Raw genomic sequence first — 288,358 nt, forward strand, 5'->3', positions numbered from 1 at the left:
CATAACGTGATGTGGATATCACCAGAAACAGTACTATCTGAGTTATTGTTGCTTTCCTATCAGCTCCAAGCAGTCTGGTCATTCTCCTCTGACCTCTGAGATCAACAAGGCATTTTTGGCCAGAGAACTCATTTTCAGGCCATCCAATCCCAGTAGATCAGAAGTTTCTGAAATACTGAGACCACCTCATCTGGCACCAACAACCATGTCATGTTCAAAGTCACCTTTCTTCCCCAATCTGAAGCTCGCTTTGAACTTCAGCAGGTCATCGAAACCATCCCTACTGTAAATATATTGCGTTGCTGCCATGCGTTTGGCTCATTACATATTTGCGTTGAAAAGAAAAACCTAATGAAATGCAAATTCCAAGTAACGATGAAATCCTTTCATGTCTCAGAAGGAAACAGCAAATTGAAATCAGTGTCAGTTCTCATGGTGTTCAGGTCTTAATTCTTCATTTTTGTGAGTGTAATCTGACTGGATTGGATGGTTTTAAACTCAAGCTGTGTGGGGTATTTGGCCACGAGAAAAAGGTAGGTGGAAAAATAGAGCTGTAAGCTATGGTGTAGTCCACCACATACCTTAGAGCGAGATACATCTTTGAGTTTTAATAAAAGTAAACACACAGGGTAAGTTCTCTGGAAACTGCACACCACACTGGTCTGCTTTATTTGCAAGGCTGCTTACCTGCTGCAGTTTTGCTACATGCTGGTCGGTTTGTGTCATTGTGAGGTTCATTTTCAATTGGAAATGAACATACCATGGGCCACAATTCACCATAACTATGTAATAAGGCAGACTTTTTGTGTGCATCTTGTGGTGCTGCAGTGTTTCAGAGTTTAGAATTGACATAAAAGTGTCACAAACTCTGGATAAAAAGTCCTACACATTAAGTGTTTCCTACGTTAAGAGGATAGCCTAGAAACATGAATGCCACAGGTCATGATAACTGGCACATTCCACACTCAACTACCTCTGAGACCTTGTCCTCTTTTTGCTTTCTGAGAATCGCGCTCCAAACTCTCCTTTATTGACCTACTTTCAAGGTGGTGCATAGATGATATATGAAGCAGGCTTTTTTTGGAGAGCAGGACTAACCAAATGGTGGGGGTTGTCGGGGGCTGAGTGGCTACATACTTCTGCAAATGTACAAGTAGCAATTTATTTTACCTCTTGGCCTCTGTGCTACATTTGTCTTTGTAGAAGAGAACATCACCAGAAACTGAAAGAAATAAAAAAGGAGGTGAAATAAGTAAAAGCTGGAGTTTCATTCTCAAAGTGAGAGCCAATTCACAAACCCCACTTCAGCCCCTATATGTACAGTATGTGAGTGAAGAGGCCACTTATGTTCAGCCTACAAATCATGCAGGCAGCTATAGGAGTTGGGAGTGATAAAGAGAACATAATAAAACAAGAGAGAGAAAAATAAAATGACTAGCATATTATCTCAGGTTGTAACTCTAATGAGCTCGACAGAAGACAGGAGCCGAGACAGTGAATGTGCAGCCTTTAAACGAAAGCCTTGGCTAATGTCTCCTGACTTGTCAAACAAAGGTGCAGCCTAACAGCATTTCCTCTTATGGTATTGACCTCTAACCTTTGACAATAGTAGGTCAGAATGACTGGCATGCACTTATTTTAACAGTAAACAGAAGACAAGAGTTCTCTCTGTTTGAATAGCACAGACTCACTTTTTACTACAACTGCTTTTAGATTTTAGATGAGAAAGAAGACTTTTAGATGAGTTAGTTCTACGATAAATATTTGTTGCAACAATTTGCTGCAGATTTGTGGCATTTTGAAATATTAATTCTATGTTTTTTAATTAGATTTTTCTATAATGTTAGAACTTAAAGAACTTACTGGTGAAGTGAGTAGGATTAGAATAAAATAAGTCAATTGAAACATGGCAATAGAACAATTAAAAGCAAGAACAGTTTTGGAAAACAGCCACAGAAAAATAAATCTATAAATATGAACCAACAAATTAGTTCACATTAACATTCCTGTTACAGCAGACCTCAAACCTCATCATTATCTTTATCTTCTCTTCTCAAAAAACATGTGAATTCAATAGTCCTTTTACCCTAACAGCAGCAAAACACCATAATCTGAAGGAACTACTTAAACACATCTCTGTGACGTACAGATCAGTAACAACAGAAGTCAGCAAATAAAAAAAGCGTAAAGGCAACAGATTGTTTTTTTCAAGTTGCAAAACCTAATTGAGATGCTTAACACTGGTGTAATATACTTTATTACTTTACGTAATAATAGAATTTCAGATTATTCAGTTGGCATCAGCTGTTTTTTAATCATTTTGATAATTTTTGGCTTTTTTTTTCTATATTTCAATTAGATCATTCCAGTAACAATTTGTTATTCAGGGTTACTTTTCTATTGAAACGTGGAGCCAGTCCAGCAGCACTTAAGTGCTACAATGCGAAGTGTACCAGAAAAAAATAAATTCATTACCAAAAAAGGTTAAATCAGACTGAGCATTTGCACGCCAGCTTTAACCCACAGTGCTGCATGGCCACAGATTACCTATGTGTTTACCTCGAAATCATCATGACTAAGATAAAATTGTTTTGCCATAATTTTTTGTTTGTTTGTTTACACAGTTGGAAAAATCTCACCTGGAAACCTTTGTGCTGCATTTTTGGAATCTGATAAGCCTTTAAATACACTAAGTGGACTTCCTTGTATATCGTGTCTTAGTGATATCTTAAGATAACGCCCCCTTATCAGTCAGCACAACAACCCTGACTGTTTCGACTGTTTTCAGTTCACAGTCCACAGCTATCCTAAGTACTGATAAGATAAGATAAGATAACTCTTTATTGTCATTGCACAGTCATACATAGTACAGTAGTACAATGAAATTGGAAAAACTGTCCTACGTCGGCACCACATATAACACAACACGACACGATATGACACATCACAACGTAACAAACAACACAACACAGTATATTAATATGCTAATATGCTCCCAGTGGTGGTTTTGCATGCTAATGGACAAACATTTGCATTGTTCCTAATTTGAATCTAGTAAGTATACACCTTAGGTTGTCTTAAACTCCACATCCAGCACTGTGCAATCTGAAGGTTGTATAATGGTGAAATAAAACAAAAAACACAGTCATGTAATCTAACACCTGATCAACAATAAACCATGCAATGATCCAGCTACAGCCACAGCCGTCATTCTCAGAACAGTGGATTAGAGGTGATGATGATGCACACATTGCAACAAGAGTAACATGTTCCAACAGGTGTAGGTCCTGTACATCAGGAGATATTACATGTTGTCCCTGTGTCATTACATAAGAGGTTTCAGACCAGGGCAAAGCATTCTTTCATGATGATTCACGAGAGCAAAAGCATTATAAAACATTGAAATGAGTAGTCTGATCATTGATTCTGGGACAGGGAAGCAAACAGGAGACCTTAAATCAGATTAAGACCTGAACAGGACAGAGACAGGTGTGAGCAGTTTCCCAGGTGCACCTCCACAGGCCATGCAGTGCCAGTAATCAGCAGTCGAGGCTGTTAATGACAGGGTGCTGCTGTCAGAGAACTGCAGACATATACACGCACACTCACACAGAAGCACACGTAGTCATAACTCAGAGGCACGCTTGCACGCACACAGTCAATTAAGCATTCAAAAGGCATTTTGCTTTCTCAAGCATCTCACTCATCCTCCATCTGTCTGTCTGTCGCTGTTGACCACTCAAGCATTTTAACACCTTTATTCCAATCTTTCAGTTGCTGTTGCACAGGTCAGCACACACGCAGTGAACTTAAACTGCAGCTGCGCAGTTACGTAAGCACCTGCTAACCTGTCTGCAAACCTGCTGACCTCTGGCCCTTTTATTACCAGATCAAAAGTCAGCCAGCAAAACAGAACGCTCTTCAAAACAGAACACAGAATGCAAACAACAGTGTTACTGATAACATGGAAAACAGCCCAGCATCATAAGTGAAATTTGGCCTCTCTTTACTTTATCTGCAAGTAAATAAATAAGGGATTCTAATTCTATTTTTCCTGTTCCTTGTTTATGGGTTCATGTAGCTGATGTGATGTTGTAAAATTTTGTGACACTATGATTTAAACAATGACATTTGGTATGGGGATACTATAGTTGTAATAGTCTAAACAAAACCTATATGAAAGTTTGTATATTGAATTCTCAGAAAAAATACAAAAGAATAAATTTTTGTGAATTTTAGATTACAACTTTTTCAGAAATTGTGAATTTTGTGTATATCTCCATTCTGTCAAAGTAAAGCTTTATGGAGGACAGATTTGTGTATCAGCATTTTTGAAAGACGTGATGAAATAGGCCACCTGTGCGCTGCTGATCTCTTAATCCGATGGGGGCTCCAGGTATGTGGGACATGCAGCCGATTCTGTCTTTTGCCTTCCCTTACCGGGGTGTGGTGATGGTGCTGCTGGCACATTGTGTCCTCGGTTCAGAATGTGAATGCCAATGGTGCGTTCAAAACCACACCACACTCAGCCCTGAATACATTTCAACTAGTGGTGCATGTGTTTCTCCTCAAAATTTCCATGATGGTGATCACAGACGTACAGGGAAACAAACACTGCACTTTCCAAAAGCAGCTAGGATGTCACTGTGAGATACCGATGACACCGCATGCTATTTTAACCTCACAGCCTGACCCTGAAGTCCAGTCAGATATGAAGTGTGTCACAGGGTTGTGCAGCTTGTCTCACACGCATCTCATGTATACCTGCTGATTACAGGCTCTGTCAGAACTTATTCAAAAGCGCTCAGCATGAAAAGCCTTGAGGGCACAACCATGGTGCTCATCCTCTTCGAAACTGCTGATGGTAAACACGCACCACGAGCACGCTTCAAAGCCTCCTTAAACTCCACACTAACAGAAACCTTGACCCTGTAAGTGTGCTGTGCTGCATTAATGGGCTGACATATCATGTACATGTGAAATATACTTATCGGGCTTTTTTCATGCCACATCCAGCTTTATTTGTTTTTTTACATGACAACATAACAATTAAAGAAAATGATGTGGTTTTGATACTTGCTGTGATGGAGTGAAATACTCAAACACATCTGAAAGCTGAGTGTTTTTTTTTCTGTCATATTAGTAATGAGTAAACAATCAAAATAAACTGAATTATTAGACAAAATACTACTAATTTGATCTGATGACTATATAGAGTTGACCTATTATTGCCATACTGTACCATGTGTTCTTTATATAAGACTCACATACAAAATCACAGTACAATTCCAATTAAGGCTAATTAAAATAAACTGAACTTTCACCATAAATATTTTAGGAGTGAATGAAAAGGACATTAACACCACCCATGCTTAATTAAGGCTTTTATCATGGAAATGTTCAACTGATGTTAACAGTGAAGTGCAGATTGTGTAATGCACATATGTGTTCCCGAGGAAAGCCTCCCTTCCCTCCCTGCTGACAGGTCCTCAGCAGCTCTTCGTGCCACAGCTGACACTCACTTCAGATTGGCATCTCTGATCTTACATAATCTCCTTCCATTCTCCAGCCACCACCTCCGCCTCAGAGCTCAGTACAGAAAACAAGCTTTTGTCTCCAAACAAAGCCAAAACACCACATCTATCAGCAACTCTCATTTGTTTTGAATTTCTCTTTATATCCTTTTACATCGATATCAAGCATGGCCAGGACTGGTTTAATGACCTACAGCACAGAGAAGAGAAGTCCGTTGCCAAGCAGTTGTGTTTGTATAGGCTGTGGGTTTTGCTAAAGGGAAGCTATGGGTGGTGAGAGGAGGAGGAGGAGTGAGGTGAGAGGATGTGGAGAGGACAGGAGTGGCTTGGCACAAGCTACCGTTGGTGAGCATCAGGCCTCTTTGGCTAATGGATAGAGAATATTGTGTTGTATAGCAGTGCACTAAAGGGTTTTTATTGAGTGAGAGTGAAAGAGGGAAAAGGGTGATTATTATGGCTCCTGGTATAGCATAATTAGAGGAAAGCACTGTTCCACTGTCTGTGGGTGTACATATAGGGGGTAGGAGTGTTGTTTTTCTCTTTCTCAGGAGGATAAAATAGTATGCCATGCCTGGTACATTTCTGTCACACTTTTCTATATTTTCTGACTCTTCACAAAAGTTCTAACATTAGGCTGCATATAAAAGATGTGTACTGTTTCTAGAGTCCAGTAGGGGGGAATCCTGGTCACACTGGTTGCAAAAAGAAATCAGAGTTGCTGATTTGCAGACTGTATATAAAAGCTTGAAAATTGACAGCACTAAAGTGGGTTTACTTTCGTTACCTCTAATCGACCTCTGGTTGCAATAATGTATCTGATGGCTATGAGAGAATGAGCCTACTGCTAAGTGATTTGGGGTTGCTATCTTTTTGATATAGTCTATGCTTTTAACAAAAATGTAGCCAATTCTTTTTAAAGTGTCTGACAAGAACTCATTGAAAAAAAACAAGACCATCATGTTTTCCACCTTTGGCTATGTTCCTCTGCATAAGTAAAAGCAGCAACCTGTCATAGCAGCAAAACATTCATTAATAAACAGCAAAAACAATTCCTAAAAATACAAAATTTGAATATCACCACCTGTCAATTTAGCAAAATTTGAATGTGTAATTACATATGAAGCAGACAGAGCAACATAAAGCAGTCCTTTTTGCTCAAAGTCTAGCTCTGTTTTGTGCAAATTCTTGAGGAAAATATATGGCTTTTTAGTTGCTCCACACTCCATAATGTGGGTGTGATAGCAGTTAAGCACACATCAAGGCTTTGTTCAGGAAATAGGAAGTGAACACTTAGCGTAGTTCAGCTGTGAACGGCAAAATGATTTTCTCCTCAGAACAAAGGCATAATCATGATGTTTCCAAATTTAGTGCTCCAGCATTTCCTTTAGCAAAGAGCGCATTAACCACAAGCGCACGCGCGCACACTCCCGCATTCGTGTGCAGACACACTTTTACACGCTCTGAGCTAATTGCATACATGCATGTGTATGTTCATACACATGCTGCCATTCCCCACATCAGCTTGACTTGATTAACAGCTGCTTGTGTGTGGAACTGCTGTGCTGATGAAAGACAAGAAGCTGGTTCTTTCACTGCTGCTTGGGCATTACAAGCACAACAATTTACACAACAGTAGAACACTAAAGTTGGCCTTCATTAGAGGGATTAGGAGCCTAATCTAAAACACTGTTTAAGTCTCTCATCCCAAACCCTAAACACTCTCTCAAGGGGGGCTCTTCCCTCCTACACCAACCATAACATCTCAAACTTCAAACACTCCATCTGTAACCCCAACCTCTGGGTGCTATCCCCTCTCTCATCGACCCCTATCTCAGAGTGAGGGGTTGCAGCGGGTGATGGAACCCACGTGATGGTGCAGCTGTGGAATGATTTATTGCTAGGTTAATTGTTGGGTGAGTGGGAATTGTGCCTGCAGGCTGCTAGCTTTTGTGTGATTACAGGTTCACCTGCTATTAGATTGAGCATACATTTCATTATCTTCTTAGAAGGGCTTGTGCATCCTTCTCAGCCTGTCTTTGGACAACTGAGGCCATGGAGGGAAAGGTTAGAGATCAGGGAATGGAGGCTACACTGGAGTATTGCAGCAATTAAACACAATTTGTTTTGAGCATTTCCTGCACTGACCAGCTGCACAGGGTCTGTCCACCATAAAACTGAGTGGAAATGCCCTGCAGGCCTAACAGCTATCTGATCTCTGTTTATACAATACATGTGTGAATATCAGGCCAAGACACTGAACCATCCACTGGAGTATGTGCACAATGGGTAGAAAGAGTGTAAAGGCATAGAATGAGTCAATATGGCAGTCAGATACACTGAAGCTCACTTCTGCCCAAAGACAGTGATACTGAGATGAGTTTCTGCTGCTCACCAGTGTTAGTTGAACTTTCTCTGAAATAAATGTAACAGTGTTGTACAAATATTCGACAGTCATATATAGTTTGAAAGAGCTTTTTGTGATCTTTAAATTGCAAGAAACTTATAAGAAGTACTACGTCCATAGTCTGTCTTTAGCCACAAGCATAAATTGAAACAGAAATGTCCATCTGGGCCACTGTATCCAAGACACAAAACAGTGTCTGCTCTTATGGTTTGGGGTTTTTTTTTAAGGATAAATTCTAAGTTTTTCCCATCAGTTTGCTGACAGACACAGTTAACTATATGTTTATGAGTACAGCATAAATACATTCTTTTTTCTATTAAATAACCTCAGAAAAAGCACTTACCTCCTCTTTAAAATGGGGAAACTTTATGCAAAGGTGCACTGGAGCCTACAGTAAATGACAAGTTTAATCTTTAGCTGTATTAGACATGTTGATTGGCATGTTTTGGTTAAGTATTTTCTTTAGGATACTAATTGCATACCATCTGTTACCCCAATAATCCACAATCAAACTTCCATCCGACTCAGTTGTTTGGTGTTGGCTAAACTTCAGTTCAATTTTCCAAAAACTTGGAACATAAAACCACAGATGTTTAAGTTACATCTTTGTGAACAGCGTGAGGTAGCTTTCAAGCAGACATAATATAAGAGAATTTGTGTAGCAGAAGTCACAAGGAGAGAGAGCGAGAGCCTTGACAGTCAGGAATGGGCTGTGGGATGCGGAATGAGAGGTGGTATAATCAATCCTGGGGGATCAACCTAATGGACTGAAATCTTCTGTTTCCTGATATTAACTGCAATCAGTAATCAACCTGCACAGCAATTTTTGACCTTATAAAAACATGTTTCGATGAAGAATCTGTTAGACAAGTATGATAAACACTACCAATCTTGAAAATAAAATAAAAAAAAAAAAAAAAAACAGATTTAAAAAACCAGAAAACAAAAAAACCCAAAAGAAAATCTTGCTCATTAACCGAGAATACAAATGAAGTAAGAAATTAATGTCAGAGTTAATTTCTGTTCTTAGCACATGAAGGCCTGAAACTGAGTATGGATGGAGGGGAACCATGGAAAATCAGCTGCCACATTTTTTAATGTGTGACTGGATTCATTTTCCCATGGCTTTTCCAGCACCACCTTGGAATCTATACCTTTTTTTTTATTAATTCCCACAATATAGGTACTGGCGGAAGCATGCAGGAAAAGGTACTCCTCTGAAAGCATGTGAGCTGTGAAGTAATCACCCAAATACGCCTTGTTAACTCGAGTCCAGTTGACACTCACTGGGCTTTTATGCAAGCTAAAAATATTTCTCCTTTTCTTTCATCTCCCCTCCTTTTTATTCTGCACGTGAGAGCTTTACTGGGTGCTGCTGGTCCATCGCCTAACTGAGCCCTACAGCCGCCCTCCTGTAAAGCAGTGGGATGCCAAACATCCCCTGATTTACAGCTTGGAGCACACGCTATGCGTTTGCTCCTATGGGCTATAAAAGGCAAATGAGAGCGAGATGTCCAGATCCCACTTGCTATATTAACCTAAATTCTTTCCAATAGAGTAGAGTGGTTGCATGAACTGACTATTACCACATGCTGAAAAGAGGAAAACCTTCCAGGCCCCAACAGAGAGCTCACGTGAAGGGCGGATGAAGGGAAGGGTCTGATAAAATCAGCTGCTGACCTTCTCTTGCATACTAGGGCAGTCAATAACATGCCTTTTCTCCTACACAACCCTGCTCCACAGCCTTGTCTGGCCTCAGACTCTTTTACTCTCTGAAATATGACAAATATCACAAGAAACTCAGTGTCGGGATGTGAGGATTTTCTATTTTGCTTTTGTTTATCATTTCTAACCTAATTTTTAAGGGTTTTGGACTGATATTCTGAAAAATCAGATCATCTCAAGATGCCACCTTGAGACTTTCTGATAATATTTAAATTGAGATGTAAATGATGAATCCAAAAAACCCAGTGCAATCTGGCAAGAAATCAAAGAGGCATGTAATGTTTAGAACTAAACCTAAACAAGACCGAGAAGAATACAAACTCCAAGCTTTACTAAGTCTTAGCCTAAATAAAGAGTCGGGATTGCCAAGTTATTGCAATTCATCATCAGAGGAACACGACTGTCTCTGTCAGATTCTGCAGCAACATTTCACTCGTGACCGAAGTTCTGGTCTGGCTGACAGCGTCATCCATCGACCCATGCTGCTAACACGGCTCAGGATCAGGAGACTAGCAGAGCCAATAGAAATCCAAGGTAACATGAAAGGGGATGAATCTATCAAGTTCACATACTTCTCTGAATTCCAGGACCTTTTGACCAGTGTGAGCATGTCCTTGTTGAGGTTGGCTCCAGGACCCTCAACTGCCTTTACCCCAGTCGTTCCTCTCAGGATTAGCTTTGCTATGATTTGGCGCTGATTCTCACTGGCCTCTGGAATGCGACGGATGACGGATCTATTTTCCTACATTGTTTCACCTGCTCTAAATGGAACCACATGCTGCACAAGACCGCCTCTCCTTTGTCTGTAATTGGAAGCACATGCACTCTGAAGTCAAAAGTAAAGCGAAGCCGACACAGCCGACAAGGCTCCCTTCCTCTGCTCCCGCCCCACATCCCCTCCCTTTGGGTCTCGGGTGCCACTTTTTGGTCCAGGCCAAGTGGGAGAGCACTTATTGAACTAACTGACCTGGCATTACACGTCAGACTCAGTTCAGTGGGACGACTGTATCACATGTCCTTTGTGGCACTCGAACCTAAGACTTAAATGTGAGTGACAGTTACGAGTTTGCTGAGGAGGGAGACCTTGACATTGGGTCTGACATGTTTTCAGAACACAAGCAGCATACTGTACTATTCATTGGCTACGGTCTGTGATGTCTAAACGGGACAGGCCATGGATGCAAGAAACAAGCATCATCAGCTCTTACATAATGTCTTTGTGTCAGAACAGGATTGCATAAGAGAGGAATTTATGATATTTGCTGAAATCAAAAGTCACAATGATGCAGCATATCTATCACAAATGTAAGGGGACAAAAACAGCACTCTGTATTGCACATAAAGCTCTTTGGCAAGTCTAAAGCCAGGTTTTTTTTAATGATTTAAAAATAAATAGCTCCAACACAAGGAATAGACAAATATATATAGATTCAAATTATTGGCACCTTTGCAAAAACATGAAGGTTTAAAAATGAAGGTTTAAATATTTTCCTCCTTCACACAAAATCACAAAGGTCTGCAGACAGCACTGTGACTATTCCAACTTCAGTTGGATGTTTAACACTAAGTTGAAAGAACTGCTTTCACACCTCACCATCTCAGGTTGAGATTTGCCTCCAATATTTGGAATATTACAGGAGAACATAAGGCCTTGACAGGGATTTTTAAAAAGAATCAAAGACCAGGTAGCTGTTCGCATGGTCCCCCATTTTAGAGTTTAAAACTTAACATAATAAAAAACTTTGAAATTCTAGATTGATCTTAAAACTGGCTGTATACACTTCAGGTTAAACTCGGGGGTATGTAATTGGCCTCACTGCCCTGAAAGCTGGTACGACCCCCCCCCCCCCTTCTGCAACCAAAACAGTAATTTGCACCCTGTTGCATGTACTGGGCTTGTTTAGCAACTTTGGTGCCAAGATTAGTGCAAACCTCTCAATTTAAATGAATAAGATTGTTAGAACTGATAGCTGGCTTTAATGATTTTGTCTCTTTGTAGATCTCAAAGAAGCTGCAGAGGCCTTGAGGGCGGGAAGACATACCTCTCATTTTTCATGGCTATTACAGAGGGAAAGATTTTAGACAAAAGTACTGTGAGAGTGCACAAGATTTTTGCTGCTGTTGCCACAATTGAAGCTAACGCTGTGCAGCAGTGACATCTACTGGTAAAAAGGATGAATTACAAATACAATTTCAAATAGGTGGCAAAGTAATATTTTTTTTGTCTGAATAATAATTCAGCAGTGCCAAAACAGTGCATGATATTTAATCGAATATGGCTGTTTACTGCATTTGTCCTTTAAGATAAGGGAGACTTTGAAAGGAGACAAGTCTAATGGACCATTTTACTAATAAATCACTGTCTTCGTTTTTATTGAGGATCACAAAAAAACAGTCAAAGAAAGAAAAGGAATTAAAAATTCTAAGGTTTTATATATCAGGACAAGTGTGAGGACCTCAGTTAAAGAAGACGTTTTTGCAGCTTCCTGGAACATTCAGGAGTTCATTAACACAGTGCCAAGGTGGAAAACAGCAGGAATGACTTTAAGCAACCAACTGCTGCTCTCCATCAGTCTTGTAGGGTTATAAGGTGATTTTCAAACAATTTGAAGTCCATCATTCTACAGTGAGAAAGATTATTCACACTTGAAGAACATTCAGAACAATTGCAAATGTTGCCAGGAGCAGACAGCTGAGCAAATTCACCCCAAGGTCAGACCATGCAATGCAACGAATGAAACGAAATGAAGCTGCAAAAAAAAAAGAAAAATATCAAAGGCTACATCTCAGTTTCTACAGGCTTGCTCTCCCTGGTGGCCCTATACACATCTTAAGATATCCTTTCTTCATGAATTTGTTTATAACATACTGTACTATGTCCATCGTCTATGCCGTGAGCCAAAATAGTTGTAACAACGAACCAATGTTTGGTCCTGTGCAGCTGCTCAGTGGCTATGAGAACAAAAAATGGTCAAATTAAATATACTTAAAAAACACTTGATTTTCAAGTGTGCCATTGATGCTGTTGCTATCCTCTACTGCCCTGCTGTGCAAAGCACAAAGAAAATGAAGAGGCTGTTGCAGCAAAATTAAATTAACACTGTTAGGTCCAGGGTTAGGTCTGATGCTAGCCTTATGCGATTTAGAGAAATTTAAAAAATGACATTTTTGGAATAAATGTCAATAGTTTTTGTGTGTCACTTAGTGCTCTATGATTGCCAAGGCAAAAAGGATATATTTTGATACCACAAGGTTAGACTTTAGGCATGTTAGAGTTGCAGTTGGGTTGCAGTTTAGAAGTTGCGATTATGATTTGTCAGAGGTATTTCTTTTAATATTCACAATATATCAAAAATGCATTTTGAATTTCTCTTTGATATTTGGGCTGATTGGGGCCCAATGAATGTAAAAACAAAGAATTACCAGATTTTTTTTTCACCTTATTTTTGTTTTTAAGAAAAATAAGAGCCACAAATGAGGATACTCATTTAAAATTTTGATAGAACAGTGGCAGTATAATGTCCTCGTCAGTGGATATCAGGCCCTTGTAGAGCAAAATTGAGTATTTTGGTCTAAATAACCCAAAATGTGATGTCCACATATGTGGATGCCAGGTCCTAGGCGGATAATATTTCCTTTTTTAAACAAGCAAGTAGGTGTGAGTAATTATGCTATGAAGTGAAAGGCAGACGCCAGTGTTTACTAAAAAATGTAAGCTTGAGAAAGAACAGCTGCTATTTCATGGTGGGCCAGATGCACAGATGATATGATTAAGGACCTGCTCTCAATCACGTACCTCTCACTGTTCACACAGAGTCAGATCTCTATCTGTGCGTGATACATATACATGATTACCTCAACACAAAGACGGGAGCAATTTTGTTCAAACCTTTTTGTTGTGTTTGATGTTGGTGTTCTGTTGAGTGGGACGTTTCACTCAGCTTGTTCACTTATATTACCAAATACAGACTACGGTATTTTTTTTCTCCTGTCTCTCATGGTGCCTAGTCTTGTAGGTGGCCTTGCTTTTAATTGTCAGTGCTGAGATTTCTCTGACTGAAATTCTAGTCTCAGAACAATTTAAGTACTGAATAGATTTTTTTTATTTGATTTCGTTCATCTTAAAGTTAAAAAATGCAAGGTAATTAGTCTGTGACGTAACACAAAGGACACATTTTTCAATAGACAGAGTTCGAAAGTTCAGTAAATACTAGAACTTATCATTTTTGCCCTTTGTAATTTGGAAGAAATAACTCTTTAGCAGAGCTTGTGTAACAAAGTATTTCAGCTAACACTGCATGTCACAGAGAACCACATCTGCTTCTTTGGGATGTTTTATATGTGAATGAAGGCTATTATGTATATGACAATATATGAGAAAAATGGAATATATGATAAAAAAAAAATTATTCATATGTGAGTCAGTCCTATATGCTGCAGATATATGTCCCTTGATTACTTATTAGGGAAGTTCTGTTTTTTTCTTTTTCACGCACAGCTTATATTTTCTAATTTCTGCACCGGGAGCAGAACATGATATGTGATCAGTGGAGAGGCTCAAACTGTTTGCATGCAGTGGAAGAGGGGACAGTGAACCCAGCCTGCTCTTCTTTACCTCTCCTCATGCGATCTCAGCACAGCCAATTATCAAGATGAACTTGCAATTGATCTTATTGCACAAAGGCCCACGGCAGTTAGCAAATCTTATTCTATTTCTTCATGTCTGGAATATTTACTAAGAACACTTTTAATCCCTCAAGTCTGGAACCTATTGATTACAGGAGGCAGATACGTTCCAGCAAAGACCACAATCAATAAACACAGCTGTGTGCGGACGATATAAAAGTCTTTAATTGTTGATAATTCAATCAGAAAATTGTGGATTTGTTGCACAGAGGCAGTCACATTTTTTTAATCTTCAGCATTATTGATAGATTAGGTTTAGAAAGGAGTGATGAGTAAATATTATTTTTGCGTGAAAGACAGACATGATAAATATCCCATAAAATGTTTTTTAAGCATAGAACATCATTGAACAACCCAAGAACCTCACTTATTTACCTCTTGATTCATAAAATTTTACAGTGGTCAAAACCATGAAGTGACATTGGTGGGGGGGTGGAGGGTTTTCTATGACTACTTTAGGTCTTTTCTAGTGTTGGAATAAATAAATTATTTAACAGCTACTTTGACTCCAGGTGGTGTCCAGAATTTTCAGCATCATTATACAACTAAACCGTAAGAATTTTATTTAATACACAAAAGGAATAGTATTACAGTTTGAAGAAAGGCATTTCATTCCTTTCTTGCTTGTATCAACAGACGTGTCCTTTTAAATCTTACTTTTGATGTTACGTGTTAAATGGTGACCTTTAAAGATAGGCTGTTTCCAAAGTTTACGCTAAGCTAACAGGTTGCTGGTAGCTAGCTTTGCTTAGCATTTAACATCCATAGCAGTTCCTCCCCCCAAAAATCTTCTATAAGCACAGCCCACCCCTACTACATTCAACACGCTGTACTGCAGCAACTACAGCAGCATTTTAATGTAGAGGACATCAGACGGTTATATTCATCCACATTCTGCCCCCTTGTCCCTGTTAAGCTAACTGAATAGGGCAAAGGCAGTGACATTCATCATATACAGGAGGAACAACCATAAAGGGCAACGTGAGGCTGATAGAAGAGGGAGAGGCAGGCAGCACAACACGCTGTAAAAGCCAAAGGCCACCGGTGGGGACAGCAGTAGGGAAAAAATGTAGACATCAAAGAAAAGGGACAGCAAAAATGCAACGTCTCAGGTGGGTTTGCTGATCAAATTTATGATCTGGCACTGTAGGCACACTTCAGCTCCTTTTATTATTTGCCATTAACTACAAAGTACATGAAGCAGCTCTTTGTATCTGCAGTATAATCTGTCTCTACAACAGGTGAACAATGCACACACTGCAACAATGTGAATAGACAAATGGCTCGCAATTAAAAGACACTACACGAAATCCCTTGGTATCAGCTCGACTGATAACTGGCGACGCAGCTTGGCAGCTAGTGGGCGTCGATGTGAAGCGCCACCCGCAAGAAAAACTGATCAAACAGTAAACAGTAAGCTTGTGTGCTGGCAGGGTGAAACAAGTCCTCATTTTTATGAGGCTGGTCAGTTGAGGCCGTCAGAGCTACACAGACAGGCGTATAAAGAGCTTTGTGTAGCTCAGACAGAACATCTCTTGAATCTCAAGTGTTTAAAGTTGGCCTATTTCCACCCTCCCCTAAAGTCTTGGTCAGTGGAAGATGTTGTACATTCATTAGAGGAGAGAACTGTCAAGAGTCTGGCTGACAAATGACCTTAGACCTTAATGCTCGACCAGCTGTAATGTGTTTTTTCTTTTCTGGGAACATCGTAGTGCTTGATGAGGTTTTACTGTTAAAGTATAAGGCTGATTATATTGTGTATTTTTTTCTCGAGGTCAACAAACTTCACAAATGGACCGATCCCAACAACGAATTGATCTACTAATGCACCATCTATTAGAATTCATTTGTTCCTGCAATGCCCAAGTTCTTTAAAAAGAAATCTCTTAACAATATGGTGGAGAAACACATAGACCCTGCCTACACTTGATTATAAATTGCACCTTCTGCGATCAAATTACACACGGATAGTGCTAAAGATAAAGAACATTCAATATCATGCAATCTGATCCACTTACTCAAAGTGCTTTCTGTGTTGGTTTGAGCCACATATTTATTGTAAGGTCAATGCTTTCATTTTCTGAATTGCCTAAAACAAGAAACAACCTGGAAAATTGTTATGAAGCATTGTCCTTGTTGCAGACAGAACATTTCCTTCATTTTTTCTCACAAATTACAATATCAATAGCCGGAATAACTCTTACACAAATATTAGTTTTCGTTCTCTTTGCTAACCTAAAGTAAATCTGGCACTTGAGTGGGAATGAAACATCTGTGTTCAACAGTAGCAAAGACAGCTGGAGACACATGATTGTCACAGATTCGCAGATATAAAACAGCAACGTGTCTCTGTAGTCCAATCTTGATCCAATCGCCTGAGAAGCATTTTAGCATTAAGTGTGAACAGGGTCGCAGAGTTTATCTCAACCTTAGAGTGGACTGAGCAAAGCCTAAGTTAGACACAAGAATCTTTGATTTCATTTTTTTTTCCATTAGGACTTGTTGACAGTCTAAAAAAATACATAATAACACATTTCATATAAAGATAACAAAAAGCAAACAAACATAAAACAACTATGCTTATACAGTATAAAGGAGAATTATAATAAATTCAATGGAGTTGCTACAACGGCAGTTTCACAAAAGAGAAAAGAATTCACTTTTTTGGGCGGCTGTCTCTATTCTTCACATTTTTTTGTTATTTTTATTTTTTTTTGCAAATGAATATGAAATATTAAGACGTGTTTTTTTTCTCTTTTTTCAGTTGAGTGTAACATACATGGATGTTGTGAGATTTGAAGAAACTGTGTCAGTTCTACATCTGGAGCGAAATTATTATAAGAATTATGTGAATGAGCCAAAGGCAGTATAAACAGGGGGAACAGGAAAATACAATCCTGCAGACAATTGAGAAGGACGCAAAGAGAGAGAGAGAGACGGGTGGACGGGGAGAGCTCCTCTAAGTATCATGACTCATATGTTGTGGTTACATAATCAGTCTGGGGCCAAGATAAGTGATAACATCAGGTACGACCTGCCTGCTGCACTCGGGACATTTAGGAACATCATCTGTGAAACCCTCGACTTGACTCATCGCTGTTATTAACATTTAGAGCCATTGTTAAAATCAGTGTCATTTCAGACTTTTCTGTTGCAGCAGCAGGACCCTGATTGCAATCAGCACTATTTTCAACAACACTGAGATGTTCCATTATTATACATTAACAGGAATGTGCTTGCTGCTTTTGTGTGTGTGTGTGTGTGTGTGTGTGTGTGTGTGTGTGTGTGTGTGTGTGTGTGTGTGTGTGTGTGTGTGAAACTGGTTTATCTCTGTCTCTCTATAACTCTATCCCTGCCACACAATGAATCATTGATGGCGTTTTAGAGAAATAACTGAGCAGTGATTATTATTGCAGAGGGCTGTTGGGAGTGTGTCAGCCCCCACCCAGTTATTTAGTAAGTTGGCTGGATCATCTGTCTCCTCCTGAGAAAGAGAAATTTCCAGTGAATTGACCGAGAAATCCAGATGACTGTCGATAAGTCCGGTGCCGCTGTCCATAGCTGCTAGTCCCAGATTGAGTGCTTTCCTAGTATTTGCAAAGTAAAGGGCGATGATACAATCCACTTGCAGGCCTCTGATGTGCACCTCTGTTTCACTTTGCCACCCATTACTCTGTGAGGGAACATCCCCCCAGCCCCTGTAGGCCGTCCACATCTTCGTAGAGTACTAGTGCCTGAGACTTTATTCAGTCTGTGGTGGGGCAGAATCAGAGGGCTTACATGCTCTTTGCTTGTAATGTGACTGTTTGTACGTAAATTAATATGCAGGATCCTGTCGAGATGAGAGAAAAAAATGGAGTCAGCGGCCTTCACATGAGTCTTTTGCACTGAATAAGCAATGTTAAAAGCCGAACAAACAGGCTTCATATTTCAGGTACCTCTTGTGCGTTTCCTTGAATGGTTGCTAGTCTGCAAGAAGGAAGAAACAACTGAGTCAGTGTTCAGATATTTATAGGACAATTATTTGACAAATTTTTTTTTATTCTTCTCTGGTGTTTTTGTCTCACAGTCAAGACTGTGTTGAAAAACACCCACACACTCCACCCAGCAGTTTGAACATCTTGGCTTCAATAAAAACAAGAGCCAATACTTCTCATGCCAGAGGATACAAAACTGAATCAATCCATTATTATATTTAACCTCAATGAGCACAAGGACATGTATGCGAGAAGAAAGCCCTCAGGGCCGCAAAACGCAAGAGCGATGTGAGTTTACTCTAAACTCTTAATTCAGGAGGCATGGCAGTTTATCACTTATATTTCTCCATCAGAAAGTCATTTACATACATAAAGACGTTTTACTTTGTAAACAGAGAAAATGAATAACATTTAAAATATGCACAAAAATGTGGCTCTCTGTAAAGCCCATGTTGATTAAAAATACAATTTTTGGACAGAATAATTGTCGTCAACTATATTTAACTTTGCAAATATCAGTACCCTGTTGGGTATAGCAAAGTAAATGTTTCTCATTAATATTCAGTAAAAATAAAGGTCAAATAAAACCGAAGACGCTGCTGGCAACGTGGTTCCACGTGGTGGTGTGGTTTCATGTGGTGAGATGCCTGAGAGGCTGCCAGATGTCAGCGGTATAACAGTTCACTGTTCGCCACACCGAGTTCTGCTTCTAAATGTGAGAGATTCGTGTACGTAATGCGTGCTGCAGTTCACCTTTACGTGTAGCTTTGGACTGGCTGGCAGCCACAGTCGTTAGGTCTGCTGGCAAACCTACATACACACCACCATAGTTCCTGAGAGGAGAGAGGAGGAGAGGTTTTAAAGACCAAGTAGCAATTAAAAACCATAGATGGCATTGATTTTTGTTTTAGTGGATGTTTTTAATAGCATTACCAGTATCCCATCAAACTTACAGACCTCTAAATGAAATTCATTTATCATTTTATTCATTTATTTTTTGAGTTATTGTTCATTTACTTGTTTAAACCTTGCACTTTATTATGAGAATACTGCAAAACAAACTATTTGACATTTTTGCGATCAAAAATTTCAAGTATATTTCATTTCAAGTATAGCCGTCTTAGCAAAGTGCACTCAAGGGCGCTGCAAAGTACCTTCTTTTCTCATCTTCTGCTGAGGGATCTTCTGTCCTGATTGAGAGAATGGGCACAGGTCAGGTCATATGGGAGCAGAGAGGAAATAAAAAAAAATCACAAATATACAAAATAGAGAGAAAGTGCAAACATTGTTCTTTTGCTTAGCCTCAGAAATCTTCAGCATGCTGCTCAAGCCCTGTAGGGAATACTTCTCTGTCAGGAACTTCTATAGACCAAACCTCCAGTTTTATTTCAGGCCTGCTGAACAACAAACTTAAAGTGGTCTCAGGTTTGATGTGGTGGCTGAGCATTAAGATCAAACATGGTAACAACATGAAGCCGATGTGAAGGTTTATTCACTGTGTGCACTATCCCTATGCAAGCCAAGCTGTATCACACTTTTCAGTTTTGTGAGTTTATTATTCCCTTAACAGTGTGTCTTGCTCTGTGAGTGTGTGTGCATGAGCTTTTGTGTGGTAGTTTGCTGTGTAGTACAGACATAGATAGCTGTGATTAGCTTCACTGAGTCAATGCTTTACTGTCAGCTCTCATGGGTCCTGTGCTGGCTGTTCAGATGGCTATGAAGGGGAATACACACACTTACACACACAAACACAAACTACAATAAAGCACAAACACACATACACAGTGTTTCCAGGAAATGCTTTGGAAAAAGCTGCCCCTCCCAAAGCTTTTTACTGTATTCTAGATAGCAAAGAAAAGTATATCTTCTGTATTTCAATTAGAATTTAAAACAAAAACAAAAACAAAGAACAGAACACAAAACTATTTGGGAGCCAAAATAAATTATTTTTAACCAAAAGTATATACAACAAAAGCAGAGTGGTTCGTCTGAAATTAAAATATTTCTGTCACTGTCAACTGGGACAATCCACTACGCAGGAGTATTAGGGCCACATTAGAGGGAAAAATCATTTTAAGAATAAAGTCGTAATTCTATTTTGAGAAAAAAAGTCCAGATTACAGTTATTGTTTGACGACAAACTGTCAAATGTGCTATAAACCTCTACAAAATGCCTTGTGTAAATGACCTAATGAAACAAACTGATCAGCTGTCTTGTGATACAACGTGCATCCTCTTTATTGCACAACGGTGTAACCAACCATACTTTACATTATGCTGCCTAAGATTTTGTTAACTGTTCATCTTTGACTGTAGGAGGAACCCACACAAAAACAGGGAGAACATGTGAAGTCAACACAAAAGGCTCCAGCCAGATGGCAGAGTCAATCTCAGGACCTTATTGTTGTGAGACAACATTGCTAACTACCACACCACTGTGGTGCCCAACTTCACATGTCACATGTAAATCTCCAAAGGTTGATTCTGTTCATCTGGACGTAGCGTTTTCAGTGGGAGACACGCTTTGTCACTCATCCAAGTGACTTCTTCAGTCTCAGCTGACTGCAGGGTTCCCTAATCTTATAAACAGTCAGCTGAGACTGAAGAAGTCACTTGGATGAGTGACAAAGCGTGTCTCCCACTGAAAACGTTACGTCCAGATGAACAGAATCAACCTTTGGAAATTTTCTTACCTGTAAGATTGAGCATGCATCAAGACACGTAAATTAAAAAATGTTAACAATGATGATCTTTACTGTCAAACCCTTGCATATTTACCATTGTTAAATGACCCTAAGTGTCAGTGTTAATATACAGCATTGAGGTATAAAGCTAATTTTGTACAGTGTAAAATTTGATGCAAACCTTCAAGGCCTGGAGCCTGCAGAGTTTTAGAAATACTTTAAATAATTAGAAAATGGCTTAAGTACTTACACATCTTTGGAGGCTTCTGCTGGCCCTGAGAACAGATGACAAGCCAGAAGTTAATTTCATTCCATTATGAAATGTACAAGTGGTCAAAGCAGGTGTGTTTCACCAAACTGATAATTAATTTCTTTGCATTTACGATCAGTGAACTGCACAGCAGGTTTTTAATCTACAGTCACTGAATTTGAACTACACACTCACTGAGCACTTTATTAGGAACACCTATGCACCAGCGTCATTCATACATCATTCTCCAATCTGTCAGTCTTGCTGCAAGAGTGCAGTGCAATGTCTCAAGGGTAAAAATCCATGCACCCAATGTGCTACAATGTATTGATTCCTTTATGCTCCCATAAAATATGACAGAACACCACATCACAAACATTGTCTCACACTGGTCTCATGGCAAGTCTGGTGGACCTGAGAGTATCTCAAGTCAGCAGATCTGCATTCAGCATAATACTGCTAATATGTCCAGTAGCACAAAGGGAGCATGAATGTGCAGCTGACGATTCTACAAGAGTGATGTAATGCAAATATGTCATTCGAGGAATCCACGCCACAAAGAATAGAGGCTGTTTTGTGAGCAAAACAAGGCCTTGCCTAGTATACTGGCAACTATATTTTTAGATACTTCAATGTGCATAAATAATGCCTACACTACTTCTGTATCTGCCACACTTATCAGACTTACCTTACAAAAATTCAACACTTTATTGGCTTCTTTAATTGCTAGGGTGACGAAAGTGAACCGTTAACTGGCAATATTTTCGGAAGGTGTAGAACGAACCCCTCCCAGCGTAATTATCACGTGCGGTTTCGACAAACGTGAAATTCAACCAGGCATTACAATTGTTATTTGTTGAAGCTGAATGAACTGTTAACCAAAACCACAACTTCTGCCAACTATATTCAAAATGCTTTTGTTGCTTAAACTCAAGTAAACACTGCTGACTACCTAACTGCAATTCCCCTCAGTCACAGCAGATACATTTCCTGTACTGAGAAATGTTGCTGCTGAACAACAGGATGGACCCAATTTAGTGCACCCTGCAGTGACTATGATACAGGATTTACAGAGACGTGGTAATTTTCGGAAATGCTTGAAAAAACACACACACACACACACACACACACACACACACACACACACACACACACACACACACGCACACACACTCAACTCATATCTGTCCATTAAAATAAAAAGCTGCACGATACAGAAGGCACTTAGCTTCATGCAAGGTGAGACAGTTTATTTGTTTGTTTGCTAGTTTTTAAAGGCAACAAAATCCACCTAATTAAAATGTCTAATGTTCAATAATGAACTCAATAAATACAATTTCTTTATAATGTTAATAATTGCACATTTTAATTAGGTGGATTTAATTATCCCAGCCTTTATTTTAAACTAGATTTAGTCTAGTCTAAATTTTGCAAATGAGACAACCTTTTAAGGGACAAGAGACGTTTTTATTTAAAGTCGTTATTTGTTATCAGATGCTTTTAATTTTTTCACTGCATTTCAAAAGGTAATATTTGATATTCATTTCTAATGCCTTAGAACATTTTTCAGCAGCTAACATTTTACAGATCACACATTAAACCTTATACGCAATGTACAACGTTTAAGTACTGGGACAATAACATATATCCAGGAAATGATAGGATATCTCAGAAACACCTGGTTGGAAGTGTGTTAAATCTGGGATACAAGGATCAACTGATTAGAATCTGGTGGTCAAAGATCCTCACTCAACATATTTTTGACTTCCACTCAAATTCATGTGCAAATTGTGACAAATAGAAATGCCTAATATGATCAAATAGAGGTGATGACCAGTGAACTTCTGTGACCTTATAATGTTCTGTAAAAATGCTTTTCTGGCCATTACTCAGGACCATAATTCAGCAACAGAAGATGTGATATTGGCCTTATTTCACATTTAGTCGGATACTGAATTGGTGACACTAATCTTTGGTGCTCACAATAATATTCACAACATCACTGCAAGCTGGTGTTTTATTTATTTACTTACTGAAATCTTTTTGTGGAGGTAGTTGCACACCACCTCAAAGACTTAGTGACCAAAGTTATAACTAATGCTGGATTTATTCATTCATTTTTTTTATAACGGCAAATACACAGCATGAACATTCCCAATTTAACAGCATTTACAGCCTATGTTTGAGATGCCTGTGATTCTCATAGCCTTTAAATGAGCTGTTCCAGAAACCAGTTTGGGATGATCTGAGCTTTGTGACATGGCACGTTTACCGGTTGATAACAACCATCGTGATGACTTGATCTACAAAGAGGAACATATTGTAAAATAACTTTGGACATACACTGTATGATGCCTCAGTTGCAGATACCCACTGAGCTCATCTCCATGCTGTTTGACTCTTTTATGGACCGACAACACTTTGTGCTTTGCCAAACTGCAGGCAGTCAACTGAGCTTGATTTGAATTGTAATAACATCATAATGCATTCTGCAGGAGGATAATCGGACTTTTTTCTTGAATGTACAGTTGCACTTTGACAACAGCGGTGGAACAAAAGCCTCAGTTGCGTCCTCCAATTGCTTTTTCATGTTATACCTTATTTTATAAGAGTAGAAATGTACCTTGAAAAGAACACCACAAGAATCACTTGCAATAGTAGAAAATTGGATAATCTACATTACACACAAATAGGCAACAGCACATTTTATCCTCGTAGAGGGAATGCTGACATGACACAGGGGCCTATTCAGTGGCCTGACAAAAGCTCATTCATATCCAAGGCAGCACATCAGGGTGCATAAGACTAGGGACAGGCAATGTGATATAGAACCACTAAAGCTGTCATTTTGAGTTTTGTAAGCAAAATAACAGCTGCACATCAGAGTTCTTAAACTTTATACCTGAAAATGTGCATTTGTAGGTTTGACGTTGTCCCTCACTAAAATCAAAGCAAAGCAAAGTTAATTTTATTGAACTTAATGTTCTCTGTGATGAATACTTGCAGGCTAACGTTCCAGTTACAGGTATATGTGTGTATATATGCAACTTATCACTAACAGAACAAATTATAGGGACAAAATAATTGTTCATAGATTGAAATAATAGGAAATGTAAACAAGAAATGCTTTTATCTTTATTTACAGAAAGCGAAACACTTGATTCTGACCTGGTGTCAGCCTCTATGGACAAATGAGTACAGCCACTAGTCGAAATTGCTAGTGTACTGATTAGGTACCTGCAAACACACACGCACATTTGCAGAAGCACAAACACACACCGTGCTTTAATAGGTAGTGGTGGGTGAGGTAATCCTGCAGATACTTCAGGAAAATAGTTACCTCAATTTGACTCTGGAGCCCAGAGATTTACTTCGCGAAACTTGAAACATGTCTAAAATCAGCCTACATCGACTAAGAAAGGTGTTTTATGAGGAAAATAACAAACGGAAAAGCACGATAGCCCAGTGAGAGTTGGTAAAATCACGCGATACAGGATTTTTTTTTTCCATTCAAATATGTCCTCCAGGCTTTATGAATGAACCTGGCTGTTGATTAGGCATTTTTAGTGCCGCCTGCTTATAGGGCACAACCAACATCAGTCAAGCGGGAAGACAAAGATGGATGGATGTCAGTGAAATTGCTTGTCTTCCATCCTCAGTGAACCCTTTCAAACAAGCACTAAGATGCTAAGAGAGAAGCTGCTCACTTAGATGTTAACGCCACATTTATGGTGTCAGGAGCCGCGATCTGCATCAAAGCGGCGCATTCTTCAGACCCAGGTGCCTCAGACGTGGGAGATCCTTCGTGATCGATCTGCCACCCATGGCTTCGAGAGACCACCACGGGCATACACACACACAACCCCGCCCCCAAACAAACACACACACATTCTTTTAAACGCAAGGGCAACCCCGACACACTTCATTGACATTCAAGACATCTTCTCCCATCGCTGCAGATACAGTGGCAACTCTTTCTTTCAAACCCCTCCAACCCCCTCGCCCACCTCACACACACACACGCTCACCCAGTATCGCACACACAAACGGATGTACACAGAGATTCCTGAAACACTCACCCCCTCCTGTGGTGCTGGTGGCTGAGGAATTGCCACAACCCATTTTGCATCGATGCAGCCACCGTCCAAGCTGAGCGGACACGTTTAATGAGTGGATGGACGGGGAGGACAGGAGGGGAATGTACAACACATTGGGAGAAGAGGGGAAAGTGGGCAGGAGAGGTGACAGAGGCACAAAGGGAGGGAAGGTCAAAGGAAATGCCTAGCAGGGACCTCCATTGGTTGTATCCCCCCCTGTCTTCAACCCTTGCGCCTGCCTAATGCGATGCAATGAAGAGCTCAGAGTGAAGTGACAGCATGGCGAGAGAGGCTTTTATACACACACACCACACTCACTGACAAGAGAGAACGAGGGAGAGGGGGGAATGAGGGGGGAGAGAGAGAGAAAGATGCTTTACCCTCACATGATTTGCTCTTTTCCTCCACCCTGACAAGGTTGCCCGGGAAACCAGGGGAAAAGGGGCGGAGGGTGGAGTGAGAGCCAACCAATAAGGAGCTTCCTTTATATATAAAGGTGTAAAATAAAAAACTGGAATACATTGAATGGCATCAATATATCAGCATGTTTGTGTGGCATACTGTAAAATTCCCAAAGTGCTCTGTGTATGCTAAAATATAGAGAAGCAATACTTGTGCTTTTTTTACAGAGGCGACACACACGTTCATGCTCACTCGTGACCTAAAGCTTATATACTTGAGCTGCTGGCAATCAGTGAGAATGAGAATATGGAAAAACCTTGGACAGTGAACAAGTGGACCCACAAAGGGTCGTGCATAGGCCTCTTTATAGCCCCGAGTGATTCTCAGAGCATCTCTGTTCTTCATTTCACTCACGATGTATGTGCTTAAAATGCAAGAACAGTCACATGAGTAGAGTATGATGGCAAGAAGCATTACATTAGCACTCTGCACCAGTCAAACCAATTCACACTTTCTGTTAGCGGTGTTATCTATATTATAATGGGAGTCGAGATGTTTAAAATTCAAATGAGAAGTTCCCAGAGGAAAAAAAAGACATCATGAATTCCCTTTCTGTTTTATGCTAGATGGACTCATTTCCAAAGGCCCTTAAACAGGCCTGAGATGCTTCTTATGTGTAGATGAATTGATGTGTGAGACTAATTTTATTCAAATTTCTCATATACAATTACAGGTGTCTAGAACAATAAGAAGACTTTGTGTGGAGTAAAGTCAGTCTTAAACTGTTGTGCACAATCCATTGCAATCTGAAGTAAAATACATTATAGGAAAAATGCTTTTTTGCCTCATGCTTGCTTTTCATGTGCGCTGTGAGAGGACTGATGACACTGCCATCTGTCAGTTCATTGTAAAACTGGCAGCTGGTTAGCTTAACACACTGACTGAAAACGGGAGGAAACAACTATACTGGGGCTCTATCCAAAAGTGGGCTGCAAAAATCAGCTTTGGACCTGATTCACCTCCTTACACAGCAAGAGCTGATGGCGTTTGTGAGGACGCAGGGCGTAAGAGATCCCGGGGAAGTCAGCGGTCACTTGGAATGGTTTGCTGCTACCACAATGAAGGAGTGCAGAATGCCACGGAGCCCCCCCACAGCAGCTTCCACCTGCTTGGATGTACTTCCAAGCTTTGGTGAGCTACTATCAGTTGCAGCTCAGATTGTGCTAATGAACAACTTTTCTCTCTAAAAGATCATCTTTCTGTACCTGTCACTGTTAGCCACCCACACAGAGAATCATAAAAAAGTGACCTTGAGTGGTAAAGCATCTGCATGAAATTCACCACATCCAGTCTTTGTGGCACACAAGAGCAGGACAGAAGGCACATTTTAAACGTCTGGGGGTGAACTGTCAGAAAAGGTCTCAACACAATCTGATCAAGAGATCATCATGGATGGTTGACCTTAGGCCATGTAAATAAGTAAGCATTGTCTAGTTATATTGCAGTGTTCAAGATCAAAAGTCACAAAATAAGACATAGCAATTAAAACAGTATAAACTGATTAAACTAATTAAAGGTGATTGCGGGCAGGTGGGTCCTAATCTCCTCTTGTCTTTAACTTAGATCTAGGTGCAGCCAGCAAGCTGATCTCAGAGACCTAGCAATTGCATGTGGATGATGTAGAAGAAATAAATAAATCCAAATCCAGGACATCTGATTATGAAGCGTTCTAAATGTGATAACCAAAACTGAACCCTAAATTTTACCAGCATGAAGAAGATCAAATCGGCGTCACAATGGACCTTATAGAGGACCCGGTGAGTAGTTTCGTAGTAACATTGAGAACCGATTCAGGAATAATTTCCTCAGGCAAAGCAATAATGAATTACATTAATCGAGGTGTGAGAAACAAAAGAATAAACGGCCATTTCCAAATCACACTGAGACACAATATATGTGTCAATCAGTGAGACACAATATATATTAACACCCAGGCGTTAGCTAAGCAATCTGCTTTCTTAACAGCTGTTTTAAATGTATATGAAAGGATCTATATGACTAGTCTGTGGGATTATATGGTTACTGGGCAGAGGTACGAGTTGAAAGCAGAAGATCTTCTGGATAAAAATGCGTCAGTATTTCAAAAGATGTCTGTCATCCCCTTTATGTTCGTAGAAGAAGTTCTAAAAGTTTTGGTGCTCGTCTGACTTTTGCTTTGGCACCTTGACAAGGTTTATAACTGCATTATCTGTGAGAGAGGTTGACAGAGGGATAGTGATCACATTTACCTCATGAACATGAGTGTAATTATTTTATATCAACAAGACTGAGATATTCTCAGTCTATTTTGCATTTACACTTTGTACTTAGCACTATTTAGGAACTGTTAGAAGGCTAACATGCTAAAATTAGAATGACTTAGTATGACTTTTAAGGTATGTTTTGACTAGGTGGGCTTTACTTTAGCCCTAGAAAAGCAAAAATTATTAACTGTACGCCAGATAATCAGTGGCAATGCAGCTTGCTCCTTTCAGGGTGGTCTTTGGTTAGCTGAATCACTCTTTCATTTAAAAGAGGCTATCCAGACATTATCCATTGCTGTTTTACCAGACTTCAAGCATAGTTCATTATCAAAGTTAGAGCTGAAAAGCTATGTCTGATTTACAGCCACAACTACACCAATTAAACAAGGCAAGTCCACTGGGGAGCGAAGAATGATCTCCCACTCAGGCTGCCTGGAAGCTTGATGAAGAGGCTGTGCTTGTCACAGCTTGCCTAGATTATCGAGGCACAACACAACATGACATGGCCATCCTAACAAGTCAACAAGACAGTTATTCACATTGGAAAAAAATGTAAAATACTACATGAGTGCATATTACATGCTGTCTTCTTACTGTGCCACAGCCTAATATAGCTGGATTTGTTTTAGGTTTTTAAGTTTTAGCGCTGATGTTAATACAGATTTTTACAGAGAGAAAAAAAAATAGTGAGTACTCTCATATTCATTATATCAAAGTTATATAAAGGTTTAACTTTGCAAAGGTTTATTTCTCAAACTACCTGTTAGGACAAAACAGTACATATGTTTTAGTTGTTTTTGTTTTACTTTGTATAGCCTTTTGCAGTAAGTGCGATTTAATTAGAGAGCCAGAAACTCAGCACATCACATGCTCAGCCAATTTGTCAGTTGCGATTGATGCAAATCAAGACAAGAGCTTCTGGTCCTGATTACTTACCAGACTAAAATGTAATTTTAAAAGGTTTGTGCAACTTATCACCATCCATCGGTCTACATCCATTTATCTCTCAATAAATACTAACTGCTGCCTCATATCAATCAATCTTTTTGTTTTGTGCTTGTTTTTTGTTGTTTCACAAAGTAAAGGAACACTTTATTTTGTCATGAGTGGAGTGAGCTTTTCCAGGGTAATAGTGCCACTAAATGGATTGATGAGTATAAATTTTATAGAAATGTTATGTTATCTATACCCAGCTGAGCATCTATGGAAGACATTGGTCCAATAAATCAGACAGTGCCTTCTCCCAACACTTAAACAGGACTCCAGTAGAATTCAGTGGCGCACTAATGTTTTTCTACTGGCACATGATGATCCATCCAGAGGTTGGTGGATGGGATAGGTATCAGATTAGTACTTTGTTCCTATCCTCTAAGTTCGAGCATAATGAATTGGGATACATTATTTATGTTTTGTTTTGTTTTTTCTTTGGGGTTTTTTTTTTTTTTGGAAATGAAAAAAATATCCACTATGAAAAATGTCTGAACCCTTTTGTGTTGACTGTCAAATCAATTTTTATAGCCTATAGCACATTTAAACAACAGTAAATAGAGAGGAACATTTAGAATTCTGAAAAACCAAATTTCAAAATACATGAAAAACTGAAATGTGTGTTTGTTTTATTAAACTCATTAAAATGTGTTCAGAATTTGTCAATTAAGGAGGCTTTATCTCATACAACATGACACTGTTCTCCACTCCGTAAGCTTTATAGCTTTAAATCGTGGCTGTCAATATTGGTATCGGCAGTAGTGGCCCTTTATTTACTTGATATTGCATCTAAAAAGTGTAGTACTCCACAGCACTACATTCCGTCACCTCACGAAGAAACTTTGTGTTTTTCCTTTAATTAAATTTGAAAAATTTGAAAAATCAATGCTGCAATTCTTTATGTGACCACACGGGGTCCCTGTTGACATTAAAATCTCCTAGGATACATGGCCATTATTGCCGACTCTTTGCCGTAAATAATTCAGAGGACAAAATCAACTTAAACACTGAACTATATATATAGATATATATAGATATACATATATATATCTCTATATGTCTTTAAACAACTTCAGAGTTTGAGAATGTTTACTCTTACTGGTCACCGGCTGTTAGATGACATCATGACTGGGCCTGCTACCAATTGCATACGGCTTCTCTTTCGCGCAGTAGTTTCTGGGAAATTGAGTCCGTACTCTAAATAATTCAAGCCCTCGTTCCCTTCTCCTGCACAGCTAACAAGATGCCGGCCGTACATCACAAACTGCTCCTGGAGGACGCTTTACAGGACAGTCCTCAGGTAGGCCTGCGTCTCTTTTCTCATGTTTGCGTACCCAGCTGTCTCATTAAAGGCGTTACGAGCGCCGAAGTTAGCTTAGCCCAGACAGTATCCAGTACCCGTTGTAGTCTGTTTCCACTGGTCGATGACAGTTCTCAATTGACACATTGTTACAAGAATTGTAATCCCCCTGTGAGCAGTAGCTGCACTTTCCAGTCATTACTACAGCATGTCACGGTTATCTGTTTTTTGTGTCTCTGTTGTATTTACAAAGCTACCGCCCTTCTTAGGGAGTCCATCTCTCTGCCAGAGATGATTTATCTGCTGTACATCTAGACCTGTGTCAGTCACAGCCATAAAGCTCCACCAGACTCGGTGTCCTGCAATCGTTTTATTTTCTAATGCCGTCAAGTTATTTTGATCTAAATTCTGTTCTGTAGCCCTTCTGGGCCTGATTCCCAGGATGTGGGAGGGGTTTCCATTATCGGACTCCCCTGGAATCAGTCAACAGTCTGCAAACAGGGCAGTGTTACTGCAAAAATAAGATGCCAAATTTTTACAGGGTACAAAACGCTTACACTGTGTACAAGTTATTCACCAAGTTCGGCATTCATTTTCATGCATGACCGTGGGTGATGAATTCCGTCCTTGCTACAGCTAATGCATCCTGTTTTCTGTAGTCTGTTGCATCACTCTCTCCTAAAGAGGGCTGACCTCTTCGGAGGTTCTGCTTAAGTGTAGCCCACGCTGGAGGGTCACCGTCTGCTTAGTGGTTTGCTTCCTCAAAACAAGAAATGGACCTGGCATCTTTGTACAGTAACACACATACAGCCAAACGTCATGATGTCTTGTTGGTGTGAAATGAATCATGGTCCTTTTATTGGATAAGTCGGTTTGAGTGAACTATAAACAGACTTCACTCTCTGGGTGTGTTCCGTTCTGCTTGAACTGCCCTACCTTGCTGCACCTGTTTATGGAAAACACTTCACCAGACAGGATTTTGTCTGTTTGCATATCCACCCTGCAGTAAAACACGTATGCCTTTTAGTTTAACTAGTTTTAAGTTTTTAAGTTAAGTTTTGCTTGAGTATAATCCGGCTACCCACATTTCTTGAGCTCAGTGACTTGTGTAGATTTTTATCTGACTTAAGGTTAAGACCAGTATTTATCATCGGAAGTACTTGTTTATTTACAGTATATCTGTTCTTCAAAGTTTATTTTTCTTTTTTTTTCTCATTGGTCAGAAAACAGTTTTAAAAGTTTCCATTACAATATTCCAGGATGCTGGGCTTTCATATGGGGTTTCATGCAAATCCACCACAACAAAAAAGCCACAGTGATATTTTTCACCTTGTGAAGTAACTGAGATCAGTTATCAGAATATTTAAGTTCTGTAAGTTAGTGGGATAATTGTTGGATAAGGTTTTTCACTTCGTGTTCAGCTATTCATGCCATTATAGTCATCAGAAGAGTCTGTAATGTTTTTGTTTTTTCCCCGTACCCACAGACTCGCTCTTTGCTCAGTGTGTTTGAGGAAGATGTGGGAATGCTTACAGACTACACCAACCAGCTGCTACAATCAATGCAGCGGGTGTTCGGAGCACAGGTACCAAAACAAATTACTGTCAGGCGCATGCTTGCACTCCTTTCCATTTGCTGTTTGGAACAGAGCCACATGTTCAAACACATAATAGGAGATTTCCCCCCCCCTTATGTTTGTAGATGAACATGAGTTCTAATTTAACTTGCTGATTCTGGGGTTTTGCATCACTGAACAGCAGCAGAGTGTTGTGTTTGATTTGATTTAGGATGCCATTTGAGCTACTGTTTTTGATGAGAAACGTACCAAACTGCAACACCATACTCTCAGCCCCACACAGAAAATTTGTCTCCTGTAGAAATGGAGGAGAAAACATTTGATGTACAAGTTTGTTTTTGACCTATATTTACATTGTGGTTTAAACGCTGTGTTATTAATGTAACCCTGGTTCTCTGAGGTATCTCATTATTGAAGGTGCCCTCTGGTGTTTTTGCCAGCTTTTCAACAGATATTGAATCACATTGCACCCAAAAAACGTTGTTTTTTTTTTTTTTTTTTAAATGTTCTCAGTAGGTGAAAAAAAATGCATGATGTTTGAGCTTGAAGGAGTAATCAGTCCTTTTTAACATGTATTTATTTTCCTTCTTTCGTTCCACCACAGAGTGAGATGGGACTGGCCACAGAGCAGCTCTCAAAGCAACTTTTGGAATACGAAAAGAAAGTAAGTAGGGTTCATATGCTTACTTAATCGTGTGATTCCACAAAAAAGACAGCAGTCTGTGTTATGAGTAGTATCTATGTGGGCTATAGAGACTTTTTTATCATTTTGAAATGAACTTTCTGTCTGTGTGTGAGTTTGCATGTGTCCTTCCTCCTGTGTGCAGCAAAAAACCCCCACAAATCTGTTAATTCATTTAGAGAAACATATGTGGATAGTTGACCTTTGTTGGTAGACTTTGTTCTGGATTGCAGGGTGAATGTGAACACTTTAAAAAAACAAAAACAGCAGTGATCTGTAACTGCAGAACTTTCTTAGCACTCTTATGATTAAAACTCAGCATCTTGACATTAACTACTGGCTTTATTACCATCTTTGACCTTGTCTGTGTTTTCTACCATGACCCTGATGACCGAGAACCTACACAGATATCTTTGGCCTTGTTTAATGAAAGGGATGTGCCAGAAATCCTGGCAGAACAGGGCGGTTATTTAAAATGTGTCTCACAGCGAGAAGATTCTGGGTTTGAACCCCAGCTGGGGTCTTTCTAAGCGCAGTCTGCATGTTCTCCTTGTGTCTTCAAGGCTAAGGCTTTCTCTCAAAATCAAAAGACATATGTGTTAGGTGAATTGGCGATTCGATGTAAGGTAGCTAAAGTGCTTAGAGTGTTTTAATGTTTGGTTAAATGTGGCTTGTGGTCTAAAGCACTTTGAGTGCTCTATAGGAGCAGAAAAGTGCAATATAAATGCCAGCCCATTCCATTTCCTACACATTAAATAAATCTATGGCAAATTTCACAGTTTCATGGTCTAAACTCACTGCTCTTTCTTTTTTTTCTGTCTAGAATTTTGCCCTTGGAAGAGGTGATGAGGAGGTAATCACCACGCTGCAAAACTTCGCCAAAACTGTAGGGGAGGTAAGGCCCGTGCTTGCAGTTTTCTTGCTCTATGAGTATTTTTACGCGGGGTGTGTGCGTGCACAGCAAAAGAGTGAGATGATGAACTATCCCGGAGTCTGTAGTTGCTTTTTTATCATGTTACAAAGGGTATTGCACCTGCGTTCCCCTAGCATGGCAGAGAAAATGAGCTCAATGAAAAGGGCAGAGGACTTTTAAGACTGTGCGACCGGAACTGATTGATCAGTGTATCTCACTGGATGGAGGAATACAGGGAAACAGCAGTGGGCGGGTGGATGGATGAGTAGATGATGGAGTGGTGTGCCGGCTCACGTATATAGACAAAACAGATGGGCCTGTCACTGTCAGCCATGGGGGTCCACAAGCCTTGCCCAGTCAGCACTCATGACACACACCCATATGCTCAGAGGACACACGTTGATTGTTTGCTTGACCTTTTACCTTGTCATGCACAGGAAACAAATTTCACACTGAGATTAGGCTTAAACTGCACCTAATCTTGTGAACTTTAGAACTTGCTAAATCGTCATGTGGCTTGTTGATAACCACAGGGAATAATAGCTGAATTTGTCTGATATGCAGCCCTGTTTCCAGTATCAGAGTAAACACTAAGCTTTATTATTCTCTTTATGAAATGTACTCTTCCACAGTATGGCTTTATTATGATGTAGGGGGAGGCATTGTCTGCCACAATGCCCCTATTTCACTGAAAATGCAATTTTCCAGCTTGCTGGCAAGAAATTTTACTGTAAATATTAAACCGAAATCCCTCAAGATGTTTGGGGGAGGCTCATCTTCTGTTTGTGTCCTTGCACGGCGCCTCATATGTGTAATCTGTTTTGTATCGTCCAGCTGAATGCACTCCACTCCGAGCTAGCTAACCAGATGGCTGACAGCATGGTCTTCCCCTTGATCCAGTTCCGAGAGAAAGACCTCACAGGTAGCTTCTGACAGACTTGGATTTTTTTAAAAAGCCCTCCTCATAAAAACATAAGCAAAACCTAGGTGATAATGCATTTTTAAATACCTGTTGTAGATGTAGCTCTAATAATATTTGTCAATTTTGCAGAGATAAGCACACTGAAGGAAATATTTGCCATTGGAACTGATGGTAAGCACATTCTTTTGCCAGTCTGAGAAAAGAAAATGACAGGAAATAGTTACTATCTGATGCTCACGGTCTTTCCTCTGTTCTGTGCAGAGCATGAGGCGGCTATGGTCAAGTACAGTCGATTGCCCAAGAAGAAGGAAAATGAGAAGGTAGAGTAACTGCCAAGTGCTTTCTTAGCTTCTCTTTCTCATTGATCACAAGCTGTAAAACGAGCACGCAACACTGTAATGCTCTCATTAATGCAGTGGGAGTCTTTTAAAAGCATTTGAAGTACAAATGGATTAAATTAAATAATCCTCTGCTGCCGTGCCTCCTCGTGGGAGTATGACTGTAACCACAATACAGTGTATGCATTATAATGGGTGCAAAGATGAGACTCTTTTTGCTATGCTGAACATATCAACGTGTTTTCTTGGATGTACAAGATTGTGCTGCTGTGCTGCTTATTTGCATGTCCCTCTCCTGTCTGAATAGTTGAAGGCGGACTTGGTGAAGGAGGTGGCTTACACCAGAAGAAAGCAGCACCAGGCCTCACTGCAGTATTATTGTGCCCTCAATGCCCTGCAGTATCGCAAGAGAGTAGCTATGCTTGAACCAATGCTAGGCTACACTCAGGCACAGGTACTCACTGTCATCATATCAGCATTCAAATTAAGTGCTTAAAAAAGAGGGAAATGATTCCTCATTAGACCAGATTTAGCTTTAAAGAGATGTACAATTTCATCCTTTTAAATAAATGCCCAATCTATGGGCATGTGAGCTGCAACATGCATGTGCAGTATGGTACAAAGTGGCTCAGTGTTATCTTTGATTTTGCAGATCAGCTTCTTTAAGAAAGGCTTTGAGCTGGTGTCAAAGAAGATGGACTGTTTTCTCGCTTCTGTTTCCAACATGACACAAAGGTAAGTCCAATCCCATTCACAACTGTTTTGGTTTTGGGTGGTGAGGTGATGAAATATGGCTTTGGAGCAAGTATTATGGGGTATTGATGTTTGTGTGTGACTGGAAAAAGACATAATGTTACTATGATTTTTTTTTTTTTTTTTTTTTTTTTTTTTTTTTTTTGTGTGTGTGTGTGTGCTCTACATCAGCGGTCCCCAACCCCCGGGCCTGTCCGTGAGTCATTTGGTACCGGGCCGCGAGAGTGAGACTCGGGTGTGAAGTGTATGGTTTTCAGGGTTTTTATCGGCTTTTAGTGTTATTTTGTTATCGTTTTTTTTTCATTAATTCGGTTTTCCTGGGTCTTTTCACGTGTGTTATGAATAAATCTTCTTTTTTTCGGTACCGGTATTGGTTTTATTTTGTTGTATTTATCCGCGACACCTTAAAGGTCGGTCCGTGAAAATATTGTCGGCCACAAACCGGTCTGTGGCGCAAAAAAGGTTGGGGACCGCTGCTCTACATAATAGTATTGAATGATTTTTTTTTAATGTCTTTGTATTTAAATGCTCTGTAGGGGGGGGAGAAAAAAAAATTCTGGAGCGAGTTTAGATTGATTTCGGTTTTCCATCTCAGCATCCAGGCCCAGCTGGACTCAGAGGCGGAGGCCATGCGAGTGTCCCACAGGGAGCTTCTGTCTGTGGAAGACACTGTCTACATGCCAGATAAGGACACAGAGCCTGTCAATCGCACGCTTATCCAGAAGGCTGGCTACCTCAACATTCGGAAGTAAGATTAATTACACTCATTATGGCCCTATCTGAAAATCTAAGGACACTTCCTACTTACTACCAAGTCAATATGTTAAAGGATGCCATGAAAGGAAACAAACTGAAGTGGCATTTCCAATTTTGTCAGGAAATTAAATGCAGTTCAGTAGATGGTGCCATTGATCCACAGTGGCTCCGGGAGATTTCGAATGCCTAAATTACCAAACACAACCAGGAAATGATTTTTTTGCTTCTCTCTCTCTCAGCAAATACATTTAAAAATAAGCCAAACACAGTAAACAGTAAGTCTGTCACAGCAGACAAGGTATGTCAGGTAACATGTTGACAGTGTGCGTTGTCAGCTTATACTAGACTAGATGTATGGCAAAGGAAACTTCCTTAATGGCTTCAAGGGATAAAACTGCTGCGTAGCTCGCATTGTGATTTAGTGAAATGTCAAAGCTGTCAAACTCTGTCTCTCCCTCATATACATCCAAAGTCTTTGACAAATGTCTGTGACACCGGAGAAAAGGTTTCCACAGAATGCCATTCTGTTTAATGACACACACTGCCAACAGCCTCAAACACTTGTCAAATAGAGCTGAGGCCAGAAAACATTTTCTGTTTCAAATGGTTTCTCAGTATTAAGGGTCTGAGTCACCCAGGGCAAAACGAGCCATACACTTAAGTATTTATCAAAGGACATTTATTTGGGAATATTTGTTGAACAGAGCGTACAAAATTGAAGGTTTACAGATGCGCAGTTGAAATGAGTCACGCATGTATAGATCAGAAATGGGGTGACTCAGAGTTGAGTTACATCCTAGCTTCGTTATAATTGCATATACAACATTAATAGCCAAAACAAATTTAGAGCCAAAATAAAACAACCCAAAAATAAAAAAAAGAAGACAACTCAGGATCTACTTGTGGAATCAAATGATGAGCGGGGGAAAATTGTTGGTGTGAAAATGTTATTAAAATAGTTAATCATGGTTTCAACAATGGATGTGCAGTTCGTGTTTTAGATTCTCAATAAAAATTCTTCACATTACCGAAGACGAGACATTAAGTGCAAGCTAAAAAGATGACCTCTGTACAATTACCCGAACTCTAAGGAATATAGCAGACCACAGCAGATACGTGCAGTTTTGTTCTAATCAGTTATTGCTTTTAAGTGCTTTTTTTGGAGATGGATAAGAAGATTTCTGCCTATTAAAAACAAAAAATGTAAACAGTAAAAAGAAAAAAATACCAAAATGACAGGAAAATTGAGTTCTGTGAAACTTTCAGGTAACAGCATTCATGAATATATAATAATAATCAGTAATGAACATTATCCTGTTTGTATTACCACAGCAATATTCCATAAAATGAATGGATGAAGTATTTAAGTGTCTATCATGTAGGAGATGTTATCTTTCTGTGAGCTTTGCATAAATGTGTTTTACGAGTCATTATTAAAATGTGAGCTCAGGTGGGCTGTAAGCGACTCATAATTAAAGCTTTATCAACAGCTTTAAGCTGCATGGATTAAAAATTAAAACAAGGTGAATCTTTATTATTCAGAGAAGGTTACCCGCCTGTCAGATCTTAGCTCAAGTAATGCCAGGAATTAAGTAGTAGGTGCCCTGTTTGTGTGCTCATATATCTGGTTATTAAATATTACTAATGTTTCAATGCAGGAAATAGCACCAGCTAATAGATGAGCACACAGTGTCTTTTTTTAAATCAGAAATCTGTCATGTTTTCTAGTTTTCCAAAGGTATGCAAAATCACTATCCATCATGATGGCTTTTGAGCAGTGATTCTAATCATCGGGTGTGTTTTGAGGGCCCACTGTTTGTGCTGTATAATATGAGCTCGTGCAAGGCTTCTGTCTGGCTGCTGAATACACATCCTCCATTGTTTGTAAGTGGGAAACTTGTCTGTAAACATCTATAGATCTGCTGCTACAAGCGTAACATCTGTTTATTTCTTTCAGAGTAGACAACAGGCGATACAGACAACAACTACACGTATAGTATATTTATATTTATATATGCGGTGGTGCAAGATGTTGGAATAAAATATGGAATAAATAGGGGATGAATGGATAAAGTTAACCTACCGCTGCACGTGCATCTCAGTTATAATAACATTATGAATTGCAGACTAGTTTCAGTGTTGAATATATTTTCCAGGAGACGTTTTTACAGGACTAGTTCATCTATATGTGTTTTTAAAGCGGCTCATATAAATTTGTCCTGTGGCAAATATTACTGTAGCCATACAACCACTGGGAGTTGTTGCACTGAATCATGTCTTGCCTTTGTCTTTGTACAGATGGGATAGAGGTCCTCTGGGGCCTATATGTTGACATATATCATTGATTTGTGAAGGCTGTTTAATAACGAGCTGTGTTTGCTCTTTCATACAGATAAGTCTGACACACTAATTTTACTTCTAGAATGTAAGGTCACTAAAAAGACTAGGAGATCCCTCTGAGGCGCAGATTAAGAGACTAATCTCAGAGGTCACTGGGTCATTATGACCTTTGAGAAATTACCAGATGGAGAGACCTGCTGTAAAGAAAAAATAAAAATCGTCCACTTTGTTGTTCAAATCACCTCGAAGCTAATTGCATACATGCATACAAATAGTATCCATTATCTTACTTTACACTTACGATCTGGATCTACATTTATGGCTTTGATTCAAACGCTGTTTCTTCTGTTTCTTCTTTTTCTTCCCCAGTAAAACAGGCCTAGTGACCACAGCCTGGGATCGTCTGTATTTCTTCACCCAGGGAGGGAATCTCATGTGCCAGCCGCGGGGGGCTGTAGCAGGAGGCATGGTGCTGGACCTGGATAACAGCTCTGTCATGGCGGTGGATTGTGAGGACAGACGTTACTGTTTTCAGATAACTTCCCCTTCAGGAAAAACGTATGTACTTTTTTTTCTTTTAGTTTCTCCATGCTCAGCAGTGAGAATAATACATAAACATTGTGTCTCTGCAGGTCAATGATTCTACAAGCCGAGAGCAAAAAAGAGTATGAAGAAGTGAGTGAAGGGGCAGCTCAAACAGCTCCATTTGACCTTCGTTTTTGTTTTACATCCACTTCACGAAGCTATCCGCTGCTACGAGTATCTGTCATAGAACAATGGAGAGACTGTCAAGACTCATTTGTGTGTTTTCGAATTAAGTTTTGTGCTCGGACACAAGTGACTGGCCTGTCACAGCTGGTATCAGTCAAGGGATTTCACGCTGTGCCTGAGCTAGATGAAGCCTTAATGTAGTAATTTCTGTTTCTTTCTCAGTGGATTTGCACTGTGAACAACATCTCCAGACAGATCTACCTGACTGACAACCCAGAGGTAAAGATTTCATACTAACCAGCACAGATACACACTGTTTAAATTTAAAAAAATAAAAATAAGATAAAAGACGATTAACCAGTCATTTAAGGATAACATTTTAAGACATTAACACACATCCAGTTAACACATTAACTGGCGAATGTTTAATCTATTTAAGTAACATAACAAGTAAAGATTAACAAACCTTTACTCTGTCACGCCCTCACAGTATCTCAGTTGTCTTTGCCTTGAGAGGTATTCAGTCCCAGAATCTTGTATATTTGCTTTGCAAATGTTTATTCTTCACATTCTCTAATAATGAAATAACTGCATCCAAAACTGCCCTCACTCTTATGCGCTTACTTTTCATCCGTGGTAATCGTTTGGGGGGTTTCACATAGATTTCAGACACCGTTAACAGGTGCGCTGTTATAGACCTGGAAATTATGGTTTTATCACCTCAAGAGCAAGATTTCAGGATTTCTAGTGAATAGCTGTTGGACTGAGTGAGGTTTTTTGTTTGTTTGTTTTTTCCGAGTTTGAGAATTTTTGAGTGGGCTGGATAGAATTACCAGAAGAGCCGGTAATGAAGTTTAGCGCGCCAGGCAGCAGATGGAGAATGATTTTCGACGCAGCTTCTCTTGTTTATCTAATTGTTAAAGTTGTGCAATTTGCCTCCGTTCTCTCTCCCAACTCAAGTGTTCGTGGAGAGCTGCGTGACCTCACCCTCATTTGTCTCGTCAGTGATGTGACTTTTGTTAATTGTTTGGTGGATTTTTCTTAATTAGAGTGAAACCTCTTAGTACAGTGAATAAACCTGCTCTCCAGTATATCATTTACGTAAAACATTCTCGACAGAATTTGGTCAGGTTTTCTTTTCAGATTTACTAAAGCAGGATTTCTAATTATTATTCAGTGATTGGTTTCTTTTTCCAGTTAGCATTCCACATTACTGTAAATAATTACATCCCTCAAATCCTATACGTAATTATATATGAACTAAACAACAAATAGAAACCAGGAAACCATCTGCTGTTTTTTAGGGATGCCACTAAATAAACTGCTTATGGTACACAGAGCAAACATGAGGTTGAGAAAATACACTGAAGACAATGAAACAAGTACTTGGAAAGTACTTGTTTTTAGGATCATTTATATTCCCTAAATGACTCAAACTACGAGTATGTGAGATACTGAAAAGTCCCTGATTTCTTTGATATTAGGCTGTGGCTATCCGACTGAACCAAACCGCCATCCAGGCAGTGACTCCCATCACCAGCTTTGAGAAGAGACAAGACGGCTCACCCAACCCCGACAGGTCAGGCATGTAGCTTATGTGAGAGTGTGTTCAGAATCCTACATTCAGTACTGCATAACAATCCAAAGCTTGTAATGTAATGTTTCGTGTCATGGTGAAAGGACAAACAAACAAACAAACAAACATGCAGTTTTCTTAGTTCTGTGCTACAAAAGCTCCTGCAAATGAAGTCGGGTAACGTTAAAAAATAAAAAAGTGCCACTGAGCTTTGGAAATGTGGCCAAAGCCAAACATCTTATGCATCCCTGTAAATACCCTTTGTTGAACAGGGTTCTTTCCCTCAGATTAAGCTTTGTGTTTTCTTTTAAACAGAGGAGGGTGGGTTTTGTTTGCTGTAATCTTTCCTTCTGTTCATGTTTTTAAAGCAAGTTTAAGAATTGGTGGAAGACCAGAAATACACTTTGAAGTCTGCCTTAAGTAGTTATCTTTCATTGTTAGGATTTTCAGTGTGAAATCCTCTGAGGATTGTAGATTTTTGCCCCCTCACTGACACTCCATGAATCATTTCACGGCTGCTGCTGACTGAAGTATTAGGTTCACATTTTTCCAATCTGTCTTATCCTTTATTGGTGGGGGTGGGTGGGTGTGTTCTTGGTTTATTCATTAGAACTCATCTTTATTTTGTCTAATTTCTGCAGAGCTAAGCCAGGAGGTGTTCATACTACCAGCAGTGGTTCTCAGAAAACAGGAGTTGCCCCAGAACCAGAGGACCTAATAGCCCCAGGGACACCCATTCAGTTTGACATCATGCTGCCTGCGTCCGAATTTCAGGACCAGAACAGAACTGGGGGGAGGTGAGAGCCCAGCTGAGACAGGAAGTTTGTGTGGGTGCTTGTTTGTGTTTTTGCAAAAGACAGGGGCGAGTTACTGGTGGGCGATGACACTAATTTCCTAAATGTTGGTCTCATTGTGGTTCTCACGTCATTTCCAGGAAGCAAATAGCTTCGTAATTGTGTAGCGCAGTGCTTTAATTGTTTTTTTCTTGCTGGTGTTTGCTCCCATCCCGACAGACGCACAAACCCATTTGGAGAAACAGAAGACGACTGTTCGACAGATACTGATGGTAACAATTTCCTGTTCTAAGTGCACTTTAATAGTCCACTCTCTTTTAAGTACTTTTTAAGTTCACCTTAACCTCAGTGTGTGGTTGTCATCGGTCAACTTCTTTGTTCACTGTCCTTGTGCTTTTATTCTGCTGACATATTTAGCTTGCGCATGATGTTTCTGTCTCTGCAGACTCCCTGCTTCAGCAGGTATTCGCTGTGCGCTTCCTGGGCTCCATGGCGGTTCGCTGCGGCGACAATCAGGAAGTGATCTACGAGGCCATGAGGCAGGTGCTGGCTGCCCGAGCCATTCACAACATCTTCAGGACCACAGAGGCCCACCTCATGGTCACCAGCAGTAGCCTCAGGTAGACTTTCAGCACAATTTTAATAAGTTTTACATCAATATGAACCTGCTGGAGACAGATATGGGGACTTGTTTTGAGGCACTTGGAAATATCTCGTTGATATAGAAACAAAGTTCTTTTCAGTGGTGCAGGTACATGTGCAAAAAGGTCAAAAAAAATATTCATAGTGTTTTTCTTTCAACTCATGGTTACCTTGATTCTTCCAATAGTTTCATTTTTATTTTATAAAATAAAATAATACTTTAATTTTAGTTTTTATTACACCTCAGCTGCAAAAGGTTGACAATGTATTGTTGTTAATCTGCTGTGTGGGCAGCCAGACGGGCAGTGTGGACACCCAATTTTGTGAACACGAAAAGTCAAGAGCGCAACGATGTAGGATTGTCAAGTTGATAGTAAAAATCCATTTCAAATCGCAGGTCAGGTTTTCTGAAAATCTTGTAAACACATAAAACAGAAAGATGCGACCTAGGTCTGTGCATCTACTGGGAGGCTGAGGCTAAGCTGAGACGCTGGCGGTTGTCAGTGTTTTTTATATTTACATTTACTGCATTAAAGCCTGAGTGACATAGTCTGGTTTGGACCTTGATCACAGCTACGTCTGTTTCCTGTAGCCAAGCACGCCATGCAAAGCACTTATGGAGAACTTGAAGTTCGTTCATCTTGTGTACGCAAATCCAAGTTGTATGTAGCACCAAGGCAGCACAAGTCATTTACATAACTTTAAATGTATTGAAGTTAAGTGAGAGCCATTGAAAAAATAACAAACAAACAAAAGAATGTCAAGATGCCACAGGAACACAATCTTAAAGTTGGCAAGTTGCCGTAGGTCATTGCCTGAGGTAAACGACAAAAAGAAGCTTGAAGCAGGAACCCTGTGAAGCATGAATATTGGCAGCATAGAACAAACTTTGTGATGTTGAATTGCTACGTAACCCACGGTTTCTTTTTTTAACACTCTCAGAATAGAAATCCTGAGTATGACTTCAGTGTTTTTGTGGTTTGTTTTGTTTTCCTGAACAGGTTGATAGACCCACAGACTCAAGTTACAAGACTAAGTGTAAGTATCACAACAGGTATCACAGCTGCTCTTTTATTGAGCCCTGTCAGGTTTTCTGTATTTGAACTTCTTTAAAAGACACTTCTCAGTTTTTATTTTATTTATTCTCAGTTCCAGCTTGGAGAAGTGTGTCAATTCGCAGCCCACCAGGAGAATGGGAGGCTGATGGGATTTGTGGTTGAAAGCAGAGACTGGAGCGATGGAGACGAGGAGGGAGAACCATCGTTTAGCGCCTTCGTCTTTGAGAGCAACACGGAGGGCGAAAAGGTTCACAACCCAGAACCAACAACTCGGTTTCAAGTAGAAGAACATGTTAAATGTAATATAATATCAACACACTATATGTGATTGTCTATTCACAGATATGTTACACCATAAACCTGGCAAAGGAGATTACAGAAGCTAAGAAGGTAACGTCTTAAAAAATGTAAAACTTTAGATCTTTTTGCTTTGAGCTTTAAAAACAACCAATATATGTTTTGATTAAGATTATTTTTTCTTGCTATCAAACATCAAACCATGATCCTGAGTAACTGTAGCCAACAAAGCTGATGAAAGTTGGGGAAAAAATGGTATAAAATAAATTAAGGATATTGTTCCTCAGCAAATCTGTTTAACATTTTTAAGGACCCGGAAGCTCTGGCCCAGCTAATGAAGAACATGCCTCTAACCAATGATGGCAAGTTCCTGCTGCTTGAGCCTGAGACGGGTGACACGACCGAAGGAGCAGGACAAGAAGATCTGGAGTCTGAAGCCTAGTTCCGGTTAGATTATTCTCCCACCTAACCACCCCCAAAAAAGATGAGCCAGTCAAAACCAGGGCCACAGTTCTGCTTTTGCCCCAGAGGTTTCATTCTGATGCCCAGCCCTAACTCTGGTACTGTGACATCAATATTAGATAGGCCACATCCACCAACCCTCAGTAACTACATCTCTCTCTCTCTCTTTTGCTGTGCTAAAATCTTAAGATGTTGACATGGGTTTGACCACCCACACACACACACACACACACACACACACACACACACACACACACACACACACACACACACACACACATACATACATACATTAAAAAGAAAAATTGAAAAAAGAACTTATTTTCGCCCGTGCTCAGACTGCAACATGAGTCTTTGCATGTGGAGTTTGTCTTTGCACCACTGTAGGTGGTGCGCACATCAAAAGGGACACCACATAGATACTGGATGCGTTTTCATCGTCTCCTAAAATCCCGAGCCATTTAACAGAGTGGTGACTCATTTTCTTTCAGTTTAGGTTTACATTTATTTTTAGGTTTACATAGTTTGAAGTGGTTTTTTGTGTTTGGAGAATTTAATCCCTTTACCTTACTTTGCTTGTTAACACGTATGTGAGGCTCTTACGCAAATACTTTGGCATTCATTCCTTGATTATTTATGAAAGAAAACGTTACTGCACTTTGAGGTTTGTGTTTGTGTAACACCATCAAATTACCACAGAATGTAATAATTGATAGGATTGGAGACTTTTATGATAGTGTAGGATAGTTGAAATAACATCAGCTCCTTTTATCCTTAGAGCAGCCACTCTTGCCTAGTTTAATATTTTTATCCTTTTAGCCTCGTAATGTGTGTCTCAAAGCAGGGTACACACTTGGCAAAACATTTTCTTCTCGGCTCTCTTGCCACTGTGAAGTTAGACTTGGCACCCTGGCTATCTTAAGCCTTCCCACTAAACTGAATTACTTTTATGCTCGACATTTTCCTCGGCTACCTATGTAAACAAGTTCTAAGATGATTTGTATGTCAGCGGGAAACGGCCCAGAAACGACTTCACGCTCGTTTCCCCAAAAGCCCGTGTAAATATGATCTGTCTATGTATGTTTAACCAGAGTCAATATGCTAGGATCTATTGCAGTGCATGATTAAATAATGGCATTCAATCTAGTTCCCTCTGCAGAAGATTAAAGCTTATACTATGAGCACTGAGCCGTAACGCTAAAAGAGAATCAACTCAACTGTCACAGTCCACAGTGCACTTGTGTGTGGGGGGGGAAAGCAATTTGCTCTTCTTTACATATGAATGCTAATCAGAGCAGAACAACTAATGGTAACGCAACCTGTGAAATTCATCGCCCCCTCTGGATGCCGCCGCAGTTTTGTTCATTTTCAGTCCGTTTGAGCTGCGACACAAATCTTGATGGACAGCGGCAGCCTATGCAGTGTCAGTGTGTGACCGTGTTTAGAAAAGGCAAAGGTGAAAAGAAACTGGCTGGAAGTAGAACTTGAAAGTTGCAGCGTGGTGACCAGTGCAGTCAGTTTGTGCCAGAATCGCCGTGCCAGAAGCAGAAACATGTCACACATTTTATTTAGAACTTGGAGCTGCACTAACAAAAATTGTTCGACTGCTCATCACCCTACGCATCGGAATTACAAGTTTGATTTGCAAAGAGAATTTCTTTTTGTTTTCTTAGAGGAAGTTTAAAAAAAGACCATCCTGGTTTACTTAACCGACAAGGTAGATCTTGTTTGTATACAAAAATCAACACCCATGTAGCAGATGGTAATTGACAGACTAATGCTTCCTTTCATTCAGGTCAGAAATCTCTAAATTGAACATTTTAAACTCGAGCTGGCGACGTTCCACACTGATGTCAGGCGTAAATACTCAGCTTCTTACAGCAGGCAGCATTTTAATATTTATGTCATGGATACATTCGAGAAGAGGAAGATATAAAAAGTCTGTTAAGAACATTATATACAAACTAGTGTCCAATCAAGTACATGTTTAAGATGGCTTATGACACTTACTAACCCAGGCAACGTGTAAATAGGACCAAAGGCAGATTAGAGCTTCCCAGCTTCCAGGATCTATACCCCACCATCTCATAATCATGAGATTCTCTCATAATTTAAACCCATCTAAATAAAAGTGGGCTGCACCAAACAAAAATGTTAATTGGGTTAAATATACCAACCAAATGAAGAAGTGCATGTTTGGATTCACTGGGAGAGAGATAATTGATTAGTTGGTGTGGATGTTTATGGCATGTATTGATTCAGGCAGTAAACTGGTAATGAGGATTACAGATCACCTGTCAGAAATGTGCAGTAGTCAGAAGCACATTCAAGCTCACCAGAGCATTAGAAGAGCGAGTCTCGCACTTCCAAGGGAACAACTGCTATCTGGGCAATTTGTCAGAATAGCTTTTTTTTTTTTTTCCCCCTTTTTCTTTTAATGGCTGAGTTCCCAGAGTTGACTCATGAACTCGTGGTGCCGCTTGTAGCCAGAAGAATACACACGTAAACACCGACTCTGTTCCAGGAAACCAAGCACATTTCCCTAAACGTCGACTAACTTTGTGGCCTGATTGGAAACTCCAAACTGGCAGGCTGTTTGATGCGGCATAGATAAAGCAGTTTATCCAATATCCTCCTTTCTCAGGGGACGGCAGAGGCACTTTAATTACACCTTTACTAAAATTGTGCTTAGTGCAGTGGCCAACAGTGAGTAGTTTGGGGTTTGATGATTCACATATAAGCGGGTGCCTGTGCTTTTGCTGAGCAGTGGCTTAATTGGTGAGATTTGCTCTAAATGCTTCTACCCAGTCACAAAAAGAAATCTTAGTGTATAGAGGCTGATGCAGCCCATTACGCTCATTACAGCTGTGCTGCATAGTCTTGACATATTCTCTTGTAAGTAATGCACAGTCAGTAAAAATGTGGGTTATGAAGTTGTAGAAAATAAATTTCTGTAATATAGCAAGGATGGCATTTTCTCCCTTTTTCCTGTCTTTTTGTAAAAGGCTGAAGTTGCCACTACCCGTACAGCTTTGCACTTAATTTGTCCTAATTTTCTAGAACTGTGTAAACATGCATCCTTTAATAAACATGAGTCATTTTTCTTACTTGTGTAAATGTTGTATTTTCTTTATCCCACAAAAGAACTTTAAAAAGTATAACACAGAGACACACACATCCAGAGAATAGAGATTTTATTTAGAAAAGCATCTGCTGTAGCATGTACATTTACCTGACACTTATAGTTTTTAAAAATATACACAGCTGTGTGCACACCTCAGCAAGTGATGTATTACAATAGTGTCATCTCAGTCTCACTCACACTCTCTCTCTCTCTTTCTCACACACACACGCAGGCAGGCAGCACAGATTTATTCAAAAGCTGTTTTTAATTATTCAAGTACATATTAAATTCTGCACACTGATTCAGGACGAATGCCTAAAAACTTTTGAGTGTCACAGCTATGTCCTATAATATACTGCAGGCAGGATTTAAAAGTATTTTGGTCATGAAATGAAGGTGTAAAAAAATAATTACAGACATATTAAACCCACTTTTTAGAAGAAAGGATTCCTTTAAGATCATGAGTCTTTGTAGTAGTTGTTGAAGTTGATGCGAAGCAGGAAATCTTCTAAATGTGGTTGATAGCCTCTGTTCACCAGCTTGGTCACCACTGAGAGAAGAAAGGAAGAGACATTTTTTAATGCTTTACACTCAATGAAACCAGTTTTTCAGCAAAGTCAAAAATACTAAGACTGCACAGACTAACTTATTTATTGATGCCTCACGTGAACCCCTAACAAACCTCTTTGAGCTTAGAAGGAAGATAAACAAGCTGAACTTTCATTCATACAGACAAAACAACATTCCCTGGCCTTACCTTTGAAAAGAAAGTGAGAGTAATACTTGAAGGTATTGTACGACTGCTGCATGGCAATGAAGCTTGGGTGCACTGCCTCCCCCTGCTGTTTGTCCCAGGGCTGTGCAATTAGCTGGGCCCGAAACTTGAGGATCAGGCTGAAGATGCTGTGGATGATGTTCATGACCGGAGCTGCTTTCTCCGTCAGCAAACCCCTGGAGAGGCGACGAGTGCAAAGTTTAAGAGACATGACAAGAAACTTCGGAATGACTTTCAGACGGGCTGAAGTTCGACAAATACGAGTGTGATACTGACAACCTCTCCTAATGAGATTAAATCTTTCATGGAGTTCGAGTTAGCCTCAGATTCAGCTGGAATTTTAATTAACTTGTTACGTGGAGGTTTAATTAATTTTAGATGAAATTATGGGAGCTAAATGCTACTTTGACATGCTTTGCCCGTACAGAGCCTCAAGAAATGTTGTTAATCTGCTGAACTGCAGCTGTGATCACTCAAAAGGCTGATTTTTGTTGTTGAAAAATGTATTTCATTCAGAATTTTTGATCTTGTTTTAAATTATTTCTTGACCTCTTAAAATAAATAAATTCGCCCAAAAACTAGTACCTAATCTATGCATAGTCAACAGAAAAATCAAACGGCAATAATTACTTAAGCGGCATTTCCCCATTTGCAGTTCCAGCACTCACCTGAAGATGGCTCTGTTGAGGTAGTCTGCATGTGTACGGTGGATGGCATCTAGGTCGTTGGCAGTGGCCAATTTGGCTGTGAACTCACTCCAGGACACTTGCAGGATTTGATTAGCGATGTATCCCTGTATCACCTTGACAAAATGCTGCATCTCGTGTCTGTACAGCTGCAGCTGACGGAACTGCACCGAGCGACCTGCGCCTTTCACCAGCGCTGAGAGACACAAAGGCCATCAGAACAAGTTATGCTCAGTGCTGCAAGGACCTAGAACATAAACATCTGCTGGTTACAGACTCTGACACGCAAGGATTTGTGGCTGGTATCAAATCAATGCAATAATCAAAGCCTCCAGGCTCTCTGTATTCTCTTAGTGTAACAAAAGGCTATTACAGCTGACTTTGGGCTCTGGGAACTTGTAGCAATCATCTTTTTTTGTTGTTTTGTTTTGACTTTTTGACAAAAAGTCAATATATATAAATCATTACAGAAAATAACTGATAGCTGAAACTACATTTATGAAACAGACTTTGGTGGATTGTATTTCCTGCATGTGGGACATTCACCCAGTTTACAGATGAAAACTACTAAAGGATCTGCCTGAGTCATAATATTATTTCTGTATTATTAATATTAATTCATTTAGGGTTTTTTTTTTATCCATCCTATCAGGACCTCCATTTATGTAGTCTACACTGACTTTAACTGATCAATATCACCTAACCCAGGGATGCACACGGTTTTACAACAATCCCACAGGTCTGAGGTTTGCTTTGTATAAATAAATAAAAAAATCTCAACATTCTCTTCCATGTATATTTTATAAACCACTGCAGCACAACAGGGGAGATTCTGAACTCTTGCTTCTCAGAGGTAACCTGGAGTTCAAGCTGGGTTCTGAATCAGCAGCTCTGTCCTCTCACCTGTTCTCTTGAGGTGAAACCAGACATCACGGAGGCTCCACACCATGTGTTTGAGCTGCAGCAGGAACGAAAACAGGCGGTTGTACTTGTTCATGCAGCTGTCTGTGATGATGATATTCAACGGCCAGTCGACCTGGGAGATGTTGCGAGAAAAAAAAGAAGAAAAAAATGTAACTGCTGTAAGGAAGAACGGCACGTGGAGCTTTGAGTGTGAAGGAAAAAGGAGCTGAGAAAAACAGGTAAAGAGAGAGTGATGGATGATGTGGGGGAGGAGAGGAAAAAGGTGTGAGTGCAGAGACGTTGACAGAGGAGGTGAGAGGATTGTGAAGTTAAGCCAGAGTGGTGAGAGAGAGGAGTTAGAGGTAGAAGAAAAATTGGGTGGAGAAATGTGCGGAAACAAAGCGAGAAGGACGAGGAGGGGAAGTGGGCCAGGACAGTTAAGACTGAGATCCACCAAAAACAGGAAGAGTCTGAGAGCCAAAGGAGGGAACGAACACTCAGGGCAATATGTGCAGCATTAGTCATTGTGCATGTCACCTAAAAGACGCGACTCCAATCGATCTATGAAGTTGAACCATTTAAGTGTGTGATAAGCTCATTTTCCACACCCAAAGCAGTTTGTCAAAACATGACAGGCTGTCACAGTCAAGCTGCCACTCAGGCTGAGACAAGCACACCCATGCAAGGGTACTCGCTCATTTACCCCATTAAAACACTCAGCCTCACCTTGTAGCGCAGCTCCAAGCAGTTAAGAGAGTCCGGGGCATGTGGGTGGAAGGTCTCGGGGAGGAAGCGAAGTGCGAAGGTGAAGTTTCCAGCCAAAGGCGTGTCCCCGTGTAAGCTATACTGCAGGGCCTTGCTGAGGATGGAATTCAGGACTAAGGGAGTTAGGAGCTCGCCTGGGGTTTGGCCACTGGCCAGCTGGGTGGGAGATGGGGGGAAAGAAGAAAAAAAAGTAATGTGTTGTTGGGGCGCATGTTCATATTTAGAAAGAGCTGATTGACTCATTTAGGGTAAAAAGGAGTGATAATAAGTGAAATCTGCATTTAAGCTGGATAAACAAAACCTTCTGTCTCGTGAGCGTCAAGAGACAGGTGTACCTGATCATTTCATCAGAAAGGCAAGAAGGTGTTAGCAAAGGCTGTGCTTGTTAATTCCTGGCAGGAAGAGGTTGAAGTAAAGAGTCTAGAAATATCACACTGATGCTTCGTGTGCTTCAAAACAAGCAAACAGGGATGGAATTGGATACAAATTGCTTACAAGGTTAAAAGTTAAACCTGCTTCTCTTTATGAACGAGCCCTAAAAGCTCTAAACAGAAAAGCACAACAGCATCACCGCTGTGATATTCTTGAGATTTATGAAATATTAAATATTTTGCAAACCTAATTTTGTATTCGGATGTTTGAAAATGGTTCGCAGTACTGCACGGCCACCTTTATAAAGATTTGTACAACTTTGCTCACAGCAGATGAGCAGAACTTCAGCATTAGTGTTCAAGGTAAATCCTAATAGACGCTCCACTTTTGTGCAGAATCGTCTTTTTCATTTAAGTCCATTAAAGATCTTAACAAGCTCCCGACCAATTTGAAAAATGTAGGTTTTTAATATCTCTTCTCATCATCCAAAAAACTGTCCACACGAATCACCGAGCGCTCATCTTTTTAAAACCTTTTACAGCTTTTTCAGCCACGTAAGTACTGAGAGCATAGTCTGGCTTTGAATGTAAAGTGGACATGAAGATTTTATAATGTGTATGTGTTTTGTTGGTGGTGTGGTGCTGGACAGTTTTTAAGATTTCATGAATATAATATTATTTTGTTGTGCTTTTATTTAACGTTTATAGTTTATTTGTTATTGTGTCCACCTGTCCAGAGACTGCAGATGAACAAACACCAACTCCTAAAAAGAAATCTGGCTCTTTAACTGCTAAATACTCCAATAAATGTACTATCCACTTGCTATGTTAGCATGCAGTTAGCAAACAGTGGTATTTTAGACATTTTTAAAATAGAAAAAGCTCCCTCCAACCCCCATATATACATGTAGTCACCAAGTCTATTACTAATATCAAAATATTGATCTGATGCAGCTTTTTGGAAATTGGGTTATTGCAATTTACATGAGCGATGTTGTGAGATTATATGTGACAGAACCACAGTGCACACACAGGCTCCAGGGTACTAAATCACATTTGCAGGAGGACATACGAACCCTTAGAAACTGACCCTCTGGGTAATGAGGCAAGAAACGACTGCTATCTAACTGTGGCGTATACATTCTAAAACTGTGTTTAGAGTTATAAATGACCGGGGAATTTTCAAGGTTACCCGTGCCTGCTTTTTACAAGCAGACAACATTTAATACATGCAGCATAAATAAAACAAAATAAAAATAAAAATTCCCAAATGGAGACCGGGCATTTGACCTTGCTCTGAGATTCTCTTTCCTGTCCGCTGCTAGAATTCAACACCAGAGAGAAAGAGACAACCAGCCCATTTCAAATAAAGACAACAAAAAGATATGAAGCACAAAAGAGCGTCACCTTCTCAAACAGCAGATCGCTGAGGGACTGCGCAAATTCGCCGTCCTCCATCAGCAGGAAGTGGCGCAGCGCCTCGAAGTGTCTTTCCACACCGAGCTCCACAAAAAAGTAGTCCACCACGGCCTTGTTCACTAAAGATACACTGGGAATGGAAGGTGAGGAAAGGAATGACTAAGTTAAGTTGAGAAAAGTTTGTGCTGACTTGCAAATTTCATACAGGTTGTAGACAGTACAGGCATCAACCCTACTGAAGCTCGGAGAATATACCAGCATATTATTTTTCACCCCGTGGATGGCTTTCTATGTGGCATTACTTTAAATCGTCTCTCAGCAATTCACATTTATAAAACAGTCTGATTGTGAGAAGGTTCTCTTTCACTCAGAAGTTAGCAAGGAAGAGTCGAAAATAGATTTCTGTCAAACTCCACTGCATTGTCTATGCATGGAATAAAAATGTGTTAATAAAAATTACGAGCTAACACTAAATATTCGGCACTCTTTCTGTGTGCAGTGAGGGATGAGAAAGCCATTTCTTTTACACACAAAGGCTTGACTGCATGGGGTGCAGGAACACTGCAGGTGAAGACTGACAAGCTTGTCTGGAGTTCTGATGGAATCTTAAAATGGATGAAAGGCAATAAGAATTTAAATTATTCCTGCAGCTCCGAATATATACTCGACTACAGCTTAAGTGGCCTGAATAGAATCTATGAAAACTCACACTTGCATTTCTCTAAACATTGTATTTGGCTTTAAACACAGACACTCGGTACTCACTTGTTAAGGATGTTATTACCATTTTCTAACACAAACTCTTTTTTTTCCAGACACTCACTGTGTGATGAGCGGTGCAGTCACAGAGTGTTTTATAAGGACTGGCAGGGAAACCATCTCGCTGAGTTGGACAGCTGTGGTGTCTGTGGCTCTGTGGAGTGTGGGGTCCACAGGAAGGCCCCAGGGGCCCCGAGTTACCTGCTTCAGCAGCTGACACGTAGGGGAAGAAGCTGTGAGAGAGAGATGACAGGCATGCCGCTGAGGAAATATCACTCTGACGACTGCAAACAACAGTGCCGTGCCTCAAAGTGTAAAAAAAGACCCAGAGTCATTTAAGTAGGTGAAAATGGACTCAAGCAAAATGTATTTTTCAAACATTTAACCCTCTCAAGGCAGGCGTTGCTGATTTGCAACAGTTAAAAACTAACAACCTGATTACCCCACATACATATTTTATGAGTTTTTTTACTCAGAAGTACCACTGCAGGACTTGGTTGTGCATTAGCAACAAAAAGTTTAATTTGAGCCTGAGAGGGTTAAGCTGTTATGAACCAAATGATTAATCAACTTATTGAGAACCAAAGCCTATAAATGAATATTGCTTATACTTGTTTGTTACAGCCACTGAGCTACTACCTTAACTCTTTACCTATTGAAAGCCTCCTAGCAGTAACCTTTATATCTGTTTTCTGAACTGAGCTGTTTCTCTCATATTTCAGGCCTGCTTATGGACCAAAATGAGAAATCCAGAAACTATTCTAGTGGTTGTCAAACCACATTTTTATTGATATATACCGAGGTGTCAAAACCCATCATTAAGGATCCTGGGGAGGACATCAAATCTTCTTTATAGGGGTAAAGAGTTCAAGGTGCTCTGTAATGCTCATTTCCAGCTCCATATTAATAATATTGAAGTTGGTATCTTATACTGTGCCTCTGTCATCTTCTGAGAGAAACCTTAAGGCTGCTCTTTCAAAGAGCCTATTTTCTTCTGCCCGTTTGGCCATTACAAAGTTGGAAAAGCAGGTGAGTGGGGCTTCCACGGTCACAACCACCAGCTCCATCCCTCTGTGACATCACAAAGGTCCAGGAGTAGAAAAATGTGTCAGTAACTGAGTGTTGAAAGTTGTCTGAAGTTTAGCTTTTAGGCTTACTGGGATTATTTGCACATATGCTGACCTTATTATTTGAAACTTTTGGGAGTAACCATTTATTTGTACATATAGGATTAAAATGAAGGAAAAGTAAATTGGGTCTAATTAAAAATTATTCAGAATATATACAATTACCATCACTTTGATTTTCTTGAAAAGCTATAGCATTTACTGCAAGTTGATCCTGTCATTTTGGGGGTTTTCCGTAGCCTCATATCTTTCATAAAACTTCCTAAATTATTGCTCCTGACTTTGCTCAGTGGTGTGGAACACGTATTTGTCTGAGTAGATTTCCATGACTGATTTCACAGTAACTCCAGAAACAGGGATGAATAATAGCAGCATGACTGAATGTTGAACACAGAGTGAACAAGACAGGATATTACTCCACCGAGCCACGAGGCATCCCACCCGAGCATAAAGCAGACCTTTATGAAATATTACTGCTTTTTATGCAAACCTTTGCTTGCTGATGGAGCAAATATTCAACAGCCTCTGGATTTGCAACAGTCCTGAACATGTAAAAATAATTGTTTTAATTTACATCAAGTATGTACCACAAGACTAGGCTGTTACACATTTTCACTTCTTTGCAATTTGAAATGATGTTTTAAAAAGATGTGCCCAAGGCCTACTTGGCGTAGGCTGCAGCTATTTTAATTTCTACAAGAACAGATTAGCCTTAAAGTGCTTCATGTGCTGAGTTTCATCTCATTTTCAGCAAAAAGAAAAACATAGCAGTTTTAAAGGAATTATTTGTGGTTCGTTAATGGCACAAATTAATATAAATAGTATTAAAAATGGAGAGTAAAAAAAGCTCTCTTATAAAATGAAAAGACAAAAGTACATTCATTATTATAAATTGTTGATATTTACAGCACTTCTGTGAGTGCCGTTCATGTAAAATTTTGAAACGAACCTTTTTCAGCTACTCGCTAAGTATAGACAGATAGGCAGGCAGATTAGATACACAGATAGATAAGCTTATTATTTGAATGCACTGAAAATGCATTTGAAAAGGTTTTATAAAACAAAATCCTACAAGCCATAAATTGAAAATATTCTCTTGGGCACAAAAACATCAATGAGCCATTTAAATAGGAACAAACTGTTTCCGTTTTGCTGCTGTGCTGGATTTTGAATGCCAAGTACAAACTGATCAATTACACCATATGCACCTACATTATGTTACCTCTTATCCACAACACACAAAGGAGATGCCACGAGATGTGGCCAGAAATACTGTTCCACCCCACCCCTCCACCCCCACCCCTATACAAGTCGCACTTCACTTTGCCCTCAATAAACAAGTCCCAAAGGAGCCGTTCATTTCGAGCCCTTGATATTTTCAACTAACCCATTAGGTTGTAGCAGTCCTCATACTGTTCCACCTGGTATTGGGCAGCCAAAGCCAAGAGGTATTCCTGCTCGGACTTTTCTCCAGGGGACAACCCTAAACAGGTTGTCCAGGACCCCATGCCCTCAGCCAGCTGCTCACTGGGGCATTCTGACACAAAACCTAAGGAGAAGTGTAGACTAATTACTTTTTACAAAGAAAGAACATAATTTGCAGTGACGTCTCAATTTACACTACATGAAAAACACTTTACACTTCCAGCTTTTCACACCTTCATGCAAAGAGTCAGGTGACACAAATTTTGCCGTTACAATAAAACGGTGATTATGCTAAGCTTCACATGAAAATGCTAATGTGAAAACAGGGTTAACAGGGGTAATACACTTCAGATATACTACTTAATACCCCACTACAAGCCCCGAGACAACAACGTGGATACAAGGAATAATAATTTTGCAAATGAACACTAAAGAGCTTGGGTTCAATTTTATATCCTCAGAGTTTGTAACATCTTAAAAATTACTGAGTGTAACATGTGGTTAATTACATGAATGTCACAACAGAATGTGTATGTGTATAACACAGGCTTTGTTTCGTACCTTTGTTGTGTTCATTGCCCTTTACTTTCTGCTGATTTCCAGTTTCTTTGTCCTTCACCACACATCCAACACCAAGTGAAGAATCTGACGAGTGTCCATAAGTACTGCCTGGCAATGGGGCAGGTTGTGGCTCAGTCCCCAACACCACACAGCCTATCCCCAGTGTCGAATCAGACGAGTGTCCATAGCTGCTGCCTGGCAGCGGTGATGGAAGCGGTTCACTTTGAGAAACAACACATCCAACACCTAAATTTGAGTCTGAAGAATGGCCGTGGGCACTGCCGGGCAGAGGAGACCGCTTGGGCTCATCTCCTGAAACTACACACCCAACACCTAACGCTGAGTCTGATGAGTGTCCGTAAGAGCTTCCAGGCAAAGGCGACAAGGATGGTTCTGCTCCAGATACCAGACAACCTGGCTGAAGGGTGCTGTCTGAAGCGTGCCCGTGCTTACTCCAACGAGGTTTTGCTTCGGGAACGTTGGACACAAACTCACCAACCTTTATATTTGCGTCAGAGGAATGACCGTGGATGCTGGGAGCAGGGAGTGGTACAACAATCTCCGATACATTTTCTCCAACTTGAATATGAGCATCTGAACTGTGCCCGTGAACACTGGGCGAAGGTAGAGGGGAAACTACATCTGGAATGAGTTCCCCAACTTTTATGTGGGCATCTGAGACGTGGCCGTGGACATTTGGAGTAGGAAGAGGAGCGACAAACTCTGAAACGTTTTCCCCAATTTTGACGTGAGCATCGGAAGCGTGACCATGGACGTTAGGAGAAGGTACAGGAGCATCGACTTCTGAAACATGACCTCCAATTTTGATGTGTGAATCTGATGCATGGCCGTGGATGTTCTGCGAGGGAAGTGCAGCAGTTACCTCTGACACATACTGTCCAATCTTTATGTGAGCATCAGAGGAATGTCCATGGATGGTGGGTGAAGTTTGACTGACATCTGAATGAGGACTGGAGAGAGGCCTGTGAAAGTCTGGCAAAGGAATATTTTTTCCATCTTTATTGTGTGTGTCTGAGCTTTGCTCTTTAGCGCCTGTCTCCTGTGGCTCCACGCCACCATCATCAGAAAGACTTGTCAGGACTTTGTGATCACCTTGGTCACCTTGCACAGTTGTAGTGGAAAGAGCCTTGTTAACCACGTCATCTTTGGATTGTCTGTCTTCTGGTTTACTTTCGAGAATCCCTGTTTCTGCATCCTGTTGGAGTATAGGTGTAGATTCCTTTTGTTCGTTGCCTGTATTTGAGCCACTCTCATCCACCTGCTGTGCTGAGGCTTGTGAAGGTTGCGCGCACACACTGCTCTTTTCAGACTCCTCTGGGGTGTGCAGGCCTAGAGAGCTGGACTGAGAGGCTCCGGCTAGCAGGCTAGTTTTGGTTACAGTTTCCTGGATTTGAGGAATTTTCTCTTCAGAGGAGATGTGAAAGGAGTGGTTTTGGATCATGTCAGGCAGGACTACAGGTCCCCAGCGGGGCCTGGGCTGGACTGACGCTTGGCCAGTGATACCCTCAAGTGGACTAAAGGGGGCACTGAAGTCATAGTCTACTAGTGGAGCTGTAGGACAGGCTTTGGGTAGGTCAGAGCCAATCTCCTGTAGAGCCATATCTACCTGCTGACTCTGAGACTTCGGAGACTTGGGAAGAAAGTCACCGATGTCAATTTCCTCAGAGATGAGGGCAGGGTCCGCTGTAACCTGTGCAATCTTTGGCGAAGGCAGATCGTGTGGTGGTGATACAGCTTCAGATTCTTGAGCCTTTGTTGTCTGCTGCTCTGACAGCTCCTGGGTGGGAAATTCCTGTCAAGATATGTTAACAATTCAATATTATGTTTCTGGAACACACATCAAGTGACATGAAGTGAAAAAAGACTGGATGTTCAAAAACTAGCTTGTTGTTTGTCGTGGAGGAATCTGTTGTGCTGAGGGAGCAGGTGACATTACTTCCAAATGAGGTCTCTCCTGACCCAAGGGATATTTTTCCAGTATGGCCTGGAAACAAATCACAAAAGGTTCGGTTACAAAGTTTTGGTTACATGTCTTTGTTTTCTATTCATTTGTAACAAACCTGAGTTTTTTGCCCGTCATCCCTGAAAAAGTGAGCACGAGCTTCATCGAGTCTCATTCGCTGCACTCTCCACATGGCTCGTCTCTCTCTGCGAGCTGCTTCCTCCGATAGACGGCTGTACTGAGCGATCAGCTCCTTCCTAGAATTAAATAAATGGAAAAAAGAATGTTAAAGTAGCTGAAGGTCTTATCCTCAGTCGCTTACTGAAGTCTGCAATAAATGCTTGTATAAATGGCCCTGCCATTCCCGAACTGACCATTAAGTGATTTTTTTTATATTTGTGCTAACGTTTTATTCATATTTGTGCATGACTGTGATGTATCCAAAATGTTTGCCCCACCTGAGCTTGTGGTTTAGAGGGACTCTGAGAGTACTGGTAACCTGTGTGCTTATAATACGTGTTGGCTTTAATTAGAACTAAATTCCTCAACAAACTACAGGCAATTAATCAGTAAGACCTGCAAAAACATGAAACCTGTGCTTTCCTTGACAAAAGCCTTATTTATCCACACATGAAAAGAATTTAGTTTTTTGCCTAGCACAGCAAGAACTGCACTACTTTTTTATTCTTCATCCTGCAGCTGAAACACAATAATTTCCCTTGTGGGATCAAAAAAGTATCCGTTTATCTATCTATCTATCTATGGACAGTTAGAAGGTATTTATATTTTGAATAATGCAAAGGTTGCACCAAGGGAGAAGTAAGGATGTGAACTGTTTGGAGGAAAAGCTGTAGATGACAGGTGTTTTTTTTTTTAAGCTATGGTACCCTCTGATCTCGGCCATGTCATTGTAGTAAATAAAAGCTTAGTGTTCACATTATTTGCTCATGGTGCTGAATCAGTTATGGAAATTTGGCACATTAAAACACGGGACACAGAACTGATGTCCCATCATGTTTGCATGAGTAGGTTGATATAGTTTTTTCAAATAAAATCTTAACAGCTGTAAAGGCAGTCAGACCTAGCTCTCTGCTCCAGCTGCTCCTCCAAAGCTTGAAGTCTCTTTTCTCTGTCCCTCAGCTCTCTGGCAAAGCTGAAGTCATCCTCCTCCTGCTTCTTCTTGGCTGCACTTCTCCACTGGCACCACACGCACATACATCATTACTGTTTATCACATGGTCTTTTCTTACTATCTGAGGATCACATGCAATACCTGACAATACACAGTTTAATCTAGGCACTCCTATTCACACACTTTTTTTTACCCTCTCTCTCTCTTTCATGTCTTACTACCTCTTGCTCCTGCTCCAGGTGCTGTTTCAGTTCCTCAAAACGCTCCCTCTTCTTGGCCTCCTCAGCCAGACGTTGTGACACCTGGCGTCCTACAGGAGGCGGGGGAGATAACAGTGAGCTGTTTACCCCTCCACACACACAGAAAAGTACATAACATTCTTCTCTGCCTCTCGCACACACTTAAACAAGACAACATCACCATCTGCCCCATATAAACAAACTCAAATATGCCCGTGCCAAGACACGCAAAGCGCATCAGGCTGAACACTCCCCCCCCCACCCAGCCACCACTGCCCCCCAACAGTGCCACACATCCTCTGAAGTAATAAATGATGTGAAGAGTGAGAGCTAAACTGTGCAAGTGATGATTAGATTTCACAACCCATGGTACTGGAAAGTATTCAAAGCCTTCCTCACTGCAATTGCCCCATGCATCTCCTCTGCTCTCCCGAGGGGTGGGAATGGAGCTGAAGGAAGCTCTCGCATTTAGCAATCAACAAGCGAATCAGGCTTATACTTAGAGTTGAGCCATTTGTTAAAGGTATACCCAGCAGGATGTGGGTTATGCATGTACGTCACGCAGTATATAAAATTCTACTTACAGTGTATGTATATGTGTGTGTGTGTGTGTGTGTGTGTGTGTGTGTGTGTGTGTGTGTGTGTGTATAAATGTTACACTGACCGCGGATGCTCTCCAGGGTTTTGGCTGCTGACTCTCTGACCTGATTGATCAGCTCCTGGCGTGCCTGCTCTGCCCTCAGGGCCTAACAATAGACAGAAAAAAAAATATCATCATTAACAAAGATCTATGTCCCTGCCCTGTCTCTCACCTCTCCTCCCCCTCCTCAGCCAGAGGCTCACACAAGATCCGCCATACAAGCCAGGTTGTTACACTAAATCAAGTACAAGCTCGAGACTTCATCCACATCATTTTAATGACTGGCTGCTGAAATCCTCTGTACTTAAAGAGCAGTGCCACTTTGATGGATTGTGTAATGTTAAAAAAAAAAAAAAAGCGGAAAAAAAAAGTTCTCCTTTCTCTTTGACTTACAGGACAAGACCTGTAATCAAACACTGTATATAAAAGATGGACACACCCTCTGGATCTAAAAAGCATAGAAGGAATTTCTGTAAAAAGATCATTGTCTGGATATGAATTTGCTGAATCACAGAACAAGATTTTAAGCAGTGGAAGCGTCCTGGTTTCTGTTTTTCAGTCTGATTACTACTAACCAATCCTGGCTTTCTTGGCATGCAGGCTAACAGTCAGCAAAAACTTTGGACTGTATTTGCTTAACTGCAATCCTGAAACCATCAACTGCTATTTGACAGTAATCACAGTTTCCATAAGTTTAGTAAAACTAAATTACATTTTTTTTTAGTTTATTAGTGTAATCTGCCTAAGGAGGATGTATTAAGACTGAGTCAACTGCCTTCCCAAACTGTTGTGTTTGTATTGAAATATCTATTAAATTTACTCCAGCTGGTAGTGTAAGACTGCACACCTTTGGACCAAGAGTCGCAAGTTCAACTCCCGCCCGGCAGTGGTATCTAGTAAGGGTCCTGGCTATTCCCCCCATGCTAAAACCAAGCCCTGAAATGGTGCAGCCATGTCTGCAGCCTGTCTGCTTGGAACATTTCACTACATGTTGTACTCTGTATGATAGCGTATGTGACGAATAAAGGTTCTTTGTTGTTGTTGTCCAGAAATGGAAACCAAACTAAATTGAAACAAAAGGTAAATAAAGACTGAAATGAATTAATGAAACAAAAATACAAAACTAAACTGTGTTCACAGATTAATGTGAAAGAACCCTAAATCTGCATATACTGTTCATTTGGGAATAGACAGCCCCATGTAGTCCAGTGTAACTATTGTGTAAGTCTGCAGTATCCTCATTTTTTAGTCAGATACAACCCCCTGTTGTTGTATTCCGTTTCAAAAACCTAGCGAGACAACTGCCAAAACGCCAAACTTAGGCTTTAAATGCTAGTCCACAAACCAATGGATGGCATCTTGGTGGCTATGTCCATATAAATATGGACTACATATAGTCTATGGTAATGATTTGTCTTGTTAAAGTTCCTTTCTCACTGCCTTGACTCTAGGCTATATAGCTGAAAAGCTCTCATAAATGTAACTGATGATTTTGAGCAATGAGAAAATCTCAGACTCAGAAAAAAAGAAGAAGAAAAACACATCGCAGACATCTAAGATGCACAAGAATATCCATGTGTGTCATTACTTGTTCCTCCCTGCTGATAGCACTGTGCTTTGCAATTCTCTCCATGCGTCCACGATACACTGCACAGTCTCTCTCAATCTCCTCCACCTCCTGGAGAGAGAAGGTGACAGCGATGCGGGGTACTGGCAGCTCCGACCAGCAGATGTAGTGCTGTGGACACACAGTTGACAGAATCTTAGTATCATAAAAAGAGGGAAAAAAAATTTCACGGATCAATTCGGATGACTCATTTGGTGGATTTTGACATATTTTATAACCCCAGAGTTTCTTTCATATTAAAATATGTGTTACCAGCTGTCTGAAAATGTAACTCATTTTTACAGCTACCAGCACAACACAAACTAGCAATGAATTTAGGATGATGTTGAAGACCGGTATGGGAATGAATTTGAAATAGAAGCTATGCAATGACCTGGTTATGGTGGTGCTGCTTCTAATTTTAAAAAAAAAATCAAAGTGTTCATTATTCCATCATACAAATCTGTTATACTGTGTTTAACGAAGAAAGCATAATGCAGACACTGTAACTGGCCTTGTTCCCGTTTATGATCTTATGACTGCATGGGATTAAATCAGAGTCAAACCTTCAGAAACTGTATTAATTACTGCCAAAATTGAAAAACTAAAATGGATATCAAAAGATCCCCTGGCCCCAAGACTTCAGAAATGAATAATTACATTGCCTGTGACATAAGACACTTCACAAAATATGGAGAGTTGTTTTTTTGGGTTTTTTTTTTTTTTTTTATCTAAATCACACCGTGCCTCTTGTGCGTTTGATTGTTTCATGTAATTATGTTACCATGAATCAGTTTTTGTACTTTTATTCAAATATGTATGGTTTCCTTTGTGCGCTTGTTTTGCATATCGGTTTTATGCTGTACATTGCATTACGCATTTCATTCAGAAGATAACGGTAACAAAGTATTTCTTTAATTAAAGACATGGATTCATGTGCCATATCAGCTAGTAAGCACATTAATGCCCATCACTTCACTCTTGTGTTTTTAATCCATAAATTCTTCCTAGGTATTGATAACTACCCTGCAGGCTAGAAAGACTCAAGCATCAGGAGAAAGAACAGAGAGAGGAAAAGTTACAGAATGCCAATTAGAAACAAAGGTCCTACAGCTTAGGTCATGGAGGTCAGACTGTAAAAAACATCATGCTGGGCAATCAGCAGGTAGGGAAGTTATGCAAAATACATTTTCATGAAAACTTCACCACTTTACTGATTTTTCCCCTGGTTTGCTATATAAGTGATTCATTTACTTACAATTTAAGTTCTTTTTGGTCAAATGTGAAAACTTTCTACATTCTCTTGTTATGATACTAAAGTGAATGAATTTGAAGCTTCAACTCCTGGTTGACAAGAGGCGGACCAATTTACTGGCAGGCTAATCTTTTTCAATTTATCAGGATGTGTATTTATGATGGTTAATAAATGTAAGGAAGAGAAAGAACAACCACCCTTCAACCATGTTGACGGTGCATAGTTTGTCCACCAAAGAACACTCTGTCAGTGTACATACGACTAATGAAAACCATTGGAGAATATTTTTGACAACCAGCTGAGTGATTTAAAAAGTAATATTTCATGATACCTAGGACACCAATAGCAATATTATTCTTTCCAAAGCAGGAGTCAAACATGAGTATGGAAGATGAAAAATCTGCCTGACAATAACAGGAAATGTATCACAATTCTGATGACAGCATATTAATAAAGTTTCAAAGAGACCACGTTCCCATCTGTTGCAGTAATGATTGTTTTTTCCACTATTTCTGGCCAGTATGGAGTTTCAAGTGAATAGAATTTGTACTGTGGCATTTATAATCAAGCACATACAGCCAGTTCAATTGATATCAACAGCAATAACAGAGGAAAAATGGCTAGGTACTTTTAACCATTTCTCAACATGTTTTCTGTATTTACAAGACTCAAAAATTCTATACTGGGCAAATTAAGAAGGCTATCTACGTTATATGTATGTATATCTACATAAATGTGGATCTGTGAATGTGCAAAACAAACCTGTGGGCAGCAGATTTTGAGGAAGTTGATAGTCTTTCCACACACATACACATCATTGGCAATGTGTCTCAAGAAGACTGGCACACAATCCTCCACATCCTTTGAGATCAGAGTGTAGCCTTGGACCCAGAAGTGTTTGTCTGCAGGAATTCAAAGATGTCTATTACATGTTGTCCTACAATTTAGAGTAAGTAGTTTTCGTGGTCCATTATGCCTCTTATAACAGCACATCGTACCCGGCACTGAAACATCTTAAAAGCAATGGTGGTGGAGTAATACCCAGCCCATGCTGGGGCTGAAACTTTTCCTTATTAGTATGACTTACGGGGCATGGCAAAACTCTGGCTGCTTGAATTAACTCTTGGAAATTGTTAGCTCTTAGCTCAGTGATCCTCAGCAAAAAGTATAAGAGAACATGAATGCACGAGGCTTCCAGAGCTCTTTACAGAAAGCCCGCGGCTTGCCAAGAAAGCTTAGCTGCTGATTGCTTCCTTGGCCGATGGAGTTCGAGGAGAACAATGACATTTGTGTGTCCTCCAAAAAAGCAAGAGTGTGAAGTGCAGAGGTTCGCTGCAGGAGTTGATGAGGTGTAGCCGATGAGCAAATGGACCTGTTAGTCAGACAAAGCTGAGGTGGTGGTCTGACCTTGAATGGGGTGTTGCATGACGTACAATATTTGGACAGTCTTGATTCATGTAGCAGTATATATATGGAGTAACTGTCAAAATGGAAATAAAAAGAAATGTATACAAAAATGTTTACAAAAAACGAATAAACTAAAATGGGATGCTTTCACGTACAATTCTGCCTGGCTAACAATTTAAAAACCAGAGAACCAAAAATCAGCAAAATCCAAAAGTTGATACCATCAAACGGCAAACATTTTTTTCTTACCCGAATAATTAAATTATCAGCCAATTAACAAAAATATTTAGTGGTTAATCATCTGTTCAACTGACTAATCAATCACTCAGTGACTGGACTGACACACATATCTTCATACACGTCACTACCAAGCACAATCTCATACACACACTCACGCACACCTTGATGCACCAACGTACTTTTTGCACAATACTCACTCTTTTGCACATCTATTGCACTTTTGCGTCCTCACTGTCTTGTGTCTGTATCGTTGCGCTCTGTCTGGTGTTGCACTGTCTTTGTTATGTTTTTTTGCAATTTTTGCACATTGCACTTTATGTAGTCCTGCGTTGATTGTCTGTCATACATCATATGTAGCACCATGGTTTGGAGGAACGTTGTCTCGTTTCACTGTTTACTGTACCACTGCATGGTTGGCATGGTTGCCACTTGACTAATATTCAATTATTCTCAAATGATTCGGTGAGATTTGAACCCTGGCCTTTTTCTTTTTTTCTTTTTTTTTTAATTGTTTTTTTTCTGATCCTTTAAGGACTACACCCAGGACTGTTAACAATAAAAAAAAAATAATATATAGCTGTTCATCTTCTGATAATAGCAACAACAATCAAATGACAGATAAGCTACAACAACATTTGTATATAGTAAACAGCTATTGTAATGTTTATTTTTCAAGTTTTGATATTAATGAAATTAAAGCCATTACACAATACAGATAAGATGACCACAGATGAAAAATTAGACATGACAATGAAAAGCAGTGTGAGCAAAGCAACATACAGAGACACACAAAGTCCCTCAGATCCTGCAGAGTACAAGCGAGTCTATTTTGGCCTCAAAGCCTCTTTGGTCTCTTCTGGTCTCCCCAAGGGATCAAGTCATTAATAAAGTCATTAATTTTTCTGGAAGCAAAAAATAAATTCAGCAGGTCCATGTGTGTCCATGGCAATTAAACCAGAACCAGAATAGTTGTACCAGCTAAAAAGAATAAAGGACCACTACTTATTTGTATGGCTTACTGAGTGAAGATATCTCTGGTTCTTCCAGCTGGGGTATCTGATTCAGTTTCCCACTGATTATCGTGCAATAACGTCATGACAGCTTTTATAGACACAAGGACAAATCCTACTAGGCAACAAACGCTGTAATAAAATCTATTTTTTTCTGCTCAACTATGTATCTGGCAGGTTTTTCATTTTCAGAGCCTGGAGACCGAAGCCAAGGTTTTGATACGGCGACATGTGTGTATATGTGTGTGCAAGTACTGTGTCTCCTCACCTCTGTAGCTAAGGTATTCCTCATTGACCTGGATCATGAACTCTCCATAAACATCACGAAACACGCCACTGTACACCCAGTCAGACACAAACCTAAGTGAGGCACAGAAAAACAAAACAAAATAGTGGTGCCACTCTTAGACAGATTTATCAACCATTTAGCTATATCACTAAAATAATATAGGATATATTTTGCCGTTTTCAGGATGCCTGTCTGCACGGGGCGCATAGAAACTGACCGTGTATAAGGTTCACAGCTGCTCTTCAGCAACGAAAGAAGAACAGGGTAGTTCTCGTTGCTGCAGTTATTCTGTGCTTCATTGTACAGGTAGGACAGCAGTTTAACACCCTGAGGAGAGCCACACGGCACTAAGCTGACAACTCATCTGATAGGCTAAACACAACTGTGATAGAAGACATATTGCAGTTTGCAGATAAAAGAGCACTCACCACAGGGAAGGTGGCCTGGCCTGCACCCAAAGGCCCATCCACACAGCACAGTTCTGACAGGTATCTTAGATTAAAAGAAAGCAAAGCATTTTTGATTTGCTGATATTTACATCAAGGTCCTCTTTGAAAGGATATGGCTGTACTGTCAACTAAGTGAGGTGGAGGTTCAAAATGACAAAGTTAACACCAGAAAACCAGCGTGTAAAAAGCATTTGACCTCACCTGAGTTGGCGACCCACTTTGCGGAAGAGAAAGCCAATGGTCAGCAGGCTAAGAGTGGGTGGCGTACTAAGAACGCAAGCCCTGTAGTAATGCAGATACTTCCTCAAGCCACCGGTAAAAGCCTAAGAGATGGAATATATGTTCACAGATTAAAATGCATGTGGACTTCTTTCTGTGTTGGATTTTGTTGCCTGCTATGGACTGCTTCATTTAGGGCACTTTAATTTTTTTCTTTCCCTGTTTTTATATATTATATAATATTTTTAGACGTATTTATTTATTTTGCTGCGTACGCAAATAAGATGCTCATGTGTTTGTCTCAAAGTGCCCATTCAGGAAGATTATTTCCAATTTCTGAACACAACACTATTAACAACAGTACAATGCAAGCAGAGAACTTAGAGGAAATAATTTGCAGCGTTAGTGGTATTAACGATGCTTATGCAAACATACCTGGAAGACTAAGCCCTTCTTGTCAGCACTCTGCAGAGAAAAGCGGCTGAGCCTCAAATAATAGGTGCCGTACTGGGCCAATTCCCCCAAGAGACGAGACACGCTCTCTGGAGAGGCTCCTGACACACACACACCGGGCCTGACGTCAAACTGAACACTCTAAGAAGGGAAACGCATATTGACAGATGGTGGACAAAACACAATAAATAACTGTACAGTCTAATAAAATCCAATAAAACAGCCCGGCAGCAAAGACTGTCTTTAGTGCATTCGATATTGAATTTTGCCAAGGCTGTAGAAGAGTCACGTCCATGGTGATTTTTGAAGGCACGGCTTCTGCTGGTATTATTTTAGACTGCATCACATAATCTGCTGTGTGTTATTTTTGTTATTTTTTTCTTTCACATTGATTTTTTTTATAGAGATATTTACAGTACTTCAAGACAGCACACATCTGGGGGCCTTGATCCACAGCCTTGATTGCACTTGCAGTAAAGAAAACACCTATGTAACTATAGAAACAAAATTTGACCTCAAGGCAACCCAATGAAGGAGGCAGGACTCACTTAGATAACAATATACACATACACATATATACAATATATTCTTTATATAGTTTCAAAAAACCAAAAGTGGGCGAGGGTGATGATTATTTATTTGGTTTGCCAATTTTATGAGAATACATTTAATTTCCTTGCACTGCCATATGCCCCTAATGCATTCTGCCGTCATTTATAGCCATCCTTGTTTCTCCCCTCTGCTCCGGCTTCACTGTGTGTAAAACCACTCACCATAAGCACAGAGCAGGGCAATGAAGCAAAGTAAAGATTGCATTACTCGAGTTGAAGACAACTCGCCACATTACTGCAACTGCACAAAAAGCTTCCCAGCAAATGTTAATCTGCGTAAAACAACAGGGGCAAATGACTGAGATTTGTCGTTATAACAAAGAAGGAAGTGGGAAAAGCTATGTCTGCCCCGTACCCCCTGGGGCCCCACCAGCAGCAGTCAGCCAAAGGGAAACACTGATGTTAATCATAAAAATATGCCGGAGAGTCAAGATAAGGAATTGAGAAGTAAACAAGATAAGTAGGATGCACTTTATGTTGTAAAAATAAGTATAATCTTCCGACAAAAAATAAGAATTTAATGGGAAACAATAAACTACCAGCAGAGCTCCCCTGGGTTTTTGTGTTCAGAATTAGGAATATTTTATTTTATTTCATGATCATTTAATCAGGCAGCTGACTTAAGCATACACTTCACACTGTTACATTTTATGAGTCAGTACAGCTTGTTTATATGCACGAATTTCCCATTATATCACATTCCAGCTTCTCCTTTTAATCTGTTTTTCTATTTGTAGCATGTCACGGCGCTTTTAGTTACTTTTATCACTTCTGCCTGACAGACTACTAAAAAACAAAAAAAAACAAAAAACAAATAAAGTGCATTTTAGAGACTAATAAAAGATAACGAACTGCACCTGGTTGAGAGGAAAAGTAGTAGAAGCCACTCCAATCAGGACGTTAAGGAGATCAGACACCAGTTGCTTCTGGGAGTCCAGGGGTAAGGGGAGGACAGGAGACGGTGTGCTCGTGCTCACCACCCTCATTTCACCCTCCCAAAGCCGATAGAGCTGATCAAAGGCCTCCCTGCCTCCCTCTGTTAGATAGAAAGACTCCCTTTTTCCAGGTGGGCTAGTGAGACAAACGAGGCATTCAGTTCAGTTTTCCAGAGGGAAGAAAAATACAAAACCCAAAAAAACTAAGCAAGTGGGCCTCTCCAATACCTTGATGACTCTGTAGTTAATAGTGTATGTGTCATTATGTCATTTTCTAAACTAAAGGCTTTGGTTTTATTCAGGATACTCTTGAATTCAGTATCTACCAGCTAAAGTGGATTTCTGTTCATTTATATGTCACAGATTTTGTTGTCATTTAACATTTAGATGTTTATTTATATTAAACCTCACAACCCAAACACAGACTGGTTTATTTTTTTCAAAAATGCTTTTTTTCCACATTTTCATTAGTTTGGCATCTTCGGTCTTACAAAAACGTAAGCAAGCTTCTATGATTCAATCTATCATTATTTATATTTTTTTCAGCTTTTTCTGGCATTTTATAGACCCATCAATTATTTCAAAAAGGCAGAACAATAAAACTATGAAAAGAATCAGTAGTTGCTCTCATATTATAGTGAGGAACTAGATTTACAACTGTTAGTGGGTTACAGCTGGTTTTTTTTTAAATACGAAAAGAAGTTTGGCATGCTTACAGCATAATCAAATTGACACATCACTTACCAGCCAACAGACTCCCAGCAGCGGCGTCTTCCAGGCTCAAATGTGCGTAGAGCCTCCCAGATATCAAAGTCTGGAATGGGGCTAGGCTCTGACTGAGAGTCTGGGGTCAGGTTGGAGGCTGACTGGAAGCCCTCATCTTCACACTGATCTAAACAAGGAGGCACCTGCAGAGAACAACAAAGAGAGAGTGCATAAAGCAATGCAAAGATAAATTATTTAAATCAAACACTGTGCAAATATGAATACGCTGAGCTGCTGAAGTGGACATATGATAAAACAGCCTAAGCTAAACTAAATATATTACTTAAGGATATAATATGGTGTCTTACTCGTATCGCCAACCCTGTTACATCAATATTACTGGGGATTGGAGGCAGATCTAGTCTTATGTCCATGTCTGAGGTGCGAGTGTGCTGGAGTGCTCCAAACAGGGTCAGCCTGGTCTCCTTTTCAAATCTTTCTTCTGCTTCTAGTTTTGTTCTCAAAGTTAGCAGTCCTGTGCCAGGTGGAGCATCCATCAGCCTCTGAGTTCCATACAGACTCTCCAAAGTCCCCCATTCCTCCCCACACACCAGACCCCATGCCCGGGCCTCCAGCCTCTGCAAGTCCTCACTTTGGTAGCTCCATGGTTGAGGCATCCGCAGCACAGGCCTCTCTCTTCTCATATAGTCCCTGCTGAACGAGGTAGGGGGAGGAGGTGCCGACCCAGCAAGGTTCACAAGAAGGTCAAGGACTGCATCCACTTCCTTCAAACCAGAGTATTCTCCCTCCGGCAGCCTCCCGAGCTGCTCTTCCAGCCTTTCTGCTTCCTCTCGACAGCCAGCCACACGTAAATCAAAACATATCATCAAGACTTTATTTCTCGGTGGTGTATTAGCTGTGGCACTCAGTCCTGGTGCAGGTCCTTTGGTGCCATCTTGAAACAGGTTAGACAGGAGGGCACCGTAGGCACGTTTTTTAAGAGCCCTGTGGAAACTTTCTCTTGAGACTCCTCCCAGTGCTCTGCGCTTCCATGACACCCCAGAAAGGCTGCAGTCACACAGGGCACTCAGCAGTTCAGTGATGCTGCTGCTGGTACAGCTGGGCATCATGCAGTTGTTAAGGCTTGGGTTCATGGTAGCTCTCTTGCCTCAGCCTGTATGAGTAAAACAAACAAGTTTTAGGTGATTGCTTTTAGAACAACTGTAACTATAACAGACGTTTTCCTAACAACACATAGACATCAGACAATAACTCAGTCCAACCAACACTGGTAGACATATTACTGTTGAATACTTCCTTTATAAACCACAGTATACGTACGTGTGTGCGTATGTATCCTATACATAGTGCGCTTACTCTGGCTGTTTTTATATGTATACTGTGTCAGCTAACTAGCATCACCGTTAGCCTTATTAGCTAACGTTTGAGATATCAAACGGCTTGTTTTTGTTTCTTTAGCAAGCCCTGTGCTGTTCCGAGCTAAAACTATATTTCCTTCTTGTAGTTTTCTATCTTCTTGGTATAGTATTATATGTATTAATTCACCTGAAAATTTGAACCTTGCATCCACCTCCAGCGACTCCTCCCGTGCATGCTACCGTTTGTTGTGACCAATGTACCTCTGCATCGATTAGCCTTCCAGCTACGTTTAAGCGCAATAACAGTCGGACCAATTATATATTTATTTCGATTTTGTTTTTGTTTTTTACTTCAGCTACAAATTAATATGCAGTGTTGCTGCACTTAGGAGCTAAAAGCAAGCTAGGCGCCTCATTCATCTTCCATCGTCCGCCGCAAGGAAACAAGAAACAGTAGATCTGCCTCCCCCTGTCTCTGATTGGACAATCAAGTTCTCCTCTGCAAACGACTGGCTAATGATACTGCAGAGGGCAGACTGATTGGTCCGTTTTGTTCGTCTGTCAGGGGATGAGAAAAGTGTCATTTGTAACCGCGCTTTTGCTGCATTCAGGTGTTACACGAAAAATGTACTTTTGTCTACTATGACAGGACACTTTTAAGTAATTGACGATAATTATTAATGAACAGAACTCTTAAAATGACAAAAAAGAGATATCCAGAGAAAACACTTTCAAAGCTACTGCAGCCAGTACTGCAGTTCTGCTTGTTTGAGAGTAAAATCGTTTATAAATAGACCATTTCAATGATTTATCAGCAAAACACCTAAGCGGTTTCCACTACTTATGGGTGAATACATTCTAATTACAGACCTGATGGTTGAATATGGTCTCCTCTTTTCGCTGATCAGATTCCTGAAAAAGTTGACAGGCACTCATGCAGCCTCCAACAAATATGCATTCCTAGTGTGAATGCAGTTAATGACCTGGGTCAAAACTGATAGGTTCAGTTTCCCAGAAATGGATCAGGCCTACTAACCATACCCCCGTCCCCAATGGAGGTCTTTGCTGAATTTATCTTTAAGTCTAAGACTAGGAGTAATCCCTGTCGGAAAAACCTGCCGATAGTTCTTGTTTTGCAGTACAGTCCAAGGATCACCTGCAGCTAAAGTTGTTTTAGATTTAAGTGGGCTTTGTCCCTCATGTTTGAGAAAAGAGTACCCCTTTAATGACCAGCATGAGCAGTAATCAGAAGAATTACATGTACTCGTGACTGTTATTTTCCTTTAATTATATTTTTCTTGCACACATATCTGACAAATGAAGTGGGAGGCGCTCTGTATGTACACCTAATTAAGTCGTTATAATTACATTTAAAAAAGCATGTAGTGATATTGATGGCTTTTTTTAAATTATTGCCTATAATAACTTGTATATCACACAATTAAAAACATTTTGAGGGTCTTTTTTATGTGTGTGATTTTTAAACATCAGTAAATCAGTTTTCTTGAGATACTGCCGCCCCTCACTACTCGTTAGACTCAATAGTTAAGTAGACTACAACCAATTTAAACTCAGACTAAGCTTAATAAAATCCCACATGTGAAAATCCAAGCTAACTCAACGAGATATTTTAATATGCTCACAGGATATGAGCTTAGAGAACCCTGGAGTCAGAAACTGCCTGCGCGGTTTTAAATTATTCATCAGAACAACTGTTTAGAATGACACCACACCATCATTGTTTTTATTTGCTCCAAGTTCTCCTCCTCCTCCTCCTCCTCCGTCCCTAAGGCAGAGAGAATCAAAGCCAAATCTCGTTAGGAGGTTTCAAACGTGGAGGTGAGACTTAACCTGCAGAAGGAGAGGCTGGCTGCATTGTGTGAAGAAGCATCCTATGCGGGAGAACAGAAGCCAGGAATCGTGCAGATTTTAACCCAATTTCTTGAAACCCGGCACAGAGGCTGACTGAAAAATAATTATTCTTAGTGTGCAGTATCATTGATTTCTAGACAGTGAAGGGCATGGTTATTTAGAAATCTTATCACAAGCGCTGTGCGCGGCAAATAATGTTGAATCCCAAAATGATGTAAGGCGCGTGTCCTAATAGGAATATAAAGTACTGTATCGCCTTTGATTTCCCACAAGTGATCAAGGATAGTGTACAAAATGCAGTGCTTGCGATAATCAAGTGTAATCACTCTTGCTTTGGCAGCAGCCCTTGAAGTTGCTCTATCTGTTGCTGCATCAGTGATCCGCCCGGTTCGAAGATGGCCCGTGCAGGCTCCTAGTCTGTCTTTGATATCTCCACCCCTGCGTCTGGGTTTGTTAAGCAGTCCGATGAGGCAATTTTGCCTTTCATCTTTCTTTTTTCCAATTTCATTCTTAGCTGTCAGTACTTAATTAATGTTTTTTGCCGCAATTTTTCCAACCTTCACCGCCGATGACAGAGATGCGGCGAGGCTATTTATATTATCAACTCATTTCATGAAGCCAGACCTTGGCTTCTAGTTTGTATTCCGAGCCTTGTGACAGGAACCTGATGTGGCATTTGGGGGAAAAAGCATCAGCCATCATAGGATACACTGCATATGAAGACTGATGATATCAACTGATGTTATCAACAAAGTCGTTTGGGGTCATAATATGAAGGAATATGTGTGATAAGGGGGAAAAAACTGTCAGCTTTTGACACTTGGTCCTCTTCTTCATAAATAGGGCTATGGTGGTTTTAATTTTCAGAAACCCCACCATTACTCTTGCCTGTGCATGTTGTCTTCATAAGGTCATGCAGGAATACCAAAAACTTGCACAAAAGAGAGTTTCCTTCAGCAGTGGAAAAAGCTATTCTATCATCCAAGGTGATTGTTTCTCATGCATTATTCGTGAGAGGTGGGTGTCAAATTGAAGCAAATCAATATGCTGAAGGTGAAAGAAACACAGCAGATATGAAGAGCGTATATGTCTCTGAGTTTATTAACGGAGGAGTGTATGATGAAACCTGTAACCCTCCGTCCACACACAACTTTTGTAAAATTAAGTTCATCCAGTACAACCAGATCAGGTACAAGATCAAGAATCTTCTGAGCTGCCTCGGATGTGAAGGAAAACGTTGGCTTCCGTTAATGGTCCTGTACTGAAAATGGAGCGTCCCAGTTTCTTTTATCATCACAGCACATTCACAAGTTTCAAAATGGGGGGAAAAAAAAGGTCTCGACAACTGCACAAACAGGTTTTTTTTTTTCACTTTTGTTATTTTTGTCCCAGGACTCAATGCATAGGATTATACAGTTAGAATACAGTATTTCAACGCGTTTTACAAAGATTTATATGATATAGGAAACGAGAAATAAAAATAATAACTGCACAGCAGTAAGAACGGTCATTTGTCGAGTATAGATAGTCATTTATCGTACACACTGTGGAACAGCTGAGAAACACAGGGCAAAAAATGAACACAACTGGAACAATTTTGCGCATATCCATCTACATAAGGATAACCTTTTGGCTTCAGACTAATTTAGGAATGCCAGACATTTTCAAGGGAAACCCAAATCACATTGGCCACTGTTTTACATTTAATCAGTTTGGCTTTTTTTTTTCTTTTTTCTTTTTTTGCCTTACCCACCAAAGTCCTACTAAGCACACACCACAGACACCCAAAGGAAATGCACACGTCAAAATTGCAACCATAAAAGAAATCTTACTGAAACATCTTCAGCCTATTGGCACGCAAATGGCTGCAGCAGGGCATCTAGCATTTGAGACAGCACACATAAGATCACAAGTCCAAATACATTGCTGTGTCTATATCACTATCATCATCATAGTCACCTAGGTTACCAGTAGAATAACTTAGAAACAATATATGTAATATCCTATATAAGGCACATTTTTGGTGAAAGAAAGGCTCTGAAAGAAGCTTCTTGCATCAACTCTGTCAGTAAGAAAGGACTCAGCAGTAAACAACACCGGAGACAAGGATGGAGCCTGCAGTTGGCATGCAATTAAGATCAAAAGCCTCCCCTGCTGATTCCATTATACAGAGTGCCACTCTGCACTGCGCTGAGTGGGCAGTGCCAAGTGCTGTTGGTCGGGATGCCAGGGTGCCATGCTGAGACAGCAGGCAGGCAAGCTCGAGGTCTGTGCACACCTCTCTCTAGCGAAGGCAGGAATCATTAACATTCTTGGGGCTGTGGAGAGCTTCATGCGCCGTCAAATCCACACACCCATGATCAGATACAGCGAGTACAATTAAATCATCTGTCAACAGCAAGGCCTACAATTTAGGGACGGCGTCTAATGGCCCAAGAAATAACCAACCTACCCTGGCGACACCTCGGTTCTGACACTGACATATCAATAACCCAATTAATATAACAATTATGTACACGACTGAACCAAACAACCCCCCTCCCTCCCCCGACATCATACAGAGGCTAAATCCACGATAATTGTTCAGAGCATGCCATTTAAGTACCGACTGAATCTCATCTAAATTATTAACATCAGCGACAGGCTATTTCATAGCTGTAGAGGCAGAATTCGTGATGACTATTTGGAACATTACAAGGGTAATACTAAAAATATGGTACAAAAATCATAAACATGAGCAATGCATAAAACAATTTGAATAGTCTTCTAACATATTGCTGAACTGCTACTTTAGTAAGCAAATGCAACTGTTGATTGTGGCTCATGGTATACTGACATTATTGCAGGGCTAATATGAGTGACACGAATCTGTGGCAGGAAAAATGGTTGCTTCTTGCTGATACATATATGTATATAAAAATAAAACAATATAGCAAAGGAAAAAAAACTTAAACACAGTCTTTAACTATAATATCTTTAAAACGTATTAAATGTCCTTCTGTGCTTTAGTTGAAGTGGAATGTTTCATGGCACTGTACAATAAAGGGAGACAGACTGTGCTATTATCGATTTCCACGAGCACAACAGGCAATCCAGCCGGAACCAAATCCGAGTCGAAAGAAAAAGAATATAACTCAAATGTTTCTGAAACGCCTGGTGATCTGTCATTCATATGAGCCTGTACATTGCTAGATTAACCAGCGTCCTTTTGAGGACCCTTTGGTCTCTGTCATAAAGCTCATTGAGAGCACAGGCTCCAGTGTGTTACTGAGTATGGGGGAATTAAAACGACAAAGCAGGCGTCCTGTCACCCTCGCGCCTGACAGTAGGCATCCCGTGTGTGCACGCACAATTTCACACATTCGCACACGTGCAATCCACCCAAACGCACACTTAAATTCAGCAGCACACACTCTTTTTTTGTTTTTTCCACAAGTACTTCACACAGGCATCTACGCATACACAGGCTAATAAAAACACTATCCGCACCACAAGGTGATCCATTTAAAAAGATATTTTTTCTTATAAAGCTTTCCGCATAAAGACTGCACGATAAAAAAAATATATAATACAACTCTTAAAACCATTTTTTTTTTTTTTTTACACAGAGAGAAATTGAACATCTGATTATCTCCTATGCCAGTGCTCCACAGAGGGGCTTAAATCTCAGAGAGAGTTCTGCCGCACTGCATTGTGGGAGCAATATTCAGTGAAGTATGAATGAGTGCGCAGACCTTTAAGGTTTGGCAAGTGAGCTTTAAGGCGTACCTATGACAGTGTAACCCACCATTTTCTTCCTGTCTCCTCTCTTTCTGCATTTCATTAGTCTGTTACTTCACACAGAACAGAAAATTACCCCAGGACCAAGTTGTACAATAAACACGCCCATCTCTCACATTTCCTCATTTCTGGAATTTATTCACTAAAAAAAAAAAAAAGAAAGAAATAAGCCCCTGTAGTCACTGGCGATATTCCCCCTTCCCTTGGTTCCTCCCTCCACTTAGTGGGTTAGAGATCAGTCACTTTGTTTTCCAGGGCGGCTGCTATCTGCTGGAGCCGCAGGGCTAGCTGTTTACTCTGGGCAGCTGGGTCCTCTTCCAGAGAAGCGATGATCTGGAAAAAAAAAAAAAAAAAAAAAGGAAGGTAAGAAGGACAGTAAAAAAAAAAGTGAGATGTCGGGTATAATAGGTGTAGAGGATAGAGAGGAGACAAAGAGTTGGACAGAGGATGGCATAAGGGTAATGTCGGAAAAGCAAAGAAACAAGGAGGAGGGGGATGGACAGAGAAGAAGCACAGGAAGAAGGAGAAGGGTGGAGAGTGGGAGGAGAAGATGGTGTTATTCGACATCAGCAATCGCGTCATATAAGCTGTTATTCTTTGCGAGTCCCACTTAGGGGAGACTGACAGCCCCATTTGTTTATCCAACTTGTTCATTAGGTTTTGTTTATCCCCTTTTCGTGACCTCAAGTGGCAATGCACAATGGACTCTTAAAAATCAATTCCCAGAGCAATTTTCCAATTCACATCCCACAGAAATGCTTTCAATTAAAATTTCATACAATCACTCTTCTGGCATATCAAGAGTGAAGAGAGAGAGAAAAAAAAGGAGAACCAATAATATAGTGGGCAGTAGTGCATTCAGTGGAATAGCCTCCTTCGGGTGTGATAGGAAAAAGAAGGGCCTCTTACCCCATCATAGTATTTGCTGGCGTACTGGTAAAGCTGATGGAGAGCCACGTGTGTGTTCAGTTTGTCTGTGTGAGACTGAAAAACATAAACAGAAATTTAAAGGTTAAAGTGGAAATCCAACCAAACCACGAACCTGGACCCAGCTGAATAAACTACACCCAGGCTTTAAAAACTGTGGCGGAGCAAATGACAATTACTGCACACACATAAATAAGCCTCTGAACAATGCTGATATGTAATGCCACCGGGCATTAAAGTTATAATCCTTAAGATTTTCATAAACTCAAATCCTGTTTTTCATATTATAATATAAAGAAAGTCAATTATTGACATGCTTTTTGGTTAAAACCATTTGAGTTAATTCGGCAACAGTGCAAACAAATACACCAGTTCCTCTTTTGTTGTTTTCAGCAGCATGTAGTTGCAAAATGCACCCTTGGCGCAGTAAGTAAAAAATACAATTTTCATACAGTCCTTCCTGTGGAAAATGTTATGTGGATGCCACATCAATGCAATATGATTCAATTATGACTTTCTCCATTGGTTTCCTGTGTCACCCTATCCTATCTGCTGACAATTAAAGACAAAAACACCCAAAATAAATGGAACAAAAAAAATATTTTAACATTATGGACTTGAAAGTGGACTATGAATCTCTCACAGTTGACATGCCAGTACAAAAGAGGCTTTAATAATAATAATAATAATAATAATAATAATAATAATGGATTGCATTTATAAAGCGCTTTTTGAGAACCTCAAAGCGCTGTACAATTCCACTATTCATTCACTCTCACATTCACACACTGGTGGAGGCAAGCTACAGTTGTAGCCACAGCTGCCCTGGGGCAGACTAACAGAGGCGAGGCTGCCATATTGCGCCATCGGCCCATCACCAGTAGGCGGTAGGTGAAGTGTCTTGCCCAAGGACACAACGACCAAGACTGTCTGAGCCAGGGCTCGAACCTTCCAATTACAAGACAAACTGCCAACTCTTGAGCCACGATCTTGGCACGATCGTGGCTCAAGAGTTGGCAGTTCGTCTTTAGAAAGGAAATACCTTTTTCTTAACGTCCCCGGGGGCATTTGGTTAAAAAAAAACCAAAAAACTCAACAATCTTAAATGTGTTCAATACCCACACTCGAGGGATGTTAAAAAGCATGTTTTAGACTGAAACCTTAAGGATTGCAACATTAACAGCAAGACAAGTTTTTATCCCAGAGCTGTAAAAGCATTAAATGCTGCATTGTCCACATGATTGTGCTGTGTGCAATGGAGGGTTTTGCAGTTTAGGTGAATGGAGAAAAGTTGTTTTTTTTCCATCTCTTATATAGTTTAATGCAATTTACAGATTTAGTTTTATGACTGTTGTGAGTGATCTCTGCACTATAGACACTGCACTTATTAACTGCACATGTTACAGTGACAATGAAGATATTCTACTCTATTGTGTTCTATTCAAAAATGACAGATGTATTCCTTACCCGTGACACCTCTGCCAAGTGAGTGTTCATGTCCTGGTCGCTGACAGATACCATCTGCCTGATGCCCTTGTAGTAACTAAACACACAGACACACACATAAAGAGTAGACAAGAGGTGGTAATTGATCCATTATGTTAACTGATATTTAAAAAAAGGTATTACAGTCTCCAATAATAACAGATGGAAAGTGCTGCCAGTACTTACTCATCTACCATCTTCTTATAGGTGGAGATCTCCTTTGCATAGAGTAGTTTGTTACTTGGCGAGTCCTAAAGGGGGAGGGATACAACTCAGTGAAAATGGCACTTTAAATTAACGTGCCTATAACCTTTTCACATAATCAAATTTGTTCTCATCTTCTGTCCATCTTTTCACCCATCTTCCTTTTTTCCTCCTCACTCCTCCACCTCATATTCTCCCACCCCTCCCTCCTCTTGTCCATTCGTTTCCACTCACCCGGCTGAGTTTGTGCTCACTCTTGGTGCAAGCATCCATAAAAGTCTGGGCGATGACAGAGAGTGAGGCGTCCACCACTTCAGACACGTGGACGTCAAAGATGAAGTGGGGATTCTTGAGGATGTTCACCCAGAACCGCAGAGGCAGGCTGCACGGGTATTAAAAAGAGGGGCAAGAAATCAGTCTATCATCACTGGTTGTTATCGGTATTATTGTTTCAGAACAGGGGGGGGGGTGTCTCATCAACCGCATTACATCCATGAATTAATTTAAGTCAGGGAGGCATTTCATTTCATGTGTGAGAGCACTTGCCTGAGGTGCAATTGAGTGCAGTACAAGATAATAACAGCGATGGAGAAAAGCCTTTCGTGTCGGTGTCAGTTTATTCAGAACAATACCCTTGACTGTCAGTTTATATTACTGTTTCACACGATGCTGACCTCTGTGAGAACTATTGCTGTTCACGGAAAATTAAATGAAAAAGAAAAAAAATGATCTCTGAAGACTTTTAACAACTAAAGGGATCTGCACAAAGCAACATCCAATGACGCTTGTCTACTCTAACAAACAATGATTAGAAATGATAAAGCAGCTGACCTCTGAGGTTCCTCTGCAGCCTAACAACTTAAAGCCCAGACTACATAATGCAATGCTCGAACGGTCTTGCTAATTTCCCCCCTGAATGGAAAAACAAACTCCACAGACTTTCTTCCAAACTCATATCAGCTTTTACATTCAAAAGAACAACCAAATACAATAGTTTAGGAAAAAAACTCCTCCCCAATCGGTGAGAACGTCTTCTGCCATCTGAGAGAAGAAATGCACCGCATAAAATTCATACTGGTTTGGTAATATCTCCAGGGAAGGCTGCCGTGAGAATACAATGGAAGCATAAAAATAGCAATGTTGTCATAATCACAGACTTAAATTAGCTTGGGACATAATTACCATGTTTGTTTGTTGTTATGCCTCATACACACATTCATATTTAGTACATGGCCCTCAGTTGATTTGATAAACAGAACGGGCGGATGCAGAGTGTGGTGTGGAGTGTAGTAAGTAATTAAATCGCTCATCTTCTGTCCTTGTGTGGCTGCTCTCTTGCCGGCCTTGCGTCAATCACCGGCATCTACATGCAACACGTCGTCTTGTATGCTTGAGCCTTAGCCGACGTGACACTAATTTATGCACTTAAATGTCACATGGGAGCAGGGGGATTGCAAATGCAAACTAAGTAAGTTGAAATTGGGCATTTGTATTCTGTCCATTCTGGGATAAGTAAGTTTTATTTCTTGGAGAGTTACAGTGTCTCAGGCAGTGGGATTTCTGTTGGTGGGAATGAAATCGGATAGCTGTGTTTGTGTGGACTGGTTGTGAAATTGTATACCACAGTCGTATCTAAATGAGAGGTCCTTGTATTTCATTCAAGATGCATTTTTTCATACTATGCCATACTTCTGCACCACTATAGTTAAGACGAAATTATCCTAGAAAGCTGCTCTTACTATTTTACATTTTCGGGAGTTATAGCTACTCATTGGTTTTCTGATTTAAATGAAAAAACAACAACCTGTATCTAATGGAAAGCATTAAGATTAACTGAATCAGCCAATCAGTTTAGTGCTCAGATGGTTCCGGTCTGAAGAGGAAAGAGGGGGAAAGCAAATACTTTCCCCCTCTCCCGGCAAAAATGGCAATAATACATGAACAGTCCAAATTTGGGAGAAAATATTGATTCAATTTTTTTATAATTAAACTGAAGATGAAAAGATTTCCCATAGTCCACTAATACAACATGTTACTTTAAACATTTAGGTAAAAGGTACTGTCAAAATGTATGAAACTATCTGCATAATTTCCTGTTCTATTAAGGAGGAGGGAACAAGATGTAGTAATTATACACATTTGGTTGAAATACCGTTAATAGCAAGTGGGGAAAAATGCCTCTCAGGGAAGGAAACATCAACAACAATGAACTAGCTGCTAATGACCATCTGACATCCCTTAATGGCAAAGGCTGATATCTATATTGACTACATGGAGCATAGAGCCACAGAGGAGCACTCTGTGATCGCCACCCTTTTCCATGCTCTGATTGCAAGGATTGGAAAACTTCTTTAGGACCTAAACCTATTTGATCAGTGTGTTACGTCCAAAATATTATACAGATAAAACCCTTGAGAATGACCCCAAATCCACTTTTTAAATTGTCCTCTAGTAAATAAAAAAATAAATCCCAGGCACAGATTCTTCTGTTACTCTAAATCTTAGACAATAAATTGCTGCAGTGGAAAAACTGTGATATATTCTCTGATACTGATGCATAAAGTAGGTCATAGAAAAAAATCCTGGCAAATAAAAACAAGATTTTTATTTTACATTGCAACACTTGGAGTGGGTTCCTGTGTTTAAAAGAGCTTAAATTTGCTTTTCAGGTGAGAATAAAGTTTAAGTGGCTATCTCCTGTACTTATAAAGTTATGCGGGCCCATAAAATCTGGGGAAAAATAGTACTTTATATGTACTTTAGGGGACAGTAACACAGAAATAGTTATTGTCTGATGCTTATTCTGAGGGAGTCATGTGGACTGATTGATTTCATGGAATGAGGCCGGAAACAAATACTTTTGTACTTTTGATACTTGGAGTACATCCACATACTAACATACAGCATACAAAAAGGAACTCTGAGAGTGATCATTAGTGTACGCAGTCGACCTGTTGTTTTACCTATTCGTCTTCCAGATATGGATAGTCTCCTCATCCACATTGTTGTGTTTCAGCGCTTGCTCATCCAGGAAGTCGAAGAAATATTTGACAGCTGGTGGGACCACTGCCCCAGAGCACAGCACGCTGCGGAAGAAGTCATCCACAAACTGCTGCAGTGTTCCCTGAAAGGGGCCACAAATAATGTGAGACAGGGCAGAGACACAGAGCGCAGCCAGAAATACCAGAGGCACAACTATTTGCAAGGAGAGTATAGCTATTCAAGTTTTTACTGTACATTTTCGGCTCTTTCCAAAATAGCTTTAACTTGGAAAAACCTTGGTTTGTAAAGCAGAATTTTACTGTTTAGTCAGTGTAACAGTGCCCTATTTACTGTAATAATTGCATAAATGTTTTTTTCTTGTACCTTTACGGAAAGGAGTCTTGTTAGATAGATCTCTGTAATGGCTTTGGTCATCGACTTGTCCTTTATGCTTCCTCGTTTAGATTTGGTCTCATCCAGTTCGTCTGTTGGCCTCACCAAGTGAAACACTTTATCATCTTCCAATAAAGCATTTCCTATTGGAGGAAAACACTGGTGTAAACTTTCTTTTGACAATTCTGCTTCTTATTTATTCATGCACATGCTTACAGAAAACATTCAGACGATTAAAATTAAAACATGAGAGGGTGTGTCTACTGAATTTGAATGAGACTATCCAAGAAGAAATGCTAAACCATCAAATACTCTCAAATGTACATAAAAAAGCTGAAGATAAAAGGACATACTATTTCTGCATAATCTCAAAGCGTGTTATACATAAAACAACATGTATTAGCATGTTAATTGGTCGTGGGAATATGGACAAAAACCCTGGAGAAACAAAACAAAGGCAGGAACTCTCAAGTACACATTTCATCTGTGTCCTTCTGGGTTCAACACGTGTGTGTTTATGTGCACGGCATGCGTGTACTTAGAGATACGTACGCTCCTCGTGGTTTTCCTGATTCTGGTCATAGTTCTGTTGCGTGTGCTGCACTTTGGACAAAACTAATGTGGCGTTATCCCGCACCTGGAATGTACAGTCAATCATTTTGTTAGATGACAACACACACAACGATGCAAACTTAACACACCTTTGAATTTAATAGCTACTGTGACTGTGGTCAGCAGTGCCTTTTAGCACCCAGATCTAATTCCTAATCAATGCGAATGAGCGGACACGAACAGTGAGTCTTTATTGGGATATTTACAGACCATTTTCTTTGGCGTCAACCTATTATTGACCCCACAAATACTGTGATTAGCGCTACCCTGACACAGCCAATGAATCTATAGGAGCAGGTCTGTTGTCTAAGAACAACAGCGAGGCAGCAGGTAGGATGAAAGAAACTCGAGCACCTTTAAAAGAGGCGGATTTAAGTGGCTGAAAAGCAGAACAGGTAGGGGATATTCACGAGTGACCTTTATTTTCTGTGGATCAATACAGTGCCAAGAAGATTTAGTGGCATTCTGTCACCACTGAGAGCCAACAAGACCAAACAAAGAGAAAGCTATGGGACTCGCAGGTAAGAAATTAAATTTTGTAGGTGATAAAAACAAAAAGTGAAGAATTTTATTACAGTGCTATTGTATAGCATATTCTTTGGGCCAACATTATCGTAAATGATCTATCTTGAACACCTATACACTCCATGAAAGTTAATGATGAAATCTTTAAGCAGCACTTTAAGGATAAAAGCTTTTTTTCTCTTAGCTTTTACACAGCTTAGTAGTTACTGGCATAGAAAGGAGAGTGAAAACTCTGTGATGGTTGTTGGACTTGAACTAAAGAGTCATATAAAAAGATAAAAGGAAGCTTCCAATGTTATCCTTGAGAACATATCGCACATTTACTTTCTCTTGCTATGGTATTTCATACATATTTTATAAAAAAGAAATCTTAATCTTGTTTCCTCAGGTAGGGTCACATGTGAGCTGTTGCATGACTGCAATTTTATATGGTTTGACAAAACAACACATTACAATGTGGCTTTGTAAGCAGAAAGCTGTGTCCTTGCCATACATCTTGCTAATTTTTTTTTATTGCAGAAAATACTTGGAAGAAAAAACTAAAATGGCTTAATGTAGGATTGCATAGAAAGACATAACCAAGAGAAGAGACTTCTAGTATGCAAAGATACAAGTATCAGCAATTTATTTTTACCTAAAGGTAAGTTTAAATGCTTATATATAAATAAGTATTTATAGGTATACTTATTTATACTGAGAGATTAGGTATAAATTGGTGGTAAAAAAGTAAGGTAAATAAACATTTTGTTATTGTGGAAAAAAAAGAAAAGAAATACATTTAGAAACTCTACATATAAATTACATTATACATTCGAACTGAATGCACATTAAATGGTCATTGATTTACATCAGATACTGAACCCCAGTCATTTGGTTTTGTAATTTCAATTCTTATTACTGCATAGTAAATTTTTGCAGTACTCACGTTGTAGTGTGCCAGAGTATTGATGCGTTTCCACCTGCCTTCTTTCTGGGAGGTCAAGTCCAGATCCGACAAAATCTGGCCCGTTGAGCCAGGGCGCCACTCTGTGATGAAGGCAGGATGAGACCGTTATTCAAAACGCAAGTTATCTCTGCTGTGGGAGTAAAACATTTCAAATAAAATACTTTTTTATATTATTTCAATTACTTTTATCCTGGGATGCAGCTGTCCTGTGGTTACACTGTAATAATGTGATCTTTAACGAATGCAGCTATCTGCTCAGTTATCTCTTGGGATTTAATGATGCATTTATTAAATTCGCCTGTTAGCTATATGGCTGAACTCGGGTGAAGAAGTCACATGTCAGTAGTTTCTGCATAATTGAAACATAATAGAAAAGTTTGCACCCAAACACATTCTGCATAACTGAGCCCACCACCGTCTGCATTTCATTTACAACTAAAACCAAATACAAGGCAGTTAGCCTGAAAGAAAATAGATCTCTGCTTATCTAAAATGTATAAAGGAATGAGATCTACAGCGTGCGTGGGAATAAAAAAATGACTTTGAAGTTAGAAAATGTCTGTGGAGCTTTAGCCTTTCAAGTCACTCCCCAAGGTTTCTGATTACAGTAGCGAGCATAGCTTTGTTTAGGGATGAACGATTTCTTCATGTTGCTGACAATGAATAAATTCTATGCTAAGTTGGTTTCTTTTACTCCACAAACTGAAATAAAAAGCTGTTTTATTAAAATAATAAAATATACTGAATACATGTGAAATGAAATAATTATTCACCCTCTCAGATAACTCACTTCTCATTTAATTATGAATTAATTTCACTTAAGACTGAAATAACAGTTACATTATTTATCATTACTAGACGTTCCTGCTTTAGTTCATCTGCTTTTTTTTAGGTGGCCGTCATTTACTCACCCAGGGTGACGCTGTCGACTTTGGGCCGCTGGGAGTATGGCAGGTTCCTGTACACCTGCTCGATGATCTTCTCTTTCACCTGCGAGATGGTGTCACAGTTCAGCACCTTGACGGGCGTAACATCCGGCCCCTCGCCTTGAACCAGCACTTGCAAGGTCTGACAAACAGAATCGCACATTAATACCTCACGCTTATAACGCGCACCTACGTTAATAAAATACAAACATGCAGAAATATTCAAACATGGTCAGAGCACCCAGGCACCCACCCACGCCAAGTTCTATTTGGATGTTGTTGTCACAGCAACAGGGCTTTATAAGCACACAAGCACACACACACAGACACACATTGGTGACACCTGACAGGACTTTTGGCCAGCTAATGACCAAAGCTCAGCAGGAGCCAACTGACCCGCCTCGCCTCTCACATCCAATTCTGTTAGAAATAACTGACCATTCAACGCTTTCAAATGTGAGCCAGGGAATACACTCACAATGGCAACCCTATCAGCCCAGCTGCATATAAAGTGCATAAGAGTAGCACGCTGTAAATGTAAGCCAGTAGGAAGCAATGCATCTGCTTTTGAAATCTGTCAAGCGTTTTTTTTTCCCTCCTCCCTATGTAATTCAATCACAGAAAGCAATCCATCACAGAAGGAGACGTGTAACTCACGCTAATTTGATAATTGTCCTCGACAACGCCATTACCCATGGGTCTTTTTATTTGTGCTGACTTTAACAAAAAACAGCTGGGTTCATATTAGCTTCCATTACCGAGACACAATATCAAAACGAGACACACGGGCATTTCCTGACTCCTGAAAGCTGCCCAAATGGACGGAGAGCAGGTGCAGGCTGCGAGGTTGAGGGGAGGTTGTGGAGGTGGCTTGTACTCCATACTTGTTCCCACTTGTAGGACTTTAACCTAAGCCACACATTTCCCTGCTACGCTGGATTGTGTTGGCTGTGTCGTTTCTGAGCTGAGAACATTGACACTGAAAATGGATGTCACACAAAAGCGGGCAGTCGCCTCAGGGCTTTTTTTTTTTTTTGTGTGTGGTGGTGGTGGGGGGGGGGGGGGTTACCACGGCAACTGCACAGTGTGTATGTATTGCTCACCAGGCACAAAACACCATGCAATCTTGAAGCAGAGTGTGCAGTTTTTATGACGCTGAGTTTCTGAATTTCTATGACTGACTGTGAGGGGTGCTCTGTGTGTGTTTGTGCATGTGCATGTGTGTGTGTGTCTCTGTGTGTGTGTGTGAGAGAGAGTGAGTGAGTGTGTGCGCGTCGATCTCACCAGGACAGAGTACTCAACGTCGTCACCCAACAGGCCTGTGTCATTGAGGGTGTATTTGGCTTTCTTCACTCTGACATCCACGGGGCCTTTCTCAATCTGGTGCTTGATGGCTTTGAACAGTTTGTACAAGGGCTCGCCTGCAGAGTCCTGTTACACACACACACACACACACAACACACACACAAACACAGACACATAGAGGCACACAAAACCATTTAGCTTGACACAGCTGTTGTAAAGCAGCTAATTGTTGTGATTAGCAGCTTAAAAGTCAAATAAATTGGCACTTTCAACACGAGCACTAATGAAAGAAATGCAGAAATCCATAAAGCCCACAGTTTAATATTGAAGCATGCGATCATACTTTTTTTAAAAATAACTGATAAAGTATATTCACTCCTTAAAAAAATGTATTGAACAACATCTATATTTTTCAGACCACCAGTCTATACCATAAAGTTCACTGTAACACGGAACAGCTACTAAAATCAAAACATATCAGAGCTGCAACCAGAAAATATTCAAATCAAATCAATCTCCTGTCAGTCACTGCATCATTTCCAGTGACCCAAAACTTGCATTACCTTCAAAAACTGGTAAAGGCAGATTGACATCCAGTTACACAGCATCCGCTCCACCACTGTCTCTGACCTGAAAAACATATTTGTTGAGTTATTTTTACTCTTATTATGAAAATAAAATGTATTTATTTAGTGTAAAATACTGCATATCAAGAGACACGGCATGAAACAGACACCAGTATAAATAAAGGTATTGGGCCACACCTTTTAATCTTTGAATTCAGGTGTTTTTCCAGTTCCAATAAAATCAAGCCATGCAGTCATGTGTGTGAAAGAAAGAGTTCACTAAAATCAAGCATGGCACTGTAAGAGCATGCCACCTTTTCAATAAGTCACTTTGTGAAATTTCTTCCCTCTTTGACATTGCATGCAGTAATAAATGATAATATTGTAAAGTGGAAGCATTTAGGAACCACAGCAACTTAGCCACAATGTGGCAGACCGGAGCAGGGCTGCTGACTGCTAAGGTGCACGCTGACTCAATAACTGCAGACTTCCAAAATTCCTCTGGCATTAACATCAGCAAACCCTGTGCACAGCGAGCTTCCTGGCAGGATTTCCATGGTTGAGCGCCTCCTGTAGGTGTATCATGTATGCAGCCCAGTACTTTTGTCTATATAGTGTTTGTTGATAAGGGGAAAGTCTACACTACAGAGCCTCTGAAGTTGCATAAGGTGAGCTTATATATAGTGGTGTGGAAAAAGTGTTTGCCCCTTTCCTGATTTCCTATTTTTTTGTATGTTTGTCACACTAAAATGGTTCACATCACCAACCAAATTTAAATATTAGACAAACACGAGCAAACACAAAATGCAGTTTCTAAATGAAGAGGTTTATTATTAAGGGGAAAAAATTCCTGGGGCTGTTTTGCTGCCTCGGGACTTGGAGGACTTGCTGTGGTAAATGGAACCCAGAATTCTGCTATCCAGCAAAACATCCTGAAGGAGAATGTCCAGCCATCTGTTGGTGCCCTCAAGCCGAAGACAACTTGGGTTCTGCAGCAGGACAATGATCCAAAACACACCAGCAAGCCCACATGTGCATGGCTTAAGAAAAACAAAATGAAGACTTTGGAGTGGCCTAGTCAACGTCCTGACCTGAATCTGATTGAGATGCTGTGGCATGACCTTAAAAAGGTCATGCCACAGCAAGGTTGGCCCAACCTTGCTGTTAAGGTTGGCCCAACCAGTTATTAGGTTTAGGGGGCAATCACTTTTTCACGCAGGGCCATGTAGAGGTTTGGACCCCCCGCCCCCCCCCAAATTATAAACACCTTAATTTAGAAACGGCATTTTGTGTTTATTTGTGTTACGTTTTTGTAGTATTTAATTTTGTTCAATGATGTGAAACATTTAAGTGCGACAAACGTATAAAAACTAGGAAATCAGGAAGGGGGCCAAGACTACTTCTTAGCGCAATATGAAAAGACCTTCTGACATTTATCATTTATTTACAGAATAAATAAAGGCTTTGATAAAAAGCATAGTATAAATAACTTGCATAACCATTATTATATTTTTTTAAATCATCTTGTGGGACTTTATGGGCCTCGAATTATATACAGCTTATCAGTGTCAAGATATTTTTATTCAGAACTCATGTCATTGGTCATTTGACAGATATCCCATCAAAATGTCAACTATCCACTGGTGATGCTCGCTGATGCACATAGCATGCCTAATTAGATATCTTGTATATAAGGAGGTCTGTTTTGGCACAATGGGCTAATCAGCATAATGAGCTTCTCCATTGGGGGATAATTAAGATGTGTACTTGCATAACAGTCAGTCACAGCGTGCCTAGGCACAGGGAATAGTTCAGATCACAAAACTGCCCCTCAGAAACGATAAGCAACTGTGCCGTCAGACAAGTGTGTCCTGCTGAGGGAGGGGAAGCAGCAGTCAATGGATCACTTGACCTTGACATGATCATTAAAAAGATCAAAGAACACCAAAATCTGGAAGCTTCGTTTCTTAAGGCTATTTACTTCAATCAGATTAATAAGCTGAATGTTTATGGACTCAAATTTCACAAAGAAATTCTGAAATTTTGCCCAGGAAGAATATAGCGAACGATTACTATTAAAACAATCAAATCAGTGACAGAAAATAACTCACCAGTATGTGGTCAGTTTTTAAAAATACTAATTATTGTTAGCAAAACAATAATTACTTATAATTTCACACCAACCCAAATTTTACAACCAGTCTCCACTTAGCTGGAAAGTCTAACTAATAAAATAGAATCTGGGTTAGGGTTACGCTGGCTCAAGCACTAAAGCTGATCTTTTTAGTTACAATCAGCAGGGATAAGAAGGTGAAGATGACAAAGACGAGATGAAAGAGAAGAAAGAAAATTGTCCAGCACATTTTACTTGGATTCCAATGAGGAAAAACAAAAAAAGAGGAAAAAACAGAAGGATGAGCAGATGGAAGAAGACTGGAATAGATGGAGCAGCAGTCTGGCTCTTGATAATGGACTACAGTAAGTCTTTACAAAATTCAACAGAAAACATGGCAACAGAATGAAACAGTCCGCTGCATTCTGAACTGAATCCCAGTCCGCATCAACTGGTTCATATCAGTGCCAGAGTTGAGCGACTCTGCTTCAAAACTGCAGAAAGAGGACATTTTACAATCTCAGAGCAATTACTGCTAAACAAATCTAAGAATCCACCCAGAAGAGTGGCACCGAGAGGCTAGACTGAGGCAGCAGCACACAGAGCTAAGTAGGTTAGCATGCAAAAAGCAGGTGTTTACTGTTACAGTTTTGACCTAGAAAGATCTAGAAAGAGGATATGAATGTTTGCACCAGATTTCAAGGCACTGAATGGGAAGCAAGCACCAAAACATTTTGGATTCATGCTATGTAAAAATGTTGTGCTAATTAAGCCTGAAAGCAATACAGGAGAACCATTAATAAGCAACAGAGAGTTGGACCACACTCACCTGCGCAGCATTAGTTTGGGGTTCTTGCTGTTGACATATTCCTCCATCAGCTCCAACAACAGTGTTCTCATAATGTCGGTGTAATATTCCAGCTTCCCATGCAGAGCTACTGTTAACAGGGAGGCAAAGTAAACCTTGGCCCTGGCGTTAAAGTCATGACTGCGCTCCAGGGTACGGATAAACTGCAAAAACACAAAAATCACACACATACACACACAGAAACAGGAGGCAAATGATGAGGTGAATTAATCATTGTGATGAAGCACACACAGAAGCAAATCCAACATAATATGCTTTTAAATTATCAAAAGACCAATGCTAGTGAAAATTATAATTATCAAGGTAAATTTAGTTCTGCCCTGTAAAATACTGTGGCTTAGAAATGATACCAATTAGTGGAAGAAGAATCACCCCACAAGTGCAGTTAGCACCCTAGAGGCTGTTTCTGTGCCAGCAATATTGGATTAACAGGAATCTTCACACGTCTCCCTCTGCTATGTCCTCTGCCTCTCGCTTGTATTACTGTAGATATGCCGCAAAACTGTAACACACTACAGTGCTCAATTCAAAGGAAGGGGGCGGCTTAAAGTTACAATAGATCCTTAATCTGTGAGGTATTCAGCCCATTTTAAAAACACCATCAATATAGTATCATACAAACATTTAGCTAAGTAGCTCAAGGTAATGGCTGGAGCTGACCTTCTCTTTTTCTTTTTTTCTTTTTCAAAAAAACAAAAACAAAAAACCCCACACACATATTATCAGAAATGCTAGTGAAAAAGAAAACCTCCCCTGCATTTATCCTGCTGCCTTTCAAGACTATTTTCTCCCGTCCTATTACCACAGCCACCTTGTGACTCCTTGTGCCACAAACCTCCACTGTCGTCTAAATACATATAAAAGAGCTGTATTGGTGCATTCAGTGATTTACCTCTTTCATTACACAAGGCCACTTTAGTTCATTCAGAAACAACTCCACAACTACATTTGTGATTTTCTCAGTAAATCAGCTTATGCCTAGAGAGTTTATGCAGTGGTGCAAATCTGGCAAGCTCAGAGGAAATTGTTGCAATGCTGCCACTTTTGCAAGTCAACTCCATTTATGGTATACAGTATGCTACATCTCATGAATTAATAGGCCAATCTTTATATCTGTCTGTCTGTTCTTCACCCTTCTCGACATCTGTTCACCCACTGTGCTTGAAACTTGATGCATAAGGACTCTGGTATTGATGGTGCTCTGATGGGTTTGGATTCACTTGGATGAGCAGTTGAAATAATGCAGTTTAGAAATAAGCCTCCAGTGACTGACATTTATATAACATATGAAGTAACATTAGTGATTACGTGTCTAAATTTAGACTGACTGATGTTTCATAAGAGTCTAAATCTGTGCTAGCTGCAAGCTGAGAGTCTTTACTGTGAGCTAAATGTTAAAGTCATAATGCCAAAATGATCCAAGCTGCATGATATTTAGCAGGTATAATAGTCTCACATTACTATCATCTCATGTAATGTTAATTAGCATTTGCCATTTAGCACTAAAAACAAACTACAGCTGAGGTTGATAGGAATGTCAATATTTTTTAAGTACTTCTTATTGTGTTAGCCCAAATTAGTTGAAATATTCTTTCTGAGCTGACTGTAGTTCAAGAGGAAAAGTCACTGGAACACCCAAGTTTTTCCAAATTATCCTGTGGGGTACAGTAATGTCTGTGCAGTCTCTCAAGCAACCGGCATCATTTCACTCAGACAAGCAAATCCCAGACTGCTGGTGGTATTATTAGAGAAGTTAGAGGGATCACCAAAGCCATCCATCATCCTAGAATCATAAATGTCTTTGTAAAACTTGATAGTGATCTATTTGAAGTGTACCAACTGACTCTGACATCCTCAGAGTCCTGGTCCCAGTGAAGCTAAAAAGAAAGCTTTGAAAATCTAGATGTATCCAGCATTGTTCAGTGTTTGGAGGTTTGATTTTGCACAGTTTTAAAGGACTGCAAACTCTCTGTAAGCAGGCATTATCGGTCCGAGCTCACAGCTGACAATTTGATGATGCGTGTGCAGTATAATTACATTAATGAGGAATGTCTTGGAGTTCAGGAGGTTGGAGAACTGGTTGAGAGACTGAATCACGGTGGCCTTGCGAGCCTCTGGTATATCTAGCTTCCCTGTGATCATCACATCATTGGCACCGTCCTTAGAGGGCAGGAAGAAGACTCGGTCTGTGTACGTCTTGTAGTCCAGGAAAGGGATTCGTCCCTCATTCAGGTCATTGGTGTGGTCCTCCATCTCAATCATTAGGTCTGCGAGAAAGAAACAAAAAACACCACATGGTTTCTTTTTAATAAGCAACTCTTGTCACTTTCACACTGCTCGTCTGACTCAATTACGATGCTGCAAGAGGCAGAAAATGGAGAGCATTGCCAGGAAAATGATTTCAACAGTGAAATATTGTTTTCTATTAATGTTACTGCAAAACTGCTTCTAATAATGATGATAAGATGACATTGAGTGGGAGAATTTATGCATTTAATCAGAGCTATGAACCAATTCATTACTTTACAGCTTCTTAGAAACACGGATCCTTAGAGGGACATTAGCAATATTGTGACGCTTCTGCACAGCTGCACAGCTTATACCTGTGAATTCCTTCTTGCAGCGGTCTCGTACACTCTCCTCCAGGTTCTCAAGCTGGTGTTTCACCTTCTCATACTCCCTCTCTGCCTGCTGACTCTTCCTCCTGAAAAGATTAAACACACACACAAAGAAAACGCATCATGAAAATAAGGTCAAACAGATGAATGTTAACTTGTTGCAAAGAGGTTCTTTTCTTTTGGCCATTAACTTAGCTGCAAGGTATCTATTAGTTCTTATTACGCAGTCGCTGTTGGTGCGCTCCTAATAATTTCTTATGAATATGAACATATTTCTTGGAACAGACACAAACAAACAAAGTCGTTTTTTTAAAAAAACAAACAAACTAGCAAACACAATGCAGAAAAAGCTGGGACTGACTGGAGAAGTATCTATACTCTTAAAAAAACACAATCAATTGTGTGCTCCTGCTGCATAAAGTTAACCTAAAATAGCTCAATTCACCTGTAGCAGTAGACAGAGATAGTGATGATGAGCAGCATGGGCACAATGACAGCAGGGATGATGATGTAGAGCGGGAAATCATTCTTCGTCTCGTATTGCACCGAGTCGACCACCCACTCCCCTTTCCCAAACTTGATCTGTAGAAAGAAAAAATCTTATTATTTGCACAAGCTCTCCACATTTTAGCCAAAGTCAAAAGCAAAGACCGGACGATACCGGGGAGGAAGTAGAAAGATTAAATCTAAATGTGAATAGTTTAGATTCCAACCGTCAACTCGGCTAAAGCAGCTCTAGGACCTTAAAAGTATTTTTAAAGTATGTATGTTCAGGTTGGTAGGGTTGCATAAAGAGGATAATTACATAAACGTACCAAGTCTGACACTTTATCAACAGCAGCAGATACCAATATAGAAAAAGCTGGATTACATGTATAGTCTAGCGGTGTCACTTCTTTAAGCAGTCGCTGACATATAACAATAAGAATTACCCAGGGAGAGGTATGGTATTCATCATAGTTGTGGCTTACCTATAATTACAGGCAATTATAGAGCCTGTAGCTACATGAAAATTGTTCAACCAGTGGAAAAAAAATTGGATCTCAAATTGTATAGACGATTTGCCGGGAGAAGAACAGTAAAGGTTCATGATGCATGCTCTCATCTTCAAGTCTGTGTATGGATCTGCAATGGTCCATTTACTCAAGTACTTTGCTGAAGTACACAGTTGAGGTACATGTACAAGGGATAAAGACCATGGGCACGAAAGATTTCTTTGCTCAGTTTTAATGCTGTATTTTACTCCACTATCCATTACCGTAATCTAATAGCCTGAGTAGTACCCAGTGTCCTCTGCCTTCATTCGTATCATTTCCTTATTTATTACAAACCAGACAATATCATTTTTTTAAAAAGAAAGAAAAGAGCCTACTAATTTGTCTATGATTCAAATAAATGGCTAAAAAGAAGCTTGCTTGTGTGTAACGCATGACATAGAGCAGTATAATTATAATAAACGATTACATAGAATCCAAAAGGAGCCTTTATCCATTACAGACCATTATTTTGAGTACTTAAAGTTCATTCTTGAGATATCTTTAAAACTTTAACATACTAAGATTTTGAGGCGAGTACTTTTATTTATGAAGCAGTGATCTTACAGTGTTGCATTAAAACGTTCACTGAAATAAGTGATCATCAGCCAGGACTCATCTGTTAGTGTGCTCTGACCATTAGCTCCAGATTCTCCGACCCCGTCTCTCTGTGCTGATGTTTGGAGCGAGTAGGAGCACGAGGCGTGGTGGAAGGTGGTTCCAAGAACAGCTTATCATCCTGAAGGGTGTTGACCACACACTGAACGTCGCCTACGAAGGCTTGTGCTTCTTTAGTTGTCATCGCTTTGGAGAATCCCCGACCCTGCAGGGGGAAGAGTGAATGCGAGGCTCTAAGGGCAGTGACTGAAGTACATGGGAGAGAAATTAATTAGACAGATCCTACGATGAGCACTGAAAACATTATCGGCAGCATTTTATGAGTAATGGGTAGGAAGTGTGCTGTACGACAGCTCCTTACTGCTCCAATATGAGCTAAAAGTAATTAAAAAGATAAAGATTGGAGTTATTGTAAGCACCTCACTCTCAGTAATTTCTTGAGATTTTGCAGCACACTTGTGGATCTACAGACATTTAATTATTCTAATATCGGCTGGAAGAAGGTGAAACCAGCTTAAATTAATCAGCGCCTGAGTAACTGAAAAGGTTTTACATGTTTTGCATATGACTTTCCCCACAAGTGAGTTTATCAACAGAAACTTTGAGGTGGTATACTCTGGGAGCTCAAAACAGCCATAAAAATAAGCTATAAGAAAAATCGATTCATTTTCTGGCTCAGGCTTCTCAGTCGTTTTTGTTTGTTGCATATCTTTGCCTTTTGTGACAATGCTCTATTGCACTTGTCAAACAAAACAAGCAATGTGAAAGTGTCACCTTGGACTTTTTAAAAAAGAAGAAGTGGCACCCTTGAGAGGTAAAAATAATGCTACAAAACACATGAGAAAATAAATCCATGATGATGAAAAGATTAAAAGTGAAAGAAACCGGGTTTTTATTTACTAGCTCATCTACATACTGTCTGATATCGAGAGCACAAAGTGTCAGATTAGCTATCGTAAAGATGAACATTCGTTATACTGTGGCTAAAACAATAATGTGTAGTCGTGGGTAGACTTGGAGGGCTTTTCAACCATTTGGCTTAACACCACTTAAAACTTAAGGTTATGTATATAACCCCGGTTCTCTGAGTAGCATGAGTGAGTGTCTCACTATGGGAACGCCTCCTGCGTGACCTCATCAGAAGCTCAAATACCATTACGCCAGCCCTTACAGGCTGGCTAGGTGACGCCCATGTCAGGAGGGGCCAGTGCCTCCCTATATAATAGGCTGACATAGCGTCAGATGTCATTCAAAACAAGCCCACCTCTTCCTCGCTTCCATAGCAAGGAGGGCGGTCTGGTGAGACACTCACTCATGCTACTCAGAGAACCGGGGTTATATACATAACCTTAAGTTCTCTTTCATAGCATTCGTTTCGTGTCTCACTATGGGAGAAATACTGACTCCCGGATTGCCAGACATGCCTGTTAAGAAGACAACTGTCCCCAACAGCACTTCACAGGGGAGAGGCCCCCACCCGGGAAGAACCTGCACTGAGGACTGAATGTGCTAGGTTAGGTGCTGTCCCATCTAACCTGTAAAACCTAGCAAATGTATGAGGCGAGGTCCAGCATGCAGCTGCACACACCTCCTGAATAGAAACTCCCCCAAAGAGAGCCCATGAGGTTGCCAGACCTCTAGTGGAATGCGCACGTAAGCCAGCAGGGGGCTGAAGGCCCCCGCTAGTATAGGCCAAGGCAATTGCTCCCACTATCCAATGGGAGAGGCGCTGTTTAGACACAGGCTTTCCCATATGCGGTTTAGCCCAGGACACGAACAGCTGGTCACTTTGTCTGACACTCTGGGTTCGGTCCATGTAAATGTGCAGGGCACGGACTGGACACAAGGTATGCAGCCGCTGTTGCTCCTCTGAGGAGAAAGGCGGTGGGCAAAAGGCCGGCAGTTCTATAGGGGAACATGCGCCGACAACCTTCGGGACAAAGGCAGGGTTGAGCCGCATACAGACCCTCGTATTATCCGAGGAGAACTGAATGCATGACTGATGCACCGAGAGAGCGTGGATCTCTCCCACACGTTTAGCAGAAGCTAAAGCAATTAAAAGAGCAGTCTTCAAGGACAGAAATTTTAACCCAACCTGTTCCAGGGGTTCAAATGGGCAACAGGAGAGCGCAGCCAATACTGTGGGAAGGTCCCACGATGGAGCCAACGGCCTAGACGAAGGCAATTTACGGCGTGCACCCTTCATGAAACGGCATATTAAGGGATGCTGGCCAACAGTCTTTCCCTCAAAACCAATATGGCAGGCTGAAATTGCTGCCAAATACACATTGATGGTGGAGAAGGCTTTACCCTTATCAATCAGGGCCTGAAGAAATGACAGAATCACAGCCACCGAGCACTGAAAAGAGATGGCCTGTGATTCTAAGCACCAGCTTTCAAACACTCGCCACTTGTGCTCATATAGCGTCCGAGTAGACGATGCTCTAGAACACTGAATAGTGTCGATAACACTATGAGGGAGCCCCACCGTGTTCAGGTTAAACCACTCACGGGCCAAGCCCATAGAGCTAGCCTCTCTGGGTGGGGGTGGAATATCTCCCCCTGTGCCTGAGACAGGAGGTCTCTGCGTAGTGGTAACGGCCAAGGGGGGCCGCACAGCTGCTGAAAAATCTCCGCCAGCCAGTGTTTCCCTGGCCAGTGCGGGGCTATCAGGACCATATAGTGACTTCTCTCCCTCACTCTGGCCAGAGTTGGAGAAATGAGGGCCACTGGGGGAAAAGCATAGAGGAGGGTTCTCGGCCACTCGTGAGCTAGAGCATCCACCCCGAGTGGAGCTCTCTGATCGTGCAGCGAGTAAAACAGGGGACACTGAGCATTCTCCCTGGATGCATAAACGTCCACAGTCACCTGACCGAATCGCAGCCAGATCTGCTTCACCACCTCCGGGTGAAGCTTCCAGTCCCCATACAGCAGGTTGCCCCTGGAGAGAAGATCTGCTCCAAAGTTCAAGATCCCTGGCACGTGAGTTGCTCTCAGTGACAGCAGGTGGACACTGCTCCAGACTATCAGTCTGTGTGCCAGCGTGTGTAACTTGGGGACCCCAGACCCCCCTGTCTGTTGATGTAGGCCACAACGGTGGAATTGTCCGACCTCACTAAAACATGATGACCTCTCAGCCAAGGGAGAAAGTGTTTTAGCGACAGGTGAACCGCCAGCAGTTCCAGACAGTTTATGTGGGCGGAGCGCATGTGAGGGCCCCATTCCCCATTCACTGTTCTGCCCTCGTGGGTGGCCCCCCAGCCGGAAAGAGAGGCATCTGTGGAAATCACCTTCCTGGCTGAAACTGCCCCCATGGCAACGCCCTGAGACAAGAAACCTGGCCTCTTCCACTCGCGGAGAGCGAGTGAACAGTCTGCAGAGACTCTCACGCGACGGTGGCCGTCTCGGTGAGGGTCCAGTCCCCACGAGCCCACCCAGCGCTGAAAGCCTCTCATGTGCAGGCATCCAGTGTTATCGCCACTAGAGAAGAAGCCATCAGACCGAGCAGCCTCTGGCACTGTTTGAGGGTCACTGTGTTGCCTCTGCGAAAAAGTGCAAGGGATGACTGTATGGCCGCAGTTCTCTCCAGGGACAGAAAAGCCCTCACCCGAAGGGAGTCTAGGCTGAGCCCTATGAAAGTAATGCATTGAGTTGGCGTCAATGTGCTCTTTTCCACGTTTATCTGGAAACCCAAACTCTCCAGATGGTGTATGAGAGCATTTGTGTGACAAGTCGCTCCCTGGCGGGTTGGGGCTGCCACCAGCCAATCGTCGATGTACGTGGCCACCCGAATGCCCTTTTTCCTGAGCGGGGCCACTGCTGCCTCGGTGCATTTCACAAACACCCTTGGGCTCAGTGAGAGACCAAAAGGCAGGACTACAAACTCGTATGCCATCCCCTGGAAAGCAAATCTCAGATACTTTCGGTGTGGGGGATATATGGGGGATGTGGAAATAAGCATCCCTCATGTCGATTGATGTGAACCAGTCGCCCGCTCGTACAAACCGTAGCAGCGAGGCATGCGTCAACATCCTGAACTTGTATGTCCTCAAATGCCGGTTCAGGGCACGGAGATCCAGAATGGCTCTCATCCCCCTCCCCCCTTTCTTTGGCACAAGGAAATACCTTGAATAAAATCCGCTGTGCATTTCCTCGGGAGGGACAACTCTTATAGCTCCTTTGTCTCTCAAGGTGGAAATTTCCTCCAGGAGAAAACTGGCAGACTCGCCCGGAGCACGAGAGTAAACAATTTCTTTGAATTGTGGTGGAGCGACACTGAATTGCAGCCTGTAGCCCTTTTTCAATGTCCTCAGCACCCATGCTGACTGAGTGCAGGTGGCCCAGCTCTTCATGTGGAGAGACAGAGCGCTCACTGGCCACTCCACCGAATATGGCATTTTGGCGCCCCCTTGTGGTCGCAGCGCGAAACACACGCCATTTCGGCGTCCCGTCACCTCTGTCACAGGCGAGCGAGGTGACGGGCTCATCTGCATCATCACAGCCGTGGAAACGCGAGTCTCCACGGGCGGCGTTATGGCAGACGGTGCTCCGTTTTTCAGCATGTTTGATTTTCTCATGTGTTTTGCAACACTCGACAGCGCCCTCGGCAAATTGCCTGGATGCGCGTGTCGGGGCTTTTTTAATACAGAATGCATGAGGGAAGTGCTCGTGTGGAACATGTCCCGTTGAACTTGCTCTGGAACGGAGCTGGGAGGCGGCAGGGCGGCCCATGAAGGGGGGAAACTGGGTTCGCTCCCGCCTAGAGGAGAGGCTGTCAGGCCGGCCGCTTCTTCCTCCTCACGATCGCGGCAGCGGGGGGAGGAGGAGGGGCCGCTTGAGGTCTGGCCTGGGGAGACTGCTTCCGAGTCCATGGATTCTTAGTGGCCCCGGCAGCCTGGGGGGCTGCCTGCGTCTTAGGCACTTTGGGAATCCTGAAAGCGGGGACCGGGCGAGACGCTGCCTGCGCGAATGACTGGCGCGGCGCTGCTGGGGTGGCGTGCTGGGCCCTCCTCGGCAGGCAGAGTTTCAGAGCCTCATCATCTGTGAATCCCAGGAAGGCGGCAGGTCCTGATGGAATACATGGAAAGGTTCTCAGAGCATGTGCTGACGAACTGACCGGAGTCTTCACTAAAATCTTCAACCTTTCCTTGTCATCAAACACCGTCCCGCCCTGCCTCAAAACCTCCACCATCATCCCCATCGCCAAGAAGACAGCTGTGGCCAGCCCAAATGACTACAGGCCTGTTGCACTTACGCCTGTAGTGATGAAGTGCTTTGAGAGACTGGTCTGTCAGCACATCAGGGCCGGTCTGCCTCCCACTCTGGACCCCCACCAATTTGCCTACAGGAAAAATCGTTCCACCGAGGACGCTATCACCATAGCGCTCCACACTGCGCTGAGTCACCTGGAGCACCGAGGAAGCTATGTGAGAATGCTCTTTCTGGACTTCAGCTCAGCATTCAATCATATCATCCCGGAGATCCTGGTCCAGAAACTGTCTCACCTGGGACTCTCCACCCCCATCTGCCTCTGGATCAAGGACTTCCTGACAAATAGACCACAGTCTGTCAGACTCGGCCCCCACCGGTCCAGCACCATCACACTCAGCACCGGGTCTCCACAAGGATGTGTTTTGAGTCCCCTCCTGTTTACGCTCTACACATCCGACTGCTCCCCTACCCATCTCTCAAACACCATCATAAAGTTCGCGGATGACACCACAGTGGTTGGACTCATCTCAAGGGGGGAGGAGTCGGACTACAGAGATGAGGTCAACAGACTGACTGAGTGGTGTTCAGTTAACAACCTCCAACTGAACACCACGAAAACTAAAGAACTTATCTTGGACTTCAGGAAGGGCAGAGCAGACCCGGCCCCACTTTACATTCACGGGAGCTGTGTGGAGAGGGTACACTCCATGAGGTTTCTGGGCGTGCAGATATCTGATGACCTCTCCTGGACTGCAAATACTACAGCGGTGGTTAAAAAGGCCCAGCAGCGTCTCCACTTTCTGAGAGTGCTCAGGAGGAACAACCTGGAGGAGAGGCTGCTGGTGACATTTTACAGAGCCACCATAGAGAGCATCCTAACGTACGGCATAACAACATGGTATGCAGGGTGCTCAGCTGCAGACAGGAAAGTACTGCAGAGGGTCATCAACACAGCCCAGAAGATCACTGGCTGCTCTCTGCCCAGCCTGGAGGTCACTGCAAACTCTCGGTACCTCAGCAGAGCTGGCAATATCATCAAGGACCACTCTCACCCCAGCAACCAACTGTTTGAACTATTACCGTCAGGCCGACGGTACAGGTCACATAAAACCAGGACAAACAGATTCAGGGATAGCTTCTTTCCCAGAGCTATCACCGTAGTAAATAAGCACAAAAACAATTGAACCTATTCCATACCGTCACTGTCATTATATTATGCTGCTATTCATACTGTCATTATATTAATGCTGCTATCCTGTATATATTGTACATACTATTGTTTGAGTACTTACGATTGTTTTTTTTGTACTTTTTATATTTTACATTTATATTTATTATTGAAACTTGCACCAAGGGAGTGGCACTCCAATTTCGTTGTACTCTGTACAATGACAATAAAGGCTATTCTATCTCTCTTTTTCTCCTCACATCTCTTCTGCATGGATGTAACAGCCGCACCGAAGAGACCGTGAGGGACGACAGGGGTGTCGAGGAGTTCCTCTTTTTCCTTAGTCGTCAGGTTGGTGAGCCCGAGCCAGCGTGCTCGCTCCTGAAGAACCATGAGGCCCATGGCTCTCCCAGTAGCCTGTATGGCTACCTTGTGGAGGCGGAGGACGTGGTCAGTTATAACGCAGATTTCATCCCACACTGTGGTATCTGTGTTAGCTGTCATGTCCTCTTCTAGCTCAGCTTGGTAAGCCATTAGCATAGAAGAGGCGTTGTGGGCTCTTACTGACAGAGCCGCTGCCTTGTAGCACTTATCTGTAAGGCTAGACAGGAAGCGGTCTGTTTTGGAGGGGAGAGATGGGGCCGATGAGGACAGAGACGTCTTCGGGTGAAGATGGCTCGCCACCAACGGCTCCACTTGTGGCATCCGGCGGAGGCCGATAGACTCCATCCCCTCACAATCCAGCAGGGAGCTCCCCTTGATGGGGTGTTTCTCGCTGTAAGGTTTTGCTTTCCACGTCACCGCTATCTCATCGAGTAGCTCAGGAAAAACAGGCAACACATGCTTCCCCGTCTTTTTCGCCTTCGGCAATTTCTTACCGTCAAAACGAGACTTTACAACCTCTGTTTGTATGGCGGGCCACAGGATGTTGAGCCTAGCGGCTGCGCGCTTGCACATGTCCTGCATGTCGAGATCCAGGGGAGACGGCGGTGTCGGTTTTTCAACCTCGCCGGTAGCCGAGGGCTTTGCAGCCCAGCTGATGCTAGCCAAGGAGGTGGAATCGTCCTCCTCGTTAGCATCTCCTCCCCAGGTGACTTCAGCATCGCGGAAAAACACACGATCTCCGTGTGCCTCCAGCGACGGGAAAGCGGTCGCGATGGGCTGAGGGTCTGCCTCTGCCCAGCTCGGCCCTGGCGTTGCGGCCAAATCATCGGGCATCTCAGTTTCTCCTTGCGCCGCAGCAGCCTCACACAGCAAAGGGTCGCCGCCCGACAGGTTAGCCCGGCGAGCTAGCCTGCGGCGGAGTAGTTTGCGTGGGACAGCCGCGCAGTGGATACAGTCGTGTGCAGGTGTCAGGGCAGCCTGAGCGTGAGATAAGCCCAGGCATGCCGCACACACGGGGTGTGTATCCCAGGCAGAAATCTTCTTGCCGCAAGGACAAAGTTTTGCAACTTCGTTGGCCGTCGTAGCCATGGTTAGCTAGAGGGTTGCGCACGTTAGCGAGACTGACACTGAGTGCGGAGAATATTGCTATTCCTCGCTAGCGTGGGGTGAAAAGTGTTGCTACTTTTCTACAGGTATTGCTACCTAATGTGTAAAACCGCTAGCGTCGAAGGGTATTGCTACCTGATGGTGAAGCTAGGGGTACCTTTATTAGCAGAGTGTTGCTACTTCGCTTTCGGAAAGTATTGCTACTTCCCTGGGTGAAAGTATTGCTACTTGGCACCCGCACTAGCCACAGAACAGTATTGCTACTGCTTGTATGCTAGTGGACAACTGAAAGCTGGGAACAAAGCGCCCGGCGACCGAGTTGTTCACTCGAATCTGTGGACAGTTTAGCTTTAGCACCCAATAGCACAGTTGTCTACAGGCTTCTGTGAGAAGCGAGAAGAGGTTTTTGAATGACATCTGACGCTATGTCAGCCTATTATATAGGGAGGCACTGGCCCCTCCTGACATGGGCGTCACCTAGCCAGCCTGTAAGGGCTGGCGTAATGGTATTTGAGCTTCTGATGAGGTCACGCAGGAGGCGTTCCCATAGTGAGACACGAAACGAATGCTATGAAAGAGAACAAAGCTTTGTTTAATTGGGGCCCCTGCCCAAAAAACACTGCATGATTTCAGATAAGTGTTACGAAACTACTTTTTGTGTAAACACTTGCACGTGCGTTTTCTGGTGTTAATCTTTTTGTGACCCTGCAGTGTTTGTCATAAAACAGTTTTACAGCATTACACTAAAAGCGTGTTTATTATATCATAAAATGAACATTTTTTAAAAAAAATCTTTTTTGCTTCCAAGCCAAAGCGTTCACTGAGCTCAAATGACAAATGTGCAGCAAATGCAACTCAGCATCTTTTCCATTTTTATCCTCAAGTCAGATAATAAGACAGTTTGTCTTAATTAGGACACACAGCAGACACCGACTCTTCAGGGAAAAAAGGGAAAACATAGTACTGCAACTGCATTAAAGTGACCTCGTGGTTGTACTCACAGTAACGATAATCATGCTGTTCGCAGTGATGATCTTGTTTTGTAGATTATTGAAGCTGGGGTTAGGGTGGTAGTGAAAGGGCTTCAGCTCCTTCTCCCAGTTGTCCAGCTTGATGACTGTTTTCAAGTGCTGGTTTAAGGAGCCGTTTACTGTTGGAGACTGAAACTGGATGACTGTGTCGTTCTTCTCATGGGCAAGCTGAGTTGGATAGAAGGACAGTAAAGCGTTTTACAAATACAAGCATGACAAAAAATGCAGGAAATTACAGCATGGAAAATATGGAGCAGCACTAAAAATAATAATGCAAACACTGGGCGTTACTGGAGTGAATATAATACATGGTAATAGACTGTGGGGGGGAAGAAAAAGCTTGTTTTGGTACAATGGGGAAGGTAAAATGATGTGCGTCTTTTCAGTCATTCTATTAAAATCTCAATCTTCAATCATAGAATGAGGCCTCTGATGAATCATAACTCACACTGAGTCACTCCTCCACTGCCTTTCTATGCTTGTTTGTGATTAACTGGACTGATGGTGATATTTCTGTCACTCTCATTGTTTCGACACTACGTGCATGACAGCTAAACTCCACGGTTCTACAAGTAGGTAAAGTTTTCCAACAGAACAAAGCAAAGGCGTCAAAATGTCATTATTAACACATAACAGAAAGACTGAGAACACACATTTTAAGTTTTCAGACATAATAGTACCGGTAATTCCTATGTTTTGGTATCTAGTGTGCAGTGTAACAATGTACAATATCCTGTGATTGGGACTCACCCTCTTTCTAAACATGTCAATAGGTGGTTAGGAAACATCTGGACTGTAATCAGGGTGTCATTGTAAATTCAAGTGCCAAACTTCAGAAAATAAGGCTAATAATTAAGTTAATAAAAGGTGTTAATTTGATATTTGTTATTTTTTCTGAAATATTTTGTCTTTTAAATAGTGATTCACACAGGGCTAAAATTGGTTTAGAAGTAGAATACAATAGAAATACGTGTAAAACTACCAATTTTAGACACACTCACACCTTTCCGCAGGGACCGGGTTCTCTAATGCTTATTGTGAGCAGCTGAAAGAAGAAGCACGTCACAGAAGTCTCTGGCATAATATCAAAACCAGAATTTCTTCAAATTCTCCCCTTCACCTTTTAAAAATCTTGCAAATTGCCCATTTGAAGGCATTTTGAATGTATATTTACACTCACTACTATAACATGCCAAATCTGTCCGTATACTCCTCCTACACAATCAGGATTCAGCATCCACATGTGGCACACAGCTACATGTTATCTGGATTAGATTTGACAACATTATGTTGCCTAGCAGCCACCTACAATCAAACTGCAAATGACCAACTTTTTGCATATATGCAAATATAAAACTTCATAAAAGCATTGTATCATTTTCATTTGACAGCAGTAGCATCTAATTTGCATCCACTTAATTTGACTATTATGGCATCTATTATGACAACATTACATTGCCTGGCAACCACCTGACCTGAACTACAATTACATTTATATAGTAGAGGAAAAGTAAAGAACTCCAGGGGACCCACAAAAATAGTTTACTCTATTTAGAGACTGTATCAAAAATTTAATGTTGAATAAATCACTGCATTAATGTACCTGAAACAATGAGATCTGAAGGTATGTGAATTAGTCCAGTCTTCAAAATAACTTTTGAATGTTATTAACATTATATAGATTTCTATTTGATGGAACAAATATAAATCCATACCAATCTTTCACTACACATTTAACATCGTGGGAAGGTGTCTGGCTGACTGTAGCACACTTTTGTTTTTTAGACAATGGAGGTCCCATAATCATACATACACATAAATGCATTTTGCTGTATATAAACATTAAATCAGTCCCATATTTATCTTCTAGATAAACAAGTTCTACCAACCCCTTTTTAAAGGAACTTTTCTCAGTGTGATTAGGTACATCACTTTGCCAACAGCACAAACAATACTGTACCATAGGTATGTGCTGGAACTTTAACATGATCCATCCATTAAAACGTTATTTTTGTTGCTTCCATTAGGTGTGCAACAGTCACATTTGGTATAAGTAAACATTTCGAAGCAACTATTTAGTAGGATTTTCTGCGGTCCAATCAACTGCGATTTAGAAGTCTATAAAAATCCATCTAGGTTGTAACTACAAACATATGCTGCACAGACTCAAGGACTCACAGGAAGTTTAAAATCCAAAATAAGAACTAGTTGGTCTTTACAGAGAATAAAACCACACACAATAAATAAAGTTCAGGTCAGCAACTTGACCTAGAAATCTACATGTTTTTAAATATATGTCAGCAGCCATAATGGGTCCTCATATTTGGGTCTGGCTCAGAGATGGACTTAAACCAAGAGAAGCTTGTGAGGCTGACCAACCAAGGTCTTTGAGATAACACTTTACATCTACTGCTAGTTTGTGGCAACCAGAAAATTATTTTTCTGTCCCTTGGTAGCAGGGCCAGGGGACTTCGCTGGGACGGGAGTAAAATCGTGAAGAGTGAAACAGGCACATAATCTTCAGTAACCCTGATTCTGGTTTAAAATCATTTCCTTTAAATTAAATGAACAAAACTGCTACTTCTTAAGACTGCCCAGTACACTGGAGGGCAGACGGTGGCAAGCTGTGTGCAGGTCCTTAAAGTTCCCTGGCACAGTCAGTCCTACCTGATTGAGCTGGACGAGGGCCATAGTTACATTCTGGGTGAGGGTGAAACATCGGTGGTAATATCTGCAATCCTACAGGTTTTAGGGATTTATGGCTCAGGAAGTGACATGAAGTATTATAAAATCTCACTGATCAGTGGCAGCAAGGAGGAGTGGACATGTGTGTTTTGTTTATTGTTGTGTGTTCGTTTAATTGCAATGCTTCACAGAGTTTGAATGAATCAAAACTAGAGTTGGGGTTCATGAGAAGTGGGGGAATTGAAGAGTGGTGGTACTGTGAGAGAGGGAAAACATGGGAGAAAAAGCAACATTTAGGAGAAAGGGTAAGAAGATCTAAGATAATGACTGTCAGAGATGCATCAGTGCATTGACTCAGATGAAGATACGGAAAATGAACAGGAACCTCTGAAGCCGACCAGTTGCCTCCCTGGACCTTCATGATTGCAGTCTGGATTATGTCAAATCCGGAGCCGGTTACCACAATGTTCCTCCCTCCACTAAAACACACAAACAAACATATCTATTCACACCAAAAACACAGGAAAATACATATTAATCAAATGTATTCCCAGCCAAACAAAGATGAGAGCACAAGCTCACAGGACGACAGACAGTTCTTAAAATGCACCTGGGGTAATTTTCACTGGAGATGAAAACAAACTGTCGTCTGTTGTTTTAGTCAGTGTACCTAATCGTGTGTCAGAATTGCAGCAGAAAAAGCAAGGGAACCATCAAATGCATCAATTTTCAGCAATTATCAAGCAGTTTGTTACAACACCAAAAGCAGCAATGGTTCAGCCAGTTTCAGCCAATCACTATTAAATGCACGCACGCACACTCAGCAACTCTTGGAGGAAAAAATCCTAGATCCTAGTTTTAAACACAAGAAGTTTAATGACATTATTAAGGTTTCCCAAAGCTTCAGACAGAAATCTGCAGGGCAAAGAACAAGGCAGGTAAGTTTCTAAGTGTTCAGTTTTCTACATACAGAACAATCCTATTTGCCTGTGTCACTAATGTCAACTTAGAAGCTTTTTTCTTTTTATTTTAAAGCACATATTCAAAAGTAAAAGTCAGCCTGTGTCTTATTCTCTTATTTTTGGCCATCAAGACAGTAATCAGAATGGCATTTTCACACTTCTGAGGTTTACAGGTTGGGGAAATTTGGACTCGCAAAATAACAGAGTTAGTCAAGTCAGAGAGGGAGAGTTTCTTATCCAACTATGAATTTTTGATCATACCTACTCAGTAAGACCATATGTATGTACAGAATGCATTTAGTACTTGGTCATATTGGAAATATTAGGGAGATATTTCAGATACTTCAGAGTGAATATGAAAAGTAGATCCTTGGAACTCCCTTCAGCAAAAAAAAAAAAAAAAAAAAAAGGTAAAAATACAACATGTAACAAACAGAGTGAATGTCACAAACACCATGACTGCATACTGCTGTGTTAAACTGACCAGACAAAGCTTGCTTTGGGCTGGTGATCCTGCACAGTGGGGTTTTCAACAAACCGAAAGCTAGCCGGGATGCTTTTTGTGGTTCTCTTTCCATACTTCATTACGACGTCGAGAGGGTCAGAGGGCACTTTATCCACGCGGTATTCTCCTGTCCTGCAGGTGATATTTTCTCCAAAGTGCTCCCTGCCAAGACAAGGACATAGCTCAGTACTCTCTGGCTGAAGGAGTGGGGGTGGCACAAGGTCACTGTGCAGTGGAAGCCAACATGGCAGCAGGCTGACAGCTTGTTAAAATCTGTCTTTGCTGCTTCTCTTGCTCGTTATTTTTCTGTTACCTCTGCCTAAAATGTCACCGCGAATCGGTTTTGACAGAGCACTGGTGGTCACAACAGTACAGGAAAATTGTAAGAGAAAAAACTCCCTCCTCATTGTGACACTAAAGTTTAGGTCAATTCAATTTTTTGCTTCAAGAATATACACATATATAAAAAAAAAATCAATTTATGGACTTCAAAATGTGCGCAAAGCAGAATTTGCATAGAATTAAATGTCTGAATAACAAGTAGCTCTATTAACTAAAGAGGCTGAATTGAAAAAGTTTGGTCTGAATGAGAATTATTGAAAAAAAGAAATCCTTACACACTGCAGTTCACCCCTCCGATGGTAACCTGGACATCTTCCTTACTGCCAGCATTCAGAAATAGTCCAGAGATTGTAATGAGGGTTCCCCCTGCTTTAGGACCTCTATTTGGCATCACCTCCTCAGGCATCGGGTCCTAATGAAGGGGAGAGGGTGTCACCAAATACCACCTTAATACACACTCATATTTCAAGTACACACTAACTACTGGCAGATGCTGGCACACACTAGAATAACACACACAGATATAGCTCCATGTCAGAAACATTGCTTCTCAGCCTGATCCAACCCGACCCACTCTTTCAGAAACATTCAGACACACAAACTCCCACAAGCACCACATCTGCCTCAATTTGCTGAGCAAACAGTTAGGAGGAGCACTCCCCTGTGGGGAAGCTTTAGCAGAGCCAGAGATATGAAAAGCCAGTTAAATAGCTACGCTGTAGCCTCTTAGAGTATTAAAGTGACAAAGGGAACTGCTGCACAGCATCTGGTTAAAGAGGAATGCCTGCACATTTTGACTTACTGTACAGTAAATTACCACAGCAATGTGCATCTAGGTGCCTAATTTACTGTTACATTTAGCATGTTTGGTCAGTCTTCTTAACTGTCATGCCCTTGGTATGTTTTGATAAGAGTTTCTCTGGAGCTAATAAATGGAAAACATAAAACAGTCCATAAAACAACAAAATCAGCTGAAAGCTTTTGGATGAGTTTAATTTCTCAATAAAAAGTTGTACAACTCAACAGAGGACGTGCAGCTGAGGACAGTGTATGTGTGTGTTTGTGAGTGTGTTTGTGTGTATATGCATTTACCCTGTAGGTGAAGGAAACAGAGGAGGTTCCTCTCTTCCCTCCATTCACCTCGATCTCAACCTGTCCCCAGTCAGCTTTATCAGCAGGTCCAATCTCACACACAACTCTGATCAGAACAGAAAAAATAAATTAATAAATAAACAAAAATAAATGCTGGGACTTGACCTGGAAACTCAAAACTGGGTAAAGAATTATTTACTATTTACATATTAAGGCAAGTTTCAACTGTTTTATGATGGTAATGTCCACTATACTGCTAACAAGTCATATTTTTAAAATGACTTTTTTTGTAGTGAGAAACAGAATTTTACGCTTTCGGTTCGGTACGCATATGTATCGAACAATACAAAATTTGTAATTTATTTTATCAACTTTCCTTCTGACGATGCTGTCTGTGTTGAGCGCTCAGTGAATCTGCGTTCGACTACTCCGCCTAGGCTGCACTGTCGAGCGCAGATCCACTGACACAGACAGCATCGTCAGAAGGAAGAGCGCAGGGCAAGCTAGCGAGACAGAAGTTAAGCTCTCCTTGCAACATGGCAAATTGAACCTCCCCCACCCTCATTCAGATCTGGCGTTTGGAATTATTTTGGTTTTCATGTGATCAAAGGAGCTTGCAAAGAAAAGCGTCTGGACTTCTTTAAGTTGCTTGAAGACGTTTCACCTCTCATCCGAGAAGCTTCTTCAGTTCTAAGGTCAAATGGTGGAGAGTCCCAGATATAAACCTAGTGGGAGGGACCCCCCACAGAGGGACAAAAGGACCCCCTGATGATCCTCTAATCGCCTGAGCCAAGGTGGGAAACTGGGCGTGGGTCCCAATCAGCCAGAGTTTCGGGTGTGTTCATTGTGAAACCTGGCCCCACCTTATCATGCGAATTCCTGAGGTCAGATGGCCCAGGATGTGAGTGGGCGTTAAGGCGTCTGGGAAGGGATCTCAAAACTGGATTATAGATGGCAGAGAGTTGGTGTCGTAAACCCCCGCCTCTGTTCAAAGATGGTCGCTCACAGTGGACATAGATGGCTTCTTTTCACTCCTCTTTCAAACCATCTGTCCTCTCTGTCCAAAATGTGAACATTGGCATCCTCGAAAGAGCGTCCTTTATCCTTAAGATGCAGATGGACTGCTGAGTCTTGTCCTGTGGAGGTGGCTCTTCTGTGTTGTGCCATGCGCTTGTGAAGTGGCTGTTTGGTCTCTCCAATGTAGAGGTCTGAGCATTCCTCGCTGCACTGTACAGCATACACCACATTGTTAAGTTTGTGTTTTGGCGTTTTGTCTTTCGGGTGAACCAGTTTCTGTCTGAGCGTGTTGCTGGGTCTGAAATACACTGGGATGTCATGCTTGGAGAAAACTCTCCTGAGTTTCTCTGATACGCCGGCTACATAGGGGATGACAATGTTGTTGCGTCTGTCCTCCCTCGCTGGTGTCTGATCTTCTTTTCTGTGCCTCTTTGCTGACTTTAAGAACGCCCATTTAGGATAGCCGCACGTTTTGAGTGCTTCCTTTACATGTGTGTGTTCCTTCTTTTTCCCTTCAGGCTTAGAGGGAACATGTTCTGCCCGGTGGTGTAGGGTCCTGATTACTCCAAGTTTGTGTTCCAAAGGGTGATGGGAGTCAAAGAGGAGGTACTGGTCCGTGTGTGTGGGCTTCCGGTAAACTTCGATGTTGAGTTTGCCGTTCTCTTCAATGTGCACAGCGCAGTCCAGGAAAGGCAGACAGTTGTCCTTTGTGTCTTCCCTGGTGAACTTGATGTTCTTATCCACAGCGTTAATGTGCGCAGTGAAGGATTCCACTTCTTGTGTCTTGGAATCTTGTCTTGGAAAGAAGTCCAGACGCTTTTCTTTGCAAGCTCCTTTGACTACGATGACCTGGATGACTGAGAACCTTCACAGACGTTTTCATGTGATGTATGACCCTGAAGGTAAGCGCGTCATGGACTAAAGTAAAACAGTATGTTGGATGTGCCACGCAATGCTCAATTACATGGGTGGGAACTAGTGTGTTAGCTCAGTTAGCTCGTTAACATGTTGGCCGTCTAGCCCCATGCAGGGGTAGCTCGTTAACGGAGATTTGCCGTGTTGTGGCGTTAACGTCATTTCAACGAGATTAACGCTGACAGCACTAGTGGGAACACAACGAATATGACTGCACATTTACGCCGACATCATCCTAGTGCAAAGACAAGTGGAAGCAGACAAAAACAACAAGCATGCATGCTACAAACTTTACCCGAGTCATTTAGACAGCCGTTAGCACAGGATTCTCCTTATGGGGACCTGATATGTTTAATATTGTGGCGAGCTCAGACAATGAGGAGAGGGAGGTATCGTTTGGTCTTGCTTCCCGTGAGCTAGACAGGGAGCACAGCCGTTTATTGACATCTGCAGAAGAACACTGCGCTAGCTAACTGCTCAGCGTGGCAACCGCACAGCAACAACAACACACAGAGCGCCCTCTGACCCCGGAAGGACACACCGTCGCAGCGAGAAGGCGTCACCCGTCACTATGGCAACATAAACAAAACATTACTGTACAAACAGAACCCCGAACAGCGCTGACCCGCTACATAGCCCCCACCTAAGGGGTCAGTCGTCCCCGACGACCCCATTACCCCACACAAAGTCCTGCAAATGTCCAGGTGCCTTCTTTTGGCGCACCGGCCGGTCACGACCGGGGGCCCGTTCTTCGTACGTCGCTTACTACATCCAAGATCAAATGACACATCCAAGACCAAATCATCGCGCTAACCGTGAGCTCGCTAATCCGGTTCTCCGAACACACCTGCTGTTGACGATTAGTACAGCTGGATGAAGTAATGTGAGATCACTGGGTGTCGTAAAATGGGCTACGCATCGATAGTAGAAACTAGAGATGGCACGATACCACTTTTTTATGTCCGATACCGATACCGATATCATAAATTTGGATATCTGCCGATACCGATATGAATCCGATATAGTGTTTTTTAATCAACAAAACTGTTTTTTAAAATATCTTGCTGCATTTTGCAAGTCTGCAAGTTCATACTCAAGTTTAAAACAACAACTACACTAAAGCTATTCTGTTATACCTGTATACAAAAAAAATATTTCATAGTTCAGCAATACTGATCAATCTAATAAACTTAGACCTACACCATCCTCCCTATTCTGGTATTTTAAAGAGTACTTAGCGTAAATATTAAGCAACCTAACTAATAGGGTTCCAACTCCCAGCAACAACAAAATTAAATAAATAAAAAATAGGGAACCACCCCTCACGCGCCACCTCATGATGCTTAATCGACGTAATCAACCTTAATTTGATGCAGTGTGAAAAAAAATGCACAGAAATCAATTATTTTTCAAGAAATATTAAATAGATTCAACATCTTTCTTCAACAAAATTGCAGACTGCACAGATGGTACCTTCCCAAAGTAAAAAGTACTATAGCTTACTAGGGTATATATATTAGACTTAATAGTCACTATATACAGTAATTGACTTCTATTCATTTTACATCAAATTAAAACTTTGGGTGTCAGATAATTATTTATTAAAAGCTAGACATTTTAAATGAGAATAAGAAAGAAAAGTATGTCTTTGTGCCCCCTTTTCCCTGTTCATGCCCTATCGGCCCCCCTGGCTAAACTTTGCTAGATCCGCCCCTGCACAGTTACCAGCCGTCAGCTACGTAGAAAAAGATCCTGGTGTAGAAATTAATATTAAATAAATTCTAACAACAGCTTATCAAGCTTAAACGTGCTGCTGTTGTTCAGCCGCTGGTTTGCTCTTTCTGGCGCAAAGTGGACCAAAAACAAACGAGAGACAGACTCATGACAGAAAAGCCGATCAGCTGATTTAAGCAGTTTCACGATTGAAGTAGCAGCCGGAGAGCGAGAGGCAGTCGCTTGTTAAGCTTAACGTGGGAATGCTTTACAAACATTCAGAGATGGACTTACACACTTGCTTTACTTCTCTCGGGGATAACTTTGTCGGAGATGAAATGCCAGGTTGCTAGCGAAGCTCCACATGCTATCCAGACCACCGACAGGTCCTGCATGCCACAGCTGCTCTATCACGTGATGCATACGTTCTGAGGTGAGTTACGGCGTGTTGCAAGTTTTGTGAGGTGCTTTCGTGATATTTAATGGATCGGATTACATTTTTTATTTTTCTCCGATATCCGATCCAGTAATTTAGGTCAGTATCGGACCGATACCGATACGTAATATCGGATCGGTCCATCTCTAGTAGAAACATTGATCGGCAACCCTCTGATTGGTCGGCGAAAATGTCGAAGGAGCGCGCTCGGTATTTTTCGGCAGCAGAGCAAGAACTCTTGAGTGAGGGATTTCAGGAGTTTCAGAGTTTAATTAAAACGCAAGGGAACACTGCAAAGGCTGCAAAAGCAAGGAGAGAGGGCTGGCAGAAAGTTGCTGACAAATTAAACTCGTAAGTAATTTAATAATAATATTAATAATAATAATAATAATAATAATGGAGTTGATTTATATAGCGCTTTTCAAGGCACCCAAAGCGCATGACAATGCCACTATTCATTCACTCTCACATTCACACACTGGTGGAGGCAGCTACGGTTGTAGCCACAGCTGCCCTGGGGCAGACTGACAGAAGCGAGGCTGCCATATCGCGCCATCGGCCCCTCTGGCCAACACCAGTAGGCGGTAGGGTAGATTTATCATATCACACTATATTATCCAATATTATATTACATTATATTATATCATGTTATATTATATCCCCTTTCACATTAGAGCCACAACAGGACCCACTAGAACATGGGAACAAGTAAAAGTGCCACTTGTTTTGCACATATTCAACTCTGTATATTTTATATATTTTATTATTATTATTATTATTTTTTTTTACTATTTAATTTGTAAAAATGTGTATACACACACACACACACACACACACACACACACACACACACACACACACGTAGGAAAATATTTAGTATACACATCCAGAAATGCATACACTATTATATATTGTACATATATTTATTAGTTTCAGGTTGGCCATTCTTGTATTTTGCTCGTTTGTGTTGTTGTGTTTGCACATCTCTGTTGCTTGTGGGGCTCGCACACAAGAATTTCACTCACATGTGCTGTGCCAGTGTGCCTGCACATGTGATGTGACAATAAAAGTGATTTGATTTGATTTGAAGTGAAATATGAGAATATGCTACAGAATGGTAATATTTATCACTTATATTGCTTTTAGTCTCTTGCAAAGAAACCCTGAAATAATCTGTTTGTTTGTTCATAACAGCAACCAAGAAAAGGGCAGAGCAAAAAAAGACAGGTGGTGGTCCTGCACCCCCTCGTCAACAAGTTGGTTAAGTAAATAATATCCTCACGGGAAAATCGATATCTCTCTATGAGCACACTGTCGCGCTGAGCTAAAGGATCCTGTCTGTCCCGCAATATACGCTGGATTCTGAGGACTCTCCTTATCAATCTTGCACCTTCCGCAATGGGTTGCTCGCGTAAACGGACAGGACATGGCTGCGACAGGCTTCCCAAATCCACCTTCGCTTTTATAGCCGTGGTCTCTCATCTTGCTTACACGAAGTAATTTACTATTACTACTCTGAAATATGACTTACATCTGTAATAATCACATACATGTAATAGAATGTTAATAGTACATTTCCCTTTTTTAGGAAATGACCTGTATGTATCTGTGTGAAATCAATAAAAGGATCAAGTGCTGCATTATCTTTGGTTACATTGATGTTATTTATTTATGGTGAAACAGTGGTGGAATATCGCTGTTGCTTTCGTATAAATGAAGCGGACATACCTGCGTGGCCGCGATCTAATCCTGTTTACATAAAGTAAACCTGCTCCCGAGCAGGTTTACGCTTACGGCTCTGTTGCTATGACAGCAAGTCCCGGATGAGCTTCGGGGAACCGAACGATCCAAGATCACGCGAAATCGTCAACAATCAAATCCAGCTAACTTACTTAGCGAGGTACGAAGAACGGGCCCCGGCGGGGGAAAAGTCACTCGGGTCAGAACATGGGGTGCCACCATCATCCCACTTCTGACACCAATGTGGCGAGCTCAGACAACGAGGAGACGGAAGTGTCGTTTGGTCTTGCTTCCCGTGAGCTAGCCAGGGAGCACAGCCGTTTATTGACATCTGCAGAAGAACACTGCCGCTAAGTAACTGCTCAGCACGGCAACCGCACAGCAACAACAACAACACACAGGGCGCCCTCTGACCCCGGAAGGACACACCGTCGCAGCGAGAGGGCGTCACCCGTCACTATGGCAGCATAAACAAAACATAACTGTACAAACAGAACCCCGAACAGCCCTGACCCGCTACAATATGCTGCTGAGAATATAGCCCAGAAGAAGCGTATAGTATAGCTTTTATTTTGGAAAGAGCCATTTCTCTGTAATAAACTCTCTTTTCCAAAGATGAGTGTTTCCTCAATCAGATACAGGTGTTACCGCGCCAGATCCGCGGCCCCGAACCGTAGTAAGGAAACCTCTGGCAGTTACTTGAAGGTTCCGTAACTGACTCGTAGCCGGCAACAGCTTACTATACAGGTCAACTCCGCTAGCAAAAAGATCGAAGGAGGCGTAGGAAACTGCTTCACCGAACTTTATTTCTTCTCTAAGGCACGAACACCGCGTACAATGGGCTGAAACAGTTTACTCACAGCGAGCATCGCCGACACAACTCTGGCTGTCGAGGGAGTTATTATATTCCTTTTATTTATTTTCTTTTCGTCTCTTCTGTAGCTAACCGTTACTTTCCCCCTTCTCCGCTCTCTCTCTTCACACACACACCAGGCAGTCCCGCTACACACATCCCGAATACATTTCCCATCAGGCTTCATCCTTAAAGGGCCATGCCTGTAACACAGGTCTTGCAAAATCGCTAGCCCGACGTCCCGGGGCTAGCGATTTTTCCAGTCGGGCTACCAAAATCTATCTCTGCCCTGCCCGTCGGGCTATTGTAGGAAGGAAAAATATATGTCAATGCTTTTGCATTCTTTCGGAAATGTAGCTGGGTAATTATGTCACTGGCATCGGTGAGCCACTGTCAATATGTGACATATTAAAATCGCGTTTGAATTTGCGCTTGTTTTTTGCTTTCACTTTGCAAATGTCCAGGTGCCTTCTTTTGGCGCACCGGCCAGTCACGACCGGCGGGGGAAAAGTCACTCGGGTCAGAACATGGGGTGCCACTATCATCCCACTTATGACACCAATGTGGCGAGCTCAGACAACGAGGAGACGGAGGTGTCGTTTGGTCTTGCTAGCCAGGGAGCACAGCCGTTTATTGACATCTGCAGAAGAACACTGCCGCTAGCTAACTGCTCAGCGCAGCAACCGCACAGCAACAACAACACCACCAACACACAGGGCGCCCTCTGACCCCGGAAGGACACACCGTCGCAGCGAGAGGGCGTCACCCGTCACTATGGCAACATAAACAAAACATAACTGTACAAACAGAACCCCGAACAGCCCTGACCCGCTACAATATGCTGCTGAGAATATAGCCCAGAAGAAGCGTATAGTATAGCTTTTATTTTGGAAAGAGCCATTTCTCTGTAATAAACTCTCTTTTCCAAAGATGAGTGATTCCTCAATCAGATACAGTGGGGCAAAAAAGTATTTAGTCAGTCACCGATTGTGCAAGTTCCCCCACTTAAAATGATGACAGAGGTCAGTAATTTGCACCAGAGGTACACTTCAACTGTGAGAGACAGAATGTGAAAAAAAATCCATGAATTCACATGGTAGGATTTGTAAAGAATTTATTCGTAAATTAGGGTGGAAAATAAGTATTTGGTCACCTCAAACAAGGAAAATCTCTGGCTCTCACAGACCTTTAACGTCTTCTGTAAGAAGCTTTTCTGTCCCCCACTCGTTACCTGTATGAATGGCACCTGTTTGAACTCATCATCTGTATAAAAGACACCTGTCCACAGCCTCAAACAGTCAGACTCCAAACTCCGCCATGGCCAAGACCAAAGAGCTTTCGAAGGACACCAGGAAAAGTATTGTAGACCTGCACCAGACTGGGAAGAGTGAATCTACAATAGGCAAGCAGCTTGGTGTGCAAAAATCAACTGTGGGAGCAATCATCAGAAAATGGAAGACATACAAGACCACTGATAATCTCCCTCGATCTGGGGCTCGACGCAAGATCTCATCCCGTGGGGTCAAAATGATCATGAGAACGGTGAGCAACGATCCCAGAACCACACGGGGGGACCTGGTGAATGACCTGCAGAGAGCTGGGACCAAAGTAACAAAGGTCACCATCAGTAACACACTACAACGGCAGGGAATCAAATCCCGCAGTGCCAGACGTGTTCCGCTGCTGAAGCCAGTGCATGTCCAGGCCCGTCTGAAGTTTGCCAGAGAGCACATGGATGATACAGCAGAGGATTGGGAGAATGTCATGTGGTCAGATGAAACCAAAGTAGAACTTTTTGGTATAAACTCAACTCGTCGTGTTTGGAGGAAGAAGAATACTGAGTTGCATCCCAAGAACACCATACCTACTGTGAAGCATGGGGGTGGAAACATCATGCTATGGGGCTGTTTTTCTGCCAAGGGGACAGGACGACTGATCCGTGTTAAGGACAGAATGAATGGGGCCATGTATCGTGAGATTTTGAGCCAAAACCTCCTTCCATCAGTGAGAACTTTGAAGATGAAACGAGGCTGGGTCTTCCAACATGACAATGATCCAAAACACACCGCCCGGGCAACAAAGGAGTGGCTCCGTAAGAAGCATTTGAAAGTCCTGGAGTGGCCTAGCCAGTCTCCAGACCTCAACCCCATAGAAAATCTGTGGCGGGAGTTGAAAGTCCGTGTTGCTCGGCGACAGCCCCAAAACATCACTGCTCTCGAGAAGATCTGCATGGAGGAATGGGCCAGAATACCAGCTACTGTGTGTGCAAACCTGGTAAAGACCTATAGTAAACGTTTGACCTCTGTTATTGCCAACAAAGGTTATGTTACAAAGTACTGAGTTGTATTTTTGTTATTGACCAAATACTTATTTTCCACCCTGATTTACGAATAAATTCTTTACAAATCCTACCATGTGGATTCATGGATTTTTTTTTTTTCACATTCTGTCTCTCACAGTTGAAGTGTACCTCTGGTGCAAATTACTGACCTGTGTCATCATTTTAGGTGGGGGAACTTGCACAATCGGTGGCTGACTAAATACTTTTTTGCCCCACTGTACAGGGCTTGCAAAATCGCTAGCCCGAGGTCCCAGGGCTAGCGATTTTTCCAGTCGGGCTACCAAAATCTATCTCTGCCCTGCCCGTCGGGCTATTGTAGGAAGGAAAAATATATGTCAATGCTTTTGCATTCTTTCGGAAATGTAGCTGGGTAATTATGTCATTGGCATCGGTGAGCCACTGTCAATATGTGACATATTGAAATCGCGTTTGAATTTGCGCTCGTTTTTTTGCTTTCACTTTGCAATCGCGCGAACTGTGTATAGAGAGCGACAGCACTGATTGATGAGTGATGATAATTTGCGCACCAATTCCTCTGACATCATCTTATCAATCGTTAGCTTACTATGCAAACATGACAAGTGAAATCTCCCGCAGCAAGCTTAAACATGTGAGAGGTTGATCACGCAGAGAATTGCTGACCGTTATGTGTGTAAAAGCAGCAGGATATATATTTTAGTTCTGCTGAGCCAAATAAGACAGGTCAGGGTGAAGAAGTGACAGCCAAAGAAAAGCTTACCACAAAACGGAAAAGTTATGACAAATCAGACTATAAGGCAAAAAGAAAGTGCAGCTTTATGGTTTCTTGGACAAAAGAATTTCTGTGGCTGCAATATGACGAGCTATATAACCGGGGCTGCACATAAGTGGTCCGCAGGTGCGCATTCGCTGTCAAAAAAACAAAAAAAACAAAAAAACCGCGCACAAGATATGAAGTTACAACGCGTGCTTGCATACATAAGATTTTCTGGAGGAGGACAGACATTTGTTTAAAACTCTTAAAGATGTCGAAGAAGCTCCTTTAAGCAATTACTTTAGTGTTCCTCTACCTCCAAAGAAATGTCAGAAGGAGTCCGAACCACAAAAGAAGCGCGTATTCTCGGAAAAGTGGTTGCAGGAGGTGAGCTGGTTTCAAACAAATGATGAAAGCACAGAGATGTGGTGCGGAATGTGCCGTGAAAATCCCACTCTAGCGGACAAAAACAGTGCTTTTTATATGGACGCAAACGCGCGTTGCAACTTCTTATCTGGTGCGTGTCTTTTATTTTGACAGCGAATGCGCACATGCGGACCACTTATGTGCACCCGTGTAAATAACATAATGTTCTGCCGGGTGTGTTGTTGGTTTTCTCTCGATTTCTGAGTCGACAAGCGCCTTTGTTACTGGGACCAGTCATTTTAAGAAAGGCCCCCATGAGAAATGCAAGAAATGCATTATTGCTCAGTCTGCAATATCTTTCCCAGAACAAACACCAATTGCAAATAACATACTAAAAATAAACCTGAAAAATCTGTTTAGAACAGCGTACTATGTTGCAAAGAGTGAACTACCACTGGCAAAATTTAGCAGTCTTTGCAAACTTCAAAAAGCAAATGGCCTCGATCTTGGTTCCACATGCCTCTTACCCGTGACTTCAGTGGAAATTTCAAATTCAGGATCTGACACAGACTGATTCATGTCCTACACAGTTCTTACAAGTTCATAGAAATTTCTGTTCAATTAGAACCAAGTATTTGAGTTGATGATTGTAATTTTTATACAATGTTGTAATTTGTTTTTCAACAATTTTTTGATTAATGTTTTGTTTCCTTTACAATATTATACTTTAATGTATAATATTGTAAAGGAAACAAAACAGGAAACAAAACATCAATCAAAAAATTGCTCTCTTTTTTATTCGGGCCACTTACATTTATTTTGGGCTACCAAAAACTGAAGAGTCCCTGCCCGAAGGGCTACCAGGGATTTTGAAATTTTGAGAGCCCTGAGATATATTTATTTTTTAAATTACTTTTGTTTCAGCGACATTAAATTTAAAAACTGTACTTTTGAGTTAAAATATATATTTATAATTTTAATAAATGACAAATTAAAAAGGCATGAACATTTTTTTGTATCGAAAAAATATCGAACCGTGACACCAAAGTATCGAACCGAACCGTGAATTTTGTGTATCGTTGCACCCCTAATAAATTCATTTGTTTTCTTGTAACTCGTACTTGTTATTTCAAAGTTTGTGTTAAGCGCAGGAGCTTCATTGATGATTCTGTTATTTTCAAGTTTTCTTCTTTTTTAAATTTTTCTAATTCTTCTGATAATAATGTTGAGCTCCTTGCTGCCACCATTAATGAACACTACCTTGCCATTCTCAGTCAGGTCACTCCTTACAAAACTGGTAATAACTCTGAACTTGTGGCCTTGGACATTCCTTTTAAAAAGCAGAGTAGCTGTGGAAGTCCATGGGTTGGGTGGTCCATGGTAAATATTTCAGAGAATTTCTTCACTTTTATAATAAGGCAATAAAAAAGCTAGATCCTCTTATTTTAATAATAAACTGTAATAGAATAATCCAAGGGTATTATTTGAAACCGTCAACAGCACCTTTGCATGTTCTGTTACTTTCTGATTGTGATTGTTTTTTCAGTCATTTTGTAAATAAGATGATGGTCCTGAACTTCAAAAGCTCCTCGGGTTCCTCCGCCTGTAACAATGGTGCTCGGTGTCCTGAATCATTTACTTCTTGACTACATGACTTGACTGCAGTAAAAGGCAAGATGAAACCTCATCATGCTCATGGTGACCATACAGTTAGTTCCTCCTTCTGTCCTGTCTGGGACTCTCACAAGCATTGGTCCATCATTGCTTCATTAATAGCTCATTGAGGTAATCCTACTTTAAACATGCTGTTGTAACTTCTTTACAGAATAAGTCCAATTTTGATGCCAGCTCTATTGGTAATTTTGAATGATTAAAATGATTTTAGAAAGCCAGTTCAAATCTTTACTATGCAAATGACAGATTTTTGACCCTTTTCAGTCTGGCTTTCAAAAGCAGCACACCACTGGACCCCTATCTTTATCCATAAAGGTCTTTCAGTGGATTCTGCTGCAGGGGTTTGTTCTGTAATCATTTTACTTCATCTAAGTGTAACCTTTGATACCATTGACCATAACATTTTACTTAATAGGTTCTAGGTTTTGGGTTATATTTCTGGTGCTGTGTTGGTTTTCCTCCTTCTTATCAGACAGGATTTTCTCTATTAGGATGAGCAGGTTCATGTGTGGGGTTCCACAGGGTTCAGTCCAGGTCCACAGGGTTCATATTATATTATTTCCTTTCTTTGGCATCGTCCAATCTTTTACTGACATTTCTTATCATGTCTATGCAGATGACAGTCAGCTGTATGTGCCTTTTAGGTCTCATCATTTAGACAGGGTGTCCACCCTACACAACTATTGAACCTGGATTTGCCATTTAAGAGAACAAACTGGAAACACTGGAGAAGTCTGATTTTGTAATCTTTAGACCATCACTGACATAGTTAACAACTAAAACTCTTGTTTTAGTTTAGTAGATAAGGCAACAGTTAAAAAACTGCAGTCAGTTGTTTTTGTTTGTTCACATTCAGGTTCAACTGTTTAATTATTTGTTTGACTAAGCAGCTATGAGTGTAGCGTGATTTCTTCAGACAGTTTCTCTGCTTCTGTCCCTGTAGGGATTTTCTTTTATGAATGTCAATGTCTGGAGTTTAACAGAAACCATGTGATAAACAGTTCTGAGGGAAAATGCAGAGCTGATGAAATGGTCATCATTCATAGCACGCCTCCAACAGGAAGGTCATGACCAAACAACCAGCAGCTCCAACTAAGATGTGAAAGAGTGAAATAACACAATGCAAACTCTGCCCAGATTTTAGGCAAATGAGGAACAACCTGCTGCACAAACACGCAGGACAACTAACAGCAGGAGCACAGAGGCATTTAGCACCAAGAGTGGATGATTTAAGGGAGAAACACTTCCATCTGGTCTCATAAATCCTATTTTATGTCTCATCATGCAGATGGTGGGGCAAGATTTTGTCATAAATGTGGCTCCATCCTGCCAGGTGTCAACAGTTCTGGCCAGCGGCTGTGGGGCAATGATGTGGCCGTTTTCTCTTTTATAGACCATTTGTATGAAGTGAGCACTTTTTAAACACAGCTGTTATTGAAGTACAGTTTGCTTGACTTGACCTAAAGTTCATTCAATGTTTTTCACAGCGCTCAGTCCATTTAACACCTGAGGTAGAAGGATGAGGTAGTGCCTGAAGCATGAATAGACCACCAGAAGAAGTTGTGTGTGACACTATCAAATCACTGACATATACAGTACTTACAGGGAGTGCAGAATTATTAGACAAATGAGTATTTTGTCCACATCATCCTCTTCATGCATGTTGTCTTACTCCAAGCTGTATAGGCTCGAAAGCCTACTACCAATTAAGCATATTAGGTGATGTGCATCTCTGTAATGAGAAGGGGTGTGGTCTAATGACATCAACACCCTATATCAGGTGTGCATAATTATTAGGCAACGTCCTTTCCTTTGGCAAAATGGGTCAAAAGAAGGACTTGACGGGCTCAGAAAAGTCAAAAATAGTGAGATATCTTGCAGAGGGATGCAGCAGTCACAAAATTGCAAAGCTTCTGAAGCGTGATCATCGAACAATCAAGCGTTTCATTCAAAATAGTCAACAGGGTCGCAAGAAGCGTGTGGAAAAACCAAGGCGCAAAATAACTGCCCATGAACTGAGAAAAGTCAAGCGTGCAGCTGCCAAGATGCCACTTGCCACCAGTTTGGCCATATTTCAGAGCTGCAACATCACTGGAGTGCCCAAAAGCACAAGGTGTGCAATACTCAGAGACATGGCCAAGGTAAGAAAGGCTGAAAGACGACCACCACTGAACAAGACACACAAGCTGAAACGTCAAGACTGGGCCAAGAAATATCTCAAGACTGGTTTTTCTAAGGTTTTATGGACTGATGTAATGAGAGTGAGTCTTGATGGGCCAGATGGATGGGCCCGTGGCTGGATTGGTAAAGGGCAGAGAGCTCCAGTCCGACTCAGACGCCAGCAAGGTGGAGGTGGAGTACTGGTTTGGGCTGGTATCATCAAAGATGAGCTTGTGGGGCCTTTTCGGGTTGAGGATGGAGTCAAGCTCAACTCCCAGTCCTACTGCCAGTTCCTGGAAGACACCTTCTTCAAGCAGTGGTACAGAAAGAAGTCTGCATCCTTCAAGCAAAACATGATTTTCATGCAGGACAATGCTCCATCACACGCGTCCAAGTACTCCACAGCGTGGCTGGCAAGAAAGGGTATAAAAGAAGAAAAACTAATGACATGGCCTCCTTGTTCACCAGATCTGAACCCCATTGAGAACCTGTGGTCCATCATCAAATGTGAGATTTACAAGGAGGGAAAACAGTACACCTCTCTGAACAGTGTCTGGGAGGCTGTGGTTGCTGCTGCACGCAATGTTGATGGTGAACAGATCAAAACACTGACAGAATCCATGGATGGCAGGCTTTTGAGTGTCCTTGCAAAGAAAGGTGGCTATATTGGTCGCTGATTTGTTTTTGTTTTGTTTTTGAATGTCAGAAATGTATATTTGTGAATGTGGAGATGTTATATTGGTTTCACTGGTAAAAATAAATAATTGACATGGGTATATATTTGTTTTTTGTTAAGTTGCCTAATAATTATGCACAGTAATAGTCACCTGCACACACAGATATCCCCCTAAAATAGCTAAAACTAAAAACAAACTAAAAACTACTTCCAAAAACATTCAGCTTTGATATTAATGAGTTTTTTAGGTTCATTGAGAACATGGTTGTTGTTCAATAATAACATTATTCCTCAAAAATACAACTTGCCTAATAATTCTGCACTGCCTGTACAGTGCTTTGATGAACACATGTATCTCAAAGGATGTGTGCAACATTAGGGCAAAAAAAAAAGAAGACCCTCTCAATCAGCAGCCATGTGCAAGTGCTTGAGTGCCATTCAGTGGTGTAGTAGCAGCAGAAAGCAAATAAGTTCAGTACATTTATTTAAGTGCAGAACTTAAGTAAAATTTCCATGTACTTGTATTTTACTAAAGTGTTTCAATATTCTGCTGTTATACCTCACTATATTTTACATGCAAATATTATAGCTTTAATTTCACTTTAATCTGCGCCTTATGTTCCTATCCAGAAAATAACTTAAATATATTCAAATGATATGCTTAAAAACCAAAACATCATTAAAAGGCTGATTGGCCCACTCTTTATTTAGACTGACCCTGGCTTGAACGGTTATAAAAAGTTTACTGAACAATCAATCTGTAACGTGACTTTTTTACATTGTTGTCTTGCACATTTGTGAAAAGAAAAGGAAAAAAAGTGAATACTTCTACTACTGACATTTCCCTCTGGAAACTGTGACTGTCTCTAAATCAAACTGTGTCTGGAGACTCAGATCAATACAGTTGTAGAATGAGCTAATTAAAACCTGTAGTCAGGTTATCCTGAGCAAAAGGAAAGTATTCCTAACACAGTTAAGTATACAACATTTAAAAAGAGACTTGATAAAACCTGTCCATATGCCATTTGAATGGCCTCCAGGTGGGTTACATTTCCTGTGCATAGTGCACAACTGCATGTGGGCAACTTTACCTTTTGGAGACGGAGTATTTTTCTGGCTCATGAATGCAGGGCTTCCCAGCCACCGTGATGCTTTTAATGTCTCCCTGATCGATGCCGAGGTTGGAACCGCTGATGGTGATGGAGATGCCTCCCAGCACGGGGCCGAAAAGAGGGCTGATCTGGATGTGGAGATGCAATAGGAGGGTGTTTATAGGAAGAAGGGATTGGAAATGGATTTAACCAGATTATTTGTGCAATAAGAACATACAAGAGATTTACACAGTCTGTTTAACCACTATTGAGCTGACTTAAGTATTTAACATTCAAGGCCAAGTGGAGAATTACATCAATACTGTATGAGTCACATCTGTATGCATGTCTGCATGTATTTGAACATGACCCATATTGTATTTGTAGGTCAGAAAATTTGACTAAAATATAAAAGCAGATGTTCTGGTAAATACAAAACAAAAACAAACATTTTTGTGACGAGATAAATTGAACATTTTATAGTAAAATATGAAATTTGAATATTTTTCCTGTAATTTTTTAATTTAAAAAATGTGAATTCAACTTCAAATAAAATACACTAATGCGAGACACACACAGTGTGCAGCATTCCTGCAAGGCTGTACTTAAAGAGATAATGGTGCTTCACACTGCACTGTAACATTAACATGCTCACAATGACAAAGCTAGCATGCTAATGTATAACAGGTATGATGTTTACTGCACTGTGTCCCTTATCATATGTTTAACCTGAACATGGGCACAAGTGTCTATGAATAATAAAACCATAAAGGTCAACACTGCAGACTCTCAACGTCTTCAGAAAATCTCACTGGAATCCTTTGTATAGTTGTTAAGTTGAATCTCAACAACATACAAAGTCATGGTGATTTATCTGCAGTATCTCTGTCTGTCAGGCTGCAGCCGGTTAGGTGATAGCCTCTGTCAGAATGATATAAACACAATTACTGATGGATTTTTATCAATGACAAAGAGGCACGAACAATTAGGTGAACAAACAAAGAATTGATCCGATCGACATGTGCTAAGGAACAGCGCCGCACACTCTCAAGGAGAAACACACTCCCAACTCCTCTGTGGAAGAAAAATACACGGCCAGTGAAGACCTCAGTCCAATCACCACAGTCAATGTGTTTTTACATCCAATCACAAGATTTTAAAGAAGGTACAGTTTCCATTTCAAAGGTAAACATGAAGTCATGACAGCACTGTGACGACTCACATTGGTGATCTCAGGGTCAGGACACTCTGTGTTGCTGGGGAGAGGATCGCAGAGCTTCTCATACACACACGCCAGCTTCTTGCTGCACCACACACACTTGTACTTTGGGTCGGCGTTCTTACAAAGACTACAGTCGTTCCTCTCAACGGCACAGTTGTACAGTGTGACTGTAGAGATAATAGTGAGGAAACAAAAACAATATTATGTTATTGTACATTCAAAGAGCATATTCTTGCATCCTCAATGAAAAATTGATGGACAATCTAATTTCAAGTGACTCCTGCAGTAACATACATTTATCTGAATCCTTCATGTACAAAGCTGTTAGATTGTGCAGTAATGTTTTGTAATTTTCAAGTGCAGATTAAAGGTAGCTTCCTTAAATCCAGCTGAAGCCCCACAGTGCGACTTGCCGTGTACACACAGGGCATTAAAATGAAATCTCCTCATTAATATGTGAAGACACACCGTTCACCGTGCTGTCCATCTTCTCGCCAGACTCCTTGTCCTTCACGTAGAACAGAACATTGGTCTCCGGTGACTTATCATAGAAAAACTAAGAAATTGGAAGAAAATGAATTATTAATACAGAATCCTGTGATTAATGGCACTTAAGCTCTTCTCTGCAAACAGTGTGGGCTGCTGCTCCCCCACGCCAAGGGAAAATAAGAAAGAAAAAAGAATATATACCCAGTCTGGCAGATTTTCAGCTACAGAAATCAATGTTGGAAAAGAACATAGCTGGAGGCTAAGCACTGTTTGAGCTTCCCAATCACAAAGTTCACAATGTGGAGATGGTGTTTAACTCTCCAGCGAGGGGAGCATGTCCATTAGAGGGAGCTAGAGAATATCAAAGGGAATGTGAAAAAAGGCTAAAGGTTGACTTCTTTTATAAATGTGGAACATAAATACAGCTGTTCACAAACAGAAAGTCTTCACACAGTTTTTTTGCTGCAGAATATATACATTCACTCTTTCAGTGTATTTCTAGGTTGTACTTTGAATACTAGGACCACAAACCAGTCACAGTGCAAAGACCTGTGTTGAGTGTGTTGCATCAAGACAAATGTCAAACGAGGGGTCATGCTCACATTGAAGCCACTGAATGTGTAGAATGGTCCCCCCTCAAACGAGACATCTTCTTCCTTTGTCATCAGCTCACTGCCAATGGTGAAATGATGACCCTGCAGAACCACACAAACAAACACAAAAATGCTGATGTGTATTCATGCTGATCATACTTTTACAGTACTGTTCTCTGATGCTCTTCTTTGTATAGAGCATGGAAACAATTGCAGTTTCTCTGATCCTACTCAAGTGTGTAAAATCAAATCAGCAACACTGAACATATACACACAACAACCAAAAGGGAAACAGCCCAGAAAGCTGTGTGATTACAAAACCTTCACACAGGGCTTAAAAATGTAGATTTTCACAGCTGTAAAAGATCAGCTGTCAAAACCTTGATTGATGAAACATGAATGGATCCCCGGGAACCTGCACCAATAAAGTCCATCAGAACTCACACATTCAAAGAAAATGATCAAGATGTATGTTGTGACAACTAAGTGAACTGTTACAGCTTATATTGCTGTCTGATAGTAAAAGAATTGGGATTTGTAATGTTATTCATGTGGAAAGATACTCTGCATAATCATGACAAAAACAAAAATACTGACGGTCCCCAGTGCCACCCCTTAACTTCCTTGATTTGCCTATGGTAAGTTTAAACATCCAAGGAGACGTCCGTCTTGAGTTATTGTATTCACAAGATTTTTTGAGTAATTCTGTTCACAAAGTTGGGTGTCCTCACACCTGTTCGCTACGGTTGAATGGTAAAAAGTGCGTTTTAAGCCCTCTTCCAACAGAAAACTCCAGCCTTAACCCTCTCAAGGCAGGCGTTGCCGATTTGCAACAGTTAAAAACTAACAACCTGATTACCCCACATACATATTTTATGGTTTGTTTTTTTTACTCAGAAGTACCACTGCAGGACTTGGTTGTGCATTAGCAACAAAAAGTTTAATTTGAGCCTGAGAGGGTTAAAGGGGAACTATTATCATTACTTCAAATTCCAAAATTGAACTTTACCAGAGTAGCTTTGCATGATTCACAGACAAAATAATCCTTATTTATCTTATATTGGACTTTGGTGTGGCCCCCAAAGTTCATTCACTGTCTAAAGGAGCCATTTTTGCTTCCTTTCAATCTCTTTAAGTTAACTTTTTTTTTTTATTTGCAACATTTAAACAGTTGGTAAGAGTGCGGTATCATCACTTACAGATCACTAACAGATGCAAGAGTAGAAAAAACTGAAACAAGTTTGGCTCATTCTCCTTTCTTTTAGCCTAAAAATGAACCTGTTGTGTTTTTCCTTTTTTCTGTCAAAGGGATATCCACAAACAGAAAGAGAGTGTTTCTTTCCCTGGAACTCAGATGCATGTTGGGGGTGGAGTGGGGCCAGTTTACCTGGTAATGTTTCAGATTTATGCCTTCAAAGCTGATTCGAGTCTTGTAGCCCACAGGGATGAGCACAGGATCTGGATTCTCGAACCGAGGACAGTTTGCGCTCTGAAACAGAATGAAAACAAATTAGATACTTTAATAATTTACATTTTAAACATGCTAACCACTTAACGGACACCCTCATCTGTGGCGACAGATAACTATATCGCTGAAACATCCGCTGACTTGGAATCTGATATCCTCCACCCTGCAACGTTTGTCATGCAAGATGGTGGCAGCTGATAGTGGGATTTGTGTATTTATTAATTTTTCAGGAGGAGTTTGGACCACTCAGGCGGTGAATCACATGTAAAGTTTAGATGTGTCCTTTAAAACTTGTGGTATAGTCGTTCTCCACATCTATCACACACATACATGACAGAAAAGAGTCCTTGACCTGTCACTGAACTCACAGCTCTAGAAAGAACTAACCTGACGGTGCTTGATGATGTGGGAAACAACCACGCTGTTGTCCGCATCGCTGCAGGTGTGGTCCTGCGTGTTCCACTGACATCCCCACTGACTGCTTACACATGACATGCACCTGAAAACACAGAAATATGGACCAACTTGGATAAGGAAATACTTTCACATGCACAATCAGGGTAGAGGATGCACACATAAAAGCACACACAAACAACATCTAAAACATGCAAACTCATCAGAGAGCGTCCGGCACAAAAATCTATGTTGCTGACAATGAAATGGATCTCTGCAACTTCACATAAGCAAAGCTCGTTCATCACACGTTCCTCTGTGTGAAAGAAATGCAGAAAAAAATGAGGGGAAAAAAACAGCCAGGATCGACTTTCTTTTTTTGATTAATGAAAAGGAAACTGAGGCAATTTCCTCGGCTTGGTAATAGAAGCAGGAGCGAAAATGCAAGAGGTGCATTCAAAACCACCATGCATCACAATTTACAAACAGAGCCTTGATCTCTCATCTGCTCATGCACGGTGATACATTTACATCAAGGTTGTCAGATGATGCTGTGTTCCATGTCACTGTGTATTTTCACTGAGTGACAGAGCAGAACTGAAAGATTAACAGCCTGACTCACGGTGTGTTTTCAGATTTCCTCACTGTGGCAGCACAGTTGTAGAACATGAATTCCCGCGTGGCCAACTCCACAGTCTCATTCACAAAGATCCTGATAGCCACGGCCACAAAGTCTGAAGATACAGTAAAACAGTGGTTAAAATGTGATACACTAGCTGTTTATGTGAATACAAGTTTTATCATATAAAAGATGTGAAGTATGCTTGTACATTTAAAGACAAAAAACAGAGCGATTAAATATTTTGATAAATCTCCTCAGAATCAGTTCAGTGATTATTTAACTGCCTGAACTGCATATTAGTGTATAAAAGCCAAAACTTGAGCTGTATTTAAAAAAAGTTCCATGTTTTGTTTTATAAAGGACTTTTTTTATGGGACTCACTTTGTTTTGGGCAAGATGTTTGCTGACTACTGATACAAAAAACTATAAACTGAAATAATAAAGCTTAAATTAGATTAGTGTGTTGATTTCGTGCAATTTTCTGGTGCAAATTTGTTGGACACTGTAAGTTCTTCAACAAAATGATGGAGAATTTGCCAGCTGACATTAACTTAACCTCATGTTTTTTTCAGCCCATTTCCCACCTTGGCCAGTTAGTAATGCAGCGTTAACCATCATGGAGAAGCACAGACATTAGACCTTAAAGACGACAGAAACATGGCAGGGTAATTAAAGAGACCATACCTTGGCCCTCAGGTGTTTTCGGTATAAGCCCAGGCTGGGGCAGATCACAGGAGACCTCACCAGAGTCTGACATGATGCCGTTACTCTGGAAAGACTCAATCTTGCATTGCAGACGGTCAGAGTGTCCAATGGTAGGAAGGGAGGGAATATTGATGTTCACCTGGACAGACAAAAACATACTGACTGGAAACTGTGGCTTCTTAGCCCGTAACATCTCACTGAATTTGTATCTCTGTGTAACCAAAGTTATAATAAAGAAACCGTTTCTCTTTTTAAAGAAAGAAACTGAGAAAGAGAAAGGAGTGACATGCTGCTGATGGGAATTCATGTGTGAGTCAGACGGGCAGGAACACAGAAGAAGTAAAAAATGGGGGAATAGGAAGAGGCTCTCCATCTTCAGACAATCAGCCATGCAGGTTATAATAAGACAGTTTGGATTTTTCTGGGTGGATCAATACAGAGCTGGAAGACCTAGAGCTCGAGGTCTTTGATTCCCAGTTTATTACTCAGTCTCTGCATGTAAGTGGAGTTAGGTACTGCAGAGAAAAGAGGGACAATAAAAGAGAACAAAGGAAGTCAGAGACAGTTTGAGTGAGGAACAAACAGAGCTGTACCTTGCCGGTCTTTCTGCAGGAAAGGTTTGAAGGAGAGAAGGATACAATCTTGACACACTGCTGCTTGGGGCTCCACAACCAGCCATTCTTCTCCTCTGCCCGTCGGCACTCAGACCTCCTGGTACACCTTCAGACGAAGGATGAGAAAATCCCATCAGCCTGAGCTGCACATGCCATGAATGCTTTCACAAAAAGTCAGTTTGTAAATAACAACTCAATGCCTACGTGACTTCCAGCAGGGTCTGTGCACAAAATAAAGATTTATGTATCAAAAAGAAAAACATGCAAGGTCCTCAATGGTAACTACATTAGTAGGGTCATTTTAACTATATATATATATATATATATATATATATATATATATATATATATATATAACCTTTAAGCAAAGTACTAAAAAAATACTCCTTTGTTCAAGCTTCCCAGCTGTGATCATCTAAGGTATTTGGTTAATAGGACATAATTTTAATGAAGCTATTCATATTATGTGATGATGCAAGAAATGAAACTGTTAAAGACAAAAAATGACTTTGCAATCAGACAAAATACACAGGAGCGATAAAAACATGTGACTTCTTTTTGATAAAATCAATCTAGCACTAAATGCAGCAAAGACTAAAATACATACTCTGAAGGAAATACAAACTAACATAGAGATGAACTGATATTGTGCACATAAACAGAAGTACAGGATATAATGCAACATCAAATTTGCACTGTAAATCACGCGGACTGAATTTTTTTCATAAATGAGAAGCAAACGAACTAAGCACTGCTTCAAATCATTTGGAGCAATTGAAGGAAAAGAAAAATTGCAGAATTATCCTATTCAAATGCTCAAATCATCGAATCGTTTGCCTGAGAAATGACTGAATTGATTAATTCTTTATGAAAAGTTGTTGATTCATATTCTGTCAATTGACTTATCAACTGATAAATAGATTTCAGCTCTAATACTAAATAGCATGCACAATGTTGCACAGTAAGAGCATCGGATATATCAGATAGTTCCAGAGGGACAGAGTTTGCTTCTTTTTCCTAGTCATGATCACATCCCTGTAAAACACATGATACATGCGCACTTTTCTACCCTCCAGACCCTGATAAATATAGACTGATGAGAGTAAATTGCACAGCCTGCCTTCGCCGTGTGGGGCTGACAAACAGCTTTAATTCCTTACGGCTGCACGGACAACAGGAGATGGAATATAAACACTGAGGGGTACTAAAAGTGTCTGCAATAAAACACTGAACAAATATCCTGCTGTGTTTTACAGATGGAATTGCATGTGTGGGTGTTTGTGTTAGTCTGTTGCTGTGTGCATGCATTTGTAAATGCATGTAAGAATGTACGTGTGTGTGTGTGTGTGTGTGTGTGTGTGTGTGTGTGTGTGTGTGTGTGATCCTTACCTGCCCTCCAAAACACACCAGCCACAGTAAGGGTCCCTCAGTCCCACGCATGATTGGCAGTCTTTCATTTCGAGGCACGTCTGCACTGGCACCTTGGTGATCTGGATTATTACAACGTGAAATATGATCAAAGGTGCACCTTACGGGAGACACTGGACAAAAATAACAAGTATTTAAAGTGTAGCTGTAAATGTTCCTTAGTATGTTGCAGGTGTGCAGAGTGGGAGCGAGTGGGGTCTCTCCTGTCTTCTCCCCATGTTTAATTACTTAGTTTATTCAACACAAAGCACTGAATGTTTACTGTAACCAGCGTGAAATTGTTTTCTTTTTTACATGTAAAAGCCAATCCATTAGATCTTATTTCAAGACATCAGTATTTTTCAGATAAAATCTGAATGTTTAACAGCATCAACATTAGAAACTCTTCCCCCTCTGCAGAAACAGATGTGAGTCAATATAATGAAAGCAAAACTTCTGAAATCGCAAACTTAAAAAAGCAATGGAGCAAATAATTTTGATTATTATATATTTATTTATTTTTTATAAAATGCTAATACTCGTGCTGTGATTGGTCAGCTGTGTGGATGTAAGAACAAAGCCATGATTCTGTATAGATCTGTTTATCTATTCTTAATGCAGCTAGCGTTGCTACTTTTGATTGTGATCTGTGAAGTCCATGTCTTCCCTTCTAAAAATACCATCTCAATATTTAAATGGTATTGTATGTGCCCGCTCTCTAAGACAGTGAGCTTTCCTCTCCACATTAGACTGAGGCTGCTCAGCAGAGCTATTAACACTTTGTTTTATATTATAAGACATTTTGAAAGCAACATCTCTCATTTTAATCAAGGCAGCTTTCTACAGTGGCACCATACAGGCTTTTCTCCGTGCATAACCACAGCATAGTTTTTGGGTTTGGATCAATTTTTTCTCTTTTAAATGAATACAGTCTTTGTGGAGCTCAGTCTTAGCACCAGCAAGTACTCTGCCTGAATTTTAATGTATAATAAGTGTTAAATATACACACACACCCTTTTCTCTGTGGTAATGTAGAGGTGGCTCTGGCTTTGGTCAAGGAAAAGGTTCTTGTTGACCTTCTCTCCTATGTTGTTGCCAACATAGGAGTACGGCTCGTTGCCATATTCACCTGGTCTCAGGTGTACCTGGACAAAATAAACAAAAGACAAAAGGTAAGAGAAATTTGAGGTTTTAAATTCACTTGATACACCTTCTCTCAGATAAAAGTTTAAACTGAGGAAAAAAATATCCAACAAAAAAAACCACAAGAGAACTCAACCTTGAAGACCTCTCCGTTGGCGCTGCCCAAAAAGGCGATCGTGTGGTCATTCTCCACAGCAACAGTTACAGCAGTCAGATGGACCGACATGGTCAACGCTGCATCTGCCTTTAAGGCAAATGCTGGCTTGCTTGCCAGAGGCGAAAGCAAATGTTCTGCACCACACTTGAAGTTTCCCAATGCATCCTTCTGTAAAGGGAAAGGATAACAAGAAGGGACGATCAGACATTGCTTGCTTTTCACTCCAATAACATTAACTGTCTTTGCAGTACTGTTCGTATCCTACTTAAACTTTATAACAGAGATGGGAAATGTGCTTTGAACACTCGACCATTTTAATCTACAATCTAAAATTGGCTTTGTTTTGACTGATCATTTCTTTGATTACAATAATGAATTAAAATAATGAATAAAAATTACAAGTAAGTATTTGCTTTAGAGTTGGAAGTCTGAGACGAGAACAATAGGAAAACTCGTGTTAACGATCACTTAACAAGAAACTACTAATACATGCAAGTAAAAAATGTAAAATAACCAGTTAAGTTGGGCCATAACTAAAAAAGTCTTTGGCATATTAAAATTGTTCATGGAATACTTCAAGTATTTCTGAGTAGGTACTGATCTCGGTATTAAGCTCAGTCTCTCTAAAGTAAATACCCTACAGCTGCAGACCCTATGGTGGGAGCTGGAGATGTGAAACAGCTAAAATATCAACCAGTGGTGCAGGGTAGCAGCGGTCTTGACATGTCAGAGGCAGCAAAGGGAAAATTTTAAAACATGAATAGACCGCCAAATTTGACAAGTGTATTTAGTACATGGAGAGAGGAGAGTGATCCATATTAAAGTTCGGCCTATAACTTGAACAAAGGCGTAATTTTGGTGGTTTTATTTTTCTACACCACAAAGGCTGGTTCTAAATCAAACAATCAATAAGTGATTGAAGTTAAACTTTAAGCTTTAACTCAAGGCATTTTAGCAAATCTTTGCCAAAACTTCTTTGAGAATTTGAGCCATTTTTATACACAGTCCCCCTTTTTTAGAGGTTTAAAACCAACTGGATATTCGACTGACAAGTAGTTCCAGGTGAGGCCAGTTCCCTTGTTACTTCATGACAAATGAAGTGGACGTAATATTTGAAGGTGGTTTGAAGTGTCGAATTTACATTTTATAGCTTTTCTTTCTAATTGTAAATAAAAATCCCCAAATACATGTCAGTGCAAGTGAGATAGGCTAGCATTCAGCTGAAAAAATAAACCAGAATCTGGTGACCTGTCCACAGTGTACCCTGCCTCCCACCCTAAGACAGCTGGGATAGGCTCCAGACGCCCCTCACAACCCTGAAAAAGGATAAGCGGAAGCGAATAGATGGTTGGACAGAAATAATAAAAACTTCAGGAATAAAAAAAAATTAAAAATCTGGTACTTTCTTAGAAAATAAGGAATGAAATGGCCAGCTCAGCAACACATAAAGACCTGAGAAAAATTATTTCCATAGATAAGAAAAATGGCTTCATAACATCTAAGTCAAAAACACCCAGGGGTGGTAGACATATCACAACACCTCCATGAATGGGAATAGAACAAGGTTCAAACTATCGGTTACACTCAATAACAAGAGGATCAGATTAAACTTTGCCAAAGAAAATCTGAAAGAACCTTTACAGTTCTGAAATAAAAAAATCTTTGGATAGGTGAAACCAAGGGGGGCTCCTTTGCCTCCCTCCTGCTGTGTGCCCAGCCTGGAGGCTGCGGTCTGTGACCGGCTCCCGGTGCAGACAGCTCCCTGTTATAGTGTTTCCTCACTTGGCTCTTGCGAGCCCAGCCCAATTTTTACTCTTTAAGTGTGCGCGTGTGTGCGTGTGTGTGTGTGTGTGTGTGTGTGTGGGGGGGGGGGGGGGGGGGGGGAGATATGTGTGTATTCACATCATTTATGTTAATGAGAGTGTGGGGAGTGAGTTGGAGGGTGGGGTGGGCTGCTTTTAACTATGTAAAGCACTTTGTGCTACATTTTTTTTGTATGAAAAGTGCTTTATAAATAAAGATTGATTGATTGATTGAAGATAAACAGCATGTCTGTGAAGGTTCTCAGTCATCCATGTCATCGTAGTCTAAGGAGCTTGGAAAGAAAAGTGTCTGGACTTCTTTAAGTTGCTTGAAGACGTTTCACCTCTCATCCGAGAAGCTTCTTCAGTTCTAGGGTCAAATGGTGGAGAGTCCCAGATTTAAAGAGAAGTGAAAGAAGCCATCTATGTCCACTGTGGACAGCCATCTTTGAACAGAGGCGGTGGCTTACGACACCAACTGTCTGCTATCTATAATCAAGTTTTGAGATCCCTTCACGGCCACTTGCATCCTGGGCCATTTGACCTCAAGAAATCACATGATAGGGTGGGGCTAGGTTTCACAATGAGCTTATCCGAAACCTTGGCTGATTGGGACCTACACCCCTTTTTTTACACCTTGGCTTGTGTGATTAGGAAAAGAATATATTGTCCCTTTTGGGGGAATCCTCCCACAGGGCTTAAATCTGGAACTTTCCACCATTTGACCCTAGAACTGAAGGAGCTTCTCGGATGAGAGGTGAAACATCTTCAAGCAACTTAAAGTCCAGACGCTTTTCTTTCCAACCTTCTTAGACCAAGATTAACAGCCTGAACCAGAATGATGGGTAGAGAAAAATATGGAGGGGTGAGAAGCAGCTCATGATCAGATTGGGCATGTATCGCTGCCACTGAAACTGGGTCACTACTGTCTGATTACTGTGACTGCTGATCGAAACAGAAACAGAAGGATGAAATGTGAAGTGTACAGGGCTATACTCTCTGCTTAGATTCAGACAAATGCTAAACAAAAAACCCCAAAAAATACTGAAGCCCCCTAATTAAAGTAGAAAGTCTGCACTTTAGCCACGTCTTGATTGTGTGATTTAAAATCCACTGTGGTGGTGTACAGAGACTACAAGAATTGTGTCTTTCACAAATTCTCATTGGACACTGTTGCATTGTAAAGGAAGTGTATGAGCCTTGTTTTTTAAGACTTGGTCAGATTACAAGTTATCCAGGGAACGAATTAAATGTTGAGATTTTATAATAAAAAGTGATAACTGCATTAAAGATTATACTAATCTGAGTTTTTCAAAACATTCTTTTAAATTAGAGTCAGCTGACAAAGAAGCACTTACAGAAATTTTTGAAGTGCATGCTGTGTAGGTTTGAGATGAGTAGGGTACGTCCACAGCAGGAACCCCAGAAATCTCCCCAGAGTCACTGTAGCATGCACTGATTATATCCATCAGCTGCTGATTGATGGAGTTCAGCGGGTACATGCAGAGAGCAGAGTCGCTTTCGTCGTCATCTGGATGAGCCACCATGAAGAGGACTTTTGTGAATGAGGTGACCGTCCCATAATTACCAGATTGAGACATGACCCGTGCCAGCTCTTTTCCTGGAAAAGTCACATATGCAGCTTGGACTTTGTTGTACCGGTTGTTTGTACCGCAGGTTAACTGGAGCTCTGTGTACGAATAGTAATGTTGGTCATTTTCACAAAGACGAGACACAAAAGTCAAGTTTTTGTTATCTGTGCCATCGAGAGTCCGAGAAAAGAGGAAATACACAAAACCATCCTCTTTGAAGGCATGTTGGAAGTCGTGTAAGTACTTGAGGACAAATGGCGCCGTCTGTACCGCTGATGCCTCAATGATGTTCTCAAACACAACCCAGTCCTGGTAGTCCTCAAGGATTCGTGTGCTGATTAGTTTTGTACTGTCCAGGCTTCCATAGCCCTTTCCAACAAGGAACACTTTGAAGGTCCGGCCATTTTTTGTGTAGTTGGACATGACGCTCACCACGTTCACATTATCCTCTATGCTAGCCACGTAAGTCCTCTCTCCTTTGTTGTCATTGTAATACAACTCTTGTTCTACATTAGACAGGTTGAGGAGGGAACATATGCCTCTGTACCGACTGCCACATACTATTAGTGAACCATTGGATGGGTGGACCAGCAGAAGTTTGTTGCTGTTGGGCATGAGCACTGTGTCCTGACAGCCTGAAGCAGGAGGTGTACATGTTTTGGCATCTTTTTTTGGGCCCGTCTCAGTGCGGGCCTCCTTCTGGAGGGACGGGCTCAGCTGGAAGATATTGTTGACTGCTCCCAGGTAGATGCGACCAGTCTGTGGGTCCTGGACCACATTGTTAATCAGGGTTTCAGAGATGAATTCCACAGTGGGGATTTTTCCACTCCCCCCTTGGGCTTGAGAGACTGACAGCCAGAAGAGGAAGAGAAGGATGGAGACCCAGCTTGCCATCTCTGGAAGGAACAGAAAGGAAGAAGTGTTTTATTATTAATGAAGTTAAATGGAACTTTAAATGCACATTAACTATCAGCAACATGACACATCAACAAAGGGTTTGTGTGTAGTTAATATAACCCCACATACATACACATATACTCATACATAAAACTGAAGGTAAATCAGTTGTCTTTACACTGGTTCTAAGCAACAAGCCTGCTTCACTGGGAGGGGCTGAGGGTCAGTTTGAGGTCAGGACTGTGTGCAGGCCAGTCAAGTTCTTCTACATCAAACTCCATCATCCATGTCTGTATGAACCTTGCTTTGTGCACTGGCACACAGTGTGCACTGGCACATTGGAATAGGAAACACCCACTGACTGTGACTGCGACTGCGGAATATTTAGTAGCGAGAAAATTTCACGACTGGACTTGCTGCACAGGTGACGTCCTATCAGGGTACCACACTGCTATTCCCTGAGTTCCTGAGAGTGACAAATTCTTTCACAAATGTTTGTAGAAGCAGTCTACATGCCTAGCTTCTTGATTATATTCAACTGGAAGTGATTGGAACACCTGAATTCAATGATTTGGATGGTTGAGTGAATACTTTTGGCAATATAGTGTATTTTTAGAAAATCTGCACATGGAGACATTAATAGGGTTGCACTAGGCTATACACCTGAAGTTATAGCCTAGTGTATATACAAAAGTAACAGGAAGTAATTTGAATGAACTGGGATTTTAAGGTGTACAACACATGAAGCATATCCCACTTTAGAGTCACAGATTTAAGTTATGGGGCTAAAACCATTTAAAAACTGCCTCGAGATGACAGCGCATGGCGTAGGTGTTTGTGTCTGACTCAACTCCCTGATCCAGTTATATTACGGGGGGGAGGGGGTTGAATTCAATTGACTTATCTCAAGCCATCACTGGTGAAAAAAATAAAACTGGTTTGTGTGGGGGTAAAAAAGACAAGGATAACAACTAGATCTCAACCCATAACACAATAAACAACTCTTTAAAAAGCTTGGATCACATCCAACTTCATTTACACTTGCTTTTTTTCCGCCCTAACAGCTGCACAATGTGTTTAGGAAGTACACTGTTTTGTCTCAGGAAATATGATCACACAACATCCTTGTAAACTACAGACAGCTTCATGTACCGGCTAACAGCAGGTGCCTGCGGAGCCTTCGTTCACTGCTGTTTGCGCAGGCTGTGGTAAATATGGAACTGCAGGTGGCTTTGAAGCAGCCATTGCCCACACAGCAAATGTTAGTGTATGTTTGCATGTGGTTTCAGTCTTGCACACACTCAGTAGTATCCTCCTCCTCATATCATCTTGCCAGTCAAGTTCACAGACACATTTGTCAAAGTCACTTGCCAAAACGGTGTTTTATTATGTCAACCTGCGCGCGCATGGCCGTTAATTTCACTGGCAACACTCATTTTCATTTAAGTAGACAATTCGATTTCTTGATTTTTTAGCCCCCCCCCATTTACTGCCTCAAACTATCCACCCCCCCTTAACCCATTTCATTACATAAATGTATTGTGCCCTTTTCAATTCATAGTCTTAAATATTTCCATTAAAATGGGAATGGTGCAATAAAATCCCTCTCTCTGCTTATTCAGGACAGAAATGTGTGCGGCAGCTTTTTTTACAGCTTTAATTAAGGAGGGGCGGTAAGTGTTATGCCAAGATTTAACTGAGAGGAAAAGACCAAAAAAACAGAAAAGAAATCTTGAGTTTACGTGCACAGTACAGAGTGGACAAAATAAAGGGTATATTATGTAAACTATTATTTCAGCTCTAAAGTAACACAACTTCAATTTCAAAGGACATATCCATCGGCAATTACAAGCCCGTGTCAGCTTTAAGCGGCAGGACAATAACGCTTGTGCTTGAGTTTTCAGGGAAGCTTCACAGAAACTGCACGAGTTGCAAAACAGCCTCACAGCCTCAAAATGTTGACATCAAAAGCAAAACAGAGACAACTTTCACTGACAAAGTGAGGTGGCAAACTGCAAAAATGTCCACAGAGAAAAACTAAAAGGAAAAAATGGTATTAAAGGAAAAAAATCACCATAGGATGAAATCAGCAGCTCTGTGATCTGTAAACAAAAACTGTACTCTGAGCAAATTTAGGGTGACATTGTATGTAGTATGTAAGTTGGTATACTAATTTTATCATATAAAGGTGCCATCTGACTATTATTATGTTTTGACTAGACAGATTCAGGTAGTCTAACAAGCTACATGACCTTTAATGTGCATTTTTTCTGCTTAAGAACATACCTGTCAAAAACACTGTCAGCACACTCCTGTACATACAATTACACCTACTGCATATCTGCACACCTACAGAATGAAATTAAACAGCTGTTTGTATACTGCCACAATGTACAATTCCCACTTTTTAATGGATTGTCTACAGACATGGTGTAGATAGATGACTCTGTGTCTTTCACTAAAAACTATAATATCCCCTTTACTATCAATTTACCCTGATATGACATACCACACAGAAAAAAAGTGGATTATGTCAGTAGTATCCTGTGACAAAAAAAATTACTTGATTTCTTTTAACTCCCAATAAAACTTTCTCAGACCACAAATTCAAGGACAATCATCTCTGGACACTCATTTAGGTTTCAGAAAACTCCAGAATCACTTACAACTGCAACTTCAAAGGGTGCTTTTCCTATTCATGCAAATCCTATGGCCAGTCCCTGATCAGACAAAAAAATGTGTCACACAAATTTCCCTCAGATGTTGCATTGTGGGTCAGTGCAAACGAATTTCTTAACATATTTCAAAAGAGCCTGTTCTCTCCTAAGATGTCTCCTTCTGTCACTCTGTCACTTTTTATCCTTTTTTTTCATGGGCTTAATCCTTAACGCTGGAATTAAAGAGGCTTCAAAGAGCTGAGCAGATACAGACGCCTGGTGGGGGTGGCACAGGTGGAATGAGGCCCATTTCTCCCCAGACCAACCCACCTCTTTTTTCAACATGTCTGCTGTGAGAGAACATGACAACTGGGCATATCATCCAACACGCGGCTATTCTGAATAAATAAAAGCCTGCTAAATTTAGAGGCTGCGTGCTGCATCAGCCTGCAGCTAATGAAGCCTCCAATGGCCTGGAATAAATAATAATGAAACACATCATGCACTAATGAAGCTGGCACATCTGAAAAATATGATCTGGTGAAAGTCAATTTTCAAATTCAAACAGCCTGAAGCCAGCACTGAATTGACCTTAAATTAGGCATTTCACCTCATTCCTTTTCACGTGATTGTTTGTGGTTACGGAAAGAAAAAAAATCTTTGAGCTTTAGAACTTCTTTAACTCTTCACACGAATGCTTAAATGGGCCAATTCTGGTCTTTAGCAGTTTTTACAATTATGTAAGTACAGCTTCAGGTTAACTACGAAACATATTATAATGTGTTATTTATTTAACAAGAATAAATAATGACACAGTCTAGAGTGTTGTGTTGTGTCTCAACACACAGGCTATTTTTCTGACAGGTAAAGTTTAGCTGAAACAGCAAATTTATAACAGAATGGCTGAAAAAGAAAAAAATTAAATTACGAAAACCTGATTGCTGTGTTGGGGCCTTAAGAGAGCTGTGCATAAATGAATGCCCACAACTGAAGCAACGTTTTAGAAGCTTCTCTACTTTTAGAAGACTAGTGGGAAAAGATTCCTTCATAGTGATGTGACAGAGTCATACAGAAAATGATTACTTTGGGTCATTCGTGCTAAAGTCTTTTCTAAAAGCTACTGAACCATGGGGTGCACTTTTTTCATGACTGTTTATAGTAGGTTGTATTTACTTTAAACACATGTAAAACTGTATCATTCTTCTTAACTATGCATATATTTACAAAGCTTGTAGAAACCTTGAGATGAAAAATTAATTCAGTCCCACCACAGGGTAGTCACCTCACTGTCACTCAGCAGTTTAACAGGTAGTTTGCACCTAGTTAAAACTAATGCTGTCTGTTACAGCGGTGCTTGAAAATTCTTCATGAATAAATCATTCAGAGAGGTTATAATGTTCAGTTTTAGTATTCAGCTTTCATTCTTTTGGATTTGCTGATTTGTGTTGTTCTTGAATTTTAACACATTATAAAGAAAAATGCTGCAGTTATCCACCCTCTGATCTAAAAAAAAAGAATGGCATTGTAGCACAAATGTAGTAATTTTAATGCAAATGCTGTGAAAATATGAGCTACCAGTAGGTCTTGGGGCAGATCTCCAGAGAGCAATTTCTAGCACTCGGTATGTAAAACTAAGTGAAAATGAAACTAGGCAACAACAGAAAACTAAAGGAGCGGTGCAACTAATGCTTTTTTCCATTGTGGAAGAAAGTAGGAAGTACACATTTTGTTATTTGTTATAAATGAGATGTACAAACCTCAAATACCTAAACGCTCTGAACATTTTAAGGCTCAACAGTATCTGTAAGTTGTGTTGTCCAGTCCTTACAATATTAACTGCCATAAAGACCTGTGAAAACTGTTTTGTTCTCCTCAGACAAACTATATCAGTAGTGTTGTCAATAAACCGCATTTCCTAAACAGTACTTGTTTAAGCTAAGTTGACTACTCACCTCACCATAACGACACCAAACTGAAGATTCAGCTCAGAGTTGAATGAGCCATACGAACACGATGTGCTACACCGCTCTGATATGTAGTCTCCAATTCAAATGTACTCCTTCGGTTTGAGAGAAGCGAAGTAGGACAGCTAAACTGTTGAGGTATGGCATGCACAGGCTTGCCTGTAGCACATAGGTGTGGCTTTTTTGTTTCCTTGCTTATCATTTCACACATGCGCAAACACACACCTTTTATTGACAAATACAGAACCATTTCTTCCACCCTTCCTCCATAAGGTAGGCCATGTCTGGACAGGAGAAGCAGCTTTCAACAGAGAAAAAAATGAAAGATATTAAATTGAAAAATGGAAGGTGTGTGCACCCTACACACACACAAATCCACAGGCTTAGAGATACATGTGCAAGCCCCAATACATGAAACCAGCTCAGCTTGAAGTGCTGACGAGGTAATCCTGCTCAGACCACACAAAGACACTCTTCTCTTCAAACTGCCATGCTGTGTTTCTTTGACACAGGGGCACTAAAACCCAGCATGGCAGTCAACACGCCTCTTGGCCAATCCTAAGGAGGAAGTCTGCAAGTGTGTCGTGGTAAGGGAGCAAAAGATCAGGAAGGAGATAGCAGAATTGAAATTCTGGAGAAATATGTCTCTGATGATTAGATTAGATCAGATGCACAAACGGTTACATAACTGCTGACCCGGCAAGTTTTGAAGCGGCATGAGTCCCCTCGCCCTTAAACAGACACCCTACCCAGAAAATCTAACAGGATATCACCCCATACTGCGATCATTCATATTCAGCACTTTCTTTACTGGAGAGCTGCCTTTGACAGCTCTGACACTGATGTGAAACCACTTTCCCTGTTATACACTGATATAAGTGAAGTACGATTAAATTAGCAGCCTGTCCCCAGAGAAGTCGACCCCGGGTAAAGAGAGGTGGACGCGGGGTTAATGCTCTGATTCAAACCTTACCATGTCTCTAACAACATGTAGCATGCTGAAAAAGCATGATAAAATGAGCCCAAGGAGATACAACAACCCAGGTTGAGAGCCATGACAAGGAACTGGAACTGAGGGGTGGATCCTTGTCCTTTATTTTCCTGCCACCACCAAGGAAACCACAGGCAGAACAGAAGCATTGTTAAAAGATGAAACATGAAGCGGGAGAGTGTGGAGAACTCTTTCTCTGCATGTCTTCCATTCCCCCACCACTTCCTTTTTTGACATGCAAAAAGTCTTGTCCCATGCTCGGAGTAAAATTGTTTCACAAGTTGTAAAGGAGGGCTGGTGTGACGATGGTAATCCAATTTCCATATGAACAATTACCCTGCCGTCAGGGCTGGCAGTTCATTTATTTCAATTTGACTGACTGGGAAAACCATGCTCACCAAAAGCAGCCAGCCCAGCCATTGTATTCAGGGAACCAGGCACAGAGGGGGTGGGGTTGATGGGGCTGGTCCATTTTAGCGGGATCCAGCTGCTCTGGCCTAAATTTGCTAACACCTTTAAAGTTGGCCCATGACCCAAGAGTGTGTGTATCACACGTTGCTCTCTTATTAGACCGTATGTGCCCCAATTCTCACATCTCTGGGTTTCTGCCTGTGTGTACGTGTGTGTCTACATGCATCTGTCCTCTTGTGTATGTTTGTCTGTTATGATGTATGACCATGAGTCAGCCGGTGCGAGCATAACCTGCGTGCACACATGCACACGATCCTTTTAGGCCCAGCAGTTTTCCTCATTAGGACTGATAGACTGTTTGTGTGTCTGTTTACCGCTCCGTCACCATTTTCAAGGCTCCTGCTATCTCCCTTCTGCCAGCTGGACACTTGAGCAGCAAGAGCGCAAAACCACAGGCTTGCACACACAAACTACTTGAGCAGAGTACACATTTAAATGTGCTTGTGTTCAGTGACACATACACACACACACTCACTCACTCACTACCAGGCTTCTCTGCCTCATACTGCCCGGCAGCTGACCTCTGTGTCTCTTGTAATCTCTCAATCTCTGTTTGTCTCTCAAACAAACACAGAAATTCAACCTCTTCTGTCTGGCCAACAGCAGCTTGGGCTAATCTCCCAATGCTAACTGGCCTCCCCAACCCCAGCTGGATGCTGCAACTCTCCAGTGGGACAGAGTGGCTGTTTGCAGTGTGGACACAGCTGGCAGATGCGGGAAACTTGATTAAACAGCCTGGCCTGGCAGAGAAAAGGTACTTTCAGGAGCCAGTGCCTCTTCCGACTGCCATTGCGGCCACATCCAGACATTTACTAATGCATACTAACAGCTGTAGGGTGCAGACAAGCATACCCGAACCCAAAACAAATGCAATTTTTGGGAAATAATAAACCTATATTTTAATATTAAAAAGTTTAGCACTGTGTAACATCCTCTATTCTTTTAATTACAGTCTGGAAACATATGGGAACTGAGACCAGTTGCTGGATTTTTGGGAGAGGACTCTTATTCCATTCCTGTCTGATATGGAATTCTCGATACTCGAGTCCTGGGTCGTCTTTTTCGTGTTGTTTGTTTCATGATAGTCCAAATGTTGTCAACTGGTCAAATGTCTGGACTCCAGGAGGGCCAATTCAGCTCCTGGACAGTTCCACTATGTAGCCATGATCTTATAATAGAGACTTGTGTCATTCAGCATTGTCTTGCTGAAATATGCAAGGTCAAAAGTCAATGGGTGCTTGTGTTGCTCTAATCTGCTTATACACCTTTCATACACCGTGATGTACAGGCTGCCAGTTCCACTAATGTACCCCCCATACCATCAGAGATGCAGGCTTTTGAGGCATCAAGCTGGATGTTCCCTCTCCGTTTTAGTCTAGAGGACATTACATCCATTTTTTTTCCCAAAAAGACATTAAACTTTCCACTTTGCCTCAATCCATTTTAATTTAGTTTTGTCCCATTGAAGATGTTTCTAGTTCATGTTCATTTATGGTTTCTTCTTTGCGTGACAAAACTTTAGCCTAAAATCGTGGATGGCACAGTGAACTATGTTTGTAGACAATGGTTTCTGGAAGTGTTTCCGAGCCCATGCAGTGATTTCCATGATACAAACGTGCCTGTTTGTAATTCAGTGCTCCCTGGGAGTCCAAAGATCACAGAATTGTTCCACAATTTATAGATGCAGATTTTTGCAAAACATCTGCTCATCTTTACTTCTGAGAAATTCTGCCTCTCTAAGATGCTCTTTTTATACACAATCATGTTACTGACCTGTTGCCAGTTAACCTAATTAGATGCAAAACCTTCCTCCAGATGCTGGTTTTTTTCCCCCACATGGTACATTTTCTCAGTTTACCAGCTTGGTGCTTTCTGTGTGAATAATATATGGGGTTGCAAATCATTCCATATTGTTTTTATTTAAACTTTATAAAGCGTCCCAACTGTACTGTATCGTGCATTGTATTTCTACACCCACAGTTGAAACTCTAAAATATTTTCATTATCCGTCAGTCAATTAATATTCTAGTCTTGTTTTTATTGACATAGTTTTGATGAATAATATACCAACAGATCAGAAAACGAGTCCAATGTTTCGTCAGTCTACTACACAAACAATCCACTCACTGTGTCAGCGCTGACCCTCATTTCCTTTTGACTCAACAACTGCTTAGCTGCGGGGAATTTTTTATTTCACCATCTTCTGTCAGAGGCCAGACTCCTTTTTTCAGAACAGGTAATAACTCTGTGTATTGCTCAAGGGCATTTCAGCGCGTCGGAAGCTTGCTCTCACACACAGAAAGTTAAATCCCTGCTTCCGTGGGTTGAAGGGCAGCTTCTCTAATCCGTGCACCACCCTGAGGTGATCCCCTGGTCCAGGACCACAATCACCTTGCACTTACATATAAAGAACAGCTCACACTCACATACTGACACACATACAGTGACAATTAAGAAGTCAGGCAGGCAGACTGACTGCTGGGAAGGAATCCATTACACAGCTTATTGGTTATAATGATTTCACTTCCCCAGCATAAACGCCAATGAGCCATGAAGGTATCTTGTAATGTGGTTTAGTCTCAGTGCCCAGCTTTCGTTTTGTTTCAAGGAGAACACTGATCTTATAGTCTCTGATTTGCTTGCCTTCCCATGTATAGGAACAAGAAACCTGTGTAGTAGTGGAGATTAAGATATAACTTTACGGTTGAACGCTAATAAACCCACAATCTAGGACTTATGTCTGTGTGGTGTTAGCACAAATGCTAAAGCCTCATGGTTACCCAGTGAAACATCAAAATGCACTTTATTAAAAGATATGTATATTAAAAAGAAAACTTGTTTATACCATTTATGAATATGCCATTTTCTGTTAACTTCATTGATAAATAAGGTACTTAACAGCTGTCTCTCTGTTCATTTAGTGTATTCAATATAACCCTTTCCTACACAGCCTTTAAGTTGCTGACCAGCTCAGTACAATGACATGCCTTGGTTGAGACATGGAATTTTTAGGTTTTGTGGTTCTTTTTCCCATCACCATCCCCCAAAAGGGACAACCCACACCACAGGTTAAATACCTGAGACTCTCCACCAACTGCATATTGAACTCCAGACCTAAAGTAGTCCAGCTGCCTTCTTTTTTCAGCCTCTCAAGACTACACGAACCGTATGACTGCGAATCTACACATACATAATACTGTGAATGCTGGTGCAACTGCTCACTGACTAAATGTCTGGGCATTATCAGACTTATTTCATAAGCGATGAGCAATAGAAGATGTTCCTTACTGATTTTATCTGGTAGCAGACGCCATAGTGAGAAGACAGGCAAACAGCCTTAGTGTAAATGTGTGTGAATTAAACATTCAGTGGTTCAGGAGTGGAAACCAACTCGTGTAAATTAATAGATGATACTCTGAGTTTCAGTTTGAGTCAGAACTGGGATGGAATAATTTAAAAACTCTCCATGTAATGATGCGCCTTTTTATCTAGCCACTCTGCCTTTCACTTTCTCTCCCTGATTTTCCCCCCCTCTACATGTGTACTAATAAAAGGCTGATTAAAAACGCAATAACCCATGCAGGGAGATCAGGGAGATCGGCTTTCTTTGCCCACCCAATTACAGAAACCAGTTTCCTTGCTTACATGACATTAAAGAAATTATGAAAGCTGACAGTGAAGACAAGACATGAGGAATCTTTCCACAAGGCGTTTATGTTTGCCAAGAAATAGTTCAGCTGAGCAGTTTCCACCAAACCACATGAGTGGTTTCTGTTTCTGTGTGTAAGCATTTAAGAAGAAAAAAAGATACAACATGGTAACTTTTGCATTTTAGAAGTGCCAGTAGGTGTATTTCTCCCTCTGGACGAGTTTGATGCAATCTTCTTAACTCACTCTTAGAAAGAAAACAAATGCGTATTCCCAAAAATGCAATCCTTTAAACAGAGACATGGTAGCGTATGAATAGAGCACAAGCTCTAGTAACTTCAGCAAAGAAAGCAGAATGGAAAGGAAGGAGGACCGGAACAGAGGGAGGGCAATCACACACGTTACTGACTGAGTCTCAATAGCCCCTTTGTGCGAGCTGGCAGGTGCCTGTCACTTGTCAGGATGAGTCAGAGTGTGGATGGTGACTTGAGCATTGTGATGGTGGGGATATAAGCGTTGGCTGAGGCCCAGTAAGATTCTAGCTCTTAGTAATGACTAACAGCTATCAGGTAATGGCCCAAAGATTAGCAAGCGCTGTTCAGCATATGGAGAAAAGGTCACGTTTAGAGCTTAAAAGGTAATGGCTAAATTAGCTGCAAGAAATACCTCATAAAATTAAATAGCTTTCAGTGAGAAGGAGTACTTTCCGCTGGTGGTGCAAAAGGAAATAGACTGGGCTACTTTTTAATTAGTCCGAAGAAGGGAACTAATCACAGGAAGGGTAGTCTCTGATAAACTGTGTGTGCCTCGACACAAAACCTCAACTCATAACACAAGGGCACCATCTAACAGCCTCTTTTTCTCACGAATGAAACACACGCACAAACACATTTGCTTGGACTAGTTCTGCTCCTTCTTCTTAGTATGGCGCAGTGATTTGGAAAAAAATTACATGCGATACTTGAGAGACTGCAAGAGCAATTTGATTTGCAATATGATTTAAAAAAACAAAAAAACAAAAACCAAGCACCAGTTCTAATAGATTTAAAACAGGCCCATCTATCCTTTCACTGACACCTTCTCCACAAGAAACTCCTCCAGCTCATCCAGGGGGACACCGAGCCAGTTCCCGAGCTAGTCAATAGATATAATCTCTCTAGTGTGTCCTGATTCTGCCCAGGCCTCTTTCCGGCAGGACATGGCTCTGGTGCTTAATGAGGTTCGTGAAACACCGTGCTTAGGAGGTGAGGCGTTTCGGGCACCTCATTAAAGATATCATCAAAATATTACTTGCTCTTATCTTTTAATGCAAGAAGGGGAACCACAACACATAAAAAGCTTGCAACATTTATCAGTTTCTTAAATGTGCATATGACAATCACACATACAGCAGCTATTACACAACATGACCGCGTTAAAAAACGTAACTTTACCATTTGTCATATTCATCGTTTCAAATTACAATTTCCGATTTAAAATCAATTTGTCATTGAGATCAACTCCTCAATGCATGCACTTCCACCGAATGTTCTTGATGCTATTGAAACCACTCCACGACACTCATTCCTCAATCCGCCAACCCCTGTAATCTTCATCCATCATCTATCAGAGCTGCTGCAGCCAGAGGGGAGAGAGCTGCTAAGCAGGGCTTGACTAATGGCTAAACAAACACCATTATCAGGCCGCAGTGGCCGAACGCTGAGCTACAGGAGCCCCAGAGCAGCTGAGGCTCTTTAATACTTAATCCCCGCTGCCCTGCTCTGCTAGCTTCTGTTTTAAGCAATGGGCAGCTCTGAAGGTCCACTAATGGTGGAATAAGCACAGAAACATAAGGGACTATGGGCTAGAATAAAAATGAGAGTGACACCTACGCGCACGCACAATCACTTACTGCAAATGTCACAAATAGACTGAGAGGGGGTAAAGACGAGTGTGGCCCACTCGTCTTGGCCAATTCCCTCTCTAAAAAAGGCTCAGGGAGAAGTTAATGAGCCTGTTACTGCCCCACAGCTCCCACGATAAGGCTGCTGATTGCACCACATGTTTGGGGCAAGAGGATGGCGCGTGTATTTGCATGCACAAGTTCATGTGTGTCTGTCACCCGACCCAAAACGGTCATCTGCTGATCGTACGTTCAGAAGTAGGGAAAGCACACTTTTGCACACAAACCACCACACTCTTGAGGCATGATCTATCCCACTCACTCTCACTCGCTTGCCTACATACACCAAGTCACACCCTGACCACACTATCCTCACAAACACACACACACACACACACACGCAAGCACACACGCACACAATCAAGTGTGACTGAGCGAGCAGGCCACTCAATGAGAGTGGGTGATTAGGCCCTCTGAGAGTGGGTCTGACCTTTCCCTGCACATCAAGTCAAGTGCACATGTGTGTTTTTATGAGTCAGTGTCTATAAGCTCTCGGGCCTGCGCCACTTCACATCAAATGTCACCGACTTAAATGAGATGACCACACAGACAGGACAATTGAGGAAAGGAGACACAGAAAGATATGAAGGACAGCTCCACAGGTAGACTGGGATGCTCACTAATTGGAAAGTTGGTGGTTCAGTACCGAGCTCCTCAAGTTTGCATGTCAGAAGGTCCTTCGGCAAGATAATGAACTTCAGAAGTACACCTAATGTATCACTGGTGTGCAAGTATGTGGTAAAAAATGTACCGTAGCTACAGGATACGTAATCTATGACTGGGTGAAGTGGCTAATTATATGAAATTACTTTATGGCAGTTGAAAGAGACCCCCCAAAAAGCACTATATAAATGCAGTCCATTTTTGACATTAAATGAGAGGACAAAAAAATAAATAAAAAAAACATTTAAAAAAAGAGGGGATTTTTTTTAGGCTGTGAGACAAAGATTAAAAAAAAAAAAAAAAAAGAGGAATAACTTAAAAAGGAAGTAAGAGAGAAGAACTGAAAGAAAGAGAGTGCCCTGTCACCAATCAATCTGCTGTCTTGGGTTCTTTCTCTACTGCTTCGCATGAGAAGCAGCAAAGCTGAGGTATTTTTATATTCATGGTTAGTTTTGGGAATTTTGCACAGGCCCTTGTGGGTACACAAACCTCCCTCGTTTGACTGTGGTAATGGTTGAGTCTGCACTTCCGTGTTCTCAAAGCTCAGACAGACAGCCAGACGGTCTGAGTCAGGTCTCTGGGGAGGGCATGAGCAGGGGGCAAGTGAGGTTTTGTTTTGCTGAGAGCAGCAGTTAGTTAGCCAAATTATATTTTTTATAACTTCTTCTGAATTGTGCTCTAAAGCGCATGTGTGTACACAACAGACTGTGTTCCAGTTTTTTCAGTTTTCTGAGGGGATCATATACAGGTTAACATTGGATCATATATATATATAATTTCTAACTTCGGCAGGACTGTGATAAACTGAACATCTTTGGATTTTTGGCTGTTGGCTAGACAAAGCAATCTACATCACTTTGGGTTCTTAGGCTTCTTAAGTTTTATGGTCCAAACAGTTAATTAAATAATCACTTCTGAATTAATTGAAGAAAGAAAATAATTGTTAGCTGGAGCCACAAATATTACTGCATAACATTCAGTGAGGCAGGAAGTATGAAGGGACAGTTAGAGGTTTCAAGCAAACCCCAAGTTACCCCAACTGATCTGGAAGTAAACAAATATAAAATAATTAACCACATCTTCAGTCCAGTTTATAATTTCCCAACTCAACTTTGACTCACGATAGCAGAGTAAATTTCTTCCTTTGCAGTGAGGAATCATTCATGCTCCAGTACATTATTCACTTTCAATTTTACCTCCCAAATAAGGTGGCTTTGCTAACCGTTTTCAATTTGTCTGGTCCTCTCAATGCTTCTTCCTATTCAGTCTGACAAATTTGACTGATGTCATCATCTACCCAGATCTCAGTAAATGAACTGGTAAGTACAACAGTGTCATACCCAATAGAAATCACATCAACAGCTATGAAAAGACCCAGGTTGTGAATTGCTTGAATCGGTCTTTAATAGCGGGTTAAGGTATTTGATGCTGGTGGGATGACAGAGTCTCAGTCTTGTCTTGCCCTTTTTCTCTCTTCTTTCTCTTCCTGCCATCACAGTTGATCTGAGAGGAGATAGTGATCATCCACTGCTGATGGGCCAGATGATGATGTGTGTGTGTGTGTGTGTGTGTGTGTGTGTGTGTGTGTGTGTGTGTGTGGTGCAATGCCCAGGTTAATTAAGTTTGAAATCATAGAGATGATCAGTGCTACTTTCATTCAGAGCCCCCCCCTCCCGAACACACACACACACCCTCCCGTTGCTGTGTCCCTGCTACTACCAGAGCGTTAAGTCTATCTGAGAAGTAGAGGGGTGTTTGTTTGCCCAACTGTGAGAGAAAGACTGTAATTTTGTATGTGACTCTGAAGGAGAAAGATAAACAATTAAGGAATGGGAGTGAGCTGGTGGTGCTGAAGCAATTAAACAACAAACTAATTAGAAAATATAGGTTTCCTTCTTTTTGTTCACTTGAAACTTCGGTTTAAGGATACGCAGTGTTACAAGCCACTGAGGCACTTTTTGTTTTTGGATACAAATACAGACTTAATTTCAATGGAAAACTCATTTTAATTATTAACCTTTTAACATTAAAGCAATTAGCACATCATTTAAGCCAGTCATACAATAAGAATGCTGAACTCTAAATGCTAAACAACTGCTGCATCCATCCATCAGGATATGGTGGGGTGGTGGGGCTGGAGCCTAGCCCAGGTGCCATAGGGCGAGAGGTGGGATACAACCTGGACAGGTCGCCTGTTTGTCGCAGGGCTAACGCAGACAGCCATTCACACCATCCACTCCTACCGGCAATTTAGAATCACCAGTTAACCTAAACCCCCCTAACTTTGGACTGTGGGTGGACCCTGGAGTACACAGAGAGAATCCAGAGATGGGGAGAACATGCACACTCCAGACAGAAAGGCCCCATTCAGATGGTGGAGTCGAATCCAGTTTGCTGTGAGGCGACAGTGCTAACCCCGTGCCACAATGCTGCCCCTGCTTATCACCCTGAGCACACCAGGTCTCTCAATTGCTGAATGACAGGCTGCATTTTTTTCTGGTTTATATCACTGCAAATTATAAGTATGAGGTTCTGGACTCGTGGTCACACAGTAAATTGAACACATCACATGGGGCAATTGAAAATTTGGATAAACTGGGAGAAACGACAAACAAAACAATCAAATAATTAACTGGATTTTCAGGAGATTAACTGATCATGAAAACAGTGATTTGCATTCCCAGTGGCCTGTTGCGTACACATGCACTTGTATTTCTTTTCACTGCAGATCAATTAGGATCAAATCGCTCTGACAAAAAGTATAATTTTTCATATTTCTACAACAGCGATGTGGCACTAATCCTCTTCCGAGGTTAAGCCAAATTTTTCAAACAGAAACTAAAGAGTGCCAGTGTTTTTATTGTGAATGATTAAAGTGCTCACTAAAAGAAGCTGGACCTTGACCAACTGGAAAGATAATGGATAAGAAACAATATATATTTAATACTTGTGAAATTATTCATTCTGCAACAGTCCGACTCATTAGTTTACCAAATGATATACTTTTACTTGTAAAAGTAACAAATGTAATGCAGTTCCCTTAAAATTTTAACTGTGAATACTGTCAAAGGGTTTAGGGTTTAACATAGAGCTGTTATTGAAGCATTTTTAGTATTTGAGTGATGGTACATTGTTGTATTATTGTTTTTGTTTTTTTACTTAAAGTATTTGTATATGTCTTCCACCGCTGCTGAAGGTTTAGGTGTAATGCGATCCATATCTGTGGTTTCTCACCTGATTATATTTCATTTTGGAATCTTTTTCTTCATGATTAATTGCTCAGACCTCGTGTGATTGCCATTTCTAATCAAATGCAGAGGCACAAAGGTCAGAGGGAATTAGTCCCCCACCGTCTAAAAATAAGCTGCTTTAATCAACTTGCAGATGGCCTGATAAGCAGCAAGGTGGCATTATGGGCCAGTCGTGTGGCGTAGCTGAGGCATGTCAGCGATAACATCTGCACCTCATCTCTAAAGGTGTCACTGCGTCTTTCATGTCAGGTGAGAGCGCTGACATTCTGTCACATCCAGACAGTGTGTGGGTGTGGGGGGTCCTTGCAGGTTTCTGCTGGCGGGGGGCTAACAAAGATGCATACAGCAGCCTCACATAAAAAGGTACAGACACCTCTGCACACGTGCTCGGATGCACCGGCCATGACAAGTGTTGGGCATGAGATAGCACTGATGTCTGCCAGTGGAAGCCTGCATTTCAGACTCGTTATCTCCTGAGCCTTCTGCCGATAATTACAGCCGTCCCTTCTTTCAGACTCGGTCACACCAAAGCTGCCAGTCTGCGCAGCTCAAGCCAGAGGAATTATCACCCAGGCCATCGCGAGAGGGAGCACAGCAAGGTCAGGCCCCGTGTTCAATTTCACTTTTGATTCCAGTCCACCTTTCTTTCTCCTCTACCACTTATCCACTCCTCCCTCCCGACCTCCCCACGCTGTCGTCGTTGAATTTCACTTCAGGGCTAACCTCTATTTCCAGGACAACCACTGCTTTGACACTCATTCATTTCCAATCCTGCAGAGTGGTCAGCTGAATGGAAATTGACGATTCAATTTTTGGAAAGAAACTCAACAGTCCTTTTGGAATTGACTCTCCCCTCCTGCATGGGTGCCCATTCTGCCACCCCCTCTGCCTTCCCCACCTCATCGCCACTACCACTGCTCGCTATCTTCGTCCTGGTCTGCTGAGTACAGCCAATTTCTCCACTTGTATGGAGGCGTGGGCGAGATGGCTACCACAGCTTTAAAAAAAAACAACAAAAAAAAAAACAGCTCACACAGACCTCTCTCAGACACCTTTCCTCCGTGTTCTCTCATCACTAAACTGCCATCAAGCAAGCAAACATTTAAAACCAGAGGGTTTATTCTCAGCATTGCTCCCAGCTGGATGTTGGGTGGCAATTTAAAAATGATCTATGCAAATGTAATTTCGCTGTGTGTCATCCAACACAGCCAATTAATGAGTGAGCTTCCACAACCCAACTATAAATTAACAAGGCTAGATATAACAGCTAGATTAATGTGTTTTTCTGGCACTTGCCTAATTGCTAGAAGGCTCCGGTGGGGCTAGTGCTCGCTGCCTCGTTTCTACATGTGATAGAGTAGGTTTAGACAGAGAGGGATAAACTCCTGCGTCAACTCTATTTATCATTTACATGAACTTTGTTGTCTCTTCTATCGTTGTTTTCTCTTTTTTAAAGTGAGGAAAGTGCACATAAAAAGAGTCGGGGAGTTGTGTTTTTGTCCTCGGGGAACTTATATTCACTTGAGCAGAAATGACTAGTATCATTTGTTAGACTGAGCTCAGTCTGAAGGACGTCATTAGCTTTAGTCAGACTTAGAAATGTATTAATGGAAAACAAATCCATAAGTGGTCAGAGGGGCACATGTGCAGTGATGGCAAATCTGGTAATGAGAGATGAGCGTTCAAGGCGGAGTGAAAAGTCAGAGCAAGAGGTAAGGGAAAACGGAGGGAGTGGGTAACCGCTTTGTTTCGGCCAGAGGAAGGAAAGAAGAGCGTGAGAGCGAGGAAGACAGAAAACAAGCTCAAGGATCCAAACAGAACATCACCAACAAGGAGTTCTTTTTGTTTTGCCCTTCTTAACCAATTGTTCTCTTCGCCAAGGGTGAGAACGCTAATCCGCTGTGAAACGGGGAGTTGTGAGGATTTACTCTAAGTATCCTTATTAGTGGGAATTCACTGATATGGGGGTGGGGGGGAGCTGAAGTCGGGGGTAGTGGGGGTTACGGTGAAAAAGAAGAGGGCAGAGCGAAGAGGGAGGAAGAGCAGCAGGGATGTAGTGTGTCTTCTGAATACACTGTAGGTGCCATATGAATGTTTAATGCGGGGCTTAATGGTACGGGAGGGAAGCAGGGAGGAGTGGAGAATATAAAGAGTGTGAGGGAAAAGAAGCAGAATCTCAGAGGAGGTTACTGAGCTCCCCATATCACAACACTCCTGATAAGTGCCAGCCGCCCAGGATCAAACCTAATTCTTCACACCTTCAACTCCACCACAGAGCCCCTTTCAGCTGCAGAAGATGGTGACAAAGCACAGACTTGCCTTTGTCATGTGAAAACAAACAGAGATGGGCCTGATATGAAGACAAAAATGGATAAAGGATCTTTCCAGGTGATAAATTTCTTAATTACTTTTGTTAAAGACATACCCTGCTGGAAGCTTGGCCATGCTACATCATTTTAATTACACGAGCAAGGGCCTAATTAGTTGTATCTGTTATACCAGAGGCTAACGTGCACCCAATTAGACCCAAATCAAAAGGATCGTACAGTCAGATGAGGGGACTCTCCGCGTCTTTGTTCTTGCACAGTATTATTTAAATAACAGAGGAAAGTAAAGAGGGTGCTTAACTGCCCAAGTTGCTGATGTCACGATCAGCCCATCTATCTTTAAAATAATTAAAGACATGCTCCCTGTGTGAGCAGCTGGCTGCCTGGCATGCCAGTGTCCCCGTCTCTTTGTCTCGCTTGCCGATAACAAAATTGGTGAAAAAAATATATATTTGTGCAACAATAAAGGCTAAACAACACAGCTTACAGTTGCGGCATTTTATGCAACAGTTTGTGGATTAACACTGGCAAAGTACAGCCTGCAGAGTGAGATCCACCAGCTGGCACCCACAAACAACCGCAAAAGAAGAAGAAGAAAAGATGACCGTTTGAAGCCTAATAATTGTAGCACAAATCGTTTTGCTTTTCCTGCAAAGCAGGGATGACATCAATTGATCATTTACAGAAGGCGTACGTGCCAGTACTGCTTTCGTTCTGTGGTAACTAACTGTCAAAAAGGTCCTCAGGGAAGATAGGATATAACCTAGTAAGAAACATTTGACATGAGGAGTGCAGAGCTTAAATGATTAATATACAAATGGTTTCTCTAATGACTTGATGCACACACACACACACACACACACACACACACACACACACACACGTGGGTAAAACAGAATGAGAAGTTCAACCACTTTGGAAGTAAATCTACATCAAAGTCTTTTCTTCATTCCCAAAAGAACAGCCTCCCCTCTCCGCAGAGGGGCAACTGATCCCAGAAACTTCCCCAGCTATTGCAAAAAAAAAAAAAAAGTTTAACATTCAGCACGGCAAGGTTTCTTTCCCTCCCGTGTATGAATTTTCCGCATTTCAGAGCGCACATAATGGTCTCCTGGGGCATTGCTACGGCAGAGTCAAAGGGAGACGGTATTGTTGTGATTCATTTCTGCACGTTCCCCTGTTAGCTGCTAACAACTTTGTAGGTCTACTCTACTCTGCATTTGCTCCCATAAGTCAATGAAAAGCAACTGGAGTGCATCACGAAATTAGCCACGGTTAAATGGACTCCTGTAGTGTTTTTTTTCCTCTTTTTTCACAGCTGCTATTAAACAGTGTTGCCAATTTTCAGCTAACAGTTGAGCAGCACTGGTGGGTTGTAGGGGCAGGAGGTGGTTGTAGGGGCGAGGAACCAACGGGGTAATATCATCCGAGAGGCTAGACAATTAATAATGCTCATTTTAAATGTTAATAGTGCACAGTGAAGCAGCAGTTTGTTTTTCTGGTTACCTGTTTCTTTAATTTGTTGTGTTACTGTAATTATTAGAGAAATCACATTCCGCGTATAATTAAGATCAATGTGCACAATAATGTCAGAACTGCACACAACCTAAGAAAAAGAAAAAAACCTGAGATAAAAATCTTGACATGAAAGGAAACTATTTCCGAGTTTAGTGAATGAATTGCACTTTTACAAACAGTGATATAAAATTGCCCCCTAAAGCTGGAATGAAGCTCGAGACCGATGCGTAACTGTGTGACAGATCCCCTAAGTGAAGACAAATACATATCTTCACAAAAAGTATTATTTTTTGAATCCACGCACGCTCGTTTTGGAGACTCATTTAGATTCTGTACACTACATGGATTTAATAGATTCAGAGGAAAGATTTCTACAAAAGGCTGTAGGCAAGAAACATAACTTCAGCAACTGTGAATGTGGGTTTTTTTTGTCACAACCTGGTTTTTATATTTATTATTGGAAAGCAATCCGACACATTACAGAATCCTTTTCATGAAAAAAAACGATGTTTTTGTAGACCTTTCCACATGCAGCAGTTGAAAAATTTTATGAACAGCCCAAAATTAATGAAACAAAACCCGACATGTATGAAAGGGGCTTTTTGAGTTTGGAGAGGCGCATGTAGTCCCTCCAAGCACACAGACTGCATCTTGTGTGCTTTATGTGCTGTTTATTGACCAGTGCTGAATTGGCAATCATGCAAAAGACCAATCTACTTTGTGTCCCACATGCAGAGAAAGCCTTTTGGTCTATGCAAAATTACATTTGCAGATCATCTAATTAGGGTGGGCATTTGAACTTTCCTCATATTAGGTGCAAGATTTATTTGGACAGAAGAGTGTGACACAGAGACTAAAAGCAATTGTCTTACTTGAAACATGTGACATTTGGCAACACTGGGATTACAGCATGAACGGTAATCAGCAGGAGCTTTTCTTGGTACCCACGTAAACGTCAGACTCATAAAGACAACTTGTCTGAATTAATGCCGTTTTTTTTATTACTCAAGCAAAGTGAAGTATGCACAGTTATCAAGGGGTACAAAATAACTAAGTAGCTGTAGAGATGCACATATGAAAGCGCAAAGAAAGTAATACTAATAATAAGTGGCATCTGGTGGAGCCAGTCCATTTCCTTGATTGGTTCTATTCTACCTCTGCAGGAGACATGCTGGGCTTGAGGCCTGGCAATCCACATCCTGAATAGCCCCTGACAAGTCACATCTGAGTGGTAGGAGTGGAAGGAGGAATGAGGTGGTGGTGGGGGTGGTGTTGGGGTGTAACTGCTGATTGTTACCATGGCAATGGCAGACCAAGGATCAGGAGGTTAGATCGCACGGCGTGCAGCCCTTGATAGCTGCGTGAGGACACACGTGGGAGATATTCCAGAGGTTTATAATCACTGTCAGCCAGGAGCTCAAGTGGTCTATGCACACAAATGTGTATTTACGTCTGCCTATGCGTGTGTACTTGTGTGTTTGTGTGTACAAAAGTGTGTTCCAATCTTCCTGGGAAACTCATCTGGCCTAAGCTTTCAAATCCTAAAATCCTACCTACCAGCTTTCTCATGAGTGACAATCTTCTCTTACTGGTCCCTTGTGGGTTCTTACTTTTTGGCTAAAGAATAAAATAAAATAAAAAAAACATTTTTAAGAAAGCAGGTTTTATGATTCTAACAAGACACGCTCTATGTCGCGATTATAAAAACAGACAGCTATTCTGCTGCACAATGATCCAACATCGCCTGTGCTCTCTTATTTCCCAATCAATAACTAGTATGTACACCAACAGCAGCTCTCAGTTATGCAATAGGCATTAAGGATCTAATCAATGCCAGCTTGCTTTAAAAAAAATCTAATCATTATTTCGCTGTGGTATGCTCATTGAGTCGCTCCAATCATCAACTTAAACAGTGAATTTTCATTAGGAGGCACTTAATAAAGACGGGCACGTTTAGAGTTTCTCTCTGGGTGGGTTGCGTCGATTAGGCTGAGTTAATCTCTATCACAATAAATAACATTGATTACAAATGCTAAATGCTGAGGGAAGGGTGTTAAAATTAAAGTGCAAAGGAGGATGGGGTTTAGAGATGACAAGAGCAGTGGAAATGAATAATAGGAGATTGGCTCGGATTTATATGTACGAGAGGGCGTGAGGGAGACAGAGAATAAGAGATTGACTGTGTGTGTGTTTGCGCAGCAGGAAACTAAGCAGGGTAGTCACAGTCATTCCTTTAGCAATATCGGATTCTCAGTGAGTCAGAGTGTCAGACCACTAACAGACATGATGGGGTTTTCTGGCGGGACACATGCATACATGAAGAAACAGCACTGGCTCACATTTCCCTGGCAGAGGTGAACATTAAAAAAGCCCCAAAAAATATAAAAAACAAATCAAACTGAACCCGTAATGACAGCGTCGCTGCTGAAAATAATCTGTGGTGCACACTTTGGGTGAAGAAGCATTTTCTCAGCAGACACAGTTCAACCGAGGGTCACAGTAGCAGAGACGAATGGTTTTCAGCTAAATCCAATCCTGAGCTGCTACAATGACTTCTTGACAGCAGGGAAAGTACCAGAATTATACTTGGGCTCTGCACAAATGAGACGTTTAGTTTTACTTCTGTCTATAAAAAGGAGGGAAAATGATGTTAGCATGCAGCTCTCGTCTAATTTATCTGCTCATACCGAACATAAGTTACTTTTCCATTAATATCACTCAGTTTTAAATGTACAGTTATTCAGCACAAGTGGGGGAAAAACAGAATCTTCTCCAGAGCTATGACCTTGCGCGGCTTAATAGATCTTTTCGACATTTGCTACCTCGGCATGCTGTCTGGATCTGTTTACAATGCAGCATGCCCAACATTACAAATCGGGGATTGCCTGGTTGTTGTCAGGGATTATCGGCCTGGTCTTTGGGTTTTTCATTAAACTACTATATCAGGAAACAACAACACAGGGAGAGAAAAAATAGCATCAGCCTTTTAGTAGAAAAGAGCATCACGCTCAAGAGACACATTTAAGCAAATAAAGTTTCTTTTCCTTTTTTTTTTTTAAAATGCCATTTAAAGTGCTGTGCTTCCTCATGAATAATTAATTGTTCTTTCAGAGTGTTTCTTCATACATTCTTATATAGTTCTATATTGTGTATTTTGTTGTACAGTTATTTTATTTTCAACTTTAATTTATATATTTTATCTTATTCTTCCCAGTTAAATTTACCCTTCATTCTAATTTGTGTTGTACAGTTATTTCATTTTTAACCTTAATTTATATTTTATTCCTTCCTAGTTAAATTTACCCTTTTTAATTTTTCATATTTATTTCCTATCTTATTCATAGCCTTTCCTTTTTTGTTTTCTTTAGGTCACGAGCAGTTGTCCAAGCATTTCACTACATATCGTACTGTGTATGACTGTGTACGTGACAAATAAAATTTGAATTTGAATTTGCACTGATGAAGACACGTGAGCTTTTTTTGTTTCTAAGAGTCACAATGACACTGTATATGGGGAAAGGATAAATCAAGCAACGGCCTATGACCACAAGTCAGACATCATATACAGAGTGTTTTGGGAGCTTTTTTGAAGCTGTAATATATTTAATATCTAAGCTCTTTATCCTATATAGAACTGCAGTGTGATTTTGTTTGACACCGTAGAGAGTGGAATCCTCTTACTTTCGTCTTTATGAGGTCAGCAGTGGAAATGGACAGAGTTCAGACAGATGGGGCCCAAGGGAATGAGGCAGGAAAGGAGATAAAAAGTGGGGAGGAGCATCAAAGCAAGCGGAGGATAAAGAACGCCATGGGTGGCTAGACAGAAATATGTAAAAATTTACAGGCAAAGATGACAGACAATTAGAGAAAAACTGGGAAATGGAGTGTACGAGAGATTAAAGGCTTCAGCGTGCTGAACAGTGCTTTCTCTATGGTGTCTAAAAGCCTCCCTCACACTATTTTCTGACATCCCAATTGGGAAAGGCTGTGTAAAGCTATTTTAGCTACTATCTAAAGACAACGACAAAAATAAATAAATAAATAAAAATATCACACTGACATTTATGCTCAACTCAGAAGCAACTGGGCAGGTAAGCAGAGGCATGATTTGAACTTTTCTCTCCTTCTTGACACAAGTACTTCAGTCCCATTTCGCATGTACAAATTACAGCCTTTCTCATATGACTGCCTGTGAGGAAGGATTTTCAAAAAGCACACACCATTTGAATGATTATCGCACCTTACCTCACTTTGTGGTGGCAGCTTTCTCATATTGCCTGCAAGTGTGGCTGTTTGCAACAGCAATAAACACTTTTACCTTCAGACTTGGTCAGTCTAAATGTCATACAAACAAGTCTGTTTCCCACGTACTCTGACCTCAAAGACACCGAAAGCTCTGTTTCAAACACCAGGAGGACATTCAAGGAACCAAGGCTGCAGAATTGAAAAATGCGATACAGATTCAGAGTTCTTTTGTCCATGCTCCATATTTTCAATAACACAAGCGACACTCACAATATACCCTTTTAATGTAGTCATAACAAATATCATTAGGTATCATCCAGGTATTTCTGGACAGGTTAACATTTAGAGCTCTGCGTCCAGACACTATTGCTTTTAATCAATAATTCAATTACCAAAACAATCCACCTAGCTTCATCAGCTTCTGATCCAAATTTGAACTCTTTACCTCTTGAAAGCCCACTAGGAGTAAACCATAAAGCCCATTTGTGAACTGAGCGGTTTCTGTCATATTTCGGGCCTACCCATAGAACAAAATAACTGGGTTTGAATCAGGTGTTAGTGAGGGTGGTCTCTGAACAAACCGGGAAACTATGCTAATGCTCGTGAAACCACGTTGGTATTGATAAATGCTGAGGTGTTAACACATCTCATTAAGGGAAGCTCGAGAATTGCCATCTTAGAAAGTAGAGCGCCAGATATAAAAGCAAAGCAAAGTTTTCATGCTGCACTGCAACAGAGAAGTTTATTCCACAGCAATTTAAAAGCCTTATTTGAGCTGAGACTCAACTTTGCAACATGTTTTTAAAATTCAATCATACAGAGTCAACTGCTCAGTAAACAATTACCGGTAAACTACAAACTATTACCAATAGCAGAGGTAGCATTTCCAATATTAGGACTTTAACTTGCATGGTTTGGAACTCACATTTTGCACATTCAAGAAGGACGATTTCTTTACTTATATATGATTATAGGCATGTGGAGATGGCTAGGACACGCAGGGCGGGAAATCATGTTTGCTGTAAAGAGCAGAACAGTGTGCAGCATCAGCTGTGCAGTAATTTACTGCCCTGAAAATGAGTTTTTAGACTGCCACTCTCACTTTCACAGAGTAACTACAATGTTCTGCTCTGCAAGGTACTAATTTTGTTGACTTCCTCTTTGCTAAGGTGATTAAGGGGCAGATTCCCCATCATTCACAAAGAAAAGGAGTCCCGCTCCATCTCCACCTTATGTGCTGATGGACTCTACTTCATCCCTGTTTCTCATCTGCCCGTTATCTCTGCTTCCCCCTGAACACTGATGTGGGCAATCTTTTTCGTGTCAAGGCCATGGGGTGCTGTGTTTAAAAAAAAAAGAAGAAAAAAAAAAGACTAGTCTGAAAAAAAAAACCGTGCTGTCTGAAGTGAAGCTTTGATAAAAAGTGTCTTTTTTTCCACTTCACTGCTCAGATCTGCAGGAACCCGTCTGCTCCAGAAGCTGTCCCGCGCTCCCACCTCCCCCTACTCTCGCTGCCGCTTTCTTTTAGAAATGAAGAAGGGCTAGTCGCCATCCTCGGGGCACAAACGCAGCTCTGACAACTATCTCCTCCCTGCGACAAGCAATCCCTCTCCGCAGGCCTGCCCAAAGAAAAGTGTTGATGCTAACAAAATGCGTGACAGCCACTCACTTATGTTAACAGCCACCGCACACAGAAGAGCAGCATCCCTTTGCCCCATTCTGGTTTTATATTCAATCACCCCACACCACCCTCACGTCTAACATCTGAACTCTGCAGTCCCGTGGGTGAGGGAGGACAGCTGACAGTGAGCCAGACAGCTCCTCTCCGCCAGGGGTTTGAACTCTTTGTCCTGCAGGGAGGGAAGGGTGTGTCGGCTGGGATCATAAGGGTAAAGGAAATGCTGGCTAGGGGGTAGATTCTTTAGCAAAAGGGGAGAAATTGAGGGAACTAGGGAGATGGGGGCCATCAATATTCTGTCATGACTCCCTGTGAGAGCAACTTCTGCAGAAATGCTGAAATAACACCAGAAGTTTACTTCCTTGGTTTTTAATTCACAATGGAAAACACAACTTGGGAAAAAGTTTGCTTTATTTCCACTTAAAGACACACGTGAACAGCTGGGGAGTAATCAGTGTCACTATACCTCTGTGGATAGAATAATTAGAGGGAGGAGCAGTAACTGTATGTCATGTTTTACAGGACTCACTACAAGACCTCATCGTGTTATTCAAAAACAAGCAAATGGTTCTCCGAGGAGCAAACCCCATGAACAAATTTGAGAGCACAGACGAAAGGGTTTCAAGCAAGTCTGAAGTGGAGTTAATGACCTCTGTTTTTGGTAAACATCATTAAAAGAGTAAATTGTTCAAATTCAGATACTCTTTACTTTCCCTTCACTTTTTCCTTCTGGAAACACGACATGTTTGTTTCCTATCATTTATCATCTGCAGTATCTGAAGATTCTAGCTGACCTGTTAGTGCAGATATTTTAGACTTACATTTCATACTGGGAAAATAAATTGTCCAGCAAGCCTGTCAACACTGGTTAAAGGGCAATGGCAGCTCCCATAGACCATTACGCTTCAGCACTTTTAATGCATGCTAAGACGATGAGACGGGAAAATTAAAATCCATATCGGTTACTTTTAGTCTTCTCTGACCCGTGAAGGGGAGTACCATTTTAAAATATCCCCCAGTAGGTGTACGTCATTAAAATGCATTACTGTTGTTCTAGCGCAACTTAAGACTGCTGAAAGATAAATGTATGAAAACTGAAAAAGAGAAAGCCAGGCAGTGACACAAAGCTGTCCATTTCTTTGAGGAGAAACTGCCTCGCAGGTGTCAGCGCTTGATTCACAGCGCATTCACATGCTTTCAAAATCCCCCCCATGCACTATTATTTAAAATGATGATCAAACATCTTTATTTCCTGGAGATCCCAATTCCCCTCCTTTTTTTTCTCATCGCTACAGTCCCTCCAATGAAATATTACAACAAAGCGCGGTATTTCTGGAGGGCGTTCAAACACAGGCTCAGTAAAGCCACGGGTGCATCTCTAATATCACATTTAAGCTAGCAAAGAGTGGGCTTTGAGGGCCTCCCTCAGTCGCAACAGACACTACTGTAGTCGGCTTTTCCTTTTCTTTCTGGCAGTGATAGTGTGGGGCATTCCAAGCTTGCATTAAACAAGTCTCAGCTCTTTGCGAATGTTGATTGCAACACAGTGCCTTCTGCTTACGAAGCCCGCAGAGACTAAGCCCTCTAAATAAAACATCACAGTAAAAACGCGCATGTCAATTGTTTTGATCAGCTCGAGCAGATGGTGGGCCAGCCAGCAAGATATCACACTTCCAACAAAAAGACTGGTTTTATTTAATTCATCTTGGACTGTTTATTGTTTGGCTTTGTTTACAGATTCAGAAAATTAAATCAAACACTAATTTCCTTATGTAGGCTCTACAACTAATGTTTATCGTCAGTGCTGGAAGTTGTAATCAACAAAAAGCAATAACACCCACTTTAAAAATGTCTAATTCCTTAAGTTGTCAACAGAATTTACTTTTAGGAATGAAAAAGTATTTTTTTTCTGCAGATAATTGGCCTGGACATTTTGTGCAGTACCAGTACTGTTAAGGATTTCACGGTGGAAGATGGTCAGGGTGGAGCTAATTTTAAATAATGTCAAGCAAGTTCCAATCTTGGGGTTGGTATAAACACAATAGTGTGAATGGTTTTCAATGAATTCTGATCAAACTTTGTAGGTTTGTGTCGCACCGAGCTCTTCAAGGTCAAATTCATGAAAATCCTTAAAGTGTGGAAACTATGATTTTTACAAGTGTTGTGTATTATCAACATATAGAAAGTATCGCTCAAAGACTTAAAATATAACGTTGCATTTGACCTCTGACCTCTCCTTCAAGGTCAACACATTGATTCTTTAAAAACCGTTTCTCACTGCCATTGTTTGTATTGACAACATATAGGTAACATATATGTGGATTGTAATATATGAACTTACTTTGGATCTCTGACCTTTTGCTTTAAAAGCTAATTGTATGATAACGAGTTGCCTTGGCAGAGGTTCATGCTCTTGCAATGCTTCTAGTTGTTTGTAGTAATTAATACAATGGAAAGTTGTATTAGGATAATATACAAAATTGTCCGTTTATTTTTTATTTTTTTACTTAAATCCATTCATTCATATCTAATCATTCCTATATTCATAATTTCTCTGTAGACATTTGGGTTTACATTTTAAATGTTCTCTAGTGACCATCGAAAGCTTTGCTTCCAATAAACTATAATGTAAAAGCACCATGGACAACAACCTATAACCAGTTGTGAGAACATTATTAGCTACAACAGTTGACGACTGTTGCAGGATGTATTCTATACAGACTGTAAAACCTCGTTAGGCAAAGTTGTGATTTCAGACTGCGTATTTGTGCTTAATGAGAATAGGAAAACAATAGCTTTGGAAAAGCACCTACTGCACAAAAGATTTTCCAAGTCCAATTTCCTTCTTCCTATCTTGGCCCCCCACTTTCTCAGACAGCAATCGGAGGGCCAAAGCGGGTATTTGAACAGATCTACAGTAGAGCAGCGATATTTAAAAAAACATAGTTGGAAGGGAAAGTCAGAACTATCTGGTTCCCTTTGATCAGGAGGAATGGTGGATTAGAAAGGATTCTCCAGAAGTTTCCACTTAATCTGCATAAAATGTACCCACCAGTAGACGTTATAGCAAAAATCGAGATTACTTGACATGTCGGCGCCCCCACTACATCAGGCAGCATCTTCCCTGTCTTCGGCTAAATTACTCCAGAGTGATATGCCGCTAAACGCTGGTCAGTACTGCTGTCACTTTGCACAAAAAAAAAGTAAGTAAGTAAAATTATCTTTAGCCTCGGTCTCAGTCCTTTTCCAGTGATTGATGGTGTGGCACTGAAACTACCAGGTCAAGTTTACCGCTGTGTGTTAGGTGTGGATTTCTGAGAGAGAATCAGACAAAGAGTGACAAGGAAAACATTTCTCCAGGGGTGTTAACTATTGAGAACTGTGATGTTTTCTGCCTACAACAGCCCTCCGGCCTCCTTTGAACTTTAAGTGTCACATCTCCAGAAACAATTTGAGATTGCGGTGGGAATATGTTTGTGTGTATGTCTGTCCTCTGGGGGAAAGTATTATGTCTGCAGGGGTGGACTGATGAAAAAGGCATGCCGACTCAGTTTCGGAGTCGTCAATCACCTTCGCGTACAGTAAATGATTTTTCAACAAGCTCCGGGGTGATGGATAATCAGAACGAAAGGGTGGGCTGAGTGCTCCTCTCCTAGTTTTTCAATGGGCGGCAGGAAAAGGAAGAGAGGGTCCCTACATCACAGCGCTCTTGTTGTGCTGTGCACGTTTTTTCATTTGGGCGCTAACGTTAAATTTAACGCCCTGGGCCAAAGCTATGATGGATTCCCCCTTCTGGCAGCTTTCCCTTGTTTCAAAGGAACACTCAGGATGAGAGAAGGGGGAGGCGGTCGAGGTGTCTGGGGACAGAAGCCCCATGTCGAATAGCTGCCAAACGGAGGCTCTGCAGCTCTTCATCAGGGCCGGTGGTCCTGGAGGGGTGGCTGCTCCAGGCAAGTTCTAAAAACTGCGAGCTGGGCAACAGATCTGTGCAGCTGGGTTCCCGCTGCGGCATGAAGCATACAAAGCCATCAGCAAGAAGAATGTGGATCATAGACAAAAAAAAAAAAAAGAGAGGAGAAATTCAAAGTGGAAACTGAGACGGAGCTAGTCAGAAACAGAGGAAAGTTGAGGGCATGTGCAGCTTCTGACTCGAGATGCTGAAACCCAGACTCTCTCCCCCCTCAGCATCCACCACACTGACCTGAAACCAAAAGCAGCCCTCCAAAGGCGCCGAAGGAATGCAAGACAAAACACCACAAATCTCTCTGCAATAATTCTTCTTGTCTCGTACCAGCTGTATAGCTCACACGGTGTGTCTCTATCTATTTTCATTCAGGCATAATTAAAACCCACTGTTTACTTTGTTTAGCATCAATTAAGATGATTCACCGTCTGGTGTGAAGACTTTGTGTTTCTTTGCTCGATGGCATTGTTGTCGCAGCATCTCAGTCTCGCTGTTGATCAGTCCAAGAAATGTATTTAAAACTGGGCCTGTAGTTTGTGCTGACACTTACTTTACATATTATGATGTCGGCCACAGTGCCTCTCCATCCATGTTCATATCTCATTTGCCAGCACCATACTCATTCTGTTGTCATCAAACCTCTTCAAAAATTTAGCACAATAGTAACACGGCTGCTCTCCCAAACAATGCATTAAACATAAAAGCTAAATTGAAAGAAGGTTTCCCACACAGGCTTTTGATGTTGACAGAATCCTCATGTAGGAATTACTGGCAGACAAACATTTTTAGAAAAGAATATTGACTTAATCTTTTCTTTTTTGGGTTGGAAAGGAAAAGCTTCCATAGTGCCAAAACTAGCAAAGACCTTGGCCAAATGTCCCAGACTAGTTAATGACAATAAGGCTTTTAATCAGCAACAAACTTGCAGGACTCCTGAGACTTTACATATGGTTGCTTCTGTGTTCTGCACACAGCACAAGCTAAACCTGCATGCTGTCTGTGCGATGTGTAAATTACTTAAAGTCCCCATTTTATAAGCTAATGCCCAACCAGTGCCAGTAGTTGTGCTGACCTCATTTGATATGTGACCACATTGAATATATTCATTTCACAGCAGCTCCATCCACCAATTTGTGCATATCGCACTTGTTGACTCTGATCCGCGAGCTCTTTGTTAACCGATTTATTGGTTAATTTATTGCACAGTGATGGGTTTTATTTTTTAAATTTTTTTATTATTGTGAGCACGAGCAATGTCGGCTTGTTTAATAACCAAAAAAAAAAAAAAAAAACCCTCGAGACACATGATTACAGTATGTTCTCCATAGCAGTAACACCCTAGCTTAATATGCATATATGCAAGGCTGTCTTGTATAACGTGAAGTGTGACCTTAAGTTTTATCGCGGTAATCACGACCCTGTCCAGGATTTCCATTTAAGAATATCTGTCTCGTTATATTATGGAATGCAATCTGTGCACGGAGAGATAAAGTGGTACCAGGTCACACACTCAATATCTCATCATTATGTAACAACGGGGAGTGCAGCCATTGCTCTCCACACACTTGCCTACATGTGCACACACACACACACACACACACACACACACACACACACACACACACACACACACACACACACACACACACTTTCTCCCTCCAGATTACAGTCAAACTGGCCCCCTTCACATCCATTTACAATCCCGACACACACAAAAAACAAACTGTAGCTGCTGCAGATGGGAATGTGGATTTGGTGAGTGTTGTTGGAAATCAGAGTGTCTATGTAATGCACGGTTGTTAGGGGGGTTTTTTTGGTTTTCTTTTTACACTGCCTTTCATTTCCCCCCTCCAATTCTTAGTGCATTTTGAATACTAGTGGACATTATTGGCAAAGTGACACGGCACTAATGATTTACAGCTATGGAAAGTAAATACACGAAGATACAATCAGAGCTAAAAAGGCCTCAGAGGTATTGTTCAGGGACATTCCTGTGTACAGCATGACTGCAGTTTCATTTGAAAACATTATTTATGAGAACAATTTCCCAAACAGTGTCTGGGAGAAAACGGTAACAGCACTTAACATCCCTCTGCCTCTTGAGAAAGAAAATGTCATGCAAATGGATGATTTCTCATGTGCTCAAATCCTCCTCAGATGGTGCCCTGCAAATCACTTAATGCGGTGGGGAAATGGGCATTTTTGCCTCGACTTATTGCGCCTCAGCGATGGAGTACAAGATTGCCACTGTGTAATTCCACTTCTTGCTCAGTGCCAGCAAAATCCTCTCTCAAACATTTCAGCCATGATTTGGGGATAAAAAAAAAAGGGGGGGGGGGGGGGGAAACACAACCCCCTTCCCTCTGCGCTTTTCACCCATTTGTGGTGAAATTATTTTTAGGTTTAGGATTCCATGAGAATGAGAAACAGCAAGAAAGAGGAAGAAATGCTCCTTGCAGTGCCAGTGGATTATTGGCAGCTTGCTAAATCCCATCAGAAAGGATGGGGTAGAAACATATCACTCTGTGTTACATAGAAGAATAAGAGCTGCAGCAGCATTGTATAGCCTGCTGCAAGGGGCCTACTGTATTGCCCTCCTCATTTCTTCCCTCTGACTGCTGGGCCACTCCCGGGGAATTAACCCCACAGTCATTATGCTGGTGAGGGTCACTAGATCTGCGGCATGTGTGGAAACACCAGTCGTTCTTTGGCTTCAGTGCTCTGCCTTAGGCGTCCTGCCTGCCTCCACATTCTCTCAGACACACATGCGCAGCCCAAACTGAGCCGTACCACGAACACAGAGAATACCCACACACCCAGGCTTGCTGCCCAGTCACCAGTCAGCCTGCTTAATAAGGACAGCAAATAGTCCCTTCAGCACTAAAGGCACAATAACAGAAGCCATGATATTCTCTCTGTAGCTGGAGTTTAGCTGTCTCCATGTCCAAGCAGAGGGCTGAAGGTTCAGAAGGCTAAACACACACGCTTGATTTGAATTAGAGCTGGATTCATGAGGTGACAGGGCTTGTTTTCAGCCGCAGCCACTGGGGGAGAAGGCAGCCAGGCTATCTCCTAAACCAGCACCGCAGTGATGTGCCACAGGTGAAAATGCTGGTCCCAATAATGAGCGTGATGAGAGTAGGCAAGGCAAACAATGGCTTCAGGTAGTCGCTGTGAATGCTGGCAACAGTTTTTAATTGCCACTGCTCTCAGTTACGCTTGGCTGAAGGGAAATTGGGGGGGGGGCAGGTGTCTGTTCTGTCGTGCTCAATCTGCAGCGTGCCCATCCTTTACACATCTGCTACGCTGAGACCTCCCCACCTTTAACGGGAACATCAAACAGATGGAAGAATTACCCACTTTAGCACCCGCCATGAAAGGGCATTCAATATACTGCCTGCCCATAGCAATTTTCCTCCCTTCTACTTCGACTAAGGTGGCAAGATGAGCAAACAGACATTCAGGCACACACTCAACCCCCCGGGGCATCATTATCCCAGACACAAGAGTTGCCGCCAAAAGTAATGGAGCTCTGGGTCTACCTGGCTCATGGCAGCTCCTACTTTCTTATATTGAAATGGAAGGAATGGGAGAGCTCTGAGCACTGTTTATAAAAAACTGCTGCCAGGGGCTTTACTGTGGGATTATGAGAATTGGCCAAAAATCAAAATAACTAGGGAGGGGTGAAGGGGGAGTCCTGCACTTTCCCCCCCCCTGTGCTGGCTGGTTCTGTGCTGGGCTGGGCTAGACTGGGTTGGGTCAGGCTTTTACTGCCTGTCCCTAGAACACAGGGACCCTTTTTTCCCTCTGCCAATCAAAACCAGATGTGCCCAGACTCGTTTTAAGAATTCTGATCCCTTATTCGGGCCTACTTTCAGAGCAGAAAATTTGGCGAGGCACATATTCTCGCACACAGACAGAAATACACACACATATAATGGCAGGCACGCACACAAACACAGCGGGCTAAGACAATGTAATCACAGGGGCCCAAAAGGAATCCCAGAACAGAAATGGACTCCAATAACAAGCTTTTCAGCAGTGGACGCTCATCTCATTCACCAGTTCCCTAAGGACGTGTATGTAGTTTGAGAAGATTCAATGCGACATGACATAGATTTACGAGGTGTACACATAGGACTATTTTCTCGTTCCTATCAATGCCACGCCAAGGCCGATCAATTACAAACAAGTTTCTGCATGCAGAAATTCATCAACAGGTTACTCTAAGGCCTCTAAAGCAGAATCATCTCAAAAAGTACTCTGCTACTGAGGCTTTAGCATGCCTGTGGGTGTATTTTAATATTTGAGTGTCACTGGAACGTTTTTCCCTCGAAACACAGTGTGAACACAAATTTATGCCCTCCAGCTACATAAAGCATTGCCGCTAATGATAACGGCGGCGGAGCGCAGACATCAGTTTGCACAGCAACTGTGCTGCTGATGTTTGTGTAAATGAATCCACAACTTCAAGGGGGTCACATGTTGTGTACATAACCAGTAGGAGCTGATGTGCAATTAACTATTCATTACATAAATCTGATTATGGAATTAGTCATCCACACAGGTTAGGCGAATAAGTATTACACAGTGCCTTAACCTCTATTCTCCTGTCTCGTGCGCTCCGGATCTGGTCTCCCCTCTCTGTATCTCTTTTGCAATGGATCCAACTCGGGCAACATTATCAGCGGATACCATCTGTTCCCTGCAGCAAGTATAAAATTGAGGTGCTTGAAAGTTGTATGATATCGATCGGTGCCACATTAATTTTTATAATGCCACATACCGTGTGTCGACAATCATAATCACATCATCGAATCTGTGCACCTTGTCATTCCACTGCTCATGACTTGATGAAATGTGGGACTGTCTTTAACTCTAATGTCAGACTTGTATATGGCACACTTGTAATAACAAAAAAAAAAAACAAATGGGAGAGATGCTTTTAATGTGTTGACTGGCAACCCATGATTTTTACCTGAATCTAAAAACCTAACAAAGTTTTTTGGTGCTCAAGTCCAACCAAAGTGATTTGATATCTTGGGGATTAAGCCTCCACCATTTTGCCTGCCAACTTCCATCATCTCCTTTGGGCTGCTCCCTTCAAGGGTGGCTACAGTAGATCATCTTCCTCCATCTCCATCCCTAGCACCATCCTATGTCACACCACCTCTCTACATGTCCTCCTTCACACCATCAATGAATCCTCTGTGGTCTTCCTCTTTTCCTCCTGCCTGCCAGCTCCATACTAACTATTCTTTGACTAATACATCCACTATCCCTCTTCTGCACATCTCCAAACCATTTCAGCCTTGTCTCTCTAACTTTGCCTCCAAACCACTCAACCTGAGCTGTCCCTCCGATGCACTCATGCACTATCGTTAATCTCTCCTATTGAAAATCTTCATCTTTCCTACCTCGAGTCTTTTTTCAGTGTTAGGGTTTCCAAACCATCATGGCATATACATCTAGTAAACCTTCCCTTTTACTTTTTGTGTTATAAATCAATCCTGATACTCATCTCCACCAGTTCCACCCTGCCTGCACTCTCTTCTTCACATCTGTTGCTTTAGAGGGTTCATACCATATATGTAAACTCATCTCCCTTCACTTCCTCTGCTCCGTACAGCTTCACTGTTACACCTGCCTCCATCTCATTCACATATATGTATTCTGTCTTGCTTCTACAGACATTCAGTCCTCTTTTTTCCACTGCATACCTCCACCTCCCCAGGCTCTCACCTGCTCACTACTCTCGCTAAGAACCACCATGCAAACCTCATCATCCATGAAGATTCTTGCCTAACCTCATTATTCAACCTGCCCTTCCCTGATGTAATCCCAACCTCACTTTGAACACCTCACCACTGTCTGTCCTCATACATGTACTGCTCCACTTTCACATACTTCTGACACTCCTGACTTCCACACCTCCTCTCTTAGCACCCTATCATATTCTTTCTTGTCTAGATCCACAAAAGTCACAGTGCAGCTCCTTCTGACCTTCTCTATACTTCTCCATCAGCACTCTCAAAGCAAACATTGGATCTGTAGTGCCCTTTCCCGGCATAAAAATCTATGCTGCTGTTCACTGATCCTCACCTCTTTTCTTAACCTAGCTTCAGCAGCTCTGTCCCATATCTTCATGGCTCATCAACTTCATTTCTCTGTAGTTACTACAGCATCACCCTTGCTTTTGAAAATCAGTGCTAGTGATCTTCTTCTCTATTTCTCAGGCATCCTCTCACCACTCTCAACGACTGTGTTAAACAATCTGGTTAAAAATCCATTCCACTGTATTTTTTCTCAAAAAGTAAAAAATATTCAGAATGTAATTTTCAGAGACAGTCTTGGATGAATAACATGGTTACTAACAAAACGTTATTGATGAGATGCTAAATCTAGTTAGAAAATAACAAAGAATCTAAAACCATGCTACTCACCCACAGAGGCTTCATTGTTAAGCAAACTATGACAGTACTATACCAAAACACTAAAATACAGACAATTTTATTATTGACCATAACCGACAGTTTTTTCCCTACAGATCCTGAAAGAAATGCCCGAATTTTCATAACGCAGGTCAGTATAACTACCAGATTAATAAAAGATTACATTTTTGCACACAAGAGAACAGTTATGAACCCCAGAAGGTCATTTATAATGCCAGAGTGGACAGATTGATTTTGCCATTTTGCATTGCAAACTCAATGGCAGTCAAAACTGACAAAGGAAAGAGACAGTGATTCATCAATGCTAAATGCAGCTGTTGCAGTAAATGGCAAATCCCAAAGATCCTGGAGATGCACTAAAACATATTATCAGTAACTTGCTAAACAAAATTCTCTAGGCTGCAATTACACACTGTGAAACTGAACAATAAAATGAAAAACACCATGTCATTACCTAAAGTGCTGGTTCAAAAACAACTTTCTTTTTTTTTTTTTACCAGACTTGAAGATGAAAGGTTAGGCAAACTTAATTATAAAATCTTTCTTTTTTGGACCATGACAATCCATAACAAATTTAATGAAAATTCCCTGAAACTGTCACAGACAAACAGACACACTGACCAACCATGCTTGCCATCTTTAAGCCGGACTGCAAGCAGGACAAATACAAGCACAAAAGCACTGGCAAAAATCCCGCAAATGCATTAAGCACAGCAGAGTCATTTATTTGTGTCTTGCAAATCCCTGAGGATTTCATCCATGGCAAGCTCAGCAACTGGAGTCAAAGGTGCCACGGCGCAAACAATACACAGGCAAAGATCCAATCAAATGTGTCGCTTGTGTTCAAGTGGTTTCTTCATGTGTTAGACTATATGTATTTACACCTGTATGCACAGCAGGCGGCCTATAAATAAGATCCTTATTCACCTACTAGGAAGCTGTCTTCTTCTTTTAGGTTTACTACTGTCAAAATTAGAAGGTTATGTTTAACAAAGGTAAACTAAGCTGGGTAAGACCCTACATTGCACCGCTGCATTTCAAATTCATCTCAGTCTGCTGCCTTGTTTTTTGATTAAATCAAGCAGCAAGCCTGTTGCAGAGGGCATAAAAGTCACAGCCCAGATGAGGCAATCTCACTTCAAACAAACCAGATATGCTGCTGTGTCTTTGTCAGCAACTCATTTACACATAGACATTAGGGTTAAATGGAAACAGTGAGAAGATTTATCTATGCAAAGTCATCTGCATGAAGTCATCTTAGAAAAAGTGCTGTTTAGTAGCGAAAATATATCAAGCACTTTACAGCCACAAGCCTAAAGCACATTAGGACCTAGTCTTGGTGAGGTTACGCAGGGTAGCAAAGAGGATCGAGATTGGTTGCATGGGAGATGGGAGGGCATGACTCAAGAGACTAGTGTGTGCCCTACAGGCTCCTCTTTAGTGGATGGCCCATTGTGGTTGACTGTACAGATCGATAGATCGGGTCAATAGATCATTAAGCAATCCCTATGCTCCTGAAATAACACAGGGATCAGAGTGGAGATAAGAGGCTGGATCAATGCTGGATGCACGGAAAGATGGAGCAGCGTGTGGAGCCTGGAACATGGATGGACCATGTTGCAGTAGGGAACCTGCTGGATGTGCCATGTGCATCAATGGAAGTGGATGGTACAGCTCAATCATAAATTAAAAAAATAAATAACTTGTAACATGCTGTCTCAGGCAATGCAGATAGTTTTCTTTCCAGCCCAGCAGAAGAGATTAATTGTGGTGTTAAAAGTTTTCATGAGCCCTGGTTTGGACAGGAATACTATTAGAGAGGCGTGGGTAATGAAATGTTTCCCTCTTCTCTTGTAATAAGAGTTGTTGTTGTTCCAGACAGCATTTAGGCCAATGGCAAATTAATGGGCTTTTGTAATACACAATGAAAAGCTGCAGGAAATTATAAGACCATCACCAAGAGTCAAAGTTTCTTTTCTAATATTAAAATTATTTACTCTGGGTAGCTGTAATTAATTAATTAACAGTGGGAAGAAAATACTACTTATGCAACTTCTTGTGAATGTTGATTAGACTATGTTTTTACAGTGGAAATAAACAATAATTTCTATATGAAGCGTACCATAGCTCCAGTTTGACTACAGTCTATGAGTCGGGGTGAAAACACAATCCTCACTAACTAAAGTCTATCTTTAGTAGTTCCCGTCCTTATGAGAGCTGACAAATGTTAATGAGTTATCAGGTTCCTTTTCTGTTCCTTCAGTTGTCACACAGTGTGCTGAGCTGATTAAACCTAGTAACAACGATTGCACCTATATGCACAGTATATCAATGCAGAGATGAGCTAAATTATTTGTCCAGATGGAGGTTAATCAAAAACTGAGCAGGCAGTTTGTGCAGTAATAATTAGTAAGGTGGAAGTAATATCAATGTACCATTAAATCCACTCCAGGAAATCACATCAGCTCCCAAAAAGGATACAAGTCCTGCCTGAATTTAAGTCAGAAAATATTTTTTGTCTTTTGTGATATTTGTGAACCAGGACAAGGGGAGTGTCTGCCAGCGTTTGGCGACTTCTGTGTCTGTGGAGGATGGCTACCTGGGAGAAGCTCCTCTACCAAACAGAGCAGCCAGGAGGATTTGGCAGTAACAAATGGATTGAGGCTTTAGGCAGGCAAATGGGAAAGCACAGCTGGATAGAAATCACAAAGGCTAATCCTTTCCTACTATGTCTAGCATTGAGTTTATTGCCTTTTTAAAATTCACTAATACAGATTATTCTGTCTGTTTAACTCATTAACATCAGTAGCTATCTGGCAAACCGATTTAACGACGTACATTATTCCTAACGCCTCTAGGCGTAAGCTGTGTGGATCTAGCTTTAAAAGATGCTTTCTATCAGATAAAGATGTAATTATACAAAACAACATTGCACTGACTGAATGCCATCATAAAGTACTTAAATCGGATAGCAGCCTGTACTAATGCCTTTCTATACGGCAAATATCAGCGTAAGCTCATTCTTATGGCTGAGACCCATTCATAATCTAAGAGCTTCATTTAAAAGGTCAACACCTGGTGTTTATCGAATTCTGCCTTTAAAAAAAAAGAAAAAAAATGTTTCGGTCTTAGCAGCATCAAATTTCTTCAAAGATGATTTTGTAATATATCAGCATGTTTATTTAAAATGAAAGCAGAGAAGATCTGTGGCTTTGATCATTCAGTCTCATTATCTGTAAGCAAGACTAGTATTAAAATATATAGGGCAGGGGGTAAATCCAGGGACTGGTGTTTCCCGTCTCCTGCCTGATGCTGCCGTGGGCTCTTCCTGTCTGGGTGTCGAGGCCAGGACTGCCTGCTGGGAACCTTAGTAGCTCTGTGCAGAAGAGAGGGAGGGAAGAGAAAGAGTGGCACACAGCAGCACACACGCACACACAGACACATAAGCTCCACCCTAAAGAGGAACAGCATGCCAGCCCCGGTGGACATCTGTTTTCACAGGTGTGCTCACCCAATGTGATTAAGATTGGCGCTACACACCCACCGAGCAATGCTGCGCTGGTGCGCCAACACTGTGGGTGCTGGGGCATTAGCGTGAGACGCAAGGAACAGTTGTGTTGTTTAGGGGCAGATGGAAATGATGATGAGAGTTTAAAGAGGAGGAAGCAAGTGAAGGAGAAAACGAGAGGTATGGAGGAGGCAAGTTATGCGAGAAAGTTCATAAGGCTCATTTACTGCAAACAACTGTTTACAGACACTTCACTCAGGAAGACTGGTATTATTTGGAGAACATGCAGATTATCCTCTGCTGTTTGATACTCAAAAGAAAATGGAGAGATCACGTGAAAAGACTGGAGTAAGCCACACATGGGAATAGTATTTTTTTTTTTTTTTTTTTTTTTAAATACCAGTACAATCCAAAATGTTCTTAGAGGGAAAATCCATTCATCTCAAGAAAAGTCCATAGGATATAGGTGGGCAGCAGTTTTGGCAGAACCAACACAGCTGGTATGCAATCGTACAATGCACCTGCTCCCATGGCAACCAGAAGAGGGATTGCTTTCCCTTACACCAGCAGGCCACTTCATGCTTTAATGTAAAGCGACAACTTGCCAGAATTAATTTGTGTGTTGTCGGGAAAAAAAGAGGTCCCCCAAACAGATTTAATTCAGAAAAATGGGGGGGGAAAGCAATTTTCCTTATTTATGCGCCCCCATCCACTGCCACACCACTGCTGCCACCCCATAATTCTCCAGTGGTTTTTGAGAACTTTCAGCCATTTCAAGTGATCTCACTCCTGGAGTAGTACGAGGCAGCAACAAGAAAATCTTTAATGAACGAGAAAGCAATTCCATTTCACAGCAGCAAGAAACCAAGGAGGAGGAGGAGGGGTGGGAGAGTCAGTCACTAGCTCCTAAAGAGAAATAGAAGCCTTGGATAAAAGCTGCTCACCCCAAGATATCTATGAAAAAAAAAAAAAGAGGAGGAAGAGCAGACAGACGACAGACTTAACACCAAATCATCCTGCTGTACGATTCAGAAGCTTACCTAATGCTGACAAGTGACAAGAAGAGTGCTATGCTGCATGTAGCTTATTAGCATTTGTGAATTTCACTTTGCTTGAGCTCCTGAACTTTTTACACTTCTATCTGTAACTAACAGAGCAAAACTATCTGTACAGCAGCAAACACGGAATAAATAATAACTAAGTGAATACTTATATGTCGTGTTCACAGCGGGTATCAACAGTTTTGAGCCTCGTTTTCAATACAAGTTGGTGATTTAGCAAAGATATAGTGTAAAACTGATACATGTGCACATATGTGAGTCAGTATGCAGAGTAAATGTTGCTTGATGTGATATCAAGCTGCAAAAAACATATTTCATTAGTTAGTCTGAGATATTTATGATAAGCCCTGATCACACAGCCAAGGTCTCGTCCCGATTCCATTATCCATCCAAATGTGTGCACTCCTCCCCTCCTCGTTTCCAACCCTCCCACCAAGGAAGAAATGGCAGGCATCGCTCCCACAACTATGCCCGGCTCCAATCTGCTCTCGCTTCCCATCTCCTGGCGAGCATATCTCAGTGTGGGGTATGACTTCTCTCAAAAGCTAGATGTGAGAAATGTATATATTTGTAAGTGCTAATACTAAGCGGCACAGAATGTTGGGCCAGCACCAGACAGATGGTTCTGAGAAAGGCAGAAGATCAGAGAGATGCTCCCTCCCACCCTCGCTGTCCCCATTCCTCTATTTCTCAGAGAGAAGTCACTATCACAGCGCTGCATCGCACCGAGGAGCTTCAGTGTACAAAAGCGGCCTTAATTCCCCCAATGTTGGAATCGGCTCACTCTAACAAGGGTATCAAAGAACTTCATCAATGAAAGGATATTTAAAACTCAGCTCTCAAAAGCCTATCAACCCATGGGTGGAATACTATTGGGAGAGTTATTGGGGTGTAGGACAAATGGAGAGGCACACGATGTAAAAAATAAAACAACACAGAAAATAAAGAGGAATATAAATGATTTTATAGTCTCTTGTATTTGTAGAAGGATTACTAATGACATGGAAATTCTCGTATGTATCTGGTTTAAAGGCACAATTAGCCTTGCCCAGTATGTCCTTCACAAAGCACTGCCAAGGCAGATTAATTGATACAATCAGAGGCCAAGTGAGCTTAATTTACAAAGCCAGAAATCTCAGGAGCAAAAGTTATAAAGCAGCGAACAAAAGAATTGACTGTAAATGCACAGTCTGTGTGTCCATGTAGGAGGGGTTGTTTCACTTTTGCAACAGGAGGGATGTCAAGTCTTTATTTCTGTTGTACATTTGGCTCGCTATGACACCTCATAGGAGGCCAGGGTAAAATAAAGTGCAGAGCTTAACAGCTCTGGCACACCAGGGGAGACACGGCTACTCAGGAACTATAACGCAGACACACAAACAAATGGATTCACTTTCACGCATACAGACAGTAAGCCTCACAGATAAATTCAAAATCTCAAGACAAACTGAAAAATCCTCTTCTTTTGATTGAATGAGGATGGCAGTCTGTGTGGGCTACGTTAGCCATGCTTTCAAAACCCTAAATGGCTCAGACACATGTACAATAACAGAATGCCTGGCCCACTGCTTCTGTCTTTAACTATATCTTTCTATCTGAAACTCACAAGCGGAATTTGAGACAAATCACCCAAAGTGCAAAGAGCTCAGTTGGGGTGAAGTCAGCATCAGCAGGACTGCTTCCACGCAAAAAAAAACATGTTGCTTGGTCTGGGAGGACGTTCATGCAGAAGCTGCCAATCAATCAATGGGATTTTTATTGTTCAGAAGGGATATAAAGCTCTCTTTGTCTGTCCATACTCTTCTGACCTTTATTGGGCCAATGAAGAAGGCAAACGCCACCAAGCCATCAGGGAAATGGAGTATCTGTTTTGCTCTTAACACACTGCTCACAGATTGCAGAGCTGGCATAGTGTAGCGGACACAGACTGTGTGCCGACCTGGGCGTGCGCCGCCCTACGCGACCTTGGTACATATGACTATGCCAACGTGCCAATGAGCGCTCCCACACTGTCCTCATCTTTAAAAAAGAAAAAGAAAAAAAAAAAACCTTCTCCCTGAGGCAAGGCTGGAGCTTGGGCTTGAGACACAGAGTTCATTAACAGATAAACAGCGGAAGTGTGGGGGAAAAAGAGAGCAAGAGATGGGAATAAATGAGAAAATGACAACGGACGGAAGATATGGAGAGAGCTTGGCAGCCGTCCATGAAAACGACAGCTGGCAGCGACATCCTTCACAAACCTGGCGATGCAAGCGGTGTGATGGAAGCAACCTCCAGAGACATAGAAAAAGGAAGAGAGGAAGAAGGAGAGAGATTTGGGGGAGCGGGAGGGGGGACTGTGGCAGTAAATATCATGCTTTTCGTCTCCAGACTCCTGTGCTAATTAACACAGTTCCACATACAAGGGCCCCCCCCCCCCGTTTGCCTCGCAGCCTGACCTCAGTCTTGAGCACTGACACAGAGGGCTGGCAAAGGCCTATGTTAAGTTGCATTTCCACAGCGTGGTGGAGGTTCTACTTTTGGTGCAAGGTACTTACCTATATTTCATTCTCCTAATCAAACATATGAGACTTTCAAGGTGGTCATCACAGTCGAGGACATCAAGATATTGCATTAGTTGGTGCTTTAACAGCTCTCAAACTGACACTGAAACTGCAATATGATTCCTAACTGTTTTGTGGTGTGGTTCCTTCTTTAAGTCATGCAATGAGATGGAGGTTTTTTAAAAGTACAAAAACACAATGCATGAAAGTAAAGAAAGAAAATCCAAAGCATTTGTGTGACAGACACATGAGTAGGAATATATGACAGCCATGGCAGATAAATGGACAAAAATCGTAATTGCTGTTTCTTACTCATAACCTGAAAATTACGAGTATATACCAAAACCAGTTAAATCAATTAAAGGCAGAGTGAGTAATATACTGCCACTAGATGTCAGTAGATTGCAGTCACTTGCGTTCTTTTTTTTAAATCTCTTCCAATTTAAGTGCATAATCCTAGCTAAAGTGTCTACTGTGTAACTCTGGCCGCCTTTCATCTGTAATGGGTGTGGGGTGTTGGCCCACTGAAGATAACATCTATTACCTCTGACGAGCCTGTAAAACCTTATGAGAGAAGTCTCATACATGATGATGACTCAGTGACTCAGCCCAATTATGTCCAATAACAGTGATACTAAGGCAGACCTTCCCAAAGTGTGGGGCAGAGCCATGGCAGGGGGGGGGCGCGGGATGAAAAGGGTGAAAAAACCCCCCAAAAAACCGCTTGGACACTGCTAGCACGGGCGCCTACAGAAACACAAAGCAGGAGATGAAGCATAGCTGAATATGTTTCCAAACCAACTTCATTCTAAGCCAAAGACTAGAAAATATGGTGAAGCATATCTTCCCTTTGGCTTCACCTGCACAAGTGCCAAGGTAGGTCTCCCCTACAGAACTGGTTTTCCCTTTGTCGGGAGCAGCACTGGGCTGTTTAAATCACGGACAAACAGTATCCCACATTCGTGATTTTTAGTTCACAAACACTTCTTGTAATGACTAACTACTGCTGACATTTTGGAGATATACATACTATACTATATACAGTAAAGTTACAGCGGGATACAAATGATATCAGGCTGATCCTGCCACGATTTGTTCCCCCGGTTCAAATCACGGACAAACAGTATCCCACAGCTGTTTATGTTTTTAAACCTATTTTGAACAGAGAGGCATTTTTTGAAAAATGTATTGATAGCAATGTTGAATATTATTACACAGGAAAAAAAACAACAACAACTACACGTAAAATAATCACATCGTGACGCCTCTGCCTTTGTAAATGGGGGGACAGTAACTGCGTGTGTATGTAAGCGTGTAAAACCTGCAGATAGTCAGATTAACAGTATTTTGTCTCTATCTGCCATTCTGCAATTCATCTCATGTAAACAATAACGTGGCACACAGCGTGACGTGAAAAAAGGTACATACCTTTGAGGTTGTGTGACAAACTCTGTATTCCTCATCCACAGGTAAACGCAAAAAAGGAGTTTTAAAAAAATCTCAGTTTTCGGTGATTCAAAACGCCGTTTACGTGTGGACGAAACAGCTGCATTTTCAAAAATACCCGTGTAGGTGTTTTACGCTACGTAAAAGACTCAGTAGTTTATTTTATTACTACCTGTCATTTATTGCAGATTACTTGTATTTGCTTAATTGTTCACTAAATATTTGAGGTGTGAAATAAACCACAATGGAGCAAAATATGTGTGTGTGGTTGGAGGATGTGTGTGTGCGTGCGTGTGCGGGGCGCGAACATTTTTCTTGTAAAACAAAGGGGGGCCCAGCAAAAAAAAAAGTTTGGGAACCACTGTACTAAGGTGAGCTGTCGAAAATATCCTGAACTTTTCTGTCAGTAGTCATTTCTGTTTTGGCTACGTTTACCTGTTTTTAGCTTCTGTTAGCTGCTGTTAGCCGCCGTTAGTGAAATTTTCTTTCAAACAGATCTAGCATTGTTGGACTGCACCAAGCAAAAAAACTTCTTCTCATCTTATGATGTCAGAATAAAATCAAACTGTTTATCAGAGGGAAAGTGTGATTTTTAGGACACTTCGGTCCAACATTAGCTAGCGTACTGCTAGCTAATAACAAGCTGTTGTTGCCATTTAGCCGACTCGTGAGCTGTCCAAAGACAGGAGGGTCAAAGGGCTAATTTGCTGGATTAAGTAACTGTGACAGTATGTGAAATAAATAGGCATGTTTGTGTATGTTTTTGTGTGTTACAGCCCCAACTTCTATTCAGGAGAGGAGGAGTGAGGAGAGAAAGGAGGGAGGTGGAAATGAGGGAGGAGAGAGTGCAGTGATCTTTAAATTAAAAGGAACTTCTATTGCATAATGTATATGTGGTTGGTCTCTAGCGACATACATAAAATGCAATTATGTATCTTGGCCACTATATTCATGATGTTGAGGGAATACAGCATCTTTCAAAACCTGGTGCTCACTAATCCATTTGTGGATTAGTTCTAAATTTGTAAGACTGCTGGAAGACATAATTACACACTAATCAATTTATATTTATGAATACAACATTCCCTTGTCTATTAAATAACTTAAAATTTTACGTACTTTACCTTTAATGAGTAGAGTCCAGTTCAGCTGCACTATGCACTGGAAATGAGGCTTCAGTGTGTAAAAAGAAGTGCTGAGGGATTTTGAGAGAGGAAAAGAAATAAAAAGGTGAGACAAGGTCTGGTGGCCTTGTCTGAAGGTGAGCTGGATCCCCTGCCAGCCTGCAGCCCGACTCTTCTGGCAGAAAGGGAGGGGGGGACAAAGACAAATGAGGTAGAGTGTGGGGATGCTGATCAACAACCGACTCACTCACCGGCCGTCGCTCACCACATCCAGAGGGAGCAAGTGAGAGAGAGCGACGGAGAGACAGAGAGAAGTGAGGAGGCCAATGAGCCGGCACTGGTCCAGTCACAACACCATAGACACAAATCATGGTTCTGTACCATTAGCTCCAGACTGTCATAAATCAGACAAAGCCAGCCAGCAGGACCAGAGAGAAGGCCAAACAGAGAAGTCAAAAAGCCACAGCCACACAGGACTGATCAGACAACAAAGGAGGGGAACAAACAGCAACCTTTGGACAGAGGAAGCATTTATAACACCACAAGACAGAAGAAAGGCTCCATACACATAATAGAAGCACTGGTATTGAACCTGGCTTTGTTACTGCAGCCTGAAATGCATCCACAGTGCTATTTACAGTAATATTTATATTACAAAAAGTCACTCACAGTCAGTGCCAAGCCAGGTTTTTTTTTTAAAATCTACTCTTTCATTAGAAATTTTCTTATGTTAATCAGGCTATGGTTATGCATCTTTGCTATAAATCTTTATTAAATGTCTAACCCCTGTAGAGGGGTTAAAGAAAATGAGGATAAAGAGTTGGGGGACAACATACGATAAAGATACATAGCTGCAACTAAAGTGGGACTAGCGCCTAAATTCACCATGAATCTGCCTTCTCTCAGGAATGCTTGTATTAACATGAGACACTAATGCATTTAAAGGTTTCAGATCATTTGGTAAATAAACAAGGAGTGAGCTGTACTGGCCAAGGTCAAAGTACCAGCATAATACACAGTCAGTGTCTATCATAAGTTACTGAAAACAAACAGAACCATAGAGCTTCTGCTTTTACATGTCATAAAAGCCTCCATTAATATTCATGATCCAAATTGTATAGTACACTTGATATTTAGTCATTAGGATTTTGTCACTGGAAATTGAGGTGCTCATTTAGAGCATGTGGGTTAGTGTTTTCATTTGGTAATGCCATTACTGGAGCAAAAGCTTCATTAGTATTTCTGCTTGTAATAACCTCGACAAGGGATTTCCTAACCCAGTTTTTCAACCACACCCATCCCAGGCACGCTGCCTTGGCATGCACCCTACTGGCAGACAAACAACACATCTGCCTTCCTGCTCGGAAACTTGCGCATACATATTGTATGAATCAACAGAAAAAATATGCGCTTTTTGTTTTGCTTGTGCATGTGGGTGAAATATGGACTGGGGTATAATATAGTGTGTGTGCAAAATTTCAATTTTTTGATTCCATGTAAGACTGTGTGTAGGAAGTGATGATCCAGATTGGCAAAAAAAAAAAAAAAAAAAAAAAAATGGCAGCAGAGAGCAACTCTTGGTTTCGCTGTAAGTTTTTGGTGAGCGTGTGCCAATCCCACCTCACACAGCAGTGCACCACGGGGGGGCTGAACACTTTCTACAGTTGGATCCAATTAATTTCATCTCCACACGCCAGCCATTTCGACATGCTAGGAGCATAAGAAGAGGAAGTGGAGGGTTGAAGGGAGTGGAGGTGTGCAGCGAGGCAAGTGGGAAATAACCGAGAAAAGGGAAGTGGAAGGATGGGCCAAGGTTGGGGAAACTTAGAATTCCCTGTATCTTCCGTTGAGTTTCTGCACAGGCAGACGAAAAATGCAATTACACGTGCCCTTTCAGCCTTTTCAGGCAAGTAGGGTGTGTGGATTTGTGTGTGTGTGTGTGTGTGTGTGTGTGTGTGTGTGTGTGTGTGTGTGTGTGTGTGGTGGGGTTTGTGCCCTGTGGCCACCAGCACTCCCATTTTCTATGCTAATAGACACTTGTTCTGCATTCTATCAGGCATTTGGTGGCACAGCTCTGAGTGAGGAGCAGCAGAGGGTGAGTGCAGAGCGGGTGCGTAAGGAGCGGGGAGGGAGAGAGAGGAAGAGGGGGTTGTCGCCTTGTGTCTCCAGAGATAGTAGGAATAATGAAAAAGTCTGCTGGGACTTCAAAGCAAACGGCTGGTCATTTCCTGTGGTGATGGCTGATATGGGGCGTACATGTTCAGGCAACAAGCACACAGACACTTAGTCACACATTCCTGCTAGCAAAACCCTGCCAATGAACACCATCTCCTTTGATGGCATAGTGGAGCCCAAGCGAAAGGAGTGGAGTCTTTGGACAAGGAACAAATTCGAAAAGCTTTCGCACGTTGCTGTCAGAGCCATCTAAATGCTTTAGTCACAGCCTTGGGTCAAAACTTATGCAATGTGGGTGTAATGCCAGTAACCAGCTGCTTTTTTTGTTTGTGTGCGTGTTTGTTTGTTTTTTTAAACAATTTATAACACGTGCAGTGTTTTCAAGTTAAAACAGGCAATATTAAATTAGAAAATAAACTAGCAGTTGTTATAGGGCAGGGAGACATCAAAATCCATTCTCTTGGCAGATCAACCTCTGGGGCTTTGCTAAACAGCCTGTGTAAAAGAAAAAAAACAAAACAAGGTATATCCTTCAACATCTTTGTGTTCTCAATTAACTGGTAGTACTTTGGGTTGTTCGCCTGTTTACACTCGTTCTGGGTTGACCATTCTCTACGTTGGCAGGTGGAAGCATAAGGTAGCTCAAATGTGACAGAGTGTCTCAAAAATGCAGAGGGAGCTGCGTTACTCCTTTTTTGGTCACTAAAAAGATCGACATGAGGAAAGACGTATGAGCAGAACAGCCAGAGCGGTATGTGAAGGGGAGAGAGCTGATAGTCCAACATGATATGCAAACATAAACAAGCCAGCAGTCACATCTGCCTCATCTGGTTTCTTATCACTGAATCTTTCACTATTATGAAAGCCGGTCTACTGACATACATTCACTCATGGCTGTAAGTCTTATGTGCGAGCAAGATACACCAAAAGAACAAATTGTAGAATTAAATTTTTTTACAAAACAAAACAGACAGACGCGCGCGCACACACACACACACACACACACACACACACACACACACACACACACACACACACACACACCTGGTTTCATTCAGGATGCCTGGAATTCTTTGCCTGCTTGGCTCACATTACTTCCTGAGCCCGCATGCTGACTGCTGCACGACAGCAGATAAAATATGCCACTCAGCACAATACCTCATCTGCTCAACATGTAACTGGAAAAACGCAGTTTGATGAGTGATAGAAGTGAAGCTGAATTTACAGGAGAGCTCTGAGAGTGGATGGGTCTCAAGTGGGAGACTCCTGAGAACCCAGGTACTCTAATTTACAGCGTCTCCCCTTTCGTAGACCCTTGACTGCAGTACAGTCAAGGGTCAGTAGTACAGTAGAAGTGAGCTAAAGATGCAATGATACTGTAAAATCTCTCACTCATTCTGAGAAACTGAGTCAGAGAAACAGACCAGAGACACACAGTGCAACGTGAGGAGCCAAAGAACCTTGATCTTATAAAAGTTATTAAATTTGTATTGTTTCATAAACAGACCAAAACCACAGGAGGGGGACGACGACTGAACAATACTAAAGTTTAAGAAAAAAGAAAGAAATCTTTATTGTTTTATTTTCTTTTGAGAACCCACAAAACAGAATGAGATGATTTCTGTTGCAAAGTAAAAACTATAAACCTTGGGATCAGTTTGCTCTACACACCATAATTCCTAAACGTCACCTTTCCTTTACATTTCCGAACGCACCCCTTCCAATTCCCCCATCCTATTCTCTTATCTCCCAGGTTTGACAGAGTGATGTCTTCAGCCAAAATCACCTTGTCTACTCCGGTTCCCCAGGAGATGAAGTGCCAGCGATATAGACGATTCAATCAAGAGAAGTGAAAGAGCAGATCACAGACAATACGCCGCGGCCCCATTACCCCCAGTCCTCAGTTACCAGTAGCGACGCTTAGCTCAGGCCCCCACCTAATGGGCCATAATATCATTTTGTGCCATGTACCAGCTCTTTATACTAGCTCTAAACATAACTCTGTCGCCAGGGCACAATAAAAACAGATATATTTCTTTATTACTCCTCGCGAAGCATATCACCAGATCTGAGCTCCCCTACAAAGGAAACTAATATCTACAGGAACCCGCTCTTTTCCTTGGCTCATTTAGAGCAGACGCACAGTTGTTATTACATTGAGCTGCACTCTGCCGGCCTCACCTCCCCACGCCATTCACTCAGACTGTAATGGATGTTTTATTATAAAGAAATGAATACAATATCTTCGCCATAAATAGCCTACTTAAAAAGCCATTTTCTCTGCCTTGCAATATGTTTGAATGTCCATCACGCCTCAAGCAATGAGGTGCCACATGTTTAATTCAGACACGACGCAATTTGCGTGTTACTGTATACGTGGAAACAGCAGCTCCTCTGCCCTTTGCTCACCCTCACTGCTCTTTTTTTCCCACTCACGCAATAATCACACTCCACCCTTTCTTGCATACAGTCAATGTAAGTCTCCAGCAGGTTCATTCGTTTACAACACGGCAGGGAAAAGGAAATGTCACCTGGGCACCCCCCCCCCCCTTTTTTTTAAGACATTCACTTTCTTCATCTCATGTAGTACATGCTGTGCTTGTAAGCCTCGAGTCAGATGAACAGAACTTCACTTTAGCAAGGGCAAGTTATTATCTGCTACTAGGAAAAAAACCTACACACAGGGCACGTTGTTGCCATCGCCCTGTACCCTATACATCTCATCGTGTCTGACCAGCCCATACACTGTGAGGATATGACAAGAGATGAGTGAACATTGGGGCACGAACATGTGTGTTTGTGTGTGGCAAGACGAAGCAGGAGAGGGAGTTGGGGAATCCAATCTCTCACACAGAGGAGCAGAGACAGGCGGGCAGATACGTTCCAAGCCTGGTATAACCCCAGCGGTATCCATGAATGAAATAACAGGATTACAGGGGTATTAGAAAACCTGCTGAGATGGTTGATAATGCTGTTTATGGTTGGGCGTCACACCGCTCGAAGGGAAAAGTCAAACTGTTTGACTAATGAAAATATGGACAAGCTCTTCACACATAGTCACCAAACAGCAAACTTAAGGAGAGAGGTCTTCCTCTCCATTAGCACCCATGGTTTGGTGTTGACGAGCATTAATGCAGATACCTGAAAATTTGAGTCTGTGGTATTATTACAGACAGACCTCTTAAAATAGGGACAGAAAACATAGGCCCCACTATCCTTACAACGAGAATGGGATTACTGTTGTGTCAACAGTCCCCAAAGATAATAGTAATTACTGCCCTAGCTACAGCGCCATCAGACTGAGGCAACTTCGCTAGCTGACAGCTTGGTCCTAATTACCAAGAACCACCAATTACGGGCTCCATTTCATTATTTATATAGCACAGCACACCCAAATAAAAGAGACTTCAGTGACTCTGAGCAGTCACATCGCTGGCAGCTGCAGAGGAGCATCCAGAGGATCAGCTGAATCATTCTCTCAGAGTTTTTTTTTTCTTCTTCTTTCTTTCTTTTTTTCTAGATAATATACTAGTCAGCGTGCAAACGCAGCATGATTAGTATTGAAAGCTGTGTAAAAATAGAAAATTAAGCCAACAGGGGGCTGCCTTTCCTTCCTTTTTGTCATCCACCGGAAGTAATTTAGCTGCGAAGGAAGTGCATAACCGCCTCTTCTTTTCCTCACTTGCTGCTGCTCGCTTATCTGAACAATTCGAAAAGATTATCCCTTGAGCAATTTAACTACTGAAACAGTTTGCCTGTTGCATCTACATTTATTCCACCGTGAGGTTTGTTTAGTAAAAAAAGAATGTGCTCACCTGATGTTACACAAAAGATGTCTCAAAAAAAGAAAAAAACCCAACATAAAAACAAAATTCTTTATCTGGTGAGTGTATTCAACCATCCACACACACACAGCAAATTTCACAGATGTTTCCCATCATCCTCTGCTGCCAAGCAGCGCCCAGTGATGGCTGAGAGGAGGGGAGCGGGGGCTCAGTGCTGGGGTGTGAAATTCTGCTATTCCTGCTCCAGTGAATTCAGCAGAAACTTGGCAGATCATTGTGGAGATTTGTATGTCTGTGGATTTGACATGAAACTGTTTGAGAGGCTCATCTGGAATCTGTCTCTCAACTTGCCTCCCCTTAAAATGGGCTTGGTTCACAATACCTATATAAAGCCAGACAACCACATTTTGTAATCCTCCAGAGGATACAGATGCAATGATTAGGTCATATACAATCATCTGAAAGATAACAGTCTGTTGCTTAAAAACCTGCCTTTGAGTAAAAGCTCACAATCCTTAAAATAGACAAAGAGCATCTGCAGCATCTATACAGATTTCTGCAACTATATACCTTTGTTATTAAAAAAGAAAAATACTCCCACTCTTGTTGAAATTCAGTATTTTTCACAAAACGAACACAAATAGAAGTTCATAGTCAGCAAGCTGTAAAGAATGTAAAGCTATCGTGTTCCAAGAGAGCAAGTAGTCGCAAAGAAACCGAACAAAAAAAACAAGTAAGTATGTACAAAAGGAATCGGCCGTGGCGATCCAAAGCGCTTAGCATTTAGATGACAGCTGCACAGGGCAGGCCTTGTTTGCAGGGGCTGGAGTGGTGCGGTATATGTGGCCCGGAGGCCGGATCTGGTCCAACTGTGCCCTGGCAAGAAAACGCTCAGCCCAGTCAGCCTCGACAGCTTGGATATTCACAGGAGGCAGTGGAAATGGAGGGCTGCAGTACCATGTTGGAGTTGGGGCGAACTTGCAGGAGGAGGGGCAGGAGTGATGAGTCAGGGAGAAGGTATTTTATATTATTTTTGTACGACAAGGACACGACATTCGCCATTTTCCGTAGAGAAAACCCAACTTAGGCTGGTGATGAGGGGGTATGTTGGCTTCTGGTGATGCCTGGAGCACGTTAGCAGGCTTTTTAAACCATTTTTGCACAGCCTTAAAAGACGTTAGTATACACCTGCAATGCTGTGACTTTTTTTTTGGTAATGAAAATTTTCTAAAGGCTCGACCTGCTCTGTGCTGACCGCATAGGCCTGAAGATTTTTACCCTGCTATGACCTAATCATAGCAGTTGGCTTCAGATTACATGAAACATTGTCATCTGACAAACCACTGTGACAATTTCAATAGATCACAGGCCTTAAAGTTAGGATCATCACTTTGATTTAGCATGACAAATGAATTATTCACTCTCATTTCTGGGGATTCATACTTAAACTCAGAGTCATTTTGAGTATCATAGAAAGGACTTTTGATGTCGGACAGCTTTCTCCTCACTTGATTAACCTGAACCAACTTCAAAAGTGCCACGGCTTGGGTATCGCCATCAGCAATATTCTAAACAAGCGTGGAGCCTTTTTAGAAAACAATATCTTCTATGAGCCTCCTCTTTGAAATACTGCAAGTTAAATGGTCTTGTTTACTTATTTTTGCTATTATACTTCAAAAATAGCACATTTTACACAGTAAACAAGGAGCAAGTCAAGAGTCAAAACTAAGAGTGCAAAACTACTTTAGTAACGTTCAAAGTATCAAAATTTAATGCAGAAGGGAAAAAAAGGGGGGGGGGGGCAGTGACACACAAGGGAGAAAGAAAAAAAAAACAACTAAGGGACCCACCCACAACATTGCAAAAGACAACAAAAAAAAAATAGAGAGATTTTTCAAGTGCATCCTAATTCATTCATCCCCCAAGTATGTCTTTGCTCCAGGGTTGTGACAAGGCAAAGCCTCATGGGAGAAATGACTGGCACCTCCTAATCCTTATGGATACCAAAAAGCATGTCATTACCATAACATTCACACCATCTTTTGGGATGTGAGACAAACTGAGTCAACAACAAAGGATCAAAACGAAAAACAGCAAAGAAAAATTAAAAAACAGAAAAGTGTGCCTGTTTAATGTGATCTATTTGGAGTCGCAACTGTAGCACTTTGATGAAAGCCACAGCTCCACCAAACTTCTAATCATTCAGCATAGGCCAAACAACCACCTGGTGTAGCCTATATTTCAAATGAGCCATATTTTGTTTATCTTTAACACCAGCGGGTAGGCTGGCAGGCATGCTGCAAGGGAAATTGGAGCACAAGAATTATGACCTAAGAAGAAGAAAAAAAACAGCTGATTAGGGAGAAGATGAGTGAGAAATGGAGTCATCTGTCACGTTAAGCACTCCACAGATGGACAAGTGTAACACCCTAAGAAACCTGCAAGTCCTGAGGCTTGGTGGCAGCTTTGGGATTTAAAGTAAATCCAGGAACGGTTTCAGAAGAAGTGATGAAATATGCCTCACGAGATCACATGTTCATATTGCTCACCCTTTCATTCACGTCATCAGACGAGTGGTAACAACGGTCCTTTTTCTGTGCTTAAATTAAATGTGAAAACATTTAGTTTTTCCAGCTGTCTACACAAAACTATTGTGAGTGTAGATAATTACTGGGGAGCTTCATTTAATGAAGCCTCGGAGCAGATCTAATCACTTGCGTTCTTTAATAAACAAGAATGGAAACCTACTGGTGTGCAAATAAAGATTTGACAGACTAGAACTTCTCCCAACTAGTAGGCTAAGACTTGACTTATAATTGGACCATTGTTTCCTGACACAAACCATTTACTCGTCAGCAATGTTCCGCTTCTATAAGCACGACAAGAAAGAAAAGATGTTTTCAATGGTGTACTGTGGCTAAGCACTGCCTGCATATCTCCCAGGTGAGATGGACAATTGCCTGCTGGGTAGCAGAGTCGTTGCCTTAGTGCCTTCTCTGTGTCCTGTACCTCCTGTCTGCTCAGACTTTACCATTGACCTCACTACCACTTCCTACCTCTGCTATTCTACCTCTGCTATTGACAGCCAAACAACCGGGAGTCAGGAAGGCCTTAACGAAGAGAAGTAGGAGGTTCAACTAATTAGAAATACCTCCATTCCATTACTTCATCCCCTCCTGTTCACTCAGAACACTGAGCTAAAGCTTGGCCAGAGCTGGGCCTGGAGGATTGTTTTTTCTTTTTTCTTTCTTCAGGCTGCTAGCCAATGGGGGACCGTGGTAATTGCCTAAATCCCACTGTGGCAAATGAGGACAGAGTGTGAGGGTCACGCAAGCCAAGAAAATGCTGGGATAAAGTGTGGGAATGAAAGTCTAGTAATAATAATAATAATCTTTTTAAAAAATACAGAGGCATAGGACACAGAGAAAGAAACTTCAATCTTTATCTAAACATTCCACAGTAGAAGTTCTAACATTGCAGACCTGGTGATCCATAAAATAGGTAAAGAAATCTTCTTTGCACAAAATTAGCACAAGAGCGTAGGAGACTGGAAAGGAGTATTGTGCAGTGAGAAAATAAAATGACCTCGGGTGCTACTCACTAGGGAGAGGCCGACAGGGGTGCAACGACTGTCTTGGCTGTTGAAGCGAAACAGAGTAGGGTGCAGCAGTGACTGCACAGTCGGTGCTTGCTGGACACTTCAATCACAGGCTGCCGGAGCCCCGGGCAAACTTGGCCAATTAGCCGCACACCACCGCTGACCCCCAGCTTCATTAAGGGCCTGGGCTCTGGATAAAGGGAGAGAGGAGAGGAGGTGGAGAGGATTAGCAGGTGAGAGAGTAAACTGTCAGCAGGGGCCAGGTTTGAGGAGATACACACATGCATTTGCACAAACACGCACACCAAGAGGTGACGCTCAAGGTTACAGATAAACACAATCAGAGCACACCATACCACACGTGTACACATTGGCCGAATCACACTCCCGTGTCCCTGTGGGCTTACACCTGCAACAAAGGTGGTGATGGTGGGGTAGAGAGTCAGGGCTATAGAGGCCAGAGGGTGCAGCTCTCCCCCTCTTTCCCACACTACTGACTTGACAGCAACAGGTGTGGTGGCGAACAGACATGCAATTACCAAGTTGAGAATCTGCTCTTTGTGACAGAGACAACAACAAATAAGAGGTAGGATTGGAGTTCGAGGAGAGAAGGAGAGCGTAGTGTTAGAAGAAGAAAGAGGATACAGACAGACTACCCGGAGGTGAGAAAAAAGAAAGACAAAGAGAAAGAGAGATTTCCAGTTGTCTCTTTTCATTGGAAATCTCTCACCGGCAATGTGGGGGGGGAAAAGAAGATCAAAAACTAACACAGACAGTAACTATGACACACCTGTTGTTCTGCAGTGGAAATAAAAATTTACACACTTTGGTTGTCTGAAGAGGCATCGCATAAGTGTGCGCACAACACTGAGACAATTCAGAGAGGGTGGATGAGGCTTTCTGAGGTGCTTTGGGACAGGTTGTGCTCAATGAGCCCTGACAGAAAGACTGTTTGGTGTATGCGGGTGTGTTTGTGTTTGCCTGCATTACAAATGTGTACATCCACATGGGACCTCTGTTTGCATCAGCCTTGCAATGAAAACCACAGCAGTGCTACAGATTGGGTGGGGGCGGGACAGCAGCTTCATACACGCTCCCCTTCATTTTCTCTGTTTTCCCTCTCAGATTACGGGCCTTCGATCAGTCTAAAGTAATGTTTGTGAGCTTTGCCGCTTGTGTAGCAATAACTGCTGTCGGAGAGCTTGCATGCTTGGGTGGAGAGAAGATACTGGCCCTTTATTTAAAACAAGCCAAGGATAAAAGATCAATGGCCCAATTCAAGCCATGAATTGGAGGGAAAAGTTCACAAAACATAGTGGGAGATTACGAGCAGGAGATATATGCGTAGATAGAGGGGGAAGCGGAGAGTGAAGGGGCATCTAGCTCATCTGGGTGCTAGTGGCTTATTGATTGTTTGAGACACAGAGCTCCCAGCCATTCATCACCAACCACTCTCAGGCCCTTAGATAACTCCTATGTTAGTGCCCTGCTGCTGAGCAGCTGCAACTGGCCACATCCATTATCCTTCAAAGTAAGCCCCCTAGCCTGGGAACAGGCATGGAGGGGCTGCTGGGTGACAGGCTGAAGGGAGGGCTGAAATGGAAATGGAGGAGGCCTGTGGTTAGGAGCATGTGGTTGAGGCTACGGTATACAAAAGCAGACGCTAAGGTTGAAGGGCCAGGGCTTTATGAAAAATGGTGCTCTGACAGCCACAGCAAAGACGAGAAACTGTCTGTTTTCACCAAGAGAAGAGGAGAAAAAAAATGTGACAGCACTATTGTTTCCACTTCTTGGCCAAACAGTATTAGCAAAGCTGTTTTATAGCAGATAGTACACAAACCAACGAAGCGACAGGCAGCTCTAAAAACTGCTGAGTTGCTGTGTGGTTGTGTGTGTGTTTGTGTGTGTTGTGCGTGCAGGCAGACAGACAATTCCCAGATTGGGCAGGTGGGGATCAGCCATAATGAGCCATGCAGGGGGAGAAAAGTGGAACTGAGGGCAAAAAAAAAAAAAAAAAAGGAAAAAAAAGGAAGAAGGCCAAAGAGCAAGGGAGAAAGAGAGAGAGAGTGATGGAGACGGGCTCAGAGCCAGAGACAAGGCCCCAAAAGAGCAATTACAGGAGATCCAGAGAAGGTGTGGGCCCAGCCCGCAGGCATAGTTTCAAACGGCACAAAGCCCTGCCAGACATGTACTCACAAGGATTTACAAGCGTGCACACACACATTAATTTGCCTGCCTAAATTGAAGAAAAACTTGTTACAAGCAAACTAAACAGATGGACAAAATAGATGAGATGACGAATAAAACTCAAAATAGGAGGGAGGCAAGCGTGAGGTGGGAGGATTTTTAAACCGGGAGGGGCGGGGGTCATCTCAAGCCACACGTCACCGCGCCACATGTTTTCAATGCAACATTCTGCTCTGGTTGGTTACAACCTGTTCCCTTAACAGCACGGCCTGAAAGCAAAGCTTAAAAACCCCAGGTCGGGTCACTGTGCGCAAAACTTTCCGGCTGATTGTGCTTTGTGCGGCGAGCGCGCTAAACAACACTGAAAAGTCTGGACAGCTTCACACCACGGTGCCTGTCACAGATACAAGTCCGAAATAGTTTCTGAAGGCAACCGTTTCTGCCTTCCCTCCTCCCCACCTCGCCCACCTCCACGGCTTAAAGGAGAACGACAAGTTGGAAAGAACAAGCGTGAATGATAGGAGAAAAAGAAGGAGAGAGAGATGTGCAAACAGATAAGGGGGAGGGGAAATTAAATTAAGAGAAAAGTTCTCGCGCAACGGCATGCACCATTGATTTCCTATTCTCTTGGAAACATTTAATGAGCTTAAATAGGAGCCTCATCTGACACTGCCACAGTGACTCGGAGGAGCCTCCCAGTGAGAGGAAATCGTTCAGCGGCTGTGACGGCTACCAGAGGGGGTGAAAGACGGAGACGAGACAAGGGAAGGAGGGGGGGGGGGGTTTAATGCCAAAACAAGAGACATGAGCAAGACAGATGTTGGATCATACTCAGTAAATGGTCCAGCGATAGCATTGCTTGCCTAGTTCTCAATGAGGTGGGAAAAATGAAAAGAGATTACTGGAAGACAGCCAGATGTTAGAAGATGTCAAAGGTGCTCTACATTCAACCAGCCTGCCTAGTTATTAGGTGCTTACTCACATCAGACCCTCATAAGAACCTAACAAAAACATACTGACTGACAGCTTATGCACTACCTCATTACTTCCTTTACAACCTCCCAACAAGGTATTGATCAGATGCAGCTGTGTGGTAGCCACAGAGTTGCGTCTTCTTTGTCCTAGCCTCGATCCTCCCTGTATTGGCAGATCTTTAGTCACTTCACAGGGCTCAGTCCAGAGGTGATTCACTGCTCATGCCCCAATGTGAAGCATCAGTAGCTGTGTTATGATGCTGTCTGCTGGTGCTGCATCCAGCCACGTTTTAGCGTGAAATCATTATAATATGCACTATAACTCATGGTATAGTGCTGTGGTACATATGAGTGCGTATAAATCAAACTGTGTAAATCCAAACTTTGTTTTTATGTAAATATTAAGTATACTCTATAACTGCCTCAAGTCTTTGTGGCATGGGTTCAACAAGGTCCTGGAAACATTCCTTTCAGATTTCCATTTTTACACAACAGCATCGTGGAGCTGCTGTGGATGTGTCAGCCGTACATTCATCCTCGGCTCCAGCACATCCCAAAAGTGCTGTACTGGATTGAGATTTGATGAATGATGAGGACATTGGACTACAAGAACTCAATGTCATGTTCAAAAACAGAAAGTTGATATGATTTGAGCTTTGTACCATGGCATGTTATCCTGCTGGTACACTGTTGTCATAAAGGATTGAACATCATCAACAATTATACTCAATCATGCTGTGGCATTTAAGCAAACCTCAGTTGTTCCTAGGGGCCCTAAAGGTACACATACAAGGCAGGACGGATCTACGCTTTTATGTTGTTTATGTCAGTTTCTGAATCTCCCATCCGAGTGTCACATAGAAGTGCATACTCATCAGACCGGCTAACATTCTATTGCCCGGTTTTGATAAACCCGTACAAACTATAGTCTCAGTTTCCTGTTGTCACCCGATGTGCTCTTCTGCTGCTGTAGCCCTAACGCTTCAAGGTTCAACATGTTGAGCATACAGAGATACTCTTATGCATACTTTGGTTGTTACCAATCAGTTCAAAACAGTCTGCCCATTTTCCCTTGACCTCTGGCCTCAATGAAGCTTTTTTGCCATGAGAACTACTGCTCACTGGATATTTTCCCTTTTTGGACCATTTCATGTAAACCATCGAAATGGTTGTGTGGGAAAATCCCAGTATATCAGCAGTTTCTGATGTGCTCAGATCAGCCCATCTGGCACCAACAACCATGCCAACCCTATTCCGATGCTCAGTCTGAGCTTCAGCAGGTTGTCTTGACCATGTCTATATGCCAAGTTGCTGCCATATGATTTTTTAGATGTTTCCATTAACAAGCATTTGAACAAGTGTACTCAATAAAGTGGCTGGCAAAAGGATATTCATACTAAAGTACATCTGGCAGTGTACTGTGGTACATGACCTTCAGATAGGCACTTTGTACCTTTATCACCCAAGTATCTTGCAGGCTGCCAGGAATTACTTTGTAACTTTGGCAGTTAAAATTGCAAAATAATTCTCATCTTTCAGGAACTATTTGAATGTTCTCTCTACCCGAAAATGGTTGAGGAGTTATGGTAATGTGAAGCGCACATGGTAACATCTAGGCGGAGCTGATTTTTTGTTTTCTGAGTTCAGTCAGCAGTGCCTTGTGAAGCCTTTGTGCTACCGTGAAACGCAGAATGTCCCTTTAAAGCTCTTCTTCTCTTCTTTGCGAAACCATTTGGATTTTGTCTCTAGCAGAAACAGTAATGGAGTTACAGTGATTTAAAGAGCGCTTGTAAAATGGAACCGGCGCCGGGCTGATGGTCATTTAAAAAAAAGAAAAAGAAGAAGCGTTATCATGCGATGGGACACCAGAATTCATCCTGACCATTATGTTAATGGTCAGGATGAATTCTGGTGTCCCATTGCATGATAACGCTACGATGTTATCATAGGTTTCAAAATAAGGAGTTAAAAGGCTTATCACCAGAAAATGCATTAGAATACGTAAGGAATAAATTGATTAATAATCAAATATAATCTACAGACAATTTGTTCCAAGCCTAAATGGATTTTTTCTTGGTCTATAATTGAACCCAAGAGTTAATTTTTGTGTAAATGTCATGTAGGAAGGCTTTTCAGGAGTGTACTTCTGGTTGGTACAAAGCAGAGTTTAAGACAAATAATCTTTAATGTGCTTATAGTTACACAAACTTGTTCCTATTCAGTGTTTTTCTATTCACTGCAATAGCTCCGATTGATTAAGCATAAACAGCTTAGTGTTTTTACAGAAGCATCTGTTTTCTGGTACACAGTCCCTTACCAATCCACCTCAGCCAGATCAGTTCGTGACCCCATTTTTCTCCCCCAACTTTGACATAGCTACTGTTGGAGTAGCTGGTTTGTAACACCTCTGAGTATCTATCCAGACAGATGCACAGCACGCAGCAAAGCAGCCAGTGTGGGTGTTTTGCACAACTGGCAGCAGCGCTGAGGCCTTGTTTCACTGGGCTTTTATTTGTGACTTGAAACAGAAGTTGTCCTAAGAGACACCGTTTTTGTTTTGTTTTTTTTCAAATGAAACTTGGGCTGAAACAATCATATGATGCCCTGGTGATTAATTATGGCAAAAAAAGAAAAACAACCCACATGACAGCGACACTGTTTCTTTCTGTGGAATTCCAGAAATACGCAGGCGTTAACTCCCACACATACATACCAAGTGCAGGAAACTGGAAGTGACTAACGGCAACACAAGGGCAACAACTAAAAGAAGGCGTGTCTATAGCCTTTGACTGCCTTCTTGCTTCAATTTTTCGCTCAACTTAGTACCAGCAAGACTGAACCTTTCACCACCAGAAACTGTCTGAATTCTCTCAGGGATCCATAGGTCATCACGTATAGGACAGTGTAGATCACTCTCTAAATCATTTACACTGGTCTATATATAGCCTGCAGAGAAAAAGGTCATTATTGAAACAGAAAGCTATATTTCATAATTGCACTACCACGCTTCTATCCCCTCAGTGAAATTGGCTCTCCAGAATATTTTCTCTCTCACTCCTTTCCATCTCTCTTTATCTCCTCTCTTGTCTGTTAGAGAGGGCGATTTTGACAGGCTGACTGTCTCTCCTGATGCAATAACCACCCTCCATTTGTATCTAAGGAGGGTGCATTAACTAGACAGCGTAATCAGCCTGCACAGGAAAGGGAGCAAGCCTCACCAACTGACTGCTTTTTACCACTCTAAGCTATAACAGCTTGCCATTAGGCCACAATTAGCACCGCTCGCTTGGGGAAAAATAACCCCTCAAAAGACCTTCGGGTGGCAGGGCGGATGCGAGAAAAAGGACTTTCGTTCAAGTCCATTGTTGTGATAAACACTCAGGAGAGATAATCTTATTTGATCATGCTTGATGGTGAAGGCAGTGGGACTTTAAAAGATTTTTAAAAAGTGCCTTATAGTGTCGTGGGACAATGCCAGAGCTCAAACTGATACTACTGACGTGTTACAATGGAAGATTCAGACCGGAAAACGAAAAGGCTTATCGTCAGCCACTTCAGACAGTGCATAATTCCTCTGAAAAGTCAGCAGGTAAAAATGAAAGAAAAAGAAAAAAGAAACTTCTGACAGCACTGCCTTGAGATAAGTGCATTCACTTCCAAAACTGGGAGGCAAATGCCCGTGTGGCAAAGGTGCACTCCAGGTGAATGTGTTCAACCAGTGGAGGATACAGTCGCACAGGGCTGCAAAGGCTGCATTCAGTAGGTAAAAACACATTCTCTCCCTTGGGGTTTTTGGAACAATAAAGAGAAAATGTGTGTCCCTGTGGTCATTTGCGGCATGTTGGCAGTGGGCAGACAGAGATAAGAGTTTGGATCGGTGGAGGCTGACACGCTGTGATTATCCCCCGCTGCTAGAATTGACCGTCCATCAATCCAGACAACCAAGAGGACTGGGGCTAGCCGACTCAGTGGTTGCCCGAGACTCGATTTTTTTTATGATTCAATGACTCGCAGGGGGAAAAAAAAAAAAAAAAAAAAGTCAAATGTTTTTCAAATATGTTGTCATACTGAATCACTTTTTTTATTGGGATTCAGATTCACAAATACTCATCAAGTGCCGCAGTCTCAGAGGTATAATTACTAGCACATATGCTCTCACACCAAGTCTTAACACGTACTTAGACTACCACCTGACTTTCTATGGCTTCCTCTCAAGTTCCTGTCTGCCTTCCTGTCTCTCTGACCGCCTCCTCCCGTCGCCTCACGCTGCGTGTTCTGGACCTGAAACCAACTCCAAAACAACAGAGTGAGCCACGGGAGAGATGGAGGACGGAACCGAGCAACGAGAACGAGAGAGGCATGGAAAGAGGGTGTGTGTCAAGAACCACATTCTTTCTGCTGAGTGCCATCTGGAAGTGGAAAGGTAGATAAACAATGACGTGAGACGCATCCCATCTCCTTCCTAAAGCCCGAACAGACACATGCTCGCCACAATGCATGAGCGCCGCTGCCACCGATCCTGCGTCGCGTGCCAAGCATTGTCAGGGATTGGGTCTTATCAATCGTTGGCCAGATACTGAGCAGAAGCACAAGGCGAACAAAGGGAAAGGGAGAGAACAAAAAAAAAATGGAGGGGAAATGCAAGCCACAATGAGAAACACAAATGAGAACATGGCCGGCAGCCATCCGTCCACGCGGTCTGGACCGACTCTATTTAATCTGGTCAAGTCTGCCCCAAAATCAAAGCAATCTCCCTCAGTGAGCCGACATAGCAAGGAATCAGACAGCCAATCCCGCCCAAAAAGGAAGTTGGTGCGGTGCTGAATGAGGCAATATCAGACTATGCAGAATTGTGGTAGGAATGCAAACTATTACAGCTATAAAAGTCTTTGCTTTACTTAAAAAAAACAAAACAAAACAAAATCCCTCCATTTGCATTCACTCAACTTGCAAGTGGAGCTCCGGGGCAACGTTAGCTGCTGCTCCCTCTGCTTTTGAATTCGTCACCATATTTTTTTGCAGGCACCTTCTGGCATGCAATATATTACAGTAATAGTAGAAATCTTTATTATCCCTTATGGGGAACTTGCCCTTGTAGTAAGTCAGAGATAATAACAAAAACAATATACATACATTTCCAACACATAGAAGATGCAAACTGATGAAGAGCAACAGCTGGAGCAACAGCTGCAGGGATGCCCCCTGTGGGCGCTATGCCTCTTGGGACCACCCTGTCCTGTAAGAGTGCTTATCTTGACCCAAGTAAGACATACTAAGGCCACTGTGGGAATGACATTAAAAAAAGTGCTGGGATGAAGAGACCTTGACAGCTATCCCTCAGGAGGGAGGAGAAGCTGCACCTGCATGTGCCTCGGCTCTGCTCCGTTAAGTTTCTGTCTCTCCAGACTCTACTGTGTGCGTGTGAGTAGGAAAACAGTGTCCTCTGCCCGGTTTTGTTGGCACTATCGCTGGGGAAAGTAGATGGAAAGTGAAGAACTGGGAGGAGGGCTGACAAATAAGTCACATCAGGTAACATTCACAAAATTGAAGGGCTGGAGAGGGGTGTAAAGAAAAATGCATTAAGGGAAGAAAGGGTGTCCGTCGGTTCTTATTGATTCATCGGCAAAAGTCTCCAGTCCTGATTAGAAACCACTGTATTCAATAGTCGGAGAAAATAGCAAAGAAATGTTCTGTTTGCTCCCAAACACCACTTACACATTCTGACTGAGGAGACAGTGAAACACAATCTCTTGTTTTTCTTTGAGTTGGGAGACTTTTTTTTTTTTTTTTTTTTACTGCAATGGCTCTGATCAAAAAAGCAGGAGGAGTGAGGAAGAGGAAGAAGCCTGAAAGAACTGAAAGGCCTGGAAATGTGGGTCAGAGACATAACATATTAATACAGTGACCAACCAGAAAAGAAAAACAATTTAGAAGAGAGGAAAATAGATGAAGACCGAAAGAGATCCAAAATATGCACAGCAGAGACAATTTCTGTTTCAACAAACCCTGGCATGCAGGGAAGAAAAAACAAAACAGGAACTTCTCTGCAAGCAGCTTCAGAAAATAAAAAGAATATAATCACTTTAAAGTTATTTGGCCAAATGATCCTTCAGCTGTATTAAGACCTTGATAAATGCCTACTGTCTGGGCTGTTATTAAACACCACAGAGACTGGTTGGTCCCTGTGCCAGCCAAAACTAATTAAAGCCAGGCAGATGTGTCTGGACAGTGGTGTACCACACACCTACAATGTAACACATTTGCACACTTGTAAGCACACTTATACAAGCATGCATGCGCACGTGCACAATATCTAAATAGGCTGTTAAATGTGTCTACCCTGTAATCATTTCCAGCTCATGAGACTGTCATCCAGCTAACTACACCAGGTGAACGCAAAGCAACCTTAGCTTCAATTTCCAATTTTGGCATGTTCGACTTCGGAAACTTTTTTTTCTCCCCTTTTTTGTCAGGCAGCGGCCAGAAAGAGAAAAAGCCCCCCCGTGCCTTATTACCTTCTCCAGCACCAGGCAAGACATTTTTTCTGTATTCCCTACCTTTTCTGCTGCAGGTGATGATGAGAGAGCTAACAGCAACCAATTAATCTTTCATAGTGCACGTGTTCTTGCTTTTGTTAGGTCTGCTCTATGAGTTGTATGAGACTGCAGCTGTACAATAGAAGGCTGGTGACGCTTTCATCCTTCTCCTCCTCCTCTTCCTCTCCACTTTTCATTCTCATACTTTGTGAGCAAACAGCTGGGCTTATTTTATTTATTTTTTTCCTTGCAAAAGCTATCATTACAGCAGCCTACAGGCATAAGAGCTGCACTCCAAACTGCTGATGGAAGCCTGGCTAGCCGAGTCAGAGGTAGTGATGAGATTGCACTGGGGATGTGCGCTTGGGGAGGAGAGGGGACGAGAGCGGAGGAGGGAGGTTGTATTGGGCTAGGGTGGAGCCATTAGATGATAAACACACAGTGCACGAGTACACATACAGAAGCGCATGACATGAAGCGATGCAAGCACCTGCGTTTCATCTTCATTTAGGCTGTCGGTCTCATCCCCTTGTAATCAAACCTATCTTAGGTCACATACACACATCAGCGATTCTTCTGCATGCTCAACACACACACACACACACACACACACACAAGTGACTAATCACCCATCTGGAGCAGCCATTCGCAAGTCTGGATGACAAAGCGCCCATGCCCAAAAATATAGGTTAATGCCCTTCTCAACACAAGGCTTAGGCTGCATTACAACCAAACAGACAGGTTTAGGGAGGGGGTAGAGGTGGCTTATGACCTGGCTCAGACATGCATGGACAGGGGAGGAAGCAAGTGACATCACAGATAAGGGTGATCTACTTGGGCTAACTGCTAGCAGGCACACGGAGCTGACAAGCCCGTACGTGCACTTGATTTCAACAATAGCTCACAGAGTCAAGGGCAGGGAGAGGGCAGAGACAAAACAGTAGGAAAAACCATTTCAGTGTGACTAGGCAGGTTTGTGAAGTGAAAAATCCGTTGTGGCTTACTCGTAGGGCATTGCTGAACATCCCCCCATCCCTGTCATCGCTAAATATTAGCGTGTTAGCAGTGGCAGGTGTTAGCCATCCCCTCTCAGATCCATCCATGAGTTTGGGCTTATTCTCTGAATGCCTCAACCACTGTGGAAAGCCTTTTCCCCCAGCAGAGGCTGTCATGATCCAGGTAAGTCTCCTAGTTGTGTGAGGGGACTGATGCAACCAAAGCCAGGTTCAGAATGTGGGATAAGGTTGGATCAGAGCCAGGAGCCATTAGCAAGCAGTGTGTCTGACACAACGGGCAGAACCTGACATTTTCAAAGGCGTAGAAGGACTTGAACAGAGCCGTGGTGAGGAGTGCAAGGCAGCTGTTTCATTCAGGCCTGCTGATAACAACCCTCTGTCCAGATTGGCTAGTGCAAACGAAGTAAGGGGACCACAAGGCAGCACGAATACAAATCACTTCTTCGATAGTCTACACTGAGCTAAGCAAAAACTACTGAACTGGCATTCTCGCATTCATTTCTTAGCCGATCAAGCCTCTTGTGGTTCAACGTTTTCTGCAGGCAAGAATTTTAATGTCCCAGAATGCATTAAGACTAATATGCATCCTTACAAAGAAGCATGTGACAGTACGGTTAATAAGCAGAAAACTCTTTAGTTATCAGGGGGAGCCAGCAGTATGAACAGACAACGATCTCGCTAATGGCCCTAGCCATATCATTTACCATACAGCCCCTAGCAAGAAACACATAGACACAGGCTCTGGAGAAGGGACACTTTCATTACTCAAAAGATAACATCCTAACAATGACTTTTTTTTTTTGCTTACAACCCCCACTGACAATAAGTACACAATTAGCACATCAATTATGAGTGAGGAAAATAAAAACGCAGGTTATTTAATTCTCTTTTTCCACTCAGTGCTCAGATATAACTACCACACAAAGCTTGAGAGCAGTGTTACTAACAGATGGAGGAACAGGCACTTAACCCCAACAGCACAGACCTTTCATTCTGTTTTTTTTTTTTTTTTTGCAAAATTCTTGCCAATAATGTTCGCATTTCAATTATAAATCAGCGGAACAAACAAGTGATTTAAAATCACTGGTGAGAAACCATCTGGCTTAGAGTGTTGCTTGATTTCAACAATCAGTCACAGATTCAAGTAGACTGTGCTCTGGCGGTATATACCTATTACACACTGACCATTGCAATCACAAAAAACAACAAGCCTTTACATCTGTGACTGAGGTTCACTCCCATTAAAAACCCATCACACCCACTACAACCATGCTACACTTACTGCGCGCAAAACCCATTGCTATAATTGGTTCCACTGCACCCTTTACCCACTCTGGACGGGGCCAACTGGCAAATTCAAACCACTCTGCAGTAACTGGAAAAGAACCATACCCTAGTTGTGTCTCAGAGACAATAAAGTGTGACAAACTGCTTCCAAACATGGGGAAGAACTGAAAACGCACAAATTGTTTCAGTCAGATAGGAAAGAAATAACAGACAAAACAGAAAAGAGAAGAGACGGGGAGAAGCTCCATTGCCTGCTACGGAAGGCAAACAGTGATGACGGTGTGACTGCGGGCCGACGGCATCCCTCCGGAGAAGAGTGCACACTCCATCAGACCGCAAAAACAGGCAAGAGGGTCGCAACCATTACCTCGGACAGAGATGAAGAGGAACCCCGGAGCCTGGCATTCTCAGACTCACAGGACAGCCGAGAGAATGTTTGTGTGAAGGTGTTTTAACAGCTAGAGAAAGCTAAACAGAAAGCAAGCAGGGCAGTTTGAATGTGATTGTGTAAGGAAAGTGTGACCGAATGACGTATGAATACATGCACGAGGGGTGGTGACTGTGTTCGATCAAGGCTCAGCTAGAGCTTGAGAGAGCATCTTGGAGATGTTTGTCATACCAGAGCGAGGAGCATGTCTGTACGAGGACGAAACTGAGAGAAAACGCTAGCAGGACCCCGAGGCTCTGAACACAAGCACGCTGCCTTCTCGCTAAAATAGAACGCACTCAAGACAGACTCGCTGACTCTCCCAAACTTGTGCTTTAAGGGAAGGAAAAAGCATAAAAACACTCATTAGTATTAAATAGTACAAGAAATTGCAAATGAGAGCAGAGCCGAGGACTGGAAGATATTTATTAAAAAACATGATTTATAAGCAAAAAGTAAGTAATTATCCTCAGCCAAACACAATAGAAGCTCACAATCAGTCATAATTGTTGCTTGGTGTGACATGACTGCAGATAAAGGAAAACTATAATTGATATTCTGAACTGAGTTTTCCTAATTAAAACACTGATTATTCTGGTAAACAGACAATGACAACCAGAGGCGTGGCACTGCCCTTTAGAGGAGGCACTTGCACGGCGCTAAACCCAAGTTCCTTCGAGGCCCTGATTTTTTTTGTTTTTTTGACAGTGCGCCGTTGTCCGGGGATTGGGGAACTTCATTGATATGTAAACACAAACACAAAAACGGGAGTGCAGTTTTTATACGACACAATCCCCTAACCGAGGACTTTTATTTGTTTTCTCCAATAAATGTCAAGTTTTATTAACATATTGACCCTGAGAGACAGAGAGCGAGAGAATGGGAAAAGAGACAGTGTGTGGACGACTGTGATGTTATTTATATATATAAAATAAAAAAAAACTTTAAAAAAAATGCTCCAAATCCTTACTAAATCCTTGTGTAGGAAAAGTTTAGGATTGAAGGGCTTGTGGATTACAAAGGTTGGACACTGAACAATAGGGGCTTACTTAGAGCTGGTACTGGGCAAATAGGGGAGGCAGTTGAGGACAGCACACTTAATGGAAGTGACAGTCAGCAGATACGCACTGGTCCCCTTCATCCGCAATTGCACGCACTCCCTCCTTTGGCAGACCAGAAAAGAGAAGGGGAAGAAAAAGAAAGAGAGACAGAAGAAAGAAAGAAAAACACCACCCCATCTACTGATTACATACAATACAGTGGGAGAGAGGTAGGTGAGGTGAGGTGAGGGGGGTAGAGTGGGGTGAAGTGAATAGACAGAGTGCTGCCAGGGCCTACTTTTAGATAGCGTGGTTATCAGGAAGAGAAGGAGCGCCAGAAACAAAGAGGAAGTTTGCTGCTGTTGTTTTATCTGGAAGCACATTAAACTGAGAGGCACACAGGGGACGAGACAGTAAGAGTAAAGAGAGAGGCCATTCAGAGCGAGGGAAGAAAGTGTCTAAAAATCAGGCAACCTTCAGACACATCCCGTCCCGTCCCTCTAACTCAAAGCTACACACATGTGCACACTTTGCCCTTGGCTCAAAGTCATCCCTAGTTCATGGTCGCTGGCTTTGATAGGAGACGGGGCCCTGGAACGAGTTACTAACGACCCAGAAAGCTGCTCGTCGGGCTATTGGTGCAGCCTGATATGAAGCGAGAGAGGTCGTCACTGGGATGGAAACTCAATGTGGCCTTTGATAAAACACTCAAAGAAGGATAAAAACAGAACTGGAATTAGGCAACCCATCAGGCCATGATGGAAAGTAGGCAAGATAGCGAGGGCCAGGCGATGGGAGCCGGGGGTAAATCCGTGCCCTTGTGGATTGCCCTTGACCCTGAGGCCTGCATTGAGAAACTGTTGAGCACAGCACCTGCCAGGTGTGGGCTTGGAGAAGGATGAGAGGCATGTCAATGAGAGGGTCCCCCCCTCCCGACTCCCCTGCTGCCAAACACAACACCCAGGCAGCCCGCTGGATCCAACTAATCAGAGAACTTAGCCGCTGACCTCTCCGCGGGCTCTATACCTTTTAATGAGATCCATGTCTTTGATTTGTCTAGCCGCCTGGAGAGAAAGACAGATCATGCATAAGCTCAGACAAACACACACACACACACACACACACACACACACACACACACACATCAGCTTTGCTAACAGTTGGGCAGTTTCACATTGACACACAAAGACACAAGCGACGTTGAAATAATGAACGGTCTGTAATGCACTATGGCCAAGGGCTCTCGCGCGTGTGCGCCCATGCACAGAGGAAGCGGATACACAACGATGAACTAGAACAACCACTGCCTGAGAACTAACGAAAGCCTGCCCAGCTAATCAGCACACACAGGAGCACACGGAACCACACAGACATAAGCCGAGCCCAGCTCAAGGACACGGCACCCACCTTGTTAAGGGAAGGCCAAGGGAGGTGCAGGTGAGATTGGATCCAGACATGCTTGCTCACAGATAGAATTGAATTATTGATCAGCCAACAGATTGTGTTATGAGGAATTCATGGATCCATGCTTGGCCTGCCCGGCTCCCCGAGGCTGAAAGACAGACTGTGTGTGGACTCACTATACATGTATACATTTGTGCATGTGTGCGGATGCGTGTGTGCTGGGCAAGCCTAGGGGGAGGAAGGCAGCCCTGGTCAAAGACCGAATTATTTTCCGTGGGCAGAGTGGGCAGTGTGAGCTCGCACTTAGACAAGACCGAGCAAACAGTGAATCGATCAAGCTGGCTGGGGTGATGCATACAGAAGGAAGGCCTCAATCCTTGCTGTGCCGAGAGGGCTTTAACTGCTCACACACTGAGTGGCTTTTTCATTGGCACTCAGGCAACAGCACAATCCTCAGCTCTTAATACTACCAATGGAAAGAGAGGAAATGGGATTTTTATTTGTCTGAGCACCAAGGGTGGTCTGCTGCTCCGAATAATACACTAAAATACAGGGTCTAGCTTAGGCTGTGCTCTGTTATCAGCATCAGAATTGGCCAACATGAGGTGCAAAAGGACTGTGTTCTATCACAAGGCTGTGGAGCAGGCATAAAATGAGGGACTGGACAGGGGTAGGATGTTTGGGGGTTTTTTGGTGGTGCATCTTTTTACAAAGCTTAAGCATCCTGAGTGTAAGAAATACACTTTTAATTATACCACATTTAATAATCTCACTGGTTTTCAGCGATGAGGACTCGTTTGTTTATATCTCATGTGAAGAACAGATGCATAGTTTGAACATGCTCAGGAGACACAATGTTTTGTTTTCTGTACATCTGAAGGTGGAAAGAGCCATAGTAACCCTGTGGGTACGTGACTTTGTTTTTTTCCATTACCAACTCTGTACTACTAATTAAACAAAGGACACAGAGGAATGCTCGATGACAGCTCACAGAAACAGGGAGTGGGAATGAAACAGAACAGAACCTGGGTAAAAATATAATAAGAAAAAAAAAAAACTGAGGCTAAGAGAGATGGAGAGCCATGTCAACGGTTGTGTGCTGCTGATTTAAACAAGGACGGCTACAGAGCGATCCTTACTGAGATCTAGAGCGGTAGCTAAATGACTACTTGGGCCTGATCGCGGTAGCAGTCGGCACCAGTCTACAAATAAACAAGCGACCGCGACTCTTACACCCCACCTCACGTCCATCTGTTACAGGAATTTTACACTCTGCTCCTCCATATCCAAATGAAAGAGGACAGGAGTAAAAGGGGGGAAAAATCTTTCCTGGTGAGACTTGTGTGATTTGGGGAGCCAATCTGGCTGAATGTTTTTTGTAAACAGTGTGACTGCAGCTTGTTTTTGGAGAACGCACTAGAGAGCAGCATTAGGTTGTTTAAGTGTGTAACAAGGAAAGAGACAAGGGTCTTGGTAGTAAGGTTCTGTAACCCCAGCAGCAGATCTACTCTGGCTAATGACCGTAATTAAAGAACCCAGCTTCATTGAGGGACTTGACGTGGGATAAGCTCAGGAGGGATGTGGAATAGACGTAGTTACAGCAGATGGAAGTAACCACAGGACTGAGTTTAAAAACGCTCGGGCTGAACGTATCGGAGGCTGAGTGGTAGGTTAGTGTGTTATGAGGGCTTGTAAATATTTAGGCCTTCTTACAAGGATATGTGGCTACCGCTCTCACCATCTACCATCACATGTCTGACTAACTGTATATTGCACAACAACAAATCAGGAAATGGATACCACTTCACGGGATATGCCGACACCAGCATAAAATAGCCAACAACATCCTTTTTTTTTTTTTGGCTGAATAAGTTCCGGGGGGGGGGGGGGGGGGGGGGGGGCAAAACTGGGAAGTTTTGAGGCTGCCCAGATGAGTCAGTGAGGAATAATGCATGTCATCGTGGCTGCGTGAATAGGAGAGCGAGGCTGGGGGGGAAGCGAAGACACCCAAGACATAGAGCTATGATGACACCTCCACATATCTGCATTTCAGAAGACAGCTCCGAGCCCCAGGCAGGTTTGAAGCACCAGGATTAATAACCACGTGCACTACAGACACACCGACGAAGAGAAGACAAAGAAGAGAGCTGAAAAAAACTACGATCCGACGGGAGGGGGAGAAAAGTTATGGAGAGCAAGAGAACAGATAGAGACTGCTAATAAAGAGAACTAAGAGAGATGAGGGTGTTAACAGGAAATTGTAAACGTGATCGCAGTGGGTACTTCTAAACTGATCCAACGTATGGGTCACGGTTGGCTGAATGTGGAACAACTGAGGTTCCTGTATACATTCACCAAACCGACGGGAGGTGATGGTATACAGAGCCAGTGGGGGGAGCGCATACTGCTGCAGGTCTGATTTTAGTCCACCAGAATGCCTCAATGTGACAAGGTCAAAACCAAGGTAAAGACCTGACTCATGGTGATGCGCTCTAAAAATCCAAACTATTTAAAAGAAAAGTTCTTTTTTTTTTTTTTATTTGTTTTGCTGCTTGTATTCTACTCATCTTCCCCCCCCCACAGAATTGCTTTGCTGCTGCACTGGGTAGCTAATTTCCCCAGGCAGATCAATAAAATTTAAAAAAAAAAGAAAAGAAAAAAGGATTACCTTAGAAAAATCACACCACAGACTATCACACACAGATTTGAATACCCAATGGTCACTACAAAAAAAAAAAAGTCAGTCTCTAAGGTTACAGCAGTATCTTTGGCAGCATTATTACCGCTGTTGCTGAGACCGCTACCACAGTAAAACGCTCTGTCAGTTTACAGATGAGAAGCAACAGAGCCAGTGGCATTTAACGAGATTCACAGCAACTTTCACAATTGCTGTATGAACAGATTTTAATAGGTCCCTCTTGGATCATAGGCAGCTGAAAGGCCAAGATACCCACCTCATTTAACAGAGACAAGGACATGATACTGACCAAAAAAGAATTTAATTTTCATAATACCATTTCAAAATGAAATGTAATAAAGGCAGATAACCTTGCTCCTACAGTATCCTCCATCACATCAGCCCTTTGTGAAAAAGGTTATGAATTTAGACCTAGACAGTGCAGAAGACGTATAGACATATATGCAATGGCCTGTATTTATGTAACGTTCTGGTGAGTATGCTACATTTTATAGGAAGATGCACAATGATATGTGGTCGCGCCATCATATTTTTTATTTTGTTCGTTTAGCACTATATCGTAATTTCAAACGACATAACCGCCAGCGGCAAGTAAGCGTTAAAGAAGGCCTGCAAGCTTCACACTAACAAGCACAGGTATTTGGAACATCTCCTCTTTCCATATTTTGACTGAAACAGACAACCGAGGGACAGACACCCAACCTCCAGCAGTGCTGCCACCCCCATCTGCCAGCAGGTTTTCAGCAGACGCCAGAGATAATAAGGGCAGCATATGGTTTCTCATACTATTTTAGTGCACATACCTTTGGATAAAATTTGGGAATTTATTCCACTATTGCATACTGATGTTTCTAAAATGTACAAACAAGAGTTGCTTGTGATCTGAAAAAACAGACAATAAAATGTGTATTTTTTATTTATTTATATTTATTTATATATATATATATATATATATATATATATATATATATATATATATATATATATATATATATATATATATATATATATATATATATATATATATATATATATAAATAAATATAAATTTTTTTATTTTTTCCTTCAAATACTTTTCATATTAAATCTATTAGTTTGGTATTAATGTCACTGGCTGGTGTTGCCAACACATTATGCAGTTGCACATAATTGTAATAATGTTTTTTCTTAATGTGACAATATGACACATTCAACACACATACAGTTCCTAAATTCAATAATCACAGCTATTAATTAAAGTTATGAATTAAAATCAATTACGTTATCTGCATAATTGTTAGACTTCACTTTTTATGCAGGCTTATGTAACAATCCTCTTAGTTTGTGCGAGAGAGTGGTGTGCAGTGGATGCACCTTACTTTAAATGTGTTGTCAGAAAGGAAAACTAAGTGACAGCATTGAGCAACTATGGCTAGGACATAAACAACTAGCCACTTTTTTTCTTCTCAACATAGCACAACTCCTGGACCACTCCCTGGTCACCTACAGTTTGGATTCCTGTAAGACCATTCTCTCTGTTCCCTCCCAAAACAAAAAAAAGCTCTTTAATCGGCTCCAAACGGTACAGAGTCGACACCCACACCAAGTCTGCTGACCACGTCACACGTATTCTCATCCAGCTTCATTGCATCCCCATTACTCAAGTGTATCTGGATCAAGACTCTGCTTCTCACTTTTAAAGCTCTCAATGACTTGGGACCCTCGTATCTTTCAAGCGTCCTTCACCCTTATACCCCTTCCTGTGCCCTACACTCGGCTTCAGCTGCTCTCCTGACTCCTACTTGCTTGGAAATTATCACCACGGGTGCCAGAGCCCTTGTGCTGTACCTCGTCTTTGGAAATTATTACCACTTCACCCTCATCAGCTTGATTCGTTGACACAGGTTCAAATCACAGCTCAGAACCCATCTGTTTTCATCAGCATATCAGCTACAGCCGTCTTGTTCTACAATCATGTTATTCCTTGATTTTAAATCTCTCGTTATTGTTCTTGGTGTTGATTTTGTATTGTAAGATGACCTTGAGCACTTCCTAAGGTGAGCATATTTGAGATTTAACAATCAAAAAATAAAAAATTATATATGAGTACTATTTTTAAGCTATAAAGTGTATTACATTACTTTATCTAAGTAGCAACTTTTCCACTGTTGGTAACAAAAAATATGTTTTTAAACATATGCCCAATTTCAAATTCTTTTAAAGCCCCAATTCATTAAGAAGTCTGTGTATTTTTTTTTAAAGGCTCTCCAGGTGGGTTCCTTAGATTCAGACGGATCATTCATCTCTTTAACAAAGTTACACTGGCACACACCATTCCTCTAGGTCTTCCTCAGTTTGCCACATTACGGTCCCCCACGTCCCTCTCAGGTTGGTGTGACCTTCATCTGCAGCTGCTGCCAGTGCAGTGACCCCTTACGCATCTGACACCCACCGTTTCTGGCTGACACTCACATTCAGTTCTTCCTAATTAATCGCCCAGTGTACTTGATCAAAAAAACAAAAAGAAAAAACAAAGAAAAAAAAAAAAAAAGAGGGCCTGCACTCAACCATATTAACATAAACCAGCAGGACGTCATTTTAGCTGTAAAGCAGAGGTGATAATTAAAAATGATCTTGGCAGGAGGAAATTGGTCAGTTTGAGGATTAACTGTGAAATGACTCACTTGGATAAAAATGAATTGTAGTCTCTGGTGCCTCGGCTAGGATTAAATGGCACTCCACATAGAGTAACTCGGACAGGAACAAAAAGTGCAGGGAAAATGCAGTACAGGTGGTATAAGTACAGTGGGGCAAAAAAGTATTTAGTCAGCCACCGATTGTGCAAGTTCCCCCACTTAAAATGATGACAGAGGTCAGTAATTTGCACCAGAGGTACACTTCAACTGTGAGAGACAGAATGTGAAAAAAAAAAAAAATCCATGAATTCACATGGTAGGATTTGTAAAGAATTTATTCGTAAATCAGGGTGGAAAATAAGTATTTGGTCACCTCAAACAAGGAAAATCTCTGGCTCTCACAGACCTGTAACGTCTTCTGTAAGAAGCTTTTCTGTCCCCCACTCGTTACCTGTATGAATGGCACCTGTTTGAACTCATCATCTGTATAAAAGACACCTGTCCACAGCCTCAAACAGTCAGACTCCAAACTCCGCCATGGCCAAGACCAAAGAGCTTTCGAAGGACACCAGGAAAAGTATTGTAGACCTGCACCAGACTGGGAAGAGTGAATCTACAATAGGCAAGCAGCTTGGTGTGAAAAAATCAACTGTGGGAGCAATCATCAGAAAATGGAAGACATACAAGACCACTGATAATCTCCCTCGATCTGGGGCTCCACGCAAGATCTCATCCCGTGGGGTCAAAATGATCATGAGAACGGTGAGCAAAGATCCCAGAACCACACGGGGGGACCTGGTGAATGACCTGCAGAGAGCTGGGACCAAAGTAACAAAGGTCACCATCAGTAACACACTACAACGGCAGGGAATCAAATCCCGCAGTGCCAGACGTGTTCCGCTGCTGAAGCCAGTGCATGTCCAGGCCCGTCTGAAGTTTGCCAGAGAGCACATGGATGATACAGCAGAGGATTGGGAGAATGTCATGTGGTCAGATGAAACCAAAGTAGAACTTTTTGGTATAAACTCAACTCGTCGTGTTTGGAGGAAGAAGAATACTGAGTTGCATCCCAAGAACACCATACCTACTGTGAAGCATGGGGGTGGAAACATCATGCTATGGAGCTGTTTTTCTGCCAAGGGGACAGGACGACTGATCCGTGTTAAGGACAGAATGAATGGGGCCATGTATCGTGAGATTTTGAGCCAAAACCTCCTTCCATCAGTGAGAACTTTGAAGATGAAACGAGGCTGGGTCTTCCAACATGACAATGATCCAAAACACACCGCCCGGGCAACAAAGGAGTGGCTCCGTAAGAAGCATTTGAAAGTCCTGGAGTGGCCTAGCCAGTCTCCAGACCTCAACCCCATAGAAAATCTGTGGCGGGAGTTGAAAGTCCGTGTTGCTCGGCGACAGCCCCAAAACATCACTGCTCTCGAGAAGATCTGCATGGAGGAATGGGCCAAAATACCAGCTACTGTGTGTGCAAACCTGGTAAAGACCTATAGGAAACGTTTGACCTCTGTTATTGCCAACAAAGGTTATGTTATAAAGTATTGAGTTGTATTTTTGTTATTGACCAAATACTTATTTTCCACCCTGATTTACGAATAAATTCTTTACAAATCCTACCATGTGAATTCATGGATTTTTTTTTCACATTCTGTCTCTCACAGTTGAAGTGTACCTCTGGTGCAAATTACTGACCTCTGTCATCATTTTAAGTGGGGGAACTTGCACAATCGGTGGCTGACTAAATACTTTTTTGCCCCACTGTAGCTCTACATAGTTTTTATTAGTCAGAGATTTCTGCAAACCTCTTTTAAACCTAGATCTCCTCGACAAAGATCTATCAATGGGCCGATAAATCCTGCACAGACGGCTCAATTTGTGCGGAATTAAGCATCGTCTCATCTTCGATGTGTTAAAAGTCTGAGAGATATGACTTGTCTTTTCATCGTAATGGCTAGGGAGGTGGGCCTTTCACGTTCCAGCTGACTGAAGCGGGCACGACCTAAAGTGTTTATTTTTTTCATAGCAATATGCACCAAAGCAAAAAATAAAAAATAAAAATGAAATTGCTGCTCACTTTTCTCCTGCCAATACAAAACTTGTGAAGTGAACACATTTGCTCAGATAAATCAAGGTGACCCACGAATCTCATCACTTGTGATAAATTTTCACATACCCTCCTCTGGGCTGTCAGGCAAAATGACTCAGTGGTTGTTAACCTTTGCCAGCGGCCTAAATAGGTGGGTTGGTTGACTTGCTTCCAGTAAGCAGGCACATCAGTAGCCTCTGTGATACTATGTGTCAGTTTCAACCAGTCAGCTCAGGTGCCACAGGGGAAGCTGGTGAGAGGAGGGAGAAACCGAGGCAAACATCTGTGTTCTCTATCCATCACCGAGTTCAGCCTTCATCCATGCGATGACGCCGACAGCCAATACCACACTCGTTCCCAAAAAACGCCCTTTGAACAGCAGTGCAGATCATGATTTCCTCTGGGCTAACTTTTTCAAGTGTTCGCTTAGCTCTGAATACATCATCATCATCACTCTTCTCCTCCTCTGCTCTCTCGCCCTCAAAAGAAGATGGGATATCTCAGTTCTTCTGCAGAACATCCTGAACAAAACCACTTAAGTCAGTAATAAAAAGGAAGCTCCCTCCCTATGCAAATAATTTAGCTCCTTCAGGAATGCGAGTGTGTTTACAATATTCATCACATTCCTCTTATGCTCTGAGCACAGAGAGGGGAAAGAAGAGTCACAATGTTTAAAAGGTGGACGTGAGGACAGAGAAAGAGCAGAAAGGGCAGGAGTGGGGGGGAAACCAGTGAAAGTATGCAGCAGCACTGAGGAAAACATTTTCTCAAGAACCGACTGCATGGTATGTTCGGTTGTTGGCGTGGGCTAAAAGACAGCATGCTGACAAAGTGTCATGAATGTTATAGTGGTAAAAGTACACCCCACTGAGCTGTACATGACCACTTTATTTGTGAACTGCTCTGCAAGCAGACCAGCTTAAACCGTTGCAGGGAACTTTCTGTTGAGGGAGATGAGTGCTTTGTCTCGCCTTGGTTTCTTCCTCCACACAGCCCATCTCATAGCCTGCTGCTGAGGGAGTAGGGATGAAAATTACCACTGTCACACCTGGCAAGTTTGTTATGCTATTTTTAATTCTAAGTGGATGTGGCTGAGTCGCGAGGGTTTCATTTGAGTCGGAACGTCACATTGCTTTGGTATCGTGCTGATACAAAGCTGTGGAAAACATGATGGCATTAAAGATGCCACAGGTACTGGAGTACCTATAGATAAAAAGAACCCGTGAAATGACAGTGCATGCACACCAACAGGTGTGATGAGATCTGAAGTGATATATAGGGATTGATTTGGACAATCAGTGACATGGACAACCAAAAGCTAGAATGTAATGTTTCTGATCATCAAAAACATTAACAATAGTTAAATTAGTTAAATAATTGTTAAATCGTTAACTTTGATTTAGCACATTTTTTTAAAGTTTCGTTTTAGTTTAGCTACACCCAGGCCTGAATACAGTAAGACCTGTTGAATCAGGTCACCTGACGAAGTGAAGTAGGGTAAAAGATCTCCAACAGCATGCCACGATCTAAGGAAACAGCTGAGGAACAAAGTCTGTGACATCTATCAGTCTGATAAGGGTTACAAAGTCGGTTCTACGACTTTGGGACTTCAGTAGATCACTGTGATAGCCATTATCCACAAACAGTGAAAACTTGGAACACTGGTGAAACTTCATAGGAATGGCCAGCCTACCAAAATTACTCCAAGACTGCATCAACAAGTCATCCAGGAAGTTACAAAAGAACCTTGAACACCACCTAAAGAACTCTGGTCCTCACTTGTCTCAGTTAAGGTCACAGTTCAGGATTCAACAATAAGAAACAGACTGGGCAAAACAGGGAGACTTCCAAGGAGTAAATGCCTGCTGACCAAAAAGACCCCAAAAACGTAAAGACATTTGCCAAAACACATCTTAATAAGGAAGACTTTTGGGAACATATTCAGTGGACTGATGAGACAAAAATGTAACTTTTTGGAAGGTTTGTATTCCTCTGGTACAAAACTAACACATCACTTCATAAAAAGAACATCATACCAACAGTCAGGTGGTAGTGTGACGGCCTGGGGCTGCTTTCCTGCATCAGGAACAGGATGACTAGCCGTAATTGATGGAATCATGAATTCTGTCCTCCAGAGAATCCTGAAGGAGAATGTCATCAGTTTGTTCCCTCAAGGTTGGGTTATGCAAGTCTACCTCTGAATGGCTCAAAAAAAGAGAGAGATGCTTTTGGAGTGGGCTAGTGAAAGTACGGAACTAAATCAGAATGAGATGCTTTGGCATGACCTTAAAAAGGCCGCTAATGCTCAAAAACCCTCCAGTGTGGATGAATTAAAACAAGTCTTCAAAGAGAAGTGGACCAAAAGTCTTCGGCAGTGATGTCAAGGACTTATTGGCAGTTATTACCATTGCTTGACTGCAGTTCTTGCTGCCAAGGGTGGCACAACCACTTATTAGGTTTAGGGGGGATTTTTTTTTCCCACAAAGTTCCAGTTAGGGTTAGATAACCTATTTCCCTTAATAAATGAAATAATCATTTATAAACTGCATTTTGTATTTACTGTGAAATATGCAAAAAGCTAAGAAATCAGCAAGGGGTCAAATACTTTTTCACAGTACTGTAATTGAGCTCCAAAGTGGTGTATGACTGTGCACGACATAGGCAAAAAAAGCCCTCCATGAATGGGTGAATGAGTGGTTAGTAAGACTGGAAAACCAGTTTGATGTCCATCTGTTTTAGAAAACAGTATTTGCAAAGGCTGGTGTCACGTGGTTTAGGCTGAAGTGGTCCTAGCTCACTGTTGTGTTTATGTGTATAAGCAGAGGAGGTTTATTGGTACTGGGACCAAATGCCATATATGACCTCCATAGTACAAACAACAGCAAATCAGGTCAAGATGGTGGTGTAACGGCAGGAATGCTGCTGAGAAGATAGTTTAGGACAAGGCTGTGGAATCCCAGGGCAGGGGTGGCAACTGTAAAACCCTGTGGTGATAAGATCAGAAATCCACCTCAGCATGACGTCCCTTCATCACGGGATAATCCTCGGACATAAAAAGACGAGCCTATCGCCAATCTGAAGGAAATCTCTAATGCCAAACTGACACACCCTTCAAACATTTACCCACACTCCCCTGAAACCTATTTGTACTTCTGTTAAGGGAGAGGAGCAAAGTACTCATGCATCCCACACCTATTTTATGACCAGTAAGTTTACAAAGTCCACTCGGAAACAAAAAAATGTTGTGCAAACAATATCTGACAGTATGCCTTTCAAAAGTGAAAGTAAGCCTAGCAAATACGGCATTTAAATTATGAATCAGATGACATACTATATTTATTATGGTCAGAAAAAACAAGATTAACTAGCGGTAGTACACTGACATGAACCTTTTGCGATGAATATACACATGTCAAGTATCGGTTTAGGGGTGAATTTGTGGCAGATAGAGGAGAAATGGGATTGCCTGTTGCTTACAAAGATTATGGTTTCATTTTTTAAAATGAAAACGGCAGAAGTCAGTAATCCAGAGCAAAGGAAACATAAAACCTCCACAGTGGATTAGTTTAAATTCATTTGACCACAAAAATATTGCCAAACCGGTGTATATGTAGGAGACGACATGGTTTTGAGATATGAGCAAAAATTGTGCAGCACTACGAAGTTACAGGATGAACTTTAGCACAACCAAAAACACGTAGGAGCTTTACAGCCGAGTGCTCACTGCCCAGTGATTCACTAGCTCTAGTTCTCAACTGGTCAGAGGTTATTTACCAGATCCAAAAATACACACAGTGGATTATATGGCAAAGTTTCATTTTGAAACCTAACTGCATATTTCCCATAAAAGTCAGGCAGGGGTGAGAGCGGGCTCACGGAAATGCTTGCTTTGCTTGTTGTTTTCCCCGCTTTCCTATTACAGCGTATGAGCTTGCATTCGGCTTTCGGGATTGTTTTGCAGAATCCTGAAACACTAGCATGACCTGAATGAGAAATGTCTTCCTATTCAGTTGTCCTGAAAAGAGCATCTATGATGAAGAAGCGTGGTACGCTTGTCTTCTTCACCCTTGCGGGGAGCAGGAGAAAACATTTATCACCGCTCTCCTCTGCGCAGATAAGGTGTCTCTATTTATTCAGAGCAGAGGAGATAAACACTGAATGAAGCAGTGTGGGACAGAGTGAGAGAAAGAAAGAAGAGAGAGAGATGGTGGCATAAAAGGGGGGGAAAGGACAAGGAAGCAGCTTGGTTCTCAATTGCCTGTGTGTGTGTCCATGTGAGCAGATGGCATTTATCCCTGTGCAGCCAGAGTATTGGGAGGCTGACCCCTGCACTACCACCTACAGCCACCTTTCTTGCTTTCATGTTTCCCCTCACACTACTAATCCATTCCCACTATGAGACTGCTTGTATAATGTTATTTAATGAGAATAATCCCCAGGGCGATGGAGCATCCTACATACAGTAGACCTCTCCACAAAGAGGGGTCAGAGGATGGCAAGGGCTGTTAATAAAAGCACTATTTAGAAAGGCAACAAGGCAGTACAGTGGTCTGTTGAGGTCTGCGCCAGGGACGGAGAGATACAGACTGACAGAACTACACAGGAGATTCAACAGGGACATGAATAGTGCTTCTGTCCTTCTTGTTTTCCACAAGAGAGACAAGACAGAAAGCAAAAAAAAGAAAAGAAAGACAAACAGAAGGCGTAGTTCACTACCACTTCTGTCCTCTCTCATGCTGATATACAGCCTAGTGTCCAGAGGTGAGGGACACAGTTCGCATGGCCATTTCTCTCTGAAGCTGCCTGTGGGGACAGACGTCTCGTAGCGCTGCTGAGGTGAGATGCATGGTTGCGAGACAAGAATGTCTCCCAGAGGTTTGTCTTCTAGAACAATCAGCTGTTGAGTTTGAGAAAAGTAGAGCAAGTTGGCACCCAGACAGCCATAACAACAACTATGCAACTACGGGCTGTAATGAGATTTTGAAAAGCCCTGTAAAAAGACGGCGTCAAGGACACTGTTTTAGAATGTTAGGAAAACCAAACAGCACCGTTTAACTCTCTTTGTAGTATATTTTTAAGCCACAAACGTTATAATAACTAAAACAATAACAAGCACAGAACAGCGGCGTTACATCAGCGTAACAGCGTTCCTGGCACAAGGTTTACGCTCCCCTGCTCCGTCAATCGGGCGCATAATAAGATATCCAAACTTGGTTCCATACGCACCGGGGTCTGAAATTGACTCTGCGTTTATGAACTATGAAGCAAACAGTCCCAACCCCGCTTTAACGGGGATACACCAGCACCCCCCCTGGAACTCACCTTGAAAGGGGGAAAAGAGAGAGCGAAGACAGTGGCACAAACGCGAATACTCCAAATCCTGAAGAATCTACCCCCTCCTTCCTGGTTGAACGATACAAAAAAGGAGAAAGACGTCCGTAAGCAAGTTTACATTTTACTCGCCTCTCCTGTGAGGGGGGGGGGGGGGCTTCAGAAAGGCACTATTCCGTAGTATAAAAAAGAAAAACAAAACCCGGACTGCTTGGTTACACGAATTGTCAATTCCCGCTGAAAGACGACGCGAACAACTCCTTCAACAAAAGAGTGTCTTTGCTTAGAATTTCGGGACTTTCTCCACGCCCAGGTGCCGAGTCACATGGTAGGTTAGTTTCCAGGTGTGAGTGTCTCGTAGCTGCAGATCAGTTGGCAAGCGACACACCTGTGGGATGCGCTCGTGCGCTCGCTCTGACAGTCATCTCGTCCGGAAACGCGGAGGTTGTACATAGGGATGGGGAAGTAAAAAAAAAAATACAGAAAAAAAGCAATGGGATGAAACGGGGAGAGAGAGGAAGAGAAAGAGAGAGAAGTGCGCACTGAACGGAGAACAGACGTCGCTCGGATCGCAAAAGGAAGTAGTCTGACCCCCCCTCTTTCTCTCCTTCGCCTCCTCCTCCTTCTCCACTCAGCCGGCGAAGCTACTGTACGAGGAGACAACAGCCGGGAAGTAGCGGGGAGGGAAAACGGAGCAACTTGTATCGTCTGTTCTCTGACGCACCGAAATATTTCCGCGCGATGGTAGCGGTGTGGTAAGCCCCCCCTGCCGCCGTACTGTGGTTCCCAAATTGTGGTCCGGACTCCTCAGTCTGCGGGGGCGGTTCCAGGTCAATCCAGGCAGTGCTCGCAAAGAATTGTTAGGAATGTGTGGAAAACAGCCGATTAGGTTTCGGTTTCAACTGATCCCATTCTCACCCGGGTGTATGGTACACTACACAGGCACACGCACAGTTCTGTCTAGTTAGAGCTCGCCACGTTAAATCGCCTTTATTGGGACAGAATCTGTCAGCAGTTTTCCCGCCACATCACAAGTGAGGAAATTAGTTCCCCAAAAGCAACAGACAACTAACCACGTGGAAGCCACAGATGACTTAGATTTTATTTTTGTTTAAGCAGTTATATGCTGCTGATCTTTGCCACCAAAATAACATAATAAAGGCTTCCCCATCAGCATGCATGATAGGAAATGGTGGTTACAAGAAAACAACGCAATGTCTTGGTTATTTATTTATTAACTGTGGCGTCTCAGTAAACCATGACGGTGTGGCACTGAGCCGTTATAGATCCATAAAAGGACCCAGCAGCCGAGGCGGCTTAATGGAATATAGTTATCACTCACACTGTTTCATTAGCTTTCTTCCACTCCCGTCACAATACTATGTGGGCGTGGGGTGCATTTATGAAATACTGAGGTCAGGAATCCAAAATTCTTCCTGGAGCAACCCAACTCTTGAACCATAACATTTGTATTTTATTTATTCTTGGGTCTCAAAATAGATTCTCTAGACTCTATTAACTCAATTACAATTACAGCAGCTTTTGTTGAAGCATAGCCTAATATGTGTTTAACTGCAGGGCATGCACTCCTCAGGTTTGCACTCCACCTTCCCTCAAGCAGTTTGCAGGGTCTTTCAGCACCTTTAAATCAGTGCGCATTTAAAAGTACATCATTTCCATTCGTCCAGGATAATCAACAGGCATCGCTGTGGAACGCTTCCACCACATATTGCATTGGAAAGGGTTTTCACTAGTTCTCGCAAGAACTGTTGACAAGGAGGCCTGTCATGTCTCCAGAGAAAGACACATTGCTGTTGAGCTGGCATTTGTTGATCCTGTGAGATTCCCCCAGCAAGTTTTCCCTGACATTGTCTGTCATGATTGGCAGCAGAAGCCTTCCTTTAAAGCGACCTGACAGTCACTGTAAATTAGCTGTCAGAATGCCGTAAACAATAGGTGCTTTACTGGTATATTTAAAGTGGATGAATTATGAATTATGTTAATTGCTCCTTTAACCCCGATAAACAACAAAACAGAGACATAAATAATCCACCAGCACTCCATACAAATGAATGCAGATTAATGTAGGGAGGCAATCCAGGGACTCTGTTTGGTTTAAAAATATTTCCAAAAGCAACCACTCGTCGTTTATTTATAATTCACCAAGCCCCCGTTTTGACTGTGAATTTACAAGAGCTGTATTAGTAGTCATTATACCACAAATTAGTGGTGTGATCGCTGTACCTCGACTGTGAATCGTTAATCACGAGAAGCATCGTCTTTGCAGCTCTTAAATCCAGATAGTGAAACAATCTCTCATTGGCCCGTGACTCTGTGCAACCTTTAAATCAGCAATATGTTTTCATCACTTAAAACAAAATACGAGTCAGAGTTTCTGCAGATTCTTCAGACATGCAAGCAGCAAGGAACTGAAAGTAGCATTGATTTCAGATATGGGCCATATGTGTTTTTAAGTGCTCTTTGAGCTTGATTGGCTCTTTTTCACTCAAGAGGTTATACCCAGTGTTTTTTTTGTTTTTTTTGCCTTGGAGCCTAATATCACATAACATTGCAATTTGGCGCACTGAGTTTTGTGACACTGTGTCATGCCTTGTTGTGTGGCTGCGTGTCAGCTCCGAGAGTGATTTATGGGCATGCAAATGAGACTGTCTGTTGAACGAGGAGATGTGCTGCCTTCGCCCCAGAGCAAAAGAGTGGAGACAGCGTGGGGGTGTGAGTCAGTCCCTAAGTGCTGACACAGGCACAGAGCTGGCGAAGATGGGGGAGATGGCCTTCACAGGTCCTCACACTGACTGATGAGATCAAGAAGAAAGTAGGCCAAGCCAGACAAGTGTCAAGGAAACAGACACCCAGAGATGGAGTGAGAGAGACAAACACCTTCCAATCACACATCGGACTGGGAGAGTGGAAAGTGGCGGGGGTAGAGCTGGCTTGTTTGGGGTCTGAGTTCAATATGTCCAAATCTGTTTGTCTAAAGAGTAATGAGGCTGCTGAGAGTCGTGGAACATGCTGGCCCAGGGGATCTCTGTAGAGTCCAAGTCAAGGCTTTCTAAATTCACTGAAGTGGAATAGAAGTTCACTTTGTTTTGCTAAGATAGCCTGACTGGGATGACATTTTGATCAATGCGCCCATACCTTCCTGCAGCTCGCCTTTATGTTGCTTGAATAGTGATGATATGTTATCACGCTGGTGTCAAACACCGCCATTTGTCACGCGGTGTCCCTCAGCTGGTCTTGGCAGTAAAACGTTTTACTATCAACATATTATACAATGTAATTTATGGTACAGCGTTTCGGCTGTCCATAGTGATATAGTGGTCATATTACATTCAAGGTTCAGAGTTCAAAGTCTGTTTGTCATGGGGACAGACTGCCCTCTGTTGGATGCAGCTTATATTGTTTTTAATCAGTAATTTATAACCTGAAAATAGCAGGAGCATAACCTAAGTCAACCTATTGGGCAATGCTTTATATTGCACCATACAGTAGTTGCATGCTTATTTAAGAGGGTTTCTTTGCAGATATGGTCCAGGTGGCCTAATTCTGAAAACGGATGGGGTGGGGGGTTTGGTTAGTGCTTGTGAATTTGTTTGATTGTTTTAGCCATGGCAGTACTGTGAATTACACATCTTGCACTTGTCTTTGTGTACAAATCATACATGAAGACAAAAAAGAATCCGGTAAAACTCACAAATAGTTCATTATTACTAGTGTTGTCTCTGTTGTAGCTTTGTTTGTTTGACGTTTTTCCTACAATGGCATCATTTAGTTCATATATGCATATGCATGTCTCTTACCCACAGTAGTAATATAGGTGTGATATAATGAATGTAATGAATCCACATTGCACAGAAGGCACTGTGTCTTGTTTTTGGATTGTTTATTGTGTTTAAGGGAAACTGACTGCAGTGTGACTTATCACGCCGTTTCCTCCCATACAGATGGCATATGGAGTTCATATGGCTATATTCCTCACTAGAAACCACGAGAGTCCCACAGATGAAACTGTGTAAGTCTTTCACAGTTGGTAAATAACACAAAACAGTTGATCTTGGCTTTCACACAAAAATCCATGCAACCAATCATTTGTAATAGTGTCCTGGCCTTTTTTTTTGTAATGGCGCGTGAGCATCAGTGTGCGTGCATCGCAATCATCTCTTCAGTAAAGAATAAGGATGTTAAAACATCCTGTACGTTCACATAATTGTGCCCCGGTGCTCTCGCTGTGTAGGTGTATTGTCACTATCTTTCAGTTTTGCTATTCCCTTTATCACCAGGTGAAGGTTGGCAGACATACTGTTGTAGCAAGCGTAAAGACGCTTGCTAGCGTAAAGACGGAGAGACAACAGATGGAGCAGTTCACAGACACAGGATCTTGTCATGGTGGTGATTGATAAAGGTGTGAAGAGAGACTCGACTGGGAGACAGGGGAAGGGTTTTTTAAAGCATAGGCTGCACTTTGATATGAATGGCTTCCTGACTTAGCAAAGTGCATCTCCAGCTGTCAGCGTGACTTACAAGTAATTAAAAAAGGGGCGAGCGTGCGAGTAAACCGAGCTGTGGCTACTGTTTGCAGGGCTCACATCCTTTGCAAAAAGCATGTGCGACAGGGAGACATCAGGTTTGGTATAAAAGGGATAGACAGGCTTATGGTGCTGTTCTGACTCAGTCTGGGAATAACCACAAGCTGGGAATAGCAGGGTGGCAGCAGTGTGTGGGTTGGTGTGAACAGTCTGCAAGCATGTGTGTGTGTGTGTTTTTATTTTGCATGTGTGTGTGTCAGAGAGACAGAAAAACACAATATTTAAAGGAGGCTGATGTGGTTGAATATATAGATATGTACAGTTAATGTGTATCATGTAAACTTACTGATCTACGGAAGTGAAACTGCAATGCTGAAGGTGTCTTTGCAGAACCTAAAAGGCATAGTAAGAAACATTTGTCTTGTGTTATCAGATGCCCCTTCAGACCAGCCGAACTGTCATTTTACCCAAGAAAAATGTCATTGTTTTCCTTCTCCTTCTGCTCATATCGCAATCTAATCACAGCTCGCTCAGCTCATCCTGTATGGTCCAGGTGGCCTCACTCTGAGAGCTAATAGAGGGAGTTTTAGCATTAATAAATGTCCTTAACCAGGCTGATGTGACACAGACCAGATTACACAATGGCCTCTTTACGTCCAGCCGTACTCTTGTAAGTAAACAAATGCATAAATCCACCGGTTGCACTTATATGTGTGTCCTGCCTGTTTCCTGTTGAGACTCTGATCAGAGAATCCAAGAGCTGCCTTGTCCTTGACAGCGTCTGGAAATGTGGGAATAAAAAGAGTAAGCTGCACTTTGTGAAAAAAGCTGGATAAGCCCGCTTGGTGCATACACAGAGTGGATTTGACTGGAAATCTTTCATTTTCTCAAACCAAAACAGCGTTTCTTAAAATACTACAAGCTGCTCTACATGGTGCAAGACAGATTAGATCATGACTTGAATGTGACAGCGATTTTTTTCCTCCTCTTTTATGAGCCTTGTGATTGGTGGTTCAGGAGGAAAATAGCTCTCAGCTTGTTGAAGGCTATGGGCTTTCCACTGAGCCCCTTTTGGATGCCATGTTTTTTATGTGGGCTGCCCAGCAGCCTGTGCTGAACGGTGGAAACAGCTAAGCCATCTGGTACACTCTATTTTCATCAGTCTGCCTACCAGCGGGGGAGAGCCACAGCCCAAAGGGACTTTCAGCTACTCTCACAGACTCCTATTTGTTCAACAGGTCAAGTTTAAGCCTTGCAGCGAGGGACCACCAAGCCAGATCTCATTTTATTACACAGTCCAGGTGATTATAAAACCCACACGTTGCTTGACTGGGCAGAGCTGGTGATAAAAGGGACTATACTAATACCAAAAAAAGCAATCAGGTGCCTCAGAGAATTAGAAGAGATTATTACTGTCACAGTTGTTAAGTGACCATAGCCCGGCGTGTCCTCAAATTCATTTAAAGCCAGGTTAAAAGGATCATCTTGTGAATTGAACTTTGTTCGTCTAATGTATTTCTTGGGATGAGAAAAGACAAATTTGAGCTTTGCAGGTGAGGATGAAACAGAGGCTGGCAGGATTCATTTGAGATTACTTGGCACAAACATGGTGTAATCCCCTTATCTGCGTACTTACCTGTCCCTGACAGTGATCCAAGCCTACCTCTATGAGCCTCATTGGCCTGACATTCTGGCAGTAGAAAAAATCCCTGTCTAATGTGTCAGCCCAGGCAGCTTTAACACCTGGCACGCCAGTGCTTATCTGCTGAGCACCCAAAAGCACCTGCATTATCCTACTGAAGCTTCACAACAAGTGAAAAAGGCCTCTAATATCCACACAGTGAAATTACTGCGTCAGACACACAGTGTGCAAAGTACGCGCCATTATGAGGGGCTAATAACCTGATGAAAAATACACATACAGCATGAGATACACCTCATGATTTTCAGCACCCTGTCTTCCGGTGGTCGACACTGAGAGGGTTTCAAAACTGATGAAACAAAGAATAGTGTTGCTTCTTCAACTCATACTCAAGGGAGCTTCATTAAAACTCTGCACTTAAGCTTTTGAGCTATACTGATGATCAAATATGCCCAAGAATTAAGTCTTTATCCCCAAACCTGTGCTTTGTAGAGTGAATTTTGTGCATTAGTTTTGTCACGTAAATGGACTTAAAGTATTAAAACTGAAAAGTACTCAATGCAGTGCATCCCTTGTGAGTGTTAGTATCACATATTATATAATTCGATCATTGTTACTCATGCATTAATTTAAAAGAAGGATTTAAACCAGCGGCAGGTTGAGTTGGTACTTATTTTGAACTCTAACACTGCTAACAACAGTGCAGTTTACGTATTTAGAACTTTCTCAGGGATATAAATATTCAAAGCCCCATGCTTCCAGAGATGACAGTCTAAAATAGTCTCTGGATCAGTGGAAAATTAATGGCCCTTCTGCAAATATGGAATTTGTTTAAAGCAATATGAAAGGAAATCCATTACACACTCACATATCTTTACTTAAAAAAAACCCACAAGAGTGGTGATGGCGATGGGGAGGTGTTTAATCAATTTCCGGTCTGGTCATTTTTCATTCCTTCCACTTAGTTTTACCGAGGATCACCAGGGAGTGCATCGTTTCAACTGGAATTGGAAAAAGGAAATTAGGAAATTACTTTACCTTGAGTGCTCGACTTAGTTTTTATTTATTTATATATAACACTATAATGACTGCCAAATTTGTTCCCTCCTCCCATTTTAAATTTAATTTTTCGGCAGACGACGAGCAGGAGGATGCAGGTGAGAAACACCAGTTTCAGTGTGTTTCAGGGTGGGCCTTGAGCTTTGTTGAGCTTTGTTTAGCATCTATGTCTGCAGACTTCATTCACTTTCACTAGTTGTTTTGCTCGTTCATCCCCTCGTGATAATGTTAAACGTATTTGGACGGTAATAAATAACCGTGTGATGGTCAGGTGGCGTCAGTCAGGCCAACACAAACTGAAATCTGCGGTCTACATGCGATTTCAACTAACCAGTAGTTAATAGACATAGCATCTGAAGCCTACAGTATTTTACATGTATTTTGGAATTAGGAGATACACGCAGGCCTTCCTGTGTATTTAATTATTTATTATTATTTATTCGTATTATTTTTTCGTATTATTTTTTCAGTAATGTAGGCCTTCGCTGAAACCTAAGCAGGCGTATTCGTGCCTATACTGACATCTGGTGGTGTTTTATAATAACGTTGTTGAACCCACTGGACGTTTGAAGCGTTGACTATCGAAGGAAGCTGCCAACCGTGGTAAAATGTTAATTTAAAAAACAATCAAAAAACAGCTATCTGGTGTGTTATTTGCGTGTAAGCATTTTCTGGGCAGCGTGAAGCTCTAAATGAAGGACAGGGCGGGGCTGAAACGACAGTGGAGGAATGAATGTCCCATGATGCACTGCGGCTTGGTAACAATTTCTAAATAATTTTAAACAACCAATGGCGCATACTTCGGCAAACATCGGCGGTGGACAAGTGAACGATTGTGATTGTGATCAAGGGACCGTAAAATTATCAAAACAAAAACATGAACGATAGCACCATAACTAAGGATCGCATGCAGCGAAATGGCCCCTCTGCTTGTGCTGAGTGGAGGTTAGCTTTGCGCAGTGGCAGTATCGTAGCCTATGAGGTTTATCCGAGGCGCGATTATTGCTAGTTGAAAACTTTACCCAATACCCCGCCTTGACGACTTGAAATATAGTCGGCAATGGCAATTTTTGACGGTCTCTACGGAGACTTCTTTTATTGTATAACTTAAATGTTCTGAAGTTTAAAGAAAATTAGTTAGTCATATTAAGTAGTGATGGGCAGATGAAGCCCCATGAAGCACTGAAGCTTTTCATCCAATTAGTTCACCCCAACGCGAAGCTTCATGAAGCTTCATTTGCTCTAGCAGGACACCTACTGGACGTAAAAATAATAGCTGGCATGAATTTGAAGAGTGTGGCATTTTGCACACAGCCTGTAAATGTCAACAACAAAAGGAGTGTGTAAAACATGTATATTGTAGTGATGGCAGTATACTGTGTATATTTATAGTGGCAGTATGGGAAATGCTTGAAATGGAAATGATCATTTACTGTGAGGTGAGGTATGGTTGGGGTGTGGACAGTAGTTGTGCTTTTGTAACGTTGAGGTATGGACAGCTACACACTGAGGCTTTGAGCCTCAGTCCTGCCTGTTCACATTTTATTCTGTAAAAACTAAATTTTCACTGCTTTTATGACCTTTTTAGTGGGGAGAACATAGCTAGGATTTAATGATTTAACAAATCTTTTGAATCCTTTGTCCTCCACAATGCTAAATAGCTGGGAGTCCTCAATCACCATGCTGACCAGGTCTTCATCTATTTGAGATTGTTCTCCTGAGGAAAGACAATAAAGATAAAGCACAAATATAAATATCACACACGTAACTTATAACAGTTGTATAATATTGTTATATCATTTAGTAACATTACTGCATCCTATATTATCATTGCATTTGATGGCTCACCTGGTCTTGCTCCACAATCGGTGTCCCCCTTATTCTCATGCAAAGCTCTGTAGTGCCTAAGCATGGATGAGGTGTTGTTGTTGTCATATCCCAGCTCCCTGGCACATAGCAAACACTTCACCTTGTACAAAAGTCAAGACAGCTCAACATAAATTGTATTGCACCATCAGTATCATGAAAATACATCTTCTGTAGAAATTTACATACCTTGTTGGGAGGAATAAGATCAAAATGTTCCCACACAGGGGAGGACATCCTCCTCTTCTTAGCTGGCTCCATTCTCTCCTGACTTTCCTCACTCTCATAAACCTCCAAACGGTCTCCAAACTCTCACTAACCGCAACTCTCCATCAAACACCCACATTTTTGAATGAAGTCTGAGGGGTTTATATCGCTGTCATATCTCGCAGCAAAGTTCGAACCACTTCATGAACCAGTCACGTGGTACAGCCGGGCAGCGAGGCTTCGGACGTCATCATTTTCAGCTCCTCCCATAAATGAAGCAAGCCTCGATACGCGCTTCGCGGAAACGCCCCCTCCATTACTCGACACACGCTCCGAAGCCTCGATACAGAACGTCCCATCACTAATATTAAGTGTTTATAATCTTTAACTAGCTCATGTTGAAAGGTTAGCGAGCTATACTGTTGGTTTATTGTGATGATTTTGAGAACTGCTCAGTTCCCGAGCCCACATTGATAGACGTACCGTAGACTACGTCATTTCCTTTTTTAAATCCATAGCGCTTAATTATCATATATATATCCGCTGCGCTTAAAAGTAAATTTTCTTAATTCATCTTTTTTTTTAACATTTATATTTATATTTGACTTTATTCACACTGATAAGCCCCCTGGGTATTTAACCGCAGTTACATTCAACACTACCTTGCCAGCCCCGCCAGTTCATTGTTTAGGTTAAGGGGAACGCTTCGGTGTGTTTTGCATCAGTATAATCCCAGCTTTCTCGTGTTTGTGTGTTTGTGTTCATTTGCGTGAGTTCGTGGTAAATGATATCGGCTACATTTCTACAGTTTTAGTCTCTTGAATTATAAACCACACCCACTCCTACAACCATGATAGAGACATGTAGGGCCCAGAGAGACTACCCTGTCGGCGGACTAGTTCTTCAGCTTTGCGCAGTGGCAGTATCGTAGCCTATGAGGTTTATCCGAGGCGCGATTATTGCTAGTTGAAAACTTTACCCAATACCCCGCCTTGACGACTTGAAATATAGTCGGCAATGGCAATTTTTGACGGTCTCTAAGGAGACTAGTTTTCTTGTTAAAAATGAATTCTAATCAAACACATTCACTACTGTTTTCTTACTATAAATGTGTGGAATACTTCGAGAAGCTAGCTGGTAGTTAAAGTATGAAAATGTAGTGATGGGCAGATGAAGCCCCATGAAGCACTGAAGCTTTTCATCCAATTGGTTCACCCCAACGCGAAGCTTCATGAAGCTTCATTTGCTCTAGCAGGACACCTACTGGACGTAAAAATAATAGCTGGCATGAATTTGAAGAGTGTGGCATTTTGCACACAGCCTGTAAATGTCAACAACAAAAGGAGTGTGTAAAACATGTATATTGTAGTGATGGCAGTATACTGTGTATATTTATAGTGGCAGTATGGGAAATGATTATTTGGAAATGCTTGAAATGGAAATGATCATTTACTGTGAGGTGAGGTGTGGTTGGGGTGTGGACAGTGGTTGTGCTTTTGTAACGTTGAGGTATGGACAGCTACACACTGCCTGTTCACATTTTATTCTGTAAAAACTAAATTTTCACTGCTTTTATGACCTTTTTAGTGGGGAGAACATAGCTAGGATTTAATGATTTAACAAATCTTTTGAATCCTTTGTCCTCCACAATGCTAAATGGCTGGGAGTCCTCAATCACCATGCTGACCAGGTCTTCATCTATTTGAGATTGTTCTCCTGAGGAAAGACAATAAAGATAAAGCACAAATATAAATATCACATACGTAACTTATAACAGTTGTATAATATTGTTATATCATTTAGTAACATTACTGCATCCTATATTATCATTGCATTTGATGGCTCACCTGGTCTTGCTCCACAATCGGTGTCCCCCTTATTCTCATGCAAAGCTCTGTAGTGCCTAAGCATGGATAAGGTGTTGTTGTTGTTATATCCCAGCTCCCTGGCACATAGCAAACACTTCACCTTGTACAAAAGTCAAGACAACTCAACATAAATTGTATTACACCATCAGTATCATGAAAATACATCTTCTGTAGAAATTTACATACCTTGTTGGGAGGAATAAGATCAAAATGTTCCCACACAGGGGAGGACATCCTCCTCTTCTTAGCTGGCTCCATTCTCTCCTGACTTTCCTCACTCTCATAAACCTCCAAACGGTCTCCAAACTCTCACTAACCGCAACTCTCCATCAAACACCCACATTTTTGAATGAAGTCTGAGGGGTTTATATCGCTGTCATATCTCGCGGCAAAGTTCGAACCACTTCATGAACCAGTCACGTGGTACAGCCGGGCAGCGAGGCTTCGGACGTCATCATTTTCAGCTCCTCCCATAAATGAAGCAAGCCTCGATACGCGCTTCGCGGAAACGCCCCCTCCATTACTCGACACACGCTCCGAAGCCTCGATACAGAACGTCCCATCACTATGAAAATGGTTTTATTGTGGGCTACGGTGTTCGCGTTTAATAACGAAGAGTATGATGCCTTATTTATTCATATTTTGTTGAGCAAATGTGTGAATCGCAGTTTTAATTCGTACTTAATATCTTATGTTCTGTGTGTTGTATAAGTTTGCATCATTGGCTATCCTCTCAGTTTTTGAAATGGCACGGTTAAAACTTTCTGGCTGAATACAGGAGCCCTAAAGTGACGCACCGGGGCACGTCACTTCCGGTTACAAGTTATTTCCAGTACTTGTATTTATAATTTTTGTTGTTGCTATTTAGTTACTCAGGCGGTTTGCCCGTGATTTTACACGCATCGATAACAAGCCATCACGTGCATTCACACGTGATGATGTTGTTTTGGATTACAATGAGCGCTTTTTGTGTTTTGTTCATGATCAAAACATTGTCATTTGCAAGGATTTTTATGTATATTTTTTATTTTGGATATTCTGTGCAACTAATATTGTTTATAGCTATACATGCGTCTAATTACAGCTCTATAAATCGTGCATGTTAAAGCCACGCCCACGGTTAAAACCCTAACAGAAAGGTGTAGGGCCCAGAGAGACTACCCTGTCGGCGGACTAGATCTTCAGCTTTGCGCAGTGGCAGTACCGTAGCCTATGAGGTTTATCCGAGGCGCGATTATTGCTAGTTGAAAACTTTACCCAATACCCCGCCTTGACGACTTGAAATATAGTCGGCAATGGCAATTTTTGACGGTCTCTACGGAGACTTATCTTCTTGTTAAAAATGAACTCGAATTAAACACATTCACCACTGTTGTGTTGCTATAAATGTGTGGAATACTTCGAGAATGGCACGGTTAAAACTTTCTGGGTGAATGCGGGAGCCCTAAAGTGACGTACCAGGGCACGTCACTTCCGGTTACAAGTTATCTCCAGTACTTGTATTTATAATTTTTGTTGGCGTGTTTTTGTTGTTGCTATTTAGTTACTCAGGCGGGTTGCCCGTGATTTTACACGCATTGATAACAAGCCATCACGTGCATTCACACGTGATGATGTTGTTTTGGATTACAATGAGCGCTTTTTGTGTTTTGTTCATGATCAAAACATTGTCATTTGCAAGGATTTTTATGTATATTTTTTATTTTGGATATTCTGTGCAACTAATATTGCTTATAGCTATATATACGTTTAATTACAGCTCTATAAATCGTGCATGTTAAAGCTACGCCCACGGTTAAAACCCTAACAGAAAGGTGTAGGGCCCAGAGAGACTACCCTGTCGGCGAAGTAGCTCCTCAGCTTTGCGCAGTGGCAGTATTGTAGCCTATGAGGTTTATCCGAGGCGCGATTATTGCTAGTTGAAAACTTTACCCAATACCCTGCCTTGACGACTTGAAATATAGTCGGCAATGGCAATTTTTGACGGTCTCTAAGGAGACTTATCTTCCGTTTAAAGTGAGATCTTGCTAGTTAGAAAGAGTTACATGAGGTCAGTGTAATTTTTTGAGTTGTGTATCATTAGCGTCTATATTGTAGTTTCCAGACTATGTTGCCATCTACGTTAGGGTACTATAAAGAAAGGACAGTGTGTTATTCTCACCCTTGCCTTCATATATTACTGAAGTCATAAAAGAGAAAATATTGCACTGTAAGGTTGTATAACCAGAGCTTGAAACAAACTTTTTTTTTCTTAACTCAATTTTACTTTTAAAATACATTAAAAAAAGTTAATTGGCTTGTAAAATACAATCAGAGCTTGAAAGCTAAAGATACATTTTTAAGGTCAGTTTTATTTTAAAAATATAGCCACTTATATTACCTTACTTAAACACAGACAGACTGCAGACAACAGCTTAACAGTCTGAATGGTCTGAATAGAGTGTGTGCGTTAGTGACCTGAGTGATGGGGTTTACTCAGACCATGGCTGGATAGTTTTTGTTGACAGTTGCTGTATGTCTTTACTGTTAACACTGGAAATCTTTTTCTTTTAGATATATTCATTGAGAACTCAAAACTCTGCTCTCTTGTAGTGACATACTGTAAATTCTTATACATGGATTTTTAATGCATTTTTAATCACCCGTGTGTACAATGCAGTGAAGCTACCAGACCAGCAGGGGTCACTATATAGTTATGCTGAACTGGAGGATGACAAAAGCCTAAAGCAGAACTTGTATTTGTTTGTATGTTTAAAGTCTTTAAACGAAAGGTCATCTATTTTTTAGCAGAAAAATGAAGAATTTATACATATGCTTTAAAAAAAAAAGTTTTTCAAATTTGATGGTGATTGCCGTATCATGGTCCCTTGTGCTCGGTAGTTGCTTGTAATTGAGATTCTTTTTCTCAAGTGAAAGTGACATTTGCGTAATCATGTTTCAGCACCCTGTAGAGACTTGTGATTGCAGTGATCTCTGATTAGAAGAAGGGTGGGTTTTAGTCAATCACAGGGGTGGAGGTTTTAATCAAGGCGGTGTTCTCGTTTGGCAGATGAGCTCCAAGCCACTCGTCAAGCCTGTAAACATTATTACACCCTTGTTGTCACGTGAAAGCACTTCCCTCTTTCCCCCTTTCATACTGTAAGTACATGAAACTGTGATACATTCATTTTTCTAACACTGCTAAATCAACGCAACATTGGCTGAGATTTATAACTTGTGTCAGCAGCTTTGGTAATACGTAAAAAAAAATTGCTTTAAGATGTTCGCAAATACATTTTCACTCACAGTACTGCAGTTAAATTATCAGCAATATTAAAAACAATGAAATGCATTGACTCATTTTGATTTGTGTCTGAGCAATCATAAGATTAGCCCGCATTTTATTTCTGTATCTTTAATTAATCAGATCTGTTGTAATGTGATTTACGTAATCTTGCTGCTTGTAGCGTCTCCATTTCTGTTAACCAGAGGGTGAAAAAAAAGAACGCTTTCAGATAAGTAATACATTTGGTTTTGTTCATCAAAGGTGACACTCTGGCTTTGAAGAGTGATTCGTATTTCCATTAATGACCCAAGTCGGCTTTTGCATTTAATCTGCATTCAGTGTGACCCATGAATAGTTTGCTTTTACTGTCTGTTGTACACATCCACCGAGCATTGATCAGCCGGTGCCATACTCAATATTCCTCGTGACCTGGTTATGGCCCTGTGTTTTCTAACTCTTATTCTCTCAGTGGAATAATGTCCGATAATATTTTATTATTTTTATTTTTGTCATTTATTGTAATCTCTCAAACTCTGACCTTTCCGATTTCATATAACAGCTCTGTATGTGTCAGAAATGAAATGGAAGACTTTGGGTGTTTTTCATGTTAGCGACAGCTGCAGACATGCCGAACATAAACAAATAAATTGCACAGCATCACAAGGACTAGTTCCTAGGTAACCATGTGACAGTACCGACAATTGCTATGGAAACCAGCGTATCCCCACTCTCGGTGTCTTTCTCTCCATCACCCCACCTCCAATGTATCTCTCGGGTCTTTCAGGAAATGTGTGAGAATCTTTTTTGTATCCCTGTGAATTGCTTTTACTTTCCAGGTTGGACAATGGCGTAGACTCGGCATCACATCACAGAAGGTAATTTCCCCTCATAGAGATGTAGCATAAATTCAGGTACGCTTAAATACCACAGACTGTTTACAAGGAGGGGGAAAAACATGTTTCATAATAAATTGAGTTGACAAAGCTTCCTAAAATATCAGACCTACTTTTCTATATTACCGTGCAATTAACTGCTCTGCTTTCATGTCTTTCTTTTAACTTATATGATACTGTAATTTGCACAAAGCACACTGCAAATGAAGACATTTGTCAAGATCAGAGTAAACAAAAACTTGTTTTAATCATTTTCCTTAGATCTTTTGTTCAGCGGGCAATTTGCAATCTGCTTTGCATGAGGTCTTTTGTTTTGATCCTGTTTATCACAAATCCAGTTACAACTCCGTGCTCCAAATGGAAAATCAAGCTTCTCTTCAAAGACAGAGACATCACAGCCTATTCTATGTTTAAAAAAAAAAGCAGGTGCAAATCTAATAGAGATGCTTTGATTTGTGGCCAATTATGGACATCCTTGTTGCTTCACCTTTTTGTAAGGGCCCTTTTTCCTCGAAGCTACGTCCGCTATTCTTGGAAGAGAACCAGTAATGTAGCGATCGCACGAGTGAGCAGAAACCTCAAAAGTTATCAAGTTATTCAACACACCCAATTAAACTTGTTACAATCCTCCAATGCCATTTCCCTCTTAATCGCTGCGTGGCGTACAAGGGGTTGCCCCCAATTAGTTGCCTCATGTGACACCCTGACTCGGAAGACGGCTATTGTGATTGTATTTCAGCCTCAATTACGTTGAAAATTGTTCAGGCAGAGGTGAACGGTCTCCTCGGGTCTTTTATCTGCCTTTCTTTGTCCGTCTTCTTTCGTTTGATTGTGACAGGGTGTCGAAGGGTAGTCCATCGTGTTTGGAACTGAACGAGTCTTTAGCTGTAACAATCGTATCCGTGTTTTGTAATCACGCCATTCTAAAGAGATAAAGAAGCTATTTTTAACAACTGTATTTTTAAAATGTTTTAAATACGGCTGGATTTTCTTTCATCAAAATAGGTGTAGCATGATGTTAATGTTCCATGAATTTAATTTACAAATGTCTGAAATATAGTTTTGGGGATGCAAATGTGCAGAAATTTTACTTAAACTCATTCAAAATGATTTTTGTATCTGACTGCCAGTGAACTTTGAGGTCATTTTAGTTATATGAGGAGTAAATGGTTATAAAAAGTCATTTAATAGCAGATAATTTGAGGTTACAGTCTTAATGGTTTTCCATCTTAGTTTTATAGCATAGCCAGTACATAATGAAACATATTCGGTAGCATTAAACTGACGATTAGTCCTTTTAGCGAGGATGAAGGTAATAATTATGGTTGTTACACTGTAGAAACATCATGATTTCAAAGGTGAACTGCATATTTTCTTCTCAGTCAGTGCACATAAATAAGAAATGCGCTTGAAACGTAAGAACATTTACCTCTTGTGGTGATGTTTGTCAAAGTTAAAGTTAACAGAAGTTTGTTAATGCGAGGAAGAAGGAACACGTGAGGAAAAAAAATTGTGCAGCGTTAAAACTGAATTACTGTGCTGTTTTCACGATTCTTGTCCCAGAGTTTTGAGTTTTGGCATTTGTCTCTTGTTTGTTTTTAGATGCTCTCTTTATTCTTATTTTAGCTCATTGTTTCCCACCTTACCATGGTGGATAGGTTTGTGTGTCCCGTAGATCTTCAAATGGAAATTGATCCTGGGTGAGGAGCCAGACGAAGAGTGATCCACGAAGTGGTTGCTGTCTGTCATGGTGGTAATCCCTAAACTGGATGGTGGACTGAAGAGAGAAGAGCTGAAGGAGCCCCATCGAGCTCTGTTAACTCGTGGGACTCAAGAGGCAACTGACAGGTACAAGCAGGTTGAGTGGTGTGCAGCTCTGGCAGTAGCTGAAGCAAAGATTCAGGTGTGGGAGCAGTTAGGTGAGGTCATGTAACAAGACTTTTGGTTTGCCTGGAAGCAGTTCTGGCAAACCGTAAGTAACAAAGAAGGGAGAGTGGTGTTTTAGCCACACAGTGTATATTGCATGTGGAGTGCTGATGACTTTGACCGAGGATATAGTCAGTTGAAGAACGAATGTTTTGAGTACCTCCTCAATCCCACTGTCATGCCTTCCAAAGGGAGGAAATAGAGTCTAGGGACAGCTCTGTCTGATGACTCACCCATCACTGGGGTGAGGGCGCATGGGGCGGATGAGATCCGCTCTGAGTTCCTTAGGGCTCTCGATGTTGCGGGGCTACCTTGGTTGACAGTTCTCTGCAATGTTGCATGGAGATTTAGATACCTGCTACTCTTCCACATTGAATTATGATGGTTTGGGCATCTCACTAAGATACCTCCTGAAGACTTCCTGGATGAGGTGTTCTGGGCATGTCCCACTGGGAGGAGGCCCTGCGGCAGACCAAGGACAATCTAGAGAGATTGCGTCTCTTGGCTGGCCTGGGTATGCCTCAGTGTTACCCTGGATGAGCTGGAGGATGTGGCTGAGGAGAGGGAGGTCAGGGCTTTTCTTTTTAGGCTGTCCTTCATGACCTGGACCTGGAAATAAACACAAAATAAATGGACAGATGAATAGATGGATCGTTTATTGTTAGGATTTGATTATCATGTATCCCTATTTTAAGCAAGACACCTGTGTCTTTCCCCCTTTGAGTTCATTATGTCTAATCAAAGTTTGTTTAGCAAAAATGGGCAGATAGATGTGCTTATATATATATTATATACATATGTAAACATTACATATAATGAGCAGCAGTTATTACAATGATACCACTATTTAATACTGTTGATTTTATGATATGGTTTCTACAATACAAGCTTAACAGCAGAACAAAAATCAAAAATACTTTAGTGCAACAGGATATATTAATTGTGCTGTCAAACAAACCCCACAGTTGCCCCGGCTTGGACAGTCTCGGTTGTTGACCAGCGTCCGGCAGCCTCGCCTCTGTCAGTGTGCCCCAGGGTGGCTGTGGCTATAATGTAGCTTGCCATCACCAGTGTGTGAATGTGTGTGTGATGGGTGGATGACTGGTTGTGTAAAGCCCTTTGGGGTCCTTAGGGACTAAAAAAGCGCTATACAAATACAGGCCATTTACCATTTAATTACTTACACAATCTCAAGACAATTCCCTCAGTGCATAATAACATCCATCCATTCGCTTCCGCTTATCCTTTTCAGGGTCGCGGGGGGCGCTGGAGCCTATCCCAGCTGTCATAGGGCGAGAGGCAGGGTACACCCTGGACAGGTCGCCAGTCTGTCGCAGGGCTAACACACAAGGACAGACAACCATTCACACTCACATTCACACCTAGTGGCAATTTGGATTATCCAATTAACCTATCCCCACAAGTCTTGCATGTCTTTGGACGGTGGGAGGAAGCCGGAGTACCCGGAGAGAACCCACGCAAACACGGGGAGAACATGCAAACTCCACACAGAAAGACCCCGGCCTGATGGTGGAATTGAACTCAGGACCTTCTTGCTGTGCGGCAACAGTGCTAACCACCGTGCCACCGTGCTGCCTAATAACATTGTACTGGAAATTAACAGTATGTGTATGAAAAGTATGAAAGAATTGATGTAACAAGCTAGTAAGAAAGGTAAAGCTAAAGAATTTATCCAACTTCATGGAAGTGCATCATGGCTCAGTTAAATATACAGTCCAACTCACGAGTTAGCTTAGTGAGATCCAAATTTACATAATATCTACAAATGAAAACAGAAATGATCAGCAATAATATTACACAGGTTGAACGAAAACCAAACCATTTAAAATTTGTCTAACATAATTTAATTGTCGACGTTTCTATTTTAGAAACTCGTCACGGTCCAGTTCTCAGATGCCATGTCTTTAATTCTTCTCCTGTGTAAAACTGGTTCAACCCTTCTAATTTTCACAGCAGACTGAATGTGTGAATATTCACACAGTGGAACTGCAATGTAACCAGGATGTCCGTAACAGAACGTTTCAGTTTCTTGTTGCGCTATGAGGCTTCTTCTGTGTAGCCAGAATATCATTGGCAGATAGTTTCTAAATTTATGCTGTATAGGAATTGTTATTGAAGTCAGTGTATAGTATCATCATGTTTGCACGTTCATATAAACACGTAAGTGTAGCGGTTGTCAAAAAAGGAAACCATAGCTGCTTCAGACTATTAGGTGCCGAGGCCTTGTAGCCTAGAGTAGCCTGCGGCTCTCAGAAATAACTTATCAAAAGGTACCAGTCTCCTGTGTTTCCCCAGGATCCAGGTGCTTTTAATTGGATTTCTTTGACAAGATTATTGCCTGCTCTCAGGCCAAACTTGGATAGTGTGTATTTTAACAAGCGTCCCTATATAGCCCCTTTAATCATGAGCAAACTTCACAAAGAACTTTCACTTGATTAAAAATTACAGTGTGACCAAGTGTTGACCCTACACCCACCCTTTCCAGTGTTGCAATTTGATGTAATCCTCTGTTTAGCCTAGTGTGACTTCAATAAGTTTTACACTATTAATCATACACATGTATATCTTTATTTAATACCACAACATGGAAGAAATTAGAGATGTGCCACTGCTGAATATTTCCAGAGTCAATTTGTAGAACTAGCTTTACAAGGGGATGAACTGAAATCCCCAACGTATAGTCTGTTATAAAAGCATTTTATTCCCATGAACCCAGCCCCCCAAGGTATTCTGACCTTCTTAAATGAAACAGAATTTAAGAAGAGCGTGTACTGAAGCCAGCGAGTTATACCAGCCAGCCATATAATCCCTTAGAAAAAGGCTCTTTTAAAATCCTATTATAATGGGAGAGTAGGTCCAAACCTGGTCAAAGCAATTAGTCAGAGGAAATGAGCAACATTAAATGTCTAAATGGGTACAAAAAATGATAAAGACAAAGAATAGGATCTTATCATGCCAATTTGAATGTTTTATTGTTTTAAGTTTTAATTAATAGAGCTAAGCTACTTGGTGCTTTCACGAGGACCTTTATTATATAAGTTATTGTTCATAATTGCAAGATAGTTAATATCCAAAATTATTGTGATTTTACTTTCAACATGTGTGGCTTAATGGAAAAATGTCACCTGAAATGAATGCGTTTGAATTATTGGAAGGTAAGTCAGCGCAGCAGCAGAGGCCCAGTTTCAGTGATTCAGTAAAAGCTCATTTAGAAAGATTTACGCCAGTTTACTGCAGTGAAATCCAGTCAGTTGTAGTTAATTTAACCCGTTTGAATAGCCAGGAAAAAAAATAAATATCAAGAAATGTAAAATATAAATACAAAATTTAAAAATCAATAAAAATGGTCAACCCATGGGATATGATCTTTATCCACTGTTGTAGTGCTGTCTCTGATAGTATTCTTTCATGTTACTGCTGAGAGGCTTTTCAGCAGAGTGAGAGCAAAGTATGAAGTAAGATATAAGCTACTTTTCTCGAGGCTCAGCTGGGAAATTTTAACAAGGTGCAGGACTTTGAAGTTGGGACATCAGGTGGGAATTTATTAAGAGACAACTTCTATATCCACTGTGTCACGCTCTGCATGCGGTGTCTCATCTGTCTTTGTCTTACCACTTGTTATATAGCCAGCTAAAAATGGGTTCTGGTGTTGCTTGCACTATTATAGTGCCATATGTGTTTTTGGAACTCCACATGCTAAAATCTGAGTAGTAGCAAGAGTGAAAACTTCATAACTGAGAATAAGTTTCACTCAAGTCAGAGCTGTTGAAGCAAGTGGAAGTTACATTAATGTGTTGGGAATATTTGTGTTGGCCGATCAGTCAGTCAGAAAAACTTGGGTTGGTGTAACATGTTGGAAGACATTCATGCTCCCCAGAAGTTGAACCACTTGACTTTGATCAAAACCCCTTGGTGATATTTATAGTTGTGAGTATTCTGTTTGGGAACTATAGGATGAAGAAACATACTGATGTCTGCAAACACACCAAAATACAGAAAGCTTATTGAAACGAGCCAACCTAATTTAACTTGCAAAGCAAGGAAAGATGTTTGAAAGAATTGTTGTCCTTGCCAAATATTGGGTCGCTATTGTTGCCACTGCTGAGCCCACGGAGACTGTTTTAGACGGCTGGGTCATTAAAAAACAATTGGTGCCTTAGCCAGGGATGCACTTGCTTTATTTTACAAGAAACAGATACAAACATAGCTATTCAATGTAAATTTTGTCATTTTGTTTATTATGCTTTTTCATTTTGAGCTCAAAATATGTGCACTATTACAGCATAAATATGCAAGACTCTGGGGTTATTATTTATTAAAGATATGATTAAAAGTTGTTTTTCTGTTATGTTTTTCTCTTTAATGCTACGATTTCCCCCTTCTATGTCATTTAGATGGATATACATTTCTATGAATATACATTTTTATACTGGGAAAGATTGAAATCACTCTATAATTATTAAAGAAAAAAGTTTCAGTTATTTCTAATGGAAATATATAAACACTGTTATCACGCAAACAAACCAAAATACACTTAGCAAACAGGTTATGAACAAAGGCTAGAAGAGTATTTAGAAGTTTTTCCAGGATTTAAATCCAGGATGGAATTTGTGTAAAAGATCTTGATGCCCCGTCTTATCTTAAGGACCACATGGTATCATATTACCCTAATAGAGCACTTCACTCTCAGATTTCAGGCTTACTTGTGGTTCCTAGGATTTTTAAAAGTAGAATGGGAGACAGAGCCTTCATCTTCCAGGCCCCTCTTCTGTGGAACCAGCTTGGATTCTGGAGACAGACCCCCTGTCTACTTTTAATATTAGGCTTAAAAGTGTCCTTTTTGACAAAAGGAAAGTTTTGAGCTGGATCAGGTGACCCTGAATCGTCTCTTAGTTACATTGCAGTAGGTCTAGGCTGCTCGGGACTTCCTCATGAGTGTTTCTTCTTCATTCACCTTTTTCACTCTCTATGTCTTTATACACCACTCTGCACTCGATCGTTACTTATTATTAACCTCTGTCTCGCTTCCTCCCCTAATCCCCAACCAGTTAGATAGCCTGTGGTAGGACTCGACTTAAGCGGTCAAAGAAGTGCAGGAGACTGATGCTGTCCAGTGTAGCAACCGATTTATTCACCATTTTGTGACCCAAACAATATTTACAAAGAAACAAATAAGAAACCCAACTCCAAATTAACTCTGTTCAAATAAACATAACTGAACTTAAATCAACGGAAATTAAGGTCAAACTGCACACAGCTACACTGACCTGAACCTTTCTCTTCAAACACCTGAGTTCTTCTGCTTAAATAGTCCACTGAACCAAACAATTTCTCCTCTGGACTATTCCATTCAGCAGGTAGGTAAGATGAACATGGTTATATTCAAACCTCTGCTGCCACTCTTTACTAGCAACACAAACTCTATGGTGTAATCAATACATAGTACAACAATAAATCTATTTCTCCATAAACACTCTAAAATCAACTTTATTAAATTACAAGAATTCTTCCCCTTCTGCTCTTGGTCTCATCCTGTGACCTCAGATGAACCCAGAAGGTATAAAGCAGGAAGTAAAACTACATTTCCTCCTTTTGTTTCTGGAAGTCAGGTAGGTAAGGTAAGTTCTAAACAATACAAATTAACAGTTGAAATAAATAACATGTTAACTTAACAAACTTGTAGGAATTGATTTAAACCAACATGTTATATTATATAATCTGTAAAAGTGCAAAACATAAACAAACCAGAGATAGTAGATGTTTGCCTATTGCAGACTACATATGAAATATGGTTAAATCAAAACAAGAATGTTAACTAAGAATATGGACAGATGGTCTTCTCACCCACTTTGTCACATAGCCCCATGCTGGTTCTGCCAGAGGTTTCTTCCTGTTAAAAGCGAGTTTTTCCTTCCCACTGTCGCTAATTGCTTGCTCATAGGGGGTTTTCTGATTGTACAATATAAGTGCCTTGAGGTGACCGTTGTTCTAATTTGGCACCATATAAATAATATGTAATTGTAAATTGCATTTAATTTTTGCAGTGAGAATAATCAAACAGGAGCAAACAGAATACAGTCTTTAATATTCATATAGGCAGGATTTAGCCATTATTTTTAAAAGACAGATATTAGTATAACTAGCACTGCACTTGATACATAATTTTTCTTCTCAGCAAATTTAATTTCTGTTATTCTTGGCACTTAACTCACTATAATATTGAAACAGCATGCATAATTCATATTGTAGTAAAATGTTTAATATAGCACGGCAAGTACGCTCCCCACTGATGTTGTAGCGGTTGCCCCCATGAAACATAACAGTCATTAGAGCCACTGGAATTGCAATTCATCTCTCCGTCCGCACAAATCAAATTTAGAGGTCAGAATCAATTATGCTCCTTTATTGGCAGTTAAATGAGTCTCCTTAGGGTCCAGCTGGTTTTGAGAAAGTAGTCATACTTTTTTTTTATACCCAGATTGTGTGATGCACTGGCAGACAGAAGCCTTTCGCTCAGAAATACAGAGGAGTGTTTTTTCTTTATTTTTTGTCTTTTTTTTAAGCGCCCCATCAGCTTTGTCACATTTAATCATCTGCACTCTGAGATGATTGACTAGAGCAATAACATAAAGGCTTCCTTGTCTGAATAGGATACTCTAAATTACTGTGGCAAAGAGTGGTGATTGCGCCAAGCAAAATGTGTGCAGTAGAAATCACTTTGCTAGATGTGACAAAGACAAGTTCAGGCAGGACCGCTGTTGTGAAAAGAAGATTGATATTTCCATGTGGAGTAATTTTGGCATGTTTTTCTCCCAGTAGATTTAATCTATAGTTTATATTTATGAATATATAATTTATTTACTGCTAAAGAGACAGACAGTGAAAGTGGACTATATCCTTGTTTATCAACATAAACCTCATTGTTGCAGCAAGGGGCAGCGCAAATGTGATCCCCTTAAAGTGATTTTGAGTTTTAGTGTCCTTTTCTCTGAGTTATTGATTCTATTACTAGTTAGTTAATATAAACTAACATGTAGGTATTTTACAAACAGCTAACCAACCAACCAACCACATGACGTCATGTGGTTGGTTGGCACCTGACTACCTAGCTAATTTCCTCTGTCTGTATAACCCTCAGAGAGCACTAGGATCATCGGGCCAACTGCTCTTAGTGCAACCTAGGTCTCTGCTGAAGACCAGAGGAGGCCGTGCCTTTGCCGTTGCCGCACCCAGTTTATGGAATACTCTTCCTCTTCATATTCGCGCATCAGATTCCATTCAGTCTTTTAAATCACGTCTAAAAACGTATTTGTTTAACCTGGCATTCAAGGCTAATTAGGGTAAAATACATTTGGCTTTGCATTTAGATTATGTAATTATTTTATATTTTATTTATTTTATTTATATCTGTAATTTATATTTTATGTATTTTATATATATATTTTTAATCTGTATCATGATTTATTGAAAAGCACTTTGGTGTGCTATATAAATAAATTTTGATTTTTTTTGATTGATACTGATAGAAGGTGGCACTGCACATGTTCTCAAAACTTACATTTTAAGCACTTTTTTTCATAAATCCAGCTTCAGCTTCATGTCAGTTTTTGAGAACAGGACTTCATGATGTAAATTAATGTTTATGTCTGTCGTGTTTCATTTCCTTTTAAAGGCTTTTGGTGCACAGCACAGAGTATGTAGTAAATATGAGGGTATATGCAAGTGACAGGGTATACATTAAAATATGTTGTCTGTAGATTTTTTGGGGGGGTTCAGGTGTAATACCACTTAAAGGGTCAAATGTGTAGAGCAGTTGCTTACCTGAAACCTGTGTGTAACAGCTGACCTATATGATGGCAGAACAAGAAAAGGAAGGCTTACTTACTGTGAGATGTTGACCCACATACATATTAATGCACATACTTGTTTTGACTGTTTTTCTCTTGGATGCTATGTGAGGCTGCCTTTGTGCAGCATAGAGGCTTCACTGTGTAAAAACTTGAAACAATACAAACTCACGGGCTAGCTGTTAAAAAAAAAAAAAAAACCTTGGCTGCCAGTAATAGCATGTAATAACCTCTCATGCTTCACATTCAGTTCTGTTACGTTTTGCTCTTTCTTCAAAATACTGGTATTATTGAGGACTCACTGAGGAGTTATAGGAGACAGCCAAAGCTTTGGCACTGCGCTCGCAGCTTTCAGCTGTCCATCTGTGCCAGTTACGCACTCATTCTGATAATATCGCCTCCTGGCATTCCAAATTGATTAATGCTGCTAGCAAACACTATCACAGCCACATCGTTAAATTTAGCACAATTTCCAGTTAATTGTGTGCTGCAGACCTTAGCAAATTAAGTTTGTGCGTTAATTTAAATACTCTCCTAAAATTTGCACCCTCAAAGGGAAAGGTCCTACAAATATATATGCATTAAGGCTAGCCACAAAACCACTTTTGTCCATGCCTTTCAGTTGTAAAAGTGGCATCGTGCCTCTTTAGTAAGGCAGTAGCTTTTTAGCATAAAAAAAATGGTTAATGAATGTGGCTCCAGGTCTCACACGCTATACAAAACTTGATCGACCAGTTACACAATATGTAAGATGACCTGCTAAACAAAATGAAATGTGTTTTACAGAGAATATAATTGGGACTCATTTTGAACAGTTCAGTAACTGGTCCTGTCTTCAAATGGAAACTTGTTTTTGCGCCCATAAAATTAGCTGAGAATAACATTCCACTGAATGCCTCCAACAGGTTTGCCATTTAACTCAGCCAACTGACTCAGCATGTCATGATCTTTTGTAAGTAAAAGAGTCATTGTTATTTGCGGCAACTTGAACTGTGGGGGTTGGAGACAAGTCAATGAAACTACTCGTTTTTGACATTTGCTGTACAAAGCTCTTCTGTGTCAATACCAGTAAGTCAAGCGCTGTCATAAAGAGGAAATGTTGACTTATGAGGAATGTCAATGAACCAGCAGGACCCCAAACTTCTACCTGTTTCCTGTGTGAGCAGTAAATATTTCCCAAAGAGCAGGCTGATCTTTGTTTCCCGTTAGGTCACAAATACCCACGCAGAAACCCGGGAGCTTTGGAGCGTCAGTGCATGGTCAACATCCATGACAAATCTCCTGTCAGATGGGTTCTCATTCCACCTACTAAACATGGAAGGGAAAACATTATCTTCGAGGCAAGATCTAGCTTTTTAAGAAGCAAACGTCAGTATAGACTCCAAAGCCAGACAGAAAACAAGAGAAAAAAGGGTCTAGACTATTTTGCCCCAATGAGAAATTATTAGAAACCTTAATAAGATTGCCACTAAGATTATTTTGATTAAGACAATGTCTTTGTTTACCAGTGTCTTTATATTAAAAATTATTATATCATGAAAAGAAATATTGTCTACCAGACGGTAATGAGCATAACAAACACTTCTGAAAGCTTGTGTAACAAATGCTAGCGATGAGTAAAACTAATGTGGATCAAATGAAACCCATGCAGTTGGTAATAGTATGACCAGTAATAGATGCAAACTGTGAATCAACAACACCATCTGGCCATAATTCTGCTTGTATTGTATATTACTGATGTGTTTTGAGGAAATCTTGTTGAACAAAACAACCTTAATGTAATCATTTTCAACACTAATGTCACTCAACATTTCCAGAATGAGTTCAGTAACATTTTTACCTTGGGTTTGTGAGTCGATCTTAAAAACTGTTGCGAGTACATGCTGGTGTTGCTTTTAAAAGAAAGGAAAGTATGCATTCATGTCAAAGTACAACCTTACTTCTTCCATAGGAATTAAGAGGCTAAGTCATCAAGAGCAGGCACGACCATTCCTATAAAAGCAGAAGCTTTAGTAGTTTACTGTTCTGGAGCATTCAGGTGTGTGTGTGTGTTAAAACAATGTTGCTAGCTCCCCAGGAGTGGGCATCCCAGCAGATTCACCATGCGGTGCTCAGAAAAAGTGCCACAAACTACATCTCAGACTCTACAGGCCTCCGCATGTTAAATGTTAAAGCTCACGACAGTACAGACACCATTATAGCTCATTAAGCTGGTGACCCATATCCCAAAGGCTACCACAGGGGTCCTCGGTTTGAGTCTGCCCCAGACCATGTCCTGTATGTCATCCCCCCCTGCTGTCTCAGTACTTTCCTATTTACTCTGTCCTGTCAAATAAAGGCTTAGAATACCAGAAATAAATTTTAAATATTCTCTTTAAAAAGAGCATAGCAGTTTGGCTTCAGTTTGCAAAGTTGCATCTGAACAAACTGCAGGACCTCTGGAACAATGTCCTTGGGTCGGATGACATCGAAGTGGTAATGTTTGGCTATAATGCACTTGTTTACCATATTTCTCAAAAGCCAAACAAAGCAAATCAGAAAAACCACCTCATACTAACTTTCAAGCATAGGGGTGGAGGGCTGATGATTGAGGTTGTTTTGCAGCTGCAGCACATGGGCACCTATTTTGCAGTCAAACGTGAGATCATAAGACTAATAGCTAAAGCTTGGCCAAACTTAGGTCATGCAATAGGACAATTAACCCACAGGAGCAAAACTACCACAGAGCAGCTGAATAATCAGAGGGTTACAGTCCAAGCCTTAACCTGAGTGGAATACTGTGGCAGGACCTTAAGAGAGCAGTATGTAAATGAATGCCTGCAAACTTCAATGAAGTAAAGCATCAAAATTCATGATCAAAATTCATTCAGAACTTATCTTTTCACCTATTTTGTCTCCCATTTTTCCTTACGCTATTTCTTCCTTCCTGTCAAGTCTGATTTTGCAATGACCATTAAAAATGTGAGCAGCTGAGGGTCATACAGTGAACGATTACTTCAAATAATTGCTGCCAAAGGTTGTTCTACAAGCTGCTGAATCATGGTGTTCTCTAAGTTTTTCACAGTGTTGTACACAGACCTCGCTTTTTCCTATGACTGTAAAATACAGTGAAGTCAGTTTTGAAATGTGTTATTACTATTACAGATTGAGAAAGGTACATATATGTTAATGCAAAGCGTTCAGTATAGAATAAAGTTATTAAGAGAATCTCATTCATTGGGAGAGACAATGTGTCTCCATGCCTGTATCATTTCACCGTTTGTGTGTGTGCAAGGACAGGGGCTAAACAAGCAGAGGACAGAGAGATGGAGTGAATGTAATTGAACATGAGATGATGACAACTGCTTCCATTACTGTCAATGCAGTAAACCTTAACAGTCTGTTAGTAGGTAGGTAAACTAGTGCTGGCCAGAGCAATAGCAGGCTACAATGGCATCTGCTTCAAATGAACAACCAATTAAAGATTACAGAGATGCAGGGAGGGAGAGAAGAGAAGACACCAGAGTAAGGGCTGTCATCAGTGGATGCCCAGAATAAGAAAGTAAGAGCTGACAGGGAAAAGTTGATGAAGGTGAATACTTTACAGCTGTCTCCTTGTTTTAGTTTTTGATCTGGCCTGGAGTTTTTGTAATCTGTGAACTATAACCTCTCTGCTCCACATTGCTAAATAAAAAAACACAAACAAACAAAAAAAGCCCCCACTCCAATCACTACAAGCAAGTTAATATCAAAGAAGCCAAGTTATGAAATCAACACAAAAATAAGCAGAGATGCATTTTTTCCTTGAAAAGGGAGCCTGTAATCCTCTTCTTTCCTTTGCATTCCTAACTCCCTGATCAGCATTAGAGATCTGTAATTACTGCGTTTTGTAGTACATGTACAGTTGTCTCTTAGGTTTAAGCCATAACAAACACCAAAATGTAAACATTATGTTGTAACATGTTACTTCTGAAGGATTTCAAAATAAAAAACACAGAGGTTAGTAAAAACAAATATGTCTGTTAGACTTTTTACAGCTATTGTCAATTTGAAATTAGTTTTAGGGACAAAATGTTTGCAAATGTGCAAATAATGGAACTGCTTTAGTTTTGTGCAGGACTACTTCTGATGAATGCACAACAACAGTTGTGATTTCAATGCACTTTATATTGTAAGGTAAATCCTACAATAATACATACAGAGAAAAAACCAACAATCATAAGACCCCCTATGAGCAAACACTTTGGCAACAGTGGGAAAGAAAAACTCCCTTTTAACAGGAAGAAACCTCCGGCAGAACCAGGCTCAGGGAGGGGCCATCTGCTGCGACTGGTTGGGAAGAGAGAAATAAGACAGGATAAAAGACATGCTGTGGAAGACAGCCAGAGGTTAATAACAAGTATGATTCAATGCAGAGAGGTCCAAGTCAGAGCTTAGAAATGAGGCCTGTGCCAGTGTGACAAAAACTGCAGTTCCTCTAGAGGCCACTTCAGGCCGCCTCAAAAAGCAAGTTAATCCCAGCAGACTCCAACGTTAAATTGCACATTCATTTAAAAGCATATCTATAGCCTAGTACAAAAATCAGTACACCGTTTTAGTCTGATCAAATTGTTGACAACTAGATTGACAGCTTCTTGACTTGTCACAGCAGCATATGTAAAAGGTTAAAGATGGGGTTTATTCAGTGTAAACAAGGTTAACTGACAACTTTATTTGATGTTGCCAAACCACAATGTCCCAGCTCTATGTCACCTGGCATTCCCAAACTTTATTTGAAACAGATGATAATTTGTTTTGTGAGCAAACTCAGACTACGTTAAAATGTCAAACTCAGAATTAGACATAAGCAGGAAAGTAATTAATTGATTTCAGTTTGAACACTCTTTCCAATGGCCTGCTGTGATTGGACTCAGTCAACCTTTTGTGTGAACAGGGCTGAAAGCAAATAGCTTTTGAGGAAATTAGTCAACATCTCATAAATCTTCACTAAAAATTGTGAAAAGGCAAATTAGCCAGTTGAGATCAACTGTCATCTTTATGATATGTTTTTTCTTTCTTTTTGTAAAGGAGCGCTTTAAATATCAGTATTAGTGCAGCCAAGTACTCACTGTACACTGATAAGAAAACAGGACTTTAATATCCGCAGCGAAATGAAACGCAGATTGAGGAGACTGGCTGTTGTGGTGATTGTTTCAGCAGCTCCTGCTTGAAAGCTTCCTCCAAATAGCAACAATTGATAATAGATAGAGTCTGACAAAGTGTAGGAAGTTGCTTCCTCACAATCTGGATTTCAGTCAAACATGGTCCGTGCTGTGACAACTGTGTTAAAGTCACTGGGTGAAATAAATTGCCTCCTCCAGAGACAGATTGCTAACTGTTAAATTTAGAACACATCACCACCCAGTCATCGCCTCCCTGTAGTGCAGCCAAAAAGCATGTCGTAATTTGTGATCACCTTAACTTTCCAGGAGCTGCAAGAGCAATTATCCTTTTTGACTTGAGCTTTTTAGGGAAACTTTATACATTTGTTTTGTACTTGTGGCTTCATTTTGACTGCAACATTTTTTGTTTTTGGGCAGTTTTTTGTTTGCTACCAGGGAATTTGCTGTACCAGTTGTAGGACCTGATGTTTGCTGCAGCTGCAGACGAACAAAACTGCTTCATATTTATAATTTTTTGTCTGTCTTTCCTTCACTGAAAAAATCCAAAAAATTAGACAAGCAATTGGTACATCAACAGCAGATCCAGGATATGTACTGTGTCCACCAAAAAACTGTTTAAACACCATGAAACAGTTTCAACCTATTAACAGCAAAGACCTGGAGGACATCTTAGGTCAACTGAACTCCTCCTCCTGCTGTTTAGATGTCCTGCCAACAAGTTTTTTCAAAAAGGTCTCAAAGACTTTAGAGTCAGACCTGTTACAGATCGTCAACTTTTCTTTATTATCAGGTGTGTTTCCAGAATCACTAAAAGCTGCTGTAATCAAACCTATACTGAAAAAGGACAATCTTGACAAGACACAAATGAACAACTACAGGCCGATCTCAAATCTCCCGTTTTTAAGTAAGATCATTGAAAAAGCAGTTTCTCAACAGCTCAGTTACTTCTTAAAACAGAATAATTGCTACGATGCCTTCCAGTCAGGTTTTAGACAGAACCACAGCACTGAAACCGCTCTGACCAAAGTGTTTAATGACATATGTCTGAATACAGACAGTGGAAAAATGTCAGTCCTAGTTTTACTGGATCTCAGTGCAGCATTTGATACAGTTGACCACAACATATTACTCAAACGACTGGAGAACTGGACAGGTCTTTCAGGAACTGTACTAAACTGGTTCAAAACATACGTAGAAAACAGGAAATACTTTGTATCAATAGGTAACTTCACATCTGAGCAGACAAGTATCACATGTGGAGTTCCCCAAGGTTCCATCTTGGGACCCCTTCTGTTTAACATCTACATGCTCCCACTGGCACAGATTATAAACAACAACAAAATAAACTATCACAGCTATGCAGATGACACACAAATATATATCACAATGTCACCAGGAGACCGAGGCCCTGTACAGGCTCTTGGTAAATGCATTGAGGAAATCAATGACTGGTTGTGCCACAATTTTCTCCAGCTAAACAAAAACAAAACTGAGGTAATAGTCTTTGGCGCCAAAGAAAAACGATTACAGGTCACCAGAGAACTTCAATCTATACATCTAAAAACCACAAACCAGGCGAGAAATTTGGGTGTAGTGATGGATGCAGACCTAAACTTAGAAAAACACATTAAGACAATAACAAAGTCAGCTTACTATCACCTCAAGAATATATCAAGGATAAAAGATCTGATGTCTCAACAGGACCTGGAAAAACTAGTCCATGCATTCATCTTTAGTAGGCTTGATTACTGTAACAGCATCTTTACAGGTCTACCTAAAAAATCAGTCAGACAACTACAGCTCATTCAGAACTCTGCTGCTCGAGTCCTCACTAAGACCAAAAAAGTGGACCACATCAGTCCAGCTCTGAGATCCTTACACTGGCTGCCTGTCCGTCAGAGGATAGATTTTAAAGTTCTGATGCTGGTCTATAAAGCTCTGAATGGTTTAGGACCAAAATACATCAATGACCTCCTGACCCAGTATGAACCATCCAGATCCCTCAGGTCATCTGGATCCGGTCTTTTATCAGTTCCCAGAGTCAGAACCAGACACGGAGAAGCTGCATTCAGCTTTTATGCTCCTTATATCTGGAACAAACTCCCAGAAAGCCTCAGATCAGCTGAAACACTCAGTTTATTTAAATCCAGGTTGAAGACTCACCTGTTCTCAGCTGCATTTGAATAAAGCACCAAATCCACACTTTAAGCTTAAATTTCAAAACTTACATTTAACTACTGATTTTATCTACTGTTCTGATTTTATCTGTTTTGATTTTATATACTGTTGTTTGTTTGTTTGTTAATTAGTTAGTTAGTTTATTTGCTTGTTTTATTCAATTTTAAATCATGCTTTTTATTTGTTCTTGTTTCTAATGTCTCTGTAAAGCACTTTGAATCACCTTGTTGTTGAATTGTGCTATACAAATAAACTTGCCTTGCCTTGCCTTGCCTTATGTAATATGTAACAATGCTGTGTGTGAGAGGCAAATTGGGCCTTGTGTTAGCGTAGTTATTTTAGTAATATTGGCTAGCTGGGGAAGACCAGGATTTCTAACGATCTTTATTTTCATTGTTTGGTCAGGGAGATTCCAAGAAGAATATTTTAGCTGATACAAAAATGATTTGACAAGGTTTTATTCTGTTTGTTTTTAAAAGAATAATGATGATGTACAGTTGGTACACTACTACTCGCTTCTGTCAGTGCGCCCCAGGGTGGCTGTGGCTACAATGTAGCTTGCAATCACCAGTGTGTGAATGGGTGGATGACTGGATGTGTAAAGCGCTTTGGGGTCCTTAGGGACTTTTCTAGTCCCTAAGGACCCCAAAGCGCTATATAAATACAGACCATTTTTACTTACATATCTGCTTAACCATTTATTGGGCAAGGAGCCTCCCCATGGCTCATTGTGAGGTTGTAGAACCACTTGCATTTCTCACAACTAATCAGCAAATACCAGGTTATGTGACAGATAGTGACATTATTGCATTTGACCAGTCAGTAATGGCCTGGAGCATGTCGAACTTCCGTGTTCTTCCAGAATTTGAGAAATTGGGTTTTTCACCCCTTCCCACTCCCACACTTGTGGTCATAACAGCAAACCTAACAGTGGTAAGATGATGAAACCCAGTGTTATTAGTTCAATAGTTGTTCTAGAAATTGAGATGGGTGTTGTTTGTGTTTTTAGAAATTACTGATTTTTTTTTTGGCATGTTACAGCAGTTTCACAAGTACCATGAAACAGTGACTGTACAGGGCTGCACTTTAGTATGTGTGTTATATTTGTAAAGATTTTTAGAGTGAATAAAGAAAGAACATGTTATTCGTGTAGTTTTTAGAAAACATGCGTTTTGGAAAAATGTCTATTGTAAACACGTGAGGAACCATATATGGAAATTTAATTGACCTTGCATTTGTGCTATAAAAATGAAACCTTTGAAAAAAGTCACACAAGTAAAAAAAGTCTTGTAATATGCTTCAATAACACCGACGTTTTCAAATTTCCATGTATGCTCCTTGTAATGGGTTAAGCTAGAATCTGCTAATATATTGGCCTGGTGAGGCATGTCTAATTCTAAATTCTTTATTATGGGTGCATTATGAACAGAATAATAAACACAAAACACTCAGCAGGGTCAGGGATTGTTTGGCGGCGATGCACATCTTTACCACATCCAATCGATATCTCAGTCAGATGGGAGCTTGTTCGGATGGATGAGAGCACATTATGCACAAAAATGTTCCATGTAAGAAAGCTGCCGTAGTGCTTAACATTTCTTAACATGTGGTTCAACTCTAAACACAGAAAAGTAACTTCTAGTTCCTGTTTGGGTCCTGACTTTAATTCCTGGGGGTATCTGGTCAAAACAGCCAACAAGCTAACTTTTCCAAGCACCAGTTCACTGATTCGAAAACCTTCCCAAACAAAACCGCAATGATTTCCCTACTCCATTCTTTTAACCTCCCTTCTGTTTGTCTTGGCTGACATCCACACAGCCATCTGAGCCACCAGCTCATGGAGACCAAGACTGACTCCCTCTGCATGTTGCCTGGGGTGGTTGTCTGCCATCCATGCTGACATGCACAGCACAGGCCAGCTCTAAAGGGTGGATGAATAATGGATGACTTAGATGTCGTCCATTATGTTTTTCATCTCGCCAACCAATGTGTATGGAGCTGTCTCTTTCTCCCCCTCTCTCTCCTTTGTCTTCAACTCCCCCATCAAGAACCAGTGTTTCCAAGGATACGTTCACGTCACTCTAACTAAAGGAAGAAACGTTTATGACTTTAGCTTAGGAGTTACCGATAAAGATGCAGCGTGTGCATTTATATTGAGGACAATCCCTGCAATATTTTTTTTCTATAAACTCTACAAACAGCGAGTCTGGTTTCAACTAACATAAAAATCTTGCTGTTGTGGAAGAAAGAAAGGAGCCAATAGCAGTTGCTAAGAAACTGCTGAGGTGATTGTGTCGGACAGTGATAATTATACTTCTGGAATGTGATCACTTGTGAATAATTTATCCAGCATGTGATGGAGAGACGAGCACGAGGAATGTTGCGTCCCCCATATGTGTCAGAACCAAAGTAAACACTGTGACGAGAAGTCTGCTAATGGAGCCTCTTGGAAGACCTCCGGCATAGCCAAATGAAAGAGAGCCTCGCCAGTGAATATGAAATAAATAAGTGTTATTATGATTTTGGCTGGAGGAATCCTCAGATGGGGAAAAAATGACATAGCCTACATTAGGACTCAGTGAGAAACAGAGAAGACATTGTAACAGCTTGTTACCGCAAAGAATACAATAGCTGTCCCAATTTGCCAAGTTAGGAGTGAATGGCTGCTTCGTTTTTGTTTAACAACATTTGAATAGTCTCCCTCCTTCAGTATACACATTGTTCAGGTTTACTTAACTTGGAATAATCAAGAGAATAAGTTACATTTCTAAATTGTTTTCCCCAGAAAAACGTGAATTGATAAGCATTATTAATTGATTTTTTTCCACTGTAGGGTGGTCCTGAGCAGCCACAGTCAATCCATTTGCTCTGGCTCACCATGAGTGTTTCTTTAGCATACCACACAGAGTTGGTTTACCTGAACCCTTTATAAATCTCCACTTACTGTGTGATAAGCACATTTCTGTTATTATAACATCTCTGCCAACTTGCTGCTGGTAACCATGAAAGGCTTTTAGTGTGAAGCAACAAAAGCAGGAAATGCTCTGTGTACATCGGTAGCAAAAACACCGCCTTAATAGAGCAGGAAGACATCAGAGAAAAGTAAAATATGGCTGATATTCAGCAGAGTTTTCGTTCATGCAGCGAGCAGACCACAATGATGCTACTGCACATCAGCCCCCAGTCAAGCCTGCACCAAGGAGGCAAACTGTTAATGCAAGAACTAAAGAGGTCAGAGTATAAAGGATGACACACACATCAGAACCCATGTGCATGCCTTTTTCCAAACATAAATATAGATTGTATAAACCTGGCACAAACTTTCTCACTTTCTTTCTTAGCAAGGACAGACAAGGATACTGGTCATGGAAAAGGATAGCTGCTCTAGCAGTGATGTGCTCGGTGTCTCGTCATTTTCCTTAATAACATTTTTTAACTTGTTTTTTTTTTTTTTTTGAACAAATTGTGACATTTTAAGAAGAATTGTGACAGATAAAAATTCTCTGGTCTGGTTGATGAAAGGGTTTTAAAAAGTTATTCACACAGGTATGAAAAACATTCTTGGGTGTTATTTATCAAGATTTAAACATTAAGCAAACTCAACTGGAATCACATTGTTAATCATAAGTTACCGAATCTCATCCTGAGCAAGTTCATGATAGCATTTTTTTCAGTGAAGCTTTGTCTGCTTTATGCCAATCAGTAGGGCATAATAAAATACAGAAATTATAAATGTGACCTACCTACATTTTTAGGAAAATGTAGAATGAAAAGCTAAGAAATGGCATTTTTTCTGGATAATTTTAGTAGCTCTGGAACAATGCTGGGACAAAAAAATCATCCGCTAAGGTCTCCAAGTTCTGGAAGTGAATTTCTTAATAATAGCAATATATAATGTAATCCTCTCAGAAAATTCTTGGTCAAGCAGTTTGATTTTTTGATTTTAAAAATAAATAAATAAATAAATAAAATGAAATAAAGGAAAATGGAAAAAGGCAAAGGTACAAGACTGTGTACATAATTACAGTCTACTCAACCTACTCATCCCATAGCCCAGTGGCATTCCCAGATTACAGTTAGAATTAATTTAATCCTTTCTGCTATCAGAATGTTTATATTTTTAATAATGGTATTGTATAATGGCATCTTGGTTTACGTTTTTGTAGTTTGTGTAATAAAGCATAGGGCAGCGATCCTTGTGATATGGTGTTTCGTTCCTGATGGCAATCATGCCTACACAGGCATCCTGCCGTTCATGGGTTTAAACATTTCCATGGTAACAGCTACCTCTACCACTTAGTGGTTGAGTAGTACTCTTCTTCAGCATCACAAATAAAATGTGTTCTTAATAAAACAAGGTTGATCTCATTCAGAAGACATACCATCATTTGACAATGTTTTATTTTGTAGCAAGTCTGGGTTGGATGGTTGTTTTTTTAATTTCACCTAACTGTTGAGCTCCATTGCACATACTGCACAGAGAGCAAGAGGAAGATTGAAAGGGGTCCAGCAATTCAATTTTGCCAGGGGGCCCCCTACAGGATAATCCAGCCATGCAGCCAGTTGCTAAATTTAGCTTTTAAATGTCACTATCAGGATAGCAGCACTTAAAAGTTGCATGTTCCTGGCAGTTTAACAAACACCCTAACTTACAGTGGTTTAGGGTGTTTGTCTTTCCTGCAGATGTATTTGACAAAGATGGGATGTGACAGGGATCCTCTTTTACATCGTTTCATGTACTGTCAGCCAACAGCATGCTCTCAAATTTCATGACCAGAATCAAATCAGTTATTAATGTTTTTAATAAATTCAACATTTCAGGATCTCATTGTAGAGTACTCAGGCTCAGGCTTACCCTAAGATCTAATATATATATACACATATATATATTAGATCTTAGGGTAAGCCTGAGCCTGAGTACTCTACAATGAGATCCTGAAATGTTGAATTTATTTACTTATGCCTGTGTAGGCATGATTGCCGTCAGGAACGAAACACCATATATATATATATATATATATATATATATATATATATATATATATATATATATATATATATATATATATATATATATATATATAAACTGAGCAGATATTTCAAGTTTACACAGCTACATTCTCACCTGAAAATATGAAAGTTTATTTTGTGACCCAGAAAGAATAATAAGAGTAATATTAAAACTATCTGATCGAGAAATCACTCATCTTTGGAAAAGAGAGTTTATTACAGAGAAATTGCTCTTTCCAAAATAAAAGCTATACTATACGCTTCTTCTGGGCTATATTCTCAGCAGCACGTTAAAAATATCAGGTCCCCATAAGGAGAATCATGTGCTAACGGCTGTCTAAATGACTCGGGTAAAGTTTGTAGCATGCATGCTTGTTGTTCTTGTCTGCTTCCACTTGTCTTTGCACTAGAATGATGTCGGCGTAAATGTGCAGTCATATTCGTTGTGTTCCCACTAGTACTGTCAGCGTTAATCTTGCTAAAATGACGTTAACGCCACAACACGGAAAATCTCGGTTAACGAGCTATTGCGGATCGCCCCGTGCGTGGGACTGGATGGCGTCAATGCGTTAATAAGCTAACTACGCTAACGCACTAGTACCCACCAATGTAATTGAGCATTGCGTGGCACATTCGACATACTGTTTTACTTTTGTCCATGACGCGCTTACCTTCAGGGTCATACTTCACATGAACACCAAAATAGTTCCAAAGGCCAGATCTGAATTAGGGTGGGGGAGGTTCAATTTCGGGTAGCGTTGAGGCAATTGCCATGTTGCAACGAACTTAGCTTCTGTCTCGCTAGCTTACTTACATAGTGATTGCTTCAAAGGGCAATCCTCTCAGAGATGCATGAAAAGCAAACCAATAATCTTCTATGATGAAAAGGGGAGACGAACTGTTTTCCACATCAGTTTTTCATCTGTGCCTCTTTTTTCCCCTGCTTGGATATTGATTTTAAAATGAGAGCACCTGTGGCGGTTTCCTTATTTCCTTGGGCTCCCACCCAAAAAAATCAGAATTTCAGTGGGTTTTATTGTTCATGTACCTTCTGATTGGACTAATGTTCTGTGCGATCTGTATGATTTCTAATTAAGAAAGATTGTCAAAAACAAATCTGACATTCTGCTGTATGCATGTGATAAACTTTTATATATGTAATTTTGGGTCCTGACATTTATATTGATGCTAATTTCCACACACCTAAACACTGTTGTATGCTACATATACCCCAAATGGCAAAGACATTACCTAATGGCAGCAGCTTCTCACCACAGGACAGTGCGCCAAACCACAGCTCAGAAACTGCTCAAGAGCAGCTTTAGGAAAATGACAAAACAGGATTATTATAGCACCATCATTAAGTAAGAAATGTCCTTGTGCAATATTTCATGTTTGTGTTCTACCACAAGAAAATGGTGAGCATTAAAGCTGCTAAACATCTGCACAAACCATGGTAGTTTACTGGTTACTTTATAACTCAAAGCACTGCTGTACCCAAGTACAACCTTACAGAGCAGTTAGTTATGCTTTTGATAAAAACAAATATGCATCAGTTATGTCTTGATGCATGCTCAGTCATCCATGTAGGTAAATCCCAAAAGGTTGATTCTGTTCATCTGGACGACCAGATGAACAGAATCAATGCTTGTAGCTTTTGTTGGTTCTAAACTGTTCTCTGGTCGTTGCTTCCTCTACATGTGACGTTTTCATCTTTGATAGAGATGATGCTGATGATGGAAAGGACATGTCCTTGCTTAGATGGGGAGGTTGTTTCATGGAAATGCACACGCATTCACAATAATACAGAGTGATGCACACAGCCAACCTACGGACTGGATGGCTGTAATGGTGCCATATACACTGAGGCTAAAGACCATCCTCCATTCTCTTGTGTCTCAGCAGTAAGAGCTGGAGGACACATTTATGGTGATGACAGCACGGCTTCTCAGAGCAAGGTTTAACCTTACTTTGCATAGGATCGAGTGTCATATTGAGGAAAGGACATCTCTGTTTCATTGTTGTGTCTGTTTTAGTTAGTAAAACAGGGGTGGCTGTAGCTCAGGTGGCAGAGCAGGTCAGCCACTAATCAGAAGGTCGGTGGTTCGATCCCAGGCTGCCTCCTGGCTGCATGTCAAATATCCTTGGGCAAGATACTAACCCCATGTTTGCCTACTGGTGTTGGTCAGAGGGCCCGGTGGCGCCTTTGTCCGGCAGCCTCGCCTCTGTCAGTGCGCCCCAGGGCGGCTGTGGCTACAATGTAGCTTACCATCGCCAGTGTGTGAATGTGTGTGTGTGAATGGGTGAATGACTGAATGTAGTGTAAAGCGCTTTGGGGTCCTATGGACTAGAAAAGCGCTATACAAATGCAGGCCATTTAGTGGATGTTTCTTTTATTTTTTAACAGACACAAATGTAAGTGGACACATCAGATTTAGGAAGATTTAGCAGGGGTGGAAGCAAAAAGGTTACCAATTTGAAACTAATCTTAAGTTAAAGCATATTATATATAAGGTTATATATAAGGTCACATGTATTTATCAAATTAGAAATCCTTTATTTGCTAGGTTAAATTTGCTGAATTTTAAACGGGGTAGTATAAATATTGTTCCAAGCAATAATAGGTATATGTGTAATGTGGCAGCAGAAATCTTTTTTACTCTTTATCTAAGTTTAAAAAGCTGAAAATTTGTCCTTGTGTTTGTATTATGAGAGACGAAACTGACTCACTTTAAACCAAAAATGTCAGCTGGAACCTTCAAATGAACAGGCCATTATTTATAACCAAGTGCAACACAGTGACTCCAAGCTACGACCTCGTAATGGTATTTTATCAGTGGCAGCAAATGATAAGCATGGAGTATAGAGCTGATGGCTTCAGCACTGGCTTTGTCACTGTCCTGGTAGCTCACTCAAGATAATTAGCTGCTGGGAAGCGGAGTGTCTTGTCCCTTTTAAGCCTGTTTGTTGATCAAAGGCATTTGACGGACTTACTAATCCCCTCTGACGGTTAGAAAGGAACAGTGGCATCAAAGTGTGGAGTGGCAGCTGACTATACAAGGACTGGGAATCTGTTTATTATCACTTTAATTCATGTTTAAGATTTCCCTTTGTAAAATAGAGCTCTTATCGGAGGTGTGTTTAGTTAAGAATTCAGACCTGTTTTATATTTTTCTCATATGAAATCATTGGTTGCCTCGGTGAGGTAAAGGTCCCCCAATTTCACACAAATTTTGACACTAATGAAGGCATAAATATACAAATGTAGTTTCATTTTCAGGACTAAGTCATTTCATAAAACTACTTTACAGTATAGTTTAGGAGTTAATTAGTTATGCTTTGGCTGGTTCAGAGGAAGTGGGATTGGTGGAGGAACCGATCAAGGAAAACAGGACTTACTGGGGTCGTTATTTTTAGACTTGGCTCACTTATTATTATTATAACTTAAAAATTACTTACAAAAAATTTATTATCAGTCATAGTTTAGGTGTCCACACTAATTGGTTTAGGTTTAAAAAAAAGACAGCTCGTTCACAACTTTAAATTTTTATTAGAAAATTTGGTATGAAAAGATCCACTAAATATAATATATAGTGTGCCTTCTGAAAGGTTAGGAAACTTTTACATGCACTAATTGCCTCAGCCGTAAAAGTTCACCTACATAAACATAAACCCAACTGTTGTGCATTGTCATATAATTTTGACAATGAGCCTGTTTAAGGCTAAAGTTTTGTTGCCACATTACACTGTCAAAATGACAGAAGCAGATTTTTCTAGAGAATGCAAATGATTCATTAACTAAACATAGAATGAAATGCGGAGGCCAGCATTCCCATTTTATTTATTTTAAATTCAAAGGACATAAATCTTCAGTATTGTACAAAAGGCAGCTTTGAAGCTCATTCTTACTTGTTCAGTCTCTATCTCTCCATCAGTTTCCCGGCTTTGTGATTTTGAACAGAGGCTTTTGAGCTGACAACTTAAATACGTATTGAAGGGAACAACAAATGCCATTTAAATTAGCAGCCTCTGTCTCCAGGGAGCTTCGCTCTATGGCTGCTGATAAAGCCATTTGGGAAATTAACTGAACGGCCAGAATTTTGTAAGAACAACATGCAGACTGCACCCATAGTACTTTGAAAGAGGAGAGTTTGTGTTTTTAGTCTTTGAAAAAACATACATTTAAATTCAAAGTGGTCAGTTTTAACAGAGCAGTCTTAGATCACTGGGGATGATTTAAGTTCCAGGCTCCCTTAATGACAATGATTTGCTCTGTGAAGCAAAAGATTAATTTTTGTAAGTGGATTTAAAAATGTAAATGAGTTCCCTAATAATTAGCCTCACAGTGTTTCTCTTCAGGCATTGTCAAAGACGATTTTAACTGACTGATGTTTGCTCTCCTTTAGAGCAAAGGTTCTCACCAAAATATTTATTGTTAATGTCATACATGTAAATTTTCATTAGCTTAACAAAATTCTGCATCACTATCCCGTCAAATCTGTCAATGTATTTGGGCAATTGACATTGAAGTTGTGGACATAGATCAAAAGTGTAATCCATGCAAAACCAAACATTAAATTACAACCTGGAACTGTTATTATAGATGTCATCTTACTGATGTCAGTGCTGAAACACACAATGTGATTTGATTTTTAAGGCTTTAGGTAATGTGTGGTAACTGTTTAAACATGCTTTAATTACACATATATTATCTCTGGCAAAACTCAAATATTGTCCATATTTACTATAACATTCAGAAATCCAACTTTGACAAATGCTACATTGTCTTAGTCGTTGGATTGCTCTATAGTGTGGCCAAGCACACTGCATAGCATATTCTGAAGACTCTGAAATATTAAACGGTTAAGTATGCAGTGTCATAGTGAGAAAAAAAATGGCATTTAGGTTAATATATTTCTGTCATATTTTGATTCTCTAAAGGATCCCCTTCACGAAAAACATGCAGGCATCGTCCTCCTATCGCAGCTCATAATTAATTAACCATTTACAATATGCTTTTAAAGTTCAGTGTCATGTTTGCTAAATAAGGAATCTGATGTATAAACGATAGAGCTAAACATGAGGAGCTGCAGTATGTCGCGCTCCAACAGTGTCATGACAGGACGAGAGGCTGGCAGCTGGACAGCTGTGCATCTCTAAGGCACAGCAGCATTAATTGTTTTGTCAGCCAGCACTCCCAGCAAAGCAAACAGAATCTGGCTGTCAGAAGAGCCCCTGCTGTACTTCCACCAGAGCAGTCAAGTGTAAGCAGGTTAAATATTACCTCACAGCCCAAGTCAGAACCTGATAAAAGATAAATTAATCCGTGATATTCACCAGAATTGCATATATCGAATCTAAACATTTCTGTACGGAGATTTACTTCTTTTTTCTTATTTGACTTATTTATGTTAATTGCAGGCTACGCTCCCAGAGTTAGGGGGGAGGCTTTACTGGAAACTTGTGTGGGGTAGAAGTAAATTCTAATGATGTTGATACGTGTACCATTAGTTCCAAGAAGAGGTCAAAGAAAGTCAGGCATTACATAATGCACCTCCAAGTCAAAGTAAATTAAATTTAAAAAAGCCCAAAGCTTGTTTCATCCCTGGGTATGCTTGGTCTAAACTTCACACCGATGTGCACATTAAACAGTCTGGTGAAATGAAATCACCTCGGTTGCTGGAACGTTGCTCAAACTCCGTATCTGCCAAAACACACAAGGGAGATCATTAAAAGTGAGAAGAGACTGAGTCCCACTTGCCAGCCACCTCACCAAACTCTGACACCATCTATTAGTTTGGCACAGTAGTGCTATCTCCATTTATTGCTCTATCTAAACACAAATGTCAGTAACTATGTGCTCTGACACAAACAAACGCTCAATGGGCTGAACTACCATTCATTTCATACCATGGCTGCAAGGCGCCTCTGTCCAGTGTTATGCAGACAGTCTAATGAACTCACTTATAAAACTGGTATTTCAATAACATGTCTGTTCTCAGAAATAGGAGTACATTTAAGATCTGCTGCCTCTTAACAGGTTCACTGAGAAGTCTTTAAAACAAAGATAGTAAGTGAATATTGTCTTTAAAGGTTTCTGCTTCATACAGTGCTCTGCTTTTATCAAGAATTGGTAAAATTCAACAAAAATATTCTCCACTTTAGAATAGTCACCCTGAACACTGTCAGATAGATTGAACTCCATGAATGTGACTCACAGCTCTCCTTCTGCAATAAAAGTGTGTTAAGTTTGACCTTTGAGTCATTGAGATCTTTTACAGATATCGACTCTTTGCAGGAAGGCCTTCTGTGCTGCTGAAATCACAAAGCTCAAACTTGAGTTTCAGACTTGGTAATTTAACCACATCGTCACTGTGAACTGCTATTCAGCTGTGCACCTGTGTCAAAGACATTTCAGTCAGGTGATGAAGGTTGAGCAGGCAAAAACGGAGTCCTTCTAGTAATGTGTAAATGCACATGAAGTTTTAATATTCAATTTGTTCAAACAAAAGGTTATGTCAACCCTGTCTGAAATTCTGCTACCAGGTTTCTGTGCAGTTATTTAAAACGCTATACATGTAAAAGCCAGCCAATTGTTCAGTCATCATAATCATCATACTTCTGCTATCAGAATTTTAAAACAAAAGTCACAGCTCTATTTATAAAGACAGTATGGTTTGTACCTTTAATTTGCACAAAATACCACAAAATAATTTTCAAATGCAGATTTTTGTAGTTTGCACTAATATTTTCACATTTTGCACATAAAATAACATACAGGAAATTTAGTGCATCATGTGTGCAATTATGATAACTGTGTGGATTTTTTGATATTTTGGGGACTATTATGAAATATTTAACTCATTCACTGCCAGCCATTGGCAGTGAATGAGTTAAACCCATTTACTCATTCACTGCCATTGACGGCTATAGACGTCAATGGCAGTGAATGAGTTAATATAGGGAATTCTCATCTTATAGCTTAATAAGAAAAATGAAATTAACAGATTTCAGGAGAACTGTCTTCATAGCTGCTAGATTACATTACATGAAACGTGGCACATGCCTAACGTATCGCTGTCCAACTGCTATAACACATACCGTATGGCACAGATGGAGCAGTGAAACTGTGTAGGTGCAGCTCTCGCTGCTTTTTCCGTGACGACACACTAATGTGCGGCTAAAACCGTGGTCTTTCTTCCTTTGTCTTTTTCTCCCATCTCTTTAACATGAAGAGAAAGTAACGTAGTCTATACCAGGCGGGGAACAGATGGATCCTAGTAAACCTACAGAAACGGCAGTCATCCAACCTGCAACAATTATTGGACAAAAATGGATGGATATAAGCTCAACAGCCTGGGAACAACGGCAAGAATTTGTAACATTTGTCTGGCTCTGTTTGTACCTTTGGTTGTGATTCTTTATAGTTCTACCAATATTTCAGGCTACCACAAAATCCTTGATGTTTGGCCCAGTGGATCACCAGTGTGTATTTAACACTACACCACTGTAGACTGAGCCTATAGCTTGCTGAAGTCCCAGAGAATCAGAGAAGCCTGATGATAAATCGCCATCATCCAAGGGTCACTGTCACTGTCCCTGCTGTACATGGGAGAAACCTCATGGGCTTCGTCAACCTAAAGGCACTGGAGGAAAAAAAAAATCAAACGTAATTTACTCTTGCCATGGATCAATGAAGCCTATTTGGTGTTTCAGGAGCACTACTAGTGTTTGTCAAACTCTGCTCTTGTGTATCCAGTGTGGGGATATAAAAACATCTCTGGCAGAGATAATGTTGCAGCCAATCGGCATTCAGCTAGACTATATTCTGTTTAAAGGAGAAATGTTCGTTTGAGTTCATATTGATCCAACTCTTGAGATCATTGTGTAAGTGTGTGCAGGCATTGCACTTCCATGTGCACATATACAGCCCCTTAAACTCTATATTAAATTAGAGAATGTTTGTTTGCAGAGATTCTGACCTTGGAATCTTTATGAGAAAAAGAATAACACAATGTCTGTAGCTTTCAGTAGAGCTGCTTCCTGCTGAAAAAATGGTCCCCATAAAATATCAGCTGTGTGGTCTGTGACACAGATGTTAAGAAGCACAAGTGTAGCAAACACAACCCATATTTAGTTTGAATTTGATTAAATACTATAGAAACCCATCGATCCATCCATCCAAGCTTTGTGCTACTTATCTGGTTCCAGGTCATGTCCAAGCAGAGTAATCTCGCCTTGTCTCTAAAGGAGAACCTAGCCACCCTAATTTCTGCCATTTGTGTGAGCAGTGTCATTCTTTGGGTCACTACCCAGAGCTCATGACCTGGAGAATGTCAACATAATTTGTACAGTAAATTGGCAGGTTTGCTTTCACATTTAGCTCTCATCAATGCAACAGACTGGTACAGTGTACACGTGACAGCAGATGCCCCACCAATCCATCTGTTCCTTCCCTACTAAAGACCAAGAACAAGTGATACCAAGTGGTGCCAGTATCCGGCAGCCTCGCCTCTGTCAGTGCGCCCCAGGGCAGCTGTGGCTACAATGTAGCTTGCCATCGCCAGTGTGTGAATGTGTGTGTGAATGGGTGAATGACTGAATGTAGTGTGAAGCGCTTTGGGGTCCTTAGGGACTAGAAAAGCGCTATACAAATGCAGGCCATTTACCAGGCCATTTTTACCTAAAACTCGTAACTTATTCCAGACCTCACTGAGTGCGCAGAGTATATTTTGTTTGTGAAATTGTGGATTAAGGATTCTGTAAAATTTTATCAAAATCTCACAACCAGAGGGTATAAAGAAACACTTATATACTGTCTTGCAAAGCACCATGAGTGTGTTGCTCAGCCACAACAATACTATGCGTACTTTAAATGCAGATTGATTGAAAAGCTGGGCCGAACAGAAACCCATCCATCCATGGGAAGTAAATCTCTTTTTAAATTCGGAATTCTGTCTGTTCCACCACAAGGACTGAGGTAAAGAACCAACAGTATCACCAACAGAAACGACAATATCCCACATTATCAGTTGTGCCACATATTCATAACACTGCCCCCTGCTGACAGCACACAGATACAACACCAAAAAAGCAGCCACGAGGGGAATTTAATATACATATTGTATATTAATGTACATATTGTGACACTGAAAACAGGTTAGAAGTTTAGAGACATGATATAATTTTACTCTTTTTCTTTTTTTTGCATTCCTGCACATCATAGCAGCATTTCTGGTCCCACTGACATTTTTCACGCCTGTCATTTGCTCATCAGTGTATTACCCTGTGCTTTTGGAGCAAAGGGCAACTGAAGTTAAACAACTTTCATAAATGAGGCCAGCTTGACATTGTTGGCAGAATGTCAGCAAAGGTCAAATATTCCTTTCTTAAATGCGAAGCAGGGAAGCGTCGGCAAGTATTAACATATTAATGATGTGCTGTTCTCTACAGAAATATGCCTAGTGGATAACTTAATTCTCTCACTAGTTAAAGGTCGGTCACATTGCAACTCGTCTGGATACATGAAAGAGAAAGAATGGCATAGAGGCTGGAGAGATGCAGTTCTTTGAAATCCTGGAAAATGTTTTTACCAGTTATTTATTTTTCTAATAAATTTGTAGTGTAGTGTATCAAGTGGAACAGTATTATGTGTTTTGTAATTTAGGAATGATCACTTAATATGCTTAATGAAACTCCATATAATATTCAACCTGTCCAATGTGTCATTTATTTACATTGCCTGCAGCACAGTCACTGGTCTGAGTAGTTTTTCGCACCCTGCTTCCATGGAAGCCAAAGCATGACATAAATTTTACATGAGCTGAAGCTAATCCGCGGCGGGCTGATTAGGTGCTAAAAAGGGAGTAATTCACCAGATAATGAATATAGCTTGATAAAAATGTTCTGCAAATGTCAATGATGATGCATAATCCCTCAATAACTGTCACATCCCCTCCTTCTTCTTTTACCCCATTGGCTTTCAAGTCTTCTTCCAGTAATTTAGTAAAAAAAAAATGGATGCGTTAAATTGTACCAGTGATATATACACCCAAACATGTATGAAAACACATTTATCATACAATAATGCCTTTAGACAACAGCTGCATACTCCCATCAAGCTGCCACAAAGTGAAAAGAATGACTGAAGTGTTTTACAGTCAGCAGAACTGTGTACTTTTCAACTCACACAAACAGCTTGACATCTGTCATTCAGAGTAAGGTTTCAGCTTGCAGGTTTTTTGCTCTTTCGTGACGGCTTATAATAGCACATCTTGCAGTCCAAGAAATAACCAAGTGAATCCCTCTTTGAACAAAGAGGGTTTTCTAGCATTTTTCAAAGTACGATCCAACAAATCAGAGAGCTCAGTGAGGAGTGAGGTGAAGGAGGATTGCGGTGGGCTGAGAAAAAGGTCCAGGCTACACTCAGTTATCTTTCCAAACATGCGAGAACACCCACATTCCCACCCGAGCAACAGCGGCGCGGCCATTGTCTGCTAGAGGCGAGGCACTCAGGTGACGATGTGACAGTAGCTATTGTGTGCCAGTCCTGAGATGGGTACTTTATAATGAACTGGCAAAGCAAGTGGCAGCCTGTGGCACCACGGGGCTGTCAGCGTGCTCCGTCGGCATGCATTGGCAGTGCAGATGTGACATTTAGCTGGCCGTTGCCCTGCTGGTCCCCCCTTTTGAGCTGGAAGAGGAGATAATGACATGGCTCACTCTCCTGGTTAGAGCAGTACACTATGTGCCCAATGTCACTCATGACCTTTAGCATTTATGTCACAATATTTGTCATTCTCATTTATCACAAGCTCACCTTGACGAATTTTCCTCGCTCTCTTGTGGACGCAATCAACACAGTTCAATTCCTTGCTAAAGCTAGGAATCAATACTGAAATGTCAGCCTCTGCACTTTTGTCTCCGTGTGTTTTTCCGAGTGCCTCAATGCTGTGATGCACGTTATGCAAGATGAGTAAAATTGTAATCGGTGGCTCATGATTAAGCAAAGAATGGCGGATCAAATGGTCTGGGGATTCACTGAAGATGAGAGAGACGATAGAAACATCTGTCAGACTTTTCAGGTATCCTTCAATACTGTACGTCTAGATAAACAAGAAGCCAAGTCTGTGAACGTCCTGCTTCTGGAAAAAGAAAAGACATTAGTGAATGCAATATTCAGCTGCTGTTCTGGTTGGTTTGCATTAAAACAGAATGATGAAGTTTCATTTGAGTGGACAAGTGTTTATTGTCCTTACATGTTTACATCTCAAAGTGACAAGTAATTCACTAAAGTGTTAAAATGACACTGGGAAACCATGCCAGAAGTTCATTTGGATGTAAATATTTTGTGATTTTCCTAGCCTTCCATAATTATAAAATTAATTTGTGTTTTGGACCTTTAATTGGACAGAAAAAGCAGTGACATTTGAAAATGGGACCCATGGAAACTGAATTTTATTTATTTATTTATTTACATTTTACATTTTTGTCAGACTCCTAATTGGGAGACTAATTAATATTGGGATAATAGTAAACAAAACTATTATTTTCTATCAATTCTCCAACCAGTAAACATAAAATCCTCATCAAAGGCTCCTAATACTAGAGATTTAAAAACAAACAAGGAGCTACCGTGACCCAATTCATTTGCCTTTTTGCTGTGGAGCATGCATGCCGCAACGCTCCACAGCAAAAATGATGAACTGTGCCCCTTCAGTTGTCAGTTGGAGCCTACTCAGATCAGCCGGTAGATGAGTAGCTATTTCGACATGTGTGCTCCCTTGGCAGGCAGTGAAAGATAGAGAGGAGATGGAGGTGGGGTGGTGGTGATGGTGAGCAGGGTATGTACAAAATACCGGAAGAAAGTTTAGTTGCTGAGGCAGATAAGGAGCTCTACAAGCTGCGGGGTGGCTTTGAATCAGATTCAAGCCGTGCTATCAGAGAAGTCAAGCAGTTCATTATTACATGAAGTGCATATAAAACGGGGATTAAAGATGCGAAAATGGGCTCAAATGCTAATCCTCTTCAACAGGTGCAGGAGTGTTGATTATGGTAATGCCATGAGTGGTTCCCTGAGTGTTTCCTCACTACTGCTGCAGAAGCTAATGAAAATCATTATTTATTTATTATTTATTTTGGGGTTTTTTTTAGTCAATTTTCCAATATTAGGTAAATGGTTTCACAAGTCTTTCTATACAACGCACAAATCCCCAACAACCTAAGACTATCTCTAAAAGAAAGGTGCTGAAAGACAACGCTAAGATAAGATAAAACCGACTAGTGTTCACATAGAAAATGACAGGGACAGAAAGCCCCAATGGAGAAAACCTATTTCATCAAAGAACTGACAGTTCTGATGCTGCAGGAGTTCATCAAGTGCGGGAACAAAAGCTCAGGAGTCAGTGTGGATATTCCTAAATTGATCGCCTTTAAGACGTCTTCTTTTTTTGCTTTATTATATATTCAAGATTATTGAGAGGTGCTTACTGAAGGCCACGGGAGATACAGGGAAACCTTTCTGGCAAAAAAGAGCTCAAGCTCAACCAGGGCATCCTCTGCACTCTCTGGTTGTCATGGTAACTTATTAGACACTGCAAGAGCAGACAGATGCACATTTTTCAGTCCTATTGGCCTTTTTGAACAGTTATATGGTGTACGTCTCATCAGTATCTCTGCATGCATACTTTTGAGCATGGCATCTTCAAACATTAGCAACGATCTTCACTGAGAATCTATATGGATATACGTGCACAACCTCCTTTCCATAATGCAAAATGATAAGTTTCATGCAAGTTTGCTTTTTCCTTTAAGGACAGCCATGTAAATAAAGCTTGTATGTCTCAGACAAGCTGTTTCTACATTACCAATTCTGCCATTTCAGTGAGAGCACTTGCAGAGCACAACAGGAAAAATATTGCACAAGCTGCCAGATGGTGGCCTAACTGATGCATTCATGCCATAGGGCAGCGGCCGGTCCCCAACCTTTTTTGCGCCACGGACCGGTTTATGCCCGACAATATTTTCACGGACCGGCCTTTAAGGTGTCGCGGATAAATACAACAAAATAAAACTAGTACCGGTACCGAAAAAAAAGAAGATTTATTCATAACACACGTGAAAAGACCCAGGAAAACCGAGTTAATGATAAAAACGATAACAAAATAACGCTGAAAACCGATAAAAACCCTGAAAACCATACATTTCATACCTGAGCCTCAACTCTCGCAGCCCGGTACCAAACGACTCATGGACCGGTACCGGTCCGAGGCCCGGGGGTTGGGGACCGCTGCCATAGGGCATGTGGTTGCACCGTACAGCTGTACTTTGTCAGGAAGGGTGTTAAATACATTGAAAACTTCTGCCAACAGTTATGCTAATTAGTGCTAACCAGTTTTAAGTAGTATAATGTATCAAATGTACTAAAAAAAAAAGTTCGGAGAGCTTTCCTTGTGAAGCAGATTAAAATCAGCTGACGTGAGGCAGTGGTATGATGGTATGAGGTAAACTCACACCTCCACCTCTACAAACACAATGGCTGCACCTAATCTATGGGATTTATAGAACTCCCTCTCAACTTTGTCTGTTGCATTATCTCACGTTGGACAGCTGGCTAACGGCAGTGTGGTCGCCATGGAAACGTGCTCAGTTCCTGACAGAGAGAAATAAGACACAGAACAGTTTTTTACAACTCTGAGATATAAAAGAAGCAATGGAAAGAAACTTGTGAAGGGCACTTTCTTTTGTTTCTTCTATCAGCTGCCACCAGTGTTTGAAGATCCAGAACTGTGGGCAGATTGTTTTTTTTTTTTCCGCTACCAAGAATGTCAGGCAACTTTAAACTAAATGTGACCCCTGGGTAGCATTATAACTGTTTTATATTGTATATTTTACCAATGACTAATTGTTTCACTGTTTGTTCGCCAGTGAACTCTGTGAAATCTGTGCCTCGCAAAAAGCCACAAGGCGCTCTGCCCAGTTATTAGAAACAAAAATATACAAAAAAAAAATTTTTTTTTCTTTATTTTACAACCAAGAAATTGGGGCTCGCACAGATGGTTCGTATTTGCTGTTGCCTTTGAACTCCTACTGAAACATTTCTTTTTCTCTCTCCCTCATTCTCTTCCTTTGTGTCAGTGGCAACAATTTGCAAACTAAGGATGATTTGCATTCCCGTGCAAAAACTCGTTTTTGATTCAAGCCCTTGTTACCTCGTTTAGTTTGCATAAAGTATTTTAATGAAACTGAGGTCCCTCATCACACACAGTCTGTAAGCATACTGTCAGTTCAGAAAGCGACTAAGACTGTCAGGGGAGTGATGCGACTTAATTATGGAGTGCTATCAATTTTCAGTAAATAACACCTTTTCTAAGCACCTATGCTAGATGTTATATTCTTTTGGTATTTAGTCTTGATAATAAAAGAGAAATTAATATGCATGTCACAGGAGCAACATTCACGGAGACACTGGGATCACAGTGATTAGTGGAAGGGTGTCCAAAGCAAAGAGGAATACTTATACTGAATGAAAACAGCCATGTTGTCTGCTAGATGTTAATAAACTGCTAATTTTGATTGAAGCAGAGCCATAGTGATTAAGAAGCCTAGAGAAAGGGAAAGGTTTTGGTCATGTGTAATATTAACAGTGTTGGGAAGGTTACTTTTAAAATGTATTCCACTACAGATTACAGAATACAAACAAAACACGCATTAAGAGGCTCTAATGTCTGTGTCTCAATCTCGCAGGCCATGTCACCCCTACTTGCGGCTCGCATAATGACATGAAGAAATATTTTTAAAAAATTATTCACAAAAATGATTTAATATGAAGGCAATACGCAGAGTGTTACAGCCATCGCCCTAAAGAATGTAGCCCCATTTCACCCCAGGTGAAGTTTAAACCAAGCATCAGAATGAAAGGTGATTTAAGTGACTTTAAAAATCTATGATAGTTAATACCTGATGTGCTGATATGATCTACTAGGATTTTCCTAATACAATTTGCACGGGCTCATCAAAATTGAACAACAGAAGTTTGGAAAAACATTGTCTGGTCTGAATGGGGCAATGCTGCATATACCAGTTGAAATAAAGTTTCAAATGTATATGTCAGCTGTCAGTTAAAAAAAACAAAACAATAAAACTGCTTACAGTTTTTGGGTTTTTTTGTCCACATCTTCACTGCTGTCTCTGTATATGAATGTTTTATGAGTATTCCTTGCTGCGCAGCCGTATTCAGAGGGTTATGGTTTCGTTTCATCTGGTATTCACTTAGCCTTCATAACTCACCCAGTACTGCTAGATGTCCACACTGTCACAACGTTATACGTTCATATTGATTGTGACAGGCTTGCTGTCAACAAGCCAATTATGCAGTGTAGCATACAAGACTTTGAAAATGGAATGAATTGCATCCAAAACAGAGCTTCACTCTGGGTCCATGCCAAAATATTTCACCATATCCAATTATCTTTCTAACGTCTAGTGCAAATAATGAGCTGCGTTACAAGAAACGGAGATGCAAAACTTCTTCCTGGTTAAATTCCTGGTCATTAACTATATTATTATCTGGACCCTAAATCGAGAAAAGACCAAAATTAATGGCATTCCTTAAGAAAGGAATTACAGATAATATTGCATGCATGTTGCAGTATGTGATAAATCTTGAGGTAAATGAGTCGATAGCTACAATGGTTTGATGATTAAGTGGCAATAATTGTAATGGCAAATGCAACATATGAAAGTTTTTAGTTGACTAGTTTTATTGGTCTTTGGTAATATTAAATGTGTGGGAAATAATTATAAACAGTTTTTCTGCTTTATTGTTTTAAAATACTGTGTATACTAATCATGGGCTTAGGCTTCTGCTTTGTGTTTTTTAAAGCCAACATAGGTGGTTGAGTGTGGTTACAAAAAGAAGTCCAACAATGTAGAAGACAGAAAAAAGTAGCAATTTTTTTCTTGATGTCATATATTCTATATAAAAGGTGTTAGACAGGGAGTAACTGAAGTCTATATTTTGTTTAATGACCAACAAGGGGCAACTCTTGTGTTACAAATTGTCCTCCTTTTCTCCAGCACATAATTAAAAAACAAAAACAAAAATCATTACAGTGGTCTGATGCCTAAGCTTTTAGATCACTCTTTATAAAACTCATGAAGTAAATATATCCAACAGTTTGGTTTCTAATTTAAATGGTGAAAAAAAGATGATACAATATTAATGATAGTAAGCAAATGAGGGCCAGTGGTTTACAAAGTCTTGGAGACTAGTAACACATAAGCTTTTGTGACATTACCCAGATGTGCAGGACAGCTGCTTGGGAACTTCCGTAACAAACAGCCAGGCACAGGTGTCTGCCTCCTCTCAGAATCATCCTGGTAATATTCTCTCTGACTCGCTGCTATTCCCAGACTAATTGATGTCTGAAAAGCAAACCCATCAAGGTCCAAGAATAGATCTGACTTCCACCCACTCACCTCGCAAAGAATCCAAAGTGGCATCTGTCCAGTGCTTTTACTCTCCTGTCAGTGTATGGGTATGATGTATGACTAGAGAATAGTACACATGGATGAGTCACTAAAGCTTCTGTTTTTTCCTGTCACACAAGGGGTTAGGGTCCCTTGGTGTGTTTAGGAAAATGTGTGATTGTGAAGAATCTGTGACTCCAAATGAAACAGAGCAATTTGTTTTTGTTTTTACTATTTTTTTTTTAAACTTTAGAAGCAAGACAGAAGCAAAACTTTGCTTCTTACTGTGAAAACGCATTGAGATTACATTGCAATTTGACAGGCAATCCATGTGTCTACAGGAGGGCTTTGTCTCTGAAAACAGATGTGTGTTTAGGGGCACAGGTGGACGGGATAACAAGTGCCTCCCTTGACCTGCCTGCTGGCATTTCAGGCTGTCTTCCTATAATGCGCTCACCCGCTAGGCTCTCACCACAGCCCTGTGAGCCTTTTGTCCCCCTCTCTTTTTTCCCCATTTGCACCCTGAGTTACAATGGTCAAAAATGGAGCACTCAAATTACAGTCTTGTGGAGCTTAAAATAGCCAGGATCTGTGTATGTGTGTGTCTCTGTGTTTGTGTGTGTGGAGGGAGTGTGGATGGTCCTCTCTTTGCGTCAGCCCTGCCATAGCAACTGGTCTTTGTTTGTGAGCGTCTCCCCTTCTTCTTCAAATGTTTCTTTTTATTAACATCAGAGAGTGTCCACACCAATACAGCACGCTGTATTCTGTTTGCGGTGCGTCACGTAATGATCAAGCATTATAATATGCGGTTTGAAGGAGCAAACACGCTCAAACAGTACAAAGGGGACAGCAGAGAGTGACACAAGTATTACATCCATCCTTTTATTTGTTCCTCCCCCTTCTGCTGTTCTCTACATGTGCGACGTGCTGCATGGTAACTCCATTTGCAGACCACTATGTTACAAATGAGGGTTGATTGAAAATTGAAATTCAGTATTAAAGCAGCCTATTGCCGGATTAGGAGAAGCACTACTTTAAAACAGTGACACGCAGACAAAACACAGCTCAAGTGTGTCAAGTATACAGATGTATTTCTGCTTCATCAGCCTGATCAGACATTTAGTGTATCACAAAAGAAATGTTAAGTCTTTAATTGTTTGCGTGCCTCCGCCGGGGTACTCAGATGTGATTTGCTGCACAGAGCATGGTGAATCCCAGTTGTTATTCTGTCTTTACTGCATTTTCAAACTCAAAAAGCTGAGCATTGGGGCAATGAAAAACAAGACAATTAGAAAACGGTGACCTGTTTACACGTCCTGTGGACAGAGTAGATTAACATAGGTCCTAGATCCAATCTCCCTTTTGCTTCTTAGCACTCTACAACCTGTGTTGAGGGACACACCTGACTCTGTAGCTGCTGAGTGCATCAATATGTTCACCAGTTTCTTGTGCTCGGCAGGTAGTGTTTAGTCGGTTCTTGGGGGAGGTTGGTTGTTTTCATTTTCCAAACTTTCAAAGCAGCTGCCCGGGAGTGAATCAAATAAGTGAAACTTTGAGCGTGGATAACAAAACAGGGAGCTGAGAGATCTGTAGGTCCTTTAAGGTAGAGGGAAGAGTGAGGTGGAGGTGGGGTAGAAGTGGTTGGGTGGGGCGTTCTGCTTTGATTTATCGCTACAAGCAATCCTGTTTACCTTCATATAGTCATTTTTTATTTCTTATTATGTTCGTTTAAATTTACAGGTGCTTCAAATTAACTTTTAGATGTTATTGTTTTTCACAGTACTAGGGACCTGTTGTTGTCACTGAGGGCTCAGTCTTGACTGTGGAGGTTGGCTGTAGAGCCAGCACTGAGCACAGGGGGAAAGCTCAAGCCTGTGGATCTTGTTGGTGCTGCTCAACATTCCTCTCCTTGCCTGTTGAAAGCCAAGGCCCATAGCTCCAAGTCTGGCCGGCTCCCTCAGGCCTGGCTTCAGGAAATGGCCCTGCTGTCCCACATCTGTCCTCTTTTGGCCACCTTATTTGACACTCTTCCAGTTTGGTGTGTGAGACACTAAACTACTTTCTACTGACATAAAGCAAACAATTCAAAGTCACAGGGTCGTATAGACTTCCAAGTGTATAGGCTTAACTGACACCTCATTAGGTACATCTGTTCAAGTGCTCGTTAACTCAAATATCTAATCTGCCAATCAAATTGGAGAAATTCTTTGCATTTAGACATGAACAAGACGACCTGCTGAAGTTCAACCTGAGCATTAGAATGGAGAATAAAGGTGATTTACATGACTTTGAATGTGAGATGGTTGATGGTGCCAACCCATCTGGCACCATCCACTCTACCAGCAGTTCAGACTGCTACTGGTGGTGTAATGGTAAACGGTAAATGGCCTGTATTTGTATAGCGCTTTACTAGTCCCTAAGGACCCCAAAGCGCTTTACACAACCAGTCATCCACCCATTCACACACACATTCACACACTGGTGATGGCAAGCTACATTGTAGCCACAGCCACCCTGGGGCGCACTGACAGAGGCGCCCCAGGGTGGGTAATGGTGTGGTAATGGTGTGAGAGATATTTTCTTGTCGCACTTTGGGCCTCTTAATACCAACTGAGCATTGTTTAAATGACACAGTGTTGTTGCTGAAAATGTCCATTCCTTTATGAGCAGAGTAGATTGGTACATTCAACAGGATAATGTGCCATGTCACAAAGCTCAGATCATCTAAAACTGGTTTCTTGGACATGACAGTGAGTTCACTGTACTCAAATAGCCTCCACAGTCACCAGACCTCAAACCAGTAGAGCACCTTTGAGATGCAATGGAATGGGAGATTGACATATTGGTTGTGCAGCTGACAAATCAGAAGCAACTACATGGTGCTACCATGCCAATATCTCTGAGGAATGCTCCCAGCACATTGCTGGGACTCCATTGTGAAGAATTAATGGCACTTCTGAATTCAAAATGGGTTCAAACTGGGACTAGAATGGTCTACCTCAGAAAGAGTAAAATTACAAAAAGGTTGCAAATTTGTGTTTAGTCATATATCCAAACTAAAGACAATACCAGGGAAAATAAATAGGTAGGTGATGTTAGTTCTTCTGCACCCCCATGCTGAACTTGGTATAGTGACAGAAATTCTGGACTAACATTGTCAACAGCAGTTCAATACAGTGCATCTTGAGTGACAGTGGAGATGCGCCTGACCTATTGAAGTCGCCTGATGCAAGATTTGAATGGGGATTGAGATGCCTGGGAAGGGATCATAGGCACCTCAACCTCTACTGACATTTTTTTATACCTTGGCTCATCTGATGGCACACATGATTATTACTGGGTCAACGGTCCTCCTGAGGGACAACCCCCACTAGGGTTTAAATAACTGGAATGCTCCATCTTTTGGTTTTAGAGCTGAACAAAAAACACAAAAACAAAAAAAGAAACTTAAAGAAGTCCAGCCGCCTTATTTCTAAGCTCTTTTTACTACCATGACCTGGATGACCGAGAAACCACACAGACATGACACAAAATTTACTTTTGTACCAGCTGAAGTTTCAAAATAAAACACATCTAGCACTTAACAGATAACAGCACTGTCCAAATGTTCCTGCTTTTTATGATTTAGGATAACATCCTACAAGAAGTAACCGCTTCCTGTCAGAATTTGGAGAGTAAAATTTGATGAGTGAGTGATTAAGCATGTGGGTTAGGGTTATACCTAAAACGATATGATAATATGTACTCTTGGAAGGATATTTTCTTGTATAGATTTCTAAATTCTTGACAATCCTGTTTTCATCAATAGTTAAAAGAATGAGTCATTTCCCAGCAAAATTAGTGTTGATTCACTCTGTCAATAATATGCTTGATGTAATTTGGCTGTTACAGTTTTTGCTCGTTGCTTGAACACTATAAACCCATGCTTAGACTAAAGTAACACAACTTGAAGCTTTTGTTACCATACCCCAAACACATGTACCCATACCTTAAACAAAAGTGCTGCTTTGCACTCTGGTTGCAATTATGCAACACACTTACTCCTTTATGCAACACACATGGTCCTGCATACTACACTCTATTTCATACATAAGACACTTCGTTCAAAAATGAAATTTCAGGGTGCCATTTGGAAAACACATGTATCCAAAATACAAAACACATCGGGTAATTGCAACCACTCAAATATACACCTGAAGGCACTTACTTGCAAAACTGAACACCAATTAGCCAACCACAAAAAGCCCTCAGTTTAGCCAATTCAAGAACTTTGCAAGCATGGATGGAGGGAGAGCAAGAGGAAGAGGAGGAGGAGGTCAAAGAGGCCATGCACGGACCCATATTTCTGATGATATAAGAGCAACTTTGGTGGACCATGTCATCAACCACGGCCTGACTATGAGGGAAGCTGGGCAGAGAGTCCACCCACATCTAAGCCGCTTCACAGTGGCATCTGTAATAAGAAAATTCCGACTAGAAAACAGGTCTGTCTTCATCTCACTGCCTTCTACTCTACTCAGATGGTTTTCATAGTACTGTTCTACAGTTACCATATCAAGTGTACAGGGTATTGCAGGGTGCTAATGCTCCTTTTGCAGCCAAAGTGGTAGTTTCTGTGAAACATACCATGATTACTTATATTGAAGTACAGTGTTGTACAGTGGATGATACAGTATATACAGTGAAGTACTGTAAGAAAAATAAGCAAACCGATGACAATATGTGGTTGTATTTCTCTAGAATGACTCGAAGACCTTCTGGGGGAGGACGCCAACGCCTGTTCACACAACGGCAGGAACTTGCTGTTGTGGACCTAGTGAGGGCAGACAATGCCATCCGTCTCCACCAGCTACGACGGAAAATACTTGCAGACAGGCGAGTGTTCAGCAACATAGACCATGTGAGCATCACCACCATCAGACGCATCTTGGGTAAACACAGCATCACCATGAAGCAGCTCTACAGAGTCCCATTCGAGAGGAACAGTGACAGGGTCAAAGGACTTCGAGCTGAATATGTACGGGTACGTGTAACTGTCCCTTACATTTACAATAGAGTATTGGTGAAGTCCAGTAGCAGCTGAATATGTACCATATCAGTACCACATGGATCCATTCTGAGAGCTACACAGGTACCTGTGTGATGGGGTGAGGGTGCTGTATGTGTAGCACGGTAGTACAGTGATATGTTCCCCTTTTTTTCAGAGAATCTTGGCCATGGATGGAGCTGCACAGCCTCATGAATACATTTTCATTGATGAAGCTGGATTCGACCTGAGCAAAACAAGACGACGGGGTCGTAATCTAATTGGCCAAAGGGCAATTGTGCACGTCCCAGGGCAGCGCGGGGGAAACATCACATTATGTGCCGCCATATGCCTTTGAGGGCTTCTGCACCATCATGCAATACTGGGTCCATACAATAGCCAACACATACTCACATTTCTAGATGCTCTCCATGATATAGTTGTACAGAACAGACCAGATCAGCCCAGGTTTGTGGTGATATGGGATAATGTCAGTTTCCATCGGGCTGCTCTGGTCCAGGCCTGGTTCTCCAACCAAAGTCAACTTGAAGTGGTATGCTTGCCCCCTTACTCACCATTTTTAAACCCTATAGAGGAATTTTTTTCGGCTTGGAGATGGCGTGTATATGACCGCCAACTACATGCCTGCATGCCTCTTCTGCAGGCAATGGAACAGGCCTGCGGCGACATTCAGGTGACAGCAATCCATGGATGGTTTTGACATGGAAGAGGATATTTTCCCCGGTGCCCAGCGGGAGAAGACATTGCTTGCGATGTTGATGAGGTCCTGTGGCCAGACCCCAACAGACGGCGGGATCCATGAGCCCACGTATGCACAATTGTCATGATTTTTTGTTTACAGTATAGTGTTTTTTCTATTACTGTATTATGGGGGTTTTTTTGTTTTGGTTTTTTTTGCTTTATCTGAATTCATGGTACTGCAATGTACAATATTGAGTAGGTCTATTTGCTTTTTTGGTTGTTTGCAAATGTGTCTCCTGAAAATATGCCTTCTGAATGAACAATGGAAATCAAAGACTGCAGTGCTTTATATAAAGTAGACTAGTGTGTTCCTCCTGCTCTGTAAGTGTTTGCATATGATGCAAGTATGTGTCATTTTGTCAACAGAGTTACATTTTGACAAAGGAATGTTAGGTTTTGATAGCAGAGTTTAGGTTTTGAGAGTAGAGTTTCAATTTGGTGCAGATGTGAATGGTATATTTCCCAGTGTTGTGTCATGTTTACTTGTGTTTAGGGTTTTGGCACAATGAGCAAAGTTTTGCAAAATGTGTTCAGGCAACGGGCAAAAACTGTAATTATAAAACATACAGGATGTTTTGAGTAATAACCACTGAAACCACTGTTTGTTTCAGAAAGTGATTAAGCAATGAGAGCGATGGTAGAGAAAATTACACCACTGTAGGCTGGTTTACCATGTGGCAGTAATAATATTGCCCACTTTAACAAGCTTAATGGACAGCACTTAAGTCAACAGCAGTTAACTGCAACAGAAGAGGGGCCTTTTTTCGCTATGTTAATGCAATCAAATTAAATTACTTTCTATTTGTTAATTTCCGCCTGGTCGCTTGTTTTCTACGAAGCTGCAGGCAGCTGCGTGTCTTTATCTGTATGCTGTCAACACGCATCTGCCTTCTTCAGTGAACAGTCAAACTTCTTTTTCTTATCCATCGCTCAGGTGCATCTGTGCATGCGCATGTAGGCGTGTGTGTTTACATGCCAGTGCAGGGGAGAAAACAGAGCTCTTGCCAAACCCTCCTACGGTTTAATGATCAGTGCATGTTGTAATTGTTCTTTGAGATTTGCTGAGCATAAAAATAAAATCTGAACGTTCTGCGGCCTAGAGTAATCCAATATTATTATAACTGAGGACGCAGTTATTCCCCCGCACCTGTTTTTTTTTTTTTTTTTTGCCAAAATCAGTTATAATTTAGGAAAACTCATGAGGTGTGTCATAAAAGTTTTCTTTCACCATCATCCCAATTTCAAGTGGTTTGTCAGTCTGTGCACATTTTTTTTATACATGAGTGAAATTGTGTATCTTACAAATGTAAATAATAGTAGTAAAATGATGTTTGGAGCACTTTATTTTTTATGAACTACTTGATTCAAACACTGAAGGCTTTTGTATAAAAGTATTATTATTATAAGCTTAAATATTTCACGAGTAGCTATATAATATTAAAATGTATCAGAAACCTATACCTCAGATTATTATATAAACAGTATGTGTTAAGTGAACTGGACTTATAAGAATACAATACACTTGGACATCTTGGTGGTGGTGAATCAGAAAGAAACAAGAGCCCGAAAAGCACTGAGCTTTGTCAGCCTGCAGTGGATGCTCCTCTAAATGCAAAAGGCTTCCGAGTGTTCGGTCAGTGCCTGTGTGTAATGTCTGTCTTGTGTCATGTTGAATTAATGTTTTTTGTGATTCATGACAAATCAAATCGAAATCACCTTGTCTGCTTTTTGCAAGGCTTTTGAGAGGGCAAGAGAGTTTGTCTCTTTCTTCCTCCCACCAATTTCAAAGGGATGCACGTATACACACACACGCACACACACACACACACACACACAGGAAAGATAAAACACAGACCCTGATGTGCGTTAAGTCTGAAGAATTGACAGATGGAATCAAACAGTGAGAACAGATGAAAGACAAGGCACACAATATCTGTTGGTTACTGTGTGTGTATGTATGTGTGCGCGCACAAGTGTGTGTGTGGATATGATCAAAGCTAATCTTGCCTTTTCTTAAGGCGATCTCTCAAAACACAGTGTCACTGTTTGCTCAGCATAGGCCTGGTTGTGAATACATAGCTACGACTGGAATTACAGAATTTTTTTCACATCCCAAGGAAAGAATGCAGGTCAGCACCAAGTCAAGACAGGAAGTAGCTGCAATCTTTTTTATTATCTTTTTTTTTCTCTACATGCCAAAAGGCCTTGATAGTGAAATGAAAACCCCTCCACCTTCGTTTGCTAGATTTTAATTGTGTCTCGTTTGAGAACCACTGGTGGAAGCCTTCAGGCGCAAAACGTGATAAGAGTACAGCCTGTTTTAGCTCTGCAAGGATGAAGTAACTGGGATCTGTTCAGTTGCAGTAGTTATTTAGTGCACATCTAGTGGATATATTTTTTGGTACACAAAATTATGATCATGTTGTTTTAACACTTTTAGAATTTCCCCTTCTCGTACTCTGTGTTCCCTGTTGTTTCGTTTGAGCTATTAAAATTATATTGTTAGTTTTATAAATGGTCTTCGAGGTGATGAGTCACTCTTGTGCTGTCTCGTGCAGCCAAACCCAATGCAGTGCATGGAAAAACAAATGTTTATGTATTAGAGGAGTCTGTTTCTTTTTACTGCATTATTTTCAGCCAGTCGCCAAGGACACCAGTAATCAAGGATTGCGCAGGCAGGACAAATGCAGAATGTCAGCAGATGTCCTTGGCTCTCTGCCCTTACTTGTAGTAGTTAATGCTTTTTCGTGACAGCATTAAGAATCACAAAATTAAAATCCATTGTTTTGTTTTTTTCCATCCCTCTTCTTCTCTGGAATTTGGAAAGATGGTAGATTGGTCAGGGTTTTTGTTCCTCACTCATGAAGAAAGTGTTCTTTTTCTAAATAACCACTTGGTAGACAGAACTTATTAAGTGCACTAAAGCAAATCTTATTAAGGTTAATAATATTTTTATTAAGATGGTTAAACACAGCAGACCAATGTACCAAGAGACTTTTGAGGTTATCCTAAGCAACGCTGATTCTTTTATGTAAACTCTCAAACTTCTTCCACAAATTTGTATAAAAGATTTCATGACAGTCTATCCAGTAGCGTATTTATTGAAATGTTTCAGTAAAGGCCAAAGTGGTCAAACCAGTCAAAACATTCCTACAGTCATGCTGCTAGCAGGCTAAATATTATTTCTGTCCACTCTATAGCTTTTTATGGTCCTTCTCACCCATCTAATTATTGTTGCAAACCAGGCCCCAAGCTTCCAGAGGACCTATATCCACACCACAAAAGAGAAAATGAGAACCAGTTCTTTGGGGGAAATGCCTCATTGATGCCAGAGGTCAGAAGAGAATGGACAGACTACATCAAGCTGGTGGGGAGGCAACAGTAACTCAAGCACTCATTACATCTAAGGTATGCAAAAGAACATCTTTGAAAACACAGCACATCGAACCTATAGCAGAAGAACACCAGACCAGATATCGCTCCCGTCAGGTAAGAACAAGGTTCACCAGAGTAGAAGATTAAAAATATATTATTTCGTCTGATAAGTCTTGAATCCCACTGGGACAGAATTTGGTGTAAACAACTTGAAACCATGACTCCATCCTGCCTTGTATTACCTGTTCAGGCTGATGGTGGTAATTCAATTGTTTGCAAGATATTTTCTTGGCCCAGTTTGGATATAGTTTCAAGTAAGCATGATTTAAACACCACAGCCCACCTCAGGATTGTTTCTGATCATATCCATCCCTTTATGCCTGCCATGCATTCAACTTCTGATGGGTGCTTCAAATAGAACAATATACGAATGCCACAAAGCTCAAATGATCCACAGTGGTTCCTTGAACACGCCAGCGAGTTCATGAACTCCACAGTTACCAGAGCTCCACCAGTAGAGCACCTCTGGGATGTGGTGGAATGGGGGATTGACATGATGGATGTTCAGCTGATGAATCTGCAGCAACTGAATAATAGTATCATGGTAGTATTGACCGAAAATCTCTGAGGAATGTTTCCAGAATCTTGTTGAATCCATGCCATGAAGTTAAAAGGGGGTTCAACCCAGTGCTAGTAAGATGTACAGAATAAAGGGTGCTGAATACATGTGCCAAAACAAACAACCGTGTGAAAATACCTTGCGGGGCAGCTTAGGCCTGATGGCCACTGGGGTTGTAATGCACTGGCAGAATCCCTTAAGAATATGATGAATTGTAAAGGCATTTCCAGTCAGTCTGTTGTTTAGTCTGCAGAAATGGGAAGCTGTAAAACAAACGGTTTGTGAATAACAACTTCTCTCAGTGGTGAAACAAACTGTGCCTTCTATTAAAGGTTTTGCTTCATTTTGAACTGAGATCAATGCATTTACATATTGGTCATACTTGTTTCAGATAGAAGATAAAAGATACTGGGCAACAATGACATCGGTGCAAATACTTTTTCACACCACTGTATGAATTATTATGTTATTTTTAATCTTAGTCCATCCAAGAATCTAAATCACCTTCCTGTTCAAAGTTTTAGGAAACACTTGCAAGTCAAACAAAAGTACTTTCTATAGCTGCTTTGAAATTATGATTGCACACTTAGTTTACAGGAGGACTAGAAATGACATTTTATTGATTATGCCAACATTAAAAATGACAGTACATCCACATACTGGGTTTCTTTTATTGGAAAAAGCAACTGAACAGTTTATATTTATCCATCCATTGTGTAAGGCTACATGGCCTTCAACGAGTCACCGAGCAGATGGCAACTCCAATCAGGCTGCTTATGACTGACGGTCATGCCTGAAAACACACAGAGGTCAGCACTCATCTATAAAGCACATAGCTATCTATACAACACAGATAAGAAACATTCATGATAACATGAAAGCCTGAAATGTGCACTCACACCGCCTTGAAGCTTGTCAGTAGGGCAAAGAAAGCCTTGTGAGTAGATAGATGAATTATTCAGAGTAATATGGTGTATAGTCTTTCACACCATATTCCCCTGGCTGTTGAGCTACACTCACCTTCACCTACCGTAGCTGAAAGTGTTTCCTATGTAACCACCACTGAAGTGCCATAAAATATTTAAAAGCAACTATAGTACCCTGACTGACCTAACCTTCTGTTATCATAATATGAAATTTCTCTGTATTTTGCCACTTATATATTTCAGATTTGTGTCTGACCACAGCAACACTTTGTTAATGCTATCATTTTCTGTGCTCATTTTCCACATCAAACTGTAATTTATCTCACTGATCTTACGCAAAACATATGAAGCACATAAAATCGATTAAACAGATTTTTTGCATCATCATGCATTAGAATTCTCAAGCTTGGACTTAAGTGTGTGAATGTATTGGTACTGTCTTTTAATATCGTGAGTTTATTGAGGTCAGAGGTCATCTCATCAGTCATGGGTCGTGAGCTCCCCTCACATCCCCCAGGTCTCCTGATATTATGCAGAAGGACCTCTTTAAAAGCACAGCTATGCTAGTGTGCTCTTGAAGGCAATTCAATAACTATCTAATGACCGTGTGCAATCACATGAAAAGACCCTTATGCTGATTGACAATTAAAGTGATGATCATTATTCTCTTTCTAATCAGCAACAATTTCGGAGGAAAGACCTTTGGCCCATCCCATCCCACCCCCTTCCCCCTGCCATTTTCAGCTTCTCCAAATTCAGCTTGAAATCGAGGGTTTATTGTTTATCAATTGTTTAATAAGTTATTGCAGTTCTTTACCTTTTCAGCCACCACAGGCCTATTTCTAATAAAAAGACTGTGGGCAGTTTTCAGGCATTGAGGAGAACACACAGGTTAAATTCACTCAGGGAAGACTGTCACATGGTGTTAAACCCAACCTATTAAAAGTCTGCCTAAGTTTCTATATGGTAGACTTATGGCTAAAAGTAATATTAAGACTAGACAAAGTAGTTATGTTAGAACAGTAAGCACCCTCTACATTAAAGAGAATTGTAACTCCTGGGGATCTAATTAATTCTTACCATTTATTTGGCCCTGTCCAAAAGTAAACACTTTGTGATGTAAGTATGTATAAGGATGTATAAAGACTTTTTTTCTTTACAAATATGAAGCCATAGGGGGTTTAAAGGGTTACATTTGAAGCAAGGCTCTGTTATTGTGATTACTTTGGTCCAAAATGCTGCTGTTAGACTCCTGGGTCTACCTTGCAATATAAAGCACCTTGAGGCGACTGTTGTTGTGATTTGGCACCGTATAAATAAACTGAACTGAATTGAATTAGTCTGAAACGTCAACATATTTCAGCTATCTTGGCAACATTATGCTGGTTACTTGTGCAAGTTAGGATTCATTTCAAAATACCTTTGTTTACTTCTAAATGCTTTGATGGGATAGCCTAAATAAATAAATATAAATAAATATATATATAGGTTGCAGCTCTGAAAACCTGGAATAGCCTTCCCGTCTAGATCAGGTTGACTGCCTCACTAACAGTTTTCAAGTAGCAACTAAAACCTCTTCTCTTTCTTTAAACTTTTTATTATAGATTTAATTTACAGCTGTGTCTTTCTGTAGGTTAGTAATTTTAACTATGTTAAGTTATGATTTAATATGTGTTCCCTTATTGTTTTGTAATTTTGTTCTACTGACTTCTGTGCACCAATACCTGTGCTATATAAATAAACTGAGGACCTTTTTTTAGTGCAGAGGGTAAGGCCACACAGTGTGAGTAGGTTGGTGACAATCCTTTGTGTCACAAGTTTCTGTTGTCAATAAATATGTCCAGTAAAGGTGGCACTGTGGTCGCAGTGTTGTAGTTACAGAGGAACCTTTAGAGATTTGGTTCCCACAGCAACTGTGCAGCTGTCATGTGGCTGTCCCTATTAACTACCAACTTATTTTAAATCCTTCTGGATAAATATGTGTCTAAAAGCCTCAAATGTAAACATAATACGAAGAGCCATGTTCAATGCTGACAGGCTTTGTGTGTTATTCTTGTAAAAGACCACTTGGAGGACTTTCTTTAAAGCCTGAATGGATGCTCTTGTTTGCGTCAGAGAAAACCTCATGATCTCTCTCCATTTCAGACACAGGGACAATATATAATTCAAACTCTCCTCACCTATCTTATTTATTGATCATTTTCATATACAGGGAGTGGTTTTGATACAATACAAGAGAAGACCACCAAATTAAACAAGCAAACTCTTGACCCCTCACTCCTGACACAGGTTCTAATTAAATAGTCATATTAAGACAAAAAATATATAAAACTTTGTATTCATTTTCTTTATTTAAATCCGTATCTAACACAAAAAAAGGTAAATCCATATATTCATTATGTCCAGTCCACAAAATTGGAACAAATGTTCTTCTTGTTGCTTTCATGCATGCTACAGGTAAATAAAGATGCTTTTTTTAATGTACTGTCTGTATGTGTAAGGCTATCTGTAAAATCTGAACATTGAGGGTTGAAGTGAGTAAAGACAAACTGGGGATGAGATGTTACAAGGTTGGGAAAGCCTGTGTTTTTGATGACGACTCTCCTATAATAAAAAGGTTTGTGCTCAATATAAAAACAACACTTCAATGCAGAGACCACTTTCAATCATCTAAACAGCTACCTGTTATAAACAGGATATAGTCATATGAAAACGTGAAAAAGAAAGTTTTCATAGGTCCTGTGAAAAACTAAGTACGCCTGTAGTCTTTCAGTAGGAGTTAAGAGGGTAAGTAGAAGCCAAATGCAGTTGGTTCAGTCATCATGAGCAAGTGTGAAAGCAAGCACTTAGGCGGTTTGCTGGTCTGGAGCATTCAAACATCTTTGAACACAATGCTGCAATCCTCCCAGGAGTGGGATAATCTCATCCCGAGTCAAACTGTGCAATACACAGGGAAATGGAAAGAAAACTGTGTTAAAGTTAAGTACAATTAGAAAAGAACTGACCACATGTCTCTTATTTGGAAGGGTTGCCAGGAAAAGGCCTCGTCTGCCTAAAAAGAAGCGCAGGTCAGCAGGTCAGGTTAGGTTTGCAATGCTGCGTCTGAGCAAACTACAAGACTGCTGGATCAATGTATTTTGGACAGATAAGATGAAAATGGAGATTTCTGGACATCATGCATAACTCCATATTTGAAAAAAACAAAAACAAATACAAAAACCAAACAAGCAAAGAAATGACTGTAGCATACGTACCAGCACAAACAAGTCATAACAACAGTCTTGCATGGTGGTGGAGGGGTAATGATTTGGGCTTGTTTTGGAGTATTTCTGTATACCAAAATATTCTAGACTCAAAATTGAGACCATCAGTCTGACAGCTAAAGCTTGG

At 41.2% G+C, this 288,358-nt stretch overlaps 5 protein-coding genes, 4 non-coding genes and 1 pseudogene across 11 annotated transcripts; 6 read left to right on the forward strand and 4 right to left on the reverse strand.

Moving 5' to 3' along the window:
* Positions 1-14,492: 14,492 nt before the first annotated feature.
* Positions 14,493-25,669, reverse strand: c25h12orf75 (chromosome 25 C12orf75 homolog). Its single transcript, XM_085282710.1, has 6 exons — positions 25,340-25,669; positions 21,261-21,285; positions 19,481-19,516; positions 19,080-19,159; positions 18,288-18,318; positions 14,493-18,181 (listed from the first exon to the last, which is right to left on the reverse strand). The coding sequence occupies exons 1-5, from the start codon at positions 25,380-25,382 to the stop codon at positions 18,314-18,316; spliced, it is 189 nt and encodes a 62-aa protein (XP_085138836.1). The 5' UTR covers positions 25,383-25,669; the 3' UTR covers positions 14,493-18,181; positions 18,288-18,313.
* A 1,740-nt stretch (positions 25,670-27,409) lies between these two features.
* appl2 (adaptor protein, phosphotyrosine interaction, PH domain and leucine zipper containing 2) lies at positions 27,410-47,276 on the forward strand. The gene is made up of 22 exons (XM_085282713.1): positions 27,410-27,576; positions 30,285-30,349; positions 31,836-31,934; positions 32,530-32,589; positions 33,431-33,502; positions 34,355-34,442; positions 34,572-34,613; positions 34,704-34,762; positions 35,088-35,234; positions 35,433-35,515; positions 36,129-36,281; positions 38,999-39,187; positions 39,262-39,304; positions 39,563-39,619; positions 40,825-40,919; positions 41,558-41,713; positions 41,930-41,982; positions 42,156-42,330; positions 43,354-43,390; positions 43,502-43,657; positions 43,753-43,800; positions 44,018-47,276. The coding sequence occupies exons 2-22, from the start codon at positions 30,293-30,295 to the stop codon at positions 44,147-44,149; spliced, it is 2,001 nt and encodes a 666-aa protein (XP_085138839.1). The 5' UTR covers positions 27,410-27,576; positions 30,285-30,292; the 3' UTR covers positions 44,150-47,276.
* On the reverse strand, positions 46,577-71,080 carry tubgcp6 (tubulin gamma complex component 6). The gene is made up of 25 exons (XM_085282712.1): positions 70,804-71,080; positions 69,606-70,411; positions 69,277-69,440; positions 68,455-68,668; positions 66,969-67,127; positions 66,516-66,637; positions 66,294-66,357; positions 66,083-66,192; positions 65,845-65,936; positions 63,682-63,821; positions 61,647-61,796; positions 60,083-60,164; positions 59,401-59,489; positions 59,129-59,244; positions 58,166-58,304; positions 58,042-58,089; positions 56,085-57,897; positions 55,486-55,647; positions 53,036-53,204; positions 52,201-52,342; positions 50,384-50,578; positions 49,658-49,790; positions 48,737-48,950; positions 48,051-48,244; positions 46,577-47,843 (listed from the first exon to the last, which is right to left on the reverse strand). The coding sequence occupies exons 2-25, from the start codon at positions 70,389-70,391 to the stop codon at positions 47,752-47,754; spliced, it is 5,589 nt and encodes a 1,862-aa protein (XP_085138838.1). The 5' UTR covers positions 70,392-70,411; positions 70,804-71,080; the 3' UTR covers positions 46,577-47,751.
* Positions 71,081-73,573: 2,493 nt separating this feature from the next.
* On the reverse strand, positions 73,574-221,086 carry plxnb2b (plexin b2b). Of its 3 annotated transcripts, XM_085282714.1 has the most exons (37): positions 220,315-221,086; positions 192,711-192,897; positions 136,566-137,695; positions 133,385-133,573; positions 133,119-133,250; positions 132,088-132,188; positions 130,678-130,804; positions 130,064-130,223; positions 129,380-129,491; positions 128,752-128,863; positions 128,284-128,385; positions 126,906-126,998; positions 126,283-126,370; positions 125,815-125,981; positions 124,593-124,741; positions 108,878-108,983; positions 108,061-108,197; positions 107,423-107,605; positions 106,362-106,455; positions 103,262-103,459; positions 94,410-94,595; positions 93,184-93,320; positions 92,724-92,824; positions 92,158-92,387; positions 90,082-90,263; positions 87,137-87,203; positions 86,553-86,699; positions 85,254-85,410; positions 84,322-84,422; positions 82,812-82,896; positions 82,251-82,402; positions 81,848-82,008; positions 79,119-79,266; positions 78,867-78,931; positions 78,663-78,738; positions 77,178-77,252; positions 73,574-76,601 (listed from the first exon to the last, which is right to left on the reverse strand). In XM_085282714.1, exons 3-37 carry the CDS (start codon positions 137,691-137,693, stop codon positions 76,497-76,499), a joined length of 5,553 nt encoding a protein of 1,850 aa, XP_085138840.1. In that variant the 5' UTR covers positions 137,694-137,695; positions 192,711-192,897; positions 220,315-221,086; the 3' UTR covers positions 73,574-76,496. The 3 variants fall into 3 exon arrangements, with proteins under 3 accessions (XP_085138840.1, XP_085138842.1, XP_085138841.1); XM_085282716.1 differs by lacking the exon at positions 192,711-192,897; XM_085282715.1 differs by lacking the exons at positions 192,711-192,897; positions 220,315-221,086 and adding an exon at positions 142,306-142,437.
* On the reverse strand, positions 94,607-98,952 carry LOC146569987 (uncharacterized). Its single transcript, XM_085281253.1, has 2 exons — positions 97,561-98,952; positions 94,607-97,232 (listed from the first exon to the last, which is right to left on the reverse strand). Exons 1-2 carry the CDS (start codon positions 98,950-98,952, stop codon positions 95,847-95,849), a joined length of 2,778 nt encoding a protein of 925 aa, XP_085137379.1. The 3' UTR covers positions 94,607-95,846.
* A 7,430-nt stretch (positions 221,087-228,516) lies between the features above and the next one.
* Positions 228,517-228,657, forward strand: LOC146569988 (U4 spliceosomal RNA). Its single transcript, XR_014893470.1, has one exon. It is a non-coding gene; the product is annotated as a U4 spliceosomal RNA (small nuclear RNA).
* Positions 228,658-230,546: 1,889 nt separating this feature from the next.
* LOC146569989 (U4 spliceosomal RNA) lies at positions 230,547-230,687 on the forward strand. Its single transcript, XR_014893469.1, has one exon. It is a non-coding gene; the product is annotated as a U4 spliceosomal RNA (small nuclear RNA).
* Positions 230,688-232,692: 2,005 nt separating this feature from the next.
* Positions 232,693-232,833, forward strand: LOC146569990 (U4 spliceosomal RNA). The gene has a single exon (XR_014893471.1). It is a non-coding gene; the product is annotated as a U4 spliceosomal RNA (small nuclear RNA).
* Positions 232,834-233,367: 534 nt separating this feature from the next.
* On the forward strand, positions 233,368-233,508 carry LOC146569991 (U4 spliceosomal RNA). The gene has a single exon (XR_014893472.1). It is a non-coding gene; the product is annotated as a U4 spliceosomal RNA (small nuclear RNA).
* Positions 233,509-278,278: 44,770 nt separating this feature from the next.
* Positions 278,279-280,594, forward strand: LOC146569992 (uncharacterized; annotated as a pseudogene).
* The last annotated feature ends 7,764 nt before the right edge of the window (positions 280,595-288,358 follow it).

This window comes from Mchenga conophoros, linkage group LG7 (assembly GCF_057382185.1).
Source record: "Mchenga conophoros isolate Kocher_MC1m ecotype Shallow Benthic linkage group LG7, M_conophoros_male_GT1.1, whole genome shotgun sequence".
Classification (NCBI taxonomy): Eukaryota; Metazoa; Chordata; class Actinopteri; order Cichliformes; family Cichlidae; genus Mchenga; species Mchenga conophoros.

Bases quoted from the DNA above. Each gene is read 5' to 3' on its own strand.
- c25h12orf75 (XM_085282710.1), bottom strand. From the start codon at position 25,382: ATGGGTTGTGGCAATTCCTCAGCCACCAGCACCACAGGAGGGG. The intron at 21,286-25,339 runs GTGAGTGTTTCA...ATCTGTTCTCAG, and splicing joins CACCAGCACCACAGGAGGGG to GGCCAGCAGAAGCCTCCAAA. The intron at 19,160-19,480 runs GTACTTTGCAGC...CTCTCCTCTCAG, and splicing joins GCAGAAGATGAGAAAAGAAG to GAACTATGGTGGTGTGTATG.
- appl2 (XM_085282713.1), top strand. From the start codon at position 30,293: ATGCCGGCCGTACATCACAAACTGCTCCTGGAGGACGCTTTACAGGAC. The intron at 31,935-32,529 runs GTACCAAAACAA...GTTCCACCACAG, and splicing joins AGCGGGTGTTCGGAGCACAG to AGTGAGATGGGACTGGCCAC. The intron at 43,658-43,752 runs GTTCACAACCCA...GTCTATTCACAG, and splicing joins GCAACACGGAGGGCGAAAAG to ATATGTTACACCATAAACCT.
- tubgcp6 (XM_085282712.1), bottom strand. From the start codon at position 70,391: ATGAACCCAAGCCTTAACAACTGCATGATGCCCAGCTGTACCAGCAGC. The intron at 63,822-65,844 runs GTGAGGAGACAC...GAATTCCTGCAG, and splicing joins GGAATACCTTAGCTACAGAG to ACAAACACTTCTGGGTCCAA. The intron at 48,245-48,736 runs GTGAGTGCTGGA...TCGCCTCTCCAG, and splicing joins CTCAACAGAGCCATCTTCAG to GGGTTTGCTGACGGAGAAAG.
- LOC146569987 (XM_085281253.1), bottom strand. From the start codon at position 98,952: ATGCTGAAAAACGGAGCACCGTCTGCCATAACGCCGCCCGTGGAGACT. The intron at 97,233-97,560 runs GTTCACCTGTCG...TTATGCATCCAG, and splicing joins ACTGTCTGGAACTGCTGGCG to GGAGAATGCTCAGTGTCCCC.
- plxnb2b (XM_085282716.1), bottom strand. From the start codon at position 137,693: ATGGCAAGCTGGGTCTCCATCCTTCTCTTCCTCTTCTGGCTGTCAGTC. The intron at 106,456-107,422 runs GTCAGTTTAACA...TGTGTGTTTTAG, and splicing joins CCCAAAGCAAGCTTTGTCTG to TGGAGGGAGGAACATTGTGG. The intron at 85,411-86,552 runs GTGAGATCGACG...TCTGTTTGTCAG, and splicing joins ACGTTGAGTACTCTGTCCTG to ACCTTGCAAGTGCTGGTTCA.